This window comes from Schistocerca serialis, chromosome 9 (assembly GCF_023864345.2).
Source record: "Schistocerca serialis cubense isolate TAMUIC-IGC-003099 chromosome 9, iqSchSeri2.2, whole genome shotgun sequence".
In the NCBI taxonomy this organism is placed as follows: domain Eukaryota; kingdom Metazoa; phylum Arthropoda; class Insecta; order Orthoptera; family Acrididae; genus Schistocerca; species Schistocerca serialis.
The window spans coordinates 182,305,828-182,559,242 of NC_064646.1; the positions used below are offsets into that span (position 1 = coordinate 182,305,828).

At 40.4% G+C, this 253,415-nt stretch overlaps 1 protein-coding gene and 1 non-coding gene across 4 annotated transcripts; both read right to left on the reverse strand.

The window, feature by feature from the left end:
- Window positions 1-30,405: 30,405 nt before the first annotated feature.
- Window positions 30,406-30,480, reverse strand: Trnas-cga (transfer RNA serine (anticodon CGA)). Its single transcript has one exon. It is a non-coding gene; the product is annotated as a tRNA-Ser (tRNA).
- A 42,885-nt stretch (window positions 30,481-73,365) lies between these two features.
- Window positions 73,366-235,178, reverse strand: LOC126419823 (splicing factor, suppressor of white-apricot homolog). Of its 3 annotated transcripts, none has more exons than XM_050087055.1 (15): window positions 234,933-235,178; window positions 228,354-228,523; window positions 213,528-213,721; window positions 199,345-199,561; window positions 197,791-197,870; window positions 196,297-196,511; window positions 182,918-183,042; window positions 174,886-175,208; window positions 164,313-164,733; window positions 134,063-134,731; window positions 120,561-120,719; window positions 104,233-104,439; window positions 98,382-98,508; window positions 79,973-80,068; window positions 73,366-74,078 (listed from the first exon to the last, which is right to left on the reverse strand). In XM_050087055.1, the coding sequence occupies exons 1-15, from the start codon at window positions 235,118-235,120 to the stop codon at window positions 73,982-73,984; spliced, it is 3,288 nt and encodes a 1,095-aa protein (XP_049943012.1). In that variant the 5' UTR covers window positions 235,121-235,178; the 3' UTR covers window positions 73,366-73,981. The 3 variants fall into 3 exon arrangements, with proteins under 3 accessions (XP_049943012.1, XP_049943010.1, XP_049943011.1); XM_050087053.1 differs by having other exon boundaries at window positions 197,791-197,873; window positions 234,933-235,177; XM_050087054.1 differs by having other exon boundaries at window positions 98,382-98,505; window positions 197,791-197,873; window positions 234,933-235,176.
- Window positions 235,179-253,415: the final 18,237 nt, after the last annotated feature.

The following is a 253,415-nucleotide window of genomic DNA, read 5'->3' on the forward strand; positions in this document are numbered from 1 at the left end:
CGAACAACCTTCAAGGAACTCCCTTCCCCGACGAAAATGCGCTCTGAACGTGGCTCGAGGAGTTCATCGCCTCAAAAACACATGATTTCTACAGGCACAGAATCAAAAAGTTACCCCAGCGTTGGCAGATGGTTGTAAATAGTAAAGGATAATACACTGTTCATGACTAAAGTCTCTGTTATGCGTATCTGTTAACTTATGCAAAAACGCTACCGATCTATGCACCGACGCAATAGGAACTCTAGAGTGAAGGCAGGTGGTTAAAGGAAACAAAAAGAATCAAACGTAAAGCACGAAATTTACTGGGATAGCAAAACTTTAGAGTTTATATTCCATAGAAAGCATGTTGTAAGATGGCTCATGCGAACGAACCCGCCGATGGCGTCGTCATGCGGCGTAGGACGCAGATGCGAAGGTTCAGATGGAAGAGCCGACTGCGCTGTCCGACAACGAGATGCAATCTGTTGTGGCCCTAGGGGTATGGGGCGAGGAGATGAGGTGGGTCGACAGAGCGAATTAATCTGTTGCGAGGGATTCTGGAGACCATTTCATTCGAATGAGACGCGGCCAAGCGCAGACTAATCTGTCGCCAGGATAGCAAGTTCCTCAGCCTTGGGCTGGCGCGTGGAGAATATCACCAAACAAGGCATACCACGTCGCCATGTAACACACTCGAGGAAGGTCCTCAGCCAAAAACACAGGGTCGGTGTTAGGTCTCCTGGAAAACGCCAGAGTGCTTCTGGAGGCTGTGCTGAAGATTAGATGGGTAGACAGCGTAACTAAAGAGGAGGCTCTAAATACAGATTGAGTCAAGTAGGAAAGGTACATGCATTGACGGGTAATAGTATTGGTGACACTGAATAAAAATTTTTGAATGAATGTTTGCTATTTTCTGAACCATATCCGAAATTCAGCTGTCTGAAAATCATGGGCGTCACCCGCATATCCTTCACCAGCTCTCACATGCGAATACAGCCACATTAGGCTACGTAGTGTTGTCTTTCCTGACCATTTCAACGCGCACTTCACTTAGGCATGGTGGGGTGACGATTTCTGCCAGTGCACATATTGTTTACCTCTCGTCTCAGTGCCACAATGGTTGCACCAGTGTACTACGGCTGTTGTTACGTGTATACTCGAAACAGTACAGGTCAGCGTAGTGAAAATGCTACAGGTCTTCATACATGCGTAATATGGCGACATGATCTTTGTGTACGGGTTTTACAGTAGGAATTGTAGAGCCGAATACGATCGACGAATTCTCAGTCGCATAGTTCCGGATAGCAGGGTATTTAGTAGGGTTTTAGACACATTGCGTGAGCGTGGTACATGTGGGACGCCCTGCTAAGCCCGCAGGACAGGACAGGTAGTTTAAGTTGTGCAAAGGGGCAAAAATAAGCGGCTGTCAGCTGCACTCGAACATACAGCTTTATTTATTTGACCAAACTTTACAAAAGCCAAGAAAATTAAAAAAAAGCACAGCATTAATTTTTGGAACCTAATAACTGGCTGAGTACACCATACAATCTCATGCCTTAAGGGCAAGACAACTTTAATTTAAAATCGGAGACTCAAACCAAAATCAGTATTTTTAAAGGCCAAAGGCCTTACTTAAAACAGTTCTTTAAATTAGTCTGAAGGCCCAAACAGTCTTACGCATTAAGGGCAAAACAACCTTAACTTAAAAAATCGGCTAGAAGCCATACAGTACAAACAACAGGAACAAATAAGAAAAGGCAGTACACCCAACGGCGCTCATAAGTTTCCGAGGGTCGGCCTGGAATTCAAACACTAACGCTCGCTTACGTGAGACAGGCAGTCGGCCCAACCATTCCCGATCTGACGACAACCCAACCGACAGACAGTCAACGGACCCACCGACAAGATAACTTCTGCTCCACCCGACCAGCAAACAGGGAGTTCAATGGAACAACGTAGAAAGTATTGGCACCCACAACCAATTATACATTGAGCTGTCAAACTACACACCATGATGGATAACGACAACACGATGAGGAAAATACACTGCCTGAATTCACGTCAACGGCCAGGGCAGGTAACCGGAACGTTAATGGCCACAAGGCAGAAGATTCCTGGTGCACTTCAATTCAGAATAACCAAGTACAGTTAAACTCCACCGGACGGTGGCTAAAATTTGCCAACTTGGAAACACGCGTTGTTACTTGTGGGAATGTCCCAACAGCCGACAACGAAATCCAAACGACACAATGTGAACAGTCGTGACTTGTTGGTAGATTGAGCCAAAACTCAACTTTCGTGTCCAGGATCGATGAGCCACGGACCTCGTAGCAATGGGAACAGCACCACACACTCGGACCGCCGCAGAGATTTCCTCGCTGCTCCACGCCAACCAACCAACTGGACGCACACAGCACAGCCGGAAACTATAAGCGCCAGGCCAAAGATAGTACAAGGTGCGTATATCGATACACACCGCTGCTGCCATTCGCAGAGAGAGAAAGAGAGAGAGAGGATAACAGCATAATCGCGATAACCGTGGGAGACTAAACACAGAAAAGCAACCAAGGTTTAATCCAATGCATAACATGAGCCAGCCACAGCTCGACATGTTATATCTGAACGTCCCGTTCCACAAGGTATTCGAGCAATTGAGAACATTCTTGAAACGGTTGAAAGCGGCTCAACTAGCAGCAGCGGAAGAATTGCTGTACAGCTTGGTAGTCCGCAAACACAAGGCATGTGCACAGTATATCAGCAGCGTCTGCATCCACATCATCGGCAGAGTGTGTAATATCGGACTGTAGGAGATGATGCCAAACGAAAGCAATGCCGACAATGGATCATTGCCAATAAATGTTGTATTCCACACATTCTTTTCACTGATGAGTCAACGTTTACCCGCAAAGGAATCAATAACGCACGCATCTCTCACGTGGGTGCGCTCTCACGTGCGTGCACGCTACTGTGGAAACAAATTTTCAACAACGTTTAACTCATCGGTCCAGTTGTTTTAGGGAACCGTCTAAATGGAGTATGGTATGTTGGTTTCCTTCTAAACGTGTTATCAGAATACTTGGAAGATATTCCTTTAGGACACGACGTCGTTTTCAGCATGATGAACTCCTTCACATTCCGTAAGGCCAGTGACAAAGCTCCGCACTGAAACGTATACTGGGCGTTGGATCGGTCGCCGTGGAGTCATTCCTCGGCCACCGAGGTCATCCGATCTTATTCAGTTAGATTGCTGTCTGCGGAATTGGCTTAACAGCGAAGTCTGCAATTGCAGAGTGGACCCAAAGAGGAAGTTCTCGCTTGTATTTTACATGCATGTGCTCCAGTAAAGGACCGTACGAGTGAGCTCTGATCAGCAACACAGCACTTGCCTACAAGTCTTGCGAAAAGCATTGCAGTTGACGGTGAACGACATGTACACAAATAAACAAAACATTAGATCACAATGTTTCATTTACCGTCACCTGCATTTCTCTTGTTCCTCATTGTTTTCACTAGTTTCCTTAAAAACAGTAAACACATTCATATAACATTTTTTGTTCAGAAGCACTAATGCTACCACCCCTCGAATCATGTATCTTTCCTCCTGACCTACACTGTAGAATTTGAAAGACAAGGAATTTGTGACACAACTTGAGTGAAAGCATGGAGATCCGCATCAAGCCAGTCTTCGGACTGAATACCACAACAACAACATCACGCCTGTGCTTAGCTCTGACAGGTTTGGCAGCTGACTAAAAGTATTTTGCTAACTGACTTAACGGTATCCAAGTTAAAAGTACATGAACTGATTTTTTTATGTCGTGGGTTTTCTGAATGGTTTGATACAGTCCGCTATGACTCCTCCCTTTCATCAATTCCTTCATCTCACACTAACGCTTACACCCAACATCCTAAATTATTTGCCGCATGTATTTCAATATCAGTCTCCCCTCACGATTTTTGCCGTCTATGGTTCCCTTTAGAACAATTTAAGTCTTAGCATACGTGCTATCGTCCAGTCCCTTCTACTAGTTCGTGATTTGCACACATTTCTTTCCTTGTCGATTCTATGGAGAAGCATCTCTTCCTTATGCTTTCCTTATCAATCCCTTACTTTTGGGCACCCTTACGCTACATATCTTAAGCACTTCATTCATCTTCTTTTCCGCTTTTGTCACAGTCCACGGTACACCTCTCCACAATGCTGTGTTCCAGACTTACATTCTCAGGAACCTCTTCCTCAAATTACGGCCTATGTTTGATACTAGAAGCAGCTCAGGATACACAGGTTTACCAAATTTGTAATCAGTCATCGGAAAGTGAGCTTCCCTGAGATGCTCGTCATTTAGAACGACCCAGGGCACTCTCATACACCAAAAGTTTTACAGTTGGCGAACTTGTTGCGACTTACAATTGTATACGAAAAAGTGTGACAGTATATGGATGTGCAAAATCCACCGATATTTAACTGCAAAGCCATCGGTGTTTTCAACTGTATCACGTATGTTACTCGATACAGTCTCAAAACAGACGACTGATTAGTTTTTTGTTCACTTTTGTATACCTGCCAGTATATTATGATTTCTGACGTCATGCGCACGATTTCTCTGTTTCGGGGTTTCTTTGACCACTGATAATTGCTACCCCCACGGTTAAAGATACACAATGTATTAATTAGTGTTGATGCCAATGACAGCGTGGAAGTAAGGAATATGAACGTTAACCATCGGTATATAGACGAAGGCACACTTGTAAATTGCTAATCTGCCTACAATTAAGAAAAACAAATGTCAGTCATATATTGCTCAAATTGCAAGCTGTTCTAGTTCAGGCACTGATTCAGGTGTAACATATAATGTCCAATATCTCCAGAAACAAGAAATGAAGCTTGTTTGGCCGTATATTGACTTGATAAATGAAGAACAGATAACCTTAGTTCAAACTGCACCCCAGGATTTAGGTTTAATATGGTTGAAACTGAAGGTACTTTGTTCAACTAAATTGGGAGCTTTGTATGTGGTACCCTATCCTAGTACCTTTATTATATTTATAATTTTGCTGATGGATCAGACTGGTTGATATATGTACTGTACTAAGTTTTTCCTTTTATGAGCATTAATAAAGCAGTTAAGGAAAGTTTAGATCAATGTATTTATTTCTGGGTAGCCAAAGTTTCATTGTGTTTTTGAATTATTTACCACAAATGGAATGGTGGTTGACGCTTATGGAATTATAGACTGATCAATGTATCCCCAAATCTATGCTAACTTTGACCACCTACAATTTTTTTCAATTATTTCCTCTGCATTTTAGAAAATGTATTGTACTAATTGTTTTGTAATCCTTTCATATAAGTGCCTATGTTCACTAACCTAAATACCACAGAAGCTGAAAAACAGTCATGCTAAGCACTTCTGAAGCTGCAAATCGATTAAAGTATATCCGGTTTACGGTACTATGGACGTGGAGAGCATTACCCATGAAGTGGGATGATCACATAGGTTCAGTCGTAGGTAAAGCAGGTGGCAGGCTGCAAATCGCTGGTAGGACACAATAAAATCGACAAAGGAGATTGTTTACAAAAAATTCGTGCGACCTGTCTTAGAATATTGCTAAAGTACGTGGGACCCATAATAAACAGGACTCACACGCTATTGGAATGAGAAGAAGTTCCAATAACTAGTACAATGACAAGCACCCTTTGTTATGCACTTCACAATGATCTGCAAAATATAGATGTATAAGTTAGTATGTCTCTTCGAACTTCTGTGTATAGTGGTTGCAGTAGTTGGAAGACAGCACAGGTAACATCCATCTACAAAAAGAGTAGTAGTAGTGATTCACAAAACTACCGTGCAAAATGTTCGACATCGATTTCCTGTAGAATCTTATAACATATTCTGAGTTCAAACATAATGATGTACCTTGAACAGAATGAACTCCTCGATGCCAACCAGCATGGGCTCCAAAAACATCGATGACGTGAAACCCATCTCGTACTTTTCTGACATACTGAAAGCTTTGGATCAAGGTCGGCAGGTAAATGCTGTATTTGCTTGATTTCTGAAAAGCACTTGACTAAGTAGCACACCTACGCTCATTGCCAAAAGTTCGATCAGACGGGGTATCAAGTGAAATTTCTCACTGGTTAAGGACTTTTTGGTAGATATGACACGGCATATTATCTTGAATGGAGAGTCATTGTCAGATGTAGAAGTAACTTGGAGAAATGTGTTGGAACCCTTGTCGTTCACGATTTATATTACTGACCTTGCAGACATTATTAATAGAAACTACAGCCTTTTTCACATGATGCAGTTATCTGTAATGATGTACTGTCTAAAAGAAGCTGCATAAATATTCAGTCAGATCTTTATAAGATTTCAAACTTGCTTTAACGTTCAGAAATGTAAAAAACGTAGTGTAACATGACTATAGTATCAAATAATATCAATGAGTCGCAGTTAGAATCAGCCAATTCATACAAATATCTGGGTGTAACACTTTGTAAGGTTATGAAATAGAATAATCACATAGGCTCTGTTGTAGGTAAACCAGATGGTAGGCTTAGGTTTATTAGTAGAATGCTTGGGAAGTGTAATCAGTCTACAAAGGAGATTGCTTACAAAACACTCGTATGACGCATTGTAGAATATTTCTCAAGTGTGTGGGACGTATACAAAAAAGGACTAACAGGGGATATTGAACGTAGTCAGAGATGGGCTGCACGAATGGTCATTGATTTGTTTGACCCGTGGGAGTGTGTTTCCGAGATACCGAAGGAACTGAACTGGAAGATTCTTGAAGGCTGTCCCAAGAAAGTCTGCTGACAAAGTTTCAAGAACCGGCTTTAAATGATGACTCTAGGAATACACTACAACCCCCTATGTATCGCTCACATTGGGATCGTGAGGACAAGATTAGAATAATTACGGCACACACTGAGGAATTTAAGCACTCACTCAGCCTGTCCGGAATGGGAAGGAATTCTAATAACTGGTACAATAGGACGTACCCTCTGCCGCGCACTTCCCGATGGCATACAGAGGGGCACTGTAGATGGAGATGTATTACCTGCTTCGCTGTAGATTCCCGAAACAATTGGCAAAATTTAGTGTTTTAATTTTATGCTTCTTTTTCTTGCAGCTCTATATGCAGATGGCCACTGTGGTCCAGTGGCAGATCGTATTTCTCGAGTTCGATAGCGGCCACTGCTCAGATAAATTGTGTTCCGTGGTGTGACAGGGTGGAGAGGGGAGACGTGTAGGGTGGAAGCGAGAGGGAAAGTAGGTCGCAGGACTGTTTTCATGCAATTTTATCCTTCATATGTCTACAAACTGAAAGTAGAGAAGGTGATTTCTCACTCTACCTATGTCACAAGAAGCTACTGCAGGGTGATTCACAAAGTCATAAGGGCCCTCCATAGCGCACCCAATGAATCACTAGCAAAGCAGTGGACAGACATTCCCGGGGAGTGTTTATTTTGGACAAAATGCATGAACACTGCATAGAGTGCAGATATGACTTACTAACAACCATAACGCTAGTAGTGCATATGGACAGAATCTACGAAAATCTCTACACACAGTTCTACATTGCCAGAGGAGAAACTGATCCTTTCATCATCATGTACGGTAGCTGTAGTGTTCTTCGAGTAAGGCAACTTCCCCCACCATAGGCGCTGCTCGCCTTTCAGTTTACAGACTATACAACGGCATTTCCTGTTCAGTTCCCTTAGGCTCGTAGGGAAAGTAACTTCACTGAGATCGTGTTTATATAATGAGTTACCGGTAGACTGTATAGGTCTTTGCCATTCAGGAATAACTTGCTGACGTTTGTAGAGTGGGCTGCACTGAAAGGAGCCACTTACCATATATTGACAGTATACCTTGGAAGATGAGTGTGAATTTGTCTGGCGAAGTGGGACTAATCACGTTCAAGTCTAGAACAATAATCTGCTGTAATGCATTGCTTGACTTCTGTCGAAATATCTGAAGTTCTATAACACCTAGATGACATACTTCTGTTGCAGGAGACAATTTAAGCCTCTTGGCCTCTTCAGATTGTGGAAGAGCTGAAGGTGTGGTAATGCATTTGACACCCCTCATGCTCTTTGGTGTGTAGTCTATTAACAACTCCAGCTGTTGAGATTTTTTACATAATAGCTCACTTAACAACTGCAAATAAGTACTCAGTTAATAAACTTAAGGCAACTCCATTCTATAAACACGAGCTCAGTGTAGTTATTTTGTCTCCTCATGTAAAGGAACTCGTCAGTAAATGGTACAGTCTGTCTGTTAACTGAAAGGGAAACAGCGCCCGTGGTGGGGAAGTTGCCTTACCCGGAAGAACACTACAGCTACCGTACAAAATGACGTAAGAACCATATTCTCTTCTACACGATTAGAACTGCGTGCAGAGATTTTAGTAGAGTCTGCCCATATGAACTACTTGTGTTAGCGTTATTAGTAACTCATATCTGCATTCCATGCAGTGTTGACGCATTTTGTGCAAAATACACTCCCCGGGTATCTCTGCCCACTGCTATGCTAGTGATTCCTAAGGCGCGCTTTTGAGGGCCAGTATAACTTTGTGAAACACACTGCGGTTATTTCTTGTGACACAGAATGGGAATCATCCGCTCAACCTGTAAGTAGGCTGTTTATGTTTTCTCTATGTAAGTAGGCTGTTTATGTTTTCTCTATGTAAGTAGGCTGTTTATGTTTTCTTATTGGCAACGTTACGTAGCGCTCAATATGAAAATCACTGGCTGTGCTGTGTGCAGTCTGTGGCTAGTTTGCATTGTTGTCTGCCATTGTAGTGTTGGGCAGCGGCAGCTGGATGTGAACAGCGCGTAGCGTTGCGCAGTTGGGGGTGAGCCGCCAGCAGTGGTGGATGTGGGGAGAGAGATGGCGGAGTTTTGTAATTTGTCATGAACTGCTATATTTATATATGATGATATCAAGGTAAATACATTGTTTGTTCTCTATTAATATCTTTCATTTGCTAACTATCCCTATCAGTAGTTAGTGCCTTCCATAGTTTGAATCTTTTATTTACCTGGCAGTAGTGGCGCTCGCTGTATTGCAGTAGCTTGAGCAGCGAAGATTTTTGTGAGGTAAGTGATTTGTGAAAGGTATAGTTTAATGTTAGTCAGGGCCATTCTTTTGTAGGGAATTTTGAAAGTCAGATTGCGTTGCGCTAACAAAATATTGTGTGTCAGTTTAAGCACAGTCATGTATAATTGTTAAAAAGGGGACGTTTCATATGTCGACCCTTAGCCGAGGATACCTCACTGGAATCTTCTGATTTTTTCTTGTAGTTTGTGTAATTAGTGTAGATTTTGTTTATTGCTAGCGCGTAATTATAGAGAGAATTTCCTTTGTAGTTGTAGTTTTTCATTGTTGTACAGTAAAACAGTTGTGGCATGCATGTAGATTTGCAGCAAGTTTTTCGCAGCTGCGCTTGCAATTAACTAAATATTATTTTCAGTGCTATGTTAATGTGTTCTCTTATTTTTGCTCTTCAAATTGTGCTTTTCTGTGTTGTCGTGTGAAATATTGTGACAATAATGGCGTGTGAAAAACGTAATACTAGGCTCCAAAGTAAACTGAGAAATGACAGTGAAGACGAAAGCAGTGTGATAGCGCCGCAGAGTAATGAATTAACAGACATTCAAAGTAGTAATTTGGTAACTGTGCATAGGGAAATGGAGCAGGCGGCAAACAATGGCGTGGACAGTGAAACAATTAGTGAAGAGGGACGCATTATCGATCGATCGGTCGGCAACAGCTTGCCTCAGGAATCGGGAATGACAGGACACAATTTTGCAAATACTGTAGACTCAGGTTTTGGGTTCTCACTGTTTTCTCAAATGAGTCAAGACACATTTTCTGCTTGTCAAAATGTGAATGTTGCCGGTGCAACGTCACTACCGAAAAGCACTGAGGAACATGTTTCAGACACCAGTGCATTGTTATTACAATTAATGCAACAAATGGGACAAAAGCTTGAAAAGTTAGACACAATGGAACAACACCAGAGACAAACACAGCAACAGTTAGACACAGTGGAACAAAATCTCAAAAAGTTAGACACAGTGGAACAAAATCTCAAAAAGTTAGACACTACACTTGAACAAACACGTGAAGATATAACCACTGAGTTACATAACATCGAATCGAAATGTCAAAAGGTCTGTAATGACGTAAAAACACAAATTTGTGAGCATTTCCAACCTATTTTTTCGCGTCATGAAAATGTATTACAGAATCACGAAGCAGCCATAAAAGAACTGCAAACTATTGTTCATGAAAATCATGAGACCTTGCAAGCTAAAATTGACTCAGTTGCATCTACCGATTCGGTTACGCAACTTGCAAGAACTCAGGAAAACTTAAAGGACACAGTAGATACCCTGAAAATTGGTTCAGAAAGAAACATGAAGGAAATAAGTACACTATCGGAGAAAGTAGCCGAACTTTCGGATCAGGTCACTAACTTATCTACAAAGGTAGATGATGATCTGAATGACACAATACCCGTAGCCTTCACTGACACAGAAGAGTATGAACAAATTAGAAAATTCAAACAAAATCAAAATCAAATCAATACACAGTACAAAAGAGAAATCCGGGAAGTGCAAGATCAGTTGGCACAAGTAGTACAAGAATTACGTATTTCAGAGGACACTCGCGCCCCAATACGGGAAGAGGGACATAGAAGTACGGAACAGCCACAACATAATAACTCAGGGCACTTCGGAAATTATGAAAGAAATTGGCAAGGCACACCGAATTTTGAGATGGAACCGCCGAAACGACGTAACAATGACCGATATGCGACTCGCCGACATGATGACTTTGACTATAAGCTGTTCATTACTACACGTAAATTCAAAACATTTAAGAATTCTGGCAACGACATTCATCCACAAGCGTGGCTCCATCAATTCTCTCATTGTTTTCCTCCCAACTGGTCATTGGAGCACAGGTTAGAATTTATGTGTGGCCATTTAGAGAATGAACCAGCTGTAAGAATGCGATCGGTCATTCACGATTGCCACAGTGAAGGAGAATTTTACCATGCCTTCCTCTCAGCATATTGGTCTCAAGCCACACAAGACCAAGTAAAACATGGCATCATAATGATGAAACATTTCGAACAATCTGAATTTTCCAGTCTTGTGAAATATTTTGAAGACATGTTGCATAAGAATCTGTATCTTTCAAACCCATACAGCCCCTCAGAACTCATCCGCATTTGCTTACTCAAATTGCCTGAACATTTACGACATATTATTTTAGCAGGACGTTGCAAAGAAGACATTGAGGCTTTTCAGGGACTGTTACAAGAACTGGAAATTGACACAGACAGTCGCGGGATGCAAAAACAGGAAAACAATCACTACAGGTTACATCCGTCACAATTCCGTGACGACAGAAACAATAACTGGACACGACAGGTCTATTCTTACAACGCAAATCGTGACCAAAATAGACACCACCCGTACGACAACCGTTGGCAGAGTAGTAATAATTACAGGGAAAGATCACCTCTCCGCGGTAGTGACTATCACAGAGACAATCAGAGAAACAGACAATATGGGAACCAAAATAATTATTATTACGGGAGACAGAATAACTTTAGACGCAACGGTCCAGCGCGCAGTTACGATTCAGGGAGAAGTTCTCCTCCACTGAACCGACAAGAAAGAAATTACAGGAACTACCGACATGACGACAGATGATGTGATCGTAACGACAGACCTGAATTGCATCAGAACTGGCGGGATTCAAACAGGGCAGGGCCTTCTCGTCAGAGTGAATTTGTAGAAGTTAGGTCTCCTAATCCCAATAACGGCGCGCGCCAACAAAGAGACAGACAATGACTCGCCCGCTGGCTCCGAGAAAAATAACATAAGACGCTAGCCTGGAGAAAAATTTTAGCATTCTTTACCGATGTATACAACATGATAATTGCTTTGAAGTTGAAACTCTGTGCACTAGGAAGAGTAAAGGTTTACACCACATTTCACATGTAAAACCGTTTATTGAAATATAATCTGCTTTTTAACTTTGTCTTTGCCATAAAACGTTTCACTTCACGTTACTAGTATGCTTTAGAATCTGTAACCATGCAACAATGTTTGAAGTTAAATATTCAGTCAAGAACCAAGATAACTTATTTAAACAGAAATTACGAATCCATTGTTATAGTGAACAGACGACGCAATGTTGTTATTTGTGCATTCTTGCTTGTTAGTTGCACGATTACGTAACGACTATAAGGCTCACATACTTAGAACATTTACCAGTACTGCTAATGAGATTTTAATGCAACATTTTGGTTTACTTGAAATTTGGTGTATCATGAGGTAAGTACATTGGCTTCTGCAGAACTTAGCTTTCGGAGGACGATAACTACGACACTTCCACAGAGATTATCTTACAGCAAGACGCACATTTAGCGCTACAGGACACGTATTTGAGTGATTAATTTCCCACTTAAAACATGCATTTTTTTAGATATTTGAAGTACAATGATACAAGGGTTTTCCGTGATATATTTCATTCCATTTATGTAATCTGTAACACCTGAGGGTATAATCACATTAATCCTCAGGGGGGTACACGCCTACTTTGTGTATCATGTGTTTGGCAAGCATAAGGAGCCCTAGCTAATAGGGTATTTGCTTATACAACTTTACACATCGGTACCATATTTCTCTAACACACAAATTACACAGCTATCTGATCATGTAACTGAGAGAGACAAACATTTATTTTACTACATCAGTGACAGATGTTTACGTAATTACACAGTTGGATAACTTCACACTTACGAAATTGTATTTTGTCTGTACTTTGTGAACTGTTCATACTTTTTGGAACCATTGTGATACTATGAGAGCTTTGAATGATGTATTTGGTATGGGATTATGATTTTTAAGTACGTTTGAGGCAGCTGACACTTTTGACATGAGCAGAGAATTTGTTTTAGGTTTTGAAATTATTGGAGGAAGCTACGACGATTTTGAGAGTTGACTAAGATGTTATGATATTATTACGACGACGATGTGTATTATACTGTTGAGGTATGTTTATGATTAATAAGATGATGATACTGTATATGAGGAGTTTGATTATGCTACGTATTTCTTATGATGAAATACTGAAGAAGTGTCGACGAATAAGGTAAGGAATAATGAGTAGTGATTAGGGACTCTGATTTGTGAAAAAGGTTGTTGGAAACCAAGAATCGTACTTTAAGAGTTATGAAATGTGTGTATATGAGTGAATGTATCACAATGCTGGCGAAAATTTTTTGGACACTGTTCTATTTATAGGGTTCTGTTTCTACAGATTTGCAACGCTAATTCTTGACCTGTGAAATATTTTTATGTGAGACTGTCACTGTAGCGGAAACTGCTGTCGTAAATATTTCCGTAAGAAAGTTAAGTGACCTCCTGCACGTAATGCATCGCGGGGACCCACCTGGGCGACAGCCGCCCGAAAAAAAAAAGCCATTAGCCTTTCAGCGGCACAGGTAGAAAAAAAAAAAAGGGGAGGCCATTATAATGACAAGTGTCTTTCTACGAGAGTTGAGAGCTACTGACTTATGAAATGTCACATGACTATTGAATGATATTTTTATGCTTTGCTTTTAGTAGTTGCTTATTTCACTTGATATCTGGTTTCCAGCTGTGTTGCAGCATTGGTTTCATAAAATAAAATTAAATGCATTTGCTAATGTGAACACTTTCTGTCAACAGATCTATTAAATAATAATTTTGTAATCCACATTCTTTAAAAAAAAAGGAGCACTTGGAAAGGAAAGAACAATAAGAAGGGACTAGTAACAGTAACTGGACACATAATTTTCTTTTCAAGTACATGGTAATATTTTTTTTACAATAAGTTCTTGTGGTGCACCACTTTAATTACATAGATATTAAGATGTGATTATACATTTCCCTTATCTGCATTGTTATCTTTAGTGTACTATTTTTTTTGCTTGAGCTATGTCATGTTTAGATATAAGCTGCTGTTTGCCAGGTACAGTGCTACTGTACATTGGCTCATATTAGTTGTAATGTTGCATTGCTTGGTAATTTATATTTACTGTAGCTTGCTTTGCAATTTTCCATTTTTTTTGCATTGCTGTTTGTGTTAATTTGTTATGTGCTGCTGCATTGCCTCCCTTAGTTTAGTATCTGAGCTCAGTAGATTTAAGTTAGCTTAAGAGGAGACTATATAAGAAACTAACTATTATAAATTTATAAGAAATGCATTGAGAAGCTATCAGAAAATGGTCTGGCAAAATAAAAAGGATACTGTATAGTGGAGAAAAACTATTATTGACAGAGGATGTGAACAAAATACAGAAGGCAGGCTTAGATAGGACTTTTGGGAATAATGATGAATGAAGGGAGATCTCCAAGAAGCAAAGAAAGTTTTGTTTGCAAAATACTGCAATGAAACAAACCCTGTCCTTTCCTTTTGTGTTATCCCACTATGTGTTTGGGTACCCTTGTGTATATATGTTCTTCCTGTCTTTATATGTTTACCTCATCAGACTTATGTTGTAGAATTTTTCTCATACTCAGCTACATGAACTATGATGAGGAATACTGTTATCCTCAAATATAATTTGCATTAATAATATGTTATTTACTTTGTGAAGATGTTAGACATTATTAATTCTGTTTTGTTTAAATGCTCATGTGTAAAGTTGATGTTTCAAAAGTTATTCTGAACTTTTATGTATTTACTTATGTCATAATTCCTGTAACACTGATGTATATGTTTATTTCTATTCTTTTGTAAAGCCCCTATTACTACAAATGTTATCTGTATTATTATGTTTTTAATGATGTGTTTTGTACCTTTGTTATTGTATTCTTATGTTATAAAATTGTATAGACACCAGTTCTTCAAATTAAGTTACATTTCACTGCACACATTTCTGTTGGTCATAGTATATGGACAATATGTGAGAAGTAGGGACTGTTAGTGTTTGCACGTGTGTTGATAATTCAGCAAGGAACTGGATAACAGCATTGCTCGTTCTAAGGACAATTCCAAAAACTTTGTGAGTGCACAAGTGGTGGTTTATGGACTTGCTATATTCTCCGCAAGACTCTTCGATGGTGAATGTGCACCTGCACAATCGCAACAGATGGCTGCTGGACATTTCTACAAGGACTACAGTGGGTCTGCACCTCTGGTGGCCCACCAATACCATTATTTCTACAAGGACTACAGTGGGTCTGCACCTCTGGTGGCCCACCAGTACCATTATCTCTACAAGGACTACAGTGGGTCTACATCTTTGATGATCCATCAATACCATTATTTCTACAAGGACTGCAGTGGGTCTGCACCTCTGGTGGCCCACCAATACCGTAATCTCTACCAGGACTGCAGTGGGTCTACTCTGTGGTGACCTACCTACCAATATTCTTCAAAACGTCGAATGACTCTGCTGTGGGTTTGCTCTGTTGTGGCCCATTACCTGTATGCATGTCAAGTGTCAGCACTGTCTTTCCGTTGGAAGGACAACACTACTTCTTCAAGACTGCATGGAAATCCACTACTTCTGTGTGCATTTTCTTTTACTGCTCAGACTTTGAGAAAAACTCTGCATTTTTACTGTGATGAACAATCTGGACTGTCTTTATGGACTGTGAGAAATTTTTAGCTTTTGTCCAACATTGTATCAATAAGTGTGTGCATTTGATTTCTTTGTTATTGTAATTATGAAAAATTTTTTTTCAAATCAGTATTGGCCACTGCCCAAACCAATTTCTAAAATTTTTTGTGGGGAGCATGGGGGCTATGTAAGTAGGCTGTTTATGTTTTCTCTATGTAAGTAGGCTGTTTATGTTTTCTTATTGGCAACGTTACGTAGCGCTCAATATGAAAATCACTGGCTGTGCTGTGTGCAGTCTGTGGCTAGTTTGCATTGTTGTCTGCCATTGTAGTGTTGGGCAGCGGCAGCTGGATGTGAACAGCGCGTAGCGTTGCGCAGTTGGGGGTGAGCCGCCAGCAGTGGTGGATGTGGGGAGAGAGATGGCGGAGTTTTGTAATTTGTCATGAACTGCTATATTTATATATGATGATATCAAGGTAAATACATTGTTTGTTCTCTATTAATATCTTTCATTTGCTAACTATCCCTATCAGTAGTTAGTGCCTTCCATAGTTTGAATCTTTTATTTAGCTGGCAGTAGTGGCGCTCGTTGTATTGCAGTAGCTTGAGCAGCGAAGATTTTTGTGAGGTAAGTGATTTGTGAAAGGTATAGTTTAATGTTAGTCAGGGCCATTCTTTTGTAGGGAATTTTGAAAGTCAGATTGCGTTGCGCTAACAAAATATTGTGTGTCAGTTTAAGCACAGTCATGTATAATTGTTCAAAAGGGGACGTTTCAAACCATCTGTTTGCAGACCTATGAAGGAGGGAAGTGCGTGAACACAATACGGCTACCTACATTTCGTCGCTCTTCTACCCCACACAACACCCCCCTCCGCCCTGAAACATCCTCGGACTACAATTTATCCCTTAATACGGCTTTAGTGCACACACATTTAACATTTGTTTTTATGCCACTTCATTTAAAGACAAAGATTAATTTTATACCGTAAGCACAATATTTTTGATAATCTGCGATTTTTCCATTCCCTGAATGCGGAAACTATTGTTCCAGAGAAAAAAGGAATATGACCTATTTCACAGGAAATTTGACGTTGTTAAATTTTGTACGGGAGAAACATTTTCGTTAGAAGCCGCGGTTTTGGTGTTATTCCAGAAAAACATAAAAGGTGACTATTAATCACACCCCCACCCCAACGCTCACACCCCACGGGTCAGAATTTTTAGAATGTTTTTCGTGACACACTCTCCTAGCAGAGCGCGAGATTTTGCGACGAAACAATTTTTTTCTGTAATTTTCCTTCGTTAACTGGACTATAAATGGAGACATGGCAAGGGCTCCTGAACACTAGAAACCGCTCCATTAACAGTACAGCTGTACAGGAAACCAATAGGATGATTTCTGTGAGGGGTACGAGAAACCCTGTATTATCTGCTGTAATGAGAAATGAAAGCGTCCAGCCCAACCCGAGAGGTATAGCCCAGACAAAGGCAGAACATTTTGCCAGAGTAACCGTCACCGCCAGTCGTCATCCAGCTTTCCAGCGCCATAGCACTATCGCTGAGAGGGGTGGTTGGGATTTCCGTTCCACCAGAGATGAAGTGTATAACTGTCGCTTCTCCATGTGGAAGCTGAATTTGGCATTGTCTGTGGCTCGTATCAACATACCTCAAAAGTAACAGCAAAGCAATCCTTCTCGCCTTTCCAGTGTTATATTGGCATCTGGGCAACTTCCCGACACGTGGAGGAAAGCCATTTTAAGTCCCGCCTTGAAACTTGGGAAAGACCGTACATGCACAAGTAGCTATCGCATTGTTTCCACCACTAACTGCGCGAGAAAAAAAACTTTTGTGACTGTCGTCCACCCTGTCTAGATTGTAGTATATAGGTTGCTCCTTAATCGCTTTCAGTGTGTATTCAGAAGTAGTCCATCGACCATCGATAATGTAGCCCTGCTGGAGGCGAATACACAATAGGCTTACCATTGAAACTTCCTTGCAGATTAAAACTGTGTGCTGGACCGAGACTCGAACTCGAGACCTTTTCCATTCGGGGGGCAAGTGCTCTACCAACTGAGCTACCCAAACGCGACTCATGTCCCGTCCTCACAGCTTTAATTCCGCAAGTACCTCGTCTCCTACATTCCAAACTTTACAGGAGCTGTCCTGCGGACCTTGCAGAACTAGCACTCCTGGAAGAAAGGATATTGCGGAGACTGGCTTAGCCACAGCCTGGGGCGATGAAGTTTGGAATGTAGGAAACGAGGTACTGGCGGAATTAAAGCTGTGCGGACGGGGCGTGAGTCGTGCTTGGGTAGCTCAGTTGGTAGAGCATTTGCGCGCGAAAGACAAAGGTCCCGAGTTCGAGTCTCGTTCCGGCACACAGTTTTAATCTGCCAGGACGTTTCATATCAGCGCACACTCCGCTGCAGAGTGAAAATCTCATTCTAGGCGTTCCATTATCTAATAGATATTCCCTTTGATCTTGAGAAGGCCTACAATACTACTTGGAGGCATAATATCCTCAAACAAGTCCATCTGGGGAAGTTTATCAATTTTCCTACAGTCCTTTCCTTCCCCTCGTTGTTTTGAACGAAAAAACAGTTTTTCCCAAGGTAGCATTTTAAGTGTGATGATGATTGCAGAACAACAGTATTATGTTCACAGTGAGGTACCCCGGCTTGTCTTTCTTATACGTAAGCAACTTCTTTACTTTTAGTCCGTTTTTCAGGATTGCAGGTATTACGCGCCAACTGCACCGGATAGGAGGGTGCAGGGATAGCCAGGGGAACACATTTTTAGATATTCGGCTAAGAAATCTGTACGTCTTCTTTTTAACAGTTTGCGCTCTACTTTTAATTTTTGTTAAATGAAAATGAAGATCACCGTTTCCGACTTCAAGTACGAGGGTTATTCCAAAAGTAAGGTCAGGTTATAAAAAGAAAATCAAAACAAAAATGTTTTTTCAAAACAATTGTTTTATTTACATTCCTTACATCTTTATCTATTTTTCTACATAACTTCCATACTTATTTAAACATTTGTCACATCGTTCAACAAGCTTTTGAATGCCCATGTTATAGAAATCGGCCGCCTGTGACGATAACCAGTCCTTATCTGCTTCTTTCACTTCATCATCTGTGTCGAAGCGCTTGCCGCCGAGAAACTCCTTTAAGTAACGGAGCAGGTGGAAATCACTTGGCGCCAGGTCCGGACTGTAAGGAGGATGGTCCATCTGTTCCCATCCAAATTTCTTGATCAGAGCTTGCGTTTCATTTGCAGTGTGGGGTCTGGCATTGTCATGCAACAACAAGATTCCAGACGACAAAAGACCACGTCGCTTATTCTGGATTGCATGTCGAAGTTTAGTCAGGGTAGCGCAGAAGGCGGCTTTATTAATCGTTGTTCCTCTCTCCATAAAGTCGACTAACAATACTCCACGTCTATCCCAGAACACAGTCGCCATAACCTTATGTGTTGAGATTGTCTGCTTTGCCTTGACCTTGACTGGCGATGACGTGTGACGCCATTGCATTGACTGACGTTTAGACTCTGGAGTGATGTGAGAAACCCATGTCTCATCCCCTGTGACAACATTGTCTAAAAGACTGTCACCTTCCTTATGATATCGCTCCAAAAAATCAAGAGCAAAAGCCATTCTTTTCATTCGTTGGGGCTCAGTAAGCAGCGTGGGAACCCAACGGGCACACAATTTGTGAAACTTCAAATGTTCAGACACAATTCTGTACAAAGTTGTTCTACTCACATTCGGAAAATGCATGTCTACGTCTGTAATAGTGAATCGGCGATCTTCACGAATTTTTTTGTCAACCGCATTGACCAAATCGTCTGAAATCACTGATGGTCTGCCACACCGTGGTTCATCGTGCACATTATCCCGTCCTTCATTAAAAGCTCGCACCCACTTGCGCACTTTACTGTCGCTCATTATGTTAGGACCGTACACTTCAGTAATCTGCCGATGGATTTCCGCCGCTGAATTGTTTCTTGCAGACAAAAACCGTATCACTGCCCTTACTTCACAATCGGCGGGCTGATCAATTGTCTTAAACATTGTAAAGTGACACTGTGAACTACACTCAGCAACAGTAACAAAGCGAATGGCGGCGTTTGACGCGCAAGGCTTGCCGGGAGTCGGCGCGCATGCGTGTTTTGTCATTGGCGCCAAATTTCAATAGTTACGGCGAATCGGACCTTACTTTTGGAATAACCCTCGTAATTGGTGATGTTTCTGAGCCTTCAACATCTACATACACACTCCGCAAGCCACCGTACGGTGCATGGCGGAAACTACCTTGTACCAATACTAGTCATTTCGCTTCCTGTTCCACTCGAAAATAGATCGAGGGAACAACGAGTATCTATATGCCTGTATGAGCCCTAATTTCTCTTATCTTATCTCCGTGGGCCTTCTGCAAAACGTGCGTTGACTGCAGTAGAATCGTTCTGCGGCCAGCTTCAAATGCAGGTTCTCTAAATTTTCTCAACAGTGTTCGCTAAAAGAACATCGTCCTCCCTCCAAGGATTCGCAACTGAGTTCACGAAGCAGCACCGTAATACTTATGTGTTGACCGAAACCACCGGTAACAAATCTAGCAGCCCGACTCTGAACTGCTTCAGTGTCTTCCTTTAATCCGACCGGATTGCTGATAAACAACACTTCCCTGAAATTCTCCCAATAGACGGGGGTCGACCATTCGCCCTCCGTACTACCATTCATACGTGCTTGTTCCATTTCATAGCGCTTTGCAACAAGATGCCTCGATATTTAATCGTCGTGACTGTGTCAGGCAGTACACTACTTACGCCGTATTGGAAAATTCTACTCATCTGCATTAACTTACATTTTTCTACATTTAGAGCAGGCTGCCATTCATCAGACCGAGTAGAAATTTTGTCTAAGTCAGTTTGTATCCGCCTACAGTCACTCAACAATGATACTCCCCCGTACATCACAGCATCATCAGCAAACAGCCGCAGATTGCTGCACACCCGGTCCGTCAGGTCACTTAAGCGTTTAGGAAACGTGAGCGGTCTTACCACACTGTCCTGTGGCACTCTTGACGATACCGTTGTTTCTGAGGGACACTCACTGTCCAGGACAAGGTAATGGGCTCTATTACTCAAATCTCCTAGTCGCTCACGTATCTGGAAACCTATTCCCTATGCTCATACCTTCATTATTAGTCTGCATTGGGACACAGAGTCAAACGCTTTCCGGTATGCTAGGAATATGGAGCCTGCCTGTCGCCCTTCCACGGTTCGCGGGGTATCATGTGAGAGAATGCCCTTGCCCAGCTGAGTTTCGCATGGGCGATGTTTTCTAAATCCGTGAGGATTTGAGGACAGAAGCTTTCCTGTCTCAAGAAAATATAGTATTCGACTAAGAATATGTTCAAGAAAACTGCAGCCACACGTTGAAGATACGAAGGCAAGCTGTTTCATATCACCAATTTCTACATACTGTACGAGAGAATTGCCCCGGGCCTCCTGGGTGAGAGCCAGGCTTCCTAGCCACTAGACCACACGGGATAAGGACACAAAAATTATTTATTTTGCAAAATACATTTACAAGCCTTCAATATAATCTCCATTCTTGCTTACGACAGCTTCCCAATGTTTTGGCAACTTCTGTATTCCGGATAGGACACCTTCATTGTTGAGCTGTGTGATTACTGGGGTCACCTTGTAACAACAACGACCCTGTACTACTGTACATATGAGTAAATTTTTTTTCCATCTGATTTTTCGATAAACTAGTGTAATTGATGTTCTGATTTCATTTCTTTTTTGTTTCATGTCATTGTGTTAAGAAAACTGTAAACAAGTTTCAATGTGAATATTAATGTTTATGTCAAATGTCAAGCAATATTGTAATAGAATTGAAATGTAACAGCCCGCATCTCGTGGTCGTGCGGTAGCGTTCTCGCTTCCCACGCCCGGGTTCCCGGGTTCGATTCCCGGCGGGGTCAGGGATTTTCTCTGCCTCGTGATGGCTGGGTGTTGTGTGCTGTCCTTAGGTTAGTTAGGTTTAAGTAGTTCTAAGTTCTAGGGGACTGATGACCTAAGATGTTAAGTCCAATAGTGCTCAGAGCCATTTTTTGAAATGTAACAAATGTTGAGACTGTTGTGAGATGTTTAAAATTGTAACTGTGCGTCTGGTCCATACGTAGTCAATGTGTTAGGATATGTAGAATGCAAAACCTCGGGTGAATACCCTGTCTGTAAGGGAGCGGTAAAAGGTGGATGGCAGGCGAGAGCGGGAAAATGCGCACGGGCACTGCACGGCGCAACGGGCTCAGCAGCAGTAGTTAGTTGGAGTTTGGCATTGGTCTGAGCAACACCTTCTGGAGCGAGGAGGCTCTCCTGGAAGACGTAGTTTGACTGAGCCTCGGGTATGCTGTTCCAACGCCCACACAGCATGGCAAAATTCCATAGGCACTAAATGGAAAAGTATTGCGGCGCTAAGAAGAATTAAAGTGCCGATACGTCAAGAGCCATAGCTGTGGTTGTATGTGTGCTCTGTGCCTCGCCATCTCGCCGCTTGCCAACCGCCGCATCGATACAAGCAGGTTGAAACTTTTAGTACTGTATTCGTATGGATCATAGAGTGAACTGTTCAATAATAACCTACATTTTACCAGAACTTTCCCCTCATTTAATTATCCTCACAACTAACCTAGACAGGGTCATTTCCAAATGTTGCGCAATCCGAGTGTCCCGAAATGAAAAATTAAATTTTGTGTTAATAATAATTACTTGCAGACCTAGCTATGTTAGAATGGTGTTTAAAGAACTGTTTAATTAATGAACCAGTAAATGATTAACGAAGGTCTAACGAAGTTGAAAGATAACTTTAATATTGACATAGTAATGAAATTTAATTATTTCAAGACAGATATAAAGGTATTTAAATGAGCAGTAAATAAGATAAAAAGAGTAGTAACTCATATACTGGAAATCTTGAACGCATAATAATTTCAGTAATCAAATTTTTTAATATAGTGATCATAACAGTTTCAGGGTCCCCACCCCTCCCACCCTTTTATTCATTTGAATTCTGAAGTGTTCTAAAATGGGTTTGACCAGCAAAAGTTAAAGTCAATATAAAAGTAAAAATTTATCAATGTTTTACCTTTATCAAAATTGACATTTTGTGTGTGGCTCGAAAGTGCTATTTCTAGGGTAACCTATGCCCGATTTTAGTCAGATTAATAGACAGTATAAAGTTTTGTAGTATACATTATAGTGTAGTGTTATGTATTCATGGTTTTTCCATATCAGTACAGAACGTGAAACTATCAGTTCAATAGATTTTTTTGGTTCTAAAATTCTACTATATTATGCAGTGTTACAACTTGTTGTTTTGCATGAATATATACCAACTTTTACAGGGAAGAAACTCAGTTAATGCCTAATTAGGCTGGCGACCGTATTATTATCAAATTGGTAGCATCTTCAGTGTTGCTTTTGGTCCATCCTGACGTGTAATTGCATTTCGAACTTGCTTGACGGATCATTGTTATTACAGAGTGTGTGTAAGTCTGATTTGCCACCATTCAGGTACACGCGGTCGATATCTGTAAGAAAATCCTTTCTCATAAGGTGAACCCTGTTCACTTACCATAGCACAGGCTTTAATGAGTATTGTGTGCCCCACGTGCACGTCACAACCTCACCGGAAGCTTCATCAGTTGCGTCAGAAAGTTTGCCACTGATTTGTTCGTTCGACATGGAAAACAAATCAAAGTCTGGTGAGCTCGTATCAGAACTGAATGGTGGGTATTTTTCATCCATATTTGACGAGCGTTAATCTCTCACTGATAGGGCAATATGCGGTCTTGCATTATCGTGCAAAATGAGGACACCAGCTGCAAGCATGTCCGGCCTTCTTTGACGAATTTTCGGGCGTAAAATATTTTGAAGAAACAGCTCGTAATAGGGACCTGTTACAGACGTCCTCTGGGACACTCTACCCGTAGCCATGAAACCATTCATTTCACACGCAAAGGTCATCAGCAGTTTCACCTTTGACTGTTGGCGACGGAATTTTTTCTGGCATGAAGAGTCGGAACTTTTCCAGTGTGATGACTGAGAATTCAGTTCTGGCTAAGAAACTCGCATCCATATTTCATCAAGTGCAACAGTTCTTTTCAGAAACTGTTCTCCTCCTGTTCGATAAGTTTGAGGCAACTCTTCAGCTATTCTTTTGGGATCTGCTTTCTGCTCTTCACCGAGGTTCGTGCGGAACCCATCTGGCAGCAACCTTTCTCACGTTTAACTTTTCAGTTAAGATTCTGTAAACTGAAGTGACAGATATTCTGGCCTCAAATGCAATTTTCTCACAAGTTTTTCGTCGATCGTCTCTCAGAATGTCATTAGCAGTAACCTGAGAAGTGCAGTCTGTTACAGTTGATGGCCTTCCACTTCTCGGGTTCTCTCAGTGCGTATCTGATCTTCACAGAAACGAGCAGACCACATTGATATTTTGCTGCGATCCGCTACACTATTCCCACACACCTCTCTCAAAGCGCTGTAAATTTCCGTTGCGTTCTTTCCATGTAGGGATTCGATTTTGATGTAGGAGCGCTGATCACTACCTGTAATCCGACCTGACTCGGATTCGGCTTCCACTTTAAAACCGAATTACTCACGACACAGCCACGCGAAGCAGCAAGCACATGTACGACACGCCTAAGGTCTCACTCAAAACTGACATGAATTTCAAGTTGATCACGCCATCGTAACGGTCGCGCACACGCAGTGTCGAGGAATTTTGAAATGACCCTCATATTTTAAAATGTGTTAGTCACACGGCTTGGCGAACAAAGAGAACTTGTTTTCTCCGGTATTATCGACACTTTGTATTATCCTGGCTTGACTACGGATGTGTGCTGTATGTGTCGGCCAGATATTCGTATTAAAAATGTTGAACGCCTTCCACCATTAGGGCTGGTGAGCCGCCACATTAGGCAGCAACATACACTGATCAGCCAAAACATTATGACCACTGCCCACCGCGACATTGCATGGCACCTATTGACATTGCGGGCACGTGACGCGATAACAAAAGTATGTAAGCGGACCAGACACGGACGAGGGACCACCCTAGCGAAGATATGTACTGCAAATGGGGAAATTCATTGAGATAAGCGACTCTGACAAAGGGCATTATTACGCAGAGCCTGTGAACGAGTGTCTCTGACAAAGGGCATTATTACGCAGAGCCTGTGAACGAGTGTCTCAAAACCGGAGAAGCTGTTCGACTGGTCACGTGTTACTATCGTGGGCGTCTACGAAAAGAAGTAGAAGGGCAGTAAAACTACCACTAGGCGCTAAATAGTTGGACGTTCACGACTCTTCACAGAACGTGGGGTTCGGAGGCTTGTATGTTCTGTAAAGTAGGGTAGTTAGTGATAATTGGTGCGGTGAAAGAGGAAAATGCTGGCGCAAGCACAAGTGTTTCGGAGCACACCATCGTAAATTGCTGAACATGAAGTTCCGCAGCAGATCACCCCTGGATGTTCACATGTTGACCCAACGACATCGTCAATTACGATTGCAGTGGGTACAGGACCATCGGGATTCGACCGTCAATCAATGGAAACGTGTCGGCTCTTTGGGTGAATCACATTTTTGCTACAGTAGGTCTACGGCCCTCTCCTCATACGCCGTTATCGAGATGAACGTTGCTGAAAACGTGCAGCGCGCCACGGACGCAGTCTGGTGGGAGCGGTATTATGCTATGGGAGACATTCTCCTGCGCTTGCATGGGACTTCTGGTAGTAATCGAAGATACACTGCCAGTTGTGAACCACCTGCATCCCTTCATGCTTGATGTCTTCCCCGACGACGATTTCAACTTTCAACAGAATAATTGTCTGTGTCTCGGAGCCATAACCGTGCTACAGTAGTTTGAGGAGCATTGTAGAGAACTAACGTTGATCTCTCGAGCACCAAATTCGCCTGATGTAAACACTACGGAACCCATATGGGTTGCTATGGGATGCCATTGCCGCGTATGCAAATCAGCGGCCCTTATTCACGCGATTTACATGACCTGTGCGTAGACATCTAATACCTCCGCAAACCTACCAGCAAAATGTAGGATCCCTCATACGCCGAATCGATTATGTATTTCGTTCCAAAGGAGGACAAACAAGCTGTTAAGCAGGTGGTCATAATGTTTTGACTCATCAGTGAAATCCTTCCCTGTTCCGTTGCTCGCTCACCTTTCGAACGACTCTCTAACATTCTACGGCGAACAGCGGTGGCTATTTTGGATACGTGTAGAGGACTGACTTTAAGAAATTCGCGTGGCAGATACAGATTTTTCTGGCAAGGTTGGAGCAAAACCCTCCCTTAGCCTCTTAAGAGGCCATTAATTCCTTTGGCATTGACCATAGTCAAGAAAACATGCAGTCAAAATCTAATTTTTGAGTAGGTAAACATCACAATTTTGCTGAGGTACATAAAGACAGCTCGAAACGAGGGGATACCCCTGGCTGTACAGTAATCTTTCCTTTCTTCAGGAATCGAGTCCCTTACAATTTATAGTGCTACACTATATTCAGTATGAGGGCCCTGGAACGGAAAAGCCTTCATCAAAGCAAAAGGTTCCTCATCTTCTCCGATTCCCTTAGTGTCTCCCAGTCACTGAAGCAAATGAACTCAGTATAGAAAGTGATCCAGTTAATACGAATCAACACATTTTTAACTGCTCCCCCTTCAAAATCAGGGGAATCGGGCATCCTTCTGTTGGGTATCAAGGCATGTGGAAATTCAGGGAAATGAGATAGCAGATGTAGCAGTCAAGGATGCGTCCCCCTACTAGCTCTTATCTATCTTTTGAGTCAAAAGCCACACAACTATAGCAGGGCTTCACTCCGGAACCGCGCGACTGCTACGGTCGCAGGTTCGAATCCTGCCTCGGGCATGGATGTGTGTGATGTCCATAGGTTAGTTAGGTTTAAGTAGTTCTAAGTTCTAGGGGACTGATGACCTCAGATGTTAAGTCCCATAGTGCTCAGAGCCATTTTTTTTTAACTATAGGAGGAGGAGTGGCAAGGCATGAGATACAATCTACATCTACGTGACTACTCTGCTATTCACACTTAAGTGCCTGGCAGACAGGGTCATCGAAGCACCTGCAGACTATTTCTCTATCGTTCCACTCTCGATCAGCGCGCGAGAATAACGAACACTTAATTCTTTCCGTGCAAACTCTGATTTCTGTTATTTTATTCTAATAGTCATTTCTCCCTGTTTACGTTGGCGCCAACAAAATATTCGGAGGAACAAGTTGGTGATTGAAACAGCGTGAAAAAATCTCGCCGCAACGAAAGACACCTTTTTTTATGGTTGCCACCCCAATCCGCGTACCACTCTTTCCCCTACTTCGTGATAATACAAAACGAGCTGTTGTTCCTTGAACTTCGTCGGCGTCCTCAGCCAATCCTATCTGGTACCGATCCCACACCATGCAGCAATACTCCAGAAGAGGACGGACAAGTATCGTGTAGACAGTCTCTATAACAGACCTTTTGCATCTGCCAATAACACGCAATCTTTGGTTCGCTTTCCCCACAACATTAACTGTGTGATCGTTGCAATTTAATTCATTCGCAATTGCAACCCCTAAGTATTTAGTTGCATTTACAGCCTTTAGATTTGTATAATTTTCCGTTTGACCTAAATTTAACGGATTCCTTTTACCACTCATGTGGAAGATCTAAGACTTTTCATTATTTAAAGTCGCCTGACACTTTTCGTGTCTTACAGATACCAAGTCTAAAGCATTTTGCAATTGGTTTTGATCTTCTGATGACTTTATTAGAAAATAAATGCAGCATCATGTGGAAACAATCTAAGATGCCTGCTCCGATTGTCTGCTAAGTCGTTTATATATATCAAATACAGCCTAGGGTCTATAACACTTCCTTGGGTAATGCGAGATACTCGGTGACTTTCCCTCAGTTATTGAGAACTGTGACCTTTCTGACGGGAAATAACGAATCCAGTCGCACAACAGGCGATATTCCATAAGCACGCAATTTCATTAGAAGTCGCTTGTAGGGAACGGTGTCAAAAGTCCTCTAGAAATCTACAAATATGGAATCAGTTTATGATCCCCATCAATAACACTCATTATTTCGTCTGAATAGAGAGTTGGTGGTGTTTCACAAGAACGGTATTTTCTGAATCCATTCTGGCTGTTTGTCTACTGATTGTTTTCTACGGGTAAAGCATAATATGCAAACACAGTATATGTTCCAAAATCCGACAGAAAATCGACTTCACTGATATGGATCTGTAATTCGTCGGATTACTATTACTCCCTTTCTTGAGCATTCGTGCGACCTGTGCAGCTTTCCAATCTTTAGCTACAGACCTTTCGTTGAGCGAGTAGTAGTACCTGACTGCTAAATAAGGAGCTACTCTATTAGCATACTCTGAAAGTAACCTAGTTGGTGTACAATCTAGACCACAGGACTTGGCTTTATTAACTGATTTAAGCTGCTTCGCTACGCTGAGAGTACCTACTTCTAAGTTACTTATGTTAGCAGACGTTCTTGATTTGAATTCTGAAATATTTAATTCGTCTTCTTTAGTGTCAATATCAGCAGCAACATTATCATTGTTATCGTGCAGTGAAGGTATTGTTTGTGTCTTGCTCCTGTTGTATTTTACATACGACCAGAATCTCTCAGGATTGTCGCCAAATCTCGAGATATAGTTGCGTTGTGAAAACTATTAAAGGATGTTGCATTGACGTCCGCACTAAACTTCCAGCCTCAGTTAAACTTCGCCAATCTCGGAGATTTTGCGTTCTTTTAAATTTGCCATGCTTTCTTCGTTGCTTCTGCGACAGTTTCCTGACCTGTTTTGTGAATCATGGAGGTTCAGTACCACCTCTTATTAATTTATTTAATATATATCTCTCCATTACCGTCGATATTATTTCTTTGAATTTAAATCACATCTGGTATAGGCTTACATAGTCAGGAGGGAGTGGAGACTGTCTCTTAGAAAAGCGCCAAGCGAATTTTTATCTGTTTTTTTAAATAAATGCACTTTGCGTTCATTTTTGGTGGATTTGGATGTTACGGTGCTCATTCTCGCTACGAATACAATTTAGTCACTAAACCCTGTATCCATCTTGATGGTCCCTATTTGCTCAAGTCGCTGAAGCGTATTCTAACCTCCACTGCTTCTTTAATAACAGAATCCCATTACGTAGAAGCACGGGACAATATTTTAGTTTCATTAAACACTATTTTGTGTTTATTTGCGAGACTGTTTAGCACCAGCCGATTTCTCAAGTTCTCGATTTTTAATGTGACTTTGGTGCTCCGCAGAGCAATCGGTGATGGCACGGTTAGACTGACTGATGTAGTTTCTTTCTCCGCTCAAAAAGAATCTTATAAATTCCGGGGACCCTGAGACCGAGTCTGCCCTCAACTGGGCATATCCTCTCCTTTATCTTCTTGAGTGGTCAGAAAATTGGTCGTATGGCCCTTCTGCCTAGGACTCTGACTACTTTACTAGATGTAGCACTGCAGAACAGAAATAGTACAACAGGAAGACCATTATGTGACTTTTCAATATTTTCGCGTTTTCGCTTCTTTGAGAGGGATAACTTTACAGTCCGAACCCCATACCCATTTCTCACTTCAGATGAATAATCTCTGCTAATCTCTGCTTGCAGGTTGCTGTGTCAAAAGTCTTGCGCCTATTCAGCCAACAATCAACAACACAATGGGTTATGCAGGCACGAACCTTGCGGGGGACAGCTCTTCGGACGACTGTGCTCTGCCTGGCCACCAGGTGGGAACAAAGAAGCACCGCTAAAGGTCTTCGTCTCACGGGCCTTTCCTTCTCCGTGGGCCACATGATCAAAAGTAGTACCTGGCAGTACCTTGGCGCCCAGGCAATATTTAGACCAGCGCCCGAGCTATTGTCGTCTAGTTCAATCTGAGTGAGTTTCCTACGTCAGGAACCGATTTCCAATATCTATATCTCACTCTGGAGCCACCTATATGACAACTACACCATCCATGCCAACCTTCACCTCCAGGAGGTGCTAGTTAAAAACCTACGCAATTTTTGGCCTTGACACCGAAGAAACGTGACGTCTGATGCCATGACCATGAAGTGGAATCATAATGTTTGTTTTTCACTGACATCACAACAGACAAACTTTTGTGCATCCTTCAGGACAACTGCTGCTCGTCCTCTCAGGACATTGACTTCTGCACATCCCTTCTTGACTTTGATTGTGGCATGATTAGCGTATGGACGTCGGATTTTGAACCTTTCAATTTACTGTTACATTTTCAGGCCTTCAGCGTTCAGATATCGATATTGTTCTTTCGATATTCAGAAGTGATTTGTTTTCAGTTACTGTGTTCCAAACAAACCCCCACTGGAGAAAATTGTGTATGTGTATTACAATAAACTTCATATTCCTTTCATACCTGGGTATTTTTCCTGCACCAACTTAGGCAAACAGACCATAGGTGCTGCTTGTTGTATCTTCATTTACTAATGTGTTTAAAACAGCTCATTTCTGGACAGGGTGGTGAAAACTCTGTGTGCCGGCTCTGGCAGCAGAGCCCCATTTCTTCTCTTCTGTTTGCCTTCATCTTCATTTTCATGTATGTGCTACATCCAACATCATTCATGATCTCAGAATGAAATTTTCACTCTACAGCGGAGTGTGCGCTGATATGAAACTTCCTGACAGATTAAAACTGTGTACCGGACCGAGACTCGAACTCGGGACCTTTGCCTTTCGCGGGCAAGTGCTCTACCGACTGAGCTACCCGAACACGACTCACGCCCCGTCCTCACAGCTTTACTTCTGCCAGTATCTCGTCTCCTACCTTCCAAACTTTGCAGAAGCTCTCCTGCGAACCTTGCAGAACTAGCACTCCTTTCTTTCTGCCAGGAAGTTTCATATCAGCGCACATTCCGCTGCAGAGTGAAAATTTCATTCTGTAAACATCCCCCAGGCTGTGGCTAAGCCATGTCTCCGCAATATCCGTTCTTTCAGGAGTGCTAGTTCTGCAAGGTTCGCAGGAGAGCTTCTGTAAAGTTTGGAAGGTAGGAGACGAGGTACTGGCAGAAGTAAAGCTGTGAGGACGGGGCGTGAGTCGTGCTCGGGTAGCTCAGTCGGTAGAGCACTTGCCCGCGAAAGGCAAAAGTCCCGAGTTCGAGTCTCGGTCCGGCACACAGTTTTAATCTGCCAGGAAGTTTCATTCATGATCTGTTGCATGTATGATATCCTTGGTCGCCCCCGCCGATGCCTTCCCTCAGTAGCTCCTTCTGCTATTGTTCTAATGATGTTGTTGTGTCTTAGGATGTGCCCTACAAATTTGTCTCTTCTTGTTTGTATGTGCCTCCACAGAGGTCTGGTTTCCTGTACTCTTCTAAGCACCTCTTCATTTGTTACTTTGTCTCTTCAGCTGATCTTCATCATCCTTCTATAGCACCACATCTTCAAGGCCCCTAGCCGTCTTCTCTCTTCACTTCGCATTGTCCAAGTTTCATTTCTGACAATACCTCCCCATTCAGCATGAGGTATTGAGTCCTGATTGAAAGGAAGTTTCAGTCGAGTCGCATATCAGTTCCGATTACAAGTATTTTGCTTACGAGATCGTGTTGGGCTGAAGGCTCTCTGGAAATCGAAAAAAACCACTCTAGTTGGGAAGCTATTACATTATACCTAATGAACGAATATAGAAAAAGAAATTTCACACTATCTGATCTTGTGCAATGCCTGTGGTTTGCTACAGAACAGTTGTATGGTCTCTACAGAAAACAAAAACTGTGAGCGTAAAATACGCACATAAAAAGAAGTTTTTCATCACCTCTGTTCCAAGAGTTCCAGAATCTGTACAGAAAATTGGAATAAAGATCAACACAAATATCATTTCCGCCCTTTTTATTGCTCATTGCATGTTGTACCACCCTACAGCGAGGCCTTCAGAGGTACTGGTCCAGGCTGCTGTACACAACGGTACCTCTAATACCCAACAGCACGTACTCTTGCATTGATGCATGCCTGTATTCGTCGTGGCATACTATCCACAAGTTCATCAAGGCACTGTTGGTCGACATTGTCCCACTCCTCAAAGGCGATTCGACGTAGATCCCTCAGAGTGCTTGGTGGTCCACGTCATCCATTAAAAGCACTTTTCAATCTATCCCAGGCACGTTTGATAGGGTTCATGTCTGGAGAACATCCTGGCCACTCTAGTCGAGCGATGTCGTTATGCTGAAGGAAGTCATTCACAAGATGTGCACGATGGGGGCGCGAATTGTCGTCCATGAAGACGAATGCCTCGCCAATACGCTGCAGATATAGTTGCACTATCGGCCGAAGGATGACATTCACTTGTCGTAAAGCTGTTACGGCCCCTTCCATGACGACCAACGGCGTACGTCGGCCCCACATAATGTCACTCCAAAACAGCAGGGAACCTCCACCTTTCTGCACTCGCTGGACAGTGTGTCTAAGGCGGTCGGCCTGACCGGATTGCCTCCAAACACGATTGTCTGGTTGAAGGCATATGCGACATACATCAATGAAGATAATATGATGCCAATCCTGAGCGGTCCATTCGGCATGTCGTTGGGTCCATCTGTACCACGCTGCATGGTGTCGTGGTTGCAAAGATGGACCTCGTCGTGGACGTCGGGAGTGAAGTTGCGCATCATGCAGCCTATTGCGCGAAGTTTGAGTCGTAACACGACGTCCTGTGGCTGCGCGAAAAGTATTATTCAACATGGTGGCGTTGCTGTCAGGGTCCCTCCGAGCCATAATCCATAGGTAGCGGTCATCCACTGCAGTAGAAGCCCTTGGGCGGCCTGAGCGAGGCATTTCACCGACAGTTCCTGTTTCTCTGCATCTCCTCCACGTCCGAACAACATCGCTTTGGTTCACTCCGAGATGCCTGGACACTTCCCTCGTTGAGAGCCCTTCCTGGCACAAAGTAACAATGCGGACACGATCGAATCGCGGTATTGACCGTCTAGGCATGGTTGAACTACAGACAACACGAGCCATGTACCTCCTTCCTGGTGGAATGACTGGAACTGATCGGCTGTCGGATCCCCTCTGCTAAAAGGCGCTGCCCTTGCATGGTTGTTTACAAATTTGGGCGGGTTTAGTGACATCTGTGAACAGTCAAAGGGACTGTGTCTGTGATTCAATATCCACAGTCAACGTCTATCTTCAGGAGTTCTGGGAACTGTGGTGATGCAAAACTTTTTTTGATGTGGGTATATTCCATAATTCAATAACAAATTATCGCCAGTGAGTCTGTAGCTATGCACATTTATCGTTCTCAAAGACTAGAGCGTCGATGTTCGGCAATTAATCATAGATTATCGCTAGATATGGCACATATTTGACATAGAATTTAACAGCACTGCTATCAGGTCCTGTGACGTAATTAATACATTGAAAGCTTTCACGGCCGATATTTACTTCTGTTAATCTTTTAATACTGCCACAGTGTGACCTCACATGGTACAGAATATCCCGAACGACAGGAGTGTAGACGCGAGAAATACGTTACATATTTTCCGTATTTCTTTTGGATACTGCCTTTGAACTGGCACACGGGTAAGTGAAATATCAGTTGTTAAAATTTATTTTATAAAAACTTTTATTTTAACTTTTAAATTACTGCATATTTCCAAGGAACACACAATTAAGTTTACGTAACAGAGGCGAGTACATGATACTACACCTCCGTTCTTAGAGGAACATTCAGCTATGCGCATCAATAATAAAATATTTTTTCATATTATGCCATACGTGTTTGAGTTACTATTTTTTCTACGTTATTGGTATTCAGATATGTTGTTTAACTATTATACAATCTTGTACATACAATCTTATAATATCACTTCATTATCAATAGAGTCTAGATTCCAAAGAGAAATTGACAGAAATATGACTGGAATTGATCTTTTCAGTAAAAACGTATTTATATATAACTTCACTTAAAACATATCATTAGACATTAAATAACTAGAAGAAGAGAAAAGCAAAACTTTGATTGACTGGATTACATTTTATATCTCTAGGTTGATAATACTGAATCCCTTAAAATTAGTTTGGTCTGTTGAATGACAGACCTCATAGTGAGTTCACACCTTCATTGGTTCATCACATGAGGGGCCTCTTAGCGGGGATACATTTTCATTGGTCCATCACATGATGCGTCTCTGATCTGTCAAATGATGGGCCTCATAGTGCAGACTCATTTTCATTCGTCCATAACATGATACGTCTCTGATCTGTCAAATGATGGACCTCATAGTGCAGACTCATTTCATTCGTCCATAACATGATGAGCCTGGTAATGTGGGCAGACTTTCATTGGTTCATTATGTGATGGGCTTTTTAGCGAGGACACAGTTTAATTGGTCCTTCACATGACGATCCTCCTAGTGAGGACACACTTTCATTGGTCTATCATTTGGGAGACTCACAGTGAAGGCAGGTTTTCACTGGTCCACCAAATAATGGACCTCATAGTAAGTGCACATTTTCATTGGTCAGTCATATGATGGATATCTTACTGCAGACATGATTTCATTGCCAGAATGAGAATTTCACTCTGCAGCGGAGTGTGCGCTGATATGAAACTTCCTTGTAGATTAAAACTATGTGCCGGACCGAGACTCGAACTCGGGACCTTTGCCTTTTGCGGGCAAGTGTTCTACCAACTGAGCTACCCAAGCTCGACTCACGCCCCGTCCTCACAGCTTTACTTCTGCCAGTATCTCGTCTCCTACCTTCCAAATTCCAAAGTTTGGAAGGTAGGAGACGAGATACTGGCAGAAGTAAAGCTGTGAGGACGGGGCGTGAGTCGAGCTTGGGTAGCTCAGTTGGTAGAGCACTAGCCCGCGAAAAGCAAAGGTCCCGGGTTCGAGTCTCGGTCAGGCACACAGTTTTAATCTGCCAGGAAGTTTCATGATTTCATTGTTCTGTCATATGACGAACTTCGTAAGGGGATAGGCTTTCACTGATACATCAAATGACGCATCTTGTAGTGGGAGTTCACCTTCTCTTGGATGGGTGACCGTCCAGGTCTGCAGAGAGCTATTAGCACGTGGGATGCACTCATCCCTAGTGAGACCAACTGAGGAGCTACTTTATTAAGAAGTAGTGGCTCCGGTCACAAAAACTGACAATGCCCGGGAGACGGGTATGCTGACCACCACATGCTCCTCCGTATCTGCAGCCAGTGACGCCTGTCGGCTGAGGATGACATGGTGGACGGGCAGTACTGTTGGGCCTGCCGCGGCATGTCCGGATAGTGATTTCCTTGAGGCCTGCGTGCAAATTAGGTGCAGCGATCCAGCAGTGGGGCCCGGTGCTTCAGCCACAGCAAGACGCTGAGTCCCTGGGCTAGTTACACAGCTGGCGGCGGTCCCAAATAAGTGAGTTAGCGTTAACGGTCCAGCTGCGCGCGCACAGCCGCCGGCGTTACTTACAGGCACGTGCCCGTGCAGCGACATTACCCTTCCCTCGACTGACCTTGCAGGTTCGTATCCACGTGGCGCTTCTGAGCGGTCGTTGGACTTACATAACAACTGCAGATTCGCCGTCATTCCCTTCCGTATCATCATCTGAAAAGTTTAGAACAGAAATTACTGGTATAAAACCTGTAACAGTTTCCCCCGTGTTACACTGATATACAGCGAGAGACTGTTAAGAAGAACCATTCAAACACACTGACGGAAAAAATCGTAGCATCCAAAAATAATTAATGTAGAGTAATGAAATTTCGGGAATACATTCGTTTAGGTAGCACTGAAAGACCTGAGTCGAAACAAGGCCCCCGGAGTAGACAACATTCCATTACAACTACTGACAGCCTTGGGAGACCCAGTCCTGACAAAACTCTACTATCTGGTGAGCAAGATGTATGAGAAGGCGAAATACCCTCAGACTTCAAGAAGAATATAATAAATCCAATCCCAAAGAGAGTAGGTGTTGACAGATGTGAAAAATACCGAACTATCAGTTTAATAAGTCACAGCTGCAAAATACTAATGCGAATTCTTTACAGACGAATGGAAAAACTGATAGAAGCCAACCTCGGGGAAGATCAATTTGGATTCCGTAGAAATGTTGAAACACGTGAGGGAATACTGACCCTACGACTTATCCTAGAAGAAAGATTAAGGAAAGACAAACCTACGTTTCTAGCATTTGTAGACTTAGAGAAAGCTTTTGACAATGTCGATTGGAATATTCTCTTTCAAATTCTGCAGGTGGCAGGGGTAAAATACAGGGAGCAAAAGGCTATTTACAATTTGTACAGAAAGCAGATGGCAGTTATAAGAGTCGAGGGGTATGAAAGGGAAGCAGTGGTTGCGAAGGGAGTGCGACAGGGTTGTAGCCTCTCCCCGATGTTATTCAATCTGTATATTGAGCAAGCAGTAAAGGAAACAAAAGAAAAATTTGGAATAGGTATTAAAATCCAGGGAGAAGAAATAAAAACTTTGAGGTTCGCCGATGACATTGCAATTCCGTCAGAGACAGCAAATGACTTGGAAGAGCAGTTGAGTGTAATGGACAGTGTCTTGAAAAGAGGATATAAGATGAACATCAACAAAAGCAAAACGAGGATAATGGAATGTAGTCGAATTAAGTCAGGTGATTCTGAGGGAATTAGATTAGGAAATGAGACACTTAAAGTAGTAAAGGAGTTTTGCTATTTGGGGAGCAAAATAACTGATGATGGTCGAAGTAGAGAGGATATAAAATGTAGACTGGCAATGGGAAGGAAAGCGTTCCTGAAGAAGAAAAATTTGTTAAGATCGAGTATAGATTTAAATGTCAGGAAGTCGTTTCTGAAAGTATTTGTATGGAGTGTAGCCATGTATGGAAGTGAAAGGTGGACGATAAATAGTTTGGACAAGAAGAGAATAGAAGCTTTCGAAATGTAGTGCTACAGAAGAATGCTGAAGACTAGATGGGTAGATCACATAACTAATGAGGAGGTATTGAATAGAACTGGGGAGAAGAGGAGCTTGTGGCACAACTTGACTAGAAGAAGGGATCGGTTGGTAGGACATGTTCTGAGACATCGAGGGATCACCAATTTAACACTGGAGGGCAGCGTGGAGGGTAAAAATCGTAGAGGGAGACCAAGAGATGAATACACTAAGCAGATTCAGAAGGATGTAGGCTGCAGTAGGTACTGGGAGATGAAGAAGCTTGCACAGGATAGAGTATCATGGAGAGCTGCACCAAACCAGTCTCAGGACTGAAGACCACCACAACAACAACAACAGCAGCAGCAGCAGCAGCAGCATATGTGAGTGATTAACATTGCAAGATTACAGGTTAATGCAAGCACGAGATACGCCATTGCAAATTAGAAATGCTGGTACATTACTTACCGGTATTACCACCAGAACGCTGAATGCAAGCATGCAAACGTGCGTGCATTGTGTTGTACAGGTGCCGGATATCAGTTTGTGGGATGGAGTCCCATGACTGTTGCACTTGGTTGGTCAGTGCAGGGATGGTTAATGCTGGCTGTGGATGACGATGGAGTTATTGTCCGATGATGTCTCATATGTGCTTGCTCGGATACAGATCTAGTGATCGAGCAGGGCAAGGCAACAAGTCGACACTCCGCAGAGCGTGTTAGGTTACAACAGTATGTGGGCTAGCGTTAACCTGTTAGACGACACCCCCTGAAATGCTGTTCACGAATGGCAGCACAACAGGTCGAATCACCAGACAGACGTACAAATTTGCAGTCAGGGTGCGTGGGATAACCACGAGAATGCTCCTGCTGTCATACGAAATCGCACCTCAGACCATCGCGCTGCTGAAGAAATGAAACGCCCTACCACACGAACTCCTTCCCTTGTTCCCAGCATAGAAGCATATTGCAGACTATTCACTACCGTCCATTCTTATCACATACTCCATTAAGAACCATATTTCTCCTTTTGTAGAACTAATGTCCACGGGAATTTTCTTTGAATTAAATTGTCATTTCTGTCCGTCTCATTGTTTGTCATTCAGTTCTTTCTGTAGCAGCTCTTAACTATGCATGGTCCAAGTTTCATCGAGCTATGTGGATTAACAGTGACGCATCACGTGAAAGTCACTTTCGTCCGTAAGTTTTGCACATGTTTTCTTTACCTTTCGTACAGTGATGCAGACGTTTGTGGAACCTGTTCTCCCAAACATGGAACTGCATTTTGCGGCACTGTTGTCTTGTTACTATTTGATGAAGTTCAACAGAAGTTATGTAGAAGTCCTCTTCGATGACCCTATCAATGACACAGAAAATAAGTAAATACTTCAATTTTTCTAAAACAAAAAAAAGTCGGTGTCTTAATTTGTCGTTAACAAGAGTTAAAAATTTCTGGCATGGGTTAGAAAATCTGCCATATTGTCAGCTACACCGTAGCGAAAATGGCACTACGTTATGTTTATTTGTTCCTGATATATCTAGGGTGGCTTGTCTTAGCTGCCTCATCCCTTGTGCAGAAAAAAAAATGTTTCAAATGGCTCTGAGCACTATGGGACTTAACATCTGAGGTCATCAGTCCCCTAGAACCTCTCGGCCACACCGGCCGGCCTTGTGGAACTTAGAACTGCTTAAACCTAACTAACCTAAGGACATCACACACGTCCATGCCCGAGGCAGGATTCGAACCTGCGACCGTAGCGGTCGCGCGGTTCCAGACTGAAGCGTCTAGAACCGCTCGGCCACGCCGGCCGGCCCTGTAGAGAAAATGGGATCAGAAAATTACCGATACATAAAGCAGTAGACTGTTGTCAGCTTACATCGTACGCATCCATATTTCTACTTGCGACAAACACACTCCGTCGCTCGTGCTGTACCAAACTGACAGATCCATTTCGTAAATGTCTAAAAGCTTTTGAACAAAAATTCTCCGCCTCGAACAGTGTTTAACTCTTAAATCATGCGACGAAGGTTATCCCTTCTTATTATCACATTCGAGAAACAACTATCGAATGGACGATGCATTGACGTGAGTTAGTATCATGCAGTCATTTTTTACAATTTAAATGTAAATTGCGAAACCAATCTGTATTAATATTGGTTTTAGCTCTGAAACAGTCTGTGAGCATTACCACTCGTCACCGCAGTAAACAACTTTGCATGTTGTGCAACATTCCATTAATAATTTGGCCACTCGGCACAATGGAAACCCATCACACTGAAACAACACCTTTGTATATTCCCGATTACATTTGTTAAACAGGAGTCGCCTAATCATGTGAGCAGTTCTAGGAAGCAGGGTTCATGAAGAGAAATCGATTTCATAAATTACTAAACTTTTATAGAGCACAACAATCAGTCGTCCTTTCTTGCAGGTTTTATTTGGCAAATCCAGATTTCGGCTAATGCCTATCCATTATCAATGCACTATTTTCTTGTCTCAATGCATATCAGTTCCCTGTTGTTCGGGCGTCAGTCACAGTTCTTAGAATCTTATCGGTACTCCAACGTTGTTCTTGGGAAACAAAAACATAGAAAATTAACATGAAAAACTGAAGCTTATCAAGTGGGACTTTGACTGAAATTTTCAGCAGCTCGAGGTCTAGTGGCTAGCGTTGTTGCCTCTGGATCACGGGGTTCCGGGTTCGATTCCTGGCCAGGTTGGGGATTTTCTCTGCCTGGGGACTGGGTGTTTGCGTTGTCCTCATCGTTTCATCATCATCACCATTATCATCATTCGTGACAGTGGCTCGATTGGATTGCGTGAAAAATTGGGCTGTGTAAAAATTGGGACTTTGTACGGGCGCTGATGACCGAGCAGTTGAGCGCCCCACAAACCAAACATCATCATCATCATTTGATTAACATCATTAGGAATGCTGAAAGAAGAACAAACCACTTCCATTTTTATATAAACAAGAGAACTAACCCAATAACCTCCGCATCTAAGAAGCACAAGCAACCAGACAAATACAAGATGTTCAATGTATGGACTGTCAAATACGAAACTAACATCTCATGCTATTAGAAAAAGCGACACTTACATATTCGCAATGCAAAGTCAGCCCTGTGTAGAAGCCAGGAAGCAAATCATCAGAATGCTATGAAGCGAATGATGGCATGGGCGACTCCCAGGAAACGAATGACAAAAATGTCAAGTTCTCTGTGCTCAGCAAAAGCTTTGTTTGGAGGTACGGTAGCAACGTTGTAACCAACGTGACGAACAGAAATGTTGTCTTAAAGCACGAAAATAGAGCGGGCGCTGCAAAAGTTTGCTTGATTTATGTGCAAATGCACATACGTAAATAGTTTTAAGGATCTTATACTATTGGTTGACAGAGCATACTCAGAGTCTAGTAAGGGAGGCAATACACAGGATTTGTCAAAGAGAAATGCTTTTAAGAGGTAGTTAAAACGCTCATGTTTCATAGGAACGGAAAGCTAGCATTGTTGTTGTCAGCCATGCTGAATAGATACTTGCATAACGCAATAGGAGGAGACACACTTCCGACGTCAATTATGAAGGGGTTTCTAGGATGTCTGGGTATGAGTGGCAATTGTCTGTCGAAGATGATGATGAATGAGCAAAGTATCAAGAAAAAATATAAAGCAAATGATTTCCTGTTAATGGTATATTATGCATACATTACTTGGTTATATTTGTCAAAGTATATATATATATGAAGTGTCAAAACTTTACCGACCTATAGAGTTCATATTATACGGGGTGGTCCATTGATCGTGACCGGGCCAAATATCTCACGAAATAAGCGTCAAACGAAAAAACTACAAAGAACGAAATTTGCCTAGCTTGAAGGGGGAAACCAGATGGCGCTATGGTTGGCCCGCTAGATGGCGCTGCCATAGGTCAAACGGATATCAACAGCGTTTTTTTTTTTTTTTTTTTTTTTTTTTTAAAAATAGGAACCCCCATTTTTATTACATATTCGTCTAGTACGTAAAGAAATATGAATGGTTTAGTTGGACCACTTTTTTCGCTTTGTGATAGATGGCGCTGTAATAGTCACAAACATATGGCTCACAATGTTAGACGAACAGTTGGTAACAGGTAGGTTTTTTAAAATTAAAATGCAGAACGTAGGTACGTTTGAACATTTTATTTCGATTGTTACAATGTGATACATGTACCTTTGTGAACTTATCAAAAAAACATGGTTCAAATGGCTCTGAGCACTATGGGACTTAACTTCTAGGGTCATCAGTCCCCTAGAACTTAGAACTACTTAAACCTAACTAACCTAAGGACATCACAAACATCCATGCCCGAGGCAGGATTCGAACCTGCGACCGTAGCGGTCGCGCGGTTCCAGACTGTAGCGCCTTTAACCGCTTGGCCACTACGGCCGGCCTGTGAACTTATCATTTCTGAGAACGCATGCTGTTACAGCGTGATTACCTGTAAATACCACATTAATGTAATAAATGCTCAAAATGATGTCCGTCAACCTCAATGCATTTGGCAATACGTGTAACGACATTCCTCTCAACGGCGAGTAGTTCGCCTTCCGTAATGTTTGCGTATGCATTGACAATGCGCTGACGCATGTTGTCGGGCGTTGTCGGTAGATCACGATAGCAAATCTCCTTCAGCTTTTCCCACAGAAAGAAATCCGGGGACGTCAGATCCGGTGAACGTGCGGGCCATGGTATGGTGCTTCGACGACCAATCCACCTGTCATGAAATATGCTATTCAATAACGCTTCAACCGCACGCGAGCTATTTGCCGGACATCCGTCATGTTGGATGTACATCACCATTCTGTCACGCAGTGAAACATCTTGTAGTAACATCGGTAGAACATTTCGTAGGAAATCAACATTCATTGCACCATTTGGATTGCCAACGTCCACGTATCGTCTCATGCGCCAGAGTTTACACCTCTATCCATACAAAATTCAAACGCGGCAACCCCTCAGCGCCGCTACCATTGCTGCACGAGAGACATTAGCTAACGATATAGTGCACAGGATTGATGACGGCGATATGCATGTGGGCAGCATTTGGTTTACTGACGAAGCTTATTTTTACCTGGACGGCTTCGTCAATAAACAGAACTGGCGCATATGGGGAACCGAAAAGCCCCATGTTGCAGTCCCATCGTTCCTGCATCCTCAAAAAGTACTGGTCTGGGCCGCCATTTCTTCCAAAGGAATCATTGGCCCATTTTTCAGATCCGAAACGATTACTGCATCACGCTATCTGGACATTCTTCGTGAGTTTGTGGTGGTACAAACTGCCTTAGACGACACTGCGAACACCTCGTGGTTTATGCAAGATGGTGCCCGGCCACATCGCACGGCCGACGTCTTTAATTTCCTGAATGAATATTTCGATGATTGTGTGATTGCTTTGGGCTATCCGAAACATACAGGAGGCGGCGTGGATTGGCCTCCCTATTCGCCAGACATGAACCCCTGTGACTTCTTTCTGTGGGGACACTTGAAAGACCAGGCGTACCGCCAGAATCCAGAAACAATTGAACAGCTGAAGCAGTACATCTCATCTGCATGTGAAGCCATTCCGCCAGACACGTTGTCAAAGGTTTCGGGTAATTTCATTCAGAGACTACGCCATATTATTGCTACGCATGGTGGATATGTGGAAAATATCGTACTATAGAGTTTCCCAGACCGCAGCGCCATCTGTTGTTGAAAATTGTAACTACTGTAATTTCGAAAGTTTGTCTGCCTGAAAATGTACTGTTGTCCCAAGCATATTGCAACACACGGTGTATTTCTATCGCTGCTCGTTTAGTTTTTATTGCCGTTTCAAATATACCGGTCATTTTTGAAACACCCTGTATATAGGTAGTGGCAATGAGAGGGATATGCTGAGTATGGACGCTTACCTTCAAGGAGAAACTGTGGAAAGGGATTTAGTATGTTGTGTGTCAAAAGATCGCAAATATATTCACATGCAAAAATTTTTGTTGAGTAAGGCAGAATGATGATTCAGGCAGCTGTTTACCCACTTTTTTGTCAGAGTCTTTTAAAAAGAAATATATTCCCGTTTTTGTGCTTCAACAGGAGCATTTTCCCCCAGGATTTTACAATGCTCTTGAATTATTTCTGTTACTGCTCACCATTTACCAGTCTCAGAGATTAATGTTTTAATGTTGACATGCCAGGAAATCTGTAGCCCTTGTATTCAATTTTAGGAAATAATGTTATTCAAAGCAACTATAGTTCAATTCTTTTATCTTGGCGGCTCGCGCATGCCCGCCCAGACGCGGGAGATTGCTGCGTTGCCAGTTGCACACGACGCACGCGTCAAGAGAAGCAGCGCCATAGTATAGCATAGTTCGCAAGCTTACGTTTAGAAGGAGCGCGCATTTCATGAAGTAAAGCCACCACGGCCGCATTAACCCTTTCGCTGCCACAAAGACTTGCTCCCTGCATTCCGCACTGTGCGGGATTTTGTCACTGCACTGCTCGCCTGTGCAGACACATGGTGTTCCGACTGCATTGACACTCTTATCATTCGATTCCACAAAAACTATTTGGCCTAAAAATTTGATTTTTACACATCTTCTTGACTGATACCTTCCTCCCATAAATGACTTAATTTTGTTTCGATGTTCAACGCAGTTATTATGCAGCATTAAATATAGTAAACCATTGCACGAAATTTTGTATGGCATATCCAGGAGCAGATGTAGACTCAGATCACAATATAGTAGTGATGAAGAGTAGGCTGAGGTTTTAGACATTAGTCAGGAAGAATCAATATGCAAAGAAGTGGGATACGGAAGTACTGAGGAATGGCAAGATATGCTGCAAGTTCTCCAAGGCTACAGATACAGCAATAAGGAATAAACTCAGTAGGCTGTACAGTTGAAGAGGAATGGACATCTCTAAAAAGGGCCATCACAGAAGTTGGAAAGAGAAACAAAGGTACAAAGAAGGTAACTGCGAAGAAACCATGAGTAACAGAAGAAATACTTCAGCTGATTAATGAAGGGAGGAAGAACAAAAATGTTCTGGCAAACTCAGGAATACAGAAATACAAGTTGCTGAGGAATGAAATAAATAGGAAGTGCAGGGAAGCTAAGATGAAATGGCTGCAGGAAAAATATGAAGACACTGAAGATTTATCTTAATCACCAAGTCTAGATCCAAAGTATGATAGATAAACCTTTTTCACAAAGTCTGTAATGTTTCTTTGGTGTTTTTCAATCATAATTTCACCACAAATATAACAAAAACTGTCAGCAGAGTTTTTACAACCACGATTAGACATTGTACTGAGCACATGTACAGGAATTGGGAAAATGAGGTTCGGTTGACAGTAAACAAAACACCAACTGTTAACACAAAAATAGAATCGACCTTTTTTTGCCAGCAAATGTTTTTCAGCAATGCTACCAACGTCATCTACATTCATTACACCTCCTTTTTAAATTATTTTAACTATATACAAGCTGATAAATTCTTTAAAAATCGCTTAATTTAATAAATTTAACTGTAAAATGCGAAGAAATGGTGGATTTCCCACCCGAAAAAACATAGGAATAAGGTATTTTCAGTAAAAAAGTTTCTCAATCGTTAGCCTTTGTTATTGAGGTCGCAGGTTGAAAGTGCTGCTCTGAGATGAGATGAAGAGTTTACAACAGGAAAGGAATTCGTGATCGGCCGCATCAAACCAGTCACAAGACTGAAAAAAAAGAGTAAAAAGAAGGTTGGAGACATAACACATCCTTGGTGAACTCAGACTTAACTGGGAAGTGTACCATAACTGAACTCTCATGGATTACTTGGCATGTGTAGTTACTGTTAAGTCTCTCTGACACACTTCACAATCTTCTTTGGTATGACATACTTTTTCAAAGATTTCCATACATTACTTTTCTTCATGGAGTCAAAGGATTTTTCAAAGTCTACAAAACGAATGTGAAGACTAGTGATGAATTTGTTGGATTGTTGATAAAGACTCTACATGTGTTTCTTTGACTGTACAAGAAGAATTAAAAAAGACAGACATTCATGTTCATCGATTTGCTTCAGACGAAGAGGTTCAGTGTAGGTACAATCATGGTTCTGTAATTAACAGCAAACATCTTTCCATGAAGACATTGACTGTCTTCTCTCACAGTGGAATAAATGTATTATCTTTCATTTTCATTTGACTGCCCCTTTTAATCTGAGAGCATATAATGTAACTTCTGAGTAAAATGGTTACCCAAATATATTGCTACAAGTCAACTAAACATCTATTTACACATACTCGACAAAGCAATTATATTTAGTGATACCACAGCAGCAATATTGGCAGTTCTCATTACATAAGATCCAAAAAACATTCAAGCCAAAGTAGTCCAAGAAGTAATTAAATGTCTACAACAAAATTGCAATTCAATGGATATCACCTCACTGTGGTTTTGATGGTAATGAAAAAGCAGATATTCTAGCCAAAAAGAGCACAAAAATTGAGGAGACTTTGTAAAGGATCCACGCTCCTTACCCAGCGATATACACATTTTTGCCTCATACAGGTCTGTGGTAGACAGAATCGATTGTCAGTCACAAGTGCTAAGTGAATGAATGTGATAATAGTTTGGTGGAGCCATCAGCCAGTGAGGAACTCGTGAAGTACCAGCTGAGGGGTGTCTCCAACCTCATGCATTGACCCTCACTAAAACATTACACTAAATCATGACAAGTTTATGTTGTGCCAAAAATCCGTGTCAGTGTCAACCACACCAGCCACACATTGGATTGCAGTGAGAACTGCATGTTAACCATTGTTGACCTGTGTTGAGATTAACTGTAATCAAAACTGTAAGGTGAAAGTAGTATCTGCCTCAAACTGTGTCTAAACAGAATACACTGATCAAATAGTGCAAAATATTCCAGTACTGATTATTGCAAAAACCTCTATCTAATGTATTTACATTGCTCAGCAGCTGCATTCTGATTAGAAACAGACTTCTGAAGCCTCTAAACCCAATTGGTACTTATCTATTTGGTCAAGGTCATAAAAAAATTATAGTTAGGCTGCTTATCGGTTATTAGCAATTGACAGAATTTAATCGAGAATGTTTCATCTTGGTGACACATGAAATGACAGCTGCAATCTTCAGTTACACAATTGTAATTCAGGTTGGTAATGTTTCAACTTGAAAAACTAACATATCGCATTTTGCATCGAAATGCCTTATTAACAACATATTTCAATTAGAATTAAAACAATCCAATAAAATTTCATGCAAGGGAAAGATCTGGAGAAATCTCATGGATGACTTGGTAGTGCCTGATGAACCAAGAACAAAAGCAATAGACTTATTCCACTTGACTACTACACACAATTGAGCAATACTGCTGACAAACACATATAAAAGGGACAAACTAGCAAGCTTTTGGAATTAATAGTTTCATCAACAGGGAGAAGAAAAGAATGCATAAACATTCATTCAGTTTTCTGGCCTCTAGCTAAGAATACACCAACATGTGTGGCCTACAAGGGCTGACAGTTTCTGGGATAGTAGGCTCTGTTGCTACTCACCACATATGAACTCCCTCCCCCCCCCCCCTCTCTCTCTCTCTCTCTCTCTCTCTCTCTCTCTCTCTCTCTCTCTGTCTCTGTCTCTGTCTGTGTGTGTGGTGCGCGCTCTCTAGAAGATTATATTTTCCGACAGCATACTTTTAAATTTGTCTGTCTGCTGCTCAGTGCCTCCTCTATGTGAGTAACAATCAGTCAGTCCACATTCATACAGTTATCCAATTCTGGATTTTCCACTGCTTGAATTGAGTTTCTGGGCTAGTGTTATACAAGAAGCTACTGAGATCAAGGCAGTCACTTGCAAATGACTGCAGTGTACAAACCAGTAAGTGCTAGGTTAAGAAAGTGTGGAAGGTGTGGCCGAAAACAATGTCTCACACAACTATATTAGGGCAAAGCCAGCAACCACACAGTAGTCAGTCACCAATTGATAGATTTCTGAAGAGCACTTGGCCAAAAGCTCAAGGATGACCAGTGTGAAGAGGAAATGTGGCACAACATTAGAAGTCATGTGAAGCTGCACATTAAGAAGTTCATCTATTAAGTTCTCAACCCGTCTTTCCTTCTATGCCACCACGATGGGGACACTATCCCATTGTTTGGAGTGATAATCCATCAGATCAACGTTGCTGCATCTAGAAGAATTGTTGCCATGCCATCCATGCCCTGCTATGAGAGAAGATGGCCGCAAACTCTTGGCCATCGATCTACAACTTACTGTCACTTTCTACATCGACATGTACAACTACATCTACATCTAAACTGTGCAAACCACCTCACAGGGTGTGGCAGAGGATACTTCGTGTACTAGTGTCACATGCCCCTTTTCCTGTTCCAGTCATGAGTGGTTTGACTGAAGAGCAATTGCAGGTAAGCCACCATGAGAGCTTAAATGTCTCTGGTTTTATCTTCATGGTCATTTTGTGAGATACATACGAGTACAATTTATTGGTTGGCTCTTCCAGAAACATATGCTTGCGGAATTGTAACATTAAACCACACTGTGATGCAGACTGCCTATCTTACAGCATCTGCCACTGGAGTTGGCTGAGCATTTCCAAGATGCTTTTGCACTTACTAAATGGCACTTACTAAATGAATCCATAATGAAACATGCTGCTCTTCTTTGGATCTTCTCTATTCCCTCTCTCAATTGTATCTGGTTCAGATCACAAACTGGCGAGCAACACTCAAGTACTGGTCAAACAAGTGTTTTGTAAATTACTTCCTTTGTTGATGGATGACATTTCCTGAGGAGTCATCCAATGAATCTTTGTCTGGCATCTGCCATACCCATGATTAATTTTCTGTGTTTGTTCCACTGCAGGTTGCTCTGTAATCGTATGCATAGCTAGTTTGTGGAATTAACTGCTTCCAGTGATTGTTCTACAATCATGTATGCATACAATAATGTGTCTGTCTGCCTATGTACACACAATATGTTGCATTTGTTTATGTTCGGGGTCAATTGACACTCACTGCACCAAGCATCAATCCTCTGCAGGTCTTCCTGTATTTCGCTTAAAATTTCTGGCATTGCAACTTCTCTGTATACAACAGCAACATCTGTGAAAAGATGGTCATTTATACATATTGAGCAATGTAATGGTCCTGTAACATTTCCTTGGGGTACACCCGAAAGTTACTTTTATGTCTGATGTTTTCTCTGTGTTCTGGTTGCTACAAATTCTTCAATACATTCACACAGTTGGTCTGATATTCCATACACTTGCATTTTGTTCATTAGGTGGCAGTCTGGAACTGTATCAAACAGCCTCCAGAACAGGGCGTTTATCAGTGGGTTTTTAACTATTGCTTTTTGGATCTCACCAACATCACATTCAGGATCCATGTTGATTTCTGCGGAGGAGATTTTCAGTCTCCAGAAATGCCATAATTGTGAGTGTAAAACATGTTACAAAATTCTACAATAGATAGTCATCTAGGATAAAGGCCTATGGTTTTGTGCATCAGTTCAACGAACCTCTCCTGAACAGTAAGAACCTGTGCTCATTTCCAATGATTAAAAACAGGCAGCTTCTCAACCATCTGACCACAAATAACATATTATCAAGAACACAGTTTGGATTTCTGGAGGATTCCGATATCGGGAAGGCTATTTACACCTACAGTGAAAATGTACTTAATTCATTAAATAACAAATTACAAGCAGCAGGTATTTTCTGCGATTTGTCAAAGGCATTTGATTGTCTGAACCACATCATCCTCTTAAATAAATTAGAATTCTATGGTGTCACGGGCAGTGCTGCAAAATGGTTCAAGTCATACCTCATTAACAGGAAACAATGGCGAAAGGGATTAATGAATTAAGTCATCAGTCATCATCAGAATGAGAAGAAATTACATGTGGTGTCCCACAAGGATCCATCTTGGGGCCATTGCTTTTTCTTGTGTACATTAATGATCTCTCATCAGTTACACTGCAAGAAGCAGAGTTCATTTTGTTTGCAGATGACACAAGTATTGCAAAAAATAGTATGTTGAGTGTAGTTCTAGAAAGATCTGCTAATGATATTTTCATGGATATTAATAAATGGTTTAAAGCCAACTCACTGACATTAAACTTTGAAAAGACTCACTATATGCAATTCAGAACCTGTAAGAGGTTTCCACCCAGCATATGCATAAAGCACGAAGAAGAGCAGATAGAAGAGGTTGACAGTTTTAAATTTCTGGGATTACAACTTGATAATAAATTCAGTTGGGAGGAGCACACCACATACCTACAGAAACGCCTTAACAAATCTGTATTTGCAATTCGAGTGTTAGCTGACATAGACAACATAAAAATGAAAAAGCTTGCATACTTTGCCTACTTTCATTCCATAATGTCATATGGTATAATATTTTGGGGTAACTCTTCAAGTCAAACAAAAGTTTTCAGAGTCCAAAAGCGTGTAATACGTATTATTTGTGAAGTAAATTCACAGACGCCCTGTAGAAACCTCTTCAAAGAACTGTGTATACTAACTACTGCCTCTCAGTATATTTACTCCTTAATGAAATTTGTCCTAAATAATATATCTCTTTTTCCAACAAACAGCTCAGTTCATACATGCAATACCAGGAACAAAAATGATCTGCACAAGGACTTAAAAGCAGTTACTTTAGTTCAAAAAGGGGTCCACTACTCAGGAACACTCATCTTCAATAATTTGCCAGCAAACATAAAAAATTTAGTTACAAATAAAGATCAGTTTAAAAGGGGCCTGAAAGACTTGCTAGTGGCCAACTCCTTCTACTCATTGGCGAATTTTTTAATAGAAACAAATGATGTATTGTATATATTCATACTGTTAGTATTGTTATTTCAGCCTAAAAATTGACATGTTCCACATCCACGAGGATCTCCTCAGCACAGATCTGTGGAATGAAAAACTAATCTAATCTAATCTAATCTCCTCTGGAGACCTATGGTACACTGATGCTGGAAGAGGGGCAAGTCCTTTCACATACTCTATGTAGAATCAAACGGGTATCCCATCAGGTTCAGTGGTCTTTCCTCTGTTGAGCAATTTCAGTTGCTTTTCTATCCCATGGTCACTTATTTCAATATCTACCTTTTTTCATCTGTGCGAAGAGGAAGAACTACAGAGCAATCTTGCTCTGTGAAACAGTTTTAGAAAAAGACATTTAGCATTTCAGTCTTTTCTGTGTCATGCTCCATTTCAATGCCATTACGGTCACGAACTTCTGGGCAGGTGGTTCCAATCCGTTTACTGATTTAACATAAGAGCAAAACTTATTAGAATTTTCTGTCAAGTTGGTAGAGAGAATTTTATTTTCAAATTCGTTGGACACTTCATGCACAGCCCTTACTATGTAATTTTGGCTTTGTTTGGTTTTTGTTTGTGAGGCTTTTGCTCACATTTACATTTGCAGTGAAGCTCTCTCTGCTTCCACAGCCGATTTCTAACATGGGTTTCGAATCACTGAGAGTCTTTTCCATGTCTCACAACACTGCTAAGTACATACATAAGTGTATGGTATAGTGCTCTTGAACTTTTGTCCACTGGCGCTCAATGCTGTCAGTGCTGGAGAGGAAGTTTTCATGTTGACCTGTCAAGTAATCTGACATCTGCTTATTGTTACTCTTCATCAACAGAAAGATGTTCCTACCTTCCTTCTTATTCCTACTTACAACCATATTCACTGATGCTGTAACGGTCTTATGATCACCGATTCCTGGCTCTATACTGAGTTGAAAAGTCTGTGTCTGATTGTCACCAGCAGGTATAAGATGTTACCTTCACAAGACGTTTCTCTGATTCACTGCTCAAGATAATTTTCAGTAAGACACCTGGAACAATTTCTCAAGACTCCTTATCCCCCACTACTCACCCTAATCACTTGAGTCTCCCAGCCAATAGTAGATAAGTTGAAATCTCTATCTAAAACTATAACATGACAACCTTTCTGCTTTAGACTGGGACTGGATCTATGTGGTCACAGGACAAATGTCATAGCAGAAGATGTCCAGAGGTAAATAAAATGCAAAAAAATTCAAGCGACTTCTGCAGCAGCAACAGGAGTATAGTGCAGAACATATATCTTCATAACACACTCTTATCGGAGTAAGAGTGATCTAAATCCACACACATGCTACATCAGCACTTAATATGCGCTCAGCTTAAGGCCATCACCATTTAGTATAGCTTTGTGCAAAATAATAACGGATGTGAAACAACCAGTTTGCAAAATGCCAATTTAAGCTGCTGTTGTAATCTGCTATAAAACAAATCAGACCCTTTAAAAATCCAAACCAAACAATCTCCATTTGACATGGGCTGAGTGGAATCTGCTCCACACACTCTATGGGTATTGTTCTCCTAGCAGCAGTCAATACAATTGCCATTTTAAAACAAACCACCAATTAAAGATCCTGTTGATGCTAGGGGAAGACAACTATCAAAAATTGGCGCACTCCTTAAGAATAATGAATATCAGCAGTTGTCACTGGCAAATTTTATCATCAAGTATCTACTTCCTCTATCAAATAGACTATCAACATGTCATTGTGATCTTCAGTCTAAAGACTGGCTTTATGCAACTCTCCATGCTACACTATCTCATGCAAGCCAACTCATCTTCAAGTAACTACCGCATCCTACATACTTTTGGATCTGTTTACTGTATTCAGCTCTTTGCCTCCCTCTACAATTTTTACTCCTCACACTTCCCTCCAGTACTAAAATGAGGGCACGGTAGCTCAGCGTGTTCGGTCAGAGTGCTGGTTGGCCTCTGTAATAAAAAAAAACTGACTGAAACAATCAACAAAACGAACTTTAACGGATGTCATGTGACGTCCGCAACGACCAAACACACCGATCAACAACAAACAAAATGGAGGAAAAAAAAAAACTGGTAATCACTTCCTGTCTCAGTTTGTGTCATCAACCAATCCTTTCTTCTAGTCAGATTGTGCCACAAATTTCTTTACCCCCAATTATAATCAGTATCCCCTCATTAGTTATGCAATCTACCCATCTAATATTCAGCATTCTTTTGTAGCACCACATTTAAACACCGTTTATCATCCATGTTTCACTTTCATACATGGTTGCACTCCAGACAAATACTTTCAGAAAAAACTTCCTGACAAAAATCTAAGTTCAGTGTTAACAAACTTCTCTTCTTGAGTAATGCTTTTCTGGCCATTACCATTCCACATTTTATATCTTCTCCACATCAGCTATCATCAGTTATTTTACTGCCAAAATAGCAAAACTCATCTACTACTTTAAGTGTCTCATTTCCTAATTTAATTCCCTCAGAGTCACCTGATTTAATTCAACTACATTCCATTATTCTTGTTTCACTTTTGTTAATGTTCATCTTAACCCTCTCAATTCCATTCAATTGCTCTTCCAAGTCCTTTGCTGTCTCAGAGAATTACAATGTCATTGGCAAACCTCATAGTTTTTATTTCTTCTCCCTGGACTTTAATTCCTATTCCAAATTTGTCTTTGTTTTCCTTTACTGCTTGCTCAAAATTGGCAATAGGCTACAATCATGTCCCACTCCCTTCTCAACCACTGCTTCCCTTTCATGGCCTTTATAACTGCCATCTGTTTCTGTACATGATGTAAATAGCCTTTTGCTCCCTTTACTTGACCGCTGCTACCTTCGTAATTTCAAAGAGAGTATTCCAGTCAACATTGTCTAAAGCTTTCAAGTCTAAAAATGCTATAAACATAGGTTTGCCTTTCCTTGACCTATCTAAAAGTAGTCATAGGGTCATTATTGCCTTGTGTGTTCCTGCAGTTCTCCAGAGCCCTCCCAGATCTTCCCCAATGTAGTCTTCTATAAGTTTTTCCATTCCTCTGTAAATAATTCATTTCAGTGTATTGCAGTCATGTCTACTTAAACTGAAAGTTCGGTAATATTCACACGTCAGCACCTGCAGTCTTTGGAACTGGAGTTATAACAGTCTTCTTAAGTGTGAGGGTATTTCACCTGTCTCATACACTTTGCACACCAGATGGAAGAGTTCTGGCATGGCTGGCTCTCTCAAGGCTATCAGTAGTCCTGACAGAATAATGTCATCTACTCCCAAGGCCTTGTTTCGACTTAGGCCTTTCAGTGTTCTGCCAAATTCTTCTCGCAGTATCTCCCATCCCGTCTTCATCTAAATCCTCTTCCAGTTCTGTAATATTGCCCTCAAGTACCACTCCCTTCTATAGACCTCTACGAGATCAGTTCAAAAAAATCACGAACTTTGTCCACAAAATTTTTCTATGCTACCTTTTACTTACTGTGCATGGTCTCCTTTAAAATACTCTCCTCCACAATAGATACACTGCTCCCAACACCGATTCCACTTCCGGAAGCAGTCTTGGTATACCTCTGTCAGGATTGCACAAAATTCCATCTGCAAAATTTCTTTTAACTCATCTATCGTTCCATTTCTTTGTCCTTTCAATAGGGTTTTCACAGGGGCTAGGTCTAGGGAGTACAAAGGATGAGGCAGCACAGCGATTTTGTTTTTCGTGCAATTGTCACACACCAACAGGGATGAATGTACAAGTGTACTGTGATGATCATGAGCCGTGAACTGTCTTGCCACATTTCGGGCTGTGGCAACAATAGGTCATATCGACCATAGACAACATTAATTGTTGGGACTAAGGTCGCTCATCAGAGCTGCCATGTTAATTCAGTCTGTTCTTATACCTTGTACTGTGTGCACGTGTACTATAATTGTCGAAATAAAAGTACGTGCAGATATTAGAGTGGACAGTTTATTTTGTACACCACTATTCGTGTCCTGTTCCCATGCTGGTGACTCTGAAGTTTCTACATCTTCAGCGAGTTCCGCACCAGGTGTTGTATGTCAACAGGTTATGCACATGCCGCCATGGCCACCTTACCCAATACTTTGTTCGAAGATTTGGAAGCCCAACTACGACCACTGGACCCCTTCAATCCTTCGCCAATGGCCGGCTCTCCATCACTCCATAGTGATTCGCTATCTCCAACCACGTTAACCTCAAACTTTGTTGTTCTACAACGGTCGAGTACTACACCGTTAACTCAAACAATGAACTTGGGTTTCATGTCATCGGACTGTGCTCGCCAACATGTGAAGTGTGAAGTGAATAATATTCAGAACTGTGTACCTATTGATTGATCATATAATGTTCAAAGCGATCTACATTTGCACACATACTTTGATTCTCAATGGGCCACAACAACAGTTACTGTCGTGCCATGTGCAACGCCGCCATTTGTTCAAAACGCACCTGGCCACTAACAATTGCGGTTATTTTGATTTTGCCTCCTTTGCAGACTAACAATGGGCATTTTTGTGTGCAGAATTCTCCTTGCTCACCCCCCAGACCTGCAGCTCAACTTTTCAATCACGTGGGTTCGAGTACATCATTCGGCGATGCGCCTTCCAGGGGCGTCTTACCAAACCGCAGTGATCTTCCACAAGTTCCACTGGTACTTTATTGTCCGACCCCATGGGGGATGTTTTCAACGTGCGTGGACAACTCATACTTTTGTCACACGAGTTACCAACACCCCCCCCCCCTTCCCCACTCTTCACTCTTAGGGGGGCCCGGAACTGACCGCTCAGTCGCTCGCCTCTCCCACAGCTCTGCCTGTGTCTGCCGCGCCGGCCTTCCGCATTATTTCCTAGGTGGGCAAATTCAAACCAGTACCCATAACCTATGGTCCAGTTTATGGGCCCCCAACACATATCGCACAACCCCTCATTCCCACGGTACCTACTGCGCCAGCCACGTTGTGTTTTCGTGACACGTCATGGACAATGCAACCTGCCACTGCTACGGACATTCTTGCCAGTAACACACCCAAGCCTACTGTGCTGGCCTGCTGTATGGCCTCTCATGCTATGGACCAGCCAGTTTTCCAAGGGACACCGAAGCTGCCTTCGTCCCCTCCCCCAGGTCGTCTGCCGAAGCTGCCACTTTTATACGAAGACAACACTGTATCATGGTTTGTGCTTGTCGAGCATGTCTATCATACCTACGTCGATGGCTTCCCCCATCTTTTCATCAACAAAGTCACTTCTACGAGCTGTTAATGCATCAATGTTACAAACCTCAGGCTCTGTCAAAATTATGGTGCACCTATCTCCTCCTCTGTGTTTTCTGTGGATTTTCTAGATTGCCGACATCAATGAACCAATTCTCGGTATCTGTTTTCTGTCCCATTACAAACTCTCTCCAAATGTAGTTCAGGGCTTAGTGCTACACCATCCCACTAATACTCAGATGCTGTGCTCCTGCACTTATGGTCCACGTCCTGTTTCTCTCGCGATATGTGAGATGGTAAACGAATGCTCAACCCTTGCAGGTGACATTGTGACCTGCGTCACTAACCTACTGTCAGAATACAACTTGGCGGCACAACTCCACCGGGAAAACAACAAGCTGAAACAACGAATAGCACACACTTACAACGAGCTCATCATGACTCGTACCTCGCTGCTGAAACTGCAGTCCACAGTCCGAACACCTAATTGTGTTTCTCCAGCAGACACCAGCTCGGACACTCAACAGGTTAGTCCAAAAACATTAATCGCGTGTGACAATTCACATCCAGTAGACTCCGCATCCTCGACGCGCTCGCCACATTCACTGCCATATGTGTCAGACAGAGCTTCTAATAACAGTCGTGCTTGCGATACAACCACGCCCACCATGCGAGCAGCTGTCCCGCATGTTGATAAACATTCCCCCACTCTCATGCGCCAGCCACATGACTCGGCGGCCATTACTGTTCCACGTGTGATGCCAACGCCACTCTCGCCTGCACTGGGTACCAAGTGCAAGGTTGACAGCAGACAGTCACCGCACATTCCAACCTGCTCCGCACGCCGCTGCACTCTCCAAACAAGCGCACGCCGTGCTCACGTACTAGACATGTGACTTTCATGCTGCCTTTTCCCACTTGCACTAACGGCTACGCCTCGTCTCGCCCTACCCATCCAAAAACTAAGGATCAGGACACTGATCAGTCTCGTGTGCAGTTCTCAGTTTCTTCCATCACTGACGGAACGACACACTAGATAGTTACCAATGCCAGCCCTCCTATTAGGCACAAGGTTAGACGCCTCAACCCTATTAAGTTGCACACAGCTTGGCAGTAAATTAACGAACTTTTGCAGGCAGGTATCCTGCAACCGTCAGACAGCAACTGGTCTTCACTGATCCACCTCGTCCTCAAACATGATGGTTCTTTCCAAATGTGCAGCAACTAAAAACGTTTAAACACTTGTACTGTCATGGACAATTACCCTGTGTCTAACATAAATGATTTCACTCATATGTTATCGGGTTCTACAATCTTCAGTGTTATTGATTGTAAACGTGCCTGCCACCAGATTCCTGTAGTGCCAGATGACATCCCTGAAACAGCTATTATCACTATTATCACAGAGCTTGGTTTGTTCCAATACAACTTCATGCCATTCGGCCTAAAAAATGCGGCGCAAACGTGGCAGCATTTCATTGACTCCATCTTATGACAGTTCAAGTTTTGCCTCGCATATCTGGATGACATACTTATTTTCAGCAAGTCAGCTGAGGAACATGGTCCTCCAGAAGTTGAGCTCCAATGGCGTCGAGGTCAACAAAGAAAAATTCCAGTTGTGTCAGCATTCCACCACATTCTTGAGTTACGCCGTCTTCAACTATAGAATACAGCCTCTCAAATCTCGCGTGCATCATCATCATTATCATCATCATCATCATCACTTCACTGCCGCCCCCGGCTACTTACAAAGAACTCCAACGTTTCCTGGGCACAATAAATTACTACCGTCATCACCTACCTTCTGCCACCACCGTGCAGGCCCCACTGACAGACTCAACTGTCGGGTAAACAGACTTCAGGACTCAAACCCATTTGCTGGACAGCACCTATGCTGGAGGCTTTCAATGGTTCAAATGGCTCTGAGCACTATGGGATTTAACTTCTGAGGTCATCAGTCCCCTAGAACTTAGAACTACTTAAACCTAACTAACCTACGGACATCACACACATCCAAGCCCGAGGCAGGATTCGAACCTGCGACCGTAGCGGTCGCACGGTTCCAGACTGTAGCGCCTAGAACCGCTCGGCCACTCCGGCCGGCTGGCTTTCAATGCATTAAAGACTTCTTTAGCTCATGCCAAGACACTTGCCCCCCACCCCGACCCCTCAGCTGAGTTGTTCATCACTACGGATTCCAGTGACATGACAATGGGAGCAGTACTACAGCAATGCAAGGCAGACACGGTTTACCCTCTTCATTTCTTCTCTAAAAAACTATCAACACTCAGAAGAAATACACCGCTTTCGATACAGAACTCCTTGCGGTCCATGAGGCCATCAAACACTTATGCCCCGACATGGAGGGTAGCTCGTTCTTCATCCTCATGGATCACAAATCTCTCACAGACACTTTCTGCAATGACCCCCCCCCCCCCCCCGCCGATGACCCACATCCTTGGCGTTTCCGTCACTTTGATCTAGTCTCCCAATTCACAACCGATGTTCACTACATCAAAGGCACAGACAACATCGCCACAGATTTTTTTTCGCAGATCAATGCTATTTCACACATCATTGACTTATCCAACCTGGCCGCCCTACAAGCCTCCGACGAGGAATCTCAAGCTCTTCTCATGGACCCTTAAACATCCCTTGTGTTTACTAAAGCTAAACTCCCCGCCGTTGTGGACAAGGTGTGGTGCAACTCTTCTACTGGTACCTTACACCCATTACTCCCACCCTCCCCTGTGCCGGAAGGCCTTTGACGCTCTGCAAACCTCGCTCACCTTGGCGTCTGTGCCACTACACAGCTCATCTCCGAGTGTTTTGTTTGGAAAAATATAAAATGGTACTGTCAGATCTGGCCACGCAGCTGCGTTCCCTGCCAAAGCAACAAAATCAGCTGCCACACCACCCCACCACTGGGCAAGTTCGACATCCCCCGAGGACGATTTTGTGATGTACATATTGATCTTATCGGTCCTCTTCCACCGTCAGAGGGCCACAGATCCTGTACATTTTATCCACGATTAACTGCACGTCCTGCTGAGTAGAGGGAGTAATCTTACCTAACATCACTGCCGAGACCGTTGCCAAGGGTTTTATCTCCTCATGCATTGCTAGGTTTGGTTGTCCGACCACCATCACCACCGACCAGGGTCGGCAGTTTGTGTGTTCCCTGTTCACCATTTTATGTAAAGCCTGTGGCATTAAAAAAATTCACACCATAGCCTACCACCCACAAAGCAACGGGTTAGTGGAACAGTGGCACCGCACTGTAAAAATGGCGCTCAGGTGCCACGACTGCCTCTGGTCCGAAGCACTTCCATGGGTATTGCTCGGCCTCCATTCAACTTTCAAGCCCGACTTACAGGGAACTATCTCAGAATTTGTTGTTGGGGAGAACCCTGTCCTACCAGGGGAACTCATTCAGCCTCAAGTACCTGAAGACTCCCCCCCCCTCCCTGGATTTCATAAGTCGCATGCGCACCCACTTCAAACATGCAGCCTGCACCCACCTATCAGCCACTCCCCGGCGGACACACATGTGCCAACCACTCTCAACACTTGCTCCCATGTAATGCTGAGAGATGATCCAGTCTGATAACCTCTGCAACCACCTTATCTCAGCCCATTTAAAGTCCTCCGGTGGGATGATACAACTTTCGACATCATCATCAAAGACAGTCCGCAAACTGTTTCGTTATACCGACTCAAACCATCATTCGAGGACCCCAATATTCCTCTTCTGGCTCAGTCTGATTCTCCTAACGACTCTCCCACCGTGGAGTCTGACAATGTTTCTCCTCGAGCCACCAAGCCGTTTTGTTCACCAGACGCCTCCCTGTCGCCTTTCGTGTGTTTCTCAGACACATCACCCTCCACCCAGTGTGTGGATTTCGCTGCTACCTCATCGACTATGGAGACACCCTCTCCCATAATCACCCTGCTCTGCAACATACCCCCACACCGCTTGGACGACATTTCAATCGTCATTCTGCTCGCAGACACAGTGGCCCCGCCACCCAATAAACAGTTAAATGTCAGTGTTGTGCGTAGCCTCACCCTACCTCGTGAGTGTGACCCAACGACAATTTGTGCCTTCATCTCGACAGACGGCTCAATTAGCATCCGGGCTTGCCACACCTACACCCCGCCATCCACCGCATTGTCTGTCCTCACTGGCTTAACGACTTCAAGGTGGACCTGCCTCCTGTCCCTCTGCCTCCACACCCCTCCCTGGTCGGGGTGGAGGTCCCGGTTGTACATCTACCACTTGTACAATCACCAACAGCGTCAATGCCCTCATGGTCTTCCCTCGAGACTCACATGCGGTACTCCGTACTGCGGAGGGAGGGGGCTGTGTGGCATCGATAGGTCATATCAACCATAGACAACATTAATCTTTGGGACTCGTGTCGCTCATCCGAGCCGCCACGTTCATTCCATCTGTTCTTATACCTTGAACTCTATGCACGTGTATTATAATTGTCGAACTATATGTATGTGTAGATATCAGTGGGGACAGTTTATTCCATATACTGCTATTCATATCCTGTTCCCATAAGGCCAATCCCTTCTCACATTTTCTCGCAGGCATCGCAACACGTCCCAATACTACCATCAATTAACAGTTTGTCCTTGTGGCACAAACTCAGGATGAACTAATCCTTTGAAGTCAAAGAAAACTATCAGCATGGCTTTGACATTTGACCTGACCTGACAAGCTTTCTTTGGTCTTGGAGAATCTTTCTCAACCCATTGTGAACACTGAACCTTGGTCTCAACACCATAACCGTAGATCCATGTCTCGTCACCAGTTGTGATTCTCTAAAGGAACATCTTGTTTACAGTTTTGCACAATCCAAAACCTGTTCACAGGTTGCTAGGTGAAGGTCTTTCTCGTGTTGATTCATGAGCCCTGGGACAAACTTGGCAGCACCATGATGCATTCCAAGATTCTGTCAGGATTTCATGACATGATCCAACTGTAATGTTACGTTCTTCTGCAATCTCTTGGTCAGTCTTCAATAGCCATCTACAATTTTACTGACTTTCCTGACATTAGTGTCATCAGTAGATGTCAAAGGGCATCCTGAACGAGTGTCATCTTTAACGTTCGTCTGACAATTTTTAACCACGTGAAACATTCGTAACACCAAGTACAGCTCATCACCGTAGGCTTCCTGCATCATTTAGCGTGTCTCTGTAAAGGTTTCTTGAGTTTCACACAAATTCTAATGTAGTGTACCTCCTCTCACTCTGCCATCTCGAAATTTGCAAACTGTGCGACACGACATTCTACTCAGTACAGCACTGAACAAAAACTAACAGACATACAACAATGAAACTTCTGGCAGTTACACATTAAACATGCACATGTGTGCAGGGATACCAACTGAATTTTGCTCCAACACACCATTGGTGCGAAATAACAAATGTTACATAATTTTTTGTACGTATCTTGGTTTTACTCCTTCAATCTTTCAGCTTTTGCTCCTTTGCTTAGGACTGGTTTTCCATCTGAGCTCTTGATATTCAAACAGATGCTTCTCTTATCTCCTGTAGGCAATATGTATCTTTCCCCTAGTGATACACACTTTCAAATCCTTACATTTGTTCTCTAGCCGTTCCTGCTTAGACACTGTCAATCTGATGTTTTAAATGTTTGTATTCCTTTTTGCTTGCTTCATTTACCGTGTTTTTATATTTTCTCTTTTCAACAATTAAATTCAGTGTCTCATGTATTACCCAAGGATTTCTACTAGGCCTCGTCTTTTTACTGATTTGACCCTCTGATGCCTTACTTATTTCACCTGTCAAAGCTCCCCTTTTGTATTCTACTGTATTCCTTTCCTTTGGTCTTGTCAATCATTGCCTAGTGCTCACTCTGAAACTCTCAACCACCTCTGGTTCTTTCAACTCATCCAGGTCCCATCTCCTTAATTTCCTCCCTTTTTGCAATTTCTTCAGTTTTAGTCTACAGTTCATAACCATAAATTGTGGTCAGAGACCACATCTGTCCCTGGAAATGTCTTACAGTTTAAAATCTGGTTACAAAAACTCTTTCTCACCATTACATAATAAATCTGAAACCTTCCACTGCCTCCAGGTCTCTTTCAAGTGTACAACGTTACATAGCTTGTCAAATACACTGGGTGATCAAAAAGTCAGTATAAATTTGAAAACTGAATAAACCACAAAATAATGTAGATAGAGGTACAAATTGACACACATGCTTGGAATGACATGGGGTTTTATTAGAAGCAAAAAAATACAAAAGTTCAAAAAATGTCTGACAGATGGCACTTCATCTGATCAGAATAGCAATAATTAGCATAACAAAGTAAGACAAAGCAAAGATGATGTTCTTTACAGGAAATGCTCAACATGTCCACCATCATTCCTCAACAATAGCTGTAGTCGAGGAATAATGTTACGAACAGCACTGTAAAGCATGTCTGGAGTCATGGTGAGGCATTGGCGTCAGATGTTGTCTTTCAGCATCCCTAGAGATGTCGGTCGATCATGATACACTTGCGACTTCGGGTAACCCCAAAGCCAATAATCGCATGGACTGAGGTCTGGGGACGTGGGAGGCCAAGCATGTCGAAAATGGTGGCTGAGCACACTGTCATCACCAAACGACGCGCGCAAGAGATCTTTCACGCATCTAGCAACATGGGGTGGAGCGCCATCCTGCATAAACATCGTACCTTCCAGCAGGTGTTTATCAGCCAGGCTGGGGATGATGTGATTCTGTAACATATCGGCGTACCTCTCACCCGTCACGGTAGCAGTTACACAACCAGAATCACGCATTTCCTCGAAGAAAAAAGGCCCGATAATGGTTTTTTTTGGTTCTAATAAAACCTCATGTCATTTCAAGCATGCGTGTCCATTTTTACCTCGCTAACTACACTCCTGGAAATTGAAATAAGAACACCGTGAATTCATTGTCCCAGGAAGGGGAAACTTTATTGACACATTCCTGGGGTCAGATACATCACATGATCACACTGACAGAACCACAGGCACATAGACACAGGCAACAGAGCATGCACAATGTCGGCACTAGTACAGTGTATATCCACCTTTCGCAGAAATGCAGGCTGCTATTCTCCCATGGAGACGATCGTAGAGATGCTGGATGTAGTCCTGTGGAACGGCTTGCCATGCCATTTCCACCTGGCGCCTCAGTTGGACCAGCGTTCGTGCTGGACGTGCAGACCGCGTGAGACAACGCTTCATCCAGTCCCAAACATGCTCAATGGGGGACAGATCCGGAGATCTTGCTGGCCAGGGTAGTTGACTTACACCTTCTAGAGCACGTTGGGTGGCACGGGATACATGCGGACGTGCATTGTGCTGTTGGAACAGCAAGTTCCCTTGCCGGTCTAGGAATGGTAGAACGATGGGTTCGATGATGGTTTGGATGTACCGTGCACTATTCAGTGTCCCCTCGACGATCACCAGTGGTGTACGGCCAGTGTAGGAGATCGCTCCCCACACCATGATGCCGGGTGTTGGCCCTGTGTGCCTCGGTCGTATGCAGTCCTGATTGTGGCGCTCACCTGCACGGCGCCAAACACGCATACGACCATCATTGGCACCAAGGCAGAAGCGACTCTCATCGCTGAAGACGACACGTCTCCATTCGTCCCTCCATTCACGCCTGTCGCGACACCACTGGAGGCGGGCTGCACGATGTTGGGGCGTGAGCGGAAGACGGCCTAACGGTGTGCGGGACCGTAGCCCAGCTTCATGGAGACGGTTGCGAATGGTCCTCGCCGATACCCCAGGAGCAACAGTGTCCCTAATTTGCTGGGAAGTGGCGGTGCGGTCCCCTACGGCACTGCGTAGGATCCTACGGTCTTGGCGTGCATCCGTGCGTCGCTGCGGTCCGGTCCCAGGTCGACGGGCATGTGCACCTTCCGCCGACCACTGGCGACAACATCGATGTACTGTGGAGACCTCACGCCCCACGTGTTGAGCAATTCGGCGGTACGTCCACCCGGCCTCCCGCATGCCCACTATACGCCCTCGCTCAAAGTCCGTCAACTGCACATACGGTTCACGTCCACGCTGTCGCGGCATGCTACCAGTGTTAAAGACTGCGATGGAGCTCCGTATGCCACGGCAAACTGGCTGACACTGACGGCGGCGGTGCACAAATGCTGCGCAGCTAGCGCCATTCGACGGCCAACACCGCGGTTCCTGGTGTGTCCGCTGTGCCGTGCGTGTGATCATTGCTTGTACAGCCCTCTCGCAGTGTCCGGAGCAAGTATGGTGGGTCTGACACACCGGTGTCAATGTGTTCTGTTTTCCATTTCCAGGAGTGTACATTATTCAGTGGTTTATTAAGTTTTCAAATTTATACTGACTTTTTGATCACCCAATACACAAGAAATGGACATCTTCGCGCCACCTGTGTACAGACTGGCAAAATATCTTGACAGTTTGTTTACTTGTTATGTGGATCACTTCAGATGTCACATAAAGAATATCACCAGTTGCAACAGTCAAATTATTCACACGTTCCCATCAAAGACTCCACAGACCTGTTCTCCCTGCTTTTCAATACTTGAGTGATGGATCTTTTCAAGCAAACACTGACATTGTCTTACTTTTTTTGTACAGTGGGGAGTATTTATTTCAGATGGACAGCGCTGCAATGAGGAGCCCATTAACTTTAACCATAGCTAACCTGTTCAGACATCGTTTTGAACACAGCTCCAGTAAAACTGAGTTATTTTTGCCACTGTGTCAATAATACTTTCATGATCTGGCCATAAAGGTGTGAAGAATTGGCAATAAGATTTAAGACCACATCAAGTTTGTTATGATGATGCAAAAATATTTTGTGTAAGCCTTCCTTAATGTCATCGTTAGTCAAAAACTTAATGGAAGTCATAACCACAGCATACACAGAAAAGCTACTAATACAGATTGGTATAGTCACTGACCCAAATGGACATTATTTTAAGGACACTAGTACTTCAAATGTGAGTAGATCAGATGTTGAAAAGTTGCTGCCACAAATGAGACACCTACGAAGTCTCCCACTGAAAATAGCTACACCAGTCACCAAATACCACACACAATTGTGGGTGATATCCACAAGCAGATCACATCCAAGGATTGTAAGAAGCTGGTATCTTTACCATTCTGTGTTTCAGTGACAGGATGGATTACTTGCCTCCTGAAAAGACACTATATCAAGTCAGTCTTCAATCGCCGTACACCATGTCGCCAAAGTGACATCAAATAGAGAGTTGCACCAGAAGATAGCCAAATACACCTCCCCCCTCCCCCTCCTCCCAATACCCACCTGGGGTCCCCATGCCAAAAATGCCATACAATAATTTCAAGTCAAGTCTTTCAATTTCTGCCTACAATACAGCAACTCATGAGGTCTGTAAAAGAAGATATAGGTCCTGAGCTCTTGGTAAGAGTGCCGACAGCATCAAGTCATGTACACCCTACACATAACACAGTACAAGATTGAATGGTGGTGTCTGGGACTACATTAACCAAAAAAATTGATGGTAGCAGAACACACTTTGTGAAACGGACATAAAACTGCATTTAAAGACACCTTTATCATCACAAGGGATAATGGTTTCTGGGATAGTTTTCAAAATATGCATAGGCGTGCAACTGACAAGGACAGATCCACAGTGGTGTGGTCGGCTTTTTGAAATTACCTATATGGTGATGTAGGTTAAGATTCTATGTATCACACACTGCAGCCATTCACCCTGATCGGCTTTCTTTGCAAGTAATTGATGAAGAAGGGGGGGGGGGGGGGGGGGGGGGAGAATTGGGGAATTCAGAATTTTGTGTGACAGTCAGTAGCACAAAAATTTTGTATGGTCTGGCTGCATCGCATAATGGATAGTATAACAGTTTCAAATGCAGGAGGTTGTGGGATCGAATCTCGGCAGATACAGTAATTTTTTTTTTTTTTATTTTTAAATCTTTATTGGAATGACTTAGATCACCATTTTTATTCAGTTAATTGATCCAAATATAATCTTTTAATTCCATTCATTTGTCACACAATTTTAGTCATAATATTAACTTCTTCCCTTGCTCTCATTTTTCTACCTATCATTCTTTCACCACTTTAAATATCTGTTCATGTGTTTTTAATTAATTTTATGTATTATTTTGATTTAATTTCTTTTGTTTTATCATCCTATTTATTTGTCCACATTATTGCGTCTATTACATCTATAGTCAGTTTGCTTGAATTTTGGTTTACAAATAAACCTGTCTTTCATCTAAATTTCCATCTGCGTAATTTTGTCCATAGTGCAGTAGGTATTTAGGTTATGTTTTAAATGTATGTATGACGATTATTGTACAAAAAATTGCATATCTGGTAACGAAAATACATTTTTCACGAAGTGATAGATCAGAATTTTCAAATAATTGAATATTATAGTAGATGTAGATAACTAAATTCATATTCACAAAACTTACAACTGGAAAAAAGAATGATATAAAGAAAAAATGAAACAAATGAAAACGTTCATAGTGATGAAAATAATGTGACAAAGGAATAGAAATTAAAAAATGACATTTAGACCAATTAACTGAATTAAAAATAATGAGCATAGTAATTCCAATAAATATTTGAAAATAAAAATTACTGCACTTGACAAGATTCGACACCGTAACTTCCTACATCTGAAGCTGTTATCCTATCCATCATCCCACACAACCGGACTATATATTCAAACTTTTTTAAATGCTATTGAGAATCACACAAAATTCCAACTTTTTTTTGTCAATTACTCACAAATGAGGACCCACCAGGTTGAACAGCTACAGTGTGAGAGACCTGGGATCTTAACCTCAATCACCATATAGATAGTTTCAAAAAGTCTATTGCACTGCTGGGGACTTCACCTCTGCCTGCGAGTATGATGAACTCTGCCATCCCAAGAGTTAAAGTAGGCATGGTACATATAGGAAAAAAACATTGCCTTATAATGTGTTGCACTGAGCACCAGAGATACTGCCACCAATATCATGGTTACATAAGAGCAAGGCCAGCAACCACATAGTAATGAGTTGCCACTTGACAATGGCTGAGAAGCACCAAGACAGAAGTTTATGGATATCTAACCACTTGACATTGCTAGAAGAATGAGAAGATTTTAGCACCAATGGTGCTTGTACATTGCCACTGAAAGGTCCTCACATACTTACGTTTTAACTTTATACTATATACTGGAGTACTTACATATAAATGTGTACAGAAAATACACTCCTGGAAATGGAAAAAAGAACACATTGACACCAGTGTGTCAGACCCACCATACTTGCTCCGGACACTGCGAGAGGGCTGTACAAGCAATGATCACACGCACGGCACAGCGGACACACCAGGAACCACGGTGTTGGCCGTCAAATGGCGCTAGCTGCGCAGCATTTGTGCACCGCCGCCGTCAGTGTCAGCCAGTTTGCCGTGGCATACGGAGCTCCATCGCAGTCTTTAACACTGGTAGCATGCCGCGACAGCGTGGACGTGAACCGTATGTGCAGTTGACGGACTTTGAGCGAGGGCGTATAGTGGGCATGCGGGAGGCCGGGTGGATGTACCGCCGAATTGCTCAACACGTGGTGTGTGACGTCTCCACAGTACATCGATGTTGTCGCCAGTGGTCGGCGGAAGGTGCACGTGCCCGTCGACCTGGGACCGGACCGCAGCGACGCACGGATGCACGCCAAGACCGTAGGATCCTACGCAGTGCCGTAGGGGACCGCACCGCCACTTCCCAGCAAATTAGGGACACTATTGCTCCTGGGGTATCGGCGAGGACCATTCGCAACCGTCTCCATGAAGCTGGGCTACGGTCCCGCACACCGTTAGGCCGTCTTCCGCTCACGCCCCAACATCGTGCAGCCCGCCTCCAGTGGTGTCGCGACAGGCGTGAATGGAGGGACGAATGGAGACGTGTCGTCTTCAGCGATGAGAGTCGCTTCTGCCTTGGTGCCAATGATGGTCGTATGCGTGTTTGGCGCCGTGCAGGTGAGCGCCACAATCAGGACTGCATACGACCGAGGCACACAGGGCCAACACCCGGCATCATGGTGTGGGGAGCGATCTCCTACACTGGCCGTACACCACTGGTGATCGTCGAGGGGACACTGAATAGTGCACGGTACATCCAAACCGTCATCGAACCCATCGTTCTACCATTCCTAGACCAGCAAGGGAACTTGCTGTTCCAACAGGACAATGCACGTCCGCATGTATCCCGTGCCACCCAACGTGCTCTAGAAGGTGTAAGTCAACTACCCTGGCCAGCAAGATCTCCGGATCTGTCCCCCATTGAGCATGTTTGGGACTGGATGAAGCGTCGTCTCACGCGGTCTGCACGTCCAGCACGAACGCTGGTCCAACTGAGGCGCCAGGTGGAAATGGCATGGCAAGCCGTTCCACAGGACTACATCCAGCATCTCTACGATCGTCTCCATGGGAGAATAGCAGCCTGCATTGCTGCGAAAGGTGGATATACACTGTACTAGTGCCGACATTGTGCATGCTCTATTGCCTGTGTCTATTTGCCTGTGGTTCTGTCAGTGTGATCATGTGATGTATCTGACCCCAGGAATGTGTCAATAAAGTTTCCCCTTCCTGGGACAATGAATTCACGGTGTTCTTATTTCAATTTCCAGGAGTGTACATTTGGGTGTCGCCATACCTTGTATACAGATCTGTGCATTTCCAAAAACTCCTTCCCATTTTGCTGAGTATCTCATGAGTTACTTTTTTTGAAAGGATTCTTCAATACTTTTGCTCAATTCTTTGCTAGTCTTGTGCAAACACTGAACTGCATGGAACTCAATTATTCCCCATAATAAGTTCTCTGGTATAGTATGGTCTGGGCTTCATGCTGACCATTTCAGTGAGACTGGAGATGTTGCTGAACAATGTCCAGTCCAGAAGCCTCAAATTTGTTCAAGGAACTCATGCATTTGATTAGCAAAGTGTGCTGGAGTTCTGTCCTGCTGTAAATACATGATCCACAATTCCCTTTAGTCCAGCTGACAATAATACTTTTCATCACCTTTACAGCAGGGATACCAAAAAAATAACTCCTTGCCAAGTTTGTGAATGAATCAATGGTTTGCTTTAAGCTAAATGCTTGATAGAAACATTAAGATAAAGAATATTATTGGTTCTACCACCAATTAAGCCGAATGTGCACAAATGCCTCCACTTGCAGACTATCTTCTTTTTTTCCACATTCTTTGCTGGCACATACTATGCCAATTCACATGCCCATTATCACACTTTTTGCCTCTTATACATTGCAGCAATTCTTCCTGTCTTTTCTTTCTTTTGGCTGCTTCTCTCTTTCATTCTCCAATGTTGAATCAATGCTTGTACGCCTTGCAACATCAATTTCACTCTCTTTTTGTGATGGGGTTTTTCTTACTTAAACCCTGAATACATCTTCCCCTACATTTTTCAATCCTATCTCATGAAGATACAGTCCTGCTTTAGGTCTATATTTCTGCTACCTTCCACAGACTATTAGATGCCTAACACAAGGAAACTATACTTGGGAACAATGAGATCCCAGTCCCCAACACAGCCATCTCTATCCTTTGTCTGTGTCAGTCATCTTTATCTATTTACGTTGATTTAATATATAAAATGGAGCAGGGAATTACCACTAACTATAAAAGATAATAAATTAAAAGAAAAACTACAAATGCTAGAAAACATTTATTCATTACATCAGTACATTACATTTGGAAGTTTAATAATATTAAGTTTTTTACATCAAATCATGCAATTGATGTCCCTTGTCATTGCACAGATGCAGCTGATTTCTAAGGTTCTGCATCATTCTATGGAACATCTGTTGTGGCATACGGCCTATTTCAAGGTTCACAGCTTCCTTCAAGGCTCCCAGGGTCCTCGAGCAGTGTTTATAAACTTCATCTTTGAGATAACCCCAAAGAAAGAAGTCACACAAACTTGAATCAGGCAAGCATGCAAGCCACAGAATGTTGCTGTGCTGTGAGATCAAACAACTGGCACAGATTACACCCAAAACAACCACTGAATGTCAACCACTGTGGGCCATAGCACCATCCTGCTGAACTCAAAAGAGCCTCATAAGCATTTGTTGAAGCTGTTGTCCAGAACAGTTTTGGGTCATGTTCACATACCGATCACTATTGATGGCAACAGCATGGTTGTTCACCTTAAAAGAAAAAAAGAAAGGTCCAATGACTTCCTCATCACTGACTGCACACAAAATTGTGACTTTATCACTGTGGAGAGATCTGTCATAAATTTCCCCAAGATTCACACAACTTCAATAACGCATATACTGTTTATTAACACATCCACAAATATGAAAGTGTGCCTCATAACTGAAGAAAATGTGAATGTCTTGAGGAACATTTTATCAAATCTTTACGGCCTTGTCGTCCATTTTGCCAGTCCTGTTGTGACAGTTCTTGAGCAATCACCATTTTATACAGATGAAATTGGAAGTCTTCGTGGACAATCTGATGCACAGTAGGGCTAGACAGTGGGAGCGATGATGCATGCTTGGAAGCAGAAAGTCTAGGTGGACTGTAACACTGACCACCTTACACGCTCAATGTTTACAGGAATTCTAGCAGTCCTCTGTGCTCCAACTCGCTGCCATATCAATGAATGTTATTTACACAAATCAAATTGTTTCGTAGTTGGTTTTGAGGGGAATTTGATATCAAGTACACATAGCATACTGTACTGCAAGAACAGACTACTTTTTGGAAAAACAGGTTTCAACAGCAAAAGCACGTAGTTTGTTCAACCATGCCATGTCTGCAACTAACAGCAGCAGAGATGCAAACTTTTAAGAAAGCCAATTAGTAATGTGCCGGACAGTGTAGGTGAGGTCGAGGGTGGGGGAGCATAATTGTAGGACATCTTGATGCATCTTTAAATCGGAAATCACTGAAAAACAAACACAGAATTGCAACAAATGCTGTTCAAAGACTAATATATACAGTCAGTCTCTCTCTCTCTCTCTCTCTCTCTCTCTCTCTCTCTCTCTCTCTCTCTCTCTCTCTCTCTCTTCCCCCCCCCCCCCCCCCTCTTCTTCTTCTTCTTCTTCTTCTTACTTGCTAGTTTTTCACATCATCTCAGATTTGCACTACATCTCTGAAGTAGAAGTTGAAGGTTCAGTTTTTTGAATGGAATACTCTAGTTTCCCCCTTGGCAGCTAGCAGCTTCTGTTTGTTAAAAGTACACTCGTGACATGCTTTTTGTTTTGAAACCATATGCATCTTATGCACTAACAGAGTGCTTTCAGCTGTGTGTTCATATTAGCATGAAATTCTGTCTTGTTCTTCCTCACCAAATGAAAAACTCTTTCCAATGGGAAATTACTATAAAGTACCAGAAGAACAGTCATCATTAGTTTACTCAGTGAAGGTCACTTTCTTATTCCTGAAGCATCGCACTTTCTTATTCCCGATCCATCATCAGGGAGTTTTGAAATCTCATACCAAATTCTGTCAGCCCCCTCATCCTTTTCAAAAGATAATGCATCAAATTGGTAACAACTGAGCTCTGTTTCAAAAGATTCTATTTTTTCTGATGATAGAATGTTAAGAAACTGTCAATCATATATTCTATAGATGAAAAACTCAGAGTTTCACCGGAAAACATCAGCAACTTCAGCATGCTATAGGAACTTGTCTTTCACTGGCCATTTGTTGACAATGTACTCACCATTTTGTATAGAGCAGTCTGACATTGAAATAAATTTTTTTTTTCAATTTCATTTCATCTAGAGAAAGTTCCTTCATGTAAGCACTAGTGCTTGCCCCAATGATCAACTCACTGTCACTTTTCTATACCTTAACAGACCCAAATTTCACACGAAGGAAATTACTGTCCTATAAACTGAGGATGCTCTCATAGGGCGAACAAAGCAATCACTGAAAAAATCATTTGATTTTGAAAGAAGTTTATATGAATAAGTGGGGCCTCTGTTTGGAGGACTACATTTGAATTGAAAAGTTGAAGAATGGAGCTGAGAAATAAAAGATAAAACTTAGTAGATGGATTTTCAAACTAAGCCTTAACTTGTAGAAATTTTGAGACGGTCTAATCAAAATGCTATTCAAAGAAGAAAACCTTTTAATGTGTTCCACTGTTCTAAGAGCCTTAATACACACTGTAGCGGAGACAACCACCTAGTACAAATATACTTCAATATTTTTTGTGGCTTTTCAACGAAGAGTTGCTGACATATCTTTAAACCTTTTGCCTCTTCGAACTCTTTAGCAAGTAATAAGAAATGCCAATTAGAAACTGTTCAATATTAATATTTACAAGATCATTACAGCCCTTTGGGCAGCTACGTGCACAAGATAAGCACAGCCTTGCACATCAATAGTAGCATTTTCTTTGCAAATAAAGGAACATATACCTTTGGAAACACCAGTCGCAGTACTTGCATTGTCACATGTAACACCCACATAATTGTCCCATGGACTCCTCCTCTTCTTTAGTTCATTATCCAAAACTCCGAATATTTCTTTTCCTGTACTGTCATTAGATTCTTGAATAGAGAGAATTATGGTTGAAATCTGCATAGTTTCGGCATAAAAAAGTGACAACTACTGGGTAGAGCTTTTTGTCACTCATACCATTACTGCTGTCTGTTGCCAGGGCAAAGGGTTGGGACTTAATTAACTTCGTTACCTTTTCCTCAATTGTAAAAGCCACACTTAACTAGCACTCCTATTTTTAATCTCGCACAACCATACTTGGAGGCTATTTATGAATCACGAAACATTTTTTAAATAAATGTCCTGCATGGTCACTGCTTGCTAAAGGTTGCTAACATTGCGCTCAACAAGGAATGTCATACATACTGACTCTGCACTTGTTACCAAACTGTTATCTTCTGAGGATTTAGGAAAAATTGTTAAATTCTTGTTCATATCCCTCAGCATCACTGTATCCAGCCACGTGTGTGCAAAAATCGTCTCTTCTACCACGCGCAAATGAAAAATTTCAGCCAAACATGCTACAAAACATATGTGCATCAGATTTGGAGGTATGCAGTGAACAGGGCCATACTTTCACTTATTCCCCCCTAAATTTTTGAATAATTCTTGGTTCCTTTACATCATCACTACTGAAACTTCCTGACAGATTAAAACCGTGTGCTGGACCAAGACTCGAACTCGGGACCTTTGCCTTTCATAGGCAAGTGCTCTACCAACTGAGCTACCCGAGCGCGACTCACAACCCGTCCTCACAGCTTCAATTCTGCCAGTACCTCATCTCCTACCTTCCAAACTTCACAGAAGCTCTTCTGCAAACCCTGCAGAACTAGCACTCATGGAAGAAAGGGTACTGTGGAGACATGGCTTAGCCACAGTCTAGGGGATGTTTCCAGAATGAGATTTTCACTGGCAGAATTGAAGCTGTGAGGACAGGTCGTGAGTCGGCCTCGGGTAGCTCAGTTGGTAGAGCACTTGCCCGCAAAAGGCAAAGGTCCCGAGTTCGAGTCTCGGTCCGGCAAACAGTTTTAATCTGTCAGGAAGTTTCATATCAGCACACACTCCACTGCAGAGTGAAAATCTCATTCTGGAAACATCACTACTCCCAGTATTGTCACTGCACACATTTTGCTGCACCAGAAATAATCACTTCACTGTTTATTTCTCAATCTTCCCAAACATTTCCTCAACAAACACTTGTTAATGTGCCACACACACACACACACACACACACACACACACACACATTATTCACTAAACAGAGTTTGACACCAATTTGTCATTACAACAGAACAGACACACCCGTGCAGGAGCTCGCCAGGAAGAGTCATCATGTGACTAGTAAAGGTAACAACTGCACAAAACACACCACTTCATACCTGGTTACACATCATAACGAGTGAGGTGATATATATCATACATGGCATATGGTGTAATCAAATTCTATGAGGGGCAGATAACAACAAGTACACCAACAGTTTATGAAAAATGTGAAAAGAAACATTGTTGAGAATTCAAGTTGTAAGGAATGATTTTCTCTTGTGCATTCTTTTGATCACTTTATACGCTTACAATTATAAATCAACAAAAAATCGCAACATCTTAATTTTTTGCCCTGTCATTCATAAAGTTGTAATTATTGGAGGAAATCTGTAATTATTGCAGCTGAACATAATAGCTGGCACCCTTATAGTAGTACCATCATAAATGTCCACTGCCACTGTGACACTGGAGCCCATCCCCACCTTCCTTCACAGTACCAACTTAAAATTAAGCATAATTCCCTGCCCCACCCTGAACTTGCTCACTTAAAATGCTTAACCACATTCAAACATCACCCACCTTTTTTTTTTTTTTTTTTTTTTTTACTCTGGATTTCAATATGACTTTTTTACAAACAATTTTAATTATTTTGCAAAGTTTGGTCATTAAAATGTGAAATAATTCAAAACAATTATTCCTCCAATATTTTCCATAAAATGTAAGGGAACATATTACCTTTCATGACAGCATTTAATAAATGCAGTTTTTACTAAGACTTTGACTTGTGAAAACTACATTTTCATGATATAGGGAAACAAGATTCGGGAAAAAAAATTAGTTTGTAAAACATGAAAAAATTTATTATTCTGTCAACTAATATCCAATATAAACAATATAAGACAGCTGTACACTTCATGAGAATAAAAATTACAAATCTTTCATATTTCCAGAAGTACATGGCAAACAACAAAATTCAGACAAACTATATCTGGCAAGGGAGACAGTACTTGCAGACTGTGTCTTGTGCAAAAACTGTCATAGAGTTCACACGTAAATACAAAGATGCTTTTCAACACATACAAAATCTTCCCTCCATTTCCATTTGTACATTTGAATGAATGATGGTATATGTAAACCACCAACCTGAAGTTCTTTTTGCACTTCTTCCATAAACACACTTCATAAACTGCACACAGAACTCAATAGTGCCTCATAACTTGTCTTGTACCAATATTGTGTGCAAGTAGCGAACATCTTCATGCTTAAAATGTGTGTTATTATGGAAGAATATCACACACCAAAAGATAAGCATGGGACCAAGTGAGAGCAAACTGATTCTCTCAAAATGGCTGCAACTGCACTGCTGACTACCACTGTTTTCCTTAATTAATTGATAACAGTCCTATTTTGCCAAAAGACTTTTACCCACACCAGCCTTCCTTGAATGGCCTGGCACTGTTATGAACTAATACTACCTTCACTTGAATGTCGTCTCATACTCTTGTGATGCTTTCTCCGTTTTTCCCTGTGTCGACTGCCAGGGTCCAACTGGGGCCTGAAAGAGCAGATTTCTCACAAATTATTTTTGTAGTTCAGTCCAAAACTAAAAGGACTCCACAACAAACACAACAAAATAAGAAAGGCTTAAGAATTCTTTATGGTTGTGGACATGATACAATGATTTGCCACCATACTTCCAAGAAGCAAAAATAGTTCTCTTTGCTGAAGGTGCAAGTATTTTCCTACTATAGTCAAGTCTAATGAAGAAACTTCAGTACTTAAACAAAATTTTCTTGAAAATAATAGGTAACCTGCAAATGGACTGTCATTGAATTTGGATAAAATACAATGAACACAACAGCGCCTGACCACACTATTGGAAATAAGGCATGAAGTTAATACAATAACGGAAACATAGTAGTAGCAGTAGTAGCTTTATTCATCCGTAGATCTCTTTTAAATACTAAATTGTGAAGTGTTTACATTGATAACAACATGAACTGGAAGTCACAAGTTAATGTATTTACCCGAGTATAAAACAACCCTGAATGTAATATGAACACCCCCCCCCCTTTTTTAAGAGGTTTCTCAAGAAAAACTTATTTTTAATATATTCTGAGTAATCAAAGTTACAAATTGTTTTATTGACAAAGTATCTGTCTAAAACCTTAGCACTGTAACTATAATAAATTTATGCCATTTATTGATCACCTGCATTTTCATAGTGCAAGAAGAAATAAAATAAACAAAAAAATTGTTACATTAATTTTTATCTTCACAACCTGTTTTTGCTTATAATCCTAATGCTGTTAAATTTGTATGTTTGTTGTTGTAAATATTTGGCTGTTCTTTCCAAATGTATTGTGATTTTTCTATGTGGTGGTTACTACGGGACCTAAGAACACAGCTTTTTTTCCCAAATACATGTTTGATTTCACTTCTATACTGATGTGAGAACGTTGCTTCCAAACATATCATCTACCAGTCGCTCTCTCACTTGCTGCCTAGAACCAGCAGCTGATACACCCCCTTTCTTTCCCACCATACCTCACAGTCAGTGTCGACAACACTGCTGTAGGAAGTTAAGTACCATATTTAAGCAGTAGTTCTGAAAAATGTTGGTAGGTGCCGCCACAACTAACTTCTGCTGTCAAATATATATAGCTGATATCAATATAATGGAAGGAAACATTCCACGTGGGAAAAATTATATATAAAAACAAAGATGAGTGACTTACCGAACAAAAGCGCTGGCAGGTCGACAGACACACAAATAAACACAAACATACACACAAAATTCAAGCTTTCGCAACAAACTGTTGCCTCATCAGGAAAGAGGGAAGGAGAGGGGAAGACTTCCTTTCGTCTTCCCCTCTCCTTCCCTCTTTCCTGATGAGGCAACAGTTTGTTGCGAAAGCTTGAATTTTGTGTGTATGTTTGTGTTTATTTGTGTGTCTATCGACCTGCGAGCGCTTTTGTTCGGTAAGTCATCTTTGTTTTTACAAATATATATAGCGCTACACAGGCATGCTTTGCAGGCACAAAGATAAATACTGGCGCCAAAATCTCTGGGTCAGTAAATAAAAAAAAAATAAAAAAGTGGAAGATGAGATTTTTTACTTTGCCCCGAGTTTCGACCACTGCATTTTCATACATTATCCAACGAAGTAAATACAAATTCCGTATTGTTCATCTTCGAAAGTAGCAGCATTTCAATGTACTACAAAAATCCGACTGGCAAGACTGTTTGGGATGTTTGTCAATATGGCCAACTCTACATTCTGAACTTTTTCCTACCTGTGAGAAGAGATGGTTGCTAATAGGAACATTTATGAACTGTGAATCACATGCAGTATTCTCTTCACCATAAGAATAATATGAATATAAACATTTTGCCATGTATTCTTTGCTGCTGCTATCTCATTTAAATCCTGTCTGCCTAATAAACTACAAAACTAGAGTGAGACAACAGCAAACGCGGAAGAATATACATAGCATGTCATGTTTATATTCGTATTATTCTTATGCCTAATAATGATCCAGTCAGAAATGAAGCACGGCAATTGGCTAGATTTTTAAATCTAAGATGACTAATTTCTGTGCAGAATGTAATGTACTAAAGAGGCGTCTGCAAAGATTTTCAAACAGAGAAAAATTTTCGCTGAACTCTCATTCAGATCATCATCTATCATATGCAGTCTGTTATTTGGTGCTTGTTGATCATTATCAAAGAAAGCATTAGTGCAAGTAACAACAAATAGCAGTCTCTTGCCATTGTTTCGCTAATGAGACGATTCCTCTCTCTCTCTCTCTCTCTCTCTCTCTCTCTCTCTTTTTTTTTTTAAGCAGCGGTAGCGTGCACAAAAGCAAGCCGTGCCGCGAGCAGCGACAGGTCGTAAACATTCATTATCAGAATGCGACAAACAATGCACGACACAGTACAGTAATGCATTTCCAGCTTAGAGTGACGTAAACACCTATAACAAAGAGAACGGCACTTATCAGATCAAAGAAAAATAAGCAATCAATTCAAACCAGACGAAGTACGTGAAAAAGGAAGGGTACCCGTATAAATACAGATGGAGCACTTGACGCATAGCAATGGCTACCTGGTAAAGCTTAACTGCTAAGCTTACGACTCGAACCAAACTACTGTAGCTGTATCGTCATTCATTCGACCTAAATTGTGTCTCATATTACAACGGACCAACTTTCTTTCGATTTGGAGGTGCGGCCTAAACCTTTTCTCTCCCCTTGAATTTCGAGTCTCAAATTTCAGGTGCGGCTTAGATTTGGGGAAATTTTTTTTCCTCAATTTCGAGTCTCATTTTTCAGGTGCGGCTTAGATTCGAGTAAATACGGTAGGCCACTGGCCCGTACCTAGATTTTCACTGTCCAATTTTGAAGTCAATTCAAATGGATTCAGGCAAACTGCGGTTTAAACGTGGTAGATGTTCATAAAAAGCCAAATAGGCAGTACAGATTCCCTTGATTGTCAGGACGCCAAAATCTGCTGCCTGCTCACCATCCCCTCCCCACACTCATCCTAGTTCTCAGCCAAACTGGCATTATTGTTGCCCCCTCCAACCATTCCATAATGCTATGCTTGAGCAACTGTGAAACACAGACTACAATATCTTTTACAGTGCAGGTCATATGAAACAACAAAAACTAATATATAAATAAAAGAGCTCAATGAAGATTAATTTGAATACTCAAACTTTCGCTCATCCCGCGATCTAGTGACATCTGTCGGTGCCATCTCCATGATGGGTCTTGCCACTGTAATTTATTCACACTGTAACAATTACAGTCAGTTTAATATAATTTATTTTGTTGTTTAGACATTTGATTCTGGATTAATTTTGTTTCTTGCTTCATCTGAATGTCACCATCCTGATCTACAGCTGACTAAAATGATATAATGCTTTTACTCGGTATTCTAATACATGAACAGCAGCCGAATTTCTCATTTGCAACGTATTTCGTAAATCATTAAAGTCCCTCTTAAACAAGTAAAATATTTACTTGCATTCAGAATCAAGAAAGTTTCCTGATGGACAAAATTTTCCCCTTTCAATATTACTTTTACCAGTACTTGAAAAGTGTCATAAATGTTTGTATACAATATCCATTCAGGTATGAGAACTTTTATAGCAAAACTGGTCAAATCTAGCAAGAGTTCACAAGATGATAGAATTTAATGCTATATCCTCTTGCGTTTCACAAGGCTGTTAAATTTTAAGCAGAGCAACAGATTGTTGCAGCGGCTGATTCATAGTTTCTCATGTATATCTTGCACTGGCACTGCATGAATCAAATGTCACACAGATTGTTTGGGCAAGGTCAATACTGTATCGAGTGTTTTACTGTATTGGGGAAATCATGAGGCTGTTCGAGCACAAGTATCATTTGTCCAACCTACCCTTCTGCATTCTTCAAATATATCTGCATGTGACCTCAATACAGCCAAAGCTTGACTTGTAAATGTAAAATGACCCCTTTATCAATCTATTAAATAATGTAACAATTTTGACCTCAGCAGCAACACCTTAACCTGCAAATCTAAAATGACACTATATTTTTTGACTGATGATTTTTGGGAAAAAACGTTGTCTTATAATTGAGTAAATACAGTATATATCTTTTTGAACCTTTAAATCCTGCAACATTTGTGTTCTGATAGTGGAGATGAAAATGCCACAAAACTGACAGTTTTCCTTGTTTTCAGTCACAGATGTTTCAATAGCATCATATTCTGTCGCATTATGCATGACGTTTCAATTTATTACTTCAGAGCTACTAACTCTGTTTGCAAAGATAAATTTCACAGACAGTATCCACATATTGCTCTAAATGCACTTACACAATTATAACAGGCTACCACACATGTTCAGAAGATTTGATGTCACAAACTCTCAGATACCTGAAAAACTGCCGCATTGTGTGTGATGTTGAAATTTATTACTTCTTTGCGACTAACTCTATTCACAACACATATGCTGATGAATGTGCCTACAAAATTGTACCATTTTATAACATACAGATCAGGAGATATGACATCATGAACACTGAGATGCGTGAATGGGAAAAACAATAGCCATCTATGAAGAGACATTGCTGTAGGGACATTTACAAAATCACGTTGTAAACTCGTGACGTGGCTGTACTTATACATTTTTACATTACACATATTTCTTTGTATGACTGTTTCATAATACTAATGATGTTTTCATGAATACAAAGTAATGAATTTTTTTCAATATTACACAATACGCATGTTTTTGTTTCTAATAGAAAATTGGCAAAATGAATACCTGAGCAGTGCCATGTCAGCAAGTCGTATTACACAACTGTCAAAGACATATTCATGGCTGAATAATTCTCTCGCGTTTCTCAACAATGAGTAGAACTTCACTTTCAGTGCTACCATTATCAGAAACATCGCTCATACTGGATGTTTCTAATGTCAAGCAAATACCTATGAATTCCTTAGTCTTTATTGTTCCTGCTTGCATGCTGGCCTGTGCGCAGCCAGGCACTTGTAGGCACAAGTGGGGAAGGATGAGCAAAAGTCTGACATGGAGGCAGCCAAGCAGCAATGTTGGAGGCTACTGGTAGTTCCGCACTGGCTGGTGAATACATGCAGGCAGGGTCAGCAATGTTGTTAGCACATGCACAGAATGTGTGTCAGAGGACTGTCTGGTGTGTAGCCTACACTAGCTGTGCTTGCCCATGAGCAATCTGAGGGTACCCAGCAGTGCCTGCTCGCTATGGAGCAGTGCTGCACCAGCCCATCTTAGTTATTTCCAACTAGTACGCTCTGAGTGGTTTTCAAATGTTATACCATTTATGCAAAAGTGGGTTTGGCTATAATATTTTGTCAGTAAATTTTGATTATGGGCTTTTCTCTCACATTCGGCTATGAAGTAGCAATAGTTCAAGTTTACAAAAAGGTAATCTAAAATTTTTCACATTTTGTCCTTATTTCCCAACTGACATCTATTATACACATTGCTCAACAGAAGTAAATTTAAAATAACTATTGTCAAATTCTGACCAAAATGAAGTGCACAGTTTCAGAGGAAGCATGCTGATATGTTTGCAACTCTAATGCAGGAATATCAGTTTGACAGCTGTTAATTTTTTGTCCCTCTTGTGTACTTTTGATGTTATCATCATCAGCTTCCAAGTTAATGAGCAGGAAGTAATGTCATTATACAGTGCATTTTCAAGATCGTATTTTTATAAATACACAGGAAAGGATTTCAAATGCGAGTTAAATTTCATACGGCAAAACTGATAGGTTTGTTACCCGCAAGTGAAAATAACATCTCTCATGTCATTCACAGAATCACCCAAATTATAAAGTAATTCACAAAATGCGCAATAGTATATTTTATTTTTGCAGCTACTGTGCAGAAACTGTATTTTCCATTGGTCACTTACCTTTCTCTTTCTTTCCTTTTAAGTTTTCTTGGCTTATCATGTTCCTCATGTTTGTGTCGATGTTTATGGGGGGAGGATCCTTTCTTGTGTCGACTACTGTAATGTACAATTAGCAGCAATTACAACAATGCAAGTATGAAATTTTGAGTAACAGAAGAGACAATGAAAATATTACAGCTAAATAAAAAGAGTTATGCATCAGCATACACTACTTTCAAGCAAACCAATCAGGTAGCAAGAGTGCCAGAGTGCCAAAAGCTCACACTTTATAACAAATGTGGTGTTTCATAAAATTTTGCTGCACATATGTGCAACATATTTCACCCATCTGAAAGATTTATATCACAAGTAGGCACATTAATTATTTTTTAAAACTGGATACAAAGCAAGGAGACACAAACGTAATTCAGGATTTATGTACGATAAATTTTAAGTCATTAAGAGGGCCACTTAGCCTTGACAAACAAAAAGCACTTTAGAAAAATGAAACTTTTTGCACTGTGGGTATTATGGAAATATTAAAACAACATAGCCAACAGCAACCCCCCTCCCCATCACAATTTGCTTCCAATGTAGTAACAGAGTAAAAAGATGCAGCAAACTGAGAAAATTGGCAAAATGAAATTTTCTTTCAAATGGACACTGCATTATTTTTTGTAAAGGCAGTAATCACAGGATTAATTTTTGATATACAACAAAGTTACATGCAAATTCATTTGCAAATAGCAATAAACAACGTAATACACACTCTATTGGTGAAGCAGGTGGAATTCACACAAACATTTATTATCAAGTTAATTTTAGTACTACTTGCTGTCAATAAGCTCAGAGGAATACCTGTTCATTTCAGATTAATGACACACTATGACAGAGCTGCTAAAGAACAGACAAAATAGGTCCAATCTTTTTTGTTTGAATATCAACCAAATACATACACTACTGTCTGGTAAATCAATAACAAAGCTCCACCTTCAGGGTCCTTCTAATATACAGACTACAGAGACAGTTTATCCTGGCTTTATATATCATTTCTACTCCCTCCAAGGCACATATTGTTTTGTTTGCATGCTTCTACCCTAACTGTTTGTCCCTCCAAAGGGGTTCTGTGTGTACTTGGAACTCTGTATATTAGGAAGCACTTCATGTCTTTAAGATATGGTTAAAATAAAACACTAGTACTATATCCACTTTGTAGATTGATACTCCACAGGGGGGGTGGGGGTGGGGGGGGGGGGTGCTGGGAATGGTGTAATACACAAAATTCCTTAGGGTAATTCACAGTATTCTCCGTGCAGAGCATCAAGTTAAACTGTGTGTATAGTATACGTCTACAAAAAAAGAGATGATTAGTGAAGACATCAGCAATGAGAAACCATGAGAAATAATATCAAAACATTCCAATCCAACCAACTGCATATCTGAAAATTTCTGGTAAATAATATGACAATAATTCCCACACTACACTTTTAAAAACTTCAAAAAAATGAAACTAAGGGTTATTGTTCGTGTGTAGCAATTAAAGTCAATAAAAACTTAACAAATAAATTTTATTTTACCCCTATCGCTCAAGTATCCTCACAGAACTCTTTGCAATATAGTACTGTGTCTATAACTCTTCTCAATAGTTCTGAATGAATAAGAAATCAAATCAATATTTATGACAGATGGTACACAGCACATATTCCTTTTTACATATTTGACAAATCAATACCATTGAAAAATCCAGGAAGGAAAGTAGCAGTATTATGAAGAGGATAGTTGCTACTCACCATATACGGAAGATGCTGAGTCGCAGACAGTCACAACAAAAAGACTGTGTGTACTTCCAATGAGGGCCTTGTTGGCAGAAAGCTCACTGACAGTCTTTTTGTTGTGCTTATCTGACTCAGTATCTCTGCTACATGGTGAGTGGCAACTATCCTTTTCATAATATTGTTAAAAATCAATACCATTTTATCTTAAAACACAAGTTTCTATTCTGTCTTCTTTGTACTCTTATTGATTTGACATGAAGTCATATGTTACAGATTTTAAAAGTCTAGCCTCTGCAACTTCTGCACTGTGGATAAACTCAAATTTTAGAGATGAAAACATCAGAAAATTGACTTTTCCTATTTTTGTTCACTAATACTCATGGTATCATATTCTGGGATAGCTCATTGATGAGGAAAGAAGTGTTCATTCCACAGAATCATGTAAAAATAATAGTATCTGGTGTGGTAAAAGCCACATGTATCAAAAAAACTCAGGAAATATCCCTAAACAACAAAATTTTGTCAGATTTCAGATTGACCCTGTACAAACACAAATTGAGTGAATTTGTTCGAGAGTGAAACATGACATGTCAGAAATCATCAAAATAATAAAAGATTGCACCATCCATTGCCAATGTCAATGGTATTTGAATCCTGACAAGTATCATCATCATTCACAGCACATGTACCTATAGCTTTGCAGTTTTCAAAATACTGCAAGCAAATGTAATTTCTGAGCTAACTTACTCATGGTATGAAGATAATTCTTAATGAATACCAGGAAATAAAAACATGCTGCATTAACAAAGCAAATGAAAATTATACAAGCACCCACACAGCAGGACCTGCTTCTTTTCTCAAGAGGTATAGCAAAGAGAAGCTTCTCATAATTTTGTCAAAATTTTAAGGTATTTCGAAAAGTTCAACATCCTTTGGGGGCGGGGGGGAGGGAGGGAGGGAGGGAGGGAGGGAGGGAGAGAGAGAGAGAGAGAGAGAGAGAGAGAGAGAGAGAGAGAGAGAGAGGGGGGGGGAGGGGGGGAGAGAGGTGCATGCATGCGTGTGTGTGTGTGTGTGTGTGTGTGTGTGTGTGTGTGTGTGTGTTTAACGGTGTAGTGAAAATATTCAAATTCTTTGCCACAGGTCCTTGTGAGTGTGCTGTAATTAATAATTTGTTGAATGTCTCACATGCTAAATTCGTGGAGTTTTTTTTGGTTACAAAAGTTGTCGTCAGGAGGACGAAAATAAGACAGGCATTCTACAGGCCGGACCGTGGAATGTTCGATCACTTAATTGTGTAAGTAGGTTAGAGAATTTAAAAAATAAAATGGTTAGGTTGAAGTTAGATATAGTGAAAATTAGTGAAGCACAGTGGCAGGAAGCAAATGACTTCTAGTCAGACCTGTACAGGGTTAGCAACACAAAATCAGATAGGAGTAACACAAAAGAAGGCCTAATAATGAAGGAGAAAGTAGGAATACAGGTAAGCTATTAGGAACTGCAAAGTGAGTACATTACTATAGCCAAATAGTAACAACTAGTTCTACAGGTGATTAAGAGGTCATAAGAAAGTATGACGAGATAAAGGAAATTATTCAAACAGTTAAAGAGGATGAAACTTTGTGATGAGTGACTAGAATTCAGCAGAAGGTAAGAGAAGATAAAGGAAGGAAAAATAGGAGAATATGCACCGAGGGAACGAAATAGAAAGGAAGCCTTTAAGTAAAACAATGAACAAAGCATAATTTAACCATTGCTAACACTTGGTCTAAGACTCATGAAAGAAGGTTGTATACATGCAGAAGACCCAGGGATATTGGAAGGAATCCAATTGATTATATAATTGAAAGGCACAGATTTTGAAATCAGATTTTAAACTGTAGAATATCTGCAAGTGCAGATGTGAACTCTTGTCCATAGTTTATTACTTATGAATTGCAGACTAAAACTGAAAAAACTGCTAAAAGGTAGGAAATGAAGGAGGTGGGACCTGGATAAGCTGAATGAGCAGAGTTAATGAGAATTTCAGAGGGAGTTTCAGGCAACACAGGCTCAAATCAGCGAAAGAAATTACAACAGAAAACAAATGAGAAGCTTTCACAGATGAAACAGAGAAAGCAACAGAGGGTTACATTGGTAAATGGGCAAGCCCTATCAGAAATTTATCGATAACTCGGGAGATACTGAACTTAGTTAATGAAAGGAGAGAAAAAATGCAGCAAATGAAGAAGGCAAAAGGGAAAACAGATATCTAAAAACTGACGCAGGCAGAGGAGGCAAAATGCCTAAACAAGAATAGCTACAGAACAAATGCAAGGCTGAAGAAGCATTTATAATTAGGAGAGAATGTAGATACCACCAACAGGAAGACTGAAGAGGCCTTTGGAGAAAAGAGAATCAACTGTAGGAATATCGAAAACTCAGATGGCAAGCACTATATACAGAAGGGGGAGGGAGGGAGGGAGGGAGGGAGGGAGGGAGAGAGAGAGAGAGAGAGAGAGAGAGAGAGAGAGAGAGAGCAGCTCAAAGGTAAAAGGAATATATAAAGGAGCTCTACAATGGAAATGAACTTGTACACAATATTACAGAAAGAGAAGATGAAGTAGATAAAGCTAACAATGGCTATATGAACAGCAAGAAAACTTGATAAAGCACTGAAAGAACTAGGTCATACCCTCAGAATTACTGAGAGCCTTGGAAGAGCCAGCCACGACAAAACCGTCCCACCTGGCGTACAAGATATAACCCTTTCATTACTGGAATATTTTTGTTTTAATGTTATGAACTTCTAGTTCATTTTGATTTATAGTCTACAATAAGGTCAAAACAAAGAAAATAAAAGAAAAAAACAAAATTGTATGGGTTAAGGTCTACGTATACAACATATGCTGTATGCTTCTCAAGTATTTTGTATTTATCTCGTCCCATTATAATTAAATACTTTACTATTCATTAACGTGTATAACAGAAATCAAACACATATAATTAACGCAAGTCACACGCTAACAATTATTGACAAATCAGGATTAACATGTAAATATAATATTACCTGTTTGTGCGAAACTTTGTTGTTCATTCACGTATAAAATAGAATATAAATTTAAATAATTAATTAAAGTCACTCAAAAACAATCATTGACAAATTGTTAACAGATTAAGAGCGCCATTACCTTTGTGTATGTAACTGTTTGAAACTAATGATATTAATATAATAGAGGAAAACAATCCACGTGGGAAAAATTTTATCAAAAAACAAAGATGATGTGACTTACCAAACGAAAGCGCTGGCAGGTCGAAAGACACACAAACAAACACAAACATACACACAAAATTCAAGCTTTCGCAACAAACTGTTGCCTCATCAGGAAAGAGGGAAGGAGAGGGAAAGACGAAAGGATGTGGGTTTTAAGGGAGAGGGTAAGGAGTCATTCCAATCCCGGGAGTGGAAAGACTTACCTTATATGTCTGCTTGTGTCTGTATATGTGTGGATGGATATGTGTGTGTGTGCGCGAGTATACCCGTCCTTTTTCCCCCTAAGGTAAGTCTTTCCGCTCCCGGGATTGGAATGACTCCTTACCCTCTCCCTTAAAGCCCACATCCTTTCGTCTTTCCCTCTCCTTCCCTCTTTCCTGATGAGGCAACAGTTTGTTGCGAAAAGCTCGAATTTTGTGTGTATGTTTGTGTTTGTTTGTGTGTCTTTCGACCTGCCAGCGCTTTCGTTTGGTAAGTCACATCATCTTTGTTTTTTGATAACTGTTTGAAACAATATTTGTACTTCAAAGGACATAAATAAACATTGTGTTTCGCACAACAGGTTTTGCTTCTGCCACTACATGAAGTCAGTTACATATCTGTACAGAAGTTAGGTTATCAATAACTGGAAAATGATCATAACAATCCAGTCGTTTGTCATTGTAAGAAGCAGGGGCAGAAGGATTGTAGTACTAGGATCTTTTAGGTTCTTCCAGCTCAATTTCATCCTCAAGTTTGTCTGTCTCAATCATTTCTTCATGGGAGATGCCTTTACAACTGAAATTTCATCAAGTCTTTAATATCTTTCTGTGGAATTTTATTTATTTATTTATTTGCCACTACTCTGTATTCCACCGAGCCTCTCACTGCAGCTATTACTTAAGCGTGCTTAAAAGAAATCTCTAAACTCCTTACTCACCTGATTAATTACAGCATTAGAGAATACATGCATCCAACAGTTCTAAAAATGAGTGTAATGCAACCAATGTATAAAAAGGGAAGTAAGGAAGATGTCTCCAACTATAGACCAATATCATTAATTCCCACTTTTAGTAAGATATTCGAAAGTATTATCCTTTATCAGCCAAGTGCCTTTTTCACAAAACATAAACTGCTGCTTGTAGATTTGCAGCATGGCTTCAGAAAACAGCTAAGTCGAACCACAGCAGTTACACAGTTCATCCATGAAGTTTACTGTCTGTTGGACCAGAAGATGCAGATTGCAGGTATATTTTTGGACCTGACAAGAGCATTTGATACGGTAAACCATAGGGTACCTCTTAAAAAGCTAAAATCTTATTGTATTGGGGATCAAGCCAAGAATCTTCTAACCACATACCTGCTAAATTGCACGCAAAGCACTAAATTGACATACAAACTAGATAATAAAATCATGAACTCCCAGTCCACCAGTGAACCTCTATTACAAGGTGTAACACATGGCTCAATCCTTGGACCCTTTCTCTTCCTTATACATATTAACGACATTGCACAACCCATTAACTCCCATATTGTAAGCTATGCAGATGACACATCAATCTTATTCTATGGAAGTGAATCTAATGAGCTAGAATCTCTTGCTACTAGTGGTGTAACGGAAGTAATAAAATACTTCAATGATCAGGGACTCAAGGTGAATGTCTTCAAATATCAACTACTGAATTTAAAACAGGCAGTTCTCATAACAACAATATGAATGGTGTGTAATATCTCTGCAACAGAAAATGGTAACTGTAAATTCCAGGGTGTGTATGTTGATGAAAATTTGCGGTGGATATACCACATTAAGTCCGTATGCGGAAAGTCAGTAGTGCCATGTATCTCCTCAGCCAGCTTGCAAAGATAGTTCCCAGCCAAGCACTGAAATTAGTATATTATGGAACACTTTACCCCTTTCTCAATTATGGAATTGAACTATGGGGCTGTGCAGCTGATGTATATTTAAAAAGAATACTACTAATACTACAGAAAAGAACAATCAGACATATATATGGGATGGGACATAGAGATTCATGTCGTGAAGTGTTTGTGCAGCACAAATATCTGGCAATATATTCTCTGTACATCTTCAAAATAGTTGTATTTTTTATAAGTCCACCAACAGAAGCTATCAACGGCAGTGATGTACATGAGCACAACACTAGAACAAAGTGTAACCATTTCCGTAACAGAACAACGTTAAAAATGACTGATAGAAGTACATATATCAGTGGTTTGATTTGGTATAACAAGCTACCAAACGCTCTAAGAAAGTACATGGGAAATGTTTTTAAAACAGAACTAAAATCTTTTCTAACAGAAAAATGTTTATATTCTTTCAACGAATTTTAAGATAGTGATTGTAACATGAGGCATTAGCATATCACTTGTAATGTGATAAATGTAAAAAACAGACATAAGAAGCAACAGCTACAGAACATAGTGTGTTTTATAAATGTAAATATAACCATAGTATTAAGTCTGACATTCGCAAAAGCCATCAATACGATAGCTCCACGCAAAGAAAATGTAAATAAATAAATAAAAAGCTAAGCTGAGGGGGCCGAGAATGACCTTCACAATCCATTTCTATGTGCTACACAAAGTATGGGAACACTCCAATTGTCAATTAGAGATGTCCTCCCCACCCACTGCCTTATTATATCTGTGCGCAAGAGAGGGACATTATATATAAACAAAGATGATGTGACTTACCAAACGAAAGTGCTGGCAGGTCGATAGACACAAAAACAAACGCAAACATACACACAAAATTCAAGCTTTCGCAACAAACGGTTGCTTCATCAGGAAAGAGGGAAGGAGAGGGAAAGACGAAAGGATGTGGGTTTTAAGGGAAAGGGTAAGGAGTCATTCCAATCCCGGGAGCGGAAAGACTTACCTTAGGGGGAAAAAAGGACAGGTATACACTCGCACACACACATATCCATCCGCACATACACAGACACAAGCAGACATTTGTAAAGGCAAAGAGTTTGGGCAGAGATGTCAGTCGAGGCGGAAGTGCAGAGACAAAGATGTTGTTGAAAGACAGGTGAGGTATGAGCGGCGGCAACTTGAAATTAGCGGAGGTTGAGGCCTGGCGGATAACGAGAAGAGAGGATATACTGAAGGGCAAGTTCCCATCTCCGGAGTTCTGACAGGTTGGTGTTAGTGGGAAGTATCCAGATAACCCGGATGGTGTAACACTGCACCAAGGCATGTTTAGCCACAGGGTGATCCTCATTACCAACAAGCAGCAGTACCTCCATTATGACAGCTGCCACCCATTCCACATGAAACGGTCCCTTCCCTACAGCCTAGGACTTCGTGGCAAACGAATCTGCTCCAGTCCGGAATCCCTGAACCATTACACCAACAACCTGAAAACAGCTTTCACATCCCGCAACTACCCTCCCGACCTGGTACAGAAGCGAAGAACCAGAGCCACTTCCTCATCCCCTCAAACCCAGAACCTCCCACAGAAGAACCACAAAAGTGCCCCACTTGTGACAGGATACTTTCCGGACTGGATCAGACTCTGAATGTGGCTTTCCAGCAGGGATACAACCACCTCAAATCCTGCCCTGAAATGAGATCCATCCTTCATGGAATCCTCCCCACTCCACCAAGAGTGTCTTTCCGCCATGCACCTAACCTTCGTAACCTCTTAGTTCATCCCTATGAAATCCCCTAACCACCTTCCTTACCCTCTGGCTCCCACCCTTGTAACCGCCCCCGGTGTAAAAACTGTCCAATGCACCCTCCCACCACCACCTACTCCAGTTCTGTAACCCGGAAGGTGTACACGATCAAAGGCAATGCCACGTGTGAAAGCACCCACGTGATTTACCAACTGACCTGCCTACACTGTGAAGTTTTCTATGTGGGAATGACCAGCAAAAAATTATCCAATCTCCTGGTTTCCCACCTCCGGAAAGGCAACTCACTCACCCTTCACAACCCTTCCAGCAAACCTCAACCTCCTCTCATTGCACACAAACCCAGTCTCTCCCATCTACTCAATCTCCCACTTCCAGCTCCACTCCCTCCAAAACCTCAAAATTCCAATCAACGCAATCTGGAACCACAACACCCCAATTCAGTAGTTAACCATTCCTCCAAACCTCTCTCCCAATCCGAAACCTCTGTCCTATCCAAAGGCCTCACCTTCAGCCCCACTCTCAGATTCAACCAAACAGCCCTTGTCAAAGATTTACTGTCCTACACCCGTACTCTCTGCTGGAAATATCACTTTGCCACGAAGAAAAATGATCCTAATCCTACTCTTAATGATCCAACTCCCCAAGCCACTATCTAAATTGAACCCTGCCTGGAACAGTTCCGTCCTCCATCACAGCGGGACCCACCTCCTCTTCCTCAAAATCACCCTCTCCAAACCTTCCAGGAATTTCTGACTTCCAGCCTTGCCTCTCAATCCTTCTTAAAAAACCTTAATCCTACTCCCAACATCACCACTGCTGAAGCCCAAGCTATCCGTGATCTTAAGGCTGACTGATCCATCGTCATTCTTCCGGCGGACAAGGGTTCCACGACCGTGGTACTTGATCGTCGGGAGTATGTGGCTGAGGGACTGCGTCAGCTTTCAGACATCACCACATACAAAGTTTGCCAAGGTAATCCCATTCCTGATGTCCAGGCGGAGCTTCAAGGAATCCTCAGAACCTTAGGCCCCCTACAAAACCTTTCACCTGACTCCATCAACCTCCTGACCCCACCGACACCCCGCACCCCTAACCTTCTACCTTCTTCCTAAAATCCACAAACCCAATCATCCCGGCCGCCCCATTGTAGCTGGTTACCAAGCCCCCACAGAACATATCTCTGCCTACGTAGATCAACACCTTCAACCCATTACATGCAGTCTCCCATCCTTCATCAAAGACACCAACCACTTTCTCGAACGCCTGGAATCCTTACCCAATCTATTACCTCCGGAAACCAGCCTTGTAACCATTGATGCCACTTCCTTACACACAAATATTCCGCACGTCCAGGGCCTCGCTGCGATGGAGCACTTCCTTTCACGCCGATCACCTGCCACCCTACCTAAAACCTCTTTCCTCATTAACTTAGCCAGCTTCATCCTGACCCACAACTTCTTCACTTTTGAAGGCCAGACATACCAACAATTAAAGGGAACAGCCATGGGTACCAGGATGGCCCCCTCGTACGCCAACCTATTCATGGGTCGCTTAGAGGAAGCCTTCTTGGTTACCCAGGCCTGCCAACCCAAAGTTTGGTACAGATTTATTGATGACATCTTCATGATCTGGACTCACAGTGAAGAAGAACTCCAGAATTTCCTCTCCAACCTCAACTCCTTTGGTTCCATCAGATTCACTTGGTCCTACTCCAAATCCCATGCCACTTTCCTTGACGTTGACCTCCATCTGTCCAACGGCCAGCTTCACACGTCCGTCCACATCAAACCCCCCAACAAGCAACAGTACCTCCATTATGACAGCTGCCACCCATTCCACATCAAATGGTCCCTTCCCTACAGCCTAGGACTTCGTGGCAAACGAATCTGCTCCAGTCCGGAATCCCCGAACCATTACACCAACAACCTGAAAACAGCTTTCACATCCCGCAACTACCCTCCCGACCTGGTACAGAAACAAATAACCAGAGCCACTTCCTCATCCCCTCAAACCCAGAACCTCCCACAGAAGAACCACAAAACTGCCCCACTTGTGACAGGATACTTTCCGGGACTGGATCAGACGCTGAATGTGGTTCTACAGCAGGGATACGACTTCCTCAAATCCTGCCCTGAAATGAGATCCATCCTTCATGAAATCCTCCCCACTCCACCAAGAGTGTCTTTCTGCCGTCCACCTAACCTTCGTAACCTCTTAGTTCATCCCTATGAAATCCCCAAACCACCTTCCCTACCCTCTGGCTCCTACCCTTGTAACCGCCCCCGGTGTAAAAACTGTCCAATGCACCCTCCCACCACCACCTACTCCAGTCCTGTACCCCGGAAGGTGTACACGATCAAAGGCAGAGCCACGTGTGAAAGCACCCACGTGATTTACCAACTGACCTGCCTACACTGTGAAGCTTTCTATGTGGGAATGACCAGCAACAAATTGTCCATTCGCATGAATGGACACAGGCAGACAGTGTTTGTTGGTAATGAGGATCACCCTGTGGCTAAACATGCCTTGGTGCACGGCCAGCACATCTTGGCACAGTGTTACACCGTCCAGGATATCTGGATACTTCCCACTAACACCAACCTGTCAGAACTCCGGAGATGGGAACTTGCCCTTCAGTATATCCTCTCTTCTCGTTATCCGCCAGGCCTCAACCTCTGCTAATTTCAAGTTGCCGTCGCTCATACCTCACCTGTCTTTCAACAACATCTTTGCCTCTGTACTTCCGCCTCGACTGACATCTCTGCCCAAACTCTTTGTCTTTGAATATGTCTGTATATGTGTGGATGGATGTGTGTGTGTGTGAGCGCGAGTGTATACCCGTCCTTTTTCCCCCCCTAAGGTAAGTCTTTCCGCTCCCGGGATTGGAATGACTCCTTACCCTCTCCCTTAAAACCCACATCCTTTCGTCTTTCCCTCTCCTTTCCTCTTTCCTGGCGAGGCAACCGTTGGTTGCGAAAGCTAGAATTTTGTGTGTATGTTTGTGTTTGTTTGTGTGTCTATCGACCTGCCAGTGCTTTCATTTGGTAAGTCACAACATCTTTGTTTTTACATATTTTCTGCACTAGTCTTCCACCTTGCACTCTAGGTGAAGTCCAGAACATATAGATGCCATTACCACCCAACCAATATCTATCCATTGAAGTTAAACTATTCTGTCGTCTCTCTGTTCAGGCTGTACTTATTCTTGGATCATACTAATTATTAAACTGAAATCAAAGAAATGCTTAAGCTCAACATGATTTGTAAGCAACGATTTGCCACTTTTTTGCTATTGTATACATATCAGTGAATTCTGATGCAGAAGTAAAGATGTCTTCTGAGAAATACTGAGACCAGTGCTGCAAAGTGCTTTTCAACATCACTCGAACCCGGAAGGAAAATGTCATTTTACCAACATGTGATGTGTGCTGTGATATTTGAAATATTAACAGAATATACTAATGTACTTCACCTCTATACTGGTACCATCTGCAAAAAGAAAACTCTTCTCAACAAAATCCTTCTCTCACGTAACCACCTCTGTCACTGCGTCACCTCAATTTATAAAGCTGAGGATTCCGTTCATGAGACTCTTTTTAGAATTATACATTGTTATGAACATGCACCAAGAGATTGATTGGAAGAAATGTTTCCAATTCATTACTGCATTTGAGACAAGTTTCATCATCACTGCCTTCTTCCAAAGATGTTTCTTTTGTATCATTCACCACCAGTTGTAGTAGAAATCAACATTAGAGAAGTCATCTTCAGACAAATCACTGTTGTCTAACATTTTGTTCAAAATATTAAGTATTTTACTTTCAGACAAAATACATTTTGATGTTACTGAAGTGAAAACAATAATATCCCACTTACAAAAAAAAAAAAAAAATTTTAATGTGAAAGTAAACTTTCACAATTCTTAGCTCAGAATTAATACCACAGTACTATTGTGCAGTTGAATGATAAGAATGGTAAAATCTAAACAAAATGTGAACCCCCACAATAGTGTTGGTCATTATTTACTACACAAGAACTATCAAATTTGAACAGAAATATGAAGAACAGTTTTAGTTATTACACCTACTTTGATAAGAAAATGTTAATATTGTCGTTCTTTTAAGCACTATAATGAAAAATAATGAAACATCTTGTCTTGGTCTTACAAGAATGGACGTGAGTCAATGTGACCCATAGATGCGAAAACAAGTCAAGAAAATATTACTAACTGACCCATCAAATGAACGGGATATGAAACAGGCAAAATACCCTCAGACTTCAGAATGACTGTAATAACTGGCATTCCAAAGAAAGCAGGTGCTGGCACCATAAACCTTGCCAAACTATCAGATTAATAAGTCACGCTTGCAATACATTGACATGGATCACTTAGGAAAGACTGAAAAACTGGTAAAAGTCAATCTCGAAGAAGATCAGTTTGAGTTCCAGAGAAATGGAGGAACACATGAGAGAATAATGACCCTACAACTTATAAGTTAACGAAAGGCACACCTGCAGTTACCGCTTTTGTAGATTTCGAAAAAGTTTTTGACAATGTTGACTGGAATACACTCTTTAAAATGTTGATGGTAGCTTGGATCAAATACAGGGAGCAAAATGTTATTTACTACTTGTAGAGAATCCACGCTGCATTTATACAAGTTGGACATGAAAGGGAAGCCATAGTTGAGAAGTGATAGAGACAGGATTGTAGCCTATCCTTGAGGTTATTCAATCTGCACACTAATTTTGAAGGAAAGCAAGGGTACATCTGGAAAGAGCATTAAAGCTCAAGGAGAAGAAATAAAAACCTTTCAGTTTGCAGATGACACCGTAATTCTATCCAGTGGCTATGGTCTTGGAATAGTAGTTGAATGGGAGATGCTGTCTTGAAAAAAGATTATACGATGAACATCAACAAAAGTAAAACAAAGGTAATGAAACATGACAAAACCGATCAGGCGGTGCTGAAGAAATTAGTTTAGGAAGTGAGACATTCAAAGTAGTAGATGAGGTTTTGTTATTGGGGCAGCATAAAACTGTCGATAGCTAAAATATGGAAGATATAAAATGCAAACTGGCTACAGCAAGAATGGATTTTCTGAAACAGAAAAATTCATTGACATCTAATACAAATTTAAGTCAGATGTGGACAGCAGGCAATTCAGACAAGAGGGGAATATAAGCTTTTGATATGTGGTGCTACAGAAGATTCAATGTTGGAGGAAGGTTCCTGTAGAAGGTAAATACTCTAGAATTAAAGGAGACATGCTATTTGCAGCAAGTTGGCTGGTTGTGATGGGGATAGTGTGGGCAGTGGGAGAGACTGGGGGGGGGGGGGGGGGGAGTGGCTGTTGGCTAGGAGGGAGATCCATTTGCCATCTAGGAATGGACGAGAGGGGGGCAGATATAGCTGCAGCACCTGACGGGAAGTGCCACATGCTGAAGGTAATGAGGGGACGTAAACTGGGAGGGGTGACCGGGTAGAGTAATGAGAAACTGTTGGCTGGGGGCTGTGTGGACAATGGGCTACCTGAAACTGAGGCCAGGACTGTTATGGGAAAGTAGGATACGTTGTAAGTGCAACTCCCATCTGCGAAGTTCAGAGAAGATGGTGGTGGAGGAAAGGATCCCGGGGGTTTGGGTTGCGAAGCAGCCATGAAATTAAGCGTGTTGTATTCAGCAGCATGTTGTGCCATCAGGTGGTCAACTTTGTTCCTGAAAACAGTTGGCAGTGGCCATTCATCCTGGTGGACAGCTGGTTGGTAGTCATACCGACATAAAAGACTGTACAGTGTTCGCATTAGAGTTGGTATACGACATGGCTGCTTTCACAGGTGGCCTAGCCTCTGAAGGGGTCAGATAAGCCTGCGACAGAACTGGAGTGGGTGGTTTGAAGTGTGTGGTTTGGGCAGGTCTTGCACCTAGGTCTGCCACAGGGATCTCTGGGCCATGTCATATATCAACTCTGTTGCAATACTGCAAAGCCTTTTGTATTGCTATGACTGCCAACAAGCTGTCCACGAGGATGAATGCTCTTCATCAAACTGTTGTCAAAAACAAAGCTGACCACCTGTTGGCACAACATACAGCTGAGCACACCATGCTCAGTTTCAATGGTTGCTTCAAAACCTAAGCCATCTGGATCCTTCCCTCCATAACCATATTCTCTGAACTATGCAGATACGAGTTACACTTACAACACATCCTCCGCTCCCATAATTGTTCTAGCCTCAATCTCAGGCAACCCATTGTCTCTGCACCCTCCACCCAACAGTTTCCACTTCCTCTGTCCTGTCACCTCCTCCCAACTCACGTCCCCACATAGCCTACTTCCCTTCCTAGCTGACAAACTAGCCTCCCTCCTAGCCACTAGCCACCCACCCCCAGTCCCTCTCACCACCTCTCTTTCCCTCTACCCACACCACCCAACACTACTCCCACTACAACCAGCCCATCTGCCGTGGAATAGAAACTGGAAGAGGTGTAAGACAAGGTTGTTGTTTATCACCAACACTGTTCAACATATATCTGGAGGAAATTATTAGCCAAAGTTTTGATGGAAGGGCAGGAGCTTGTATAGGGGGTCGGAGAGTGGAGTGTACAAGGTTTGCAGACGACAGTTGTGATGGCAGAGAGTGCAAGAGAGATGGAACAAATGTTAGATGATCTAAACACAAAATTAGAAGAATATGGAATGAAGATTAACAAGAAGAAAACGAAAAGCATGGTAAAGGGGAGAAAATGCCGTATGAAAATAGGGGGAGAGGAAATAGAGCAAGTGAATGACTTCAATTACTGGGGACGTGTAATAATGGATGATATGTAATGCTCAATAGAAATTAGGAAAAGAATTGCAATGGTAAAGAAGGATTCAAGAGGAAACAGAAATTACCTTGTGGACCACTAAACAAAGATCTGAGGAAAAGACTTGTCAAATGTTACATCTGGAGCGTTGCACTATATGGTGCAAAGACCTGGACATTTGGGAAGGAAGATGAACGAAGACTGGAGTCACTAGAGACGTGGATATGGAGAAGAATGAAAAAATTGAAATAGGTGGACCGAGTAAGGAATGAAGAAGTATTAAGAAGAGTTGGAAAAGAAAGAAACATACTGAAAGTTATCAGAAAGAGAAAAAGAACTGGATTGGACATTGTTTGAGGAGGGACTGTTTATTAAAAGGAAGGAATAGAAGGAATGGTGGAGGGAAAAAGGGGAAGAGGAAAACAAGATATCAAATGCTGGAAAATATAAAAGGAGACAAATATCCAGAAACGAAAAGACTGGCTATGGACAGACAAGAGTGGAAGAGGCTTAACCCATGACAAGACCTGCCGTAAGGCAGAACAGCATGCTACTACTCTGCTACGGAATAGCGTTAGCACTGTCAGTCTAGCTGGCACCATGTAGCTCATCAAAGAAAAACTCCGAAAGCTAGCAATGTTTCCTTTTTTGTGTGTGATTATCGAAAAGCCTAAACTTCCACTTTTCAGTGATTGGTCTCCTTTAAGCTTCAATTATTTACGAATTCTGAAGATTGGATGTGTAGATGAATTACAAATGAGGATGTACTAAATTTAATAGGGGGAAAAAAGAAATGTATGCCACAACTTGAGTAAATAAGGGTTCAACTGATAGGATACATCCTGTGGCATCAAGGAACTGTTAGTCTGGTAAAGAAAGAAAGTGTATTTGGGGGGGGGGGGGGGGGGGGGGAGTAAAATTGTAGAAGGAAACTAAATACAGTAAGCAGGTTCACATAGAGGTAGGCTGCAGTAGTTACGCAGAGATGAACAGGCTTGCACAGGATAGACTAGCATGGAGAGCTGCATCAAAGTCTTCGGCCTGAACATCTCTGTTGTTGTTGTCTTCAGTCCTGAGACTGGTTTGATGCAGCTCTCCATTATCAATAATTTTTTCCTATGTTGTTACATGTTACACAAGAACATACAGAAAGTATAAACTGGACCTAGAGAGAAAAGTATTTTTTTCTTCAACATGGGTTTTAAAGTAGATGTATTTGTTTGCTCAAATGAATAAACGTGAATATAACACCACTGAAAAATTCTCTGTTTTGGAATGGAAATTGCTTTAAACTAGTTGAGAGTTTTAAAGAGTCTGCTCTTGTAATTTCAACAATTAGAAAATGAATGACTGAACTTAGATGTTCTGTTATTTCTCATGAAAATTATACCATCTACGGAGATCACAAACTTGGAAGCACAAAAAGATCAGTAAAGTTCAGTAAAATGTATGAAACAGATGGTACTACAGGCATACTTCAGGAAAGAATGCAGAATTTTTTTACCACATGGAAAACTAACTACAACAAAGCTTTGTGGAAGATGATCGACATTTATTAATTTGTTTAATACAGATCAAAATTGAACATGAAAAGGAATTTCTCAGCATTCTCTGGACCTTTTGTAAACACTCAAATTGACAGTTTTTAACAATTTGTTACTGGGGGGCGAGACATGGTCCACTACATAATGCTACAAATGAAACAACAAAGTAATAGTCAACAAACTGGTCCCAAAAATATAGCAAAGGAATCATAAGAAATTTATGTAAACAATAACCTATGTGCTGACGATTAAAATAGAAGTAACAAGAAAAGCTGTCAGTATAATTAATTCATTGCCTTTAAATGAGAAGACAGGGATTAGAGCTGAAGGAAAAGGGCAAACTTATTTTTTTTTTTTTTTTTAATGGAACATTAATTTGTAAATAGCATTAAGAAGGACGGCATACTGAAGGAACTGAAAATGAAATGATCATATGGCATTGTTGGCCAGGAGGTCCCATTCGACGGAGTTCGGCTGCCATATTACAAGTTCTCTTTAATTGACGCCACATCGGCAACTTGCGAGTCAATGATGATGAAAATGACGATGGACACATAACACCCAGTCCCCTGCCAGGAATCAAATCCAGGCCCCCTGCGTGGTAGGTGGTAACACTACCACTACACTATGGAGGTGGACAAGGAAGGAACTATAACCTGTAGAATGTAAACAGAAGCCAAGTCTCAAACTATATAAAAGTTGTGATATGGGAAATTTAATGAAAACAATGAGCGGCAGTAAATGAAATTTGAGTTGAATTGTTGCTCTTTGACAATGTTTCAGTATATAAAGTGAATCAATAAACAACAGTCTTTGTTGGCCACAAAAATATATCCATTTTATCTGTTGGTCCATGAGTGGGTTAGTACTTCAGACATGGTACATCAAATTAAAATTACTGCACATGAAACTATTAAATTAATTTACCAATGTAGCATACTCACTCCCAAAATCTTGACAGCATATGTTCAAAATCAAGTAAAGGACTGTATTAATTCTTCCTGTGTATCACACACAATGATCATCACCAAAAAATACATGCAAATCAGACTCATAACATTACATACTTATTTTTCCTAAACACAAATCATGAATGAATCAGAGGGGAGACTGTAGAATAATTTTACTGGAAGACTATGTATCCTCCATCAAACAGTGAGTGGTTGAGTATAAATGTCAATGTTGGTGTGGATGTAGTTATTTTAAGTACCCTCTCAAACTCCCCACATTTCTTGAGTGTCATTAAAACAATGTATTAGCAGCAATGCCTGTCTGTAGATAATTATGGAACAACAGTATCGCAAAATCCAAGTCAATGACAGGTGCTGCTGAACTCTTAGCCACACATTCAGTAAATAGTAAGAACTTAATACAAAAACATATAAAGCAATTAAGAGAGTATCAATAAATCACCTGTGATGTGACTCCTTTTTCCTCTTGTGTTTATGCCGAACTTGAGTTTCTCCCTCGCTCAAAGGCCTTGTATGTTCAGCACTGGGACTGTGACTTGGAGCCTGCCGCTTCAGTTCTTCCTGTGCTGCTGAAAAAAATATGTATACTAAAACTACAAAAAAAAAGTATAATGAACTACAATAGCACTCTTCCTAGTTTTGAGAACTGCCACTTTTTTCATCATGGAGGAAAGTGTGGTAGGTTTCAGGTGGTTAGGAGAATGAGAAGACCCGATTTGTTTTAAAGAGAAAGCAAGACATAAATTATGGTAGAGTTCTCAACAAAAACAGGTGAAAGATAAATATATCAGTAAGTATTGCAATAGTTTCTGTCTAGAAATGGGAAAAATCCCAAGAGACAGGCAGGGGACACGATAAAGATGAAAAAACAATAAAGATGACAAACAGCAAGAAAGAGAATAAAAAGGGGGGAAATAAATACATTGGGGAGGATTTTTTAAGAGAGACAGCAAGTCCAGGTAAGCAGCTGGATGGGAAAGAATGTTGTAAAGAAAGTTTCCATCCTCAGGAAAACGAATTTCTTTCTTATCAAGAGAGAAAGTGCCAAATAAGTGAGTCAGTCTGATGAGAAATCTAGTTATAATGCCAAGATCAACAACGTTTAGGTAATTCATCAATTCTCAAAATGACACACAAGTTATCAGTAAGAAAATAAAAGAAATCAACAACTGACTCTGAACAATCGGTCACTGATGAGATCTATTTTTTTCTACTTTGCTTGTACAGTATATGCTGCATTGGTTCTGTGTATTAACACACTATCTAATCCAAGTTTCATATCATGACAAAGTTTCTTTTATGTAAATGCAATCAACAACATAACATAAGAATCATCTTAATTTTTCAAGGAACTCCTCAGCAGAATAGGAGTGACCCATTAGGAAATTCTTCAGTTTCAATCTGAAAGCCCATGGACTACTGCTAACATTTTCGAATTCTTGTGGTAGCTTATTGAAAATGATTGCAGGGCAGTATACTGCACACCTTTCTGCCCAAGAGTTAAGGAAGTCCATCCAAATGCAGGTTGGATTTCTGCCTAGTATTAACCGAGTGAAAGCTGCTTATTTTTGGGAATGAGCTGATATTGTTAACAAGACATGACAATATATATATATATTGAGAGGCCAATGTCAGAATACCCAGACTAGTGAACAGGGATCAATAAGAGGTTTGCAAACTTACACCTCTTATTTCCCAAACCGCCCGTTTCTGAGCCAAAAATATCCTTTTAGAATGGGAAGAGTTATCCCAAAAATATAATACCATACGACACGAGCGAATGAAAATAAGCAAAGTAGACTAATTTTCATCTCAAACGATCACTTACTTCAGATACCGTTCGAATAATAAAAATGGCAGCATAAAGTCTTTGAAGAAGATCCTGAACTTGGCTTTCCACGACAGTTTACTATCTATCTCAACACCTAAAAATTTGAACTTTTCAGTTTCACTAACCATATACCCACTCTGTGAAATTAATATGTCGGGTTTTGTTGAATTGTGTGTTAGTAACTGTAAAAACTGAGTCTTAGTGTGATTTAGCATTAGTTTATTTTCTACAAGCCATAAATTTATGTCATGAAATGCACTATTTGAAACCGAGCCAATGTTGCACACAACATGCTTTACTACCAAGCTAGTGTCATCAGCAAACAGAAATATTATAGAGTTACCTGTAACACTAGAGGGCATATCATTTATATACATAAGGAACAGGAATGGCCCCAGCACTGATCCATGGAGCACCCCCTACTTGACCGTACCACACTCAGACCCCACATCACAGCCATTCTCAACACTGTGAATAATGACCTCTTGCTGTCTGTTGTTAAAGTATGAGGTGAACCAATTGTGAGCTAATCCTTGTATTCCATAATGGTCCAACTTTTGGAGCAACAGTTTGTGATCAGCACAAAAGCCTTAGTTAAATCAAAAATATGCCTAATGTTTGAAACCTTTAGTTTAAGCCATCCAGTAGCTCACAGAGAAAAGAGAATATAGCATTTTCAGTTGTTAAACGACTTTTAAAGCCGAACTGTACATTAGCTAGCAAATTATGTGATATAAAATGATCAATTATCCTTACACACACAGCCTTTTTCAAAAACTTTATCAAACACTGAGGGCATAGAAATAGGTCTAAAATTGTCTACATTATCCCTTTCTCCATTTTTATAAAGAACATTTAATACTGAGTTCTTTAATCATTCAGGGAACTGATGAAGTCTTAAGAAAAAAATTACAAATATGGCTACGTACAGGGTTAAAATGTGCAGCACAGTATTTTAATATTCAGCTACATACTCCCATCATGTCTTCAGTTATTTAGTTGGCTGGTTCAAATGGCTCTCAGCACTATGGGACTTAACATCTTAGGTCATCAGTCCCCTAGAACTTAGAACTACTTAAACCTAACTAACCTAAGGACATCACACAACACCCAGCCATCACGAGGCAGAGAAAATCCCTGACCCCGCAGTTATTTAGTTATTGACTCAATTTTGCCCTTGTAAGTATCACAGAGGAATATTTCGGAAATCAGTCTTGGAAAGACATTTTCAAAGAGAGTTATATGATTCCCTGTAGAACTAAGTTTTTATTTAATTCACCAGCAACATTCAGAAAGTGATTGTTAAATTCTACACATGTATCTGGCTTATCAGTAACACAAACATTTTTACTACATACTGACTTTATATTGTTGACATTGTGCTGCTGACCACACACTTCCTTCATAACTGACTATATGGTTTTAATGTTATCCTGTGAATTTGCTATTCTATTTGGGTACCCCACACTCTTTGCCTTCCTAGTAACATTTTTCAGCTCCTTACAGTAATGTTTGTAATGGGCTACTCTAGCTTGGTTGTGACTACTTCTAACATTTTGAAGTAATTCCCACTTTGTTCTACATGAAATTCTTATCCCACTAGTCTGCCACCCACGATGCCTTTTACTGCTAGTATCCTGTTTATGTTCTAATGGAAGGCAGCTTTCAAAGAGCATGAGAAATGTGTTAAGGAAACAATCACATTTAAAATTAATATTGAAGTCTCCACATACAACAAATTTTTGGTAGATTAAAACTGTGTGCCCGACCGAGACTCGAACTCGGGACCTTTGCCTTTTGCGGGCAAGTGCTCTACCATCTGAGCTACCGAAGCACAACTCACGCCCGGTACTCACAGCTTTACTTCTGCCAGTATCTCGTCTCCTACCTTCCAAACTTTACAGAAGCTCTCCTGCGAACCTAGCAGAACTAGCAGTCCTGAAAGAAAGGATATAGCGGAGACATGGCTTAGCCACAGCCTGAGGGATGTTTCCAGAATGATATTTTCACTCTGCAGCGGAGTGTGCGCTGATATGAAACTTCCTGGCCGATTAAAACTGTGTGCCCGACCGAGACTCGAACTTGGGACCTTTGCCTTTCGCGGGCAAGTGCTCTACCATCTGAGCTACCGAAGCACGACTCTCACCCGGTACTCACAGCTTTACTTCTACCCTGCTCTGGGCTTCACAACACTGGTGGCCTGGTGCTCAATCCCCAATACTTCCTGAATCTCCTCCTCCTAGCTGCCTTCTTACAAACTGCCAGTTCCCATTCCCCATCGCCATTCCCCCTCCTCATCTGATCTGGTTCCTCCTTTGTGTTTTGTAACTGCACCTGAAGGGCACAGGTCTTACACTCCTGCTCTTCTATCAATTTATTTCTGCTACAAATTCTGTATTTCCAGGAGAGGATCTCGCCAGAATGGCCACTGGCTTCCCCACTGCATCCCCCCCTCCCCAAAAGGAAATTACTTTGAACAAATCTCACACCATAACCCACTACACACAAATCAACGACAAAGCCCATACTTCTCACTCACGGTAAAATGTTAGCAATTACAGAAAAAAACTGAACATCCACGTTACCCAAGTTCAACTGCTACAGTAGTATGATTTAAAGAATGAACAATACTGATCTCTCATTTCGCTCTCTACTAAGAGAGTAACTACTTTTATTAATACTACAAAGCCACAACTAATACCAATACCATGAGAACTTCACACAATTTCTTATCTAAAATGAAAAATTCAAGCATCCACTTGAACACTCAATGAAATTAAACACAGTGAATGGAAGTTTCTGTTGAAATATTTCACTAGAAACTATAAGAAACGCTGGATGAAAAGTACCATACTAAATTTAATAAATGACTACAACGCACAAACAACTTTATAAAACACAGTGAAAGTTATGTAAGACACTGGCATTGGCCCCTAAACATGACTCTATCTACGTTTTGACAGAAGTATAGGTTATTAACATGTATTCTGTTATGAATACACACACACATTTTAACATATGTAAATTGGAGGAGGAGGAGATTAGTGTTTAACGTCCCGTCGACAATGAGGTCATTAGAGACGGAGCGCAAGCTCGGGTGAGGGAAGGATGGGGAAGGAAATCGGCCGTGCCTTTTCAAAGGAACCATCCCGGCATTTGCCTGAAGCGATTTAGGGAGATCACGGAAAACCTAAATCAGGATGGCCGGAGACGGGATTGAACCGTCGTCGTCCTGAACGCGAGTCCAGTGTACTAACCATTGCGCCACCTCGCTCGGTTTAACATAAGTAAATTGGACAGCAGTTACCACATGAGGGGTCTGACCTTCCTCCAACCTAGTATCAAATCAAAACTTAATTTAAACTTTCTTCCTTAGAAAAGGAAGGGAAAGGAACCTGGCAACCACTGCACAAAGCAATGTTTATAGAAACTTTAAAAAACTAATGAAGAAGAGATTTGGGAAACAAAAAATGAGTGACGGTTAATATTTGATCTCCAAATCCCAACAAAAACTTCAATTCAGGTATGTTTTCTACATTTAATACATGTTGCTGATACGTTATACACCTCCTTTGTAGAACCAAGTTCCTCTTGTGTTGTTCTGCTAGCACGAAAACACAACGAATTTCTTTATTACAAATAACCTTAGATCGGGCAACCAAAGCTAAAAAGATTGTGCGTAATGGGAGGGACAAACAAGCAATTTAAATCCGAGATTATAGAAGTCTATATTAACATAGAGCAGAAGTCCACATGTGTAATAGCTGTTTATCGTGTTTACCCTGTATGACAACCGGTTTCATACTCTGGAGGTATATCTTCGAGTCATGTAAAACAAATGTTTCATATGCCCAAAATTCCAAGGTACAAGTGTGCGTAAAAACATGTCACTCCTCAGTAAAACCTTGGGTGAAACGACAGATGGATATCCAATCCAAACTACGCACAATCATTAACATATCTCCAAAACACAGTCAAGACACGAGCTCAGACAGCACATGACAATCCATGTGACAGGATAAAACCATAATCAGAATACGAAGGGGAAACAAAGAATTAAAAGACATACAATCCTATCATACAAGGATTGTCATGTGCTGTCTGGGTTTGTCTCTTGACTGTGTTTAGGAGATGTATTAGTGATCATGCATGGTACGGATCAGATGCCCATCTGCCATTTCATCCAAGGTTGTACTGTGGCGCGACTTGTTTTTGCACATACTTGTACCTCAGAATTCGTAGCACATGAAATATTTGTTTTATATGACCTGAAGATGTACATCCAGAGTATGAAACCAGTTGTCATATAGAGAAAATGCAAAAAACAACAAAATGTGCTGGAAGAATCGTTTCCTAGAACCTTTAAAAATGGCAGCTACATCCAATTTCTTCTATCATGTAAGTAAACACAGATTTCAGAAGAACGCTAATATTTTCTCTTTGGTTTCATTAACATACTCACCCTGCAAGCGAGCTAGTAGAGATGACTGCTGGGCTGGCGCAGGAGTACTATTGCCTGTACTGGTTCCACAGCTATCTACATCTCGACTAGGAACTGGTGTAGTGGGTGGTGACAGAAGATCACTTGATGCAGGAGATGGTAAGGATGAAATTTCATCCTCATCTGCACTCACTCTCTGCACAGGGCCACCATCTGGTAGCGTTGGACCTGAAGCAGATTGTAAAAAGGTTTACACTCATAAGTCACACTGATTACTTACTTTAAGCTGACAATGATTCAAAGTACCATAATGGGAACCCACCAATTACAAGTGTCATTCAATAATTAAACACACATGGTGCAGGCAACACCTAAAGCAGGGAACTGAAATTTCCATGAGTGTTGGTTGGCAACCTTGTAAAGAGTGTTAGTCATTTCTTCTAAAGTCTTAGTTACAATGGAGAGTCTGCTCAAAGAAAGTAGTTTTGAAAAACAGTGTTCTGTGTTCTGATTTTTACTTTTGGGAACTGTGCAAGCGCCGCCATAAGAAATATTCTCTTGAATTAAAAAACAATACAGCTGTAACTGTATGAACTGTGAGCATTTTTGTGTGTTGTTGAAAAAGTTTAAATCTGCCTGCAAAAGCATAACCGATGAGCACCCCTCCAGGTGTCTGATAGCAGCATCAACCTCAAGCATTGTGAACTTTTTACTCATTCACTTATCCAAGAAGACCAACAACTTACAGATAAACAAAGTAAGTGTTTGTACAACTCATTTCATCATTCAAAACAAATGCTACTACCAAAAGACCTGTGCATGAGGAGTTCCCAAGTACAAAGCACAGAGGTTTCATACCTGCACCTAGCTCAAATATTGTTTCAATAGCAAAGATCATGCATTTTTGGGCAGATTTTAGCCTGCGATGGAACTTTGATACTTCACTTTGAGCCAGAATGCAAGCAGGAATGCACAGAGAAATAATCTGTCCATACGAAATTCGAAACATGCCCCCGTCAACTAGTTAGATCCATGTTAACAGTATTTTGGAGTGCCTGTGGTCTGATTTTCTTGGAAGAACAACACACTATCAACAACCTATACCACTCAGGCTTGATTCCCAACAGTCAAGCCCATGCTGAAAAGGAAATGGGATGGCAGAGGAAAGGCTGATTGCTCCTTCAACACAGCACTCAATCTCATATGGAACATCTAACACTGGGAGCTATTACAAAGTGGTTTGGGAGCTTGTACCTCACCATCTTCAGACTCCTGACTTTATGCCTTCCAATCTTTATCTTTATGATCTGATGAAAGAAGCTTTGCATGGCAATGAATTCAACTGCAACAAAGAGCTAAAGAAAAAAGGACAGAACTGGCTTCGATGTCAAGGCAGTGAATTCTTCACTGACGGGAAAAGACGACTCAGGAGAAGATGGGACAAGTGCATAGAAATTGGTGGAGATTATGTGAAAAAAATACATAAAACGTTTTATTCATTTGATAAACCACTTTCTGCTGTACAGCAATTTGTCTGTTTAATTACATCAAGAGCAAAATCACCTAATATAAAAGCTTACTTTAATCAACTAATGAAGATATTACAGAATAGTTGTAGTAACGTGAATGTATTATTAATGTGTGTATTACTGATTTTCTTCCAGACTGTTTCCATTTTTTAAAAATTGTCATTAGTCTAACATCACATCTAGCTAGCTGTATTTAGCTCAATTAGAACAGGTGTCTCAGAGGTCAAGAAATGGGGGACATTTTAATATTCAATTTTGGTTTTGATTTTTGTTTCCATTCATTATAATTTCTTGTCTGAAACCATCACACAACTTTAAATTCCTGGAAAATCCAGCCTTTAATACTCTATAGTCCCTCCAACCGCTACATGTGCTCTTTGTCATGGAGGGATCAATACTGAACTCTTCACCAATGATTTGTGACTTCCAATATGTAAGCACATACTCAGTGCTACCATTTTGCAGTTTTGAGCTCAGTTCCTGTGCTTGCAGAAAAATAATAAGGAATTAAGGATGGGCCCGACTTTTTGCAAGGACACAAATTAGTGTTTTGTTTTATCACCCAAACATGTTTCAGCACAGTTGTGGCATCCTCAGTGTTTTTTATTAATTATTATTTTCCTTTTATTTTACACTGCGAGTCCTGTGGCTTCCAACCAAAATCAGCTACAGGTCTGATCAGACACATAAATTTGCGCAGTGAAATGTGCGTATGAACCACAGCGACATCACAGTGTGCGGTATTTACAAACAAGCAGGAAAAATCATTCATCTTAACTACACAAAACATGTCTGGTACACAAAAACAAACTTGTCACTGCTAATGAATAGCAAAATACTACAATGACGACATGGTGTATTAATTTAGATCTGTGGCTGATACTGGTTGGCAGCCACAGGATGCTCACAGTGTAGAATCACAGAAAAATAATAATAATAATAAATCCAGTGAGGATGTAAGAACTGTGGTGAAACATGTTTGGGTGACAAAACAATAATTTGTGTACTTGCAAAAAGGCAGATCCATCCTTAATTCATTATTAAAATATTCAATGAATAGGAAAATAGTTTCCCTGAATCTGCCTCTTCATATGCCAGTTACGAGCTGAACAATGTAAGAGTACAAGTATCAATACAGTTCCTAACTATTGATTCTTGCCCTTCTTATTTCTGCTGAACAGGAGCCCACATATGGTGCAAGGATTCCATGACTTGGTATAGGAGCAGTTTGGCGTCTGATGACTTCACACATGGCAGTAAGTCGCAGGGCATCTGCAGAATGAGTCGCAGATGAGTGCAGGGTGCACAATCATAAACCAAAGTTTGGAAAATAGGTACAAACTTTAATAATGGTTGATTCACGTTATTTTTGTATGAAAGGAGGCAGTATGTAATACCTTGTGGCAACCAGACTGAATCACAAAAGATTTCACGAGATCGTTCTCATCACTTTTTGAGACTTACTGAAGTTATGTGGAGTAATGAGAGAAGGAATATGTTAAGGCACTTGTCACTTAGGCACATGATTAGCAACTTTTATCATGTGTATACCTAGGGAGTAAAGTTACTTGACAATACTGTCAAAATTGAGAGCCCAATGTCAAACCAACAGGACAAAAAACTAGGATTCAAGAACCTGCATTACTCTAAAACTGGCATGGGGCCTTACTACCATGAATGTGAAAACAGATGTACATCAGCTAAGCCAAAATGATGCTGACCAATCTTGTGGATTTTAAAGCTAATTTAAAATCTGCTATACATGACATAGTTGTATTCCATATGCACCACCTTGTTGCTAAAATATCAGGTGAAAGATTGCATTAGTATTTGTGCTATGTCATTAAAGTTGTGAACTAGATAAAATTTATATCTTTGAACAACCATCATTTGTGCAACTTGGTCAAGAAAATGAGGAAGAATTCAAATGACCTCCTACAGCCTGAGCTGACGTGCTTACAAAATCGCTTTGCAATTCAACTGCAAAATCTTCACATTGTCTATCTTCAGATATATTTGACAAATCAAAAGGGGTCAGCACAAAGCTGCAGGGAGATAAAATGAAATTCATTAAGGCTATAAAGGTATAACATCTTCATTGATTGCCAAATCGGATCTTCACACCAATAACTTGAGTAGACAGAAAATGTCACTTATCTTCAAGAAACTATGTGGAAAGATGGAAAAAGGCTTTTAGATGCAGAATAGATGCTTTTTTTGCTCATACCTCAAACAAACAAAAGGAGTTACACAAACTAAATTTAACAGTCTATCTGTCCCTGAAATACCACTGTGAGGGCACAAATCCACTTTCGGTAGACAGAAGGGAATTTCATCACTGATTTAAAATACAACTTGCTTTTTCAGCAGTGTAGCCATGAACGTTTCTGGCTAAAAGTGAAGAATTCCTATCATCACATACAGCAGGAAGTTAAGTTGCTTATTTTAGTCTTACACCTACCTACTCACTGGAAAGGAGCTGCAGTGAGTTCAGGAGTGGGTAAAAGATTGATCGGCAAGCACTGATAGCACTGAGTGCATGATGATGGTGTCAGGGAATAGTAGAGTAGTTGTGATGGCATAGCTAAAGGAGTATAACAATCATCGTATCAGCTGAGTGGGTCCCATTCCACAGCTTGACACCCAGTAAATTCTTAAACTATATTCACTAGTGACAAGTCATATTTGTTTGAACCGAGATAAATAAAAAAATATCTCATGCCAATTATATGCATTTGCATCTACCATGCTAGCCAACAGATTGCAGTAAGGACCACATGTGCACATTACTACAATAACATCCAACACATTTCGTGACCTACATAAAGATTAGACATGAGAACAGGCACAAGATGAAGGTAGTGATCATCTCTCATTGTGTTTGATATATTACTCCACATTTTGTAAACTTACAATGTCCTTAATTACGGAGAAAACCTATATTCCTCGAGTACAATATCACTGGAGCTGTACTATGAAAAGGATAATTGCTACTCCTCATATAGGGAAGATGGCAAGCCGTAGATAGGCACAACAAAAAGACTTGACACAAAGTAAGCTTTCAGCCGACAAGGTCAGAAAAAAAAAATAAAAACACACACACACACACACACACACACACACACACACACACACACACACACACACACAGGCTGCCAAGGCCTTGGCAGCCAGGCACCGCTAGAGAGTTGCATTCGCGTAAACGCGTGCGTGTGTGCTTTGTCCATTTCCAATGAAGGTCTTGTAGGCTGAAAGCTTACTTTCTGACAGTCTTTTTGTTGTGCCTATCTGCGACTCAGCATCTCTGCTATATGAGTAGCAGCAACCATCCTTTTCATAATACTGTCATTTTCCATCCTGGATTTTCCACTGTTTGATATTACTGAGAAACTTAAGATCCCAATGAAACAATTCTGGTAGCAGATAAAACTGATCAGTTCCATCCATTAGATACTAGCCACAAAAATCACACACTCGGCTGCTAGATTATTCAGTGGTAACAATCAAAACTGAAATGAGAGGAGTTTCATCTTGGCTGCAGTGCTTAGGGCCTGTTACTTTGAATTACACAATAATGAATGCTAAAACCTGGAGAATGTAATAAAATTTAATTTTTAAATCCAAAAATGTCAGGAACGAATGATGTAATTTCGATTGTGCAGTTGCAATGATTTCTTTTATACCATGTTTTCACAGTATCAAACGGTAGAAGTGGTGTTAATGAACTGTGTCTTGAAGTGCATATTTAAGATCCAGGTGAATAACTGAAATTCAGATGCTAAGAAAGGCAAATGTGAGCACTGCCATATATAAACACGTCAAATATTCATCGCGAACTTGTCTGAGAAGTATTTTCTGGTGGCTTTGTGCATTAAATTGCTTTTTTAATGGCTAAAATTGGTTGATTTCATGTGACCTATAATCTTGAATGTGCTCATTAGTCTGGACAAATAATGCAATTGTAGAGTGACCACACAGAATTCAGAAATGCCAAGCCAAAGAGCAGGGCATAGCAAAGAGATACTATATGCCACAGCAGCAAAGCCAGGCACAGAATCTGGATATCACAAACAAACCACTATGGACTCTAAGTGCAGTAATTTTAAATGGCAAAATCGGTAACATCATGTGGCAACTTTGACATCGAATGGTGGAACTTTAACTACACTGCAGCAATGACACCTGGTAGCACGACAGGCAACTTCAAGTAACAACGCTTCCATCATGTGGCGAGTCACCAAACTGCAACAACATAAATGCACTAACCAACCAAGAGAGGAGTTATTAGCAGACTGCCCTGTGATGTGGCCAGCCGAAACATACAGCGTGTTTACACAATTAAGAAGTCACAATAGCAAACCATTCTGACATGCTTTTTATTGTGAACTACAAGTTCATCTGATTGTTGATTTATGATGTGCATCTTATTTAAATATTTTGTGTAAAATTGTGAATGTTAATGTTGTGTTCGGTTTTGGTAAAGGTGTAAGGATTATAGTATTCAGTCGTGAGAGCTATTTTGTTAACTCAGGTTACCTGTAGTATAACAGTGAGGGCTTACTTAATTACTTGTTATTTGTAAGTTTTTGGGCTACCAAGGGGTTCTTTAAAAGTACTTGCCAGTAGATTTAGAATAAGCAAAATGTCTTCCGAACCGAAGCGAGAGTATTAGGGTGCAGTATCTTGAAAAATGTAGAAGATGATAACGATTTGCAAATCAGTAGTTGTGAGCTATCAGTAGACAGCCCTTTAGGCCATTTGACTCGCTACCTGGAAACACTAGTAAAACCAATGACGGAGAGACCACATATAGACAAGGAAAAGTTACAATCAACTTAGGAGGCGATCTTAAAAACATCACGAGAAAACAAAGACAACACAGAAAAATGATCCCAAGAAAATGAAGAAAACATGAAGAAAGGGACACAAAACTGCGTAAGAACCTGTTCCAACTCTGAGAAGATATGGGTAGTGTGTGGAGATAACAGAAAAAGCCAAGAAACATGTTAAGGAAGCTAAAAGGGTACCAGAAGAGAAGATTCAAAAAGTTAAAACATGTCATGACCAAGAGATTAAGACTGTGAAAAATGCAACAAGGCTGTAACATCACTACTGAAGGACTAGAAACTAAACAGACTGAAATGTCTACTAATTTTTAGTGACCAGTGACAACCATGTCAGCTGATCAGCTGATCTTCTGGCAGACGTCACCAAAGTTCAAGCACTGGGCACCAGGAGCCCTGTGAATGCCTTCTCTTCACTGTAGTGCAGAGTTCTGTGATCTTAATTTTGTTGGTGCTTTTTGCCTTGCTTAGTTTGTTTAGTTCGCTTGGCTACTGAGAAAAAATTGCAACTGCATACACTTACTAACTGAGCACATTGCATTTTCTTGTCATTACACTGAATTTGAAGGCATGCAATTTATTAGGGCAAAGTAATACTCCACACACCACACACTCATTCGTATCTGATTCTTGCTGTGACCAGAACATAATATCAAGCCTAGCACCCCACAGATTTGCGACTGTGGTGACCCCGACATGATCACAGAGAGAAAATAATCAAGTAACACAGATGTATTATGACAAACCTTTGAGAATCAGAAATTAGCAAAATGATGGACACATCAGCAATACAAGAATTGCAGTGTGGCTACCCAGATTTTGGTCACACAACCCGGCACTATGTGTGTGCAGATGGAAGCAAGTTTCCTCTGCACAAGAGCGACCACTGATTCCACTAAATTCGTGTTGCTGCTTAGTCAGTCAGCCATAGTTCTAGACATTATAACTTCACCTCCGGATGTGGACCCATACACAAAGCTAAAAGTCAAGTTAATTCAAAGGATGTCCACTTCACAGGAAGAACAAGTGCAGCAGGTTCTCATGCAGGAGGGTGTCTGCAACAGAAAAATATTCTAGTCCCTCCATCATTTACGAAGCAAGGTTGACATGTGCACAGTGTCTGATGCATTACTGTGCACATTGTGCAGCAGCTGTCTGCCAGCACAGGTGAAGATATCACGAACGGACATATCGCTCGATGTGCTAGTGGAAATGGTGGACCGGAACAGGACGCTATTGTGCCAGACTCCTGCCCTGGCACTATGACAGTCTGTAACAGTACTTATGGTAACATAAGTGAATTATGAACAAGGTAGACATGCTGAGTAAGCAGATGGGCGAACTTTTCTCTGAATTAAAAGCTAGACAATGGTTTCACACAAGATCGAGAAGTCATTCCTCGGCAAACTCCCCAAAATCCACAATTCAGCTCTGACATATCTGTGCTGGTATAATAAGACGTTCAGAGACCAAGCACACAAGTGTACCTCGCTGTGTACCTTCCTCAGTGGTAAATGACAGGAAGAATAATCACGCTGGATAGTCAGTTGTCATCATTGTGCCTCTTGATCAAAGACCAGAAGACAGAACGCAAAGGTTCCGACCTAAGTATTCTGTTATGAACCCAGTTATATAAATACTGGCCAGCCACTTTGTTTTGTCTTTCTGCAGATAATAATTCAACCACCATCACATGCGGAATGCAGCACTTCGAGTTCGACCTGGGACTACGACGTGCCTTGATATGATACTTCACCATATTGGATGTAACTGAACCTATGATCAGAGCGAATTTTTTAGTGCATTACTATTTGCTGCTGGAAGTCACCAATGCTCCTAATAGACAACATCACTGGACTATCTGCTGGCAGATTCCGTCATAATGGACAGTACAAGATGCCAAACTGATCCTGTCGAAGGGCGATGGGTACACCAAATTTCTAAAACAATTTCCTGGTATAATGAGGCCTCCTGGCGCCCCACAAAAGGTATTTTACAACACCAAACATTACACCAACACTACCCCAGGCTCACCAACTTCATGCAGACCCAGATGTCTCACCCCTAATCGATATGCCATTGCCTACACGGAATTTAATATCATGCTGAAGGAATACATTATTCACCCATCTAGCAGAACTTTGTTGTCGCTCCCACATTTAGTACCAAAGAAGAACGGTGCATGATGGTCATGTGGTGATTACTACACCTTGGCTGCTAGGACATGGATTGCTACTCTATTCCTCTACTGAGGAATTATACAGGGTTATTACAAATGATTGAAGCGATTTCACAGCTCTACAATAACTTTATTATTTGAGATATTTTCACAATGCTTTGCACACACATACAAAAACTCAAAAAGTTTTTTTAGGCATTCACAAATGTTTGATATGTGTCCCTTTAGTGATTCGGCAGACATCAAGCCGATAATCAAGTTCCTCCCACACTCGGCGCAGCATGTCCCCATCAATCAGTTCGAAAGCATCGTTGATGCAAGCTCGCAGCTGTGGCACGTTTCTTGGTAGAGGAGGTTTAAACACTGAATCTTTCACATAACCCCACAGAAAGAAATCGCATGGGGTTAAGTCGGGAGAGCGTGGACGCCATGACATGAATTGCTGATCATGATCTCCACCACGACCGATCCATCGGTTTTCCAATCTCCTGTTTAAGAAATGCCGGACGTCGTGATGGAAGTGCGGAGGAGCACCATCCTGTTGAAAGATGAAGTCGGCACTGTCGGTCTCCAGTTGTGGCACGAGCCAATTTTCCAGCATGTCCAGATACACGTGTCCTGTAACGTTTTTTTCGCAGAAGAAAAAGGGGCCGTAAACTTTAAACCGTGAGATTGCACAAAAAACGTTAACTTTTGGTGAATTGCGAATTTGCTGCACGAATGCGTGAGGATTCTCTACCGCCCAGATTTGCACATTGTGTCTGTTCACTTCACCATTAAGAAAAAATGTTGCGTTTGACTTTGTCATCGGGTGTCAGGGCTTGTAGCAATTGTAAACAGTAAGGCTTCTGCTTTAGCCTTTTCTGTAAGATTTTCCAAACCGTCGGCTGTGGTACGTTTAGCTCCCTGCTTGCTTTATTCGTCGACTTCCGCGGGCTACGCGTGGAACTTGCCCGCACGCGTTCAACCGTTTCTTCGCTCACTGCAGGCCGACCCGTTGATTTCCCATTACAGAGGCATCCAGAAGCTTTAAACTGCGCATACCATCGCCGAATGGAGTTAGCAGTTAGTGGATCTTTGTTGATCTTCGTCCTGAAGTGTCGTTGCACTGTTATGACTGACTGATGTGAGTGCATTTCGAGCACGACATACGCTTTCTCGGCTCCTGTCGCCATTTTGTCTCACTGCGCTCTTGAGCGCTCTGGTGGCAGAAACCTGAAGTGCGGCTTCAGCCGAACAAAACTTTATGAGTTTTTCTACATATCTGTAGTGTGTTGTGACCATATGTCAATGAATGGAGCTACAGTGAATTTACGAAATCGCTTCAATCATTTGTAATAGCCCTGTAATTATGTAGTATGTGGGGGAAACGTGTTTTGTGTACTAGACTGCACAAATGCATACACAAAGATCACTGTAGCTGAAAGATATATTTTGAAAACGGCTATTATTATGCAGTTCGGCCTATTCAAAACACTGTATATGACATTCCGACTGAGAAATGCTGCCCAGACATGGCAAAGATTTATAGATTAAGTTTTAAAAGGTTCACAATATTGCTTTGCATATCTTGATCTTGCCTGAGATGCTGGAGTTCGCAGTTGTGTGCGTGAGGTGTGCTAGCCCCCTTTGTGTGTGTGTGTGTGTGTGTGTGTGTGTGTGTGTGTGTGTGTGTGTGTGTGTGTGTGTGTGTGAGAGAGAGAGAGAGAGAGAGAGAGAGAGATTTTATTCAGCAACCCCAGGATAACACGAAACAACACCTGATTGTGATACTTAAGTGACTTGACAAGTACGGAGTAGTGCTGAACACCTCAAAGTGTGTTATGGCCAGGCAGAGATTACCTTTTTAGGCCACTTCATATCACCAGCCAGATCAATGCTATTATCACAAAAAGTAGAATTTATTTCATGGCCACAAACTATCAAGAACTCCAAGGAATCTTCACAGTTCTTTAACTTTTATCAACATAACCCACCTCATGCGGCAGGATTGAAGAGCCCACAGCTTTAGCTGGTTCTAAGGTTAAAGTCAAAATGTTGGAGCAGTGGACAGAGTGAATGGATAACATATTTGAAGCAGCTAAGAAAAGTGCAGCAGATGCAACCCTTCTTCCACTTCTGGCTTTAGAAACACCTCTCGCGCTCATAGTAGACGCTATCCAAATGAGAATCAGTGCTGCACTGCAAAAGCATGCAGATGAGGCATGGCAGCCTCTCACATTCTTTTCACAAAAACACACTATGGCTCAGCAACAATGGAGAGCCTATGACAGCAAGTTGCAGGCAGTTTGTGGACTGATAAATATCTTCAGACACAGTTGAAAGCGAGAGGTTTTGTCATTTAAACAGACCATAAACCCGCAACCTATGCCATTGGGGGGGGGGGGGAATTAAAAATGTTCCCCGAGACAGTAAAATCACCTGAAATTCATAGCACAATTCACCACTGTTTTAAGGCACATATGAGGAACGGCAATACAGTGACAGACTGCCTGTCCCAGGTAGCAGTATCACAAAGACAGTTGACTTGTGCAGCTAGCCCAACCACTAAGATTCTGACAGGGAACTTCAAGATTCTTTAACAGGTACCAGATTTTTTACCAGATACCACATCTAGTCTTCAACATAAGCCTGCTGACATTTCAGCAACAAGCACCAAGTTGTACTGTGAGGTTTCAAACAGGAAAACTCATCTGTTCATTCCTTCAGCACTACGCAAGCAAGTCTTCGAAAGGTTACATAACTTATGCCACCCCAGCATGATGGTAACTATTACACTCATAGTTAGCCATTTTATGTGACCTGGACAGTCAAACATAGGCTTGTGCATGCATATAATTCCAGCACAGCAAGGTATCTCGCCTCGTTCATGCGCTGATAGGTAATTTTCTAGGCACAACAGCATGATTCGCACATCCTCATAATGATGTTGTAAGTCCACTACATCCGTAAGATGTAGTGGACAGTAATGGGTCGTTTCACAGGCTGACGAGAAGCCAATCTGGAGGTTAATATTTCTGCTAATACACTGGCTATTGGGTTTGTGTCTCACTGGATCTCTCATTTTGATTCTCTTGTCCAACTGAGTAATTTTTGTAGCGCAGTGCACCACAGAACAACAAGTTACAGCCCTGCCAGTAACAGACTGGCCAAATTTTGAAACTATTCACTTAAAGCTGCATTAATGTGCTATGACTCTCAATGAACATCTGCCTTACAACTGATTTTGCTCAACCTACGCAACATGTGCAAACCGGAGCTGGACGCCTCATCAGCAGAGCTAATATATGGGGAAGTCCTACGGTTTCCCAGCGAGTTCACCAATTCATGTGCATTTTTAATGGTCGAAACTAATATACCAGAATTCATTGCCCACCTCATGGAAAGGAAGATACAGATACGGCTGCAACAACCATTACACCATGATAAACTGCAACCCTCCATACACCGAGAGTTACAATACTGTACACATGTAATGTTGTGAAGAGATGGCAGCATCAAATGGCCACTGACACCACCTTATACTCATCCACATCACATCATTAAAAGAGGTGAGAAAAAATTTGAAATCCTCATAAATGGCAAGATGAACACTGTCTCCACGGACAGAGGGAAGCCAGCGTTCATCATACTACAAGCTTCAAATCCACATCTTCCAACAACCAGACCAAATTTTTGCTCATCACCAAGCAGCCGGCTCTGGCTCAATGCTAAACATGTTCTGGAGGGTGGGTGCATTTCCCGGCATGATACATGGACAGCACTCTGGGTATCAATCGAGGATGGTGATCCGCTTTCCCCTGTGCAGCAACAACAAGCGACAATCATGCCAAACGTCAAATGATCAGCTGATCAATTAGCAGATGTCAAACAGGGTTCACACACTGGCCACCAGGACCACTGTGAAATGTTCTCCTGGCTGCAGTGCAAAGTTCCATGACCTTAATTCTGTCAGTGCATTTTGCTTTGATTTGTTTGTTTGCTTGGTTACCGAGAAAAACTTGTGATTACATGCACTTTGCATTAGTGAGTACATCACATCTTCTTGTTACTATGTTGAATGTGAAGACATGAGATTTAAAAGCGTTACTCCAAATGACACATTTGCTTGTTTCTGTTTCTCACTGTGACCACAACACAATGTCAAGTTTGCAACGCCTAACAATCCGCAACTTTGCGACAAATTTAAGGCCAGCAGTAGCAGCGCAGAGGCATGAAGACAATGAGAGTTATGGACAACATCAACCATTTACAAGGTGGAACACAACTAGAGAACCAAACCAAAGAGACTAATAGAAGAATTAGTACAATGAGGTAAGGTAATGCTGCTACGTTAGTCGACAGTAATAACAGGTGCACCCAGACTAACACAGGGCGGAAATATAAAGATGACATGGCACTGGAAAAACATCAAACAAAACTAATTGCCATCTCTACATATAAGCCAGCCTCCAATCGCTGCAGAACAGATGATGCAAGAACTGAATTGATTATGTAAAACGTACTGCCACAAAAGGAATATTTGGAGGAATTTGAACATGTCGGGAACCATCAACCACATGATTCCAAAGGATTTGCACCATATGAGATCTTGCTTAGCCAAGAGTCAGTATTTTATGGTATTATTTGAATACCCACCTGGGAATGACACAACTTGGGAGGAGTAAGTATGAAGGACATGTTGGAAACACAAAAAGATATTATCGACTTGAAGATGAGGATAAAACAGGCCAAAGGGTAGATTCAGAGTAGCTGCAGCGAACCAACGATTATTCTGCTGAGATATCAGCTGGCGAATGGTACAATTCCAGCTGATTAGAGCTTTACTTTTTGTTTGAAGTTTCACTCCTCTCCCTTTCCTATACATTGAGGAAGAAAGTTGTGGTAGTTACTAAGTAGAGCAAGTAGTGGTTGTACAAATATTTCAATCAGGAACAGTTTAGTAAAACCTACAGCATATGCATCACAATAGTAAAAAGTTCACATTGATGTAGTAATTGAAATACCTAAGAGTTTGTATGGTTCAATGTCAAAAAGACTATAGAAATATTAGTGTTAGAAAGAAAAGTGACAAGTACCAGATCTGAAACGAAACATCTAGTAAAATACTGAGTGACGTTAATTAGCATCAGTAAAGAATCACATGTAATATTGCAGAATTGTTTCATGAATAATGGAAAAACTTTAGAGAATTGGAATAACATAACAACATATGGTTGTGATGCACAGGAAAATGTGTAAGTAGATGAGTTGGGACATGTTTACATAACAATATTAAATATAAGGATGACACATGTAACGAGATCAATAATGTATGAAGAAGTTAAGGAATATAGAGGGATTTTTGTGTATTTGTTGAGATGAATAATGGTAATTAACAGATACTTGTCTAATTATTTGAAGATGATTTTGAGGTTAGATACGAGTGTGTAAAAGATTTATGTGAACTGAAATGTGTACAGGAGCATGTGTAGTAACCCACCGTTTACTACAATTACAGTTCACAATGGATGCTATATTGGGCCACTGTGGCAAGCATAGTGCATGCCGACATTCAAATGACATGCTCGCAGCTACTCGATGTGGCCGCCAGTCGTGGTTACTGAGCATCATCACCAGCTCTGGTGTGTGCGCGCAGCTCTACACCAGTGACACCTGACAAGGGCAGCATTTTTATACAGGCATGCACAGCCACCAGGCCGTCAGTTGTCAAATGTGTCCGAGATGTATAAATTTCTTTCCTCAAACAATAAGTCAAAGATAGGCAAAACAAAAACACTCAAACAAGTACACTTTTGGCCAAATAGGCCTTCATTGGAATTAGGTAACACACACACACACACACACACACACACACACACACACACACACACACACAAAACCACAGTGTCTGGCTGACAAGGGCAGACTGTGAGCAGTAGCACATGAAAGGAAACTATCTGAGGGGCAGAGATGGGGATAAGGAGGAAACTGGGTCAGGGAGGGGGAGCAAAAGCAGGGTAGCGGTAAGGGAAGGTAAAGTGCTGTTTATGGAAGCATACAGGGAGGAGACGGAGAGACAGCAGAGCAGCTAGTTGCAATCAGGAGGTTAGATATAGAGCCGGATGGGGGCACCAGAAAGAGAGAGAAGTCATTATAGTCACTGTCCTGCAGCCACATATCCCCTTTCCTGTTCCCACTCCAGCATTACACAGCCCTCTATTCCATCAATGCACTCACAGTCCTTTTAGTTCTCTCCTTTCCAGTTGCCGCACCCCCCCCCCCCCCCCCCCCCTGTCTAACCAACAAATGGAACCTAGCTATCCTACTCTCTCCCCACCTTGCCCCTGAATGGTCCCACAAGCAGCACTGTACCGTCCCCCACCCCTAGCCTGCCTCCCTCCCCCTCCTGCCCCAGCTACCTCCTTATCCCTACCACTCAGGCTGCTTCTTCCGGCATGCACTGCTGCTTGCAGTCTGGCCTCGGCAGCCAGAGACTGTGGTCGTGTGTTGCATTTCCATGTGTGTGCATGTGCGTGTGCGTGTGCATGTGCATTACCTAATGCTGATGAAGGGCCTTTTGGCCGAAAGCTTATTTGTTTGAGTGTTTTTTTTTTTTTTTTTTTTTTTTTTTTTTTTTTCTTTTTTTTTTTTTTTTTTTTTTTTTTTTTTTTTTTTTTTTTTCTTTTTTTTTTTTGCTCTCAGTGACTCAACATCTATGCTAAATTACTTTCATTGTACTCTTGTTGATGTCCCTCCATGGCCCAATAAATTGTATGCATTTTCTCTTGTTCCTATTCCTCGTTAGACCATAAACAGCATCGTTGAGGGTCGAATTTTTACGTTTTTGACTCTGTGGTTTTTCTGCAATTCAGTTCTTTCATGGAGGCTTTACTCCAGTCATTTCTGCAAGAACAGCAGGCACATACAGCCCTGTTGTAACAGTTGGCTATTTCACCCAGGCTCAACTGCCGGTTGTTCACTCCCTACCCTGCCACAATGAATCCACCAAAGACTGGGCTGCTTATGAGAAATGGCTGTGCAAACATTTTGCAGCGTTCTGGGTAGTCGACACAGAGGTTTGTAAGACTCTTTTCTTATTGTAGATGCCTCCTCATATGTATCACTTACAATGTCAGTTAGCTCCTCTGCAAGAACAAGAGTAACTTTCTTTTGACAATAAGTGTATTGTCAGAACTGAACACATGTGGTCACTGCATGTGTTGAATTCTATAAATGCCATGAACAGCTGCAGTGATCTTATCAAGCCAGGGTGGCTGAGCTTCAGAGCCGGAACCAGTGGGAATGGATAAAATGTTTAAACCCAAAGAAGCCATTAGGCTTAGTAAAAAGTATTTGAAAAATAAGGTTATTGGAAATGACAGTATCAAAACTGGACAATGCACAAAAACTAAATGATAATTGTCCAGCCTACTACAGACAATGTTTTCTTTCACAGAAGAGATTACTGCTGAGTTTCTATCAAAGAAAAGTCAAGCAACATACTACCTCTTCAAACACACCTCACAAAATGACTATGGTGGTAAATTCAGATAATTAAAACACATACAAAGGCTTTACAGTTGTCCTTCCTGCACATCACTTGCACACGAAAGAGAAGGAAAGAAAATGAAAGTGGTACTCACAATGTCACTTCTGCCACAAACCATAATGTGACATGCGAAGTATAAATGTACATTTAGGAAATATATTTGTATATGGATATCTTGCAACAATGAATGTGTCAAAATCAATAATGTATTGTCTTATATCTGTTCATGTGAAACAAAACAGAGTTTTAATAATCAATTAACATACCTATAACTGGTGTTGTAGGCAGGGGATGATCTTTACGTATCATATTAAGGAATGCTGCAGCTCTTCTCTTTCTCTCCAACTGAATCTGCTTCTCTCTCGCTGCTGCTGCTATCTTCTCACGTGCAGCAGCTGCTAAACGGTCTTTCAGACGTTCTTCAGCTGAAATACCATCACAATGTCCACATCATATCTGGTTATACAAAAACTACGTCATAATGGCATATTTAACACATGACATACAAAGTTTTTTCCCTGTCAGTGGGTACAGCAAAAGATCATTTCTTTTGTAGCCAATTTCACTGATACTTGTTGCCAATTTCAGTGTTATTCTCTGGTGGCTTACTTTTGAAGTACCGTATGTTCCTTATTTTTGTCATATTTCAGTAGCTTCAGTGTTACGTTGAACATGAAAATACACTTATCAATTACTTCGTATTTATTGAATGCAAACATCACATTTACTTACAGAACTGAAAAAAATAAACATTTACATTAAATCTATTAATTATAATCAATTAAATAAAAAATAGTAGTGCAACCATATATTGTTGAAAGATTTTCATAAGGAAGTGGTGCTGTAATTTTAAAGCGGTCCCCTGAGACATTATGGTGCTGATCCATCACTGTTGTTGGTGCTGATCCATCACTGTTGTGTGAAAACTGTGAGTATATATTTGAATATGGAAGAAAAACTGCTGCCTTCAGTACAACAGTAGAATTTGACAAATGACCACATTTCCTGCTGTCACAGATAGTTGCCTTACAACAAATTTCAAAGGGATTTCAGAATACCCATACTGCCAAGACCTGCCATGTCAGCTAAGCATAACAGATTCTTTTCCATACCATTATTACCAGCTTTGAAACACATACTTGCACCAATCTGTGGAGATAAGAGTTGTCCAATATAGTATTGAGGTGCTACTGCATGAAATGAATATTTGCCTCTTCATGTTTTTCAAAAGGTTCCTAGTTTCCTGACAAAAAATTCATGTTCCCACAATAGTAAAGCCACTTTCAAAATCTTCCATAGATGGTCCCAAGCCTAGCTGAAAAAGGATGCGGGGAAGGAGTAACACCCCATTAAAAAAGAGAGAGAGAGAGAGAGAGAGAGAGAGAGAGAGAGAGGGGGGAGGGGGGGGAGAGAGAGAGAGAGAGAGAGAGAGAGAGAGAAAAGATAAAAAAACTGGATTTGTCTGGCTCTAGGCAACGGTACTGACTAAGCCCCCCCCCGCCCCCGCCCCCCTCACCACCTCTCACCAAGGAAGTCAGGTGAAGAAAATCACCAGCTTCAAAAGCAGGTGAAAGTGAGAATCTACATGGCTGGGAAAGTGGCAGAACTTTCTCCAGTGCAAACTTGAATTTCATCCAGACACAGTACCTACAATGTCATGGCTGTGACAGGACCTAAACTGCAGCATCTGTACTCCAGAACAGTAGCTCCAAAGGGTTTCAGTTCTCATTACGAGCAGCTCTGTATCCATCCTCTGGGGTTCACTACCTCAGTTGTCCGCTACTGTGGTAGCTTAATTAATATTTCAAATTTGAAAGTAACCAAGGAGCACATGGGACCTAAGCCTCCGTTGGGAAGTACTTAGCCCCTGGCAACCTTAGTTAGCGGAAGCAAGCTTTCGGATTCTGGGGGGGACATCAAATGTGAAGGTAGAGTCAGAGCTCCCCAATACCTCAGCATTCATAATCAACTGGGCACAGAAAATAATACCAAACTGGGCCTTTAAATTGGGCAAGATGGCCCAGTGCACAGCCCAAAAGCACACAAGCAAAACAGAAACAGTGAACAGTCTAAGAACAAGAAGTGCAATAAAGAGCAGCCTGATACACTAACGGCATCGTGGGTAAGTGGTCATGGTGTTGGACTGCCAAGCAGGCTAACCCCGTCAACACTCACTCATGCCCCCCCCCCCCCCCCTTTTTCTTCCCACAACATTATGAACTGTCCGGCAGGTCACTGAAATGTCTGTTCCCCTTCTGTAGTCATGGCAGTTATCACACTATGCATTGGTTATAGAGTATGAGTCATATGGTAAGAACACATTACCGTCACAAGTAAATATGATGAATAGTGAGAGCAGGCGAGATACCACACAAATATCTCACAGAAATGAAAACAACAAAGAAATGGATGTGAACTATGTTACAATGAAGGAATCCAATAGTCAAGACTGCCAAAATGGAACGCAACTTAAAAATGTTAAAAACTACGTTTTGACAGAGCTCGAAGAAACTATGTGACTGTGAAACTGTTGAGTTCATTTGTTGCAGCTTATGTGACGAACTATTATGTTTTCATCATTTCCTTGGAAGTGATCACATCCACATTCATACAAACACCTATTTCCGGCAAGAAGACATATCTCACTCACCTGCCAGTCATACAAATTAGGTGCATCAATGAGACAGACACACGAACTGTCACTAATTCCACGTATGACACACCAGACATGTTTTCTGATAGAAGATTTGGTTGACTTGTCATCGTGTCATCAAACGTTTGCGGTCCCTATTTGAAAGCCACTTCCTTTCAGCTGCTAACAGAGTAGTTCAGCAGGATCAACTGTCATTATAGGTCCCAACCTTACACTTCGCTGTTGCAAATGGACGTTACACCATGACACAGACACAAATTTCGATAAGGCAGACAGAAAAATACAAAAATTGGCACGAGGGAGGTTTAAGCATGGCTGCACTGTTTATTTAGGGGTGTTGTGGTGATGTCACAATCGTGGAAGCAAGGCACTGCCTCAGGGACTAATGAGCTGAGACAAGTGTTGCTTGATCGGCAACATCCTCCTATCTCGGTGTCAAGGGGGAGGGGGGGTCACATGGCTCAAATTTGTGGTGAGGCAGACTGACTTAGGACATTGGAAATGTTTGTGCGTCCACAACGGCTTTCTTACTGTAGTCTTCCGGAATTGATTAATTTTCTGTGTAATAATCTAGTTGTGCATGATAGGTGATACATGGCTGCAATATTAAGCCCTCTTGTTACTTGTCGCTTGTTCTCTTAGTGTTAACTTTGGCTCCAAGAAATCCACTCTTTGTCTGAAACGGTAGATCGAACTTTTACAAGTGAGCATGATTGTTCCGACTGTGTAAGAGCCTCACTGCCTCACCTGTCTCATCCCTGGTGCGATTGTAAATTGAAGAGCAGGCACGCTGAGTTGCAAATTCCTTGCTGTTTAGGTTTCTTAGTCCATGCTCGGCAGTACTTCTGGAATTATTTTCCATTCTACCATTCTTTGCAATATCCATAGTGCATGAATACTATAAGGTTACTCAAACTTGCCCTTCTCCCTGAGTGCTGCAACTGTGGCAGTGTTGAGCGTTTAGTGGTGGACATGTACATTTAGTCTGTACCAGCATCATGGACAGTACGGTATGCTGCTTTACACAGGACTCTCTGACTGTACTGCTTTTACAGCTGTGCTTCTATATCCCTCACTGGCCTCACCACCTTCACCTAGAATGTTGCTGCTTGGCAAGTTACGAAATTTTAATCTGTTAACTGTTTCATGTAACTGCTGTTTTCCTCATTCGAAAGACGTAAGTGACCAGTGAAGGTCATCATTTGCTAACTAACTTTATTGTAATCTAGTAAGTCTGTTATGTAACTGCTGTTTCTCTCATTCTGAGGACCTAAGTACACAGTTATTCTATGCGTTTGGAACCCCTTGTTCTGACAGTGTAATGTGTTTTTAAACTTGGCCAAGTTTTTTTGTTAATTACTACGGGAAGCTACTCCTGGTCTCAATTGATCATTCTTTTAGTTTAGTGGTTTACTTACTGTAACAGCCCTCCCTCCTCCCCTTTAATGCCTGGGGCTGTAACAGCACTGGATTTGGGGACCTCACACTTGGTTTGACCACAGTTGACTGTATTTCATAAGCGCAGTGCCTATATGCAAACAAATTGTTTTTAGTTATTCCTTATTTTGTCAGGTTAACATCCCATTGGGTTCTATTTATTGTGTATGGTGTTACCACTCACTCTTGTAAGAGGAAAGCATGTAATCTGCTTTGCAAGGCTTAAACTTTGTACTTATGGGATTTACCTGTGCTGAAAGCTCTGGCCATGCGTTGTTAGCTGTGACCGGTCTTGCACAGAGCATAGTTCCTTCATAATTAACGGTTATTTATTTTTTAACGGGGGAAAAGAAAAGGCCACATTGCCAAATATTGAATTTGTTTCTTCAGTCACTGAATTCAAATGTTGGCTATGGTGCCAGAATTTGTTTCTCGCTTGAGCTATAGAGGCCGCACCTATTCCTAATATTTTGTGCGTTTTCTTTTATTTTTAAGTCTAAATTTCAGGATGTTCCATCTTAGTTCCATGGTTGTTTAAATGCTGCAAATTTGTAACATTCTTTTCATAAGTAATGGCATCCTGTATTTAAGTTACTTGTGCTCATGACTGTTCTCCCAGCTGTGTGCTTTGTTAAAATATGTAGAGTCTGTGGTTTAAATTATAACAACATTCGGTCATGACTTTAAAGGTTTGCAGTTTAAGGGGTTGTCTATAAAAAGTTATAATTTGATAAAAGGCCCTGTTTCATTTTATAACGGTTGTGGTATCCAAACTGTTGTTCCCTTGAAACTTCCTGGCAGTTGGTAGAGCACTTGCCTGCGAAAGGCAAAGGTCCCGAGTTCGAGTCTTGGTCCGGCACACAGTTTTAATCTGCCAGGAAGTTTCATATCAGCGCACACTCCACTGCAGAGTGAAAATGTCATTCTGCTGTTCCCTTTTTAATGGCCATTTAATGTAATTGTTGCTTATCCCAGAAATTGTTTCTCTTTATATATGTGGTAATAAAGTTTTTCAAATGGTGAATGATGTGTACTTAAAATCCTGGCCAAGTCCTTCCACATTTTTGATTTTGGTTAAGCCACACCATTAAAGGTGACATTTCAGCATCCTGGCATTGCAAGAAACAAGACTGAAGGATGAGGACATAATGAAGTCCAAATGGTATATTATACGAAACAGAAGACCACATCACAGGGTTAAGCAAGAGACTTTTACATTACAAGAGAAGAAAACACAAGTGGTGGGAGAATGAATGAAAGTGAAGAAGCTGTCTAGAAGAAAAATATGGAGGGTTTGCCAGGAAACTAAGAAAGAGAATGAATTTAAAAATCTACGAAACAATGAGAAGCACAATCACTAAAATATACAAAATGAAAGGAGAAAGACACAGAATGAAAATGTGGAAGAAACGAATTACGCATTCAAGAAAAACTAGACATGAGCCTTCTTTAAGGACGTGAACAGCAGGACAAAGGACTATGAAGCAAGAGAGCCATTTGTGAAAGGGCATGATGGAGAAGGACATTATGTGAGGAAACAGTGGAAAAAAGCCAACAATATTCCAGTACATGAGAATGGTGACAAAAGGTCCTGGATAACTGCCCGAGGGACCTCACTACTGAACATTAGGTGTAAGATACTTTTTTGATTGTTGGCAAATAGGGTGGAAGAGCAGCTGAGCCAAAATTGATAAATCTAACATCCCAATAAGACCCACTGGAAGTCTCAAGATAGCTCCCACTAACAAACTTGCAGGACACATGTTAAAATCACTATTTGAAAACTATAAAATAGGAAAATGGGAATCAGTGACCGAAGAAAACTCTATCCAGGAAGATAAATCTCAAAGAAGCAGTGTAACTTTAATACAAAAAAACAGTGTGCAAAAATCGAGTGTAGTAAATCATGGAATACAGCCATCTGAAGAAAAACTGTTGCAAGGAACTGAAAGTAAACAAAAACGTGTGCAAACAAACAACTATAGCATGGTAGCGGAGAAGCATGAAAACAGATCAAACTTTCCTCGAAATCGCGAACTTCCAAACATACCGGTAGTGAAAAGTAAACTGTCAAATTCTCAAAGAAAGTTATTGACTGATTCTAATATCGTGTGCAAAAACAGATTCAGTGTGCTATCAGAAAAAACGAACAGACAAAGTGAAGCAGATATACAAACGAAAGTTTCGGAACCGAAAACAACAAACGAAAACAGTCAACGTAAAAAACAAGATGCTGGCATTATTTATTTATTTTCTGATAGTCATGGAAAAGGACTGGCAAAGATCATGAACGAAAAACTAATAAATGAAAGTGTTATTGGATTTGTGAAGCCAGGTGCTCCACTGCGAGAAGTTACTCAGCATATTGACACACACAATAACCATGGAAGTTGTAACTCTTGCATTATTTTAGCTGGCGCAAACGATGTCTACAAGAACGAGGCAAAATTCGCTTTGCGATCTTTAAGGGAAACATTGGCAAAAGTTATGGACATGAAAGTTTTTGTAATAAGCATCCCTATGAGACATGATCTCATCAAAACATCGTGTGTGAATGCAGAAATCGAAGCAACCAACCGAAAGTTCGAGAAAATATGTAAGCTCTTCAGCAATGTGACATATATTAATGCAGACAGTCAAAAAAGAGAGAATTTCACTGCCCATGGATTGCACAGAAACACGAAAGGGAAAGTAGCACTGTGCGATGCAATCATGGAACAATTAAACCGAAATCAGCCAGGCTTAGTGCAGCCTCCAATTGCAGCAGCAGCAGCAGCAGCAGCAGCAGCAGCAACGGAATCACCAATTTCAAATAAAGAGAATATCACTCCAATGACTTCAGGAAGTGTTGAAGCGGCAAGAAGAGGATCCCCATCTAGCCTGGTTGCGGTTCCTCAAATTACAACTCCAAAAATTACAGCAGAAACGCCATCACACGACAAGTCAACTCGCCCAACACGAAACAGGAAAGAACCACAACGTTTTTTATGGCAAGTGATTCCAGAGAAATGTTGATTTCATCTTCTAAAACATCGCTCTGGAAAGAAAACTTCAATTGTAAAAGTGTTAAAAATGATATGTCATGTGCAGCTGTCGAACATAAGGTAGGCCAAAACAACCTAGTAAATAAGTCATCGTCGAAATTTATGCTCCTGCACCAAAATGTACAATCCTTATCAAATAAAGTTAGTGAGATAGAAATATTGTTAGCAGATGAACTAAAAGAAGTGTCTGTTATATGTGTTAGTGAGCACTGGTTATCCGAAAATATGTTACATCACACAAGGATAGAGGGCTTTACCCTTTCATCTTGTTTTTGTAGGAAAACCTCCATGCACGGAGGAACATGCATATATGTTAGAGAGGACGTCAAACACGAAAATTTAAAGTTCACTAACCAGCTAGGGGAAGAGCAAAACTTCGAAATTTCTGCTACAGAACTGACAAATTTAAATATAATTGTTATTTGCATATATAGAAGCCCAGATGGAAACGTAACTACTTTCATTGAAAATCTTGAGAAGGCACTTAACAGTATAAAAATAGTTAGTAAAACAACCATCATATGTGGTGATTTTAATATAGATTTCAACAAGAACTCAAAAGACAGATTAAACCTTGAGGCCTTATTAAAAACCTACAACATACATACAACTATCAAATCCCCCACCAGAGTCACCAAATCGTCAAGCAGTGCTATAGATCAGATACTAATAAATACAGATAAATATTTATACAAATCTGGAAATATGAATACAGGTTTCAGTGATCATTATGCACAGTTTATTGAATTCCCAGTAGACACTGCAGGAAATACTGAACAACAAATGACAAGAAAAGGTAGAAATTTTAACAAGCACAACTTAGAACACTTAAGGCACTTACTGAAAAAAGAAACATGGAATGATATAGACAACTATGAGGACACATGTAAAAAGTTTGACATGTTCATGGAAATATTCTCCCATTATTTCAATATTTCTTTTCCAGTTAAAAACCAAACATTAAAAACTAAAAAAAGAAATGTTACATGGCTGACGAAAGGCATTAAAATATCATGTGCTGAAAAGAGGAGACTTTATGAAATCTCAAAAACACAAAATGTTACAGAAGAATTTCTGGTGCATTTCAAGAATTATAAGAGAGTGCTTCACAAAGTCATAAAAGAATCTAAAAAAACAACAAATGATCGCCATATAAAAATGGCCAGGAACAAAATGAAAGCCATGTGGAAGATAGTCAGAGAACAAGTAGGAAACGAGACCTCCCAAAATGTAAGTCTCCAGGTAATCCAAGATGGCAAAAAAATTACAAATCCAGAAGAAGTAGCCAATGCTTTTAATACATACTTTGCAAATATTAGTGAAAAATTACTATCTGACATAAAATCTTCAAATAAAAATCCTGCTACAACACCATCCATTCAAAATAGAAACTGCAACTCCCTATTTCTTACTCCAACCAACCCTAAGGAAATTATACTGTCAATAAGAGAGTTAAAAACAAAATTTTCAACAGGTGTGGATGAGATTCCAGATTATGTCATTAAAAATGTGGGGGACCTCATTGCAATACCATTAGCCCACATTTTCAACAGTTCATTAACAAATGGAGTCTTTCCTTCCTGCTTAAAGACAGTGAAACTAAAACCACTGTTCAAAAAGGGTAAGAAAGAAGACATAGCCAATTATAGACCTATTGCCTTGCTATCTACATTTTCTAAAATACTAGAAAAAATTTTTCGTAAGAGGTTGCTAGATTTTCTAGAAAAGTGCAAAATATTATCCACAACCCAACATGGCTTCCGGAAAGGCCGATCAACAGAAACAGCAATATATGAATTTCTGGGTGAAGTACTCGAAAAAATTGATAGTGGACAAAAAGTAACTGGCATATGCCTTGATCTGTCTAAGGCTTTTGACATCATAGACCACACTCTATTGCTGCAGAAGCTTGAAAGAATTGGTATCAGAGGTATGCCTAACAGCTGGCTTAGATCATATCTTACTGACCGCAAGCAAGTAGTAGAAATACATTTTCACAAAGAAAATAAATCAACAAGACACTATTCTGATTATAAAGCAGTAAAATATGGAGTACCGCAGGGCTCGGTACTGGGCCCTATCCTATTTTTGCTATATATAAATGACCTAACATCAGCCAACCAGTACCATAGCACTATCCAGTTTGCAGATGACACAAGCATATTAGTCAGCGGGAAGACTGCAGAGATACTACAGACAAGACTGTCTGAAGCATTAACAAATGTTGTAAACTGGTTCAACCAAAACAAACTAATAATAAATAAAAGCAAAACAGTAGCATTAAATTTTCATAATATCAAGAGAAACATTGAAGAGGATATAAGAATTCAGATGTCAGACATGGATATTGCAAGTGTGCCTAATACAAAATTTCTGGGGGACTGGCTACAGGATAATCTTAGATGGGAAACTCACATTGACAACATATTAAAGAAGCTAAGTACCATGTGTTATTTAATGAGAGTGCTAGAAAACTGCTGTCATAAGGACTGTCTAATGACAGTTTACTATTCTAATATACATTCTGTCCTAAAATATGGGATCACTTTTTGGGGTAACTCGCCATCCTGCCTAAAACTCTTCAGGATGCAAAAGAGAATAGTGAGAATCATGGCTGGAATAAAAAGGAACAAACCATGTAGACCATTATTTAAAAGGATGGGGATTCTTCCCCTTCCATGTATTTTCCTATTTGAAAGTGCAATGTTTATAAAGAAATATACAATAACAAATCCTAGTATCCTCCCCAAAAATGAAAATGTCCATCATCATAATACAAGACAGAAAACTGACTTTCATGTACTCCATACAAAAACCAGTTTGTGCCAAAAAGGAACATTACACCATGGAAAAATTATCTACAATAAATTGCCAAGAGAAATTAAAGTAATGACAGATGTAAAAAATTTTAAAGCAGCATTAAAAGAATATCTGTTGACACATTGCTTTTATAGTGTGGAAGAGTTCCTCCAAAATCCTCGAGAGTCTAAGTGATGATTATGCAAATACTGTAACCATTAATATTGGCCTATAAATACATTCAGATGTAATTCTCATGTTTATAATGGGGTTCAAGTATAAGTTGTATAGCGACTTGCCCAGTATATGAAGTAAAATTCTGTGAATGTAATTCTCTAGTGTACATGTCAGTTCATAGTGTAGAAGAGTTCCTCAAAAATCCTTAGAGCTTAAGTGAGGATCATGCAAATACTTTAATCGTTAATATTGGCTTATACATGTATTCAGTTGTAAACTTCAAGTTTCTAATGTGGTTTAATTATAACTCACACATTGACTTGCCCAGTATATGAAGTGCTGTAAAATTTTGTGAACATAATTTTCTAGTTTCTAAAGTGTTTTAATTATAAGATATACTTTGACCTGTCCAATATCTGATGTGCTGTACTGTACATGTAAGATTTACTGGACCAATAAATACAATACAATACAATACAATACGAAAGAACTATAAGGAACACCTCACAGTTAATGCAACTCATAAGAGGTACAAAAATCCCAACTCAGTGGCCCTTTTCTCTTTTGACACAGAAAAAACACAGACATACCAGTAACAGAGACAAATAGAGCTGTAAAACATTGGAGCGTGAATAAAATGAAAGGTGTTTTTCTTGTAAATTAATACAATTAAAAACCATGGCTACTGAAGGTGTACAAATTTGGTACAAAATAAAACGTAACATCACAGTAGACTACTTAGCCTTTGTCAATGATATAACATTACTACATGAGAACGAAGAAGATGAAAAAGTGGCATGTAAAATCTTGCTGTAGGTGCTGTGAAAACCAGCCTCAGGATAGTGTACCTAACACCAATATCTTGAATGTGGAGACTAACCAGAATGCTGAAGGTCAAGTGATTGCAAATGAATAGCTTCTGTTACATGGGAGAAATGTAACAGGGAAGCTACAAACCAACAACAGCAAACAGACAGGTCCCAAATGCTGCAGAAACTACTTTCTGTTGTAATGACAACATATGGAAATAGAACCTGCCCACAAGTAGAAAAATGAGACATTATACACCCCCAATCAGAAATACCACATTGTACGCAATGGACACGGTCATTCTGGGCAAGACAGCCTGTATTCAGTGAGGAGGAGGAGGAATGGAAGATCTTGAGAGGCAACCAAGGAGAAAAAAAAAGGGGGTGAAGTCTGACTACATAGATCACGGCAGGAGCTGTATGACAGTGTTTAACCAATTACAAGCAATCATATGGAGGGCAGTACACTGACCAAGCAGATATGGAACACAACAGGACTAACAGAAAACAAGTTGATAAAAGTAGTCATGGTCAGGAGGGTGGGGTTAGGGGGTGAGGATTTGGAATACAACCAGAATAAGTAAAAAAATCCATATGCAGCAATGCAGGAAGGTACAGGTACAGGAACGCAGTGGAAGAAAATTAGGATCATGGAAACAGAGATAGCCAGGAGCAAGAGAATGAGGAAGTATTGGGAAGAAAAAAAGACATACTGAAGAGTCACCCACAAACCAAAGCTGTTTCAAGGTGGAATATAGGTAACAGTTTTATCTGCCAACCTCACACTTCCCAATACCTTCGCACAATAAAGTATACCAAAAAACGACATGCTTCTGAGAGATTGTTATTACAGTTCTCCAAATGAACTACACATTTTCATAGTATTTAAGCCACCAAATACAAGACTTCAGCTTCACAGTCAAATCAATCAGCATGACATGTTCAATTTGCTTGTATTGGCACAGGAAATGTGATGTGTCAGAGTTGTTCCTGTCACTCCAAGAGAATACTGTAAATGTTTATTTCAATAGTTATTAAATATTACTTTTACTATTTTGGAAATGAAATTAAATTTGTGGTGACAGCCAAATCTTTAGCACAGTTTGAGGTTTAGGTCGATTGAAGGTGATAATTTGTGAATTGGTGAAACCAGCGATAGTGTTTCCATAAGAAGCAATTACACTCTCATACAGCATGACTAATTCTGTCATATATCACATGTGATATAAGTGATGTTGGTACGGTGTTATGTCTTCTGTGCTGTGATGCAAGCAAACTGAGCAGGCACCATGTTCATTCTCATGTTTAAAATGTTACAATGTCGTATTTGATTATTTCCATACCCATACATGCAACTTGCAAAACTGTGCAATTTAACTGATACACTGCATTAAACATCTAACCTGCATAATTTTTTGTGCTGAAGTGTCAGGGAACAGGACATTAATGAATGAAGCTGTTACCAGAATAGGGTTTATTGGAAGTAGCTTATTTTCACCTGACTTCACCCTGAATGCATCACATTTCTATGCAAGAAGTGAAGTCATTTAAAGGATATACACAAAAAAATCATGATTCTACATCAATATTAATTAATTATCAGTGATCAATATTAGAGAACAGCTGCCTTCAGATTCACAACATTTTTACACGTAACAGAAAAAATGATAAATTCTGTGACATTTCACAAAAAAAACACTGATTTTGCATTATAGTGTTAAAAATCGTAGAATTTGTGTTATTCTTTGTAAGAAATTTTCATGTCTCTGCCTATTCAAATAACAACAAAATCGTTCTAGAATGAGGAACACAACTCTGACATCAAGCAATTCAGTAGCCTCCCAAATGGCTAACAATAAACCAAGAACGAATACTTCAAACTTTAATCTTTCACCATGAGAATCTCTTTGTACTCATCTTTCTCTATACTCCCAAATGATGCTTTCAACTTTCTTCATCCTCTATCTGACAACTCCTCCCTTCCCCCCCCCCCCCCCCCCCCATATGATAAATTCTTGCTGCCTTTATTTTTCTTCCATCTTAGACACAAATTTTCTGCCTAACAAAATTCTTTTTTCTGCTTCCATATTAGGTACAAATTTTCTGCCTAACAACTTTTTCTTATTTTTCATTTATTTTCACTCCATTAGTCTTCTTTCATCTCCATCATCTGTTACATAATTGCAATTAAATTATCCCTTTGATCTCATGTCACAATACATACATATCCACTTTTTGCCACTGAATACTTAGCCTCTGTTGTCAGTTGGTGACTCCTTTTGATAACCCCGTTAATATAAGAGCTGAATCCAACATTTCATACTACATTATTTCAGTACATTTATCTCTCAGCCTTTTTCTCTAGATGCAGAATTCTAAACAATAATCTCCTCTCAGCTCAACTACTGAAGGTTATCCACATCTGCGAAACACATCAGTCCCTTTTTATACAAAATTATTCATTGCCATATTTTATTATGCTATTTGTGGCAGCTTCCAGTTTCTTTTAACTGTACAATAAAACTGCTTGTGATGATACTCCCTGCCATTAACTATTACAAGAAAGGTAGAACAGCTGTTAAAATTAGTTATTCTGTAACTTAAATTTTCTTTAATATGACAAACGTATGTTATCAACTGATTTTAAGACTATTTTCTGCATACATTTCTCTAAGAATTTAGTAAAATTAAAGCATGAAAGCAGGGAAATATCTGTTACTGCACAATTTTATTTCACAAAATGCCTGAAATGTTGTATAAAATATTTATCTAGCAACATCTTTTTGCTTCTTTTAACTTTAAAATGAAATACCAGTTTTTGCAATAAAATTTAAAAATAAATAACATACCCCACTTGTCCTTATCAACTGCTGGCTTCTTCTCCTCTGCCAGCTCGCCCGTCAAATCAATGACCTCTGTCTCCTTTCGAGTCTCTTCTTTCTCTTTCTCTCTTTCTTTCTTCTTCTGCTCTGTGTGCTGGACACTCTGTCGCTGTTCTGCTTCCACTTGAGGCTTCCTCCGATCTGGTACTGACTTCTTGTGCTCAATTTCCCCTTTCCTGGCATCCGACATATGGCGTTTTCGATCTGCATCCATTCGACGGCGTTCAGAAGCAGCAGCTCTCTTGCGTTCTCTTTCTCGCTCACGCTCTCTCTCCCTCTCCCTTTCTCGTTCTCTTTCCCTCTCCCTCTCCCTTTCTCGTTCTCTTTCTCTCTCTCTTTCTCTATCTCTTTCACGTTCTCTTTCTCTATCAGAAAAGTCATGAGTTCTTTTCCGGTCTGAAACTTCTGTAGGTCTTCTGCTCTGTTCCTGCCTCCTACTTGATTCTGCTCTCTTTGTTGGTTCCACCCGCTTCACGGGTTCCGGTTTTCTCACAGATTCCTGTTTTTTGTTTGCTTCTGATTTTTTGGACTCTTCGGACTCTTCTTCATCTGAACTTTCCTCTATAGGCAAAGCACTTCTCATTTCCAATAAACCTTCCATCTCTCTTGGTTTTTTAATAGAGAAGCAGACAGGAGCTGGAAAGTGAAATAACATGTCAGGTACAATATCTCCCAGTACTTCTTTTGGCATTTGTTTTAAACAGAATAAAACCCTACTTAAAACTTTATAAGGTAGGAACATTAGCTACACTGTAATACTGTGACACTATAAAATACAACAAGAGCAACATATTTTGGCAAGAAGCACAATATATCAAGAGGTATATAAACTAACAGAAGTGTCTTTAGTGTCTTTGGTGTGGCTCAAAAATAAAAGTACTCTCGGCAATAAGGCACAATTCTCACATACCTTTGTTCGAGGCTGCAGCAAGAATGTAAAAAACTGTGAATATAGTCCAAAGCAGATTTAAACTGCCTTTATAGCTAAACAAAATATATCACAGATACACTCTCACTGCCATTATGGCACACAAATCTAGTGCATGAGCTCACAGAATGAGGACAGTAACACTAGCAAAGATGCTACACCACACAAAGAGTTGTCTCGTTACTCGGTAAACAGAGAGGAAATGCCTATCTTAGTATGTTTTCGAAGTGGCACAAAGACAGGCAACTAATTTCAAATTTCTGGAATGTAAAATTGCATGTTTCACAAAACACAGAAGAGTAGTATCCTAGGAGTACAACATCAATGAATCACAACTGAAATCAGTCAACTCACACAAATACCAGGGTGTAATAAATGGCAGGTACCATAAATAAAATGGTCTCCAGCTGCAATAATGTATAATGACGTTAACATTCCAAAGATGGAAAATATTACTGACTTAATATTTGATCTTGGCTAAGAGATTGTAACTTTGTGTATGGTCTCTCTGAAGCAAATGAACTTTAACCTGATCTGATGACTAGTAGGCTTGACAACTTTTGCAGTTATGGTGTACGTGTACTGATGGAATGTAATTTTTGGAAATTTTTTCTGTGTGCACATGTGTAGCTGAGGATGAATCAGCTGTCCTGAAACTGATCAAGTAATTAAAAAAGTTATAAAATGAACTATACAGCCAGAGACTATTTTATTTATAATTACTAATTAGATTAGATTAGATTTACTTTCATTCCAATTGATCCGTAGTGAGGAGGTCCTCCAGGATGTAGAACATGTCAGAAAAACAACACATGACAAACATTTACAACTAAACCAAATAAGCTAATATACCTTCCACAGGTCCCAGTCTTTTTTTATGAACACTATATGAAAGGATCATTTTACAACACTCATTTACTACAATCACATTAATGCACTGAATTTAAAATTTAAAAAAAAGAAGTTTTTTTATAAGGTAATACACATATAATAAAACTACTACATTACTTATTTACAATGAACACACTACTGCACTGGAATGTGTGCAGAAGTTAGACTGTACTTCAGTACTAGTGTCACACACTAGCGGTCCCGACAGACGTTGTCCTGCATGATATTGCAAGCGATTAGGATATTAAACAAAGTATGAAATGAACGACATATAATATAGTAATTTCATTATTCTTTATTTTGAAATGACATCAATTCATTATAATCAATAATGTTTATTTAATTTTATCTTAATGCGAGTTGATAATCAATATTTTTAGTCAATTCCTGAGGAGTATAAATGAATAAACTTGACAGTTTTCCAACGCGAGAACACGCCACGCATAATTGGAAAAGTGAAAAGACCGGATTTTCTAGATCCAACCCACAAATCGACATTGTTTGGCCTTGTGACATATTAATAATCATGGCAAATGCCAAGCAAATTGGAAATTGCAGACGTCTGAATGGAATGGGTGAGTCTGAAGGGATCATTGGGATTCGTGGCAGGAGAACAACTTCACCTTGACCAGAATGAGATTTTCACTCTGCTTGAATTGCCGTTCAAAATTGTAGCTTCAAGAACATTGCCCATAATTTTTTATGACTCATCTTGTACTGTTGCATGGCTTAGTTGCATTTAAATTCCGAAGCAAAATGATAGGTGAGCCAATTTTTAATCGCAAGTTATGTGGTGGCATTCCTGGTAAATCCAGTGAATTCAAAAATTCAATGGGATAATTGGCTGCTTCATCAGGATCGGTAACAGTGTCGATTAATTTGAACAATATCTCTTTGCCGGGCAATGACTGTTGTATTTTGAAGTTAACAGCGTCAAAAATCGATATTTTATGCGGGTAAAATAGCTCATTCACAAAGCCACGCATGATTAATATAATTAGCTTGTAAATCTGGAAATATGCTTTCAATCAAAGCATCTTTTGTATTTACCATGTTGCCAAAATTGTCTGGCAATCTGATGCATTGTGTGTCTCCATGCAATGGTATTGTTCCAATGTTGAGCAACTGCTTGGAGAATGATAGTGCTCAAGGATCGTTTTGCAGTTGAACATGTATATTTGTGTTAAGACGTAATGTACTGACATTTCGCCATAGATAAGATTGTTTTATACATGCGTTAATTTCATCCGCATAAGTAGCACGTGAAATGACCAGCAATGTCTGTCTAAAATCACCGGAGAGCAGCAGTAAGGAACGACCGAAAAGCCTGGTGTTATTATTTTGATCTTTCATCATTCTATCGAGAGCTTCAAGTGAATGCTTGTGGGCCATAACTTATATGTGGCATAACTTATATGTGAATATAATACACTTAATAATCACTGAAATGAGACACCTGAAATATTCAAAGACACCGCACAAAAAAATTAAAATGTCAAAATAACTAAACACACCTAATACAATACACTCAAATTAAAATGTCGAAAAATAAACGAAATCCTAGGCACATAACTTATATCTGAATATAATACGCTCAATATTGCACACAAAAATGCAACGCCACCTACCGTGCTGATTTAAAAATGTAAATTTTCCAGGACCCCGTTTGAATGCATAACAAAAATTCATTCAAGTCGATCCAGCCGTTTAGTTGCAGTATAGATAAATAACCTAGATACCGACTGCAGCGCCATCTGAGGGGCTGATTTGTGAATGTAAACCCCATCCAGGGCGACACACACACACACAAAATCACCACTGGAGTAGAAGGAGTTGGCCACCAATAAATCATATACAGCTGTGTTCCCTCTATCCACTATGATGGGTAGTCAAATTAATTTGCATAGATATAAAACAGAGTGACCACAAGGGCTCAGTCCTAGCTAAGGTACATGAAGAACTTTTGGTTCATATGCATGATACCGGGAAAACGCAACGAGTCAATAAAGGAGACTGCCTAAACATTACTTGTTTGTCTCATTTTAGAATACAGCCCTAGTCTGTAGGACCCATACCAAACAGGACTAACATGGTGTACTTATCACATACAAAGAAGGGCAACATAAATGGGAGCACTTTTGTTTGACACAATGGAGATTCTCATGGAAATGTTGAAAAAAAACTTGAATTGGTTGACACTGGAAAATGGATGCCCCCCCCCCCCCCTATTCCTATGAAACTCACTTCATAAAGTTTCCAAGACCATTGTTATATGAATAATGTAGAGAAATCCTTCATTCCTGTAAGGTCTGTGAAGACAAGATTAGGCCAATAAAAGTTCACATGGAGCGCCATTCTTTCTGTGTCCATATGCAACTGGAATGGAAAGAAAACCCAACATGTGGTACCATGATAAGTACCACATGTTATGCATTTCACAGTGGTTTGTCGAGTATGTATATCAATAAAGAGCAGTGATCCCAAAGTAGTCTATATCGAGCCCCAGGAATTTATTCCCATCTGCATGGGGCCCTTATCAGAATAAGAAAATATTGAGGGTTCATTAGATGTAAATGAGGGGATCTCATTTAGGCTGGTAGCAACCAAAATTCTGAATTCTTCTCAAAAAGGTGAGGCCTACTCCCCTGTGTGTCAGTGTTCATCTCATCACTTAAGACGGAGGGTGGAGCATCTCTTATTTTCGTTCTCCTGCTTGCAACGTTCAGTGAAATTATTATTTTCATAGCTCCATTCTTAAGTATTATCCCTTGCCCTTCTCCAAGGAATTGAAAGAGTATCTGGTGCTGCTCATAACGGGTCAGGAACCACTTTGTGAACCATCAAGAGCTGTGTTATTTTGCAACACAAGACGGCACAATAATCACTTCACAATAACTACATACACAAGGTTCTGTGTTAAATCGCTAAGATTTGCAGCAGTCATACAAAAAACATTATCAGGCTGAAGTTTACCAACTTCCTCTGATCCAGAGCTAAGGAGCCATCTCCTGGTAAAGAGACTATAGTTAGGTACCATAAACGTTAAAGTGAATCAATGTCATTTCATTTGGAAGTGCCGCAAAGAACTAAGTAAATTATTATTATCAACCTATCCTTTGCAGTTTCTTCAACTGGGTAGAGAAGTGCTGATCATGACTTGAGGTGGAGAAGATTGATTTTGATTGGTATGTCATCTCATATTTACCTAAATAGATGAAATTTTGTCCACAGATAACTGAGTCTAAACATGGTCAAATTTAAAAAGAAATGTAGACAGTGCACTGTTATTTGTAAAGTTTCATTTCGTTCCATCACTGTCACACAAATGATTACCTACGTGCCTTCATGCAACAAACTGTTAAGTTAATGACACTGTTAAAGCATCCATGCTGGAGGATCATTTGAGACAACGTCATCCTGATAAACAGGTAAAGATTTGAAATAGTTAAAGAGAAACTGCAAGAGAAACCACAGTTGACAGTAAATTTGCTTCAACATCACAATATCTTGCTATTAATAGAAAAACCTGGCAGACCACATACTACCAGGGGCCGAACTGCGCATAATAACCCTGAAAGAGTGGTTCGGTGTGGGGCGGCGTATGGGTGAAGTGGACTGCGGTAGTCATCGTGGGGTTGTGGTCCACTGCAGCTGCGGTGGGGACGGAGCCCCTCTGTCGTTTCTAGTCCCCTGGTTAACATACAATACAAGTCATAATCTTTGATCTCAGAATCTTCTCTAGGATTCTACTACAAACAGTTGCAAATGAGATAGAATAGTAGTTCTGTGGCTCACTTCTTCTTCTTCTTCTTCTTCTTCTTCTTCTTCTTCTTCATGTCACACTGGACATCTCTGTGCTCAAGGGATCTACAGAAACTGAAAGTCAAGATTGAAGCTAATTCGCTTGCAATTTTTGTATAGAACTTGACAAGAACTCCATGGAATTCTAGGTCTTATGGGATTTTAGCAATTTAAGTTACTTTTCAATGCCCTACAACTGATCATGATGCCACTCATCTTAGCTGCAGTATGGCTGTTAAATGATGCCAATATTCCTTGATTTTGCTTTGTGAAGGAAGAATGGAAGACATAATTTAACATTTTGACTTTTGTTTTGTTATTGTCAACTTTGGTTCCTGATTCCATCACAAGTGACTGGATACTGATTTTTGTACCACTGACATCTTTAACATAACCTAAAATTTCTTGGAGAGAAGATTTTGTCCTTCCAATGACCACATGTGCTTTAATCAACACTGCCTATCTGTGGATTTTTGCTTTTCTATATACTCATAAAACTAAAGGTTGTGAATGTCAAACAACGAACAGCCTTACTGCACCTCAGAGAAGCAAAGAATCTTAAAAAATAGTGAAGGTAAAATTGTTATGATGATTATGATGCCACTGAGCTGGAGTAGAGATGGGGAGGGAGAGGGGGGGAGAGAGAGAGAGAGAGAGAGAGAGAGAGAGAGAGAGAGAGAGTCATTTTTGGGAGAATAAGAAGCTCCTATTGCATGTATCAGGAGAATGTAATTTATTACATTACTTTCTTCACAAGAACACAAATATCATATTATATGATAAGTCCACTGAGAAACAAATATGTGACAATAAGATGTCGCAAGGTGAAAGTGTCTCGGCCACAAGTATAGTAAATTAATGCTGTAGTAGGTACATTGAAAACAGTGCCTTGAAAACAATACGAAGAAATAGACTTGAAAAGAACGACACTATAGTTGGATAGCCAAGATGTTGCCAGACATTACCTTTTTGCCAATATCGACAGAAGTTTTTGTCGGCAGCGAACTAACCCCAGATATACAATGGTACATACGCATGTGGTGTGTGAAACTTTAAACTGCTCCTGATGCACTGAACGTTCAAATGAATTTGAGAATCCTGTCATGTAATGTCCTCCACCATCAACATTTCAACAGGTGAACATACCATCATACCCACATTGCAATTGAAATGAGCGACTGCTGTGGATGGAAACTTAAAACCCTCGGTTGGAGAGGCTACACCAACCAAAACCAAGAGACATCCTATGCACAGAGAGAACAAATACCGTAAACTAGCGTCAGCACACAACTGAAAACGACCATCAGACATTACTGATACTGGGAAAATTAATTAACAATTGGGGAGAAAGTAGCACTGATTCTGTTCATCTGCTGTTTGACCTTAACAGTTCTGCTACATTTCTGACATAATATTTTTCCTCAAATGTAGTGCAGCACTGTTGAAAGGTACAATGGTGGATGCCTCAGAGCTTTTTATGCAAAAAATGAAGGCACAGAGGGGCAAGCCTTACTAAGATCAGACAAAAAGCCCGTCATTGCTGAATACCTGAAGGGCAAGTTCAAACAGAAACCTTTTATGTTGTTATATAAGCTACTATACCGTTGTGTTTATTACTAAATAATAATGCAATTTTTTTATTTTGAACAAAGAAAGTAACCATCATTACTGTACTACTTTGAACCACACAGGGATCAGAAGCATGAAGTACATTGCAAAAAGAGCATTTCTTGGTGGAGAAGACATGAGTGTGTGTTCTTTGTGAAGAGCACATACAAGGTATTTGAACCTATTACTTTTTATCTTCTTATGCCTTTGTAAAATAGTGTGGAATGATATCAGAGCAGATGGGAGCTTCCTAGCATCATCTCACCCAGAAGTCATTGCTGTGCAGTCATCCGAAGTAAGTGAACTTTCTGAGAATATCGAGCAGTAACTACTATTTTCTTTCAGTAATATTTCAGTAGCAAACAAGAAACCTTTATTTTTCGTGTCATCCATGTGTATGTGGACTCTGCTTCTTCCAGTGCTGTTGGCCAATGATGTCGAGTAGTAATACTAATGTGTGAAGTTTTACTCTGTGACAAGTCTGCTGTGATTGAATGATGGGAGGAGTAGCGGGGCAGGCCGGAGTGAAACTGGGTGAGGTTCCGACCTGTTGCCAAGGGCAGAATGTTTTCTGCACAGTTTTTACAAACCACAGCAAAGTGGGAACAGAGTGCAACAGCTGGCTTCATAGAATGTGATTTTTTCATCAATAAATTTAACTTTGAACATTCAGAAGTTATAATACTAAATCTGAATAAATACCATTACTAAAGCACAACCCAACAGCTGATAAATTGCTGGGATCTGAAGGAAAAAGCAGTTTTTATTACAACTAGCAGCTGGTGCATTGTAGATAGTGATTTAAACATCCCAAGTGTTGAAACTTCCTGGCAGATTAAAACTGTGTGCCGGACTGAGACTCGAACTCGGGATCTTTGCCTATCACAGGCAAGTGCTCTACCAACTGAGCTACCCAAGCAAGACTCACGACTCGTCCTCACAGCCTGATCTCCTACCTTCCAAAATTCACAGAAGCTCTTCTGTGAACCTTGCAGAACTAGCACTCCTGGAAGAAAGGATATTGCGGAGACATGGCTTAGCCACAGCCTGGGGGTGATGTTTCCAGAATAAGATTTTCACTTTGCAGCGGAGTGTGCACTGATATGAAACTTCATGGCAGAGTGAAAAGCTCATTCTGGAAACATCCCCCCAGGCTGTGGCTAAGCCATGTCTCCGCAATATCCTTTTTTCCAGGAGTCCTAGTTCTGCAAGGTTCACAAAAGAGCTTCTGTGAAGTTTGGAAGGTAGGAAGCCAGGTACTGGCAGAATTGAAGCTGTGAGGACTGGTCATGGGTCATGCTTGGGTAGCTCAGTTGGTAGAGCACTTGCCTGCAAAAGGCAAAGATCCCGAGTTCGAGTCCCGGTCCAGCACACAGTTTTAATCTGCCAGGAAGTTTCACATCGCGCACACTCCGCTGCAGAGTGAAAATCTCATTCTTGATCCCAAGTGTTAGTGAACATTACAGAACAGGGTGAGAGCCAGGACTCCAGGTAGAACTTAAGCAAAAATCACCATCTGGATTTATAAGGTCAATTGCTGTTTTAATCCTAACAGCTTACTAAGTAACACTGTCCAAGGAACTGGAAGTACACACTTGAATCTCTGCATTACCGTAACTCATCAGATGACTGGTAATAGGGCGATTTCACACATTAGTTAGAGGAACTGCATGTGAACAGTGTATTTTAAGAAGTTCTGATGTAGTCCCTTTCTTCACTCACATTCCCCTGTCTGATTCATTATGTATAGCTGTTAGGATTGTTTTTGAATTAAGGGGAGGTTTACTATCTTTTGGTTCAAAAAATCGTGTTTTTTTTTTTTTTTTAATTGCATTTTTGGATCCATAAAAGTGTTTGGAATCCACAACTGAAATGATTTTTCCAAATACGGAACACAAATGTTTGTTATTCGCAATTGAACAAAAAAAAAATTCACCTGACTGAAATCGGCCTTTTTCACACACCAGTTTTTCTTTTCTTTCGGAGGACGAGTTATTGTACCGGTGCTTGGGAGGAAACACAAAATTCAAATGAAAGTTTGAATGTGCTTGTTTCGAAGTTAGCCCCCAAGAATTTGCATTCTGGTGAGAAAATTGCGACTTTCCTGGCACTGAGCAGCTTCAACGAAGGGTATTCAGCAATGCTGAAGACCATGACAAAGATGAACATCAGCCTGGGACTATATTTGGTGCAATTCGCCAAGCATTCGCGTCACCACCAGATTCAAGCTGCCGAAAATCGCTTGTCACCGGCTGTATGAGCGGCTCTGGAGAAGCACCAGATGGCCCAGATCGAGGAGAACGCCCTCTATGAGGAAGAGAAAGGACTAGTTTATGGACCTGGAATAGCAGATTGAACGTAAGTTGCAGAATATTGCATTTATATGAAGTCAAAACTTCAAACGCGTTTTTCTCAAAATGCCTTTTTTTTTTAAATCATGTAGTATGGTAACTTAAAGTACTGAACCGATTGGCATGATTCTTTGTTTCCAACGAAGCTAACTAAATTGTCTAGAATTTGTACCACTTTTATTCCGATCCATCAACTATAAATATTTTTACTTGGCCGATGAAGTTGAAAAATAGATGAAAAAAACCCTTTTTTTTTTAAATAGCCGCCATTTTGGTTCCTAAGGCCCAAATAACTTAAGCAAGGTACAACTCCTCAAGAATCTTATATACTTTCCTGGCATCAACTCAATTTTGATTTCAGACGAGCCGGCTGACCTGTGACATACCCCGCATGGAGGTCTACATCAAAATTTTGTTTCATTCCGACAGCCCTTCCGCCTTTGCCTTTCGACATTTCCGGTCAAAAAATTTCCAGTTTGTAGAGGAAATATCAATAAACATTTTGACCAAATTTGATATTGATATCTATAATACATCACAAGAAAAAAAATTCCCAAAGAACATGACTTTTTCGGGCCAAAAATAGTAAACTTCCCCTTAACTGAGCTGTTTAGACACGTGTTGACTTCCACTTATTTTCTATTCAATGAGAGCATTTCTAATAGCAGACTGATGAAGCTGTCATGGGATGCCCTTTGTCACTCACTGTTGCCAATCTTTTTACAGAAGATTTTGAGGAATGCACCCTTGAGTCAGTGGCATTGAAGGCTACATACTTTGTTAGATATGTAGATAATACTTTCATTATTTGGGCTAATGGCAGCAAGAATTTGCACTGCTTTCTAGAATATGTTAATTCAGTCCACCTTATTATTCACTTCAGTATGGAGGTGGGAAAGGATGTCTGCCTCTCCTTCCTTGATGTGTTGGTTAGGAGGATGAATGACAGTAGGAGGTTGGGCACTGTTTACAGGAAGCTAACGCGTGCTGATTTGTATGTTCAAGATGACAGTTTTTCACCATCCAACTCAGTTTGTAGCTGAGTTAGCTGACCTTGACGTAACTGCTCCGCAGAATTAATAAAGTCATAGAGTAATCAGACACTTGTGCTGTTAACCAACCATGAACTGAGTGAGTGGTAAGAATAATAAGGTGGCCCTACGTCTACTTGCATTTCCAACATAATTGATAGCATTTTGAGGAAATGTGCAGTTTTTGACTACTAGCTAAGATAAGGCCCCTTTTAGGCTTTGCAGAAGTTAATTTTGGTTAGTGTATGGCAGATTAGGGCTCTTTAGGCTTTGCATAAGTTGATTTTGGTTAGTGTATGGTAGGTCCCTGTTGTAATCATGACATTGTGTACCATTTTTGTCCAACTAAAACAACTGCTGGGAGAAACTGGTATGCTCACAACTAGGAGTGCTGACTAGTGCTATACTGACGTGCTGCACTCTTGACTTTGAAGATGACGTCCATTGTGACGCAAAAGAGAACATGATGATGAGTGTTCTAAACACTATTCATGCCATGGGCTAAGTGCTCCTGTAGAGCACACACATCAGAATTCAGTGTCTCCACAGTGTGCATACTGTGAAGCAGAGGAGTTGGAATTGGTCCAAGTTTCAAATTTATTTTACATCCAGATGGCACATTTCTGAACACATGTGTTATGAAAACTATCTACCAAGTCCCCTTACAGCTCCTAAGAAGGCCATAACAGGAATTGTGAAATATTCTATAGAGTATAAACGTCACACACATTTAAGCTGAGAAAATCTGTGATTGAAAAACTGGAGCACATACGATGTGCTGCCCCTCTATTGGCCGTGCTCTCCTGTGAAGCTCAGGACGGCTCACAAAATCTTGTAAGCAGGTGAGAAATGATTTACAAAGTAGCAAAAGAGAAAAGGTGAGCTGCTGCTAACAACTGGACTTCCTATCTGACTTCCAACTGCCGATCATATTCCTCACATATAGTTAACTGAGGTTTCCTACCAACAGCCCAGTCGTGACAAAGTGTGTTTTTAGAGTTTGCAAGATGTCTGTATATAGTAAGGAGAAAATAATTTCAGTTATGGAGAACTTGTAAATCATATGAATGTATCAAGAAAATAAGATGATGTCGCAAAAATAATGTGTGTCCTTTCTTGGAATGAAATCTTCGACACTGTGAGGCACCTTAAGAAAAGCAGCAAAAATGCATCATAGAGCAAAAATTGGGAGACACACTTAACTGCAAAATGTTTTATTTCAGTGGGCACATCAAGATAAGATTGTGTCAATTCCTCTCAGTGCACCAGCAATTCAAGCAAGGCTCTAGAAACTTTGAGCAAGACCAGAACAGAAAATTTGAATGTGTCTGTAGATTGGGTCAACAGCTTAAGGGAAATTGTTTATCAGAAACATCAGTGGTAAGGCCAGATCCCTGAAAAAAGACGTTACTGACTGGAAAAATGTTATCTTAGCACACTTATGGTATGGTATGAAAAGTGTGACATATTTTACACAGATGGATTTGGAATGGTTTCTAACTCAAGCCTGACAAGTCTTACACTGACAAAACGAAGGTGGGAAGCATAGCAAAGACCAAGTAATGTACTCGGGGCATTATTGATGGGATGGAAAAACTGTAGTTGCTTGTCACTGGTGAAGCTGCAATGAACTTCCTTTCTTCCTGTTCGGTGCCCTGTATCAGGGACTGGCATGGTATGGTATGTCTCCAACATTCACAAAGAACCAAATCTACATTTATACGGGCTATTATTACAATGGGGTCACCACCCACTAAGACATTGTAATGCTGCAGCCAGCAACCACCCCACGAAGACTTCTGTGAAGAAATCCATGTACCCATTTTGTCTGCATCTAGTGATTTATCAAATGTCAGATGTTCCACAGCATGCACATCATGTATCTGAGGTGGGATGGGGAGACCAGCCCAGTCTTTACCTAGGTGGCTGTGGAAAACCGTCAAAAAAAAAAAAATACTCCCAGGCTCGCCGTCATGCTGGCCTGCATTGTTAATCCACAAGGCGAATCTGATCCAGAGCCAGCGAGGTTCCCCTTGCCAGAAGGGGCACTCTTAATATGCTTAGCTATTCAGAAAGCTTCAACAATGTATGGAAACTGTAATGTGAGTATACAAATCAGCGATAAGCCTAAATGATAGGAGTAAAATTTGTTGTATAGCATATGACTGTAAGCACAAAATAAGCAAAGAAAATCCCAAGATTGTGCTTCCTCCAGACAACTGTGCTGGCCACTCATGTGGTGCTTTGCTGTAAAACAATGAACTTTTGTTTCTTCCTCCTAGTGCAACTATCATGTTTCAGCTGTGGAGCCTCAAGTTGCTGAAAACTAATCCGAGAAAGCTGGAGCTTTTGAGGAGAGTTTATCAGTCTTTTTGAAACTTCAGGGAAATGTTTTTGCAGAGTGCTCGAGTGACTCGATAAAGATTTTATTATAAACATGTGGAGGATTAAAGGTTGGTGTTACTGAGCTTGATGACGACAAGGCAGGAAGTCTGAGACAAACTTGGCACCGTCCACTTCCAGGACTGTTTCGGTTGTTGATGACATTACATTACAGATCTAAAATTACGAGATTATAATGGTGAAGTTGAATCAGAGGTGGAATGTGAATCAGAGCCGGGTCTCTCAAAATATTTATGTCCTGGACACAATCTGATTTGTAGGTATGTGTTTGCATGAAACTTTGAAATGCCTTATGACTAACTGTAGGCAATGACATAGAAAACTCTGTAGTTAAATACCAGTGCAGACTGAAGCAACAAGCACTTTACTGTCCTTTTTAAATACAATTAATTTCTGCATAGCCAAAACACAATTTGTATGTTACTGCATGAATTAATTAAATATCTATTATAAGAGTGAATTTATTTCTTTTTATAGGGTTTGGAATCCATTTGCGTAAACGCATCTTCATGTCGCCTCTTACAGAAGCAGCAGCTATGGCGTCAACAATCATTTTCGCTTAAGACGTTTCCCAGCATTTCACCCACGGACCCTTGTAGTGTGTCTTACTGAGATTTTGTTACATTCAAATAGAACAGTACAGGCAATATTCAACAATATTTACACTACAACTACTACAATGGCACTGCATGGTTTGCTTACAAGAGCAACCAAAAACTGGATGTGTATAATTCTTGCTCAAATACCTAAAACATCTGGTTATTCATAAACAGGGATCCTAGAGATAATGATAATTTGACAAAATACTAAATGCCTTTGATTTGATATTATTTTGGCTACTATAGTATTACATCTCTTGCTCAGTTCTGAGTTAACTGAAAACGTACTGGGCCGTGTGTTACCTCAGTTTCATTTTTATGCCTCCAGCTTAGCAAGTTCATTTTATTTTGATATAATTCAAAAATTTTATAATCTGCAATTGATGCCAAGACAATATCTTTTCACTCTTTGGGTGTTTGATTGTCTTCCTCTCTAATGAGATTAAAACAACGCCAGAGTTTACTTTTTCCATTAATCATTCTATGAATTGCCTGCTTTTCTGTCAAGCTCTGCCCTATGTAATTAAGCACCACTGCAAGAGGCACAATTACCTGAACAATGCCACTTATGTAGTATTGCATATGAGCGTATATCCAGGACTCCAGTAATTTACATGCTAAAAATAAAGCACAAGGCACACAAAATTTTTCTTCCGTTAGATTCCCGGAGTAATCTGCTACAAAGCAACAGAAGCAAAGAATGATTGTTCTCGAGTTTCAAATTTCTCTACATGCAAAGAGGATACAGGGTAAGGAATAAGTAAATATTCAGAAGACATGTTTTCTTTCTTTCCTTAATTAAATTTTTTTTATGTTAGAAGTGGCAAGGACAATTGGAAAAATTACCTCCAACAGACCTACAATCAACAGTTGGCTGTTACTGTAATTTTAGTTGCTTGCAGTAAACATATTTTATTGTTGGACAAGTAACTGTAGTCCGATTAAAATTACTTGACAGTCAACTCATGTCATTTGTCGTTACAGTGTTGCCACATCAGTTGCCAGAGATTGCTCCATTATAGACGGCACACAAACACAGACGGTTGTTGTTAATGCGCAGCGTACAGCAATGAACCATGGACCTTGCCGTTGGTGGGGAGGCTTGCGTGCCTCAGCGATACAGATGGCCGTACTGTAGGTGCAACCACAATGGAGGGGTATCTGTTGAGAGGCCAGACAAACGTGTGGTTCCTGAAGAGGGGCAGCAGCCTTTTCAGTAGTTGCAAGGGCAACAGTCTGGATGATTGACTGATCTGCCCTTGTAACAATAACCAAAACGGCCTTGCTGTGCTGGTACTGTGAATGGCTGAAAGCAAGGGGAAACTACAGCCGTAATTTTTCCCGAGGGCATGCAGCTTTACTGTATGATTAAAAGATGATTGTATCCTCTTGGGTAAAATATTCCGGAGGTAAAATAGTCCCCCATTCGGATCTCCGGGAGGGGACTACTCAAGAGGATGTCGTTATCAGGAGAAAGAAAACTGGTGTTCTATGGATCGGAGTGTGGAATGTCAGATCCCTTTATCGGGCAGGTAGGTTAGAAAATTTAAAAAGGGAAATGGATAGGTTAAAGTTAGATATAGTGGGAATTAGTGAAGTTCGGTGGCAGGAGGAACAAGACTTCTGGTCAGGTGACTACAGGGCTATAAACACAAAATCAAATAGGGGTAATGCAGGAGTAGGTTTAATAATGAATAGGAAAATAGGAATGCGGGTAAGCTACTGCAAACAGCATAGTGAATGCATTATTGTGGCCAAGATAGACACGAAGCCCACACCTACTACAGTAGTACAAGTTTATATGCCAACTAGCTCTGCAGATGACGAAGAAATTGAAGAAATATATGATGAAATAAAAGAAATTATTCAGATAGTGAAGAGAGATGAAAATTTAATAGTCATGGGTGACTGGAATTCGGTAGTAGGAAAAGGGAGAGAAGGAAACGTAGTAGGTGAATATGGATTTGGGGTAAGAAATGAAAGAGGAAGCTGCCTGATAGAATTTTGCACAGAGCACAACTTAATCATAGCTAACACTTGGTTCAAGAATCATAAAAGAAGGCTGTATACGTCGAAGAAGCCTGGAGATACTGACAGGTTTCAGATAGGCTATATAATGGTACGACAGAGATTGAGGAACCAGGTTTTAAATTGTAAATTGTAAATTTCCAGGGGCAGATGTGGACTCTGACCACAATCTATTGGTTATGGCCTGTAGATTAAAACTGAAGAAACTGCAAAAAGGTGGGAATTTAAGGAGATGGGACCTGGATAAACTGAAAGAACCAGAGGTTGTACAGAGTTTCAGGGAGAGCATAAGGGAATAATTGACAGGAATGGGGGAAAGAAATACAGTAGAAGAAGAATGGGTAGCTTTGAGGGATGAAGTAGTGAAGGCAGCAGAGGATCAAGTAGGTAAAAAGACGAGGGCTAGTAGAAATCCTTGGGTAACAGAAGAAATACTGAATTTAATTGATGAAAGGAGAAAATATAAAAATGCAGTAAATGAAGCAGGCAAAATGGAATACAAACGTCTCAAAAATGAGATCAACAGGAAGTGCAAAATGGCTAAACAGGGATGGCTAGAGGACAAATGTAAGGATGTAGATGCTTATCCCACAAGGGCCTACAGGAAAATTAAAGAGACCTTTGGAGAAAAGAGAACGACTTGTATGAATATCAAGAGCTCAGATGGAATCGCAGTTCTAAGTAAAGAAGGGAAAGCAGAAAGGTGGAAGGAGTATATAGAGGATCTGTACAAGGGCGATGTACTTGAGGACAATATTATGGAAATGGAAGAGGATGTAGATGAAGATGAAATGGGAGATACGATACTGCGTGAAGAGTTTGACAGAGCACTGAAAGACCTGAGTCGAAACAAGGCCCCCCGGAGTAGACAACATTCCATTGGAACTACTGACGGCCTTGGGAGAGCCAGTCCTGACAAAACTCTACCATCTGGTAAGCAAGATGTATGAAACAGGCGAAATACCCTCAGACTTCAAGAAGAATATAATAATTCCAATCCCAAAGAAAGCAGGTGTTGACAGATGTGAAAATTACCGAACTATCAGTTTAATAAGTCACAGCTGCAAAATATTAACGCGAATTATTTACAGACGAATGGAAAAACTAGTAGAAGCCAACCTCGGGGAAGATCAGTTTGGATTCCGAAGAAACGCTGGAACACGTGAGGCAATACTAACCTTACGACTTATCTTAGAAGAAAGATTAAGGAAAGGCAAACCTACGTTTCTAGCATTTGTAGACTTGGAGAAAGCTTTTGACAATGTTGACTGGAATACTCTCTTTCAAATTCTAAAGGTGGCAGGGGTAAATACAGGGAGCGAAAGGCTATTTACAATTTGTACAGAAACCAGATGGCAGTTATAACAGTCGAGGGACATGAAAGGGAAGCAGTGGTTGGGAAGGGAGTGAGACAGGGTTGTAGCCTCTCCCCGATGTTGTTCAATCTGTATATTGACCAAGCAGTAAAGGAAACAAAAGAAAAATTCGGAGTAGGTATTAAAATCCATGGAGAAGAAATAAAAACTTTGAGGTTCGCCGATGACATTGTAATTCTGTCAGAGACAGCAAAGGACTTGGAAGAGCAGTTGAATGGAATGGACAGTGTCTTGAAAGGAGGATATAAGATGAACATCAACAAAAGCAAAATGAGGATAATGGAATGTAGTCGAATTAAGTAGGGTGATGCTGAGAGAATTAGATTAGGAATTGAGACACTTAAAGTAGTAAAGGAGTTTTGCTATTTGGGGAGCAAAATAACTGATGATGGTCGAAGTAGAGAGGATATAAAATGTAGACTGGCAATGGCAAGGAAAGCGTTTCTGAAGAAGAGAAATTTGTTAAAATCGAGTATAGATTTAAGTGTCAAGAAGTCGTTTCTGAGAGTATTTGTATGGAGTGTAGCCATGTATGGAAGTGAAACATGGACGATAAATAGTTTGGACAAGAAGAGATTAGAAGCTTTCAAAATGTGGTGCTACAGAAGAATGCTGAAGATTAGATGGGTAGATCACACAACTAATGAGGAAGTATTGAATAGGATTGGGGAGAAGAGAAGTTTCTGGCACAACTTGACCAGAAGAAGGGATCAGTTGGTAGGACATGTTCTGAGGCATCAAGGGATCACCAATTTAGTATTGGAGGGCAGTGTGGAGGGTAAAAATCATAGAGGGAGACCAAGAGATGAATACACTAAGCAGATTCAGAAGGATGTAGGTTGCAGTAGGTACTGGGAGATGATGAAGCTTGCACAGGATAGAGTAGCATGGAGAGCTGCATCAAACCAGTCTCAGGACTGAAGACCACAACAACAACAACAACAACAACAACAGCAATGTTTGAAGCAGCCACTGGGAGGTATGAGAGAAATGTGAGATGCTCTGTCGACAGCTGATTTTAAGCTGCCCATGGCTGAACTACCACAGACGACGTATTTTGTAGTCCTGAACTTAAACTCATGTCCTAACCTAACCACAGCCTCATGATGTACAATGTATATGAGACAATGGAAGTCAACAATCTGCAACAGAACTAAAATCACAATTACTTTGATCATGGCGAATGAAGCTAACCTCTGCAAGCAAACTCAAAACACAAAATGTCAGTTTCATTGCTAAAAGCAAACTTTAATTTCTCTTTATCATTGATTACTTGAAACTATCCTCAAACTGGTGACACTCGCTGTTACTAACAAATGAGGAGTCCTGGTTGGCCCTTTGTTGCGGATTATAGGAAAAACAGGCAGATCCCAAATGAAAACAGCATGATTGGAGAAAAATATGAGCAAATAAAAAAGCCAATATGATTATGAAAATGACTTAGCAAAGTACTAGAATTAAAAAATACCGTTAAACCAATTAACTGAATAAAAATAATAATCAAAGTCTTTTGACTAGATTTAGAAATAAAATAAATTTGCTTTGTTTGAAGAGATTTGAACCTATGTCCTTTTACAAGTAAGGTTTAAAGGCTAACCACCGTGCTATGCCACTACGCTGCACGAGGTGGCTGTTACTATGATTTTGGGGGTCAAGTTGCAACGATCAATTCTTCTTCTAACATTCAGTTGCACGTAACATCGTACAAGGCTTTCTAATGAAAGTCAATCTCTGTGATTATAACAACAGTATTTGTGATGCTGAACCACATCTTGGGTGGTTAGTGCTGTGTAATGAAATGTGTGTATTTCATTAGCAGTGTTTGTGTTTGTGTGTGTGTGTGTGTGTGTGTGTGTGTGTGTGTGTTGGGGGAGGGGGGGGGGGGGGGCGTGCGAAGTTTGTGTGGTTATCATGTGTGACGAAATACGAATGAAATGAAATACAAATCCAAACACATCAAGGAAGAATGCTGGACAAAGAACTGGAATTGAACTGACCTATTGTTGTGGTAGTTTGGCCACAGCAAACACTGTAGATGTGACACTGAGTGTTCTCATTGGAGGAAATTGGAGGAAACCAACTCCAACACTTGAAGTCTCAACTATCAATTTAAATCTGACTACAATCCATTTTGTTACATGAACTAGGCAGAGTTGGATGAAGACCAGCACAAAAATTTCACCAGAAAAACCACAATCCAAAAGTCAACTTGCCTGGATTCAGTACGCAAGATGAAATAATTCTCAACTTTATCTTAAACTTCACAGAAGCAAATTCTCCATTGAGTTGTGACAGCAGAATCATGTTCTCGTTGCATTGATGTTTAGTGTGCAGAATTTTATAACCTGTAGAAATTTGCAACCTCCTTTGAGTTAGCAAGGCTATTTAGAGCATGTAGTGTATAAATTACATTACTGTCCATAGTCCTACAAAACTGTTTTTGTAAACTGATCAGCCACTGTTGCACCCAACTAGTGCTTAGGACCAGGTTTCTCATTTTTGTACATTAAATAGTAGAAACTGGTTAATTTCAATTAATTTTGTTAACTGACAAGTATGCAACGGATTCATGTAGTCATAATGTGTCCAGGTCAGATATGATGTCTGTTCATCAACTTCCAAACCTCAAATTACACCAAAAAGCGCAAGTGTACAGATTACAAAGCATGAAATGACTGACGGGTTAGCAAAATTAAAGAGATGATTGTACGCTTCATTACTTGTATGAGCCAAGAACAGACTCTTATAAGCAATGAAAAAACCTGCATTGCAAAAATGATTAACTTCGTAGATTCTGTCACTGGAAAGGTTAGTGTGATAGAATCAAAAATCAAAGAACCTGATCAAGTCACAGCTGAGCAGAATCACTTAGCTAGAGAGCAGGGAAAAATCAGCCTAACTCTTGAAACTTTATCTCACCAAATGGCTGATATTTCAGGCAAGATAGAGAGACATATTAGAGGGAAGCTTGAGGAGCAAATTTCCTCAATATGTGTAGAAATTTCAAACTGGATCACAAATAAAACAAAAAAATAATAAATAACAAATTGTTCAGCAGACTCCACAACAAAGTAATTGTAAAATGTTAACATTCACAGCCAGAAATGTAACACTTAATAAAATGTCCTGGGCTATTATGCCATGGTCAAATGGATTTCACATTTGAACCCATCGTTGTGTCCCCCACCCGTAGAGGACATTTTAACAAAAATTGTAACTTCTTTTAGTGTCCGATTCACACCGCTAGTGAGTGAGGGTGTGAATCTGACACTGAAGAAGCTATGATCCCCCTTGAAAATGTAAAGAAAATAATACTAAATTCTGGAAGATGCTCCAAGGACATCTGCAAGACATGAAAGTGTGTGTTTCCAAAGTTTTGGAACAATGAGTAGAGGAATGTAACTATGGCCAAGATGATCCGCGTGGGGGGGTGGAGGTGGGGGGCAAGGGCAGGGGGGGGGGGGGGGGGGTTGCAACCATGCAACCAATGCATCACGAAATTTCAGAGCTCTAGAATAACTTCAAACTGTGGGACACTGGTACGTCTATCCCTTTACAACAGAGTGACAGAATTGATACTCTGACTAACTTTAACCACCTTGTTCAAGACAAATTTCCAAATGCAAAGAGGTGCCGACATTGCCTGTTAAAGCATGCAGAATCCTCAGTGCTCTAGTTACAAGTGGTAATGCTGCTGGGCTGCAAGCCACCTTGAAGTGCAGCTGGATGCACAGGTAACGTTTCACCATTTCCTCATTGTCGATAGCCTTGTGACTGATTACATAACTGGCACTGACTTCCTTGCAGAGAAGAACACTATGATCAGCTTCTCTGGTGGAATTTTTGTTTCACGAGTAGGGGGCCGTACCTTTAAGATAAATTTGCTAGCTTCAGATGAAGGCCATGGCCTGTTCTGTCTGCAGGTACACATGCAGATGGTGGGATCCAAATCCAAGCTCCACATGTCACACCACCTTAAGCCCTTGCTCTTTCAAGGACATGATAAGCACCACTGAAGAGAAAGTAGCTGGACTGTCACACTGATGACCAAGACTGAGCTGATCTGCTGGCTAGGTATGCCCTGGGGTAATCCACTATTAAAGAGTGCAAATTTGATGTCATAGGTCATGAACCTTTTAATTGGGCATCCTACTCCACCCTCGACCTACTGTCTCCAGAGAGGTAAACCAGGTATTATGCTGGAGAATTACTGAACCATTTGACAGCAAACCATTCTACAGGGTGTACAATAAGTCCAAGAACACTTTCAATTATTCATTGCACGAGAACTAAACATTGTACAGATGTCATACATATTGCATTTTGAAGAGAAACTCTGAAATATATATTTTACAAACATTCGATATGCAAACCATGAGTGACCTGGCAGATGTCAATATGGTAATTGAATTCTTGCCATACCCGTCCCAGCATGGCATCATCGACTGCGGCAGTTGCTTCCCGTATTCTCTCCCGGAGCTCTGCTACGTCTTGTGGTAGAGGCAGTACATACACCAGATCTTCAATATGTCCCCACAGAAAGAAGTCACACGGAGTGAGATCTGGTGATTGGGGAGGCCATTTCATGGAACAGCTGTTCCCTTCTGTAGCATGGGCGAACCATCAATGTGGCCGCTCCATGTTCAGGTACCCAGTAGTTCCAATTTCAATGGTTTCATAGACAGCTTCTGTCAAAGGACTGCCCACATTGTCATTGGAGCCATTTCGAGTTCACAGGATGCACAATGCTCCGATTTCTTTGGACTCCTTATGAATCTCTCTCGTATGTGCTCCACATTCACTTCACTCACACTTGGACGGCCACTTCTCTTTGTCGGGCACAAGCAACCCATCAATTTGTTGTGCCCGTGGTAAATGGCTTCCCTTGTTGGTGGCTTCTTACCATACTTGGTTCTAAACATCCGTTCAACAGTTGTAGCACACTTGTTTTTGTCTAACTCCAACACAGAAAGCTCACTCCGCACCTGAACTTGCCATGTTTGTGACTAGCACTGACTATCGGAAAATTACGAAACTAAGCTGTCGTGGTATACATGAAAAAAAAAAACTTTCAGGGTTTCTCTTCAAAATGACATATGTATGATATTTGTACAATGTTTTGTTCTTGTCCAATAAATAATTGAAAGTGTTCCTGGACACTATGTACACCATGTATATATAAACAAATGCATAGGACATGAGTCACATCATACAGATGTATATAATTTCCTCACATGAATGTATGTGATTTGGTGTTTACTGTTTTTCTGTGTGTTAGTAAGTAACATGTTTTGCTTTCTCATATTAGCATAAGAATTGTAATTAGGAACCTCACGTTAATTAGTTGGACAGAAGGGGACAGCTGTTTCATGAAATGACCTCCCCAATCACCAGATCTCACTCCGTGTGACTTTTTTCTGTGGTAACTTGTGGTGTAGACTTAGGAGGCGGGGAGGTAAGGTACTTCCATAATTTGTAATCATTAGGTGTGTGCAATGCTAATGAACTGCAATTATGGTCTATTTGTCAATGGTAAGTTATCTTGTCCCAATTGGATGTGATTGCGTCCGGTATTTATTCTCTGAATTTTTTGATAAAAAACTCAGTACAGAGTTTGTCTGTGAAGGGCCAATAGCATTACCACTAAAAAAAGGCATGATTGTCCAGGTCCAACTTGCAAACATGTACCAAAATAATTAGCTTGGGTCTTCCAAGTCACAAAGAATGCTATACATGCCAACAGGCCTGGCTATAAGTTTAGTTTTGTTTCATTGATGATTTCTGTTCATTTTTATTTGCTATGTCCAAATTTTGTTAGGTGAATGTGTAGCTCATTATGTTTGCATTAGGTATGGAACATTTCTATCAACAAATGTGTGTTGGTGACTGCGATGTTTACTTTACAAGTGCTCATGACATTTCACGTCACATAGGCATGCATATGTTAATTTTATTGTCAGTTTAAAGTGAATGAAACTTACCTTATTTGGATGACTTACTTTGCCATGAGAGCTTTGTGGATTGAAGATTCTCTGGAAGTACACACTTGGCCATGCACTTGTAAACACTCTTAAATGGCTTTTTGAATCACCTGCCATGTAACTGTACACGCGTTTCCACTGTGTCACAAAGGCAGTTAAAAGTCTAACAATGTGAGCAAAAGTGCTGTGTGTTGACTGTTTCTACAGATGCTATGTTTACCCAGCCACTGTATAAATTAGACAGAAAATGACTGCAAGAGGTGAGCAAGTGACACATACCCAGTGATGCAAAAGGAAGCGGCTGGAAATGTTTTGAACTGATATTTTCCAGGCAGCAAACCTCCATATAACATTAACAATTAAAAAATACTCTGCCAGCTTACTGTGAAATGCTTTGTCAAAACATATCCATCGAATACTAATATCAGCAGTATGAAATGCACCTTTAGGCTAGTCATGTTTCATGCCGACAATGCCTGATGCCACTCCATGTCGCTGTGTCAAAATATCCTGGCTACCTGATGTCCAACATTTCAAACAATGGAAAATCCAGGATGGAATGAAACAATATTATGGAAAGGAAAGTTGCTACTCACCATATAGCAGAGGTGCTGAGTCGCAGATAAGCACAACAAAAAAAGTGTCACAAATAAGCTTTCAGCCAGCAAGGCCTTCATCAAAAATGGACGGACACACACACACACACACACACACACACACACACACACACACACACACACACACACACACACACACACCTCTGTCGTCTATTTTTTACGAAGGCCTTGCTGTCCGAAAGCTTATTTGTGACAGTCTTTTTGTTGAGCCTACCTGCGACTCAGCACCTCCGCTGTATGGTGAGTAGCAACTTTCCTTTTCATAATACTGATGTCCAACATGTCTTATGTAAGCCATGTATCCAGGTATTATGATGCCAGAAGCCTATCTGCTGTTGGTTTTAAGGGTACTTTCCCCACAGCTACCAGACTAGTATCAGATCGGAAAATAACTTGTCCCTGAATAAAAAGCTACTAGAGCCATAATCAACCTGGCATCATCAAAACCAAATTTTACAGATTGTAACAATGTTGTGAAAACCAAAGACCGATGTTCATATGAAGCAAAACTTGTAATCATGATACTGAAAACAGTAGTAACTAACTGTCCTTTCAAATCAGCAAGCACTCTAGGGCAAATATGAAATATGAAAATATGTACATATCTTTCTATATAATTATTCATGTAACATGTACAGGACGATCAGAAACAATATGAAAAGCTTATAAGGGTGTTGCAGTGTAGGTTGTGCTGAGAGATAACTATTACAAAAACAAATACTAACAAAGAGATAGAGGGGCTGGCCAGTACTTACCTCAGCTCAGTACAGCCGATAGATACACATAAAACAGAACTGAAAATTTACATTCCTAGCTTTCGGAACTTTTTTCCTTCATCAGGGAGGAGATCCTCCCTGATGAAGGAAAAAAGTTCCGAAAGCTAGGAATGTAAATTTTCAGTTCTGTTTTATGTGTATCTATCGGCTGTACTGAGCTGAGGTAAGTACTGGCCAGCCCCTCTATCTCTTTGTTAGTATTTGTTTCACATCTTATATGAGATTTTCTATTACAAAAACAATTTGATATGTTTCACAGTTTCCAAGTTAACTGTCATTGTAGTCACCCAATAAGTACAAGTGCATGCAAATTCAACTGGCCTGCCAGAGATGGTGTCACCAAACATATCCTTCATTTGGTTTCCTCAAACCAAACAAGAACACCATACAAAAACTAGACATGGGATGATAGTAAGGACTGAAACTGAGCCAAAGGCTGATTGGTCTCTTGAACCACCATCTATGCCACGAGAACAGCCAACACTAATTGTATCTGGCAGGCCACTTGAATTTACGTGCACATCAGTGACTGGCTAACTCCAATGCTAATTGACTCATAAATGGTGAAGCGTATCAAATTTTTCCCTTAACTTTTATTTCTCTACACAACCTACCCTGCAATATCCTTACAAGACTGTTTCTGACCTCCCCTTATATTGTCATAGCCTTTTTTTTTTTTTTTTTTAAACTCACTACTAACAAACTCTATTCTACACTAAAAATAGCTTTATACCAGTTTATGCAAAAATATTTTAACTCAAACAAAATAATCCTTAACAAAACTACTGAAACTGATGATTTAATGCACTGAAAAAAGTAATAGGGGCTGGTAAAATGCACATTTTGCAATAAATGCAAAACACACGCAAATTCTGCCTCAAAATGCAAAAAGCCGAAATTATCTAATTTTAATGTGGCAAACTAGGTGGCGGATGTTTTGACCCGTGGATGCATCAAATACCATAAGAGGTTGGGCCTGAACTACATCATTAACAATACTCTGCCAATATCAACAAGTAATTGCGTAGTAGCTGTTCCTGAATGATTTATGTTGTATGTTGCTGGTGGGTTTTTTTTTTTTTTTTTTTTTTTTTTTTTCTCCTTGAATGAGTGAAGTGACTACCCAGGCCGGTGAAACATGTCACTTGACACCTCTCGTGTGGTTGGCTATACTGCGAATGCGAGGATTGCAATAGCTGCCACCACACACGCCCACAACTCCGAAGTATGTTTCGTAAATGTAAGCTACAATCAACGTTTATACGTAAGTGCAACAAAATACGTTTTTCTAACAATGGAGAGAATGACGACGGAGACTAAGCGTTTGATAGTATATGAAACCAGGAAATAAAAACACCCAAAGTTAATGACAAATCTATGGAAAGTCGTTCCAAATAGTTACCGTAATGGCCGCACGTAAAACGTTGTATAATAAAGTAAACCTAAGCATACCAAAGAACACACTATCCACACTCATAGAAAGAAATAAAGCAAAACATGCATAGCCTACCCTATTACAGGGAGAAAGAATTAATTCTGTACACATTTACACTCACCAATTTACGATGCCAATAGCGCAATTCCACCCAGTTCTCCTTCACTATCATCGGAATCGGCACCAAAACCGTTGACTGTCTTCGTCAGCATCATCATCATCATCATCATCATCATAAATCATTAATTGTTTGTTTTCATTTATAATGCCATCTATAGTCTGTGCTTCTCTTATGAGTTTAGCAACATGGTCTACTTGTTTCCTCCATGAGGTAGCATCTACAGCAGCAAGACCTTCACGCAGCAGTCTTTTCACTTCTGTTATAGTAGAAGTCTTGTTGTTACTTCTAATATACGCATTGACTTTACTCCAAACCAACACAATTGGATTAAAATGGCAGTGATAAAACAGTAGCCTAATTACCAAGTGACCCTGTTCGCTTGTAATTTCATCTACAATGTATTTAGGTTCACAGGCTTACTTTCTTTTGCAAGCAGGTACAATAGCAGCTTTGTCATGCTCATGTCTGCAGTAAGGTCTCTCGCCTCCAACCACTGCACCATAGTTTCTTTACAGTCACTAGTGGTGGGTGTTTTATCTAAAATCGCGGAATGGTATGGCGCATTGTCCATCATAAACACTGTCGAAACACTGAACTGGAGCAACAAATTTTTAAACCATTGTAGAAACCGTGGGTGGTCCATACCTTCATGATAGTCACCAGTTTTTTTTATCAGAATACTAGAAGTCCTTCAGGTACAAAGCCATTTGAAGATCCTGCATGGACCACAATCGGGATCCCATTCCTGTTGGCTGATGACTGCTGCTATTTGGAGTATCATCTGTCCTGCATTTCTCAACTGATTCTCCAGCATTGGCCCAGGTTTCGTCTAACCATCTGACTGAGTGTATGTCCTTTCCCACAATTTTGTATAAGAAAATGGTACGAGCTGCAACGACATGAGCTTTTTTCGTCCATCTAACTTTTTTAAAATGGAAGCCCATACTTTTTAATATCCTCTTAAGTGATCCCTCCCTCCGAGGAAAGTTCACTTTCTTTTAAAGAAATTAGCAACTTCACTATTGTGGGGTATTCTTTCCTTTTATAGTATCCTTATATGTGCCGACGAATTGCATCGGATTGTAAAGAATCAATATCTGTAACAGGATGAGGCTGCTTTTTTTCCTTTCCCGAAGTACTTAAAACCACACTGTTTCTCCCACAGGGGCTTTCTTCCACACTGTTTACTTCACTGTCTTGTAAGTCATGAAGTAGCACGCCTTTCCTTACAACTGTTCTTACACTGAGTTTTCAAGGTACGCTCTAAAACTTTATTGGCAGGAATCGACGTGTCCATGAACAGAAACAAATTCTTTTTCTTGTTCATAAAACTCATGCGTCCTCCATATCAATTCCAAGGTCAGACTATTTAATGGCACTCTGCGGTGCAACAGATTGTCCTTGGTGAACGACATCATTTTGGCGACATTTTTTAACAAACAAACACTGTAGTTGAGGCAGTAACACAACACAACAGCAGGCGTTCGCGCACTAACATACGACGTTTCCACGGAAGCTGGCAACTGGCAGCGACCACCAGAACCAGCTTTTGTTCAGTGCTGTTATTGGTTCAGAAGATGCGGCACCTCGCATTCCTCACTTGTTTGTTAGTTATATTACCAACTCCATGTTGCTTGGGGAGTGACCTTGAAGTGACATGTTTCAGCAGCCAGAGTGTAACCCTGGCCCATCACGAATTTCTAATATGACCCTTACAACACCAGAAGAGATCAGCGATCCTTGTGTCAGTTCTGCTTTTACAGAGAACGGATCTAAGCTACTGCCCTCCAAGAGGAAGAGGGTGGCAGTGCTTCTTTCTCCACGCCACTCTGGCAGTCGAAATTCTTGTTTGTTCACAATCACGGTCATCTGCCACTATACAAGTATAGCGTCTGTGCTCTGCACCTTAGCGACTGGAAAAGAAAACCTATCACGTTTTTCAACTGCGTTGAAATTATTTCCCAAATGTTAAAATAGAGTTATTTTTGGTTCTACATCTCTGCTAAGAGCCTTTTCAGTTCTACCCGTGACATTGCCAAGCATGGATCACACAGCTATGAAAGGCCCACGAAGGTCGAACTCATTATTCTGTAGATTTTGTAAATTTCAAATTGGGTGGGAAAAGGCAAATAATGTCTAGAAACATCCTATATAAGAAATGCATCCAGGTCAATGGCAGAAAAACAGTACTCCTTTCCATAGATCATTTGTTAAAAACTTAAGTACAGTCAAACGAAGAAAACAATGTTCATTTCAGGGAAAAAAGCTGTTGGACATTCTTGCAAAACCAAACAGCGTCCCAATCAAACAGCGTCCCAATCAAACAGCGTCCCAATCAAACAGCGTCCCAATCAAACAGCGTCCCAATCAAACAGCGTCCCAATCAAACAGCGTCCCAATCAAACAGCGTCCCAATCAAACAGCGTCCCAATCAAACAGCGTCCCAATCAAACAGCGTCCCAATCAAACAGCGCCCCAATCAAACAGCGCCCCAATCAAACAGCGCCCCAATCAAACAGCGCCCCAATCAAACAGCGCCCCAATCAAACAGCGCCCCAATCAAAGAACTATGGCTTTGCTTCTCTCCACTAATGTAGCAAGACAACATTTTAAATTTGAGCATCTAATCATTTACAAACAAAAATTATATATGCAAATTTTGACAAAAACAGATGCAAAATTTGCAAAAAATACGTGCTACATCTTGCAGTCCCTAGCAATAGTGATATCTTTCAGCTTAAATACTTTTATCTGATATCAATTTTCTTTTGTTATAGGTATTAATGTAATTTATTTGCATATGTGCGAAGTTTTGTTTCAAAACTTGCGTGTCAAGTCTGTAAAATGTGTGTGTAAATTTTCACTTAATCTAACAGTGGAAAATCCAGGATGGAATGTAACAATATTATGAGAAAGAAAGTTGCTACTCACTATAAAGCGGAAATGCTGAGACAAAAAAAAAAAAAGACTGCCACAAATAAAGCTTTCGGCCAGTAAGGCCTTCATTAAAAATCGATCACACACACACACACACACACACACACACACACACACACACACACACTCACTCACTCAAACGTGTGTGTGTGTGTGTGTGTGTGTGTGTGTGTGTGTGTCTAATTTTGACGAAGGCCTTACTGGCCGAAAGCTTTATTTGTAACAGTCTTTTTGCTGTACCTATCTGTGACTCAGCATCTCCGCTATATGGTCAGTAGCAACTTTCCTTTTCATAATATTTTCACTTAATCTGTCAGTTCAACTAACCAGTTGACTCACTCTGTTATGGTAATGTTCATAATGTCAATTTATGAAAATTAAATTTGAAAGTAGGTTGAAATGATCCTGTCTAATTTTAACCTATGTTGGGGGCAATGTGGCAAACCTGTTTCATTTTTACACCTCGAATGTAGCAAGTTTATTATATTACAATATAATTTAAAGGTGTTGTACTCTGTGACCTACAGCAAGACAAAGGTATACTTTTTATTCTTTGGGCATTCAATCGTCTTCCTCTCTACAGAACTGAAGAGAGTTTAGTTTTTGTATTCATCACCTCATTAAATTACACGCTTTTCTGTCAAGCTCCCCCATATGTAATTAGCTGTCATAACAGGAGGCATAATTATGTGAAAAATATGGTGAAAACAGATTCCAAAGTCAAACTTACTTAGTGTAGGATATTAATGCATGTATGGAACTTTGATAATCTGTGCACTCAAAATAAAGCAAAATGCAAAACTTTTTTTATTTTGTTATTTCTCTGTGTGAACTAACAATATCAGTCTTATGTTACCAGAGTAATCTGCTAAGCAACAATGAAAGCAAAGAATTATTGTTCTCATATTTCAATTTTCTCTCTGTACAAAGAGGATACATGATAAAGAATAAGTAAGTTCCAGGAGAGACAGTTTCTTTGTTTCTTTCCTTCTTTCATTAATAATTTTATGTGAGTACCATTCCATTTCAGAAATATTACAACATGTGAATGGTGATCAGTAATTTATGCTTGTGATTACCAGTAATAGCTTCAACAAATGTGCTGTGGAGACCGTTACTGGCTGGTGAAGAAACATGGCAGGAAACAAGAGGCATACTGCTGAAATTACGATGCTCAAAATCTAGGATAATAAAAGAAATTCTTCAATGAAAGAGTTACAAAAAGAACTTGTTTGTGATCTTACTGATCTTCGCAGTTACTGCATTCACCTGTACAAACACAATAGTAGTTAAGCTGGTAGTTGCATCTAACTTTGTGAAAAGTATCTTCTCACCTGGCTTGTTGATTCTTGGTTGTCCCTCCTTTTCACTGTCAGTCGTAGGACTGACTTCACGACTACTCCTTTCACTGTGTTTCTGACTTTCTGTATTTTCATTATCCATCTCTGAATCATTGTTTCTTTCTTCCTCAACTTCCTTCACAATTTCTTCCTCCTCCTCCTCTTCTTGTTCCTCCTCCTCCTCTCCCTCCTCCTCATCGTCATCCTTTTGTTCTTTTTCTTCTTCTTGTTGCTGTTGCTGCTGCTGCTCCTGCTCCTCCTCTTCTTCTTCTTCCTCCCTTTGCCTCTCTCTATCATCATTTTGCTGCTGGCTTTCATTCTCTTCGCTTGCAACTGGGGATTGTAAATACAGCTGTTTTTCATCAGCTGGATGTTGTTCTCCATTTTCTATCATTGATTCTGGATGAGCTTCAACCTGGAACGGCAAACAATGAATACAGTGTGAAAATAACTTATCTCAAACAAAATCAGACACACCATATTGTATATTTGAAAGCTTTTTCAGGGCCTAAAACCCAACCATCAACTGATCTTTTCTACATGCCAGTTTTCTGATCAATGCCTGTTCTATTTGGTGAGTTATGATCCTTTCTCACACACACACATGTACAAAATAATTTCAGATACAAATCTTATACAAGTACAATTATGGTCAAAACAGTGTGATAAAAATCTCATGATAACCACTTCCACTGAAAACTATTTTCTTAACGAAAATACCGTCACATTGGATGCTACTCTTACATGAATGGTCTACACAACGTCATTCCCATCCACTGTTACCAGTGACAGTCTTTTTGTTGTGCTTATCTGCGTCTCAGCATCTCTGCTATAAGGTGAGTAGCAGCTATCTTTTAATAATATTGTTACATCCCATCCTGGATTTTCCACTGTTTGACTTGTTATCAAGTGTGTTATAAAACACAAACCTGTCAGCAAGGAATGTGTATCCATCATATTTAAATCCTAAATACACAGAAATACTTCTGCAAACTAATTTGGCAAGTGTAGATAGCGAAAGCACTTTCATCTTTGGTATTCCATATCAAATACGCAAGGGGTTATAAACAATCTTTTCTCACATAGGCAGATTTTTAAAGAGGTAGGGAACTCTAAGCAGATTTTTAACTGCTGTACTATCAAAAAGCATCATATATTAGAGATAAAACAGTTTTTTTTAAATTGACTGGTTTCATTCCATCTTCAGCTGAATGCAATTTGCAGTATAAATAAGAAAGATCCCTGACAAAACTTGCTACCACTCCATATTCATCTGGCTTCTACTACTTGTATTACTGATGGACATGTAATACTGGATTTGAAGATGTTAACTTTCAATAGCCCCCCCCCCCCCCCCCCCCCAAGAACCATGGACCTAGCCATTGGTGGCGAGGCTTGCGTGCCTCAGCAATACAGATAGCCGTACCGTAGGTGCAACCACAACGGAGGGGTATCTGTTGAGAGGCCAGACAAAGATGTGGTTCCTGAAGAGGGGCAGCAGCCTTTTCAGTAGTTGCAGGGGCAACAGTCTGGATGATTGACTGATCTGGCCTTGTAACACTAATCAAAACAGCCTTGCTGTGCTGGTACTGCGAACGACTGAAAGCAAGGGGAAACTACAGCCGTAATTTTTCCCGAAGGCATGTAGCTTTACTGTAAGGTTAAATTATGATGGCGTGCTCTTGGGTAAAATATTCCGGAGGTAAAATAGTCCCCCATTCGGATCTCCAGGCGGGGACTACTCAGGACGACGTCGTTATCAGGAGAAAGAAAACTCGCGTTCTACGGATCGGAGTGTGGAATGTCAGTTCCCTTAATCGAGCGGGTAGGTTAGAAAATTTAAAAACGGAAATGGATAGGTTAAAGTTAGATATAGTAGGAATTAGTGAAGTTCGCTGGCAGGAGGAACAAGACTTTTGGTCAGGTGAATACAGGGTTATAAACACAAAATCAAATAGAGGTAATGCAGGAGTCGGTTTAATAATGAATAAAAAAATACGAGTGCGGATAAACTACTACAAACAGCATAGTGAATGCATTACTGTGGCCAAGATAGACACGTAGCCCACACCTACTACAGTAGTACAAGTTTATATGCCAACTAGCTCTGCAGATGACGAAGAAATTGAAGAAATGTATAACAAAAAGAAATTATTCAGATAGTGAAGGGAGACGAAAATTTAATAGTCATGGGTGACTGGAATTCGGTAGTAGGAAAAGGGAGAGAAGGAAACGTAGTAGGTGAATATGGATTGGGGGTAAGAAATGAAAGAGGAAGCCGCCTGATAGAATTTTGCACAGAGCACAACTTAATCATAGCTAACACTTGGTTCAAGAATCATAAAAGAAGGTTGTATACGTGGAAGAAGCCTGGAGATACTGACAGGTTTCAGATAGACTATATAATGGTAAGACAGAGATTGAGGAACCAGGTTTTAAATTGTAAATTTCCAGGGGCAGATGTGGACTCTGACCACAATCTATTGGTTATGACCTGTAGATTAAAACTGAAGAAACTGCAAGAAGGTGGGAATTTAAGGAGATGGGACCTGGATAAACTGAAAGAACCAGAGGTTGTACAGAGTTCCAGGGAGAGAATACAAACGTCTCAAAAATGAGATCGACAGGAAGTGCAAAATGGCTACGCAGGGATGGCTAGAGGACAGATGTAAGGATGTAGAGGCTTATCCCACTAGGGGTAAGATAGATACTGCCTACAGGAAAATTAAAGAGACCTTTGGAGATAAGAGAACGACTTGTATGGACATCAAAAGCTCAGATGGAAACCCAGTTCTAAGCAAAGAAGGGAAAGCAGAAAGGTGGAAGGAGTATATAGAGGGTCTATACAAGTGAAGTTCACCTGGTCCTACTCCAAATCCCATACCACATTCCTTGACGTTGACCTCCACCTGTCCAATGGCCAGCTTCACACGTCCGTCCACATCAAACCCACCAACAAGCAACAGTACCTCCATTATGACAGCTGCCACCCATTCCACATCAAACGGTCCCTTCCCTGCAGCCTAGGTCTTTGTGGCAAACGAATCTGCTCCAGTCCGGAATCCCTGAACCATTACACCAACAACCTGAAAACAGCTTTCGCATCCTGCAACTATCCTCCCAACCTGATACAGAAGCAAATAACCAGAGCCACTTCCTCATCTCCTCAAACCCAGAACCTCCCACAGAAGAACCCCAAAAGTGCCCCACTTGTGACAGGATACTTTCCGGGACTGGATCAGACTCTCTCCAGCAGGGATACGACTTCCTCAAATCCTGCCCTGAAATGAGATCCATCCTTCATGAAATCCTCCCCACTCCACCAAGAGTGTCTTTCCGCCGTCCACCTAACCTTCGTAACCTCTTGGATCATTCCTATGAAATCCCCAAACCACCTTCCCTACCCTCTGGCTCCTACCCTTGTAACCGCCCCCGGCGTAAAACCTGTCCCATGCACCCTCCCACCACCACCTACTCCAGTCCTGTAACCCGGAAGGTGTACACGATCAAAGGCAATGCCACGTGTGAGAGCACCCACGTGATTTACCAACTGACCTGCCTACACTGTGAAGCTTTCTATGTGGGAATGACCAGCAACAAACTGTCCATTTGCATGAATGGACACAGGCAGACAATGTTTGTTGGTAATGAGGATCACCCTGTGGCTAAACATGCCTTGGTGCACGGCCAGCACATCTTGGCACAGTGTTACACCGTCCAGATTATCTGGATACTTCCCACTAATACCAACCTGTCAGAACTCCGGAGATGGGAACTTGCCCTTCAGTATATCTTCTCTTCTCGTTATCCGCCATGCCTCAATCTCCGCTAATTTCAATTTGCCGCCGCTCATACCTCACCTGTCTTTCAACAACATCTTTGCCTCTGTACTTCCGCCTCGACTGACATCTCTGCCCAAACTCTTTGCCTTTACAAATGTGTGTGTGTGTGTGTGTGTGTGTGTGTGTGTGTGTGTGTGTGTGCGCGCGCGCGCGCGCGCACGTGCGAGTGTATATCTGTCCTTTTTTCCCCCCTAAGGTAAGTCTTTCCGCTCCCGGGATCGGAATGACTCCTTACCCTCTCCCTTAAAACCCACATCCTTTCGTCTTTCCCTCTCCTTCCCTCTTTCCTGATGAAGCAACCGTCTGTTGCGAAAGCTTGAATTTTGTGTGTATGTTTGTGTGTCTATCGACCTGCCAGCACTTTCGTTTGGTAAGTCACATCAGCTTTGTTTTTAGATATATATTTCCCACGTGGAATGTTGCCCTCTATTATATTCAAAAATAGAACAAATTGCTTAAAGGCAAATACACACATATGATAGTGTATTCAAGGTATATATTTCTGTATAACTGTTGGCTGACTGTGTTGGTCATGGAGCAGATTCTTGAGACGTAGAAGTTTCAGCCATTTCAGTCGGGAGTCTTCGTCAGGGCTGGAAGAACAGGAAATACAAATACGTGGATCGTGCCGACTGTTTCCAATACAAGTTTTTTAAATTTAGGTACAAAACAAAAAAAAAAAAAAAATTAAAGTTGTGTGTGGAGGAGAAGAACATTGTCTAAAATATACTGCAATCTTTTGAATACATGGAAATAAAACACTAAAATTTATAATAGTGGGTAATGTATAAAACTTGCCTCGGATTTAGAAGGATATAAGTGGGTTTTGTATTATGAAAGAATGAACTTGTTTGCAGGGTACGAAAATTTTTTAAGGTCACCACTGGAAATAAAGAAATGGAAATATTGTTTGTCTTGATGTGGAAAGCAGGAAAAATAAATCAAGAACAATGAAATACATGTTTATCTATGTAACAAGAAGAAAATTATTAGCTCTGCTGGTCACGTAAATAGAAAACATTTCACCAACATTAAACTCAAAGCGACTTATAAATAATTTTTATTTCCACAGAACATGACAAACAGAAGAGGTGTTTGGTTTCCACTTCCCATAGCAATTACTACATGCCTGAACTTTGACTTGTCATAGAGAGAGAGAGAGAGAGCTGTCTTCACCCTAAATCATACCAGAAATGGAAGAGGTGATATGTAGTAGAAAAAAAATCCTCAGGCTGACACTGAATTGAACAACCAGATACTTGGATTCATAGCCTGGCACTAACCTACTAAGCCACCACAACACACTACTACGACAACATAATTTATTTACCTGTTAGCAATAAAACAGTATTCTCAGAGAAAATGATTCTAAATGTAGCAACCAAAGAGTACCACAACACACCATGTTAAAGTCCACGTGCTCTTTTTCATCGAATGAGCATATGATCTGCTTCCTCACAGCCAACTGTGACACTATCAGAATATCCATTCACAGCAAAACAATCGTTAACTCCAAATCCACTGACCACCTCTTGTTTTGTCAAATGACTGCCTCGTCAACCTCCTCTGGCTGGCCTCAGACTTGTTCACTGCCTCCTACAGCAGTACCGAAAATAATCGGAGGGTGCGCACTATTGGCAAACTAACTTTCCAGTTAACAAGATCCACTGATGAGCTGTACTTAGCATTTGAATGGCTATTCATCTGCTTGAATGCGTAGGTACTACTATACAAGACTACAGTAACACATTGTAATATATGAAAATGCCTAACTTCGGTACTCTTCAAATCAAACATATACACCAGGGCTGCTGAAACATCACTTGACAGCTTAAGAGTAGTTGGCTATACTGTGATTGCGAGGTTGCAGCAGCATCCATCATTGCGAGGTTGCAGTAGCATCCATCACACCCCCTCAAATGTTTTGTGAATGTAAGCTACGATCAACGTGTATATAAGCTGATGCACGATAATGTATACCCAAGTCCAACAAAGAACATTTTTCTAACAATGGAGAGAATGGTAACAGATAAAAAGCGTTTGATAGTATGGTATATGAAACTGGGGCACAAACACCACCAGCAGTTAATGACAGCATCTATGAGAAATCACTCCAAATTGTTACCCTAAAATATGCACATCATATAATAATGTAAAACTAAGCAAACCAAAGAACACGCCATCCACAAATGCAGAACAAAATAAAGAAACAGATGCACAGCCTACTTGGATTCAGAGATAAAGAATTAATTCTGTAAACATTTACACTCGCCAATTTACGATGTCAATGGGACAATTCCATCCAGTTCTCCTCCTCTATCATCGAAATTGGCATCAAAACCGTTGCCATCACTGTTATTATCATGATCATGAGAAATCATTAATTGTTCATTCTTGCTTATAATTCTGTCTATAGTCAGTGCTTATCTAACAAGCTTACCAACATGGTCTACTTTCTTCCTCCATGTATCTACAGCAAGACCTTCACATAGCAGCCTTTCCACTTCACTTATTATAAAAGACTTGCTATTAATTTGAATGTAAGCCCTGTCATCACACTAAAGGTATTCAATTGGGTTAAAATGGCATTGATAAGGCAGTAGCCCAATACTGTACGAACTGTTCCCTTGAAATTTCACCTACGACATAAGTATGCATCACAGGCTTATTTTGTTTTGCAAGTGGATATAACAGCAGCTTTGTCACACTTATGTCTGCTGTGATGTCTCTCACCTGCAACTACTGCACCATAGTTTCTTTGCGGTCACTAGCTATTGGAGTTTTGCCTAATATCACAGAATGGTAAGGTGCAGTATACATTACAAATACTGTTTGAACACTAAACTAGAGCAACAAATTTTTAAATTACTGCAGAAATCATGGGTGGTCCAAATCCTCATGATTGTTGCAGGTTTTTCTCGACTGAAAAACTAAAAGTCTTTCAGGCACAAAACCATTTGAAGAACCTGCATGGGCAACAAGTAATCGGAATCATCTTCCTGTTGGCTGACAACTGCTGCTATTCATAGTATCATCTGTACAGCATTAATCCACTGCTTCTACAGCTCTGACACAGGGTTCACCTAACCATATATTTGAAAAGCCACGACGACATGAGCTTTTTCGACCAACAGAAGTCCATACTTTTTAACACCATTTCAAGTGACGTTTTTCCCACTGAGAAAAGTTTACAATCTTTTAAGGAAATTAGAAACTTTGTTATGTGGGGTATTCTCCCCTGCTATAATATCTGTAAATGTGCTGATGAATTGCACCAGTTTAGAATGAATCAAGATCTGTAACTGGACAAGGCACTTTTTTCTTTCTTTCCAGTAGTATTTAAAAAAATACACTGTTTTCTCCACAGGGGCTTTATTCCACACGGTTTGCTTTAGTATCTTTCAAGTCTGGAAGTAGCATCCTTTTCCTCACAACAGTTCTTTGGCCACGTCCTAGAGTTTTCGAGGTATGCTCACACTTTATCAGCAAGAATTTACGCATGCCCATGAACAAAAACTAATCCTAATCCTTGCTCGTAAAACTCACACATCATTTGTAGCAATTCCAAAGCCTGACTATTTAACGGCACTCCATCGTGTAATGGATTGTCACTTTGTGAACGTCGTCGTTTTGGTGACATCCTTTAAGAAACAGAAACTGTAGTCAAGGTGGTAATGCAATACAACTATACAGAAGCAGGCAGTTGTGCAGTAACATACAATGTTTGCACAGCGATCGGCAACATGGTAGTGGTGACACCGGAACCAGCTTTCGTTGCTATCCTGTAATTACAAAATTGGCAAGCTTTCAGAGCCAGTGGCTCCTTCTTCAGGCAGACAGGTTGAAGGGGAAGGAAGAGGGGTGAAGGAAAATGACTGGTGACGTCCAGGAATATAGGTAGATTTCAGAAAGTCACCCAGAACAGGGGTCAGTGGAGATTTACCGTACAAGATGAGAAGGAAAGACTGATTGTTGGGGACTACAACAGATAAGATTTGAAAATCTGAGAGCTTGAAGGTGGACGAGAGGGTAATATGTAGACAGTGATTACTGCTTAAACATCATGCATGAGTTAATGAGAAAGAAAAGCTAAGTGCACCGTACGTAACAGAGGTGGGAGGGGGGGTGAAAAATAGCCAGGAAAGACTAATGAAAGATGTAGAAAACTAAAACGGGATGAAGCAAAGAGTAGTTACAGAGAAGAAGTGCTGAGGCAGAAGAAATTAACATACATTAAGGCCAGGTGGGTGGTGAGAACCAAGGACGTGTTGTAGTGCTAGTTCCCATTCACAGAGTTCTGAGAAACTGATGTCTGGGGGAAGAATCCAGAAAGTACGTGTGATGAAACAGCCATTGAGGTCACGAATGTCATGTTGTAGAGCATGCTCTGCAACAGGATAATGCAAGTTGCCAGTATACTCCCTCTGCCTATGCCACTCATCCATTCATGACTACCACAAAATTATCTTTTTAGTTTTCTAAATCATTCACTGTTTTTCCTGGCTATTTTTCACCCCCCACCCACCCCCCACCACTGTTATGTACAACACACTTAGCTATTCACTCTTATTAACCCATGCATGATGTGCAAGCAGTAATCTCTGTCTGCCTATTACCCTGTCTTCCACCTTTAAGCTCTCAGGTTTTCAAATCTCATCAAATGCAGTCCCCAGCAGCCAGTCTTTCCTTCTCATCCCATACAGTAAGTCTCCCCTGACCTGCAGTTCTGAGTGACTTTCTGGAAATCTACCCCTTTTCCTGGACCTTGTAACGGAATATAACCTTTTTTTATGGAAGTAGCTGATACCAGGCTTAATCCCAAATCTGGTATAGGTAAACATTCTCGGCTGTTTCACTGAAAGAATTTCATTTGATTTTGCATACAATGTATTATACTTCAGACTAAAATTGTATAAAAAGAATTTAATTTGTTAGTACTCTGTAGGTACAGTTAAAATTACTCTTATTTTAAAAATGTTTGAAATTACAAAAAATCTGGTATGGTTAAAATTCATATTATTAATCGCACAATCTAATGCTAATTATTAAATTTATTTCTGGATTCATCTATAAAATAATGATGTGGCTTAGTAAAGATTCTTCTTTTGTCAAGAAAGTATGTAAACTCTGTTGCTTTGTAAACTCTTTGGAATATTGTGAGTACCACAGAATGTAAGGAGTAATTGGCACACCTCTGATCGAAGCGCACATTTTTTAATTTTGTCTACAACAATGTATTTGATGGTTTTATGAAAATGGAGATTGTGAAGACAGTGTGGTATAGAAGAATGGGATAAAACAAAAAGATATTCATAAAAACAGAAAGAATTCAATTAGTTATTCAGTTCAACAAAAACCTACAAAATCAAAATTTCAGCCGCATGAATGTACCCCTAGATGCAATAACTACAGCCAACAACAAGAAGAGAAACAGAATTTTAATAGTGATGTGTAGGAGGGTAAGATTACAACCTCTCCGGTCCTTTTCCTTCACCCTTCTTGCCTCCCCTTCTACCCTTCTGCCTGAAGGAGGAGCCACTGGCTCTGAAAGCTTGCCAATTATAACCGTCTTTTATGTATGTGTTGTGCCGCTTGTTGGTGAGTAGATTTTTTTATCTATCCAACTAAACAATTTTGCCAATAATTGAATGTTTTCATTTGTTTGTGAGTCATACTGTCAATTTTACGGTGCTTGTGGAGAGACCTTGAAGCGACATGTTTCAGCACACTGCGCAGAAGTGACAATCTGATAAAGAAACAAAAAAATCTTGTCTTGTTAGGGGTTGCAGGCGCTGGCAGCAACCAGAAGATGTCATCATATTTGGCCTTATTTGGATATTGTTTCATGTCACTGGAACAATGGTCAGTCAGATTTAACTGTTCCAGCACTGCAGCCTGACTGACGGGTCAGTTGAGATGCAGATCCAGACAATGTTATTTTTGTGTGTGTGTGTGTGTGTGTGTGTGTGTGTGTGTGTGTGAGAGAGAGAGAGAGAGAGAGAGAGAGAGAGAGCGCTATGTTTTAGTCCTATTTAAATGCCCGATAGATCACTCGAAGCATCAACTATATGGTTATTAGTTACTTTTACTTCTTACGTTACTTGTATTCCACCCTGGCCTTCCAGTACTTTTTAACAATTCAGATTTTCTAGCTGCTACCATTAATACAATGAGTTTGCTATCAATGTGACCATTTACAGTTCTGAGCAGCTCAAAATTTAACACTAGATGTTACTGTAGAGAAAGTAATCTAACTAAGAACAAAAAGTCTTAAACGAAATATCAGAAAACTAATATTTAAATAAGAATATGGCAACCAGAAGAGGAAAGAAATCTATTCATAAGAGAATTTTTGAAATACGCAGCAGCATTTCCGAAAGACCTACCGAGTTTTTCATCACATTATCTTTCCATTACAATATTTTTACCGGAAACCCACATCAAGTCGAAAGTCACCAACCTTTTATACACTGTTCAATGAAATAACAATTACATCGGAATGCACCAAGGATGCTTTCCATGGCCAAGTTACTGTTCTTCATATAAATTGCGAAATTGCATGTGATAACAAAACAGAAGCAGTTAATTGGCAGATTGCTGAAGATACTGTTGGGCAGCAACAACTACTAATACTTGGAAATTACTGGTGAAGCCATCCTGTCACATGAACTATACTGACAGTATAGAAATTAATGTCTGCAGTAAAAAGGAGATCTACCAAATACCTTTATCTCTGGCTCAGGGCTATGCTCCTGACGGGGTCCAATTAGAACATCACCTTCCCCTGGTGGAGGTGGCTGGTCATCCTCAATTCCATTGGCCTCCGGTTGAACTGCCATGTCAGTGTCCTGTGTCTCTGCTTCTGGCTTTGACACTGGTTGCAATTCAACAGTAGATACTACAAGTTCTGCCGTGGCTCTGCTTTCTTGAGCAGCCTTTTTCCGCTTTTTCTTTGCAGGTTGCAACAAGTTCAAATGATGAGCTACTTTCGTTTTGTAAAGAGCATGAAGATGATGAGTGTCATCCAGGAAAGCGAAACGTTTATCACCTGTACAGAAATGTTAATGGCTTACAGCAAATGTATACAGGAAACATTTCTCAACTGTATTTTAACATAAACCCGAGAAACATTAGAGCCGGTAAATTAAAACTCTGCAGTGAGAATTGTAACAATAAATAATATTATTAAAGGTTGAATTACACTGAATTACACAGATTTAACTTGGTTGAAAGATAACTTCTGGGACTACATCTAAAAACAAGTATTAAATTTTACATGCAACAATACAAAGTTACTCAGATGGCTGACATAAAATGTATCATTGTTGTGTGCTTCAATCATATAAAAAATAAGCTACAAATGAGTTAAAAAGAGCAAAATCAGACAGTATTTACAAATTTCTTCTGTGGAATCAAGGACTTCATTCAAAGTTTCTAATCACCTGGAGGCACCCAAGATCATAATCAAATCATATAAAAATTTTCTCAGCAGTAATAATTAACAGATGAAATGGGCTTTTGCTAAATTTAATGTTCTTTATCAATACAAGAGAGGCTGTAAGACTGAGGGGAACATCGTAACAATTCTTCATTTTTTTGCTTATAATCTATGGAATCATTGTATCCAAAGAAGAACAGGAGATTTGGGGACTTAATTTTAAGTATACGATGAAGTCAGATAACCCAAACTATGAAGCAATGGTGTAGCACAAATAAAGAAGTTAATAGAGGGTGGGTTACGGTGGGAGTTATCACCTCGTGTTACAAAAAGAAAACTATACACAGTAGGAAAAGTAAGGAATGATCACACTTTTCATGTATTTTTTAAAAATCAAAAATAATAATTATATAAAAACTCTAACAACATAAGTGAGGCAATTTGGAATGATGTTAGATGGACCCTTGGAACCAGAAATATTAAAGACGGTCCAGGAGATAAATGACACTTTTAACAAGCATTTTTCCGTATTGCTTCCTATCTTCCATCACAAATTACTTCACCTGCACTGTCGTTTCCCATTGAGCTTATAAAATCATGCACACCACTGTTTCTAACACCAGTAACTCTAGAAGAAGTGCTGAAAATTATCAAGGGAAAAATCAACTAATATTTATCTAGTACTGATGGCAGTCTGATTTTTAAGACAAAATATTGCTCTAGAGATTCCACTTTGTGATGTATTTTCAGTTATCTACTTACAGGCTGTTTCACAGATGTTTTCAAGATTGTTAAAGTTGTTCCTTTGTTTAAAAAAAGGAGGCACAAACACTTAACAATTACTGACAAATCTCCATTCTCTCTTATATATTGAAAATGAAACAGTCAGCATTGAATAGTTATTTTTATTTAAAAATAATATGTTTTGCCATGGTTATGCATCATCAGATTATCCAAAATGAAAAAGGAGACTAATTAAATAACTATCCTATAAACATTGTAAGGCATGAGAGGTGGGGGGAGAGGCATCGGGGAGAGGGAGGGAGGCGATGGGAGATGCAGGGAGGCAAGGGAGTGGAGGGGGGGAGGGAGGGGTGGGAGGGGATGGGAAAGGGACAGAAAAGATAGGGGCAGAGAAGGGCAAAGGTTGGTGAGGTGGGGACATGAGTTGGGGGGGGTGATATGACAGTAGGGGTGGAAACAATTGAGTGGAAGGTGTGGGGACAGTAGATTATTGTGGACTAAGTCTGACAAGAGAATTTGTTGCAAGGGTAACTGCCATCCGCACAATTCAGAAAAGCTGGTGGTCGTGGGAGAGTATCCAGTTGGCCCAAGTTGTGAAGCAGCCACTGATATGAAGCATTTTATGTTCAGATGCATGTTATACAATAGGGTGGTCCACATTGCTCTTGGCCACAGTTTGGCAGTGGCTGTTCATCCTGGGTGATAGCAGGCCTGTGTAGTAACACCAATATAAAAAGCTGAGCAATGATTGCAGTAGTGCTGGTACATGACATGGCTGCTTCCACAGGTGGCCCGGTCTCGGAAGGGGGGAGGATGAGCCTGCAACAGGACTGGAATACTAAGTGCTGGGTGGGTGGGTTGCCTGACACCTGGGTCCTCCACAGGGATATGATCCCTTTCCGGTCTCGGAAGGAGGGAGGATGAGCCTGCAACAGGACTGGAATACTAAGTGCTGGGTGGGTGGGTTGCCTGACACCTGGGTCCTCCACAGGGATATGATCCCTTTCACAAAGGTCTAGGATTGAAAGTGGCACAGGGATGGACTAGGATGTTGTGGAGGTTAGGTGGGCGACAGACCATTGCTTTAGGAGGGTGGGAATGATCTTGGGTATGAAGTCCCTCTTATCAGGACACTATGATAGATAATCAAAACCCTGTCAAAGGATGTGGTTCAGCTGTTACAGTCTGTGGTGGTAAAATGTGACGAGGGGGGTGCTCCTTTGTAGCTGGTTCCTGGGGGTGGTGGGAGGATTTGGGGAGTGTGGGGACAAGGCATGGGAAATGTGTCTGCAGACCAGGTCTGTCAAATACTGTCTGTCTGTGAAGGCCTCTGTGAAACCTTCAATATATTGGGCAAGGAAGCTGCTGCCAAAGCAGTTACGCCATCCCCAGGTGGCTAGGTTATATGTGACGGAGTTTTTGGTGTGAAAGGGATAGCAACAGTCTAAATGCAGGTATCGTTGGTGATTCGCGTGTTTACTGTTGACAGAGGTGTGGATGGAGGCATCAGAGAGCACGATGTCAACATCCTGGGAGACAGCACACTGAGTAAAAAGACCAATTGAAGTGGATGGGAGAGAAGGTGTTGAGGTTAAAACGGATTGAGGATAGGATGTCCTAGCACTGAATCCAGATCGTGAAGATATCATCAATGAACCTCAACCAGATAAGAGATTTGGGGTTTTCAGAGGCTAGGAAGGTTCTCTCTACATGGTTCATGAACAGGTTGACATACGAGGATGCCATACGGGTGCCTATGGCTGTGCTGTGGATTTGTTTGTACACCTTCCCTTCAAAGAAGAAGTAGGTGTGTGTGAGGATATAGTTACAGTGAACTCTGAATTACCTGCAGCCTATTTCTCCCAATTTCATAAGCACTAGACTGTGCTGTAGCAGAGGATACTGTAGTTATTTGGTTTCTGTTAGTGCCGAGCAATGTCTGAAAAGCAAAGGCATCTTTTGCTGATGATATGGCAGAAACTGCAAATAATACACAAACTTGCAGAAAGCATTACTGATACGCGGAATCTGGCACCGATTTAGAATGTGACAGCCTCATTTCAGCCAATGGATCAGGGTGTCATTGCTGCCGTGAAGATAATTTATGGAGGACATCTGCTACAAAAACTTACAGATGAGGGCAACAATCTTCAAAACATTTTGGAAACAATTGACTATGTCAGACGCGATTTATGAAGTGTCAAAGGAATGGTGTAAGGTAAATCAATCAACAATAGCTAACACATGGAAAAACTAAAAACTGATGAAACCTGCAATACCAATGATGAAGAATACTGCTCATCTCCTACATATCGGTTGGCAGAATACTTAACCAAATTATTAGCACCTATAGTCAGCCACTGTAGCCATCACATTAATAACTCAAAAATGTTTGTTGAAATCATAAAGCAGATGTGGATAGGTCTGAATCACATCATGATCAGCCTAGATGTGGTCTCTTTGTTTACAAAGGTGCCGGTGGAAGATACCTTAAAACTGTTGGCTGCTCATTTCGCTCCTGAAATACTGAAGTTATTTCGACACTCTTTGATGACCACCTATTTTTTGTATGGTGGAAATATGAAATGACTGACGAAACAGCCATGGGTTCGCCACTGTCACCAGCCATAGCTAACTTTTTCATGAAGGATTTCGAAGAACGAGCATTGAACAGTGCTCCCTTATGTCCATCCTGCTTCTTCAGGTATGTTGTCGATACATTTTTAATCTGGTCACATGGCAACGGGGCACTGCAGCAGTTTGTTGATCATTTGAATGGTATACCCCAGAACATAAGATTTACAGTGGAGGCGGAGAAGGATGGGAAGTTACCCTTCTTAGCTGTGCTGGTGGAGCAAAAATCAGATGGATGTCTCGGGCATTCTGTGTACAGAAAACCGACGCATACAGATTTATATCTAAACACACAGAGTTTTCACCACCCAGCTCAGAAGAGAGCTACGCTGAATACCTTGGTACACAGAGCAAGGACTATTTTGGACAAGGATTATCTCGGCTCCAAGATTAACCACCTGACGACAGTATTCACAAAAAAAAATGGATATTCTGATTGTGATATCAGATCTACTCTAGCGAAGAAACCTAGGGAGGATGCTGTTCCAACAGATCAAGAGGATCAACACATCGCGTGGCTACCATTCTGTGGTGCAACGACCAGCAAGATCGGTAGAGTCCTGAGCCGGCAGGGAATCAGACCAGTCTTGTGGCTACCCAGGAAGATTAAGGAAATGTTGCGACCCGTAAAAGATAATCTCGGCCTGAGAGTACCGGGAATTTACAGCATTCCTTGTGAGTGTGGCAAAAATTATGTGGGCCAGTCTGTAAAAACTGTTGCCACTCGCTGTGTGGAACATCAGTGTCACCTGAAATACAGGTATCTAGAGACATCAGCAGTGGCTGAGCACAGTTTGTTAAATAAACGTAAGATTCTATTCGATGAAACACGAATATTTGCTCACTCTTCAAACTATTGGGACTCTGTCATTTCAGGGAAGCAATTGAAATTAGATTCTGTGAAAATAATTTCAACAGAGACTCTGGATATGCACTCAGCAATGCATGAAAGAGCGCAGTTGATAAAGAAAGAGTGCAGAAGGAGACTTCTTACATTCCTCGCAGTTCTCCGCCTGTTGCGATGGATGGTGCTGCAAGCAACGCTCGATAAAGTGCGCAAACAAAATCTAAGGACATAGAGGCCGCCACCTCCATACACGCAGTTTTCACTATGACGTCTTCCAGCCAATGAGAAGCCATCCACTGCTTATAAAAGCGGAAGCCTCACCAATCCTCGACAGTCAGTTTTACCCCTGAAGAAGATGACAGAGGTAGTCATCGAAAGCACAGGATTTTATCCAAATTTGACGCGGTAAGTAAACCGAGAACTTTTTATGCAAGACTCAGTCGCGAAAGACTTCGTAGTCAAGTACATAAAAACATTCAAAAACCATGGGAAAAAAAGGAGGTCGAGATTCACAATATTGTGTACCACAAGTAGATGGGGGAAAATAAACACGAAAATATGCAAGGATGAGCGAGAAAATGTGATCACTACGAATAATTAAAATTATCAGAAGGAAGAATTTAGGGGATGAGAATCTGCACCAACAATCTGCACAGTCACATAGCCGTGTGTTGTGTGAGGACAAGACCAGTGATACAGTGTGACTCAGATGTCAGAGCACTGTGCTTTGGAAAGTGATGAAAAAACACAGGAAAGTAGAGAAAAAAAAAACGGACACTTTGTAAAGTAATGCTTTAGAGAGTAGTGCAAACGAGAACATCACAGGGTTGAGAGATGGAAGAAAAGTCATTAAACAAAATCAAAAATTGAGAAGTTCAGGTTGGACTATCAGCAACTATGGAAAGGATAGACTGCTACTCGCCAATGTGTTGCACACGGGCAGGATGAAAAAACAGTTACAAATTAAGCTTTTAGCCAAAGTCTTCATCACAAAAGACAAATACACATGAAATCACACAAGCAAGCCTAACCTAGCCACCAGGGCACAGCACGTCTGCAGTGACAGCAGCTGCTTTGCCCAGTAAGCTGAATGTCTCACAAAGGCCTTCAAAGACACGCATTTGTCCTCAGACCTAGTCCACAAGCAAGGTTTCCTGTGTCATATCCCCACACACTGGAAGTTCTCCCACCACCCCCAAGAACCAGCTACAAAGGAGCACCCCCAGCACTAAAATCCACCCCACACTGTAACAATTGAACCACATTCTTTCTCAGGCCTTTGATTATCTATCATCATGCTCTGATATGATGGGCATCCTATCCCAAAATCCTTCCCACCCCTCCTAAAGTGTCCTGATGAGAGGGATATCCTGTCCAAGATCCTTCTCACCCCTCCTAAAGTAGTGTTCTGTTACCCACTCAACTTGCACAACATCCCCATCCATCCCTACAGCGCTCTCAGTCCCAACCCTTTGTCACAGGGGTAGACCCAGGTGGAAGACCTGCCCATTCCAACCACCCAGCACTTCCTATGCTAGTCCTGTTACAGGCTTACCCTACCCCATCAAAGGCTGGGCCACCTGTGAAAGCATCCATGTCATGCACCAGCGCTGCTGCAACCATGCTCAGTATTTTATAGCAGTACGATTATCAACTAGCTATCCACCAGGATGAATGAACATCACCAAACAGTGGCCAAGAGCAAAGTGGACCTCCCTATTGCACAACATGCAGCTGAACATAACATGTTTGATTTCAATGGCTGCTTCACAACCCGGGCTGTCTGGATCCTCGTCTCCCCCACCAGCTTTTCTGAACCACGCAGATGTGAATTATCCTTACAACGAGCCCTCCACTCCCGAAATACACGCCCTCCACTCCCGAAATCAACCCAGCCTCAATCTGCAACAACCTACTATTCCCACAACCCCCACCTAACTGTTTCTGCCCCTCTGTCCTTTCACCTCCTCCCAACCCACGTCCCCATCCCCATTATGCACTGTTTCTGCCAATGCACTCACCAACGTTTTCCTCTTCTCTACTCCTATCCTTTCCCCTACCTTATTTCCTTTCCGTCCCTCCACCAGAGTCTCCAAACACTGCACTGGGTAGCCTTTTCTTCCACCTATAGTCCCTGCATGCACTGCTTCCTCTTCCCCCTTCCGTACCCTGCTGTCCCTCCCCCTTTCCCACTCCTCCACAGATTGTTGCTATTGTTCAATGTATATGTTTAATAATTTTATTCAATCATAATAACACAGTATTACCAGTTTTGGACTGTTATGGCCATTTCTGAAGTGGAACTTTGACGCATTTGGATATATCGCAATGTGAGAATTAGGGCACTACAGTCACATCAGAAAATAACTTTTTTTCCACCGTACATTAAGCCAGTATTTACAACCACAAAATATCGACCAAAATGTCAAAAACAACGGCTGTATGAAGAACATGCTGAAGAAGGCCAAAACAGAAATACATCAAATATGATGGAGTACCGAAACTGGTTTTAAACATATGTGTTAAACTATACCAGTAAGCAGATGTAGAATATATATATATATATATATATATATATATAAAAAATCGCCGTCTCCAAAATCTGCTCTCTTTTGTGGCAGTGAGACAAGACTAATTCAGCAGCAAGGTAAGAGAATCCTAGAAATCTAGGAGATGAGACTTCCATGTCTTCCACTGGAGTAAGTCAAAGAATGAAAATTGGACATTAATACAGATAAATTAATGAAAATTGACAAAGTGGTTGCAGTTTTCCCAAAAGCATCAGCTCTGATATTTTGAAACTGTGGAACACAGTGAGCTCTTCTGAATTGTTTTTAGCATCCCAATGGAAAATGAGATATAGGCCACTCTCACACAAGCAGTACTCAAGAGCTCCGTAAGTTTTACAGTAAGATTGCACCCAGCCTCATATGGAATAAGAACAAGAAATTTTGAGCATATGTGTTATTTTCAGGCAGCCACATCTTAAACTATCAATCCTTGCTTTATTTTATTTCATGAGTAATATTTTGTAAATATCACGGGAAAAAATCTATGATGTTTTCTAAGAGTACTTAATAAAAGCATTACTTACATTTACTGCGAACAATGTCTTCAAATGCTCTTCCGTTCTTGGCCACATACGAAGCCATTTTGTCAATAATCAGCACCATCTCCTGACTAGGTTCTGGTGGAATGGCTGCATGATGATGAACTGAACTGTGGACATCCAAACAAGACAGGTGAGAGATATCCAAATGACAAGCTGGTGTTCTCTAAATAAAACAATGAGCAGAGAATGAATCACTGAATTTGGGTTAGTACATAATGAAGTTCTGTATACGAAGGTCACTTACATGTCAAAATAACATCTACCTTATGCACTCTGGCCACACAAAAGTGCTCCAGAGACAAACTGTACTGGAGCTTTAAAACCATTTTATTAATAAATAGGCTAATTGGTAAAATTTACTCTAAGCAATGTCATGAAATGTTATAGGATACAAATATTTTTTTAGTGACTGTCAGTGGTATTTGCGTTCAAAAATATTCTTGGTATATCACAGTCACGGTTTATTATTGAAGCAATAGACAAAATCAAGAAACCAACTGGTATCACATGGGACAGGGACTTTGTACATAAAAATTTTATTCACATACAAACCTTCATCACTGAAGAATAAATAAATCTGCAAAATTTTTATTGTACTTACAACAAACTGTCATCAGGTCAAAGCTTCAACTGTGTAAGTTCATGACTAAAAGGACCTGGCACAGGCCCAAATGACTATCAAATGTACAGACTCTGAAAAAATCAAACAGCATTACAAGGCAATAACAAATATAACTTCAAAGTAACCTTAACTGTGTTACCCATTTGTATGAATACAAGTATTTAAATTCAGAAGAAACTGCGGGATATGCAAAGGAGCTAAATGATGAAGACAGAGATAAACACATAGCATGAAAATACCATTATTCACTAATCTTTACCAATTTTTCTCATTGCTATCACAGAAGCAGTCTCTGAAGTACACTTCTAAAAATGATCAGCAAAATGAAACAAGTGTTTTAACCTATAAAACTACAAGTGAGTGATCACACTTACATTAGAAATTGCAACTCATTATCAATGTTTAATAACTGTTAGTAATAGTGCTACTACATATCTTTCTATAAGAAATTGATTCACTTTTCATACCATATGTCTAAAATTTTCCACTTGGCCAGTTAGGTTAAATATTTATCTTCAGTCACATCTGAGTAACAGAATTCACTGACCAATGGTACCACGACAGTAAAATCATTAGAAGTAAACAATCAGAAAGCTATTAAAGGACACTAATTTTTAAAAAAGTTATGTATGCCACCACACTCGGTTAACATAGGATGTGAAACAAATTTCAAATTACCTGGGCAGTCAACATGAAACAATCATCTCATAGAAAGAAAACGGTGCATCTAAATCGATGAAGTTTGAGAATAGAATATACCTTTGAAACATATGTTCCAAGCTGAATTGTGAAGGATGGGAAAGAACTGCAATGGTTTGACTGCCACATTAGAAAGCTAATGTAAAAGCAAAGATTTAAATGCAACAAAAAATGTTTAGACAATCAGAAACTGAATGAAGCCAAAATAAGGTTAAGGAGAGCTGTGTGTGAAGCAAAAATTTTGGTCTCACATTAAATCAGTGAACAGACAAAGCCATCTGGCCACACTCTCAAAGACCATAAGGGTATCAAACTGGGAACTGATGAAGAAAATGTTGAAATATAAGTGGCAGTCAAATGAAAGAGGGGCGGATGAAAAGAGGTAGGTAAACTGTTTATTATTTCAAAAGTAATCAACATAAATTTTAATATATTTATTCCACTGTGAGACAAGATGGCCAAATCCTTCAAGGAGCAATATTTGTGGTTTTTTACAGAACTCTGATTGTACCCAAGCATGCACCTCTTCATCTGAAGCAAACTGACGGCAACAAATGTTTTTCTTCAGGACTTCAAAAATATGGAAATAGCATAATGAGTGACTGTATGGAGGATGTGTAAGGGCTTCCCAGCAAAACATCTGCAGCTCACTTGAAGCATCCTTGGCAACATGTGGGCACGTCCACACACATCAGAAGTTTTGCTGGGAAGTCCTTACACATCCTCCATACTTACTGTCAAATTTCTGTAACTGTACTTTCCAAACAGTGTCAACTAATACAAAGCCTCCTCCTTTATATATCTTGTGGGAATACCATGAAGGCGAAATTGAAAAGATATGAGCACACATGGGGCTTCCCAACAATTTTTTTTTTTTCATTCACAACTGAAAGAGGAAAAGGGAAAGTGTCGGAGGTACACCAAGTACCTTCCACTACACACTATTAAGATGGTATGCAGAGCATAGCTGTAGCTATTGTCAGATGCAGATAAGAATCTGTAGATCATGAAGCAAGTTCAAAACATAGATTAAATACAGAGAACACATACAACAGACATGGAACACCACTGACTTGTTTTGCAGGAATTATTATATATAACAAAATGAAACATGAATAGATTGTAAGAAATGTATTCCCTGAAATATCACATGACTGAACAGTAGAAGTAAAGTGAAAGAACCACAGTTTCTTGTAATTTACAGACCTTGACCCCTCAAGCCAGGGACTCCAGTATGTCCTCACAATCCTTAAGTGACTGCACTGACAGCACATCAACCACATACTTGCCAGCTACAGTCTTGTAGATAAAATAGTAATGCTGCTGCTCTCTATTGGTAACAGCCAATACTACTTCATAAACTAAGTGTAGGGATATCTGTGCTTATACACCTTGTCAGAAAGAGAGCAAGTTGGAAGAAATCAGGAACTACAAACTGTCCTTGGGCAAGGAAAAAATGTATAAAGTGGTATGTGAAGCTATTTTGAAGGCTACTGAAATTTTGGTGCACAAGATATTTATTTTTTTATCAAGCCACTAAAAAGGCAAAGACGCATACACAAATTTCAGGCTGTGTTTCACAACAGAACTGCTGGAATATGACTGAAAAATACTGCGAGTTGGACTGTTTCTATGATTGCTTCTAAATATAGCACACTGAAAGTTCATTTTAAATTATCATTATGTTTTTAACATAATAAAAGTCTATTGCAAATAATTGCAGAAAATTTCACTACTTTTCAACGAGTAATTCCTGTTGTAGAGCAATTTAAATGTAATGCAGTATTACTGCACCAACTCACTGCATAAACTGCTAACAGTGGGCTATGCACAAGCTTGAAACTGCCAATTGGAAGGGTTAAATTACAAAACCACAATACTGGAATGGACTGTCTAAGCTGTGCACGTATCTCTCTCTCTCTCTCTCTCTCTCTCTCTCTCTCTCTCTCTCTCTCTCATACTGCTACTGCTCTGCAGCAGGGGGAGGGGGGGAGGGGGTAGAAGACCCGCTTTCTACATGGAATTCATGAGCAGTTAACAAACATAGCAAAGGTATCCTCATATAGCACAGTAAATAGATTTGTGAAGCAGTGAGCAAAAATGAGTATGATCTTCTCATTTCAAATTTATTTTCATATAACCAATAGTGCCAGTGCTTGTATTTCCGCTGGTGGACTAGTTTGTGGTGAGAGTTTCATCAGGTGGAATGGATAGAGGGAGAGAGAGGCAGGAGGCAAGGAGAGGATTGGGAGGGAGTGGCCAGTGGCTTAAAGGGAGGCAGCCAGCTGTAGATTGAAGGGATGGTAGATACAGGGGATAGGCATGTGACACACGGTTGTCTGAGCCAATGGGGAGCAGCACACGCAAATGTGATGTGGGGACTTGAATTGGGAGAAGGTGACAGGAGAGAACAAGGAGAAATCTTAGGTGGAGCATGTACGGACAGTGGGTTACCTGATGCTGAGGCCAGGACATTTACGAGAACAAACAATGTGCTGCAAGGGCAATCTCCCATCTGTGTAGGTCAAAGATGCTGATGGTGGAGGGAAGTATCCAATGGCCCCAATTGTTAGTCCATCTTTTAAATTGAGCATATTGTGCTCACCTGCATGTTGTGTCACCAGGTGGTCAACTTCGTTCTTGGCAACAATTCGATGGTGGCCAAGAACACTGGCTCCGACAACTGTGTATCACACGCTTAGTCTATGTACCTGCCATCCCTCCCTCCCACATTCCTAGCCACCAAACCAGTTGCCTTCCTCGGAGCTGTTAGCCACCCAACCACCCCCAATCCTTCCCTCTGTCTCCTGCCTCTCTCCCTCTACACATCCCACCTGATACAACCCCAAAACAACCTAGACCACTTACTGAAATGCAGCGCTAGCACTGTTTGTCCAGCCAGCCCCATGTAGGACTATTAAACAATGGAAAATTCAGGATGGAATAATGATAGTATTATGAAATGGATAGATTACCACACAATAGAGATGCTGAGATGCAGACAGGCCCAACAGAACAAAAAGGCTTTCAAACAAGTAAGCTTACAGCCAAAAAGGACATCTTCAGAATTGGATGGACACACACACACACATTCACACAAATGCAACTCACACTCACATGATCACAGTCACTGGCTGCCAAGGCCTTGGCGGCAGGGTTGCGTTTGCATTTGTGTGTGTGTGTGTGTGTGTGTGTGTGTGTGTGTGTGTGTGTGTGTGTGTGTGTTGTATATTTCCGATGAGAGCCATTTGGCCGAAAGCTTACTTGTTTGACAGTCTTTTTGTTGTGCCTACATGTGACTCAGCATCTCCGCTATATGGTGAGTAGTAATTTATCCTTTTCAAATTCTGTCTAATAGAAGACTTTAATACTGTTGTATGTCATGTCAAATGTTTTTGCTTCAAAGTATTTTTGCATATTTTATAGAAATATTACTTCATTTACCACTATTATTATTTTCAGCCATATTATCAAGAAAACAGTTCAGTAAGTACCTGATTATAAGAAAGGAAGAAGGCAGTTAATGTCCCATTTACTACAAGGTCATTAACAATATGGCGCAAGCTCTGATAGAGCCAAGATGGTGGTGAAGATGTAAGTCTTGTCCCTTTCAAAGGTAAACACAACTCAGGATGACTGGACAGGGATTTGAAACTCCCTCTTGTCAAATGTGAGTCTAATACCCATATAATCTTGTATTATTGAGCAAGGTGACTGAGTGGTTACAATGAGCCACATTGCACAATAATAAAAGATTTTATTGTCACAGTTATCACACAATGAAGAATATTAACATTTTAAAAGATGTTAAATATCTTAACCCATTAAGTACCAGTGTCCTATTTTGAAGACAGAGCACGTATTTATGTATAAATAAACAATAAATTATTAATTTGCAACTATTACTGTTCTACATCATCTGTTGGTGCTTTTTATAACAAATGTATGCTTACAGGAAATTAAAAGCAATAAATCCTACCATTAATTGATTATTGAATACTAAGGCACACTTTTCGTTATTACATGTATTTACTTTATCGACAATTTAGTAATATTTGAAATATGTGGCAAAGATCTTTTTGTGATTATTTGTAGTCAACAATGTGTCTTTTAAACTACTTGCAATGTTAGCTCAATTGGAGTTATATTCATTGTTTTCCATTGTTATAAAATATGGTGTACTCGAAATAGGACACTGGGACTTGGTGTTATCATTTCAGTTATTTGCATTGCTGCATTTTCGAATATGAAACTTTGCTACTGCCGATGTATTTTAGTTTTAGAACATGGTAATTTTACCAGATTTTGTTGCTGAGGTAAGTAACGACCTCTCTTTTATGTTACCCATTAGTAAATAAAACAGTTCCAGATGGACAGAGGTATTTACACATTCCCTTTTCTGTAGTTTGTGCTAATGTATTATTCTTTCATTTCACTTTATTTTATTTCATTTCATTTTATATAGATTATAATGGCCTTCAGACAAGATAGATACCTCACTAATGAAGAAATAGAAGAAATAATAAACAGTGACGCATTCTATACTGCGGTGTCAGATGATCAGGACCATATCGATATCACCGTATGTCCTCCTGAAGTAGACTGTATGACCAACGAAGGAGGAGGTCCACATGACGTTACTGGAACCGAGCGGTCTTGAACATGCTGGACTGCATCGAAAAACCCGAGAATCATCGTGTATACTTTGACAATTTCTTCACTAGCAGAGATCTTCTGATTCATCTGAAAAATTTGGGTTTTCGAGCAACTGGGACTGTCAGAGAGAATCGAGTTGGTGACTGTGCACTACTGAGCAGCAAAGAACTGAAAAAGACAGTTCGAGGAAACTATGACTACCAGTTCGACAGGAATGGTGAAGTCTTATTTGTTCGATGGCACAACAACAGATGTGTTACAATTGGTACAAATTTTGACAAAGTTGAACCTTTGGGAGCAGCTACGTTGTACAGTAGACAAGCAAGTAAGAAGACACAAGTGCAACAACCTGCCGTTTTGAAGTCGTATAACGCGTACATGGGAGGTGTTGACCACCATGACTGGTTAGTTGGAAAATATGCGACGGTAATTAGAGGGAGAAAATGGTACTGGGTCCTATTTACACGTATGCTGGAAATGGCCCTCGTAAATGTCTGGCTCTTCTACAGACTAGTACATGGGAAAAATGCACTGGATTTCAGACGTGCTGTTACAGTTGCATACCTGAAATTGGACACTGGAAGACCGAATATTGGACATCCAATGGACTACCCATCAAGTCAGTTGAGAGTGATACTAGACAGGTTTGATGGAGTTCGTCACATGACTGACAAAAGAGGCACGAAAGAAGATGTGTAAGAGCTAAATGCAATGGGAAACCAAAAAAATATTGTGTTAAATGCCGTGTAACACTGTGTGTGAAGTGTTCTGTACCATTTCACAAGAAATAAATAGTTAAGACTTCAATACAGTTTAGTATGCTATACGATACTGTTAGATCCCAGCGTCCTATTTTGAGGATGGCCATTATATCAGCATGTATAAATATTCTTTGGCTATTTTTGTACTTATTGTGGTTCATACAGTATGTACATTATAATTAAGGAATAAAAAATTCAAACTTAGTAACTCCATTTTCAAATGAGAGGGATGCTAACTGGCGAGAGTACTAATGAACAACCAGTTTAAATGGCACGGTTAAAATACTTGTACAAATTATTTACAGAAGAATGGAAATGCTGGTAGAAACAGACTTCATTTTGGGATCCAGAGAAATGTAGGGACATCCAAGCCAATACCGATCTTAATGTTATAAGACACATTGAATAAAAACGAACTCCCATTCATAGCATTTGTACATAAAGACTTTGACACTCTTTGAAATTATGGGCTCAGCACTGGTAAAATACAGGGAGTGGGAGGTTATTTACAACTCTTAAAGAAACCAGAATGCAGTTATAAGAGTCAAAAGACATGAAAGGGACACAATAGTTGAGAAAGGGAGTGAGACAGCGTTGTAGCCCATCTCTGATGTCATTCGATCTATACTTTGAACAAGCAGTACAGAAAACGAAGGAGAGATTTGAAAGGGAATGGAGTTTAAATAGAACAATTAAAAACTTTAATGTCTGCTGATGACACTGTAATTGTGTAATGATGGTAAAGAACTTAGAAGAACAGTTGAATGGAATGGATCGTGTCCTGGAAACAGGTTATATGATTAACATCAATGAAAGTACATAAAGGGTGATGCAATTAGTCTAATTATATTAGGCAATGATGAGAGAATCAGATTAGGAAATGAGACACAAGAAGTATTATTTGGACAGCAAAATAACTGATGATGACCAATGTAGAGAGGATAAACATGCACATCAACAATAGCAAACAAAGCATTTCTAGGAAGAAACATAAACATAAGTGATAAGGCTTTCTGATGGGATTTTTCTGATGAGCAGTCTTGTAGAGAAGCGAAATGACAACATGAACAGTTCACACAGGGAATAGACGTTTTTGAAATGCAGTGCTATAGAAGAAAGTTGAAAATTAGATGGGTAGATCAAATAGCTAATAAGAAAATATTGAATGAAATTGTAGCAAAAAGAAATTTATGGCAGAGCTTGGTTCAAAGAAGAGATTGGTTGATAGGACACATTGTGAGGTACCAAGTTTCATAATGAAGGGAAGTGTGGGATGTAAAAATTGATTACAGTAAGCAGATTCCAGCACAAGTAACATGCAGGAGCGATGAAGAGACTTGCACAGGACATATTAGTGTGGACAGCTGTATGAAAACAGTCTTCGGACTGAAGACAACAACATTAACTTCCACAAAAAAGAACATTTAATTTCACTAGATATTGTTGAAATATCAAGTACAGATGAAAGAAATGGAGCATTTATGACATCTGAAGTAGCAAGAAATTTGTACATGCAGTAAGAGGTTGTGAGGATGGATGGTGGAAAGCACTGGTTTGAAAAATTACAATGGGTCATCATCAAAATATTTTCATTTCCTTTTCAAATTTTATTACTAGTAAATAAAAACCAAAATCCAAAGATCTGAACTAACAGAAATCAAGAAGTAAACAATGAGAGTGGATACCCAGGAATGACAGTACAAGCTCTATCAATTATCAAAGAGTGGAGCCACAATAAAAGATGAGAGAAAGTACTACTTTTCACTGTACAGAAAACACAAGGCAGATATTGGAATGACTTGAGCAAGCATCTTAGTCTAGAGAAAATCAAAGTTCAAAAATAGACAAGTTACACTAATGTTGGGAAGACTTGGAGCACAAAGCGTTGAAATTAAAATACACAATAAAGTTTAAGACATAAAAAGAATTTATGGAGGAGGAGGAGGACATTAGTGTTTTAATGTCCCATCGACAACAAGATCATAAAGACAGAGCCCACGACCGGATTAGGGAAGGAAGGGGAAGGAAATTGGCCGTGCCCTTTCAAAGGAACCATTCCAGCATTTGCCTGGAGTGATTTAGGGAAATCACGAAAAATGTAAATTAGGACAGCCGGAGATAGGTTTGAATCGTCGTCGTCCTGAATGCGAGTTCAGTGTGCCACCTTGCTCGGTAAAAGAATTTATCATCCAGTAATGAAATAGTGCTAATTAAAATGAGTGAGGTGGCTTCAGAAGATGGAGAAAAGATGTCTAATTATGGTACAGAATTAAGTTTCACTGTCTCATCAGAAAAATGTCCAGCTTACAATCACTTCATTCACATAGGGATGGATGGAAGGAAGGAAGGAAGGAAGGAAGGAAGGATGGATGGACACACACACACACACACACACACACACACACACACACACACACAGAGAGAGAGAGAGAGAGAGAGAGAGAGAGAGAGAGCGGGGGGAGGGGGGGGGGGAGAGAGATCAGTTACTTCAGCCTGATTGAATAGTCCATTTTTTGTACATATTACAAACATAATACACCAGAAAAACACCTGTAAGTATCTCCGATGTTGAGTAACACTTCTGAGCGACACAAAGAAAATATATATAGTATTAAACTCAGTACATTTGCTTCATTACTTTCCAAATGGCACTCAGTTTCTACTCACATTAAAGCTTTAATTCACACAAGTTAATCATTGTAACTTACCTTGAAACATGTACATCTCAAGTAAATCACTTTTGGGTCAGCATAATTGTATAATTATATATACAACAGACAAATAAACCAACATTACTCCGCAAGACCAGCAGCAGTTACAGCAGACACAACAAGGCAAGAAATATGTTTGCAGGCTAGAAGGAACTGTGAAGCAATTCCCACTAGATAGATTGGAGTAATAAATCCTTTCCAACTCAGAAGGGTGTGGCATTGGCTTCAAAGCAACACAATCAACTCACAAATTAGAGAACTCAATGTTATTTTATGTATAAAATGTCCTTGTAGTGACAACATTTCATAAAAGTTTTGATGTGTAGAAAAACTTTGGTTATAACAAAAAATATTTTCCATCATCGATAATGTGCTTTCAGCAGCTACACATGCCTGTTACATTTTTTAAATTACCTTACAAATTGTCAGCTGATGTGAAAATGCTGTACATATAAATCAGTTTCAATACCTCTGTTTCATAAAAGCTGCACACATGTAACACCATTCAGATGGTGGTACTTGACATTTACAGCATTGCTATTATGTAGCTGATAACAAAATCTTATGGTAAAATAAATATAAAAAACATTAAGGAATACGAATGGTTGACTTTCATTCATTGGGAGAATTTCAAGAAACTGTAGCTCAACTATAAAGGAGACAGCATAAATAACAGTTGTATGACCCATTTTTGAGTACAAGACCCCACCAAGTCAGATTACAGGAAGATCATGAAGCAATTCAGAGGTGTGCTCCTAGATTTGTTACCGGTAAGTTCAATCAACACATGAGTATTAGTGAAATGCTCTGAACTCAAACAGGAATCTCTGGAGGAAAGAACTGTGTGTGTGTGTGTGTGTGTGTGTGTGTGTGGGCGCGCACACGCGCGTGCGCTATGAAGGCCAAGTTTGCAATGGAAAGACAGGCAACTGTTGATTCATAGCAGGAGGTGAGAGAACACTATTATGGTACCACACATTTTTCCATCTAAACTTATGAACTCCTTCAATTACATTTCATCCAGGATGTTAAAGCATAGAAACTGTTGATTATGTTTTCTAATTAGTCTTCATTTGTGTTTCATACAGAAGGTTATGAAAGTCCAAAAACTGTTGATTATGTGTGGAAAGTTAAAATAGTGTGAGAGATGAATACTTGAATCTAGATTCTAAATCTTTCATGATCATTATGCTCCGACTTTAACTTCCCAAGCATACCTCACAGACAAACTCGGAGCTTCAACTTGCCATAGGCTGCCCCTTATTAGCTTCAAATTTTGCAACGGCTCTGTCACAATGCTATGGGAGAATGGGTATGATTGGAAGTTTAGTTTCGTCACAGTTCCTGAATTGTTAATCCTTAAATCTTCTAAAGAATGTATTTAGTGTTGATCATGTGAAAGTTGAAACTGTAACAAACAATCAGCATAGTGTATACTGGGGAGAAGGGTAGACAAAAATAAATCTTACAAACTCCCAGTCATTAGTGACACCAGTGTATTATTTCCCAGTAAAGAAACAAGGCAGTCTCTCCCATAAACAAGCACACACTCAGAAATTCTATTCTTTTTATATTTTTTGTGCCTATGGCCCAAACACAATTAATTTGAGGGTGAGTTGCAGCCTATCCCTAATCATTATTTTATATTTCCATCCTAATTATCATAATTAGCTATGGTATTACAGTGAATAAAACATCTGTTCTTCAGACAGCTTAAACTTCATGTTTGTGCTATTTCATAATCTCTAAATGGCCATGTACCCACACACACACACAGTGGTAAAGAGAGCACAATTCATAATGCAGAAGGTTCCAAAAAGAAGTGAACATCAAATTCATACCAGCACAAAATTAGTATAATTGTATTAATATTACAGATTATAAAATTACAGAGTTGAAATGGCAGGCTAGTACCAACCTTCAGGAGGTGAAATTCCAGCACTGTCGGGTATAGGTTGAGAAAGGTTATAATGGAAAACTCATCTTGTTTCAACAGGTTGACACCCCCCCCCCCCCCCCACTACTTTCCCCAATGTACGCCTTTCCTCCCTGCTGATTGCACTAGTAGTTCTTAAAGATGGGGATAGTTTTTTTTTCACTTCCAAATGTGTCTGCTGACAGGAATTTTGCCACCTGGAGGTAAGTCCTAGTCAACCATTCTCTCTCTCTCTCTCTCTCTCTCTCTCTCTCTCTCTCTCTCTCTCTCTCTCTCTCTCTCTCTACAATTTTATATTTTTCTCACACAAACTGCTTTTTGATACAAATATTATGCATTCTAATTATCAATAAAAACCTAATTTTGGATCTGTGCCACATTTTCAGCAAATATTAGATAATTTGTTTGACATTACTTCTGAGTAATGAAGTCATTTTAAGTCTCCACAAAACACTGATTTAATGTATCAAGATTTGACATATATGTGCTGAAACCAAAAGAATCACCATAACAATGTTCAATAACTGATCTCTCAGACTTTTAAATCTGTTTACTGCATTGTACATTAAAAACTTAAATACTGAATGAGAAGACCTATCTGCCAATCAAATGAGTAACTTGATTCATGAGTTCTTGTTTACAATTTGATTTGTCTCAGTGAAAACAGATTACAAATATCTTTAATGAGTCAAAAGTTATATGAAATTAGAAAGTTAGGTGCCTCACTCTTGTTTATTTCAAGTATAAATGCAAGCAAAGCATAGCAGAATATACGGAAAGTTTTAAAAATCTATTTCCTTGTATCTTTCTTTTATGATCTGATCTTTGATGTTCATATAAGATGGACATACCTAGTGCAAGAATTTGGGAAAGTGAGGCACCAGTTCATTTCCTGGGTTAATATGACAATGCATGTCATAGACATTTTATCTGCCACATGCCACCAATGACAGATGGCTATGAATCACAGTTTCTTTTTTTTACTTTTATTTTACATAATTCGTAAGCAGAACTGACAAATTTACTGTAAATTACTACTACATTTCCTGCCACAGATTCTGAATATAATTGGCATAAACTACAACGATACAGTAAACATAATATATGATTGTGTCTATGAGAAATAAAATGGCATGTAGAATATATCTATCCCTTTTCTCTATATACAGAATTTCTATTTTCTCAAAAACTATTAAATCTGTCTCATTTGAGGTAGTTGTTTTTTGGACATTTAAAAACTTTATATTTGTGAAGTAATAAAAAATGTGATTATCTAATTATGTGTTTAAACACATAGATCCAAATAGTGGATACATTACTGTCAAATACATCATATCTTACGGTAAGGCTAATGACACTGTAAAGCACACTTTCAGTTAGCACACAAATTCATTTAACAGATAACAGGAATGTGCCACTGCCAAATCTGAAGAGTCTAGCCCACACATGTACAATGTAATGCAAGATAAATGAAGCAATTCTACTTCAAAGATTTTTCATTTGTGTGCTGCTTTTATGCTGGACAGGATATCCGAGAAAAGGTTTAATGTTTCATCACAACCTTTCCATATTCTGCTGTTCACTACTAATAATACTTTTTTAACAAGTGTTGTCAAAAAAATTTAAAATTTCCCATAAGTCAAACATAATATCCTCTTTGAAAAATACAGTATACAATTCTGTCTCATTTCCTTACTGTCAATATACATACTGGAAAAAAAAAATGAAGTGCGGGTGCACTGCAGTGAACAAATACTTCATATTTTGAGTTTCACTTGAGTGAAACAATATCCTGTTCACACATTTTAAAGTAAAATTATTTACAGGATAAGTTTAATGACCAAAATTTTTCCAGCACATACAGTAATTTTCAAATTTCACTTGTTCTGCACTTGTATTGCGCCAATGCCACTCTCAATGATTACTCTGTTGCTAACAGTAATGATAAGTCAGACTTCTCAGAGACGAGTACTGACCTGTAATGCTGCTGGTACTGCTGCTGCATCTGCTGCTGTTGACTGTTCGTACCCGGATGGTATCCAGTCACCAGAGTAGATTCCTGTGAAGGCTCAACTGGAGGTACAGCAGGTGCAATACCCAGTTCAACTTGTTTTGTACGAATCTTGTTCACCAGAAGAGAGTAGGCGCAGTCTGCCGAAGGTTTGTATGCGATGCTCGGGATGGATGGAGCCTACGACACATCGGTGATGATAAAAATCGCATGTTCCTGACACAAAAAATAGCCCCAGAAGGGCAACATGAATCTTCAGCCTTAAAAATTCAAGCCACATGATGGCTGGAAAGTTAGCATGGAAATAAACAGCTGCTGGTTTCCAGGTGTGTGTGTGTGTGTGTGTGTGTGTGTGTGTGTGTGTGTGTGTGTGTGTGTACATCCCCTGGTGCACTCATTCTCCCAATACAGTGTTCAATGTGTTTCATTAAAGGAGCAATATACAGTTAACTGGAACATCTACCATAATGTGAATAACCACATCCAAAAATTGTATAAAAAATTTAGACCAGATTGAAAACATCTCTTTCTTTGTTGAAGAACTCATCAGAATTGTAACATGCAACATTTAAAATTGTATTTGCACCTGTTAACAATGTTTTTTTACTAGACAATGGGTGATTGAAAGCAGCAGCCCACAGACGATGAACTGCATTTCTTCCTGTGTTTAATGTAAGTCTACTTTGCAGACATTTTTATTAATGATTAATTGAAAAAACACTGAAATAATAATAGTCTGCCTAGCAAAGAAAGAGACTGAATTCTCCCTGGCACAATGATCACAAGCCAAACAGTATAGTGACTGATTATTCACACAGTACTAAATTTAAATAAAGGGGGCACAAAGCCTTAAGAGAAAGGACGCAACTGTGTCTCGCTGGCTTGTAATTAAGACAGGGCATTCCCATCCACTGCTGGCGCCGTCTTCAAAATCTGATGTCTTCTGATGTTGCAGAGATTTTTGGCAATCCACGGGTCTGGTAGAGGAGGGATCTAGGAGATTTAGTACAGCTGCTACCAACCTAGGACTAACATAGCTAACATGTCACACAGTTTTCACGGAAGCTGGCGGTCCCAGGCGGCAGCAGCTGGACTTTTTCTTAACATGAAGTAGAGGGCTAAAAACTTACTGGGTGCTGTTTCAAGTCTCTTTTGTTTTGTTTTCTCAAAAAAATGTCTATATCGAAGCAATAGTTAGAGAACTTCCATTCCAATTCGAACTGTTAACCAGTCCTGGAAATAAAAAACAGGTTTTGGATTATTTTCACAGATAAAAACACGTTTGTCTCATGAGATATATTTGTTTTGTATTTATTCCACAACACACTATCACAAGTTCATCACACTTAAAGAGCAGAATGAATAGACACTGGTATCTGGAATTCGGAAATTGAATTTCACACGAGGGCACACCACACAGGAAAAGTTGTAGATGTTTGTCCATGACATCACCACCTACCAATTCTAGGCGTGATGGACCAGTTGTGGAAGCCAGGCTTGGATGAAGGTAGTGTTCTTCACCACTCGTTCCATCCGTTTCTGCTGTAGAAAGAACAGTTACAACATTACTCAACTCGAAATCAGAATAACTTAGAAGTATATTAAAATGTGACGTTCCCAAATTGCAAAAGCCTCATAAATATGTAATCAGCAGAGACTAAAATGATAACAGGAAATCACAGCAATAACAGATACACCTAACTACGAATGTATGACAAAGAAACATCACTTGGGTGTTCATACAAAAATGCATTTCTTGATAAAATACATAAAATTTGAAAGTAGAGTGACAGTGCAGCAGAATAATAGTAGAGAACCATTTGCGATCATCAGAGTGTGTTGGCACAAACGTAAATTTCTACGTCCATTAAATTTTGTCAACACAATTTGTATCCCATTTTTTCTCCTGATAGACTTGCGTTTTTTCTAAACTTTTTAAAATGTTGCATTTTTTAATAAAAATTAAATGGATATCCTGATCTGATGCGAGAAATTACTACGAGTTGGAAAAACACATGGATAAAAAGAAGAAAAAATAGTCAGCCAACAAAAGAAAGATATTCTTTAATGCCCTTATCTGATGCAGAAATGGGACTAATTGCAACAAGAGGAGCCAAAAATATGGCAATTAAGATGTCAGATTCAAGGAGACAACAGTTAGTTGTTCTGAGAGAAGCCTTGTAAACAATGAACTGTGATCATAATAAAAAGAATAAGTTGTTAAATAAAAATTTGAAATAAGAAAACATATTGAGCTCCTCAAGAACCAAAACTCAGCTGTTTCTACTCTTCAGTTAATTCTGGTTTTAGAAACAAAAAATCAACAACTTCAAATGTTTTCCATATTTTCAATCATAAATATTTTATGATGTAATTTTAGTGTAATTCATCGTTTTGGATGAAAGTGCATACTAAACAAAAGAAAGCTGTCAGCATAGCATGTGGTGTTTATAAATCTACATATAGTCTCTAATAATTTCTTCCGGACGAATCCTCCTTATACAAATATTTAATTAAAACTAGTAGAATATAAAATACTGTAGACAAAACTGTTTAGTTTACTTCTAAGTGTAAGAATGTATCACCACTAACATGCAGCTTCAAAGAATATTATGTGAATTACATCTAGCTCAAAGCATTGTCCTATTTCATAATCTCTACATGTCCAGAATGTACACGCGCACATGCACACACTGTATCTGTAGCCTGTAAACTGCCAAATTTCATATGATTTTGATGGAAATCATGCAAATAAGTGATGTAACATGAAATTAACTAAATTACTGTAGCAACTGATAATGGTGAAAGTATTTTAATTGCAGCAACAGTCTGAATATTTACTTCCAATGATAAGCTGACCAAACCAATTAAGGCATGTGTACTGAGGATTTGAGTGTTAACAATACACCCGAGTAGGTGGAATGGTTAAAAATGCACATTTGCCTCATACCCAATGATTTCACAATTGAACAACTCGATGGCTGTTGAAAAAGGCATCAATTATTGCACCTACCTTCCTCTGTTTTTGGTGCTTTTGGCCGATACCGCCCTGTTTTGATGGCCATCAACAGATGACGATAGTAGGCATGAAGTGGATCATCAAATGACAGAAAACTGAACTGCTGGTTGTTGGCTTGTTTCATCTTCAGGAGTATTTCCATCTGAGCACCCTGACGGCTGATGAAATGTGCAGTCTTTTCAATGATGGCATTCTGTTTCACTGTCTCAGGCTGGAGCAAAATGAAGGAAAAATTTCAACATGCTATTGTATGTACACCAAATAATAGCAAATGCTTATGAAACAACATAAACAAAAGTGACTGACATCACTATTGCTAAGTTACGTAGCACACGCAAAACAATAAGTACATAAAATATTCTTGTTTATTCTTACCCCCATAGGACATTAGATATGGTGAAACATCATGAAATAAGGCCTAAAGTTCATTCAAGGGTCATAAAGGTTGATGAATGAACTCTAAAAGTAATCAAAATAACATTGAACAATAATATATGGAAAGGCGATCTATCACCAGGACAGGCACACAGCACTTATTCAAGCTGATGATTGTTTTCTCTGTCATTTCCTTCTCTTCTTCAATAGTCAAGATGAATGTACACTATTAGGTCATTATTGACATGACATATATGCTCACTCACTAATGTCGTTTAAGTGTTTGTGTTGTTCTGTTTTATTGTTATTTATGGATGATGAATGTGAGGAACTTCTCAAAGAGGGTTATAAGTTGGAAATGGCTGTATCTGGTGATTTCTGATAGAAAATTGCTAATTAACAACAAAGAACAGTTTCCAGTTGTCAGCATCATCACTGTCTTCAGACCTCTTAAAATTATATGCAGGCACCTTTAACAAGAATTGCTAAATGTTAGGCACACCGAATGGTTTGTAACAACTTCTGCCAGCAAAGAAAGGCAAGGAAATACAAAAACTGTACTGATAAAAGTGTTCAGCAGTGGATAGACAGGTGATTATCATATTTTCACCAGCACATTTACATTTATGTGCCTGTTCACGTAAAACAGTATATTTATATAATGAGTGATTCTCTTTCCTGCTCTTACATATACGCCATCCAGGACTTAGGCAAGCGTAGGAGTAGCAAGTCCCAATTATCAACCACTGAGATAAGAAACCACAACAGTCCTGGCAGTTGTACAGAGATAAAAAAACACTTTTCTGATGCCAACAGAATACAGATAAAGGCAAACTACAAAAAGAAAAGGAAGCTTATTCCTTCCATTTGCTAAGGTTATATAAAGCAGCTTCTAAGAATAATAATATTACTTCAACTACACACAAACTGACTAGTTATGGCTGAATCAAACTTGCAACAGAACCATGTGGTTTAAGGAAACAGTGAAAATTTAATCAAGAAGAACAGATAAGGACCTACACATACCTTCTGAAAAGTGTACCTTTCATATTCACGCTAACTGATCACAAGAAGTTTCCACTGCAGCAATGGCTCTATAACATTTGTTTCTACATTAAGTCTCAAACAAATTATATAAGGCAAACTCAACTTATTTTACCTTTCACCAGACATTCGTCTTTCGCCAATTAACATCTCTTAAGGATACAGGCTACTTACAAATGTTAGAAAAATGTAATTTTTTAATGATTTTATTAAATTCTATAGTCTTTCCTGATTACATTGATATATACATTATATGGTTTCGAATGAAAAATGACACATATATTTAAGTGCCCCACTTGTGACAGGATACTTTCCCGGACTGGACCAGACTCTGAATGTGGCTCTCCAGCAGGGATACGACTTCCTCAAATCCTGCCCTGAAATGAGATCCATCCTTCATGAAATCCTCCCCACTCCGCCAAGAGTGTCTTTCCGCCGTCCACCTAACCTTCGTAACCTGTTAGTTCATCCCTACGAAATCCCCAAACCACCTTCCCTACCCTCTGGCTCCTATCCTTGTAACCGCCCCCGATGCAAAACCTGTCCCATGCACCCTCCCACCACCACCTACTCCAGTCCTGTAGCCCGGAAGGTGTACACGATCGAAGGCAGAGCCACGTGTGAAAGCACCCACGTGATTTACCAACTGACCTGCCTACACTGTGATGCATTCTATGTGGGAATGACCAGCAACAAACTGTCCATTCGCATGAATGGACACAGGCAGACAGTGTTTGTTGGTAATGAGGATCACCCTGTGGCTAAACATGCCTTGGTGCACAGCCAGCACATCTTGGCACAGTGTTACACCGTCCGGGTTATCTGGATACTTCCCACCAACACCAACCTATCCGAACTCCGGAGATGGGAACTTGCCCTTCAGTATATCCTCTCTTATCGTCATCCGCCAGGCCTCAATCTCCGCTAATTTCAAGTTGCCGCCACTCATACCTCACCTGTCTTTCAACAACTTCTTTGCCTCTACACTTCTGCCTCGACTGACATCTCTGCCCAAACTCTTTGTCTTTAAATATGTCTGCTTGTGTCTGCATGTGTGGATGGATATGTGCGTGTGTGCGAGTGTATACCTGTCCTTTTTTCCCCCTAAGGTAAGTCTTTCCGCTCCCGGGATCGGAATGACTCCTTACCCTCTCCCTTAAAATCCACATCCTTTCGTCTTTCCCTCTCCTTCCCTCTTTCCTGATGAAGCAACCGTCTGTTGCGAAAGCTGGAATTTTGTGTGTATGTTTGTGTTTGTTTGTGTGTCTATCGACCTGCCAGCGCTTTCGTTCGGTAAGTCACCTCATCTTTGTTTTTATATATAATTTTTCCCACGTGGAATGTTTCCCTCTATTATATTGATATCATTAATTTGAATCCAACAATTACGTTTGTTATTGTCACTGTTGCATTTCGAAATCTTTTCTGTCGTCTTATTTTCCTCTTTCTGTTTTTGCCAGTAGTTTCACTTTGTATTCACCTTCTCCTTTTTACCGTAATCTGCTATACTATTTTATCCCGCCTATATATACTAAATAATACGTAACCCACTTTCAAATCATAACCAAAAAAAAAAAATTTTTTTGCCTCTTTCAGCACTACTGCCGCTTTAATATCCACCGTTTCTAGTTCACAAACAGCTCCTTTCACCTTTTAAACGACCATTTCGGCCAGTTCTAATAACTTTCGCTTTATTTCCATTTCCGTTTTTCCCACATCACTTATAATTTTTAGCCGCTTCCCATAGGTTTTAACGTCATTATTTCTTCGTCAGACAATTGTTAGCCTCATTTTCATAATCTGCCACCACAATACCACTCCTTTTAATATACTACATGCAGTTTTTTCGAAATTTTCCCGAATTTCTCCGTCCTTTAACGTGTTTTGGCGGCAACACAACCACCTAACCTTTATGCACATCGTTGTCTATCAACCCAAGTCCAACATAGCCCAGCTGTAACCAACACCTTTTCGCCTTTTTTCATTCCAGATCTCCAGTTACTTTCCGGTTCACCTTTATCTCTCCCCATATATTTTTATTTTCATTTTCATTTCACCTCATGTTACACTTTCCACCTTCTAATACCATGTCACCCTCACAACACCCCCACAACGACCCCTTTAAGTTTTATTTACATTCCCTCCGCAAACATGCCTTCGCCCTAGCCAGATTACGCTCCCATATTCTATTTTCTCAGGCTTGTCTGATATTTGGCATCACCCCCAAAGGCCTCACACTTAAAGTTCCCATCTCTGGCTGCAATCCTTCCTTCCATCAGTCCCCATACCAGTTCCAAACTGAACAATCCATTGCCCTCACCCACCTAATCCTTCACCTACACATCAACTCAGCCAATGAACACACCCGTCAACTCCTATCCTTAATAAAAGCCCTTAATCTTTCCTCTACCACATCCACACCGGCTGTTCAGAGCATCCTCCTACAGGCCAACCGTAAATTAGAACAGCATGCCACCCTCCACCTCAAAAAACTATCCAATCTCCTGGTTTCCCACCTCCGGAAAGGCAACTCACTCATCCTTCACAACCTTTCCAGCAAACCTCAACCTCCTCTCATTGCACACAAACCCAGTCTCACCCATCTACTCAATCTCCCACTTCCAGCTCCACTCCCTCCAAAACCTCAAAATTCCGATCAACACAATCTGGAACCACAACACCCTAATTCAGTAGTTAACCTTTCCTCCAAACCTCTCTCCCAATCCGAAACCTCTGTCCTATCCAAAGGCCTCACCTTCAGCCACACTCCCAGATTCAACCAAACAGCCCTCGTCAAAGATTTACTGTCCTACACCCGTACTCTCTGCTGGAAATATCAGTTTGCCACGAAGAAAAATGATCCTAATCCTACTCTTAATGATCCAACTCCCCAAGACACTATCCAAATTGAACCCTGCCTGGAACAGTTCCGTCCTCCGTCATGGCGGGACCCACCTCCTCTTCCTCAAAAATCACCCTCTCCAAACCTTCCAGGAATTTCTGACTTCCAGCCTTGCCTCTCAATCCTTCTTAAAAAACCTTAATCCTACTCCCAACATGACCACTGCTGAAGCCCAGGCTATCCGTGATCTGAAGGCTGACCGATCCATCGTCATTCTTCCAGCGGACAAGGGTTCCACGACCGTGGTACTTGATCGTCGGGAGTATGTGGCTGAGGGACTGCGTCAGCTTTCAGACAACACCACCTACAAAGTTTGGCAAGGTAACCCCATTCCCGATGTCCAGGCGGAGCTTCAAGGAATCCTTAGAACCTTAGGCCCCCTGCAAAACCTTTCACCTGACTCCATCAACCTCCTGACCCCACCGACATCCCGCACCCCTACCTTCTACCTTCTTCCTAAAATCCACAAACCCAATCATCCCGGCCGCCCCATTGTAGCTGGTTACCAGGCCCCCACAGAACGTATCTCTGCCCACGTAGATCAACACCTTCAACCCATTACATGCAGTCTCCCATCCTTCATCAAAGACACCAACCACTTTCTCGAACGCCTGGAATCCTTACCCAATCTATTACCTCCGGAAACCAGCCTTGTAACCATTGATGCCACTTCCTAACACACAAATATTCCGCACGTCCAGGGCCTCCCTGCGATGGAGCACTTCCTTTCACGCCGATCACCTGCCACCCTACCTAAAACCTCTTTCCTCATTACCTTAGCCAGCTTCATCCTGACCCACAACTTCTTTACTTTTGAAGGCCAGACATACCACCAATTAAAGGGAACAGCCATGGGTACCAGGATGGCCCCCTCGTACGCCAACCTATTCATGGGTCGCTTAGAGGAAGCCTTCTTGGTTACCCAAGTCTGCCAACCCAAAGTTTGGTACAGATTTATTGATGACATCTTCATGATCGGGACTCACAGTGAAGAAGAACTCCAGAATTTCCTCTCCAACCTCAACTCCTTTGGTTCCATCAGATTCACCTGGTCCTACTCCAAATCCCATGCCACTTTCCTTGACGTTGACCTCCACCTGTCCAATGGCCAACTTCACACGTCCGTCCACATCAAACCCACCAACAAACAACAGTACCTCCATTATGACAGCTGCCACCCATTCCACATCAAGCGGTCCCTTCTCTACAGCCTAGGTCTTCGTGGCAAACGAATCTGCTCCAGTCCGGAATCCCTGAATCATTACACCAACAACCTGGCAACAGCTTTCGCATCCCGCAACTACCCTCCCGACCTGGTACAGAAGCAAATAACCAGAGCCACTTCCTCATCCCCTCACACCCAGAATCCCTCACAGAAGAACCACAAAAGTGCCCCACTTGTGACAGGATACTTTCCCGGACTGGACCAGACTCTGAATGTGGCTCTCCAGCAGGGATACGACTTCCTCAAATCCTGCCCTGAAATGAGATCCATCCTTCATGAAATCCTCCCCACTCCGCCAAGAGTGTCTTTCCGCCGTCCACCTAACCTTCGTAACCTGTTAGTTCATCCCTACGAAATCCCCAAACCACCTTCCCTACCCTCTGGCTCCTATCCTTGTAACCGCCCCTGATGCAAAACCTGTCCCATGCACCCTCCCACCAGCACCTGCTCCAGTCCTGTAACCCGGAAGGTGTACACGATCAAAGGCAGAGCCACGTGTGAAAGCACCCACGTGATTTACCAACTGACCTGCCTACACTGTGATGCATCCACACATATACAGACACAAGCAGACATATTTAAATATGTCTGCTTGTGTCTGTATATGTGTGGATGGATATGTGTGTTTGTGCGAGTGTATACCCGTCCTTTTTTCCCCCTAAGGTAAGTCTTTCCGCTCCCGGGATTGGAATGACTCCTTACCCTCTCCCTTAAAACCCACATCCTTTCGTCTTTCCCTCTCCTTCCCTCTTTCCTGATGAGGCAACAGTTTGTTGCGAAAGCTTGAATTTTGTGTGTATGTTTGTGTTTGTTTGTGTGTCTGTCGACCTGCCAGCACTTTCATTTGGTAAGTCACATCATCTTTGTTTTTAGATATATATATATATATATATATATAATGGAAGGAAACATTCCACGTGGGAAAAATTATATATAAAAACAAAGATGAGGTGACTTACCGAACAAACGTGCTGGCAGGTCGATAGACACACAAACAAACACAAACATACACACAAAATTCAAGCTTTCGCAACAAACTGTTGCCTCATCAGGAAAGAGGGAAGGAGAGGGGAAGACGAAAGGAAGTGGGTTTTGTTCGGTAAGTCACCTCATCTTTGTTTCATATATAGAGGGAAACATTCCACGCGGGAAAGATATATTTAAAAACAAAGATGATGTGACTTACCATACGAAAGCGCTGGCAGGTCGATAGAAACACAAACAGAAACAAAAACAAACACAAACAGACACATACATACACACAAAATTCAAGCTTTCGCAACAAACTGTTGCCTCATCAGGACAGAGGGGGAAGGAGAGGTAAAGACGAAAAGAAGTGGGTTTTAAGGGAGAGGGTAAGGAATCATTCCAATCCCGGGAGCGGAAAGACTTACCTTAGGGGTAAAAAAGGACGGGATACACTCGCACGCGCACACACGCGCGCACACACACACACACACACACACACACACACACACACACACACACACAAGCAGACATTTGTAAAGGCAAAGAGTTTGGGCAGGGATGTCAGTCAAGGCGGAAGTACAGAGGCAAAGATGACGTTGAAAGACAGGTGAGGTATGAGCGGCGGCAAATTGAAATTAGCGGAGATTGAGGCATGGCGGATAACGAGAAGAGAGGATATACTGAAGGGCAAGTTCCCATCTCCGGAGTTCTGACAGGTTGGTGTTAGTGGGAAGTATCCAGATAACCTGGACGGTGTAACACTGTGCCAAGATGTGCTGGCCGTGCACCTAGGCATGTTTAGCCACAGGGTGATCCTCATTACCAACAAACACTGTCTGCCTGTGTCCATTCATGCGAATGGACAGTTTGTTGCTGGTCATTCCCACATAGAAAGCTTCACAGTGTAGGCAGGTCAGTTGGTAAATCACGTGGGTGCTTTCACACGTGGCTATGCCTTTGATCGTGTACACCTTCCGGGTTACAGGACTGTAGTAGGTGGTGGTGGGAGGGTGCATGGGACAGGTTTTACACCGGGGGCGGTTACTAGGGTAGGAGCCAGAGGGCAGGGAAGTTGGTTTGGGGATTTCATAGGGATGAACCAAGAGGTTACGAAGGTTAGGTGGACGGTGGAAAGACACTCTTGGTGGAGTGGGGAGGATTTCATGAAGGATGGATCTCATTTCAGGGCAGGATTTGAGGCGGTCGTATCCGTGATGGAGAGCCACATTCAGAGTCTGATCCAGTCCTGGAAAGTATCCTGTCACAAGTGGGGCACTTTTGGGTTCTTCTGTGGGAGGTTCTGGGTTTGAGGAGATGAGGAAGTGGCTCTGGTTATTTGCTTCTGTACCAGGTCGGGAGGGTAGTTGCGGGATGCGAAAGCTGTTTTCAGGTTGTTGGTGTAATGGTTCAGGGATTCCGGACTGGAGCAGATTCGTTTGCCACGAAGACCTAGGCTGTAGGGAAGGGACCATTTGATGTGGAATGGATGGCAGCTGTCATAATGGAGGTACTGTTGCTTGTTGGCGGGTTTGATGTGGACGGACGTGTGAAGCTGGCCATTGGACAGGTGGAGGTCAACGTCAAGGAAAGTGGCATGCGATTTGGAGTAGGACCAGGTGAATCTGATGGAACCAAAGGAGTTGAGGTTGGAGAGGAAATTCTGGAGTTCAGTGTTTGTTGGTAATGAGTATCACCCTGAGGCTAAACATGCCTTGGTGCACGGGCAGCACATCTTGGCACAGTGTTACACCGTCCGGGTTATCTGGATACTTCCCACTAACACCAACCTGTCAGAACTCCGGAGATGGGAACTTGCCCTTCAGTATATCCTCTCTTCTCATTATCCGCCAGGCCTCAATCTCCACTAATTTCAATTTGCCGCCGCTCATACCTCACCTGTCTTTCAACAACATCTTTGTCTCTGTACTTCCGCCTCGACTGACATCTCTGCCCAAACTCTTTGCCTTTCCAAATGTCTGCTTGTGTCTGTGTATGTGCGGATGGATGTGTGAGCGCGCGCGCGCGAGCGCGCGCGCGCGAGCGCGCGCGCGAGTGTATACCTGTCCTTTTTTCCCCCTAAGGTAAGTCTTTCCGCTCCCGGGATTGGAACGACTCCTTACCCTCTCCCTTAAAACCCACATCCTTTCGACTTTCCCTCTCCTTCCCTCTTTCCTGATGAAGCAACCATTGGTTGCGAAAGCTAGAATTTTGTGTGTATGTATGTGTCTGTCTGTGTTTCTATCAACCTGCCAGCGCTTTCGTATGGTAAGTCACATCATCTTGAGAGAGGGAGGGGGAGGGGGAGGGGGAGGGGGAGGGGGAGAGGGAGGGGGAGAGGGAGAGGGAGGGGGAGAGGGAGAGGGAGAGGGAGAGGGAGAGGGAGAGGGAGAGGGAGAGGGGGGGGGATTCCACGTGGGAAAAATGTATCTAAAACCAAAGATAATGTGACTTACCAAACGAAAGCGCTGGCACGTCGATAGACACACATATAAGCACAAACATACACACAAAATTCTAGCTTTCGCAACCATCGGTTGCCTTGTCAGGAAAGAGGGAAGGAGAGGGAAAGACGAAAGGATTTGGGTTTTAAGGGAGAGGGTAAGGAGTCATTCCAATCCCGGGAGCGGAAAGACTTACCTTAGGGGGGAAAAAGGACGGGTATACACTCGCCAACACACACATATCCATCCACACAAAGAATTTCACACCAAAGTTCAAAGTTATGGTCATGTATGCCACCCCCCCCCCTTTTAATTCTGTTACAGAAACCAGTATTATTTCAAAAATAACTGTAAACTTTCTGTTTCCAGTGATTATATGTATGATACATTGTATACGTTGGTAACAGTGCGAGTTTCTTGTGTCTGTAAGTGATTATCTTTGCTAGTACTTACTTTTGTTTCGCTGAAGCAGTTTGTTCACGAGTTACTGAATGTTTGTTGCCCAAGTGCTACATATATGTGTGGAACTCCATACCCTTTAGTGTGCAATAAATACGAACTACGCCACGCATCAAAAAATTCAATGAAAGGAAATTCCGTGGTAACCAGTTCACAAACGAAACAAGCCACACTGTTTAAAGTAACCTATAAATCAGTTCTTCAGAGATGAAACTCCCACATGGCACGCCTGCTGGCGATTCAAATTTTTGTCTTAACAATGACGCTGTTTGTAGTAGATTTATTGTTGTTGTTGTCAGCATCTTTTCTTTGATAAAGGAAGGGGTGAAATGTAGACAATGTGATGGTGTAGGTTGTATGGAAATAACAGAACAACAAAGTAGCAGGGAGGGTTTAGCATCAAAATTAGTTTTTCTGTGTAGATCCTGCAATAAATCTACCTCAAAAATGACTTCGAACATTGTACATAATTCATATGATGTGAATTTTGAGACTGTGTATGCAATGCATACAATAGGAAAAGGAAAAAAGGCTGCTCAAACGTTTTGCAGTTTGATGGCCCTTTCTCCTCCTCCCAGTAGGTTCAGCAAATACATAAAAATACTTTTAGGTGCCTTGACGGTTGTGTCTAAAGCATCTATGAAATATGCAGTAGAAGAAACTGTAAATATTAGTGGAACCAGGGACATTGCTGTTGCACTTGATCGGACATGGCAATGTCGAGGACATCATTCCTTGAATGGTGTTGTAAGTGCTACTTCTCTGGAGAAAGGAAAAGTTGTTGATGTTGAATACTTATCTAAGTACTGCCACACCTGCCATGGTAACACTGAAGGACATATTGAACATCAGTGTTCTAAGACTTATGATGGTTACAGTGGAGGTATGGAGTGTGATGGAGCTCTAAAAATATTTCAGAGAGCGGTGCCCATTTATAATGCTAAATATATGAAGTACCTAGGTGATGGGGACTTTAAAGCTTTCAATAAAATTAACGAGTTCAATGTTTATGGTGATACCTTGGTAACAAAACTGGAGTGTTGTGGACGTGTGCAAAAGAGGAGTTGTGGGCATGTGCAAAATAGGATGGGTGCTAGACTGAGGAAGCTACAAAGAGAAATGAAAGGAAAGTTGCTATCTGATGGAATATCTCTGTCTGGCCGAGGCAGATTGACAGTGACTGAAATAGACCTCCTTCAGAGTTACTATGGACTGGCTAGTAGACGAACTGCACCTCTGAATGATGTTACAGCAATGAGAAAAGCTGTATGGGCCACCTACTTTCATAAGTTGTCAACAGATGACCACCCTGTTCACAGATTATGCCCTAAAAGAGAAGATTCTTGGTGTAGTTACCCAAGAGAAAAATAAAGTGGTCAAATATACCATCATAAGCACTCTCTTCGTGAGCCTCTTAGGAATGAAATAAAACCAATTTTTAGAGACATGAGTGACCCTGTTTTGCTTAGTAAATGTCTTCATGGGGGCAATCAGAATACAAATTAAAGTTTCAACCATTGCATATGGGAAAGATTGTCCAAGAATTTTTTGTAGGACTAAATACATTAAAAGTTGGTGTACTAGATTCAGTGATATATTTCAATGATGGAGCAATAGGAAGGTTGGAAGCCCTGAGAAATTTAGGCATAAAATGTGCCTCTAATACGGAAGATCAATTGCTTGCATGTGACAGACAATGGGTACATGAAGCTGAATGATTCACTCTTTAAGTTACCAAAGAAGCAAAAAGTGCTAAAAGGAATGCCAAGAGGAGGCTTGAGGATGAAGAAATGCTGCAGGATGAAGACTATGCTTCAGGAAAGTTGTGTGGCACAGATTAAATGGGACTCTTATCTTCATTCGCAATTTACCACAACTTGTATTTTTCAGAATTCAGGCAAAAATATTTCCTAAAGTTTATAAAACATTGTTCTAATTTTTTTCTGTAACTTGCAATAGTCCATACTTATGTAGTAGACATAAGCTTTAGAGCAGAATCAACTAAATTATAGGAAAAATAACATTTTCATTAGGAAAAAAAATTATAAAAATTAAAATGTAAGATGTGATATTTTTTTATCCTTGTGATATACATAATAGGTGGAATTAAATCGGTCTAGTACCTCAGCCATCATGTCATGAATATCTGGTAAAAATCTGGTCTCCTTCAAATGTATAACATTGGATTAAATGGTACCTCAATTTGAGGAAGCATTTTGGGGGAAAAAAATTGTATCAATCTCTTTGTAATTTTTTTAATAACCCTAAGCAGGTTCAAAAATATTCAAAATACTTCTAATTTGTTTAGAAAGTGCGCTGCATTACCTGATATCAACAAAAAAATCTGTATAACATACACATTATAAACAGTGCCTGAAAGAAACAAGTGTTGATTTTTACATAGTATTGAGCTGGAAAAGTACCCTGTATCCTTAAACAAAAAGTTACTGAAATTTAAACTTGGTGACTGATTTCCACAAATAAGATACTTTATACCAGTGGTGTACAAACTTGCTATCATCACGTGTCACAAATCCTTCACTAGGGAATATTCATTTTATTTAGCAAATATTATTACAAAAATGTGTTTTTACAGAAGCATTATTTACACAATTTAATTTGAAACACAACAGTCCACTTGATTTGACATTAGGCTCAATTTTTGTCAATTTACAAGTTCTACAAGAAGAAACAGAGGGGGGCGGGCAGCCATCATACCAATGATGGGCCACGCACAGCTTGTGATCTGTGAATCCCTCCTTTATATTATGAATAATAGCCCTTATATTTGTTTGCTGCAGGTGTCCTTTGATGCATTGCATATGGATATGTAATGGAACAGACTCAATCATAGGTAAAGCAGGTTTTTTAGATGGATGCCAGGAAAATGCAAATAGTCTACAAAACACTTGTGCAATCCATCCTGTAATATTCCTCAATTGAGTGGGACCCATACTAAATAGGACTACCATGGGGTATTAAATGTACACAAAGAACAGCAGCATGAATGGACAGAAGTTTGTTAGCCCCTTGGAAGAGCATCATAGAGATGCTAGAAAAACTGAAGTGGTGGTAAACACTGGAAGATAGATGCAAACTATCCCGAGAACGCCTACTTACAACAACCAACTTTAAGTGATACGTCTCTGAATATACAGGGTGATTCAAAAAAGAATACCACAACTCTAGGAATTTAAAACTCTGGAACGACAAAAGGCAGAGCTAAGCACTATCTGTTGGCGAATTAAGGGAACTATAAAGTTTCATTTAGTTGTACATTTGTTCGGTTGGGGCGCTGTTGACTAGGCGTCAGCGTCAGTTGATGCTAAGATGGCAACCGCTCAGCAGAAAGCTTTTTGTGTTATTGAGTACGGCAGAAGTGAATCGACGACAGTTGTTCAGCGTGCATTTCGAACGAAGTATGGTGTTAAACCTCCTGATAGGTGGTGTATTAAACGTTGGTATAAACAGTTTACAGAGAATGGGTGTTTGTGCAAAGGGAAAAGTTCTGGACGGCCGAGAACGAGTGATGAAAATGTAGCATGCATCCAGCAAGCATTTGTTCGCAGCCCAGGAAAATCGACTCGCAGAGCTAGCAGAGAGCTGCAAATTCCACAATCAACTGTATGGAGAGTCCTACGAAAAAGGTTAGTTATGAAACCTTATCGTCTGAAATTGGTTCAAGCACTGCCTGCAGCTGATAAGATTAAAAGAATCGATTTCTGTGATTTTATCCTTGCTCAAATGGAAACAGATGAATCTTTCGTTTCAAAGATTGTGTTTAGTGATGAAGCAACTTTCCACAATAACGGGAAAGTCAACCGTCACAATGTCTGTATATGGGGCACTGAGAATCCGCGGGAAACAACTCAGTATGAACGTGACTCGCCTAAGGTGAACGTTTTCTGTGCCATTTCAGCCAATAAAAGTTTTTGGTCCCTTTTTCTTCGAAGGTGCTACTGTAACTGGACTACAGTATCTGGAGATGTTAGAGAATTGGCTGTTCCCTCAGCTCGAACAAGAAGCACAACAATTCATATTTCAGCAGGATGGAGCGCCACCACATTGGCACTTATCTGTCCGTAACTACCTGAACGTCAACTACCCGAGGCGATGGATCGGCCGCCAGGCAGCCCGGACAGAGCACTTCATCACTGGCCTCCAAGAAGCCCTGATCTTACCCCCTGCGATTTTTTCTTATGGGGGTATGTTAAGGATATGGTGTTTCGGCCATCTCTCCCAGCCACCATTGATGATTTGAAATGAGAAATAACAGCAGCTATCCAAACTGTTACGCCTGATATGCTACAGAGAGTGTGGAACGAGTTGGAGTATCGGGTTGATATTGCTCGAGTGTCTGGAGGGGGCCATATTGAACATCTCTGAACTTGTTTTTGAGTGAAAAAAAACCTTTTTAAATACTCTTTGTAATGATGTATAACAGAAGGTTATATTATGTTTCTTTCATTAAATACACATTTTTAAAGTTGTGGTATCCTTTTTGAATCACCCTGTACTACAACCTCCTCTGTATCATTCCCACAGGAATCACAAAAAACTATTCGACAAGTTACAGCACACAAAGAGGCATTTAAGCAGCCATTCTTCCCATGCTCGACATATGAATGGAATGGACTTCATAGTGCTTTATACAATACAGATGTAGATGCAAAAGAAAATACATCACAATTAAGTTTAGTGCATAAGTAACTTTAACATTTTACCACTGTCGCATGAGTGAGTGAACTATCATTGAACTTACCACAACCATACCAACAGGAATATCTAACCCTGGAGGAACAATGAACACTTCATCTTCTTCTGCAGCTGTCTCTTGTTTTGAAGTAGCTTCATCCTGCTGAGCAGATCCATCTCCTTCATTATCATAATTGAAAGCAACTTGACCATATGAAGCCTGACTGCCCAGGGCTTGATGTAAACGCTTCAGCTCCTCTTCTACAAAAAGACAGAACTTGCTTCAAAAATTGTTCTTTGCAGATTGGATATTAATAATGTTCACAAAAGCCATTTAAATATTCTGTAATAAGGGTATGCAAATGTGTAGACAAATTCATGTGTCCGGTATGAACTTCAAGTCATTTTAAGTTATATGTCTAGGATCACAGCATCAATGGTACACCCCTATTCCTCACCCATCATTTGAAATTTAAAATTGACATCTTACATAATTAAACAATCATCATCATAACTACGTAGAACATTCCTTCATTTATGGCAACATTTCATTGCATAATGGGAAAAAAATTCATAAATCTGCTATTAATTTTTTGACAGACACTTGAAGATCTGACACTTAAAGAACCCTGCCTATCATGACCACTTTGAAGCAAAGACTTATTGCATTTGTTGATCTACATACAGATGGTATCTCTCTGCTACCCTACACATTTACGGAACTTTACACAGGATAGTGATAGTCATCATTCTGCTATCTATGACACCTGAGAGAAAAAGAATACGAAGGAGTGTGTTGGAGGGTACGGGAAGCGGTTCACTGTACAAGTGAAGACAAGTGTATACTCACTTGCACCTGACATGTCAGTGTTTTCACAAAATACAGCAAAATTTGACCAAAACAGAATGTGTATAATTCGGAAATCTGGCCTAATCGTAAAGAGACTTCAGTTCCGACACATTCATTACAGTTTTACATGCTAATTTTTTGTGTAAAGTGGAACACGCCTAAAGCAAACATGGAATGTAAATTTTAAGATCGACTTAGTAATTCATCACATAATGCGGAAAAAGGCTTATGCAGTACTACTTTTTCAAAAATATTTAAAAAGGTTGTGTTCAAGTGTCACCTTAAGCATCTGATTGCAAATAAATCACAGTTTGGATTCCTCAATGGTTCCAATATAGAGAAGGCTACTTACATGCACAGTGAGAAAGACCTCAATTCATTAGATAACAAACCTGTCAATAGCCTTTGATTTTGTTAATCACAGCATTCTCTTAAGCAAATCAGAATATTATGTCGTCACCCGCCAATGCTGCAAAATGGTTCAAGTATTACCTAGTTTATTGGAAACAAAGGCTGTCGGGAAATACTTGTGGCATAAGGAATTAGTCTTCATCTAATCGGGAATTAATTACATGTAGTGTTCCTCAATGTTGCATCTTGAATCCATTGCTTTTTTGTATAAATGACCTCTCATCTATTACATTGCCAGATACAAAGTTTGTTTTGTTGGCAGATGACACATACATTGCAATAAATAATAAGTCAAGCACAGATTTAGAAACAGCTGTTAATCAAATTTTCACCGACATTAATAAATGGTTTAAAGCTAATTCACTGTTATCAAACTTTGAAAAGAACAATTACATGCAGCTAAGAACCTGTAAGAGTTTTCCTTCAAGCATATGTAAAACATATGAAGATATACAGATTGAAGAGGTTGACAGTGTTAAATTTCTGGGACTGCAACTCTATAATAAATTCAGTTGAGAAGGGCATACAACAGAATTGCTGAAGTGCCTAAACAAGTCCGTATTTGCACTGAGAATGATGTCAGATATAGGAGATATAAATATAAAAACAGCTTGCATACTATGCTTACTTTCATTCCAACACGCCATACAAAATAGTGTTCTTTGATAATTCGTCAAACCAAGCAAAAGTTTTTACAGTGCAAAAACTTGTAATAAGACTCATTTGTGGTGTAAATTCAAGATCATCATGTAGAAATGTGTTCAAGGACCTTTGTATTTTAACCACTGCTTCTCAGTACATTTATTCCTTAATGAAATTTGTTGCAAGTAATATGTCTATTGCCAAACAATAGCTCAATACATAGTATCAACACTACGAATAAGAATAATCTACATAAAGACCTAAAATTGCTTATTTTGGTCCAAAAGGGACCCACTATTCAAGAACACACATTTTCAATAGATAGTCAGCAACCATAAAAACTTGGTTTCAGATAAAGCACACTTTAAACAAGAATTTGAAAGACTTTTTGATAGGCAACTTCTTCTACTCTATAGATAACTATCTTAACGGGGACTGTTAGACTAGCTTAAATAATGTCGTCTGCTGGATTTCAGTTTTTACTGCACTTGCTCGCAACAGTCAAAATTAGATATTTTTTGTATGATAAATTTATTAAAAGTGTGTAACTATGTTTCATTCTGACAGGATATTAATTCTGTAAATATTAGCAGTTCCACTCCATTGTAATGTATTCACATATTTTGACAATCTCCTGAAAAAGAATCAGGGTAGTAAGTATTATTTTCATATGTTTTATGTTTTTTATTTTAGATTTTCTGACTTGGTCCACAGCCACGAAAATCATCTCATTTTTGGGATTATGGAACAAAAACTGAATTTAGTCTAGTCTAATCTAATGGCATACCTTAGTTATTCACATCTATACAAAGATGCTACTTTTAACACAAAGAGTGTACACCTCAGACAATGCTGTTACGTGAAAGAGGTTCGTGTTATTCCATAAAACAGTGGTTTTACTCGGCAAGATGAAGCAATCCAAATAAATACATTAGCTGCATTATTTCCTGTCAGTTTCAGTTGACTTTTAGTACTTTAAGTACACTATTATGTCAAACAAAAAGTATGTGTCACTAACACTTAACGAAAAGATCAATGTAATCAAGGCAAATGAAAAAGAAACCCTGTGTGCAAAATAATGTTTTATTTCAAATGAGGTAAAACAAAAATTTATGAAATTTTAAAAAACGAGGATGTGATATAGGATGAATGGCTACCATGAAACTTGCAAATTAAAAAAAAAAGGGCAAAGAAAATAGGAAATGAAAAAAGTAACGAGACAGTGTGGGAATGGTTCGTTAAGTGTATGAGAATATACTTACTCATCATCAGAAATGTGTATATGGAAAGGCCCTCTACATAGCTGTCTGAAAACATGTTAGGTAATATGGAGAAGCCACTGGTGATTGGAAATGTGGCAAAAGCCTTTGTTCCGAGGGAAAAGAAAAAGACGACGACAGTAAGCTTCCGGTCACATGGCAAAGCAGTAAAAGTCGTGGATGGTGAGTGGTCTTATTGAAGAGTGCCAAAATGAAAAAAGGAAATTGTCAAGTTCTCCTTTTTGATTAAAGGAGGCCACTCACCAAAAAGCAGAAGCGTTGAGTCGTCTATAGGCACTCACAAAAACACAGAAAATTTGCTAGTTTTCAGAGTAATCTTTTCTATAGCTAGAGTAAAACACACATGCAAATACACATGTACATACACATGCGCACATAGACATGCCTATGATCCTACATGGTGCCGGCTGGATGAACAGTGCCAGAGCTGCATTTTGGTAGGTGGACTAGGTTGTGGTGGGAGTTGTATTAAGTGGGGTGGGTAAGGTGAGAGAGAAGCAGGATGCAGTGACAGGGATTGCTGGCATGTGGCTAGCAACTCTGATGGAGGTAGCTGGTTTGCCAGCTAGGAATGCAGAGAGGGAAGGATGGTAGGTACACAGGATAGGCATGTTGGAGCTGGTGAGAATGGCACACACTGAAGGTGAAGTGAAGATGGGAAATAGGAGGGGGTGACACGATGGAGGAACTGGAAACTGTTGGATGGAAGTTGTAGGGACAGTGGCTTACTGAAGATTTTGGCCAGGACAATTACAAGAGCAGAGGATATTGTAAGGATAACTTCCAACTGCATACTTAAGTGAAGTTAGTGGTGGGAAGGATCCAGATGGTCCATGTTGTAAAGCAGCCATTGAAACAGGGCATGTTGTACTCAACTGCATGTTGTGCCACCAAATGGTGACCTTGTTCTCAGAAACCGTTTGGTAGTGGCCATTCATCATGGTGGACAGCTGATTCCATCCTGGATGCAGTAAACTAGATTGACTTAGCAGTAAGGGAAATAAATCCCAAAACTGTCACAAAATGCTTCAGAAAAGCGTGGTTTGAAGGTGATGAACAAGATGCTTCTGTACTCATTGAAGATCAAGAAAATTCAGCAGAAGTTGCTGGAATTAATTCAAATGTAAAACATTTAATGTAGTCCAGATGACTACATTCGAACTGATGACTTTGTCGGCTCACTCCACTTTTACTCTGGCAATAGATCTAATCGAAATCCACAACACAGTAGATGATGGGGAGGGAACAAAAGAAGAAGAACAGGCGCAAGATGATATCCCTAGAAAAACTAATATTCCCTAAGAAGCTACTGCATGCATAAGTGACATTATGTAATTTGCGGCACAAAAATTCTCCCAAGCCGTAGGAACTATTATATAAGGGAGGAAAATAACGCACAGTAAAAACAATTTTGCAAGAAATTCAAACAGATTTCCCATCTTGATATGTGGTGAAAAACGTGAAATGTAAAGCAAATAACCACAGGAATACTATGCATGTACATTAATACATGAATTACAGGAAAAATACAGTCATACCTTGTTATGTATCAATTAGATGCCACAGAAGCACATGGAGTGAGTTTTGCACCACTGCAGTCACTCATAAAGACAGCAGTAATGGACTAAAAGGAATACAGGGATTGTCTGAAAAGTTTCTGGCGTCACCCATACATTGCAGCACAAAATGCAGAATTCCCCCCCCCCCCCCCCCCTTAGGGGATGGTACTACTTTCAACACACTCTGTGTGAAACTGCAAATCATTCCATTTAGTAGTTGGCTGTAAGCAGCTGTCCAAACAAAACACAGTGTGAACAAACAAAAAATTGAATTTTTGGCAAACTTGAAAGGGACTAAACATGAGGTCATTGGTCCTTTTTAACCTTAACACTAGAATGGCAGAAGGAGTCAAAATGACCCTGTCATACTTTTTTTCTTCAGTGTCAGCTCCAAACTTTTTTAATTCATTCATGGAATCATATGAACTTTCCTATTTTTTCTCTTCTTTATGGTGATGACTTAGAATTTAAAAAATGGTTCAAATGGCTCTGAGCACTATGGGACTCAACTGCTGAGGTCATTAGTCCCCTAGAACTTAGAACTAGTTAAACCTAACTAACCTAAGGACATCACAAGCATCCATGCGAGCCAGGATTCGAACCTGCAACCATAGCGGTCTTGCGGTTCCAGACTGCAGCGCCTTTAACCGCACGGGCACTTCGGCCGGCTACTTAGAATTTACAAAATATTTACATTTTCTTTGACATTACATTCAACATACCTAGAAAAGCAGAAGGGGGTCTATTTGGCACCACTGCAATTGGTCTTCTGAGTATAAGCAGATAATGTACCAAATGAAACAGCAACATTCAGTAGCCATGCACAGTTACTGCTGCTCACTGTTGCATCTTGGCATGTGCACAATCAAATGCATCTTGGCACGTGCACAATCTACTGTAATTTACAACTTATCTTTCAGGTAATACTCTTTGTCCATGAAAAATGTTTGCAAACACACATCGTCCACATGACTTTCTTATGTAGAACTACTACATCTCTTACAGGATTCCGACACTGAATTGGAAATGGACTATACTGATGAAGATCAGGATTTTGTAACTCAGACAAGTGAAGATGATGACATTGTGAATGAGGAGGAATTCGTAAAGGATCTTCAGCTACTCCAATCCTCACCTCACCCATCACAGCAGGCCCAGGTGTGTGCATCTACAGAGATGGTCGGTACGGATGGAAGAGAGTGGCAGATTGCCAATTTTTCACATTCTGGAAGGAGGCCAGCTGTGAATGTTCTAAACAAGAAAGAAGATCTCACTAGCTATGCTTGTCAACTAGAACACAACTCTGTCATCAGTTCTTTCCATCTAATTTTAATGAAGCAATGTTACATTTCATGAAGGAATACGCAAAATCAAATGCTTGAAAAGCACTAAAAAACAATGACTGTACCATGTCACTTTGGAACTGGAAAAATTTCTAGCTATTGTGTATGCTTTGGGTATCTTATGTACAAAAGTTACGTCTGTGGATGACCTCTGGATGCATTCCTGGGGACCAACTTTCATCAAGGACATTATGCCAAGGGACAGACTTCAGGAGCTTCTCAGATTTCTCTGTTTCTATGAAAAATCAGATGGAGCTGAATAGCTGCCAGCCAACAAATTCAATCCTGTATCTGAAATTTGGGCAAAGTTCACTGAAAAGAGTAACAGACTTCATCTATTCATGCCAAACAAGCTAGACGCATACGGTCTCAAATTCTAGATTTCTGCTGAAATAGTGACCAAGTGCACATGTAACACTTACTCATACCTTCGAAAAAAGGACACCCACAGAGAGAAGTAACGTCCTTCTGCAGCTCATGGAGCCATTTCTGAATCAAGGAAGAAACACGATGACAGACAACTTCTTTATGTCTCTCAAATAAGAGAAAACTTCACTAGCTGGTGCAATGAACAAGAGCCATTGTGAAATCCCTGATGAGGTAAAGAAGACAAATGCTGAAATACACCCCACCACCATCTTGAACCAGACTGGCAACAGAAACTGCACTATGATTGTATCCCAGGGAAAGAAGAATTTTTCTGAATATGCTGCAAGCTGAAGTATCAAGAAGAAAGAAGAAACCTGAAACCATAACATCCTACGACGCAATGAAGTACGAGGTAGATGTGATTGCATGCAATAACAAAAGCTGTCAAGCTTCAATTTTCGAAACTGGGGAACTCCGACAGGACACGAGTCACCAACAGAGAGACATCATGACGATAAAGGTATGGATCACCTCAGTTGAGGACATGACCATGAACCAGCAAGGAATGGCCGACAAGTAGTTTGCAAAGGATAGCAGATTCCCTTCCAGATGGGCAGAGGGAAGATTGGCATGTGCTCTTAGACCTCTTTGTGGTGTGTAGCTTCTTCATAGTGGCTACAGTAAGCTGCTACTTCTAAGCCTCCAGAATCTGAAGGTGTAGTGTCAACCACAAGTTGGAGCCTAGCATCCTCACCTTTGGGTTTCCATCTAAGGAGTTACCTTTGTGAGCAGTCTGTAAAATTGTTTCCTGGAATCCCTATAAGACTCAAGTCCAGAAGATTACAATGGCGCTCCCAGTATTGTGGAGGCAAAAAAAGAAAATTATCTATTGTCAAAACCAATGAGTTCCAATGACAGTACTGACTTATGCCCAACAGGCTGCTTAACAAGTCATAACAGATTAGGAAATTTTGGTGAGTGCAACTCTAATGGAGGGCTTGGATAATGGCTACTTACTTTACTGTAAAAATACTCCCTTTGTCATAAAGTTCCACGACAGGTTTTCTTATTTCTGAGTTTGCAATACTAAAAAGAAACAATGATGTTTTTATATTACCTGAAATGTGTTCATCCTTGAAATGAACTTGATCATGTTTCCATGCCAACTCAACTCACTAGGTGGCAAGGCTGAGCTTAGCAACCACACTGTTTGGGTTCTTTGCACATTAGTTATGGTGACACACCAGATGCCGATTGTGAGCAAAGTGTGAACACTAAGGTCTGCGTTAAGCTTGGGAAAACCCTTAGTGAAACATGGACTATGATTAAGCTAATATAGGCAGGCGAGGCACTTTCAAGCAGTCATGTTTTCAAGTGGCATAGAAGGTTTTACAAAGACAGAGATTCAGTGCAAGATGATCCCAGAGCTGGTCGCCCATCTACAGCACATACTGAGGCAAACATAGCATGTGTAAGGCAGTTACTGCAAGAAGACTGTCATGTAACTGTGCATGCAATATCAGAAGCACTTAATTTGAATTGTGATGTGTCTCATAAGATTTTATGCCAAGATTTAGGGAAACCGAAACTTAATGCAAAACTTGTCCGTTACACATTATGTATTGAACAGATGAAGAATTTCTGCTGAACTACTGGATAGAGTCAGACGTGATCACAGATTTCTGTCTAATATTATGAAAGCTGGTACTACCAGTATGACCCTCACATGAATTGTCAAAGTGCTGAATGGCACAGTCCTCAATCTCCAATCTCGAAAAAAGTCCTTCAAAAACAAAGACAATGTTGATCACATTCTTTGATAGTAAAGGATTTATTCATCATGAGTATGTTTCTCCAGGTCAAGCAGTGAAGCAAACTCTTTACTTCGAAGTCCTGAAAAGTTTGTGACAAGCAATTCAACGTAACCATCCTGATTTGTGGCATTCTCAGGACTCCTTCTTACTACATTACAATGGAAGACCCCATACTGCTTTATCACTTAACGAGTATCTGGACAGACATTCTGTTATTGCCATCCCACATCTGTCACATTTGCTCAACTTCGCACCTTGTGATTTTTTCTTGTTTCCTCAACTGAAAAGGAGACTGAAAGGAAAGCTTCATGAAGGTATCGCAGGCATCCAATAGCCTGTGACAAATAAGCTTACAAGCTTCGCATTGAAAATTTCCCTGCTTGCTTCCACAACCTCCAGAAATGTTGGCAACTGTGTACAGACAGCCAAGGGGACTACTTTGATAGGAACTTGTCCTGGCACTTTGCTGACAAAGTAAAAATTACACCAGGACAGCAGCGAGCATTGCTCATTGTCCACAGCATATATACAGGTATAGCCACGCGATTGTCAACACTTGAGTTTTCATTATAAATGACTGTTGAACGTGGAAATTTTCGAAGAACTAAGAGAAATAAATGCTAAAATGCCAAAGGATTAATTATTTTCTTTGGGCAAATGAAAAGGTGCAACAGGATCTTTGGATAAGGTATGCATCATTAGCATTAGGGATGGGAGGGGGTGAGGCGTTGGGGGAGGGGGAATGTTCACTGAGGTATCCTGACAATGTTTGGTGGAGGGCTTGGGTTTTCCTTGTGGAAGACCGATCCCCCAGTCAGGGAAAAGGACATGGTGATTTGACTGTTCATGGTAGCTGCAGATGTATGTTGCATAACTTAGTAGTCATTTATGACATTTGATCAGTATAGGTGGAATCTTAGCCTCTACCAGGAGGCTGTCCATATGGCTCATCTGAAAGACCCCACTTGCGATCTGGATTCTGCAGTGTTGAACCAGGTTAAATAACTGTGAAGTTGAAGGGGCCATTGATCCACAAGCCGGCACCCACAATCCAGTCAGTATGGGACTAATGCTCTGTACAGACACTCAGTCACACGCAACAGGGTGTGACAGACAGTGGAATGTGTTGAGTTCCAACTGGCGCTTCTTTTTAAGCTAGTGAACATGTGGTAGACATGTCAACTGAGCATCAAATGAAAACCCCCGAAAAACAGTATGACTTACCACATTGAACATTTGATTATGAACGTAAAGTTCTGGATGTGGAGGAACAGTATACCAGCAGAAGCTCTTCTGCACAACACATCCTCATAGTGTAAAACTGGACACCATGGGAGAGAGCAGGATTTTGTTGTCCTGTGGAACCTTGCAGCTAGTAATCAGTAAAATTCTTAGCTGAACAAGTGTAGTGAATACAAAACTCATTCACAAGGAAGGACAGTGAGAACATACGCCCACAGCCTCAGTAAACCCATTAATCACTATCTGACAAGGGATCACCCTCAATGTGGACACCAGTGGGATTCAGTTCTGTACATGGGGGGAACTATAAGATGTCCCAATTCGAACACAAAATTATATAACATAGGATCAAAATCAGGGAGGGCCTCTAAAAACTCTCTTGTATATTGGTGCAAGGATGGGGTAATACCATGAATGTCAATGAGCCTGCCTTAATTCAAAGAAGACAGTAGTAAGGTGTTGGCAGAAGGCAAAAGCTGTCCTTTTAGCAGACCTCAGTTGAATTAAGTGGTCACTTGTGTACTGGCCCTTTTCGTGTTTTATATGATAGCTGGCCCAGGAATGTAGCCTTAGAAGGCAATAAGGAGGCAACAGTATGGGAATTTTCAGAAACTGAGATGCTTAAGTACTTTGCAGAAACAAGATTTTTGTAAAAGAAGGTTTGACGCCAACTGATATTCATCTGAGGTTCATAAATGTCAGCACCATAAATCACTGAAGTAGTGTGTGATGTGATCTTGAAAGATCAGCATACAGAAGACGTGTGAAATTCTCAAGACTGTTTGGAAGTTATCCTCTGAATTTGTTTCTCATCTGCTGTGAGCAGGATTAGCACACGAAACTTTCTCATGTATAATTCTTCATTAAAAAAAAGCAGCCAACTTATTATTTTGAAATCCCCACAATCTAGACAGTTCCGCACACCTTCGTAAGCTGTTCTTTCCAGAGCATAGTGTGCACTTTTTCGATGATTTCTGGTGTTTTGTACTTTTCAGATGCCCTCCACATGGATTCTCTCGGATAGTTTTGTGCCCTCATTTAAATTCAGCAATACAATTCTTTATCAGTGGACAGTGGAGAAAGAGTATCTCCATACGCACAATCACGAACATCCTCCATACGCACAATCATGAACATCAAATGAATTTTGGTTGACATCAAATCATCTTTAACTAAGACCTTATCACTGTATGACACTAGAGCATCTCAGTCTCTGAGAATTCACACACCTTGCCTTGTTCAAACAACAGTCATCTTCCCACAGATATAACAATATCTGGATAATAAAATACTAACCTTCTAACAATGAAACTTCCTGGCAGATTAAAACTGTGTGCCGGACCGAGACGAACTCGGGACCTTTGCCTTTCGCGGGCAAGTGCTCTACCATCTGAGCTACCCAAGTTCGGAAAGTAGGAGACAAGGTACTGGCGGAAGTAAAGCTGTGAGGACAGGGTGCGAGTTGTGCTTGGGTAGCTCAGATGGTAGAGCACTTGCCTGCGAAAGGCAAAGTTCCCGACTTCAAATCATGGTCCAGCACACAGTTTTAATCTGCCAGGAAGTTTCATATCAACGCACACTCCACTGCAGAGTGAAAATCTCAGTCTGGAAACCTTCTAACACATTGCTTGTCAAACTTTTTTGCTTGAAAACCAATGTTGACATTGTAAGGCAACACCTTGGGCTGCATAAGAAGGGGCGAGGGAGCGAGAGGGGAAAGGGGGGGGCAGTTGTGTTATGTGAGCACTCAAAGAAAAATTCAATTTTTGGCAGACCATAATTATTGATTACCACTTATAAATTTTGACTTTACATAATATAAGGTATCACTCGAGATTTTTTAAGCAAAAAAGAAAAAATGTTGGAACTACAGGCACATTTCTGAAGGCTTACATAGTGACCAATTTTTTCTGCCAAAGCGGGTACTGAGACCAGTACTATTGCAACAGGGTCCCATGGTTTTTTTTCTGATTACTAGGCATATTTTCTAGGCATGTTCATGCTATAGTACATGAATGCATACCAAGTGACTGCAGCAAACCATTTTCAATTAGACTTTTGGATTAGGCCAAAATAATGGAACAGAGACACTTTTAAATAATATACCTTAATTAATTCAAAACTGCCACAACGAGTTAGAACGGTAAATGATAGCTTTCTGAATAAAATGATTTAGAAGTTCTTAGAGGTCCATTTTATCTGTCGTACTATGTGTGTTTTTGGGAAGTAACTAATGCTTATCGGGGTGAAAACTTTGGCCACTGGATGTCATGTGAGCCTAGTGATCATCATATGAAACTATCAAACTGAAAGAAATTACAAGGAACTACATTTGTAGGCTAAAAGGTGTTGTTTGAACATTGATATCGTAAAAAATTATTATTCTCCATACAAGAGGGTTAACAAGAATAATACGCTGGTCAAAACAATTAGGGGATCAGTTGAGATATCTAGGTTCTGAAGTATTGTCATCAGCAGAATGAACTAAAATGGTTCGACGGCTTTCTGTCAGTTCTACAGAGTGGAGACAACAACATTATGGTCACCAAGATAGCAGTGATACCGGAAAATTGCTGCAGAGGGGTTGGTGTTGACTTGTGTTTACTCTGCCAAACGAATTACACAAGCAGTTGAGTTCAGATTGTGTAGCAATCAGGTAATACAATGCAACAACAACATGACTTAAGGGGAAGGCGGCTGCAACTATTGAAGTGTCCCAAACTGTAATTTCAGGACCTCGATGCGATTTCAGACAACAAGAACTGTTTAAAGAAGGTGAGGCCAAGGTTGTCCAAGGGTAACACCAGCGAGAGATGACCATTATCTCCAGTAAACAGCCCGCTGAGACAGAAGCCTGAATGCAACTCAGCTGCAATGCACCCTCCAAGCAGCAACAGGGCGCACAACACAAACAGTCCAAATTCGTCTTCGAGAATGTGGCCTCTACACATGGAGGCCTAGTGTGTGTGTGTGTGTGTGTGTGTGTGTGTGTGTGTGTGTGTGTGTGTGTGTGTGTGGGCGCGCACGCACCATTAAAACCACAACACTGTTTAGCCCGCAGAACTTGGGCAGAGGAACATTAGGATTGGAGTAATAACGAATGGCGCCAGGTGCTGTTCACACGAGTCAAGATTTGGTGTTCAGCCGGACAATCGTCATTCCCTCATCTGGAGGGAACGTGTAACTTAGAACATTCCTGCGTATGTGCAGGAAACATCAACAAATCGTGGTGGTGGACGAATGGTGTGGGCAGGAATCAGTACTGGCGGACATATGGACTTCTTTGCCATTCAGAATGGTGTTTTGACTGCTTTTTGTTGAGCCCTTTGCTGGTGCCACAGGTGGGTTCCTTCTGGTGGATGATAACACTTGTCCCCACAGAGTTGCACTGGTGGACAACATGCCTGAAGCTGAGGGAACTAAACAAATGCAGTGGCCAGCTTGTTCTCCGGACTTAAGCCCGATTGAGCATGTCTGGGATGTACTTGGCAGATGCATTTCAACTAGACCAACACCTCCCACAATGGTAGCAGAGCTGGATATTGCACTCATGGAAGAATGGCCAAATATTCCTCAAGAGCTGATTGATAACCTCATACTGTGCATTCCATGCAGATGTGCAACTGTACTGGCCATCTGAGGTGATCACACACCATATTAGAGGGCAGCGAGAATGACTGTTTCACTATTATGGTAGCCCCATGGTGCCTTGCTCCACGTAAACACCACCTAAACCTCAAGTAAAGAGTTGAGACAGCAAAATATCGTACTGTGTTACACACAAATTACAACTGTAACCGATATCTGAATAAAATACGTTACCGTAAGTCTATTGTGTATAACATCTCACCTGATTGTTTTGAGCAGTGTATGAATAACTTATCTTTCACCAGATCACATGACTCAAAAGCAAAACAGTTATTACTAAAAAAATAATGAACAAGGTTACTTTGTTAATCTCATTGACAACAATGGCTATATATATATTAAATATAGTCTGACTACTATTCGGCAGGCAGCAGTGCTGGTCAGGAGGAAAAATTATGCAAGATCCTCTTTTCCTGTTCTTGCTGCTGTACCAAAACTTTCCCTGCCAGTCTTACTATTAAGTGGTAACCTACATAAATTAGTACATTATATTAATTAATAACTGCAATATCAGACACAAGCACAAGTGTTTCCTAAATGATTTGAATGACATTTTTCCTTTACTACGTTGCAGCAGTCTAAATTCGATTTCATATTACTTGCTACAAACGTACCACATTTGAAGGTGACCATCTCTATCCTGTGCATTCACAGATGCAGGATATTTCCGTTTGACATTCATACTACAGTAGCTGATCAGTGTTAGTTGCACACATTCATGAATTGTCAGCATTGGAAGACAAACAATAAAATATTTCCCCTCTCACTTCTATTAACCCCGCAGCGGTTGCACGACATACCTCTAACCTCTCTTCCTCTGACATAAGCATCAACTTTACTTAGCTCACTGCCGAATTCACCATGTCAATTAAGCACATCTCAAAACATCACTGCCTCTGGAAGTAGTTTTGTTTGCCGCTGAGTAAGAAAAACACATACTTAAGAAGCTCTAGATATTAGCTGAAGTTTTTGGACTCTGCTGTTGGTTACTGCAACCATATTCTTATAAAACACAGCTGAGAACCGCATGCTGCATGAAAACTTTATTCGGACCGCTTGTGGCCTGTGGGGGACTGTTTGACAACAACTGTTCCAATGTATCTGTATGAGGAGAAAAAAAATAGTGAGAGAATTCTGGTTTGTAAGGGAAAAAAGAACACCACCTTTCAAAAAAACAATGCAAACGCCAACAGAGGCGTTTAGCAATGTGGAAACAGGGGGACCTGAAATGTTGGAACATCTGCCCCATTTTCCCAGATTTGGCTCCCTCAGACTCTCACCTCTTATGAAAATGAAATCTTCCTTGCATTTTTCACCCAGAGGAGACTGCAATTGTAGATTAACATTTTGCAATAGTTCCAGTGTAACACTACAGAGATACAATTATGTCACCGTAGCACTGCTGAATGAAGTGCACTGATGTTAAAGATGGCTATGTTTAAAAATAAAAGGTTTTTGGAACATAAATCTTGAATTTCACTGTCAGGCCACTGTACTTTTCAGACTACCCTTGCATTCTACTTGTCTTTGAAGTTTATTTCAGTCAATGCTCACAAACACGTTAAGCTGCTATATTCATTTCAACAATCTAATCATTACCAGCTACCCACAAATATTTCTGGCTGTGTGTGTGTGTGTGTGTGTGTGTGTGTGTGTGTGTGTGTGTGTGTGTGTGTGAGAGAGAGAGAGAGAGAGAGAGAGAGAGAGAGAGAGAGAGAGAGAATGTTCTTTCTACCTTGGTAGAGTGCCTCCTCTTCCTCATTATGCTGCAGTGCCCTGTAACGTTCTTCATCACAGAGCTGTTCCACACGACGCTCTGCTTCTGACATGCCTAAAGCTGCATCATAGCCACCTGGTGGAGGTTCATACAGCTTCAGATCCATGAGAGCCCCACGACCATCATACCTGGGATTGTAAATTATCACAATTTCATCCAACACATCTGCTAATTATTTATTAGGAGACATGTGAATACAAAGAACGGAGGAAGTTAAGGGCTACCAATAGTACGATGCTTTGTAAAGCACTGCTTTCCTTTACATATTACATGAAAAATCATTTTTATGGAGGAGAAACAAAATCTGCATAACTCATTGTAGAACAGAATAAATGTCAATATTCTAATTACTACACATGATGACAACAAAGAACATGAAGCAAAGTTTCTCTTTCTTAAAGTAAAAGTGCAGAACCAGGAATGTTAAAGAGTTGTCTATAACCACACAAAATTGGAGGGATATACAGTGGAACTTCAACTTAACGTTTTTTGCGAATCTAGACATAAATTCGTAGCCCCTGTGAAAAACCCTTAAGATCAATGCCAAAAATTCCCCGAATTTACATTTCTTCCTAGCAGGGTTTACCTCCATTATAAGTTCTTATTTGAAGTCTTGCTTGACTTTGTCCATTTTCTTCCTATTGACATTTGATGTGACTGAACAAGTTGTAATTGGCTCGAAAGACAGATGGTTCGCACCACGGGTGACAGCAGAATTAAGGGAATGTTTTAGGCTGTTGTACAGAGAGGAGATGAGAGAGAGGAAATGCCGACATAATCCAAAGTGTTGGCAACACAATTTGCAACATTTAGCTTAACTGCACAATTTTGATACAAGTGCTAGGTTGCAGCGGTAATAGAAAAACAAGACAGTCGACGCAAAGTGTTCCAGACTGAGCAAATACGTGACGAAGGGCCCCACCCGGCACCTATCCTTGCACCACATCCTGTCTCATCGTTTTGCATGTACTGTATTCAGCAACAATATCAATTGTCAAATTCAAACACAAAGACTTGAAGAATATGGTCGGTCATAATTAAGGAGACGTCACCCATTTCTGGCTAGTGGACTCTTATTGGCTGGTGACTTATTAAGTCACCCAATAGCAAGTGCAACCAGCACACCACACTAACACATGTGAAATGAGCTCACCTACTGGCTGTGTGGAGAGAGGGCGTGGCCCTTCAGTGACAGGGATGCAGGTAGGGGTGAAAGCATTTTGAAGTGCTGAAAATATACTTTACATGCAGATGATGTGCTACACAGAAATAGAACAAGGGTTTGGCGATTGCATGTTTTAAAGACTTTCATTTTGAAATCTGACATGATACAGTTGCAACAACAACATAAACCACTCGTGTATATACTTTGCATCAGACACATCACACACTGCAGATCGTAAAGATTGGCAAGTGATATAGGGCATGAAGTGAAACTGTAGCATCTGAGCTCGCTTTCAAATTTTCATTTTACACAGTGTACAGAAATTCACTGAGCCCACTTCTAATAAGCTTGTAATATCAACTGAGGAAGTAAACTCATTTTTTTATGTCTCTGTTTCCCTAATCAAGTCTAAAGTAACACTTTAACAGTGGTAAGCATATGAAGTGCAGCTCATAAGAAAAGCGTTAAACAATAATAAAAATGGTGGCAAAGTATGTAATTAAGCAGATGTCCGCATTTACAGTTACAGTTTAGACACTTCGCTGCTGTGATGTTCTTGGTTTAATTCATCATGTTCATCAATTTTTGCCTTTTTTCTGAGTTAGCACAAAGGATGATCTCACAAAAACACGTGTTTTGAATGTTTAATCTGTAGTTGTGGCATGTCAGAAAACATGCTCAATTACCTTGTACCCACACACCAATTTCAATTTTTTGACGAGTTTTTTTACTTTCTGTTGCACATCTATGATTTTTTTAAGAACTGATGAAATCCATTACCACAAATTATTGTATAAATATTATATTGTACACTTAATTTACTTCGTTTAGACAGATTTTATTGGAGAGGACTGCAATTCTTAATCCTATATGCCAATTGCATGTGTGTTTGCTCATATTTTGGGTTTTTTCCCTCGATTCTGTATTTTCCTCAATTTTGTGTTTTTTAAGTCTGGACTGCAGAAAATCGTAAAGTAGGGGTTTCACTGTAATCCTTTGTATCAGCTTTCACTCATTGTGACACAATATGAATCTGTTACCATTATGGGAGCTAAAATTTTGCTCTGCAAAAAACTCAAGGAAATTGTTTCACTCTAAGAATACGGCCACTGTACACCTAAATCCAACCTACATCACCCTGACCCACAGACAATATTAACGAAGAAGGTGGGTACAGTACCTAAAGTCAAAATTTTGCTCCAGGCTTTCCAAACTATGACGTGATATTCCTAATATGCTCCTCAGAGATCAGTCAACTGGAGCATTCAGTACTAAAAATTGGCTTTGACCTGTCACGTATGATGTACGAAAACAGTGTTTTTCCTCATTATGTCAAGTTTCACAATTGTGGAAAGCTCCCGACAATTGTCAAAATTTCTCCTTTTCTTACCTGTTCCATTCGCAGATAGAGCGGGAGAGAAGCTAATGTCTATATACCTATATATCAGCCCTAATTTCTTTTATCTTACCTTCATTGTCCTTATGCGGATTACACGTTAGCGACAGTAGAATTGTTCCGCAGTCAGCTTCAAATACCACTTCTCTAAATTTTCTCAATAGTGTTCCTCGAAAAGAATGTTGTCTTCCCTACGGGAGGGGGGTCCATTTGAGTTCCCAAAGCACCTCCTCAATACTTGCATGTTGTTCAAACCCATTGGTAACAAACATAGCAGCCTGTCTCCAAAATGATTCGATGTCTTCCTTTAATCCAACCTGGTGCAGATCCGAAACAATCTAGCAGTACTCAAGAACAGTTCACAGTAGTGTCCTATATGTAGCCTTCTTTACAGATGAAAAACGCTTTCCTAAAATTCGTCCGATAAACCAAATTTGCCCATATGCCTTCCCTACTGCAATCCTCACATGCTTGTTCCATTTCTTATCACTCTGCTATGTTATGCCCAGATATTTAAACAATGTGATTGTGTCAAGCAGGCACTATTAATGCCATACCTGAACTTCATGGGTTTGTTTTCTGCACTCACTCCCATTAACTTACATATTTCTACATTTCGGTCCAGCTGTCATTCATCCCACCAGATGAAAATTTTATATAAGTGATCTTGTATCATTCTATAGTCATTATTCTTCAACAACTTCCCGGACAAGCGTTGATTTTTCTTGACGCTATCAGGATCATTTCCTGTGGTGGTCTGTCCGATGTGGACACACGTTTGACATATCTAGACTGGCAAAATGAAATACCATTTACCTGATGTATTACTGTTGTTATCGCTCACTTGTGTGGTTTTGTGGCCATGAGACCAATGTCGATGAACGTTCAGTAACAAATTGGTTTTAGCTTGTCGCAAAATGTTTTCAGTATTTATCAAGTACAGAGGGCACATAGGTAGACATGGGCTGGCTGTGTAAGTAAAAGAGTGAGCATTTGCGAAAAAAGAATGGGAAGTGCAAGAAATTTGTGGGTACCTAAGTGCTGTGAATTATTGTTTCAGGAGGTGGGAGTTCTGAGGCTGTTTTCGGGTAACTGGGGAAAGTATGAAGAGAGTATTTGCTGGGTTAGATCTAACTAATGAGTTCATTCAGGAGTGGTTCACTAATATTCCAGATTATTTTGCTTCATATAGCGATTTGGAGAAAAGATAATATAATCAATTAACTGTAAATCATAGACTACAATTCAGAAAGTAAGAGACTGGGACATGCACTTCTACTATTGTATTAGGAACATTGGGTGTCATATCCATTTGGGGATCCTTGTATGCTCACTTAGTTGAGTACTGTTTGCCTAATAGATATTGTGTGTTTTGATGTTTTCTAACACTCACAGAGAAAAAGTTGAGTCCAAACGTTGGTTGTTGAATTGGAAGGGGGTAAGGGGGAGAGGGGAAGTAGCTGGTGTCGGTTTGCTGTTTTAGTTTGTGATCTGGATATGATGTGGTAGTGTAGTTTCTTTGTTTTTCTGTTGGGAGTGGGGAGAGGGTTTAGGAGGGATGGAAGACAGACACAAAGCAGGAAGTTTTATGTTTTTTAGTATTTTTGTTCCTTCTGTTTTCTCTTTATTTGAATAGGAATGTTTGTAACTTGATTTTAGTGTGTTTGGTGGGTGGTAGGAGGGTATAGTTTCTTTTTTAGGGAGCAGGGGGGGGGGGGGGGGGGATAAGGTAGAGGTTCTTTTTTTTTGGGGGGGGGGGGGGGGGGGAATTAGGTGTAGCACATGCTTTATTTCTATTTGGGTGCATTCTTTTTTTAGTGGGGGGTGTATTGTGGTTTCCTGTTTTTCCGAGTTTTTGCGTGAATGCATGTTTTGACAAGTAAGTACATTAAAATTAGTTCTTGGACTTTTTGCACTGAAGTTAATGATTGCAGATGCACAATCACACTGGTGTGTTATTTGGCTCCTTTGTGAATATTGTTGTTGATGAGTATCTTGGAGATGAGTTTAGCCATGTAAAAAATAGGGAATAACTATATCTGTATAACTTTGCAAGGGGTTTATGTTTTGGATTATCGTTTTGTCATTCCCCAGATTATTCGGATACTGCTGCTATGTCTTTCCATTTGCGTATCATTACTTCCATTTGGCCGGAACATTACGCAATAAGAAACTATTTTAATATGACTGACATTACTGTAATACCTACTTTACTTACTGAAATTAACATTGTGTGTAACTCGCACTACACACACTGCAATGGAAACTAGACAGAGAATCTCTGAGAACACCTGATTCGATGTAAACGATGGCATGAGCAGTAAAAATAATGTGTAGGCTAAGTAGAGAAAAGGGGGCTTAAGACTGAATCTTTAGAACTCAAAAAATTTGTAGTATGTAACCAGTGTCCATTAAATCCTCCATACACAACAAACAACTTTCATTTTAGTCTCTGGTGGAATCAAAAAAACTGAGCTTGTAAACAATGAAACAAATTGACACCAACCGTGAATGTGCTGTCTATATATCAAACAAGTGTAACTTAGGTAACTAGAAATTTTAAAGTAGGGAGATGATCGCTTGACAATAATTCATATATAAATTTCAGGAATTTTTAGGCTATCACCCACAACCTGTAGATGAATTACATTAATTTTTATAAGACACTTGGGAGCTATTTGATGCTTCTTACAGAAGTTACCTTTCATTGTGACATCAACTGTTATATATGTTCACAATGAAATTTTTGTTTACTGAAGTTGGGGTTACTTGCAGCAGCTTTTGGCTACTATGTGATATTAGGTCGTCCTGAATTTTGGTCATGATGATAGATCTGTAGCATAACAGTTGGGAAAGCGAATGAATGTGAATGCCACATAAAGGCTGCGGCAACACACTGAACAGCAGCGTAGCCTAATGTTTACCCTCATGCTGTATTTAAACTTACTTTACCACATTTAATGCATGACCAATTACTTACGTCCAGCAAATTCCAGCACTGCAAACTAGATCGGCCACCCCGACCCCAACCCCCTCACCACACACACAGATTATATATATTTATATTAAACGTCTTATCACATTAAAAACAACAAAACAATAACATGCCAATAACAAACAAATAACAACAAACACATAAGCAAAAAAAATTGTAACTCGTTGAAAAAGACTTCCAAACACTGTCGCCAACGACTTCACGCATGAAATACCAAGACTCAACTAAACCCAATACAACACATTATACTAAGAACATACACACGCAGCACCAGGGGGCACCATCAAACACAACAAGACGAAATCTACAAACACAACCAACTCATAACAGTGTGCCGTAATGTCACACGCCACAAAACCCTTACGGGTCAAAACAGACGGGTGGAATAGGACGTTTCTATTCGCCCAAAAAGGACGATTAAAGTATAATTATCGATATACGTTCATTGGTGTTGGTACACAATGAAACTTGTTTGTTGACAACAAACCACAACTGTTTCTTCTAATCTTATGAGTACTCATCTACCTTATTTCTTTTGAAACCACTATCATTAATAGGTTTCAAACCACGTGAAAACAAATAACAACAACCTTTTGCACTTGAGTAAGATATCGGATACTCGTAATGGGGAAACTAGTTCCAATGACATGAAAATGCTTGACATTCATAAACCATTTCCCTAAATTTGTTGTTCACGTTTACCATTATCGACCGGGGCGAAAACAAAACTTATCCTGTCCAGATAGTCAATAAAAAGTAAAAGTCAGGATCGAACTAAAAAAGGAGGAGGTAACGTTCACTCAATTTGTTTCTTCTGTATAAAACACATCGGTGACTAGCTACTCACTGTGCAGACAACATTAAGTCCTCTTACTGATGACACTAATATCAAAGGTAATTGTAACAAACACGCCAGCAAATAAGGGTATAATTTCCTAATCAGAAACTGTTCTATTTACAATATTTTATTAGTGTTCCTACCTGTCGATTTTCAGCGATTCATCTCCCATCCATGGTATCAAATGTTTCCCTTGATCAATAAAAAGTGCCTTTTCATCATCACGAAACAATTTACACGAATATCCGAACACAAGAAGTTCTTCATCCTCTTCTTTTTTCCGAAGAATACCGGATTCACTAATACTCCAACCTCCCCTTTTAGCAGCCATCTTTACAGATTTAAGTCCAAAATACTGCAATCCCCAATGCAACCAATGTAGTCAGAGATTTTTAACCAGTGCGACGTAATCTCCTTGCTTTGAGAATAGCAGAAACTGGTTAGAAAATGGGCGATTTGTAGCCTGTAATTATAGCGATCGAAATTAAAATTATGATATCGAAGGATTTCATTAAATATTTTCCGATCAGCCTGCTTCGTACGACCTATTATTAATTTTCGATACGTAATAACATAAAGAAAATAAACTTAAAACGAGTGAGCAAGCGCTATCGACGAGAGATTAGCGAAACGCGGGTCATTCGAATCTTGGAAGTTCTGTAATGCAGGATAAGTCTTTCAAAGAACAAGACAGCAACCAGCCACTATTGACAAAGCTATTTATTTACGTAAATAGCGCCGTAACTGGTTTCGAACCGGCAGATTCATATCCAGACGGCTGTTCACAAAAATTTACATATGTTATTGGCTGTTTATTCCCCCCAATAAAATTAAGCGCGATTTTCGCTGTAAGTAAAATATTACTACAACCATTCAGTCCTAAGTATTTGTTTACATTGTGTTCGAGCGTTATGAAGGGTAGCTACGTTAAAATAGATCGTTTTCAACGTCGTCTTTTACCATAGAGTATCACCATCCAAAGGCTCTTTCACCACAAAGGGGAATTAAGAGTCAAAACTTATAAAAACTTCAACAGACATGAATCTTGTGAGCAGGCGTGCGAGGCCAATTGACACTAGCTGTCACGTCACGTTCCGTCGAAACATAAAACAGTGCATTTCAAGTGTCGGCATCGATGCTGGCCGTCACGTCATGTCACGGCAAACCACCATCAAGAAAGTTTTGACGGCTGACGTCATCGTCAGTAGTTTATTACATGACTCCCGAGCAAATTTCTGACTCCTGTCTTTCCTACCCATACACACTACACGGCAATGCGGCTCTTGTAATGCTCTCATCCATTATACTTGGTTTCGTCATGCTTTTTGTTCTTGATTTCAGTTGTCGTAAGTCATTGTTATTCGTTGTTTTTATATGTTAAAATTGTTTCGTTTCGTTATTTCTTTTGTCAAAATTTGTAGTTTTTTTATGAATGACGAAGATAAATTAAAGCAATGAAACCATCTGAACTGTACAACTTGAGCGTTAGGAGGCTCTCAGACTCCATTACGAAAGAAGCATTACGGAAAAAAATTGAACTAAAGAAAGTATGAGGTCTGAGTACTAAGCATCTTAAAATTTCTCTCATTTGTGTTGTATTTTATTTTACAATAAAACAGACTGCAATATGGCTGGAACTTGAAGGTAAAAAGGTAGTATACTTACACTCAGATCGATTATTAAGTGGAATTTATTTGCATGTTGACTAAACAGTCCATGAGTGTGCTGCCTATTCATAGTGTCCAATAGGCAGAATATTTCGGCCATAAGACATGTCGCCACAGTCAGAAGCGATGACGAACTAAACTCCTGAGGGAGTGTGACCAACTTATATCCCTTTCCCCTGCGAGCCATTCCCTCCACAAGAGCACCTAGGGGACATTAGGGTCAGTGTCTGTGGTAGCATTGGCAAAGGTGCTCTGTCCGCCCTGGTCGCCAGAACTTTGTGTTTGCTGAGAGCCTTCTTCATTAAACACAGTGCTGGTTTCTAAGCCTTGCTAAGGTTACAGCCATAGTCTCTGTTGATGAGATCGTCCATGGAACGAATTTCTACGGTATGCCCCCTCAAACAACACTGTTCCAGTATTTGGAAATCCACGGCAAGATCCTGGTACATTCACCCTGCATCACATGATTCTTCGACAAACAGTGCTCTGTGGTCACTGACGTTTTGGGATAAGTTAGTCGATTATGCCTCTGGTGTTCTCTGCAATCATCATCAACAGTGTGCACTGTCTGTCAAATATGTGTCTTTCCACATTGACAAGGGAACTGGTATATGCTGCCCTCCACAAACTGAGATCATCTTTGATGCTTTGTATTTTATTGGGCAGGCAAAAGACTCGGTGCTTCTTCAATATATGTCCATTTTTTTCCCCTGCACTGCATCAGTGTACAGTATAAAGGTAGAGGCAGCCCCTTTTTCTGTGGCTTATTCCGACTCCACAGGCAGTACTGTCGTGGTGGGGTGAAAGGCACAGCTAATCTGCCATTCTGGGTACCAGTTTTTTGGGAACACTGTTCTGAGGTGATCCAGCTCCTGAGACAGACTCTCTGCATCTGAGATGGTCGCGCCCTGTGTGCTAGAGTTTTTAGTACCCCATTCCTCTGTGAAGGCTTGTGGAACCTGCCTGTGTTCAAATACAGGTCGGTGTGCGTTTCCTCCGGTACACACGATGGCCCAGGGTTCCACCAGCTCGTCTCTAATCCGTGACGTCCACGAATGGCAATCTTCCTTTTGCTTTGGTCTACACAGTTAATCAGCTGTTGGGATGTATGGAGTTCAAATGCGTAAGGAAGTCGAGTAATTTATCCCTTTCATGGGACCAGATGACGAGCGAGTCGTCCACATAAGGGAGAAAACACTTGGATTTCGATTTGGATGACAACAGGTCTTCCTCCTCAAAGTAATCCATATATAAATTAGCGAGCACAGGCGAGAATGGGCTGCCCAATGCGACTCCTCCCGTCTGATCATAATATTCTACATTATAGAGAAAATACATGGAGGTCAGGACATGCCTGAAAAGGTCGGTGGTCTTCTCAAATTTCTGACCAATAAGCTCTAGTGACACACCACTGCCAGCGTCTCACGACCTCTGACGCACTGCAGCAGCTCGTGGAAGGAATGGCTCATGGGAGGAGGGTGTATAAGTCAGCTGTGCTGCTTCAGGAGCTCAGTTCGTCAGCACACCTGAGGATGGCGACATGTCTCATAGCCGAAATGTTGTGCCTATTGGTCACTATGAACCAGCAATACACCAGTGAACTATTCAGTCAACAAATGCGTCGGAAGAAACTGAAGAATCATATTTGTATGTCGTCTGGCACTTGCAATTTTTGTTACAGAAATGGACTAAAATCTTCAGGCACTGCAAATTGGATTTTTTTGTGAAGTACATATCATCTTATGTATTAGAGTTGCCTGTTTGAATAAGTGTTTGTGGCAGGGTTATTTATTGGTAAGTATTTCTCTTTGGATTGTGTGTGATACAATTTTTTAAGCATCTGTGGTCAATATTTATGTGGTTTTATTAGCTAACCCCAGTACAAATAAGATCCACGGATTATTGGAGGCCAAATAGTGAAAATCTATAAATTTTTAAGGAGAGGGTATTGAGGGAAATAAGACTGTTGCAAAAACTTTGTGCTGGGCTGGGAACTAAATTTATGTCTTCCTCCTCTAAGTTCTTCCTACAAGCTGCAAACAATTTGAGTCTCATAAATGTCATTTTCATACAAGAGTGAGCTACAGCATCCACGTATACAAGCCGCAGTGATGCGTATGTGCACTTCAAGCATGTAAACAATTGAGAATTATCTTTCAAAGACCTCTAATCTCTTGAAAAAACACTCACGCCAGTTGAGATCACTTGACCTGAATTGACTTGACGTGGCAGGCAGTGTGAATACACCCTTATGTCACTGTGTCATGTCATGACAGCCAGTGTGAATTGGCCAAAGATGAACCTGCGTGTTCAAAAACAATTATGGCGTTATTTAAGTAAATAACAAGCTCTTTACTTACCTTAAATGTTGAGTGCTATCGACAAGGAATTTCAAATCGATTCCATATTTCTAGATTTACAGAAATCTTTTGACACTGTACCTCACAAGGGGCCTGTAATCAAACTGCGTGCTTATGGAATGTCATCTCAGTTACACAACTGGAGTCTTGATTTCCTTTAGAGGGGCCACAGATTGTAGTAACTGACAGAAAGCCACGAAGTAAAACAGAAGTGTTTTCTGGCGTTTGACAAGGTAGTGTTCTAGGCCCTCTACTGTTACTTATCTATATAAACGATTTAGGAGACTACCTGAGCAGCCGTCTTAGGTTGTTTACAGATGATGCTCTCACTTATCATCTAGTAAACTCAACAGAAGATCAAAACAAATTGCAAAACGATTTAGAAGAGATATCTGTATGTGCAAAAATTGGCAACTGGACCTAAATAAAGAAAAGTATGAAGTCATCCACATGAGTGCTAAAAGGAATCCGTCAAACTTCGGTTATATGATAAATACATCAAATCTGAAAGCTGCAAATTCAACTAAATGCTTAGGAATTAGTATTACAAACAACTTTAATTGGAAAGAACACATAGAAAATGTTGTGGGGAAAGCTAACCAAAGACTGCAATTTATTGACAGAACACTTAGAAGATGCAGCAGATCTAATAAACAGACTGCCTACACTATGGTTGTCCATCCTCTTTTGGAGTACTGCCACATGGTTTGGGATCCTTAACATGTGGATTTAGGAGTACATCGAAAAAGTTCAAAGAAGGGCAGCACGTCTTGCATTATCGAGAAATTGGGGAAAGATTTTCATGAACATGATACAGGATTTGGGGTCGACATGATTAAAACACAGGCGTTTCTCGTTCTGGCGAGATCTTCTCGCGAAATTTCAATTGCCAACTTTCTCCTGTGAATGCGAAAATATTTTATTGACATAGATCTACATAGGGAGAAACGATCATCATAGTAAAATAAGGGAAATCAGAGCTCTCAAGGAAAGATGTAGGTGTTTGTTTTTTCTGCAGCCTGTTAGAGAGTGGAGTAATAGTGATTTATTGTGAAAGTGGTTTGATGAACCCTCTACCAGACATTTAAGTGTGATTTGCAGAGTAGCCATGTCGATGTAGTTGTAGATGTAGATACAGCATTATCAATAGTGGCTGGCTGCTGTCTTCTTCTTTAAAAGTATCGACCTATATTTTATACACGGCCACAGTCTCAATATGTCAGTTTTTGATAAAATAGCATTCAGTTCTGCAATATCACCAAAAATTATTAGTAAAATTTAATGGAAACTTGAAAAGCATTTATATCTACCTTGCAAGAATATGTTCAGGAACGCAACGTAAAACATTCTTCTATGTTTTGTGATAATTTGGTGAAACTCATACACATTTCATAGCTATCATACTAGTCATTGCTGATGTATGATGTTATTTTTCGAAGTGGAAGCGTTTTTCCAAACTTCTGTGTAATTCACCAACTAATAAAATATTTTCAAACTAATATGCTAATCATTATCATATCAAATTCTCCATTGACCACCCTTAAATGATACATGCAATGACTACCCTTGCATGGGGCTATTAAAATTGTTTTGTAATAAAGGATTACTTGGAAAAGTGAATCTGAGATATGATATGCGCAAAGGAATGTATTGGTTATTCATCGATCTGCAGGACCGCACAAGATGTAAAGTGTTTACACTTAGCAGTAATGTTGCTAAAAATTATTTATTCTTTGCCTTTTGGTGATTATATTGTCATTGATTTTATCGTTACTGGGTTCTCGGACTGTAGTGTATTCGCATGTATGCAAAAACCCTTTTTCAGACCCTATACGCACAATTGTGTGGGTGCGGTTTATTTGCGTGACAGCATCATATTATTCCGCTATGCAGTTGAGTCCCAAGTCACACGAGTGTGCAGCAATCGCTATTTCGTATACAACTCGATTTATATCGGTATTTCGTTGCAGACGCGAGATATTGTGTCTTAATCTTTGGTAATTTGGGTCGGAAGCATGTCTGCCGAGGTAAATGTTTATTGTGGTTTATTTATTGCGTTTTGACATTTCGAAAAATGTGTTTGAGATTCCGAAAGGTGTACAGAAGTAAATAAAAATATGTCCGCCACAATTAATTGAATACTTTCATAGCTACAATGACTGTAACATCCATACGCACAATTGTGCGTGTTGGGACTATTTTACCGACTATGGTCGTTTTCGGTCGATGTTTGTGGCTACGATTCGGAACAGATTACGGAATAGATAAGTCATTTTACTGTTATATTTACACATTATTTTCACAGTTAGTTTGTTTGTTTCGTTTTAGGGCTTACCGGCGAGCAAATTCTAGCCATATTAGATGACTCTGAAGTGGAAGTCTTCAGTAGTGATGACGAATTGTTAGATACAGCTTGGACTCTTCCAACAATCAAACCTAGACTTGGAGAAAGCTCTGAATCATCTGACGAGGAGGAAAATAGTGACAATACTACCAGTTGCTCTAGAGGTTCAGGACATTTTTCAAAGTCAACATGGTAAAAAGAATTCTAAAAAAACGGTGGAAACACATCGTCGTTTGTCCACTTGGAGAAAAAGACCATTCACCTCCAAAATTTTAGCGCGCTCAGAGAGTGAGGTAGGACAGGAAATTAAAACTCCAATGAGCTTTTTCAGCGAGTACTACCCAGAAGATTTTTGTCAGTTAGCATCTGACTGCACTAACAGTTACTACTTTTCGAAGAAAGGGAAGTCGCTTCATACAAATCCTCAAGAGATAAAAAAGCTGTATGGCATGCATTTACTTATGGGATGCATTAGATATCCTCGTACACATACGAGGGCAGTTCAATAAGTAATGCAACACATTTTTTTCTGAAACAGGGGTTGTTTTATTCAGCATTGAAATACACCAGGTTATTCCCCAATCTTTTAGCTACACAACACTATTTTTCAACGTAATCTCCATTCAATGCTACGGCCTTACGCCACCTTGAAATGAGGGCCTGTATGCCTGCACAGTACCATTCCACTGGTCGATGTCGGAGCCAACGTCGTACTGCATCAATAACTTCTTCATCATCCGCGTAGTGCCTCCCACGGATTGCGTCCTTCATTGGGCCAAACATATGGAAATCCGACGGTGCGAGATCGGGGCTGTAGGGTGCATGAGGAAGAACAGTCCACTGAAGTTTTGTGAGTTCCTCTCGGGTGCGAAGACTTGTGTGAGGTCTTGCGTTGTCATGAAGAAGGAAAAGTTCGTTCAGATTTTTGTGCCTACGAACACGCTGAAGACGTTTCTTCAGTTTCTGAAGAGTAGCACAATACACTTCAGAGTTGATCGTTTGACCATGGGGAAGGACATCGAACAGAATAACCCCTTCAGCGTCCCAGAAGACTGTAACCATGACTTTACTGGCTGAGGGTATGGCTTTAAACTTTTTCTTGGTAGGGGAGTGGGTGTGGCGCCACTCCATTGATTGCCGTTTTGTTTCAGGTTCGAAGTGATGAACCCATGTTTCATCGCCTGTAACAATCTTTGACAAGAAATTGTCACCCTCAGCCACATGACGAGCAAGCAATTCCGCATAGATGGTTCTCCTTTGCTCTTTATGGTGTTCGGTTAAACAACGAGGGACCCAGCGGGAACAAACCTTTGAATATCCCAACTGGTGAACAATTGTGACAGCACTACCAACAGAGATGTCAAGTTGAGCACTGAGTTGTTTGATGGTGATCCGTCGATCATCTCGAACGAGTGTGTTCGCACACTCCACCATTGCAGGAGTCACAGCTGTGCACGGCCGGCCCGCACGCAGGACATCAGACAGTCTTGCTTGACCTTGCGGCGATGATGACACACGCTTTGCCCAACGACTCACCGTGCTTTTGTCCACTGCCAGATCACTGTAGAAATTCTGCAAGCGCCTATGGATATCTGAGATGCCCTGGTTTTCCGCCAAAAGAAACTCGATCACTGCCCGTTGTTTGCAACGCACATCCGTTACAGACGCCATTTTAACAGCTCCGTACAGCGCTGCCACCTGTCGGAAGTCAATGAAACTATACGAGACGAAGCGGGAATGTTTGAAAATATTCCACAAGAAATTTCCGGTTTTTTCAACCAACATTGGCCAAGAAAAAAAATGTGTTGCATTACTTATTGAACTGCCCTCGTATGTACTGACAGAAGTCATTGCTTATGCCAACTATTGCAGATTGTATGCCTAGAGACAACTTCTTCACTCTCAGTACAGCTGCATGTTGTGGACACTAACAACATTCCACGTGAATCAGAAACTAATAGATTGTGGAAAGTACAACCTGCAATTAATGTTGTATGCAGTGCTTCTTTGAGATTTCCATGCCCCTCTGAAAATGATTATTCCATTGATGAGCAAATGGTACCATTTACTGGATGCTGCACATTGTCTCAGTATGTTCCAAATAAACCGCGCCCTTTGGGAATTAAAAACGAAAGGTTTAGTACCTGATTTTGAATTTTATCAAGGTAAATAAACTCCTCTTCCAGATGTTGACCATGGTCTTGGACCATCTGTAATACTTCGCCTTGCTCAAACATTACCTCAAGGTGCAAGACTATATTTTGACAGATATTTTACAGCTTTGCCATTATTGCAACAGTTACTTGACATAGGGCTGGAAGGAACAGGAACCATAATGAAAAACATAGTGAAACCAGTTCACCTGACAGAAGAAAAAAGACTGAAGAGAGGAGATATGGAAGAATTCTGCAGGGACAATGATAAAATAGTCATTGTCCAGTGGAAAGATTCAAAAGCTGTTACCCTTGCCTCTACTTGTACAGGATGTGAACCTGTAAGCAATGTTGAGAGATGGAGTAAACCAGAAAAGAAGTACATCTTAGTGCCATGTCCTGCAGTCGTAGTGAAGTACAACCTGTGTATGGGAGGAGTGGACCTCTGCGATCAAATGATGGAGACCTGCAGGACTTTCTTGAAGACAAAAAAGCGGACATTATAAGTTTTGATTCATTTACTTCATTTGGCTTGCGTCAATTCCTGGTTACAGTACAAAGTTGAATGCGAAGCCAATAAAGTTCAAAAGAAAAACACTTTAGGTCTTCAGTCCAAACAAATTCGGGATTGCAGCCGATCGTCGTTCAATACTTCCGCACGATATTTTAAAATTCACTTTAGATCTTCTTGGATTCCGACAACTGATTGGGGAAGCGCTAATTTCTTTTTCTACAGGACACGAACATGAAAGTGAGTTCGATGAAGAGCCACCAAATAAAATGTACAAACCAGCAAACACACCATGTGATGAGAAGCGGCTAGACGGATATCATCACTGGCCAACTGTTGATGATTTGCCTTCAGCTCGTTGCTGCAGGCAAAAAAATTGCAAGAAGAGGACGAGAACAACATGTCTAAAGTGTAATATTTATTTGTGTTTGTCAAAAGACAGTAATTGCTTTCGTGAACATCACTGCAAGAAATGACATAAATATGTAAGATAATCCCGACCCACACAATCGTGTGGGTTCAAAATTTGTATCAAAATTAAAAAATAAAATTTTCCAAGCAATTGGTCCACGATTCAATATTTTTTTTAGTTACAAAAACGCATTTTCATTTCAAGTTTGGATGGGGGTCTGGAAGGGCTATACGTTCCAATATAATTAATTTATCCTGAACTGCAACATTTTTGGTGGGCACAACATGACCTCAAGCGCCAACTGACGTAATCCCAGGCGACAACCAACGTCAACTGATGTGATATCCATACTGTTCCTTTCTGAACATAAGGTCCAAACTAATCATACCGCGAGCTGTCCGTATACTACATCATCAATTCGTTTGAAACGTCAAGCACTAGTCTACCACGCGAGCCGCACCGCGCACTATCTGCATTTTGAGTGGCGGCAATTTTGGACCCAATACCATCTGTTGATGAGCCCTCAAATACTTTGATTAACCACGTCACAGTTAAACCATGGCTAACGGAACAAAGTATAGCTACATTGTCGCCCACTAAACAAAGTTATGGCTATTGAGATCAAAGATATTTAGAGCTTACCACCAATAATGATACACAGCTCTTAACAATGCCCTCATCACTCACCTGATGCAATCTGAGGCGAAGTGTCTTGAAAAGTTGCTGTGAACAAAGGAGTTGGGAGACCGCATTGCCACGGAGTTGCTCCACTGGAAATGAAACTTAGCAAGAAATACCGTTATCGAGGACATCCTGAGAAACATCTCATTGTCACATGCACAGATGCACAGAAAATTCTCACAGTATACCCACACACCTAGACACATTAGCACAAACTGCATAGCACAGATGTACTCGTCTCCTGCAGTAGCAACAGTTGGCTCACAATCAGATTCTGTTATTTCATTAATAGAGCTTAGATCGCGGAGCTTACTGTGTGGGTTGCTGCCATAAAAAACACGACATCCCTGTCGTCAACCTCATAACATCACTTACCGAGTAAATGCAGACAGTTGCCTTCTCGGAAATGTGCTGGTACCACAGGTGGTATAGGTCTCGAGTTAGAAATCTTGTCCTCCATGTGAAACGGGAAGTGTAGGAAGAAGTCAATAATGACAGCGAATGTCTTTCTGAACAGTAGCTGACCTCTATAAAAGGCTTCATTTCTTGGTAAATACTGGTGTGGACATGTCTGTATACCCATCCTTCCATCTGCCTTGCTGTAGTAATGATGACTGTTACCTCTTTACCGCCAATGGATGTATGATACAGACATGTGGTCACATGACATTCTCGCTGGACCTAGGTCTACGCCAAAAGTTTGAATGGCAGTCTATCATAGCAAATGTGAGACTCGGAGCTGACTTCCATCATTCTCGTCTCCTCAATACCGCCACCAGTCTAGCCAGTCAGAGACATGTAAGTTGTCTGGAGAATAACACTGTTCAGATGATCACAAGTAACTCTCTTTATGCAGAACTTCTTAAACAGTTCCTAGAGATAACAAGGCAACTACCTGCACTATCATCAGTATGCCATTCAGCAGTACGTTATATCCTAATGACACCAGGACTGACAATCCACACTCGACCGGACCGTTTGATACCAGAGAAGCTGAAAGTAGCCAAACAAGAATTCTCTTTCACGCTTATCGACCATCAAGCAGCAGCTGGACCTCAACACTACACAATGTTTCCAAAAAGACCAATGAATGGTGTCCGTGGACTGACTACTGACAGCTCAAAGACATGACAATCTCTGATCAATATCCAGATCCACATAATGCAGACTTCAGGTAAGGTTCAACATCTACAGCAAGCACGTCTTCTCCACCTTAGACTTGGTGCTAGCATACTAGTGATGCGACATACCTCTGCATCCACTTCTGCAACTGTGGAAGCTTTGCACGTTTTTCCACATCCACTACCACATCCTATTCCGCATTTTTGTATCGGAAGTTTATCGGAATATCCCAAGTGGTGAGATTGTCGATGCACGTTCTTATTGGTCCAACGCTCCGGATGCTGCGCAGATGGGAATTCGCTGGGGGGGGGGGGGGGGGAAGGGGGGGGAGGTGGACATGTAGCATGCTGACACATACCCATAGCGATTGTTGCTTTTATTGAATTATTACACAGTGACCTCTGCCCATTGTCGCGAAAGTATAGCGTTTTCTTGCTCGTCAGTCTACTTTGTATTGATGTATATTATTCCTATTTTGTACATTGTTTTTTAGTCAACTGTTTTGTGGTGTAACGTTAGTTAACAGTGCAGTAATAATACCAAAAACAAGTCTTGTTTGGAACTATTTCGTTGAGATTAATCATTTGAGTGTCAAATGCAAAATCTGTGGAAATGTATATTTGCAAAAGGATGCATGAAAAAAAATGGTTCAAATGGCTCTGAGCACTATGAGACTTAACTGCTGTGGTCATCAGTCCCCTAGAACTTAGAATTACTTAAACCTAACTAACCTAAGGACTTCGCACACATCCATGCCCAAGGCAGGATTTGAACCTGCGACCGTAGCAGTCGTGCAGTTCCAGACTGAAGCGCCTTGAACCGCTCGGCCACCACGGCTGACAAGGATCCATGACCTTGCATTGAAGGGTCGTCTTAAATCATTATATGTCGTGAAATTTGATGAGTTTGAGAAGTTAGATGAAACCATGAAACTTTCTGTGCAGGCAAAAAAAGAAGAGGTTAGTTAATATTTGTGTAATAATTCAATCAGTGCTAATAATACAGTTAGATTATTACAGGGCTTTTGCAGACTAATGAATGTTGCTCTTTCAAAGTACAGGTTCAAAGGTCGTAATTTTTTAATTCATATTTGTGGAAATTTGTACAATAAACTGGCAAGAAAAATAAAAAATGTACTTGAAGAGTTTGAAAAAATATCTTTCACAACTGATATATGGTCTGTTCTATGTTCTGGAACTTCATTACTTAGTTTGATTTATCATGGTATTTCAAAGGAACATCACAGGATGTCTATAATTTAAAGTATGAATCTATGATTGAGCATCATGTAGGTGACGTGGTATCGACAAAATTTGAAACGATTCTTCAAGAAAGGGGCATAAATCACCGAGCAGTGCATTATATTGTTCATGATTGTAGATCTAAATGATTAATGCATTGCAGTTGTCTGACTTTGATTATGTGAAACGTGAAATACATCTGATACAACATTGTAATCGAGTTAATATGGGATCAGTGGAGTGGCTCCTACAACTTACTGCTAAACTGAAAAAATTGCCACCCACTTCAATCATTCCTTGGCTTTACAAACTGTGCTGGCAAAAATTCAAGGGAAACACCTTAATCAAACTGCTTTATCTGTCATTCAAGATTGGCCAACACGGTAAGTATTGTTAAATACCTGTAAATTAATTTTAATTTTATGGTATATCTTTAATGTAAGTATTGTGTGTTCTGTTTTTATGAAGATCCTATCTATTAATTTATTTTTTTATTTCCAATTGGAATAAGACGTTCTATATTATGGATCTATCTTGAAAGCTCAAAGATTCACTTATTTTGTACTTATGTTCACATACAGTCACAATGAGCTCCGCTAAAGACTGGATAAATGTTCAAAAATGTGTAAAGTAATGAAATCACTCGTAGAAATTTATAGAAATGTAAGCAGTTCTCAAGCAAGCATTTCATCAGCCATACCACTAACTCAGGTTCTTGTGACCACTTTACAGCAAAAAGAAGGAAAAACTGATACTTCAGAACAATTCTAAAATTTTACAAGAAAATTATGTGATGAACTGAATTCAAGCACAATATTTCGAAAACTGACCAACAACTATAACTACACAATTGCAAAGTATTTAGATCCGTTATAAAAGTCAAAATTTTACAATGGTTTCGTAACAGAGCAACTACTTAAAGCGAGAGATCCAAACTCATCTCAGGATGACTGTATACCTACTAGCTATAAAAGATATCGATTTGAAATTGAAAATCAGCTTTCAACAAGTTGTGGCTTAATCACATAATCTCACTTAGAAACATCGATACAAACGTTAGAATTCGTGTAAAATATGAATGAAGATTAGCAAGAGCCAACTATGACTAACGAAAACGACAGTCTGCTTTTGATGCAACAACCAAACCCTTGGAGTACAAAAAGGAAAAAGGACTTCCTCTAAAGGATGATCCGCTAATTTGGTGTAAATCAAATGGGCACAAGTACCACTATCTGATCCCCCTGGCTCGCCAGTATTTGTCAGCTCCTCCCATTAGTTTAGCCAGTGATCAATTATTCAGTGAAGCTGGCCTCATATATGAAGAACATCGAAGTAGATTGCGGGGTGAAAAAGTGGCAAAATTACTTTTCGTTAAATATAATCTGCCACTGATAATAAAAATAGTGTTTAACGCATAACTGTTACTTTTTCCTTAATATATACGCTTCCACTTCCGCTAATCTCGGTTTCTGACATGTTCTGCTTCTGCATCAGTTATCAAACATCCGCCCCATCACTATTGTATACTACCAAGTACCTGTAGCTGAAACCACTCTCATCACTCCATTTGGCCTCTTCGAATGTACAAGAATGCCATTCAGGTTATGCAGTGCTGCACAGTCATTTCACCATTTTATGGACCAGGTGACATGAGGTCTCGATTTTTGCTACATATAAACCGACAATGAACATCTGTGTCAGATATTTATATGCCTTTGTTCGCATGGACTATGAGTAATACTCCCTCGAAACGTGTCTTTGGAGCTTCAGGAGTCCACTTCTTGGACTTCACGATCAATGACTACAGAATTCAGTCGCCAGAAGAGATAGTGGATGCCTTAGACAACTACACACAACCTGTGATTGTTCACAAATTATGATGCTTTCTTTGTACCACCAACTTCTACTGTTGTTCCATGCATAATCATGCATTGTTGGCTGTTCTACTGAATTACCTTCTGTGTGACTCACCTAGGACATGTGATAGACTGCTGTGGAGAAACGAATCTGGGACAGCTCTAACAACGTGAAGACTGCTATTGCTGAGGCTGCTCTCCTAGCAGACACTGCCCCAAAAGCGCCACTTGCCTTAATGAGTGGCTCATAAGCGACAGCATGAGGTACCACACTGCAACAACAAATAGGTCAACGTTGGCAACCCTTTGGTTTCTACAGCAAAAAGCTGTCTCCATCACAAAAGAGCTGGTCTACATACCATTGTGAGCTGTACGAAGTGTACTTCAATTACGATATTCAGGCACATGCTCAAAGGTTGACACTTTATTCTCATCATGGACCAAAAACCATATAATCCATATCGTTCACATCAAAGGAGAAGTTAATATACCAGCAGGAGCTCTCTCTTGTACTGAAGTGATTTCAAGTGCAGTCGACTACAGGGCACTAGCCTGGGTGCAACAATCAAACGACGAGCTTCGAGTTTAATTGGCACGACCATCCAGTCTCCATCTTCATCATATCCAAATGTCACCAACAAATGTGGTGCTGCAATGTGACGTCTCGACGTCGAAGCCATGAACCTTTGTGACCGATGGTTTTCGAAAACACGCAATCACGTCTCCACACGCCCTCTCTTATCCTGGGTCTACATTACAGCAGACTTGATGGAAAAACTTTTGTGTGGGCTAACATCAACAGAGATGGGGTAAGGCATTTGTTCATAGACATGGAGTGCTACCACTAATGGCTTCATAACAGCAAGATTACCAATATTTGTGATCATGTGACCAGGACACCACATCAGATACCATCTCTAACATTGATAGCGCTTGTGGGGGGGGGGGGGGGTGGAGTGAATGTAGTGGTCACGCAATGTAAAGTGTTTACACTTAGCAGTTTTATCGCTGACACTGCTTTATTATTCGTCTTTTGATAATTGTTCTGAAGTTGATTTTCTCATTACCAAATTCTCAGATTGTAGTGTACATGCAAGTATGCAATTAAATGTTGCAATATAGTTAATTTATCCCAAACTGCAACAGGTGAATTAAAAACGTAAACTATGCACTGGGTGGCTGGTTCATGAAGCTCTGTCAACAATTGAATGGAGAATGTTGTCAAACCATCAGAAAATGATATCACATGTTCAATATGCAGTCACAATATCGAAAATATTTTGAAAGTCATACTGTTCATTAATATTTCTAGTATTGTCAATACACCAATATGCGCTCTCAGACAGTCAATAATTGACAGTTTGACGTCACGTGAGCTTGGGATGATGTTAAGGGGCAGTTCGAGAACATTTTTCCACACAAATGACTTATCATCTGGTGACCCTCCCCTCCCTCCCTTTACCCTTGTAAACTTTCACCTGTTTGCACAGCCAATTTCGATACAAAAATATACAAATCTTACTCAGAGACCTCCTCATGCTCACTTCACCTTGATGAGACAAGCCACCACTACTAATTGTGATAAGTATTCAACAGTAATATAATGGCTGTGGCGCCTCTGGTGCCCCTCTCAACTATGTGCCCAAGTGGTGGCTTGTGTTAGTTGTGCCTTAAACTGGCCCTTATGGCGCTGTTTGTTGAAGGTCAATTCACATTGGCCAAATTGTCACGTCGAAAATAGTCCACAATGCATTTCAAATGGCGGCTTTCACACAGGTCGTCGCCTGACTGTCACATTACAGCAAATTGGAAATTTTGAAAGTTGTTGTAATGTCTTATGGGACCAAACTACTGAGGTCATCGGTCCCTAAAATTCCACACTACTTAATCAAACTTAAAGTTACATATGCTAAGGACGACATGCACACCCATGCCCGAGGATGTACTCGAACCTCCGACAAAGGGAGCCGCATGGACTGTGAAAAGACGCCTTCAGACCAGAATTGTGTGAATCATAAAATAAGCGATTTTTGAGTTGATGCTTGAATGAGGTTAGTTAACAGAGAAAACTCATACAGTTGTTTATGCGGAAATGAGGTAGAAAAAATTGAGACCGCACAACTGCGATTAATTTCGTGTGTAATATACAACATGACTAGCATATTTGTAAAGAAGAGGAAACCACTGACGTCTTTGAAAAAAATGCGTTATTTTCGTGCATCTGAACTGGTAGGAACATCTAGCACAATTAAATGTACAGTAGTTGTTTCGTAAAACATTCACACGTTTCCAAACAACATTTTTATGCAAGAACACTGAGAAATGCACATCACAGTTGGTTACATTCACACAATATTGGATAGCAGCACCAACGAAACTCATTCTGAATAGACCTCCACTTCCAAATGCTTATTATTGAAAAGATACACTAAGTACTCGGATCACAGGTAGATCGATACACATAAATAAAAATAATACACTCTTCTTTAATTGTTTTCACCCAATTCTTCTGTAAAAATATTACACTAACTGAACGCAGTTTGTTATACACAATTCTTTTTAAATACTCATTGTGGCTGGGTACACTAATCTTGATGCTTTTCTGCAATACTGTTGTTTCGAGCATGTTCCTGAAAATAACTTCATATTCCGGGACAGTTCAAAATATAGCATTCCAGGTACTCCTTCCACATGCTAAAACTATGTAACTTCAATAACAAGATTCCTTTATGGCTATATAACATACATTTATAGCTATTATTTTATGGTAAACATGGGTGGGCTTCTGTGGATAACACTAATAATTTAGAAACACAACAGCTATGTTCCATAGCTGGGGTATCATCAACGTTTTTTAAAAAAGAAAAAATGCTGACTTTTCTCTTAATATTACTGTGTTAAACTTAGACTGAATAATCGCAAATATTTCCCACGCTTCAGTGGATAATGGTAGGTGGGAGACAATGTTGTTGCTCTGAAGTATTAATAGGCCTGTAATCCTAATATTTTCACTACAGTCCAAAAAGTTGTTCTGACACTGCGGTGGTGTTTACAGAAAGGAGCATTCCCAATAGGAAGCAGAGTGAAACAATATTTTCTACTGTTGACATAATGTAGCTGAGTGAAATTGGGACACTACCGTTTTATCAAAACATTTTCCAGCACGAAAGATCGACTTTGTTTCCAAAACAGAAAACTCTGTAAATACAAATAGTAGACATAACTGATGTGTTACTCGATATGGTTAAGTCTATTGTGGCACTGTCTGCTAAAGGAAACGAAACAGTCCTTTCCACTAATGCAGCAATTGTCACACACGTCAGATAAACAAGATTATTTTCGCGCCTATCGTCTTTTTAATCATAAATAACATGAATAGATTAAGAAATGAGACACTTAAAGTAGTAAAGGAGTTTTGCTATTTGGGGAGCAAAGTAACATGATGGTCGAAGTAGAGAGGATATAAAATGTAGACTGGCAATGGCAAGAAAAGCGTTTCTGAAGAAGAGAAATTTGTCAACATCGAGTATAGATTTAAGTGTCAGGAAGTCGTTTCTCAAAGTATTTGTATGGAGTGTAGCCATGTATGGAAGTGAAACATGGACGATAAATACTTTGGAAAAGAAGAGAATAGAAGCTTTCGAAATGTGGTGCTACAGAAGAGTGCTGAAGATTAGATGGGTAGATCACATAACTAATGAGGAGGTATTGAATAGGATTGGGGAGAAGAGGAGTTTGTGGCACAACTTGACAAGAAGAAGGGATCGGTTGGTAGGATATGTTCTGAGGCATCAAGGGATCACCAATTTAGTATTGGAGGGCAGCGTGGAGGGTAAAAATCGTAGAGGGAGACCAAGAGATGAATACACTAAACAGATTCAGAAGGATGTAGGATGCAGTACGTATTGGGAGATGAAGAAGCTTGCACAGGATAGAGTAGCATGGAGAGCTGCATCAAACCAGTCTCAGGACTGAAGACCACAACAACAACAACAACAACATGACGGCATTCACGACCTACTGAAATCAAATGCATATTAATACAAAAAACACTATTATTTAACAAAACAAAGAAATAGTCTCACTGACCCTTCATATGCGCCAGTGTCTCAGATACAAGATTGAAAAGACGAAGTATGGTTTCCATTGTTAGGCGAAATCGGGATATAAATTCTGTATCTATGTTATCTCACGTCCTTCTCCTTTGTCTTTCTTATTCTCATGAACAGTTCAACCAAAATCTTGTCACCGCTGTCCGCATCTGTCACTATTTCTGCGA

Excerpts from the sequence above, each read along its gene's own strand:
- LOC126419823 (XM_050087053.1), bottom strand. The coding sequence starts at position 235,120 with ATGGCTGCTAAAAGGGGAGGTTGGAGTATTAGTGAATCCGGTATTCTT. Across the intron at positions 196,512-197,790 it reads GTCCATCACGCCTAGAATTG|GCTCCATCCATCCCGAGCAT; the intron begins GTAGGTGGTGAT and ends GATGTGTCGTAG. Across the intron at positions 175,209-182,917 it reads AGACATTGTTCGCAGTAAAT|GTGATAAACGTTTCGCTTTC; the intron begins GTAAGTAATGCT and ends ATTTCTGTACAG.